The following is a 243,793-nucleotide window of genomic DNA, read 5'->3' on the forward strand; positions in this document are numbered from 1 at the left end:
TTTCTTGCCTCTGGATGTCAGCCACCTTCATCATATCTTTCCTTTGAATCTTAAGGCCAGGCTCAGTTACCCTTCTTGGCCTTCTGTTTTCCAGTGGTCAGCAATCACCTCTTTGCTACCTTGGAAACAATGGGAACAGCACTGAGGAACAAACAGGAATCTGACTCTTAAGACTTTATGACCAACATTAGTCCTCAAAACAGGTAGTGAAGGAGTGACCTGCTTAGTCATTTAGCTCTCAGACACAGTAATTTACTCTTCATCTGGTAAGCTGACTTAATCTGTCCTGATTTATTTTTGGAACTTCAACATCTCTGCAAGCCCTAAAAATAGTTATTTGAAAGAAAGCTATGTTTAGAACTTTATTAATTTTGGATATTGAGATGGGCATGTTTCCAGCCTCCAATATTCTAAAATGTAATAATACACAACTGATGTACAGCTCTGAAAACTAGGTTCTCTTTTCTACTCCCATTTCAAATATATAGACGAAGAAGACAGCATAGAAAATATTCAGCCTACACTGCTGAAAGTCTGGTAAAGAACAGAGGACAACTGAAAACAGAGCATTGTAATAAGAAGGGTTAAGTAAGCAAACATGCATCTCTTAAGCATTACCAGCAAAATCAGTTCTCTGAAAGCTGGCATTTAAAGGGATTCAGACTTATTTTGTAGCAGAAGGGAAGACAAAAAACATAACACTTGAAAGAACAGAATTTTAGTATAGCCCAAGATAACTTAAGAGAACAATAGAAGCATACAGCAGATCTCTTAATACAATGTCTTTCTACAGTGTTCCCAAATTAATGACTGTGACAATGTGAAAAGGCTAATAGTATTAATCCACAATTGAATAAAACCCCAAATTCAATCCTGTAAGAAGCTAACATAATAGGGTACTTCTTAATCTAGATAACATGCCATGTCTCACAAAAAATGATTAGGAAGAACATATCACCTGACTAGAATTATATGTCTCAAGTTTCACAGTGCCATCAATGAATATCTTTTAAGATTGAAAAAAAAATTATGAACACCCTCTCCCCCATAAGGTAACAATTATATTCTAATAAAAACTTTTAGACCTTTGCTGACCTTTAATTATTAAGGATCACTTTTAAGGGAAACAGAGAATTGTGCATTTCTGGGCAGGGAAGGAGATGCTCCTTTTGTTAGCGTTACAGTAATGACAGAACGATTCAGAATCTGACATCTATTGCAAATCATATTGTAGAAGGAAGAGAGCACCACGGCTGCCTCCAAGAGCTATGGACCAAAGAGAGCTCCTCTTGAACAAATGGAACCATATTATTCACTTGCATTAGCCAGTACAGGATTGGCCACTGTGACCTCACACTGTGAGGCTGCAAGCGTGATAGGGAAGGCGGCTCAGGCCTGGACACTTGGTCTCCCGTTGGCCGGATCCCAACCAACATCTTCCTTGACAGTGCGAGTCCTGGTGACACAGAAAGAAGCAATAGGAGGAAGCATAAGGAAAGGAAGAATTAAGAAGACAACACTTACAAGACAGGAGTAAGGGTGGCATGAAAAGGTTTTGCACAGAAAAGAGAGGGCAAGTGAAGCAGTGCAAGCATCTCTGAAATCTGAATTTGTATACTGCAGTTAAAACATTAGAGACATGACATGACATGAAGAGTGGTATGGAATTTTTCTTTTAAAATATATATTGGAATTAACTGTTACAGAAAATAAAGGAAGAAAGAGAAGGAGAGAGAAATTGTGTATTAAAAATGAGTCAATTTCTCTAAAATTAAAGTTTTTATACGGTAAAGCTACAGCAGAAGAGAGACTAAAAATCAGGTATTAAATATTTTACCTGGTTTCCTCCAAGTCCATGACAAGAATACATAATCAGTGGTTTGCCACCATGGTTATTTTCACCAACATCCAGACACATGCGGTTACCTATATTTTTTAACTAAAGAAAGGGTGTTGTCAGGATAAAAACCTCAGTGGAATGACAGAAACTCAAACTGTCTCAGTCATAGACAAAACTCACCTTTAGTTTAACAACAATTATAGCTGTTCTTTCATTTTTACTTTCTACTATGCTGAAATCTAAAAATCCTGTTTCCTCAAGTAATCTTTTCCAACTAAAAGCCTGCTCTGTACAATGTTATGGAGTTATTAGCCTGCTCTGTACAATGTTACTCTGATTCAAATCACGGTCTGAAGAGATACACATAAAATATTTAAAACAGGAGGAAGGGGAAGTTTTATTTGTAGATACAAGCTAAAAACTCATGTTCACCTCAAGCTAAGAGCTATTACTTTTTTGTTTGTTTTAGCAATGCAATGTCTATAGTTATTTGGCAAGGAAAAAGACATTTGACATAAATTAAAAATGAAAATGACACAGCTATTGACAAAGCTGTAGCTATTTACAAAGCTATAAAAGGGATGCAGAAGAGATTCTTTGTCCAGAGTTGTGACAGAAAACTGTAGAGCAGTTAAAGATGGCTAAAGTCTAAAAGCTATGGCTAAGGTAGTAGAAGAGATTAGCAAACTTCCTGGACTATGAAGAATATATAAAGTAGTTAAAATTAAACTTACATATCCAGAAAACAAAGGATTCAGGTCTGGCACATATGCTTCTGGATAAACATTACTGAGGTACCAGGTAAAATTTTTACACTGCAGGCGCTGCCTTAAATCAAGTCTTTTTGATATGTCTCCAAAAGTTTTCTGTTAGAGGAAAGGAGGAAGGATGGAAGATAAATATATGAACATTCATTTTGCATATGTAAAGCTGTGATATTTTGTGTCATACTAGTTTTAAGGAAGTTTAACTAGTTTAACAAAGGAAGTTTTATGCTTCCTTTGTTAAACTAGTTAAACTTCCTTAAAACTAGTAAAAGGAAGTTTTATGCTTCCTTTGTTGATTTTTTTCTTGTTAATGCTGTACTACTACAGTTACTGCTGTCTTTCAGTGTCATAACACCACTGACATCCTGCCTGCAGCATTTCAAAGCACTTGCAAGAAAAATACATTGCAAGATGGAAAACACAGAAGTATCTTTAGTCCCAAGAAAGTTTTAACAGAGTGCCATGAAGTGGGAAAGTCCAAGTGAGACCATACTGATTACAGCTATAAAGCCAACTGATCTCACTAAAACTGTAAGCTGAAACAAACTGGATTAATTAAATAAATAGCCTAATACCCAGTACAATGTAGAATCTTCCAAACAAAATTCAGTTGTTTAGCTGCTGAACATACCCAGGAAATGTAATGCTTTCAGTGATATAACAGTCATAAAAATTTATCACATGAAGGAGGAAAAACAGCTTCTAAAAGAAAACTTAGAATTCTAGCTGGGCAGAAAACTTACAAAATAAGTAAGTCAACACTCAACCTCAGCCCCACATATTTATTTACTTGAAAATAACTGACTTTTTAGGCAGAGACAGGATGGTTACCCATTATCAAGTAACTTTTATTCTGCTGCTAAATAACAACAAAAGCTGCTTTTTCAATAAGAATATTAAGCAACTTTTCACTACAGAAAATAAGTTACTTTACATTGTCTACATCCATTAGTTTCTCTCATGTTCTTCTGTTAGTTCCTGTACCTGCGCAATGCAAACAACCCAGGAAAGCTATGAAAATAAACACCACTAAAAAAACTCACCATACAAAATCAACATTCATAACCCAAAAAACTTAGTTTTTTTCATGTCTGTTGGGGCTACAGCATTAAGCAAATTAAACAGTCTTTTGATTAAAATATCTAGAATCCTCACATACTTTGTCAATAAATAACTTTTGCTCACCAAAACTTTCACCGCAGCAAGTGTGATTTCTAATACCACCACCACCACCTACTTGTTTCACAATTTTTGCTGCCTCTGTGTTTCTTCGGTAAAATATTTCTTTATATTCATCCATCCACACTTCTGCAAGGCGAACTTGATTACGTGTGATCACCTGAGTACCTTTTGGGAAAGTATGGGGACTCTTGCTGCGAAAGACATGGCCAACAACAGAGCAAGGCATGATCTCCAACTGTCCACCACATTGCCATACCTAATAATAACATTTAGTGTGTAAGTACACTGCAATTAGAATTCAGGGAGTGGAAAAAATTCAGTAATACTATTGTTTGCCTGAACACATCAAACCACTAGCAAGAGTATGTATATCAGGCATACCACTAGTATAATCATAGAAACGCTGGAAACATTTCAAATAGCAACCCTAAAAACATTTATAAAAAAATTAAAATCAGTTTAGTGAGCATGTTTGTATTTTATTTCATAGGTAATTAGTAATTCAATTTTCCTTGTCCTAGTTGGCTGATTGAGAAGGGGAGTCAATATCTAATACTAATTTATTTTCAAGTTCCCTGTACACTGTCAGCATAGAGGCAATTGCTAATTAAGGAGCTAAACTTACTCTGAAAGACATTTCTATATTTTCACCTCCCCATATTTCCATTTCTTCATCATAGCTTCCAATGTGTTCAAAGTAGTCTTTTGATATTGAAAAGAGACCTCCAGCAAAGGTAGGTGTTCTGCAAAAACAAAATTTTACTGAGAAAGACAGAAGGGTTTTTTAAATATAGACGTGAAATCATGGTGCAACTGTTCTAGGAGTTTTCCATGCACTTGTTAGTATTTCATTACAGTGATGCATATTCCTGGCATAGATAATACTTCTAGCACTTAAATATCTTCACATAGAATTTCATTTGACAGTTTATTGCCATTTATTAAGAACTTGTTCAGACTAATAACTGCTGGCATAAAAAGAAAGCATCAGGAAAACAAACAAATTTTCTTTGTATGGAGGAAATTGATCACAAGTACAACTCCTACAGACCAGTAACCCATCTGTGGACAAAGCAGGTACAATTATCATCAAATGCACTACTGTATCAGCCTAGTATCTGGCTGCTCTGACCATTTTTTTTTTTGTCATTCTTTCAAGTAAAGTGAATGAAGAGACAGAATCATTGTACTGTCTCTGAAAATAACTGTGTATAATCCTCCTCTGTGCCTCCCCTCTAGGAATATAGGCAATTTCTACTGTATGTAGAAGAAGTTACACAGAGAAATTACTATCTTGATGAGGCTATATTTTTATGAAAGCTTTATAATGTGGTTCTTAAAGAAAGTATTACAAAAAACCTGCAAGATGCTAAGATGTCTGATTATATTAATTGGAACAACTCATTTATTTACAAACTATCATTAATAAGATAAAGTCTGTGAAAACAGAAGGATTGAAATAGTATTCAAATTATGTTTACCTAATTGGATAGGTTTCATCCTTTCTTCTTTTATTCTCATGTTTAGGAAGAGACTCCCATCCAAATGACAAACTCCAGTCAAAATTTCCTCTGTTGTGGCTATGCCCATAAGGAGATGGTTTACTGAATTCAAAGGTATTGAGATCAATAGAAGCAATGTCAGGGCTTACAACAGCAACAGGATTCTCAGATATCCTTGCCAATAATGGCTCTAACCAGCCATAAAAGCATTCACCTGCGGAGAAAATGGGAACGCTGAATTGGCTATAAAGTAGTACATAGGGTATGTTTTAACATGTCCAGCAAGCCAATATGGACTATTTTTAAATAGCATTGCTAATTATACTTCCAATAATATGAAATAGCTATAGGAAATATTATATATTGCCAGCATTTATAATTCATAAAAAATCTGCAACATTAAATTGAAGACAACAGCATTATAAACCAGACCTGACATATTTACAGTTACACTTACAATGAGCATCCAGGAAGGTAAGGGTCTCTCCTGTTGCTACTGAAGCTCCCAACAACCGTGCAGTGATCAGACCTTTTCTTTCCTTCTGACGGACAACTTTAACTATCTGAAACTGTTTCACATATTCATCTAGTTTATCATGCAGATAGTCTAGAAAGAGAAATCAGTATCAGAATATCCAGTGTATACACATGCCACTGCCCAAAATGTTACACTATTAAGTGAACAATATAAACAACTCAGACTTACTCCAGAAATCATCTCAATGTCAAAGCCATAAAAATTCCTATCTGCTGAAGGTTATTTTTAGGGGCTGAGTATTTTGAGGGTAGGGGTGTAGGAAGAGGTGACCAGCAGAAAACAGGAGATGGAACATTAAAATAATTCTGAACAAGAAAGGACGTGCTACTCCATCTCTGCTGCAGTATTAACCATTTGAATATCAATTCCATTTTCACAGCAAATGGATCTCCTGCTTACAATATTCGCAGAACCTGCAAATTCTTTGTTTAATGATGGCACATTTACACAGTTTTCAAAAGTTACAGTATTTACAACAGCAACAGAAGCCATATAAAAAACTAATTAAATGTTCAGATTTTGAGAAAGAAACCCACATCTCTCATGAAACATACCACATCATCCTTTTTATTCTGACCATCCTTAGTATTAAACTGTACTACTGAACATACTTCACATCCAAGTGCTTCAATATACTCAATACAGACTTGCAAAGTTTTTTGAACTTGCATTTGTGTTCACACTAAGTATATATCTAATTATTTTTAAGACTCAGCTAGACCATTGAAGATTATTTTGCCATTAAATAATTTTGCTTTCTAATAAAGACACTACCCTTAATATTAATGAAATTTATTTGCATAAAGACAACCACTATGATAAAATACAAATTTCTACAAGTCTGGGCCAGTTTATACTTGGATACTTTGTTCTACAAGTTGCAATTGGCTTGAAACACAAATAATAATGCTACTTGTCATGCAAGCAGTTATGCAGGCAAATCAGCATCAGAATTGGAAAAAGCAGAAACGGGGTTTAAAAACCTTTCAGAGCACAGGAATTTCATATTTGACTACCTTTTGGAAAAATAAGGTGGGAGAGGGATATCTTATATTTAAAAAAGGGAAAGAAACAAAACCACTTAGAAGACTGTTATACAGTCAACAGTGGTAAAGAGACATCCTCTTAGCTAATTTATCTGCAATCCTAACCTCTTCAATTAAAAAAAAAAAACAAGAACAGAAGCAAAAGCAGGAAGACTTCTTACCATCTACACTGGCATCATCCACCAAAATAATCTCTTTCAGCAGTATGGCAGGAGATGTGTACATCACACTGTGGACAGTTCTGAGCAGAGTTGACCACGCTTCATTATGGAAAACGATGATAATGCTGGTGGTTGGCAATGGTGGGCAACGCTTAAACTTTTGCTCAATACATCTACAAATTAGAAAGTGTCAGGGGTTACAAAGTGGACAATTTTTTACTCAAACTCTTAAACTTTTCTTTCTAATACAAAACTTTATAACTATGCACATTAAATAGTTCTGCTTTTCTGCTTTCTATCCTAGCTTTGGAGTGCAAAGGTAGGTACTTCAACTAGAGTAGCTGATCAGAATATTTTTTAAAGTATCATGACTAAGAACTGAACAACTTAGTTTTGCCTCTGTCTCACACACATTTGAGTAAATTTTATATAATACCCAGGCCTTCTTCAGGAAAAAAAGTTATTTTATTGAGAGTAGCACGTACTGACTGAGCTAACTCAAAAATTACCATTACTGCTGAACCCTAAGTATACAAAGAAGAACATTTATTCGAAAAATACAGAGTTTGCAAGGAAAAATATAACCTAATTCAAATTTCAAAGCTTTTTAGAAATGCTATGTAAGCCTTAGGGCAGCATGTCCCCATTCAAAGGATACAATGTTAAACCCACAGTTTTTCAAGACTGACATATCCTAAACATAAGGTTAGATCCAACGGCAAGTCAAGATGACAATGCTGTATTCATAAGTTGCACACTTAATGTTTATGGCCTGTCAGCTTTAGGGCCTGGAGGACACCCCAAGGTAATAACCCCAGTCATTGCCCCACAGAATACGCAAGAAAAGCCTCCCCAGCTATGCTCTAGGAGAGGTTGTGGTGAGCTGCACCGTGAGTATCAGCAGCAGCTCAGTAAGTTATGCCACTTTTGACACAGATGGCTGACAACATTTCATCTCACACTGACAGAGACTGCTCATAACTAAAACCCACTCTCCCCAAGTCCTAGAGTCTACATTTTAAAAATTCTTCAGTATGACAAGATTGCTGCTGAGATCTTCCATTCCTTGTTCAATGGTTTACAAATATAAATTTATTAAATTATGCCTACATTCCAAATTTATTAAATTAAATTATGTCGTTTTATTAACACTGAATGCTAAAAAAAAAGTGAGGGGTGGTGTTTTAATTGGAAAAATACTGAAACCATTTTTAGTCTTATTCTAAGTAAAACTAAGCAGGCTTCCTGAAAGTTACTCAGAAATTTTAGCCTTAAAGGCAAAGTCAGAACACCTTATTTAAATACGGTTACTTTGAATTCAAAACCATGAACGAAGTGAGCTTTTCTAAACATTCTTGGCTTTGGCACTGTGGATCACTATGTACAGCCAATCATTATGTATAGCTAGGAGACTTTCCTGAACTATCACCTACTGCTGTACTCAAATCACCTTGTAGGCTGAATTTCTGTGAAGTTTTTCTACTATCAGGACGTACACATTTCAACTTACTCAGGAGGTCGAGTGTCTGGTCCAAGATCTCGGTGTAAAGAAATCCTATCACTTGCAAATGCATTAAAACAGTGTTTCTCTTCTCCAGCCTGTTTTTCTTTCTGCTCTTCTGAATTTAAGTTGATGGTTTTAAATGCTTTGCCAGAAGCTCCAGGAGCGTTAGGATCTTGAAGGGGCCGATCTAGAAAGGGTTTCAGTTCCACTGGAGTATAGAACCCTGGCAAACAGTGTCTCTCTCCAGGAACCTTAGTTTGCCTAATGGGTGCTTTTATCTGCATTTTTGGCTTTGCACCTTTGATATTGTTCATAGCATTTAACACAAGACCTAATACATGACTTTTCTTTCCAACAACTGGCTCAATCCCTGCTTCATCCTTAAAATCTTGAACACCCACTTCTCTTTGTAATAAAAATAAAAATACCAGAAAGACAAACACAATAATGCTAAACTTCCAAAGTTTCCAATGAAAAAATGTCTTAAATAGTTTAGGTGTCTTTTTCAAGGCCATTCTAGTTTTAAAAATTTTCACACAACAGAAGTTTCTGTGAGTGTTGTTCTTCAAATATGTCACAGCATTTCTTGAAATTATAACACCTGTAAATTAAAACAAATAGTATTCATTTAGATATCTAGTATATTCAACTATGTAAAGCCGTAAGAAATTAATGGAAAGGAATTAATTCACAGCTCCCAAAAGTCAAATATTACTTATATAGGTTTGATGTATCACTTAAAGATAAATCAAACCTATATATAAGAGACCCAAAATGCCTTTTCCCTACTTTTTGCTTTGGGTTTTATTTGTTGAATACACTTCATATAGAAGAACACAGAAATCAGGCATACCATCAAGAAAAAAACATTTTTACACAGTGCCACTACTTCAAGTTTATTTTCTTCCAAGTAATTTGTTTAAAATTAGAATAAAGTCTTATAGAAGCAGGGAATTTTAATTAAATTATGGGACAGAAGAAAAACATGTGGCATCAATACATTAGTTCAAGCTGCATGTCAGAAAGAGTCATGTGGAAAGTGAACTAAAAGATAGGAAAGACTTTTCAATCAACTTATTTCAAGAATTTTCAAGTTACTGCCATTATTTTTTTCAAAGACAAGTAATTATTCACTTGCTTTAAAAGATGAAACTATGAAAGACATTTGAGGACTACCAAAATCCAAGTGATTTGAAGTAAATTCTATCTGCCAAACTGGCAGTTTACAAGGGGATACATTCTGCCACCAGCCTGAATAGCTCGAATAGCTATTCAGGGAATAGCTTCATTTTTTGTCTAAATTGCATGTATGTGAATCAAGAAGAGAAATAAACAGCATCCAGCTAAAAAAACCACAGTTAGTTGCCACTTGTAAACTACTGACCACAAAATTTCAAGAACTACTTTTCTATTTATTCCTCTGAAATACAAGTAGGTCTTAACTGGAGTAATATATACTCAGGAAGGGATAAAAGTCAGAGAAAACAAACTCTTTTACCTGCTTTTCTTCAAGAATCTGCATGTGAAACTAAGCATCTGGATTTCTGCACATTATACTGCTTTTCAAAATTTATGTCAGCTTAATAAACCCTTACATTCAAACTACAGTGTTTTTACCACAGAGTTATTGTTAAAAGAATGCAGAGGGGAAGTATATTAGACCATACTAAAAGGTACCAAAAATATGCTTCTCAACTCACAAAATTTCAAAAAAACCAAACCAAACAAACCAGTCCACTTCTGTGTCACATACTTTTTTCCCATTTTTTCCTTACTGCTAAAACATTTGAACTACAATACGGATACCTTTATATGGAACACTACAAATAAAAACCTTCTTCCCTGAAATGATTGCAACCAAATTACCAAACTGCCAGATTGAAAAATGTCTTGCTTTCTCACAGTGCCTGGTGGGTTGACCTTGACTGGCTGCCAGACACCAACCCAACCACCCTCTTGCTTTCCATCCTCAGCATGACAGTTGGGACAAAATAAGATGGAAAATCACATGGGTTGAGCTAAGGACACTGTGATCACTTATCAGTTACTATCACAGGGAAAACAGACTTGTAATGATGAATTTGAATTTACTGCCAATTAAAAATAGAGTAGGATGGTGAGAAACAAAGGCTCAAACTACCTCCCCCGGCTCAGCTTCACTCCTTCACTCCCAATTCTTCTCTCTTCTTTCTGCCTAGTGGTGCAGAAGGAATCAATAATAAGGGCTGTGATTAGCTTGTAAGACAGCACTCCTTCCTCTGCACACTTTTCCCCTGCTCCAGCACAGGTTCTCTCCTTGCAGTACAGTACTTCAGCATAAACTGCTCCAGCATGGACCATCCATGGGTCACAGTTCCTGCCAGGATCTTGCTCCTGCACGGCTCTCCATAGGCTGTAGCTTTCCTCAGGATATCTCCACCTGCTCTGAACTGGGGCCCTGCACAGGCTGCAGAGTGGATACCTCCTCTGGGCTGGTCCTTTCATGGGCTGCACAGAAATTGTTCTCTACAGTCTTCTCCATGAGCTGCAGGGGGAATATCTCCTCCCCTCCTTCTTCACTGACCTTGGGTTCTGCAGAGTTTCACATTTTTCTCACTCCTCTTTCTCACAGCTGCTGTGCAGTACTTTTGACCCTTTCTTAAATACTTCATCACAGAGGCACCACCTGCTACACTGGGTGGCTCAGCTTTGGCCAACAGTGGGTCTATTCTACAGCTGGCTGGAACCAGCTGTGCTCAGCCCAGGATGAGACTGGAGGTGGGGGGCAGCCCCAAGTCTCTCAGCACAGAGGCCACCTGTGCAGTCATACTCACCTCCTAACCTTGCCATACACAGTGTAAAACACCAACTGTATGTACAGATCAGCACCCAGCATTGCAGGGACTAACAGTCTCTGCAGGTTGCTAACCAGCAATGATTTCCTAACACCATCAAAAAGAAAAATCACATTACTGTTTCAACAGTGCACCATGTACAAGCACATAAGATACTAGCAGTCCTAAAGCTTAGAAATCAATAAGCAATATAAATATATCTTCCCCAACTGGAGAAAAAAAATCCTAATATATACACCTCTATCTAAACATGTATTTGAAATACATAATGTCATAAGAGGCATTAGAAACGAGAGATGTGGAGCATGCTGCCACAACACTTATAGGAAATGTGTCTGTCCCTAGAAAAGAACCTCCCCTGGAGTTAGGTGGGTTGTGGAAGACAGCAACACAACTTAACCCTTTCAGTGTGGATTAGTACTCTCTACCAGCATGCCAAGCACAGAAGCAAGTTCAAGTGATGTTTCTTTAAGAAAGGATCAAGTGACAATTTTGGAATATTATGTGCAGCAAACACCAGGTGGACAGAGGCTTGACTGCCACAAGCATACAGCAAAACCTTTTGATATAGACAAATGCTGAGTGTAGCTTTGTTGACAAAATATCTGATAGGGATATTGCTTACAATAAGAGAAGAGTTCTTTGTCACACAAAAGAGTAGCAGTTTCCAGAACAGAAGCTGCATTGTCCAAAGAACTTTTGCTATGAAAGCTGTATTTTACTGAGGGTTTTTACCAGGATAATTTTGTAGTCAGAAATACAATCTTTATTCCCCACAAATGCCTCTCACATTTTCATGACATAGCAATGTGTCAGCAAACACAGACCAAGCTACTATTCAATCCTCCAGGACATGATGAAGAAGTATGTGGCATGATTAAACTCCCTGGGGTGACTGTTCAGCAAAGCGTTTAATCTTCTATTCATTAGTGTTATTTTCACTAACAGCAGTCTGGATTCTTACAGCGCTTTCAAATAACTAGCCCTAAACATCTGTAGTTGGATTTTTTTTTTTTTTTAAGAAAATAACCAGACAACTAAAATGTACTACTAAATTCTTCTAAAAGTGCCAAAAGGCAGCTGCCACACTACTTCAAACCACATCACATGGGCAGTGTGAGAATTCAATGCAGCCTGTGTTACATTATGCCACCCACTGGTTCTGATGTCAGACTGTCTGCAAAAACTCTTACAAGAAAGCCCTGCTAATGTAGCCAACAAGTAGAAAACTGAATTTTTTATGAGCTTGATCTAAACAACACTGTAGAGAATAATATTGTATAGAAAAGTGAAGATATCATTAATCCAAATCAGCAGAAATTCTTTCCAAACATATGAGACAAAATTCATTTGGGTTAGTATCAACAATATACTTGACCTCAATTTTTTAAAAATAAGTATTTTTAAAACTACTTTTCTTCTATCCAGATATTAAACAGGTTTCAAATGTTTCCTGACAATATTGCTTATAGAACATAAAAAAATCAAAAAGAATAAGTAGAAATACTAAACCCAAAAATCCTAAAAATGGGAAAAACAGGGACAAAATGGATCAGAATTATTCTAATCAAAACCATTTAACTACATAACTTGGTTTCAACTTGATCTAATTCTTCTATAATTCAAGAAGCACAGTCTCATAAAAAGTTTGTCTATTTCTCCTTGTGATCAAAGCATACAATCCCTTCCTCAAACCTTAAGAGTCCCCTTAATCAGAAGGTGGGTGTGAATAAAAACACTAAGCAAATACTTTAGGGAAAAAAAACAAAGAAACCAGACAATGATGATCAACTGCTCTCACCAAATTAGCAAAAGTCTGACAAAGATATTCAGGATATTTTAACTATAAGAAGTGCTACTTCCACTACTAGCATTTCTGAATCTAAAATTCAGAACAGGGCTTTTTGTTTTCTTCGCATGAATATCAATGTAGGTGCTACTAAAACATTAGTTACTGAAATAATCAGTATGGTAAATGGTATTTTCATCTTCTACCACCATGAATATTGATGCTTTTTTCTATTGGCAAATTAAAAAAAAAAAAACAATCACTGAACAAAACTATTTGCACTTCCTAGAAGTTCATCTGAGTGGAACATCCAATCACATAGGCACCTTTGGTGACAGACTAAGAAACATCCAATTCAGAGTGAGCCCTTCATAAAGGTCTAGCTTCATATGGCATATGAAGATTCTTCATAGAATAAAAACCACTCAAAAGCACTTCAGAAATTTGGGATAATTAAACAAGTTGCTTAAGTATAGCAAACTATGCTACTGTTTACAAGAATGTTAGCTCATGATTTAAATAAAGGAACAAATGATAAAATGAAATGTACAGAAGTTAAAGACTAAGGACATGAGAATGGAGAAACAGAATCAGATGTTTAGTTCTATCTCCACACTTGCTTATCTGTTGCAGTCAGTTCCTACTGAATGCACTCCTAAATAGGGTACACATACCTAGAAGAAATAGAAATTCACAAACCCCAGGAGCTGCTCCTCCGGGTACATTCTTAGAAGCTCAGCCAGTTAAAAAAAGTTGTTAGAGGAATTCTGCATGTGCTCAATTCCTAAACCTTCATTTTAGAAACATTAAGAGCACAGGTTATTCTAGCGAATACTGGATGTAACCTGCCTCCCCAATTAAGACAGAGGAAGGAGAAGCTGTACCTTCTGGAGGAGCTTACTGAAGAAGCTGAAAAGGTTCTGAGCAATAGCAGCACAGTGTCTCCTTCAGCAGTTTCATTTAGATTAAAAAAAAATACGTGAGGAGAAACCCCAAACAAACCATCACCAAACCTCCTCCTATGTATTCTAAAGGACGTCTTCAAATTCAAACTTTCACATGCTCTTTCAAAATTAGCATTACTACAATCTTTCTACAGCCAAGCACTATATGTGATAGGCAGAGATAGGCCCTTTGACAATTGATAGCATAGTAAAAATACACAGTAACCATATATTATAAAAATATTTATGGTTTATTTTTACAGACCTGGAACATGTAAATGACACACACTTATCTCAAATTTAAATTTCACTCAGCTCTGTACTCTCCTTTTTTTTTTTTTTTTTTTTTTTTTTTTTTTTTTTTTTTTGTCAAATTGTTCTGGACTTCCATTAAAATTATTTTAGACTGTCCCTGAAAATGCCATGATGAAAAGTGAGCATGATAGCAGCTGTAAAGTGCTTTTTTAACTTAGAAGGATTAGTGTCTTGTTTTCATTTAAGCACCAGAAGATAATGTCTGGACCATAACTAGATGACTTTAGTTTGTTTTTTTGTTTTCCTGATTGTAGCGACATTTCTAAGATAACAAAAACATCCAAGTATCAACTGCAGGTCCTAAAATCACAGTTTTCTAACTGGCCTTAAACTTTTGTTTAAGTGATAAGAGTAAAGCAAAGAAAGTCTCATGGGAGATTTACTGAGATTTACTGGTTTAGTGACTGCTAAACTAATCTTTGTTGGAAGTTCCCATAGCTGTCTTCACTTTCCTCCTCTCCGCATTTCAGTGTCTCCTTGCCAGATACATTTCACTGCTGAATAATGTTAGTCCACTGTAGTTAGTCACTGATACTAAAACTTAATTGCTAAATCACTGTCAGTGGTTTTGTGATATGATTCTCTGTAAGCAGAACTATTTCCTATGGTACATGATCTCAGCGAGTCTTGGGGAAAATCAGACAATAGTAAGACAGTGAGTGAATAGACCCATGACTGAAAAAAATCTAGCACTTTGTAGTTTAGAAACATGAGGCACTTTCAGATCTTGTAGAAGACAGGCACAACAGTGAACAGATTAGGATAAGAAACTTGTGTTGGCAGGCAACTGATCAGCATTTCATACCATGAACATAATTTTCTACATTGATTTCAAAAGAGGGAAAACCTTGGAGTAGGTAACAGCTCTTCAAATAGGTGAACCAGGCAGCAGACTTAGCAAAGCAAAAAAATATTATCTCAAAGCAACACAGTGTGTCATGCAGAGCCACAGACACTGGGGAAATGTCACTGAGAGGGGAATTTATACCTTGTTCCTATTTTGACAGGGCTCAAGATATCCAGGCTGCTTCTGGTATTACCCCACCCCAAAAAAGGGACAAGTTAAGTGACAATAGCAGTTATGAGGAGGAAAACTGGTCTTCTGCTCCTTCCCACAATGCAACAAAAATAGCAGTTCAGGCTCTCCCTAACTAACCTAAATTTTACTTTGCTCTGTTATTGAGAAGCCTCAAGATGACAGTGGCAAATGCCAAACTGACCAGGCCATTGAGCAAAACCTGGCTAAAAAAGGAACAAACCCTCTAAGTTCACTGCTTTGTCTCTAAGTCTGGCACCTCAGCAGCCTACCACTGCCTTTAGTCAAGGCTGAAGTGATCAATATAATTGATAAATCTTTTAAACAAAGGAGGTCTTTTTGTTACAGAAGACTAACATATCCAACACTACTGAGATACATACGTATTTGTATTTCCAGTAAGATTTTTTTATTTAACCAACTAAAATTTTTGTTAATAAATTCTTCTTTGTAAAGGAATATTTTACACGAAGTTAAAATAATTTAAAATCCACGACACTGAGGTGATTAAATTTAAAGTACACTTCTGTCGGTTTCCAAACCGAAGCGAACATTGTGTAAGTATTGTCACCTGCTGTGCAGAAGACTAAGTGCCGGAGGGGAGAGACAATGCGGGAACTCTTTAAAAGCCCTCTGAGCAGGATGAAATACACCCGAGTTAGCCGGCAATGTACACAGCTGGAATCACGCTGCCGTCCGAATCAATGCGGTACTGTGGGCAAACCCTTGGGCGGGATCCGTACGTGGCAGAGACACCTCCCTCGGTCAACACCTTGGGTTCGGGCAGTGCATCCGGCCGGCGCTGCCGCAGCCCGGTGTCCGCGCCCGCGGCAGCCCGGGCCCCTCGCCCGCTCCGCCTGCCCCGGAGCGGAGCCCGCAGCGCCGGGCTGGCCCGGCCCGGGCAGGCCCCTGGGGCCGGCGGCCGGGCTGGGAGCCGCGGGCACCGCGCGCGGAGCCTCGCGCCAAGGGGCGGCGGAGGGGCAGCCCCGCGGCAGCCCCGGCCCCGCGGCCGCCAGGGCCGCTCCCGGACTCACGGCTCCCGCCCGCCCGCCGGGCGCGCCCGCGGAGGAGAAGCGGCACCGGACGCTGCCCGGCCGCAGCCCTTGGAGAGGCCACGGAGGAGCGGAGGGCGCAGCGCGTCCCGAGGCTCCCCCACTCACCTCGTCCGGCGGGAGCACGGCGGAGGCGCAGCCGAGCGAGCGGCACCGCAGCCCCGGGAGGCCGGAGCCGGGCGGGCTCTGCGGCTTCCGCCCCGCGCCCGCCAGGTGCGCGCGGCCGGCTCCGCGCCTGCGCGCCGCGCCCCGCCCTCACCTGGCGCCCAGGTGCGCGAGGCGGCCGCGGCCGCGCCCATCCCGGTACCGCCGTGCCCATCCCGGTACCGCCGTGCCCCTCACAGCGCACGGCCCGGCGCGCCCATCCCGGTACCGCCGTGCCCATCCCGGTACCGCCGCGCCCATCCCGGTACCGCCGTGCCCATCCCGGTACCGCGTGCCCCTCACAGCGCAGGGCCCGGCCGCGCCCATCCCGGTACCGCCGCGCCCATCCCGGTACCGCCGTGCCCCTCACAGCGCACAGCCCGGCCGCGGCCGCGCCCATCCCGGTACCGCCGCGCCCATCCCGGTACCGCGTGCCCCTCACAGCGCACGGCCCGGCCGCGCCCATCCCGGTACCGCCGTGCCCATCCCGGTACCGCCGTGCCCCTCACAGCGCACGGCCCGGCGCGCCCATCCCGGTACCGCCGCGCCCATCCCGGTACCGCCGTGCCCCTCACAGCGCACGGCCCAGCCGCGCCCATCCCGGTACCGCCGTGCCCATCCCGGTACCGCCGTGCCCCTCACAGCGCACGGCCCAGCCGCGCCCATCCCGGTACCGCCGTGCCCCTCACAGCGCACGGCCCGGCCGCGGCCGCGCCCATCCCGGTACCGCCGTGCCCATCCCGGTACCGCCGTGCCCATCCCGGTACCGCCGCGCCCATCCCGGTACCGCCGCGCCCATCCCGGTACCGCCGTGCCCATCCCGGTACCGCGTGCCCCTCACAGCGCACGGCCCGGCCGCGGCTGCGGGGCTCGCCTCCACCGCCCGAGCGTTACCGACCCAGCAGTCCCAGTGCTGGGAAACGAAACACAAAATCCCTCCGAGGGTGAGAACACAGAAGGGCTCCCATACCGATCGATCTCTCTCTCTCTCTCTTCACAACGTAGTTTCCCAGAGAGATAGGTACAATATCACTTTTCTGCAGAAGCATGGTTTGATGTGGGAGAGAAAAAACCCAAAGTAACATTTGCACTCCCGTAACAGAGTGTAGAGTCTCCCCTTCTTTGTACTCTCAAATAATAGCAGCATAATCACCATCACACTCCACTTCAAAACTTCTTTCTTTGAGCTGCTGAACCGCAGGTATCAAAACGTGCTCAGCAAGTAGAAGGGGAGCTGGCAGTAGTTGTACTGATTTGTGTCACAGCAGTGCCAAAAATGGTGATGCCAGTTCTTTTAGGAATTAATATTGCCCAGGAAGACTTAATATAGATTCAGACTAGAATCCCTCACAATTCATAGGTTCTGTTATTTCTAGGATGTTAAAACCCCTCCTTATGACTTTGACAGCTGATGCCTAAACTGTGCTAAGCACTACAACACCTGAGATAGGCATAGCCAGTGTTCAACTTTCATAGCACAAAATTAAAGTAAGGCAAATTTCTAGAGTGAACTTTTAAAAATCTGCTGTTGCCCAAAATAAAGCCTGCATCAACATACTGACTCCTTAAAAAAACCCAAAAAGCCCAGCCATCAAGAACAGTCAAAGAAAACCCCACCTCAGAACAAGACTTAAACCATTCACAGTTTCTCTTTTAGCAAGCACCATGTCATATAATTAGCAACAACTTTTAGCAGAGACAGAATCAAGAGATTTTTGCAGTAATGGTCCAATTCTCAACATTTTATGGCAGGTCAATGTTGCAAAAACCCAGGAGTTCTAATTTCATTGCAAGTTGAAGCAAGACACACAGCAAATGAAGCTAGATAGCTTTGAAAAGTGGCACAGTCATAAGCGGATGGAGAAGTATTTGCTAGTTAAAAACGTTCTTATTTCCCTGTTTTTCCCCTATTCAGCCCTGTATATGGAACACGTTAATGAGTTCTTTATCATTGGCTTCTGAAGATCCAGAATCCACTGCCACTGAGACTTTGCTGAAATGTCACTTTTCAAAGAAAATCTTCAGCAAATTGTCTTAACATTATAAGCTCTGTTTAAAGTATGCTTATAAAACTACTCACTCATTTAATGAATAACAAGATTAAATTTTAGGTTACTAAACTAGGGCTGCCTGATTTTAGCAAGTCTATAGCCTTTCTAAAAATTGCTGTAGCCGTATTTGAGAAATTATTTGCAATAGTCAAACCTAGCCCAGAAATGGGCTTCAAATTCTTTCCACTCTATTTTTGTTAAGAATCTTACTAGTTTAGTTATTTTTAGTTATTGATACTAATTATTTTTGCCAAATGATACTTTCTAGACCATCTTTTTAGCATTCTACAAATAAAAAAATTAATAATATTCTACAAATAAAAAAACCCCTATTTTCTGGTTGCAAATGAAACCAGAAAATAGTATTTAGCAGTGTTACCAAAAATCGTTTAATCTCCTCTGAAAGATATTCTAGGTATTCTGTACCTGCAGATGAAAAGGGGACAAGAGAGAAGAGACACCTATGGCTTATGTTGCTATAGCTACAAGATGCTTAGATTTTCAGTTCCAGTGAATGAATCAATAGAAAACACAGCTTCACTCTCCTCTTTTATTCATCAAAGGCAAAACTGGAAGATGGGTTGCTAAGCAACATCACACTGAAGAGTGCAGGGCTTTGAAATTAGCATTACTGACTCCCCTCCATCCCAGAAGTCTGTTCCATTCAAACCCACTTATTAAGGAGCCCCACCAAACTACCAGAACATGCATTTTTAAAGTAAGAAACAGTAAAAGCAGAGAGATATGACATCAAATCTTCTGCAGAAAAAATAAAAAAAGTAAAAAGAAAATAAGCACAGGAAAACTTAAATTGGCTTATATAAACCAAAAGGGATATAGAAAGGACATTTATTTCTACTGAGAATATTACATTAAAGCAAGATTTTTTCTGACTACTTAGAGCCTTTTTTAAAAAACTGAAATCCAAAGACACGTCTCATTTGTACTCCTATTTTAAAAGCCTCATAGATACAAAGGCACCAGTGCCTAGATGGCTGACAAGGAATCTTACCTGCATGGCGTATACATAAAACTCTTCACCAAAAGTACGCCACAGAAAGCCTGAAGTCTCACTTCAATTTCTATCACCCAGTTTCTGTATCTTACTCTTATCATGACTTATTCTGTCACACCCACCTTATGAAAGGCTAATGTCCATCTTATGAGAAAAGCAAGTCAGATGAAGATGTCTTGACATTTCTGAAGACATCTTGCACTTATTTTTATTCTGAAGTTCAGCTAAATATTATTTCTATGCTATCCAGGAAGTAACAACACATTGATCCTTCATGAAAAAGGCTGTGTACAAAGAAATGTTGTTTTATTAGAAGCTGCCTCAATAAGTACCTATTAATAGTGAAAAAACCCCAATGAACATAGTTTAAGAATTTATAGCCTACTGACCCCCCAAGCCCACCTGTCAGAGTTCCCCCTCCCTCAGCATTCTCCAGATCTTTCCATGTTCCTCATTCACTCCCATATCATCAATTTTTTCCTAGTCTACTAAATCTTCTCTGAGCTCTGTCATGCTGCAAAACTTAAATTTAAGAAACAGGAGGCTTGCATTGTGTCTGATACAATCACATACAACTGACTGACAGTGCTCTAACAGAAGGGGACAAAGCCACACCATGAGTTTCAAGGACCCCTAGAGAAGAAGAGGCCACTTACTTGATTCTCTTCTCCATTATAATATCCACACAAATCTTGCAGCTGAAGAGCTCCAAATCTTTGGAGCTGAACAACAGCTCCAAAGTTACTGGAATGCAGGACCTACCAACCACCAGCAGGCAGCATCACTGCCAAAGTGATGCCCCTCAATGTATTCACAAAACAAGGCTAAAAATTCCCCAATATACAGCACCCAGTTACTGATAAGCAAGATTAGATACAACAGCAAACAGGCTCCCTTTGGTAGCCTTAACACTGAGTTATCCTAAAAAGAAACCCAAGTCAAACTGAAAGTGACTTTAAAAAATGTCAAAAGGAAAAGCTAAAAACTCAAATTGCTTATAAAATATATAAACTTAATCGCTACCATTAAGAATTCTCTTCTCATGCCAAAACATTACTTTTCTAGTAAGACACATACAACATCAAGTGCTGTTTGAAAACCAAATACAGCAGTGCAACAGGTTTTTTTCAAAAATTCTGCGTAAGTGAAAAGAAACCTGATCTTTCTCCTTCCTTTCACTCATTCATGACATGCTACTGCTCCCTTAAAGATTCACAGGTGTATTCTGTATGTGAGACAAGATGTAATAACAGTTATTTCCCTAAAAAGATGTTTTATACAGATCAAACAAAATGAGTGCCAGCTTCTGCTTATGACTGTTTTGCCTAACATACAGTGTTGAAAGACCAGCCATTATAAATTAAGAACAATTCTCTTCATGGAAATCTGACAGGTGGATAATAGCATGAGCAGAAAGTAAATTCTGTCTAAGAGCTGCAGGGTCTATGAAAGTCTTTACTCAGTATTTTAACTGTTATATTTTCATTTCAAAATGTAAATTTAATTGAGAACAATGCACACAGCTGTTTGTTTTCAGGATTTTTTAAAAAGTAAAGCATGTTTTAATATATGTAGAAATAAAACTCTCTCATAATTTAGAAATGCACCTGTATGAATAAAGATTACACTGTAATTATGTGGTTTACATGATTATAATTACATTAATAATTATTAATGGTTTACATGAACTAAAATCCCGCATCTTAACAATGCACCTCCAGTAGATAAGACAGGCTGTTGTTTTAGTGTTATTTCAAATAAACACAACAAAATATTGAGTTATATGTTTAAAACGTTTTTATAATGCTAATAACACTTTGTTTGGATGACACTTTACATAACACATGTGGGAGTGGTATTCCATCCTGAATGAGAACAAATAAAATTTCTTTCAGGGTTGCAGATTTTTCATAAAAATAACCCAGATCTTGAATATAGTTAAATTCATCATATCCACAGTATTTTTTTGCTGATGTGGTCTCTGCCACTGCAGTATTTCATTCATAGTTTCCAAAGTCTGGTTAACAGAACTCCAGGAGTCATACAAAAAATAATTCAGTTTCTTAGACATGCACGGGCCTTGTCCAGTATTTCCTTCCTGATCTTCGGATAGTTTGGATGTACTTTAAGGACCTGTCAAAAGACAATACAACCCAAAAGTTCTGAGTTGGTAATCCCTCTCATCACTGAGCTTACATGTTTTAAAACTAAAATAACAACAAGTTTGTTTTAAGAATGCACAAATATTTAATTGTGGATAGAGACCACCACACATGCAAGTCAAAACCACCTCTATCAAAGACACTTAGTTTCATTTCCACTGTCCTTTCAGCTTGGTGCAAAAGATATGGGGGTTAAGGGCTAAAGCATGAAATGCATGAATCAGAAGGCACCTCTGGAGACATTACTGAGGTTTTAAGCCTACTTTCTCTGCAGTGATGAACTGCCTTTGTCTTCACTCCCATGGTTCTTTCTTAGCATATTCTACCTACTCCATCTTCTCTCCTTCAGTTCCCTCTTCTCTTTTACACTTCCATTAATTTTGTTCTTCCTGATTATCTTTATTTCTCAGAAAAAGAGAAATTTAATTGATTTTATTATTAATATGAATAATTATTAATTCATAATATTCCCTCTGCTTCTTTAACAGTAGCCCGTCCTCTTACTCTGCATTCGTTCTGCTTATATTTGCACCATACAAAGATAATACCTCAAGTTACTTTCTAATAGTGTCTTCTGATACTAATATTTAATTTGATAAATTTTTTCACCTGTACTTCTGTATGGGTTCACCAAGTTGCAACTGCATGGCCAAAAGAAGGCGGTGCCATTGGAATATCCCTTCACATCAACAGCCAGTCACTTTTATTTATTGATTCCATGGGGCTCCAGACAGCAGATTATGAAGAGGATATTTAACTTTTTAGATAGGGCACTTTTTTGACATTAAGCTATGTATTTTAGAAATGTAAACTCAAACAAAAAGAAGGGCCATTATGTAAAAAATGTTGCTACAGGAGACGGAGTACTGAACACAAATTCTACCTTATGGCAAACATCAATTGCATCAACATATCTCTTCCCTTTCAGGTAATTGAAAGCCAGCCTGTAGCCTGTAATTAAAGGGGTGAGGGGAGAGGGTGGAGAGAAAAAGCAACAATTAATTTCAGTTTCTGTATTGAATAACAAAAATATCACATTTGAATTTATTTTGGGTCACCATGTGTTTCTGAAGTTAATATTTTTTTTTTCTACTGTTGTCTCATATAAGCCTGGAAATGATCAAATTTTCTACTGAAAGTCACTTCAAGTAGTAAATAAAAGTCCTTGACACACTGATAGCTATGTCTGAATCAAAAGGAGACATTATTCTGGAGAGCACGTGCTACTAGAGAGAATAAATAATGGCTGCATTTTTTCAATTACCATGGTATCCCACAGAGTTTCTCACTGTGGCCAGCAATACACTGACCCTCTGTAAAGGTAATCCCATTATTAAGGGAAAAAAGTTAAAAAAAAAAGGGACAACTAACTAGGGAATTAAAATGCTATTCAGTACCACTGTCAGCAGACCAATGATATAAAAAGTCACATGGAATAGCTGAGTTGCATAGCAACATGCCAGGCTGATATTTGCAACCTAAGAGGTAAAGCTTAAGTATATCAGCCTGGACAGAAAACAGGCCTGGGAAAAAAAAAAACCAAAACATTATAAGCATGCAATTTCCAAAATTTGAAATTTTAAATCTTTCATTTTTAAGCTTAGCCTCACTAGAAAATACAGGGTATGATACCAGTTCGTATGGCTTTACTCGCCAGATGGAAATTTGCTGCTTTAACCATTTTTGTTCTAATGTATGACAATCCTCACTACGCTGCAATGCAAAGCTAGAAACAAGTGCACAAGTACCTTCAGTATTGGACTTGCTTTTGTATGCAAGATTATTTCACAGTCTGATTTCAGTAAGGAAATCTCGACATCTACATCTCCTATCTAGACATAAAAAAGTTTTGCAATTTGTTGAATTACCAGTCTCCAGAGTGTTTAAAAATAAAAAGTCTTGATCTCTTTGCTATTGAAAGTTCTTTCTAAATATATTTCATTTGATTAACAACTGCAATATTTTAGCAACAACCACCATGGCTTAGTCTACAAGAACAGGAATATCTAGTAAAAATTACTGCACCTGAACTCAGATATATAGAGATTTTTCCATTTAACCTATAGTCAAGATTTCTATCAGTCATTTTTATTTCTGTTTTTGTACAAACCTTCCTCTGGTTTGATCCTCCTAATTTTTTGACTGACAGTACATATAACTCACAGCACATTCAGTTTTGGTAATCCATCCATTAATACTCATTTTCAGAACTATATTATAAAAGCAGGAGCTAACCCACAAACATTTAGTCCCATTAATAAAGTACTACTTTATCTACAGATTGTATTAGATAAAACCTTGAACCAAACCACTGCAGTTAGAGGTAAAGAAACAAAACGTTTGGCAGTTCAGGCACATAACAGTTAAATTATTTTTTTAAAAAATACTGGTTTTTCAGCTGATGCCAAAGACTGTCTCATCTGAACACTAAAAAAAAAACAACAGGCCACAAAGAAAGCACAGATTAAAGACTAGAAGTTGAATGTATTCCCAAGAGGCAATAAACACATCCCAAAACCTGGAAGAGAATTTGTGTCAATCACTGGCCTTGGGTCCTATGGACAGATTCTAGGTGTTGAGTAAGAAAACAACATTTTATCCTATGTATCCTTTTCACAAAATGGTTCCTACATTTAAACTATGATGATTTAGTGAAAATTTAAATTTATTATCCAAACTGGAACTTTACTAGTGCCTCAAGTTTTCAGTTGGCCATCTTTTTTAAAATTGATATAATTAAAGACATTTAAAATAATTTATTTTTTAAATCCTCACTCAATGTACATAAAACCTGATCAATATAGATAATCTGAATAAAAAATGAAATAAACAAATCTGTGACCTGGCACCATCATATACATATATATGTGTATGTAATTATAAAAATTCTCTACTACAAACAGTATATAGCAGATTATTATAAATAATTATTAAAGTTAGAACTTAAATACAGAGAAAATTGTTGACAAACAGCCAAGTAAAACTGTTTCAAATCTAACCTTGTACTAAAACAGTAAGCAGAAACTTCTGAAGTATCATAAAGCTGCTACCTCTCGCCATGGGGACTTTCCACATTCAGTACACCTTAAAACATTTGTGGATTTATGTGAGGAAAACCAGTGATACTTTATTTCTATGGAAAATTAAAAACAGTCTTTCCAGTGAAAGGTAGTTGTTTCATAGTACCTAAAATCATACTTTATAGGTTTGATATACATGCCTACTGTTGGATTCGTCTGGTTTCCATATTTCCAGGCCATCTCATAATTTATTGCTGCATCCTTATATGCCTGTTCCTTTTCCATTATGTATCCCATGTATTCATAAGCCTTGCAGCATGACTGCAAAATATAAATATTGATTCAAAATTGTATTTAGATAAGCTTGCATGTAATAATATTGACAACTTAACTGCTAAAATACTCCAAATCCATACAACTGGAAATCACAAGCGATACTTGTCCTAACTTTGATGACACAATAGTCTTGATTTAAAGTATCTGTTACATGGAAGTCATATGGAATTATGCTCTACACCAGGTCAAGTACAGAGTTCATCACAGAGGCCACTGCAACGACTCCTGCAAAAACAGGTATCTCTCTCAGTTAATAATAACCCCGTACAGATGCTTTTCAAGTCTGGTGTTGTAGCTTCCACAAATATTGTTTGGATTTTTTCTTAATGAAGTATGTTCATAGCTTTGTTTTTGAAAAGGGTTTAACATTACTATTTTCCAATTAAAGCTTAAAGACAGTCATAAGTAACCTAAAGAGAAAAATCAACCATTAAGTATTTCATTTCTTATGAATCCAAGTGGCAAGTCACAGGCATATGAAAAGCAGGTTCCAAAAAAACGATTAAGGACTAGTTGAAAATACTAGCCTTGCTTATATTATACACACATATAAATCCATCTAACTCCATAATAAAACTTCATATAAAAGATACAGTAATTAATGCAGAAATCTTACATTTAGTACGTAAAGCAGGAAAATAATTTATAAAAAACCTAACTACTGTATGCCCTTACAATGAACAGTTTATATTATCATGCTGCCAACAGGTAAAACATATTCAGGAGAAAAACATATGCACCTTGTCTGCAAAGCCAGTGCAAAGCAATATTGGTATATAAATTACCTTCCACCTTAAAATTTACTACTTCGAATTAGGCTCTCAAAATCTACTGATAAAAATCTTTCAAATCACAGCACAGTGGAATCAATATGGGAATGCTTGAAAGTTGAGGATAAAAATATACTTTCCCTCTCATTTGTGATAAACAAAAGTTCAAAACCAAGAGGAGTAATCAGTAAGAATCCTCAATTTCACAGAAACACTCTGTTTGCTGGGATCTTACTAACCAAGCCTAAGTCTTTTAAAATAAAAAAAAAATCCTCATTAAATTACACTAGGCTTTTATGAAATTTTCACTCAACATATTTACTTAAGTTGTATATATATATATATATGTCATTCAATTCTGTTAAACTAACAGAAAAACTAACAAATCACTGTAACATGTTTTCTCAATCCAATGAAGTCTTCCAATTTGGAGAATACCACATAAAATACTGTCTTGTGGATTGGCAAGATATGTTAAGATGTAAACCATTTAAAATCTCTTAGTATAGCACAATTCCTGCTTACCAGCTTTGCATGCAAGTTGGAGAGAAGTTCCTCTCTTTCCTGTGCTGCATTGCAAGGAGCCAGATATACACACTTCTAATCTGCCATCCTTCTTGCAATAAGCAGAGCCTGTTTATCTAAGTCCTTCATGGGTCCCAAACTTTTATAAGAAAACAAATTACTTGGTAGGCTATGTTTTTAGGAAATTACCAATTACTTGGTAATTTCCACAATAAAGCAGCATTCATGGTACACACCTGCTCACAGACCATCTATTTCAATATAATTCTTGTTTTGGGAGATGACTTGTGTCTATCTTCCAACTGTATGGATTTTGACTCTGAACATACCCTATTTTAAAGAGGCCTCTCTGCAGAAGTACATAATAGCACTATACAAAAAACAGTTGTAGCTGTCTCTCAATTTTATGTTTAGAAATAAAGTGTTCAAAAAACATTTCTCTCAGAAGCTGCTAAAATGTGACTGAATAATGAACCTTACCTTCTATACCAATGAATTAATAAAAAAAATTATAAGCATCATGTCCTTTTCTAAACCACATCTGTGGTCTATAAACAGTACCCTGAACCTGCAGCACAATGTGTATGGAACACCAAGCCTACTGGACTGCCCCACATGAAGGAAAGTCAAGCTAGAAGAACATAATCAGCTTTTTGCTGATCAAAATGAAAAATAAGCAGAAGCTAAGATCTGTGCTTGTTCCCATAGTCAAAGCACAGTATTGTGCAGTTTGCCTGCTCAGGAACCCTGAGGTAAAGAACACATTAGACCTTGTCCCCTGACAATCTACCAGACAGTATTGACACAGAAAAAGACTAATACCAGCATTTAAAAAAAATAATCCTGCACTGTATCAGGCTTACAATCATAAATGTTTAGAAACATAAAATATGAAGACAGAATCTCAGTAAATGGAGCACATCTCCAATATTTACACAGCCACATCTTTCTTCATCAGTTTTGTGAGACTCTGTAAAATACATCTCTGACATTTCATAAACACTCCAAGCTTTTAGATTCCCTTCAGCTGAAACTTGCAGAAGTTACTACAGAACATGAACAAAAATTACTAAGCAGCACTCACAGGTTTGTTTACTACCCTCCAGTGTGAAGTTGCTGGTTTCCTGTCTTGTTTTGGTCTATTTCTCCTTAGTAAGTGAAACACCAGGCAAATGAATAAATAAATACATTTCAAAACTCTGTTTCAGAGGAAAAGTAAACATTTTGATGAATTAAAATAGAGAGGTTCTAAGGTTACTTTCAACGTGCACTGACTTACCCTGTTATAACGAAGGCATCGTCTTAGAAGTTCACCTGCCATATCGTATTTTGCAGACTGAATATATATATCTGCAAGCAGAAGCCAACTCTTTTCAAAATCCTCTGCATCAATGGGATTCCAGCTCATTTTGGAAATCCGTTTTAACTGATTTCTGGCTCGTGGAGTCTGTTTTAAGATCATGTAGGCTGTGGCCATTCCCAAAAGTGCTGGTATATGATCCTTCTGCAGTAAAAAGTACAGTGACTGCTTGATGCTTTTTTCATTTTGATTTTTTTTTTTTTAATTAAGACTTTCATCAGGTATCTAAAAACTAAACTAAAAGTTAAATCTCAGCAAATAGAGTATCTAATCTTACAGACATGTTTTGCACTAGTGCTACAATTATTTCTGTAGTCATGATAACCAAAAAGCACAAGAAATGGTAAAAAAATCCACAGGTATTTTATCTCACAAGAAAAAAAATCAGAAACCACTAAGAGCTATACTTTTTATACACAAATAAACACTTCAGATAAAAACTGGAGTCACTTGGAAGTTACAATAAAAATGGTATTTTTCACTTAAAGAAGTGCCTGTCAAATATGAGTGAAAGGGAGTCTGATTCCTTTTATTAGGTGTACAGCTCCAAAAAATTTAATGTCTAAACTGTATGCATCCAAGCTTTATATAAACAAACAGGATTCTTAAAAGCCATCATTCCAGGCAAGAGCCTCAAAAGCAAGCAATAAGAACTCCTGGCACAAGTGCAGTTTTTGACATCCTGCCTTCATTAGGAAAGGATGAGAAGGGGGCTCACATCTTGCAACTGCAACTCCTACATGCAGAGAGGGTGGTTGTATTAGGAGCTAACTGAAATGCTTCTTTCTCCTTCTCATTGCTCCTGACTCACTGTTGGTATTCTGCCTTTGCATCTCTTTCTAAGGTTGTGCTGTAAATACATTTGTCATAGTGCATTGAATAAAACAAATCCCACCAAAAGCTTCTCTTCCACATAATAAGTTCATCCTCCTTCTCCCTCAATAGCCACAGCTATCATGGATCAATACCCTCACAAATATGAAGAGATTAACGCTATCCTTATGCAACCCTAGAGGGAACAATAAACTGTGACACTCTTCCTGGTGGAACTGTCACCATGTGAAAGAGATGCCACCTTCACAGGGTCTCAGATCAATTCTGAGCCAGACTGGAGGCAGAGGGACCTGTAACCCTGTTTGTGATTCCTAGAACTGCCTTACACATGAGATCAGCCTTGATACACTTGCCTCAGCCAAGGTGCAGTTCAGCACACAATTAAAGAATAGTAGTGACCTATATATTTTATAGCATTCTGATGGACTAAATCTTTCTACACCTGTTGAAAGCTACTGGTAACAGGAATATCTATTATTAATCATAAAAATAATAACTACAAATAGTTATAAAAATATTGAAGATTTATAACCTAAGGATGAATTTTAATGCAACAGATAATCTTGTTCTGCAGTTTTTATTCTGTCAAATTGCCAGAAAGCACTGCATTTGATTTACATCATAAACAAACCTCAGAATTACAAAAATAAGCCCAGCAACCAAACAGCCTACTCACATTTCAGTAACTAGCAATATCAGCATTTAGTTGGGTTCTAAATTTGTAATTCAACCAAAGACTTCTAAAATATAGTTATTTCAGAAATACCTTTTTCAAATTTTGTATAAAATATTCTTTGATAGGAGAATAATCCTTAGAGCAAATAGCACTAACACGTGCCACTGTTGCTGAATGTGAACTGTAAGACTAGTTAAAAACAATGTAGTAAGTATGAAAGGGAAGAATGAGGAAATGAGACAGGTCACTAACCTCAGCCACAACTATTTCTGTGAAAGTGTTCAGTGCTTGTTCAACACTTGATTTTTGTTTGGTTGCCATGAGACAATAATTCTCCATGATTCGCAGCTGAATGTGACCCTGAATGGTTTGAGGCTTAAGCTCCTTCAGCAGGTTTCCTGCTGTTCTTACAGCCAACTGCATGGACTCCTGCTTCTCTGTCGAATTACTATTAGCAGGAAAAAAAAATATTCATAGAAGCTTATTTTTTTAATAAAGACCAGAATAATTACAAGTTAGAACTGCTCCTGTGCTAAAGACATGCCATTTTGTAGAAAAATGGCTCCAGTATATAGGCATTCTACATTGATTTTCTTCAACAAGAGCAATTCCAACCCAACAAGCTGATTGTAACACTGCAAGTGACCAGCATTCCAGAGAGTATCTTCTACATTTTCTGCTTGAGATTCACTTAATACAGTATAGAATGGCCTCTCACAATAACACAGAATGCTCAAAGCACTAGATGATCTCAAAGTTCTAGCAATTTAAATTAAGGCATATTGTCAAGGGGCAGCAGAAGGACAAGATGACAGAATAACCCAAGCAATATTTATTTAATTCACCTACCCTATGTCAGCATCGAGATTTTCAAAGACTTCTCCACCCACAGTTTCATTATCTGGGTTCAAACAAATTTCAATCATGTTGTAGACTGCATTCTGCCCCCAGTCACTGTCCTTTCGAGCTTTATTAAAATGCCGCAGTGCATCGTTTGGTTCACCTGTGTACCTGTACAAGTATAATTAAAGTACTTAAAGCCAGGCAAGTAAAATTGTTTGTTCCAAATGCCACCCAAATCCCAATAAACCCAAGTATTTAAGAACAGATGACCCATTTGCACACACTGATATTTCAAGGTTTGGACAGTACACATACTATTGCAAGGATCTTGTGTTTGCAAACTAAAAATAGTCTGACAAGTTACAAAATGTGAAGAAAAACAGAATTACATTATTGAACCTGGAAGAACATCCTGAGATATTCAGAGAAATTGAAAATATCCTTAAATCCTGACACCTTAATTAAATCAACTCAGCACCTTTAAATTATAATGGATGACAAGAAATAATTTAAATCCATACTACATAGTCAAATAAATTTTATCTTAATAATAATTGCAAGTACCAAAGATACAGTCCTTTGCAGTAGTGAAATCCTGGTTCAAGCTTTGTTCGGGAAGAATGTTTTTCAGCCATTGAAAGAAATCTTGGGACTTCTTCTAATTTCCCGGCTCTTCTTAACAGATCAATTAATCGAGAGAGGGTTGCATAGTTATCTAATTAAAAATAATTAGGAGACTGTAATTCTATTTATTTGCTATATGAATAAGAAATAATGAGCCTGCCTTGATTTTTTCACATATAAAAATGAGATATGAAGTAATACATAAGGCATATTGCACAGTAACCTCAGATACAAGAACAAAGATGTCAAGTGATACTTGCAATATCTTTATACAGGTTTTTATAGAAGTATAATTGTATTTCATTTTCAAAAGCACCCAAAACCATTTGCTGCACTCTCATTACTTCTTTCAAAGTCCATTTCATAGTCCATGGAAAAAATTTAATAGATTTTAGTAACTTTCTCTCTGGTCCCAACTTAAAAATTGCTAAAAAAAACTTACTGCTGTCCAAGACAAGTTTCCTTTATTAGTCTTCTAATAAAATATTACCTTTGTGTTCATGCACTTGACATTTTTAAGAAAGTGCTTTACAGTGAACAGGTAAATAACACCTTATTAGTATTTGGCTTAAGGTAAACTAAGCACATTACATTGCAGCAAAGTAAATTACTGCATCTACAAGAAATATTGTTTATCACATTCCCCTAAAATTTCTTTATGTTTTAATAAACGGTAATGGTCTTTGGCTTTAGTATCCATTACATTATAAATAAAACTTTTCTTTTTAATCAAGCAAAAAGTTTTTATTCAGCTATTTATTAATCTATTTTGTTAGAACTACATAGCAAAACAAATTAAAAGTATCACTGCTAAATATTCACCTGGCTTGCGTTCCAGGAGCTGCTGGAAATAAAAAACAGCTTGTTCGTAATCCTGCTTCCTGAACATGAGATCAGCCATCATCTACAGTATTGAACAATTTAGAGAAAACAAAACAAGGTATTATAAATTGTGAAAACATAAAATAAAAATTATAAATAATTGTCTCAGTTTAGGGTAGAACTGAGAGAAAACATCAATGAACTCTGGTTATGTGGAAAGCTAAAACTATAGCTTTAAAGTGCTGCAAGAGCTGCACACGAAGTAAAATCACAGACTTTTTATTACTCTCTGGAAAAGAAACACAGTATACAACACACACAGGTAATAATGAACAAGTACATGAACACCTTTTCATATAAGGTGCAAATTAAAAGGTAATTAAGTAGTCTGCCATATCTTTCAAACATGGGGTTTTTTGCATAGTTTTACTCCTAATTTTATATCCACTAACTGCAGATTATGCACATGGAAAGCAAAATTAGTTTACCATTAGGGAAAAAGAAAGATGATAGCTCACTTCAGCAGGGAAGGTAAAATGAGTTCTTTAATTTCAGTTTCTCTCCACTGATAGCTAGCTAATATAGAGTAGATTTATTATCAGATTTCAAGACTGCTATTACTTCTGTTCATACACTACAACAAATTTCAGATGCTAGATTGCTTTGAGAAAACAAATTATTCCTATCTTAAAATAACTCTGCTCCTAGTGTTACATCAAAAGTTGCTCAGACTACTGAGCTGTCTTTTAGGTCAAGAAGTATACAAGTCCTGGACAAGAACCTGCAGCTGCAATTCAAGCTATTAAGTAGGAATGTGAGTAACTAAGGCTGAATGAGGCAATAAAATTACCTTAAATACATAGTTCTTTTATCCTAGCACTTCTAAAAAAATATTTGTTTTCATATTACTGTGCTGAGAAAATAGGTTCTTCCTTGAGTATTAGCCAATTATCAATAGAACAGCACTGAGCCATACTTTATCCAATCTTACTACAACTACTTTTTCCTTTACTTCTAAAGACTCATTTTATGTTGAGGTAGAACAATGGCTATGACTGCTAGGAACTTCATATTGAAACATCAGCTGACATAAATACAAAAACAATCTGTTGCCATGGATTTTTCACTTTTTTTTTGAAATCACAAAGCTGTAGGATTTTTTAGAAGTAGTGCTTTATGAATATATCACAGTGCAGCAATAATTCAAAAAGCATTGATGCAGGATTAGTATAACTGCACATACCATCGTTGCTGCTTCATTATCTTGGTCGTTCTTCAGCAGTAAGGAGCACTGGTGTTGACCAGCATCAGTATCGTCTTGTGCAAGATATAAACGTGCAAGTTCCAACATTGCCTGTATATTAAAATATTTAACTGTATGTAATTTGAAGATGAATAAAGTTGGTTTAGTTCTGAGTATCAACCTGATATTATAGGGCTCCAGGGAAAAACTGTATCTCCACTAAACAGAGAACCTTTTCTGCTGTTTCTTATGGGCTCTTGGTCAATTAATGTAATCCATTTTCATTCCCTCACTTTTTAAAACAGAGAAAACTTTTCTTCTTTGAAGAGATATTCTAAAGGTACACTGAAAACAGGGCTGCTCAGATAGTATTGCTCTGAAGACACCAGTATTTTCGTATGAATAATGTTCTTGGAAAAGTGTAAGTGAAAGTAGCTTTAAACATATTGAAAAAAAACATATACCTCACTAACATTCACCAACTAATTCTGGAGTACAAATAAGTTCCAGAAGAAACTATTTTCTTATTTGCATTTCCAACCTACCACATCAAGACTCTGTGTGAATCCATTCCTGAGAAGCCACCACAGAGTAAATATTGACGAACTGAAATGTACACCAGCATATATTCTTAAAGCTGAAGTCCCATCATAGACTATTCTGAATAAAATGCTACAGAAAACTTTATAAACACAAGTTACCATAGATTTAATCAAGTTTCTGTTGAAGCAAACAGAAGGTAAACTGCTCACAAAGCAAAATTAGCAGTAGACATACTGTAAGTTACTCCTACTTAATTTTAAATAGTGTTTTGATTTTGTTTCCAAAAGGGAGACATTTATAATTGCATCATAATTCTTTTGCTAGTTACACTTGTGAAAGGCACTTCTGAATCAGAACAGGGTTTTGAACATCCTATTCAGAACATGCAGGCTTCTAGCTTAGTTTTTAAACTGTTTTCTCCCTACTTCCTGTTCTGTTCATACTCAAACATATACCATGTAATTCTGAAACAGAAAGGCAGGTGGGTAAGCACTGAAATGATACAGAGAATGCATGCACATCAGAACTTTAACTATGAAAGCTTTCTTTAAGCTGCTGCTCTTATGTGCACAACTCAGTGGTATACCAAAAGGCAGTGTTGGACTCAAGGAATACTTCCTGCAGGAAGCAAAACAGGCAGCTAAACTGCAGTCCTACACTAGATTCTAGTGAGCGGAAGTCGCCTCCAAATTTCCAGCTCCAACACAAACGATACTATGAAATGATGTGCATGATACAACCTGCAATCCCCTTCAAGTCTCCTTCAGGAAACTGCACTGCCTCTTACCTGATCAAGGAAACAAAGGGAAGGTACCACCTACCAGATTTCACTGTATAAAACAAAACAACACAACTCCCCTATGACATGGACTGCCATCTCTTCACATTTACCTGAATAAATAGTATTTCAATCCATTTGGCTAAAATACAGGAGATTTTGTTCTAACGAAACAATGCACAGACAATTTCAAAGGAATTTCCATTATTTCCACATATAATTTTAAGGAAAATAAACTCAGACAGTGCTGAGAGACAGATGGACTTTTAAACAGCTCAGAATAATGTTTTGTAATCTAAAATAATTAAATTCTAATTTTGTACTAGTAATGCTTTTAAAAATGAACAGAAGAAAACAAGTTCACATCTACTAAAACTATAAAAATATATTGAGCTAGTTGTGGGTAAGAAAATATTTTGCTTTCATTACTCAACAAGTGGTAGTGAGATCTTAATCAGAAATTCAGACTTATTTTCTAAAATATCACTGTATTCTGTGCTGTTAGCAAACTAGAATTAAAGCAAAAATCCCCAGTAATATCTAACAGATATGTCTACATCTTGTAACAATGGGAATCTCTCAAAAGTATGATTTTAGCAAGAACTGAAGGGAAATGCTATGCTGGTATTTCAGTACTGGTATTAAAGATAAAGTAAGGCTTTGATACTGACAAAAAAGCCACAGCTGTACCTAAACCATGACAGGGAGTCTCCTTGCTCTTAATGGGAGAACACCATTTTAAGGATGTTTTTATTCCCTTCCCAATTTATTTTTCTTCTCCACATCATTCTTAGAAGATACCTTGAGAAAAGCCTGTCTCAAGTACACTGAAGTTGTAGCTTTAAGAAAGATGTAGATTCTTAGAACCACAACACACGAGTTCAAATATTAAAATTAAGTGATGTATTTAGCAGCTTGTGCATATGACAGCTGTTCAATAACAAGCATCAAAATAAAAAGTCTTCACATACACCCAAGTATATAACATCATTATGATAGAAAATAATGGCAAATGAACAAAAATTGTATTTATTGATTTATAATTTAGGAAAACCTCACTAAAGATAACACTTAATCTTTGTGCTCATTATAACTATAAATTTCTTAGACTTTTGCTTCTCTCTCTCTCTTATCTCCAAAGCCCAGGGTTATGAAATGATAAGAAGGAAGAGGAGGATAAAAAAAAATTTGATTTTACCTGTATTCATCAACCTGTGGGAAAGAGACTGTGCAGAGAAGAGAGAAGCAATATAGTAATCCAGGTCAAGATCAGCAACATTCTGTGACTAAAATTAGAATCCTACCAAGTCCAGATAAAAGTCTAAAACTCCTAAAGTAAACACAGAAAAGATACAAACTGTACTGACCAAAATCACAGGGAGTTCATTTCAGAGGACAAGCACCAAGCAAGAGTGTTTCAATCTCCATCATTTCTGGTACCTGAAGACAGGCTCACTGTGAGTGCATGCAGACACCACTTGAGTCAGGAATTCTTGCAACAGACAGGAGTTAGCAGTGCATGCAACTATTCCTTCATGATAAGCAACGAAGGGGAGGAAGTTCAAGGTTTTATGTATATCATGAAGCAGAAATAATTGCAAATTATTCTGTTCAGTGGATAAGTGGAAAAATGTTTTGTTACATTTAAAAACTGAATGAAAAACAATGCAAAATAGAGGGAGAACTGACCTTGTTATTGGTTTCACAGTGAACAAGGGCTTCTTTGTAAAATTTAATTGCTTTTTCATAGTTTCGCTGGGCTGTTGAATGTTTTGCAATCTCAGCACAAATCTCAGCTGCTAACTGTTTCTGTGCAGGAACTGCATCTAGCTGTTCTACTTGAGCCCGTTTAAGCACTCTGCCTTGTAATTCCCGAGCCTGGTGTGAGGAAAGCAGTGAGCAGTCAAAACTTGTCAAAGGAATTAATTTCATTTATTGACTATAAAATAGTTTACTTGTCCTTTTTGAAGAGAAGGAAGCACTAATACTAATCTGTTTCTTATAGCCCGACCATTTTGCCTAGGAGGAAATTAGGACTAAAACACAAAGTAACATCTGGGGAGAACTTCCAGCATCTCTCTGAAAACCAGGGGAAGAGATCTGTTTAAGACATTTAAGTTAGTGCTGCTGAAATCAAAATGCAGATGTTTTTGTGTAAATGAATGTGGCATCAAAAGGAAAAGGAAGAGGAAACTATTTCAAAGAGAATGTGTACAAGGAAGGACATTTTTGAGGGCAGTAGTAAAAACAACAAAATAACCCCAAAAGGACAAATTTTTTGAAATGTGATACAGTGAGAAACCTGGAAGAACTAAAGAAGTAAAGAAAAGAGGGGGAATTTTGCTAAAGGAGAATTGGGGGGAGGGGGGGAAGTCAACTTTGAGAAAGACGTACATTTTAAGGAAAAGATAAGTAAGAATTTAACAAAGATAAATCTTACCAATATTGATATTTAAACTCTTCACATAGAATTACCTTTCTAAGACATCTGCAGACTTTTCTTGATGGTCAGAAGATGCTAAAAAGGCTTACCATTTCTGTTACCTTGACTTTCACAGAGTGGAGGTATAATAAATCAAAGTACTGACCACATGTGTTACTAAACCTTTTCATTGAGAAAGCATTTTCTAAGGGATTAAATCTCAAGCTTCCAACTTTATTCTTTCAAGCCTCAGTCTGAGGGATAATACTGAACTCCAGAATGAACAGATGAACAGATCTTTTTATTGCTATTTAATACTAAGACTGCTGTTCAGTACAACAAAACAACGGGTAGCCATTGAAAGCTGCTCCATTTTGCTCTGTGAATTGTTTTCAAGGCTGAGCTAAAGATATGTAATCTAGCTGCCCTCACGGCCAATTTCATTTTCACCTGATATGCTAAAACTATGCTCCACACACAAATGAAGGCAAAGTAAGACTGCAGGTTTGCAGTAAAAACCTGCATGTTTTCACATGCAAAAAGTTCAGACTGTGTAACACCTTATGTATTTTACATTTCACAGCAGTCACTGGTGCTTTATCCCCAGCATACACTCATTTTCCATATTCACACAGATATTATGGTTCAAATATGGGACAAAAATGAAACCAGAGGTAAACATGAGGATATTGCAAGTTTTCACAGGTATTTTTGGTTTTCCTCTTTACCTGTTGTAATGAAACAATAGCTCTGTCAATCGTCTCCATCTTGCTGTAAATTTTTGCCAGAAGTACCTGGTAGCGTACATCTTCCATCAGAGAAGACAACTCATTAACTGTAAGAATGACAGTAAACAAACATTATTCTTGGAGGAGCTGATCCCAGTAACGCCAAAGGAAGAAGAAACTCGCCACATCCTCCAGGAAAGAGCTTACATGAAAAATTCACAGCTCCATCTTACTTACTTAGAACTGTGATCTGACTTGGTGTGTTGCTGGAGGGCAGAGTATGTTGGCAGAAAGCAGAGTAAACATTACAGACTACAAAGTGAGATTTAAGGTCAAAGATACTGAAAGATGCAAATAGAATTTTAAAAAATTGACTGTCTGGTCTATTAGCATTTTCAGAGACATGAGAGAAAACATTTTGATGTAAGCAGACAAGAAATGAAGTAATTCCTGATATTTCTTGTCTAAATCCTCCTCAAAGTCAATGAACAATGTCCAAATTGATATAATGTGCTACTCTACTTGCAAAAAGCATGAGACTGTTCAATGAAATTTCTAGCCAGACCTCAAACTATGCTTCTTTTGCTAGAGTCTGGAACAGACATGAATACAAAAAATATTTCAGTATCTACTTAAAAGCAGCAGGCTGCGTTTGCATAATGGTTAAAATATGCATCAATTAATATTTGAAGAATTGAAGCCTTCCCTGGCTTAAATTTATTTTACTCTACTAACTATCAAGCAAGGTTTTACATTAAAATATAGACGCCACCAAAAATTTTGTTTTATCTTTATTAAAATTAAGGAGATTCTAGAATTATATTCTATCACAAAACTGGTCTTCATGCTGTAATTGTGACATGCTATTTCATATCAGAGATTAGACTGTGTAACTTAGACCATGTAAAATCATTCCCTTCAGTGTATTTCCTATATTAATTTTTTTCCCTCAAAGGATATTCTTGCATTTCCATTAAAAATTATTAAATCATTCAATAACTTTCCCAATCAGCCAAAATAAACATTTTTCTCTTAGAGAATGTGTATGTATCAAAACAAAAAACAGACATTAAAAAAAAGACTTTTTGTTTCATTTTAAGAGAGAAGGTAAGATTTTAAAGTACATCGGGCAAACTGTATTTACTGCTAATTGTTTTTCCACACTAGAAAAAACAAGCTGACTTGAGCATGACTATTAAATTAGCCAGATCCTCAAAGGCTTAACTAGGACAAGAATACAATGTTAAATCAGAGGACTTTTTCAGTAAGAAGTAAGCAAGATGGAAAACCAACATGCCCCTGCAAAGCATGAAAGTGATATAAAAAAACCTTACAGAATAGACTACTAATAATACTGCTTCTCTATTCAGACAGCCACAAAGGTTAACAAATGTAATTAATCCATTGAAAAAACAGTGCCCATGAACTCATTTACTTCTTAGAGTCATGCAGAAAACACACACAACAGTCAAAAATTGATATGTTTTCCTGTGAATTAATAACAGTCCTACCAGGCTCATGATCTAACGCTTGCTGAAGTACTTTTTCTGCCTGTTCATACTGTTTCAGTTTCATTAAAAGCTCAGCCAAATCATAGCAAAGGAAGTTCTGTTGACCACTTCTCACTGCAGCCTCATAGTAACTGATTGCCTTGAAGAAAGAAGCAAAAATTTGTGTATAATTTAAAGACAAATCTTAAAGACAACAACCTTGTAACTTAGGTATTCAATGGCGTGTTGGTTTACTTTTTTTCCACTGGAGTAGTATTAAAACATGGATTTCAGTGCAGGCCCAAACCCACTTCAAGTCACCAGAACTACAATTCAATGGATTAGAATCCACCAATGTGTGGATCATATACCAACTGTGCCTTTGGCCAGATGATCTGAAGGATATTGAAAAACTTACTTTCAAGATAAAATATCTATTTTAGCACTCTGAAATATAATACTTTTACCCAAGCAAACCCACATGCTGAAACAGTACTCAACTAATCTAATAGAGTACTTCTAGAATACCTTTGAGTAGTTATGTGTTTTGATTAGGGCTTTTCCAATTTTACTTGCTAAAGATGGATCTTTCGGATTTTTCTTCAAGGCCTGCTCGTAGACTTCTATGGCTTCATCAGGCTTCAACAGTAAAATATAAACACATATAAGTCAAAGATTAAGATAAAAGGCGTATGAAGAAAACAAAATCTGGTAACAACTCCAGGAATGACTGCCAAGCAGTACTGATTCATAAGCTACAATACTTCTGAGAGAAGAATGGTTACTATAAACCTGAAGAAAATGTAAAGCCCATGTAAATTAACATTGTCATACTAAAACAAAATATGGAGAGACATGGCAAATAAATGAGTTTGAATAAACATTCTTTTTTTGCTGCAATTTCTCTCCTACTATCTTCATTGGTTAGCAAAGAGGTAGATAGATGTAGTCGTGCTGGATCTGTTTTTCTCCTCTAGCCACGTTATAGCAGATTAAACAAATTCCACTTTGCGTGATAATTGTTCATTAAGGAGAAAACTACACACAAACTTTAATATGAAAAAAATCATTAATCATCAACAGATCTTCAAACTAGTAATGTAAATTATCAGTTGCGTGTCTTAACTCAATCTACTTTTTTACATATGAATTTAAATATGTAGGCTTCAAATTTCTATGTCCACTTGACTACTGGCAATTCTAAATAGAACTTCCAGTTCATCAAGAAAGCAAAGGATGCAAATATATAGGAACTATATAATTAAAACATTTAAGTAAAGCTATCAGCATGAAAACTAAGTTAATTGAATTATTCTAAGTTTCAGAACACTATTGTAAACATCTCCAGCTTCTCTGTGATTTCAATTTAGCTCTCACTCTAGATACCTGTTTGTCTTATGAGGCAGTGTTGCTCTAGAAAACACTCCCCCCTTGACTTTCACCAAGTAAGCTTTTAGAAGAAATGTATTTTCAACGATTTTTAACTTAAACAGTTACTCATAGTCAATATTTACTGTTTTATATCCTAAAGCAGTGTTTGTTTGACAAACATCAATCAATGAGATTGATTGCCACAATGTTTCAACTAGACAAAGTCAACAAACTACTCAAATATTCCAGTCACCTCTAGCAAGCACTCACCTCTTGAATATTCATGTATGCATCACCAAGAAGAAGCAAAGTATGAGCACTTGGCAGTTTTTCTACTAGGTCACTGGAAAGAGAAGACAAAACTTGCTCAGTATTTAACATGTCAATACTGGTATGTAAACAAGAGAAGGGCACAACAATTTTACCTTCTGCAGATTTTAGTTCTTTATTTCTCAAAATAAACCAAAAAATATCTTTTCAAAAATTACCACATTTGCTCAAATGAGTAAATTTCACTATGTATTTCTCATTTATTGCAGTAGAAAGAAAAAATGAGCTCACCACGCTATCAATAAACATCTAGAAAACTTTACACACCACAAACTTTTACCTATAGCAGGCGACAAACAACTTCTTATCTTTCCTATACTGAAGATAAATATCTGCCATTTTTTCTTTAGCTTGTACAAAGTAAGGCTGTTCAGGTGTAATATTGCGGAGCATAGTCAAGGCATGTTTCACATCTCCTTGAGCAATTGCCAGATCTGCATTTGCAATCACAACTCTTAGCTCCTCAGGTGTTCCAGAAAATTCAGTCATGGCGTCTTGGATGACTATAGCAGCTTCATGCTGCAAATAATAAAAACAATAGAATTAATTTAGTTCCTGTCATTGAACAGCCAAAAATAAAGACATCATAGCACCTATGGGCATTAAGCAAACCAACTAAAATTCACAATAAACACAAACCATAACCGTAATAAATAACCAAATAATAACCATAAATAAATAATAATATTTAACCAACAATAAATAATAAATAACCACAAACTATAACCATAATAAATAACCAAAATCATAATAAACACAAAAAACATCCACTTGATTCACCATAGTGTTTTTGATTTTTTTTAAATAAAACTCCTGTGGTATGGACTACTATAAAAAGTTATAGTACAGAAAACTACATGTGTTGCATATAAACAAGTACATGCACAAACCTCAACCAGAGAATATCTTTAGCACCTTGCTCCAACAGGTCCTACTTTGAGCAGGCTGGCCTCCAAACCACAGCACTGTATGACTTCTCTTATATTTCTATACATATGTAAGTGTCCTATTGCTTATCCAGACACAGCTGATAGGAGGGATGCTCCTACACAAAGATAAGGACACGATCCAAAACTACTGCTAATACTATTCTGACAACAAAACAGGGACCTACATCCCAGCAAATGAATGTCAACAGTGTGAAATGGTTTCTGTAGTCTCCAAACTGACCACCTGTAAAGAGTTTTTTTTGCTCTGTAAAATTTAAGGTATTTAAGTTCTCAAATCAGATATTCACATACTGGAAATTTTACTAAGCAAATCCTCCAGCTAAAAGAACTGGCTCTCTATTCTGAACTAATAGAAATGGGAATGGGAAGAGGGAATTGTTTTCAGGTGTGTTTTGTATTATAGCAGGTTTGCCATCTTACCGGTTCTCCATTCAAACGATGAGCTTCTACCAACTCTAGGAACACAGACACACGATCACTTGCATCAATTTCAATACTTTTTCCTTTTGTTTTTGAGGAAGCTGTAGGTTTTCTCATTCCAGGCAAATTCCTTGCCATCTGTAAAGTTTTAATAGCTTCTGATATTTCTCCCACCTTCTTTTGGGTTTGGGCCTTAATTAAGTGATACACAGGATGTTCTCTCACCTTAAAAAAGAATAAGATAAAGTTTCCAGATTTTACTTGATGTAAAGTATTCAAACCCCTTGCAAGATTTTATTTTTAATATTGACTTTGGTTTCTTTTTTTCCTACATAAATTCAATTTCAGAAATTTACTTACAAAAATATAAGAATTATCAGAGTATGCAAACTAGTAATTTAGTAAGTTTTTAATTACAAAGAAACTATTACAAAGGATGAGACTTTGGGACAGAACAACATTAATCACTGCTTTATTTTAAACTAGACTGAATTTTAAGGTTCTCTGAGTGTCTCCCACACTGCTGCATGCACACTTCACCAGGCTATTAATTAAAGGAAATATACAATCATTATTTGGCACAAGTTCTGTGTGCTATTCTTCATCTTCCTAAAACATACTTCACATGAAACAAAAAGTCTGTAAGAGAAATACAGCTTTGTGAAATGGCAAGGACCTCAACTAGGTAGCTAATTAGATATTAATATTCAGCTTTCTTATATCACTTGATAGAAAATAAGATGGGACATGCTTGCAAAGAAATGGTAGTTTCCAGCTAAGTGGTCTCAAGACACTTGGGCACAACTCACACCTAATGTGTGTGTGTACTGTGTCCCCAACTCTCTGTTAATCCTACATAAAGTTCCTCGGATGTCAACAAATCAAAAATCCCATACTGTAATGTGTAAGACCCATGAAGTATAACTTGTGAGGTGTTAGTTTTGTATTCATGGTCATTTCTTTGATAAATATTCAGATATCACATTCATATAAACATTTAGATATTAAATTTGTAGTGGAAGAGTTATAGAAAGTTGAACTGAAAATTATTACATACAAAAACATACAATTTCAGATGACTAATGAATAAAATTATTTAATTATTTTGTTAAACTCACCTCAAAATTATGGCTTAGACAAAGTTCCAAGGACTGAGAGCATAGCTTGATATTGTTTTGAGCCAAATACACCTGGGCCATCAGTAAGTGTGCATCTGCATAAGAAGGGTTCCTTTCCAGACAGTAATGCAGATTACTGTGAGCTGCTTCAATATCCCCTAGGAAGTGGGGAAAGGAAGGGAAAGTGAAAAAGCAGTTGATATGAAATACAGATATATATATATATATATATATGTTATAGACACACACACACACATATATATATGTTACAGACACAGCATTTTTATTTGCCACTTTTTAAAAACTAAATGTCAGCATCCAGTGACTAAACTCATATACAAGGTATTATAAGGTTATGACATGAAATCAAAAGCAGGCCAAAGGTATGATATTTTTTCATTGCTCCATCTGTAAATCATAATTCAATAAATTAACTTTTTGGCAAACAGTAGATAAAAAAATACTGTATTTATAGGTCTGTACAATTAAGATACTCTCAGGTAATGGACAAAGAAGTGAAGAGCAAATGTTCTTTGCTTATTTGTAACATTGTGTTCCGCAGTGAAAGAAAAATATTCATTATTATTTACAAGTGTGAAGTTAATTTTTTATATTAAATAAACGAAGGAGGCAGGTAATATAACTATTACCTGACAAGTACTTCACTTTTGCAATTAAAAAGACAGCTTGTTGAAGACCAGGCACAGTTTTTACAACAGTTTCAAGAACTGAAGCACAGTGCTTGAGAAGTGGTGAAGGAGACTGCCCAGGACTTGCAGGCTAGGAGCAAAAAAACAAGTAAGTAATACAAAAAGAATGCCAACAAACTAACAAAAACCAGCATTTGAGTCAACAGGTTTTAGATGTAGATTCCTTTTCAAGTCTGAGCTTCACTTTAAACTCCAATGAGCATTAGCAAAGCCGTGTTATTTTCTTCAGTCAAAGCAGCTGTTGTTGAGAAGAAATATAAAAACAAGTTTGAAGTTTAAGGGGGCAACTTCTTGGTATCAGTAGGAACACAAGGCAGTCTCACACTTCAAGGACAATAAAACACTTCAGACCTGACATACACAGAAGAATCAGGCAATATCATTTGGTTACACATTCTGAATTACCAGGTCAACTCATCCAACACGGCAGTACCATGAACTAAATTTCAAGAAAGCTGAAGTTAGAACGAATTACAAGAAGGTTGAGAAGAAAAGGTTCTGGTCCTGCCATGCCTGCCCTCATCCCACACCACAGAACATATCCATACTGCTAGCAACAAACTGAAAATAGAAGCTGAAAAACAGCTACTTTCATGCAAGCCTCAAGTACAATATACCACGTTTTAACTGCTCTTTATCAGAAACATTATTCCTTCCTTTCCCTCCATTACTTTAGCTAGTTCCTGGCATATACATTAAAAAAGGAAAAGGCAATGTAAACATCATTCTGTTCACAAATAATATGTCCACAGGACTCAAAAGTAACGTGGCAGCTTCCACCACCTAGCTAACGCCACACTTTCGAACACCATGTGGTCCTTTTTTGCAAAAGACATAAAGGAAACTTCAGCAAAAGCCTATCTTTTCTTCTGAAAAGCTTTCTATGGACAAAAACTCAGAAAAGCAGTTTGAACTCCAAATTAAAAACCATCATTGCCATTCAATATTTCTGGAACGTATCCAGGGAAATCTTCAGATAAAAGCAAAACCTCATAGAATGTCACTTCCTATCATCACCATCTGTGACATGAAAATGTCACTGCTACTGATGTTTTAGACTTTGAAATATTGTTATTTTCTTACAGATGGTGAGGCAGTCCATAAAAATGTAAAGCTACTTGTTTTCCTGTTAAGATTTTAAAACATTACATAAACATATCTATGGAAAGGTTCTATAATTAGGCTAGAAATAATGACAGGATAACAGAAGTCAGCTCCCAGCTATTTTAGAAAAATAATTTATTTAGGGAAGACACTATTTAAAGAAAACTTAAATGTGTTTCTTCTGCTTTAAAGATGTCAGGTCCCCATTAAATTTATTAAGTTTTACCTGCCTTTGTTACCAAAATTAGAGCATACAAATTCAGCCACAGAAAATTAAGCCACCCAAGTGAGATTTTTCACTGGAATGAACAATATAAAAAGTATTCCAGTTATTTTTACCAAAGAAAAAATTTATGTATATTGAAAAGATATCCTAAGCCAACAAAAATATTTAATTAATAGGGTGGTCAGTGTGAACATCCTATTTTCATAATGAGATAGCTCTAGTCACTCTATCATTACAGTTTCCTAGGAGATACTAAGACAGTGCAACTACACACACAATGCATTGAATAAATATCCCAAGTTTCCTCAGGTGTCATTACTGCTACTTGCTCACATCACAAAATGAATATTTCTATAATTAGTTTGACTAAACAGTGGTGTAATATCCCAAAACATACTCTTCAAATAAATTCACATCTTAAAAGGGAAAATTTTCTTTTTTTTTGCTTCATGCTTAACTGTTCCCAAAATGAAAAATTCCCATTCTCAGACACATGTGATCTACAGGTGCTTACCTGTGATGGACAAAAATTAAGATATTCTCTAATAATTTCTAGTAAGAAATCAGGGTTTAGTTTTTCAAAATATTCCACGCCGAGAGGAAATCCACACAAAGATGAAAAGTGAGTATCTAGAACATCATTCAATAAAGCAAAAACATCTTCTTGTCTCCTATGTTTTTTCATAGCTAGGACTGCATGCAGGAAAGATAATTCCTACAGAAAAGAAAAAAACAAACACAAAACTCCAAATATTCTGCATATTCCAGATACACTTATCTGTTACTCATGCAATACTATGTAATTATTAATGCTACCTACTTCTTTATTTTTACAGATACTCTAAGACATTTAGTATGTTGTAAAGGACACTTGATGATTACTCTATCAATTCATTAATTTAATGTGTCCAAGAACTTTTACATTTGTCTGATGACAAAATCCTGAAAATAATTAACATTTTCCCTCCCTGACATTTCAAACTTATGTTCAGAGAAAAACCACAGCTAGAAAGTGATGTTTTTGCTCTGCAAGCAAACAGCTTGGTTGCCAAGTTAAATAACACATTGACTTAAATAGAAAGAAAACCTGAAACTTAGACTTAACAGTACTCCATTAACAATGCTCTACTCAAGTGACTGAAATATAGAACGTGTACTAGAAGGCCACAGTTCAGATTGTAATCAAAGTATCTCAGTAAAGAAGGATGCCTCCTACCCCAGATTTCCCAATGGACTGCTGAATTTCATTAAGAAACTCCAACTGATGCTCTGCATCTTCTAATTGCCCTTGTATTAGCTGGCAACGGATAATTCCTGTAACACATGGAAAGACTTTACTGCAAATTCATCTTCCTAGTCAAGCACATGCTTTCTTTTCCAGAACTAATTCTTCCTCTCCTCAACCTACTCATAAAGCAGTGATAGAAAAAGAAAGAATGGATCAAGACTTATGGCAATGAAAATTTTAAATACTCAAAAAAATGATTGATACATTAATATGCTATATAGCAGTTTGAAATGGTAAATCTTCAACTGGTTCTAGACTAAGCAGAAGCATCAGAGTCTGGCTTCTAAATTCAGAAGAAGTACAAAAAGGAAAACAACCTCAAGCACACACAAAAACCATTCCCGCACTCTAAAGTTTCAATACTGTTTAGGCCATGGCACAGTCAAAGAGGAAAAAAATACAGGGAAAAATCTGACAGGCAAATATTATATATTTACACTCACTTTTCTTGACACAAATAGGACTTACTATAAAAGATGGGTTTTTTTTGGATGGAACACATACATCCAAAGTATGATGTTTTCACTTAATTATGGTTTTCAAGCTAATTTGGACAAAATAAGGACATGGACAGCTTGTTCTATCATGCCCTTGATTTTCTTATTTTTGTAATGCCCCAGAGTTCTCTAGTTCTTTGGTACTACAGAAATTAAATAATAAAGTAAGTAAAATACAGCAAAATTTCTGTTCCTACTATTTCTTTGGAAGCCCTAATTTAGAACAGGAAAGATTAATTTTTCAAAAGTCATATTCAGTAAGGAGACACTGTTGCCACAAGGAAGAAAGCACACAGTGAATCTGAAAAAAAAAAAAAAACAGTGCTCCTGTTCTAATAGTTCTAGATTTTCCTAGCATCAGTAATAGGAAAATATAACCAATAAACAGTGTCTAGCAAAAATCAAAAAGAAGCATTAGACCTCACCAGTTAGTGCAGAAACACTTGTTTCATCAAGTGTCATAGCAGTCTTGTACCATTTTTGAGCTTCTTTCACTTTCCCTTGTAAAATCATTTGGTAGCCAAGTTCAGTAGCAAACTCTGCATTGTCAGGTGCCAAATCAAATGCTCTCTGTACTAAGGTTTGTGTATGCTGAAGGATGAGCTGGTTCCGGCCACACTAATGGTAAGAACAATCTTTAAGCCTTATGCTTTTCTCAGTTTTCAGATTTCATTAGACAAACATACTGAATATAGCCAGATCAGGAGAGACAACATCATCTCATGTAAGAACATATTAGTCTGTAGTAATTCTATAAGAACTGTGACATTAATGTGGGGTGGATTCAAACATAAATATACAATACCATACAATAACCAATAGTTGCTTTGAGTGCTTCTTCACAGCAATTTTTGATAAATACAGAGATCAAAGAAACCTTCACTTTCAAGGTTACCTGATTAACCTTGTCACTTTTGTACAGTAAGAAGATGGTTGGTGAACATTTGAGTGTATTTTCACTGTACCTCACTTAAAAGCAAACAATAAAAACAATTTTGGAATGAGATGTCTTAAACATTGTAATTCATGCTGAATATAAGACTTGAAAAATGTGGGTACCAAGGCTACATTAGTTAAACTATTTCAATTGTCCACAATTTTCCACTTTTTAGTAGAAATTTAACATTTGCCTACCAAAAAATAGAATAAAATCAGGGTATATATAATCAACTGTATGCTGCTTAAGGAAAAAGAAGGGCATACTCACTGTTCGACTGAAAGCTAAAGCCATTTTACAGAATAGGTCAGAATTACGTGGTTCTAATCTATCCAGTGCTTTAATCAGGTCTCCCAGTCTTGCTGAAGCCTTGGAGAAAAAACAATAATATAATAAGTAATAGAAAGAAATAAATTAGGACAGTCAAACAGTTTTCACTATAAATTGCTCATATTTTTACTATGCACTAATATCTTGAAATCTAAATTCTGAGGTTTTCAGGCTGAGGAGTTAAGACTTGAGAATTCCTATGCCTATACTTTGGAATAATAAAGTGACAAATAAAATAAAATAAAGCAGACCATGTGTCCTTTATCCACGCTTGAGCTAAATCTGGTATAACAGAGGAGTCCCAAAAAGCAAGGTAAGTCTGAGGGATCTGATCTGTGACTCCCGTTTGGGCTTCAGTGTGATACAGACACACATGCTCGAAAGCAAAGCACTTCCAAGTTTCTCAAAACACCGAAGGGGATTTTCTGGACATACAATAATAAGGTATTCAGTTTTTTAATACGATTTTAGATGCAGACATCTGAAATGTATAAATCTAAAAGACCTTGAAACTTTTCCCTAGACACAGCTCTTACTTTACATGTAACATTTTACTCCAGAATCTTTAGTTAACACTCTACGATGTCCAGCAAGGTTTCTTCCTGTATGGCTTCAACTAGAATCAGCAATTCTTACTACTTCTTCATATTTCCCATGACTGTGCACAAGACTTAAATTTGATTGTAAGGAGGCTAATGACCAAGTTCTTTGCAATAACCAAAAATGTGTTGAGCAACATAAATACCTTTTATTCTACAACTTGAAAACACCTACAACACAATGAAAACACTTTTTTTTTGCTAACTTTCCACTTAAATGATACCAGTTTTTTATACCATAATGAGAAAAAATACAGAATGAATTTTTGGTGACAATTTAGACCAGGTATTTTAGAACTTCCTGAAAATGGTGCAAATGCTGTACATACAAAATACATGCATATAGCCCTGTGAAAGAAAATGGATCTTGGGAGTAGAAGAAAAAATAGTGTAGAATACTTAAAGCTGAAAAACATCCACAATAATTGTCAAAAAATGGTGAACAAAACACTGGTGTAACAACTATGACCTGCTTCCAAAAATCTATCACTACAAGACCTCACAATTTCCCTTATTTCAATTAATAAAATATTTTAAAATAATGAACGGCTTACAACAACTTATGAATGTATCAGAAAAGCATTAATACAAAAAAGATCACTTTGATGATTCAAATCAAAATCATTCACTCAGCTGCACAGATCAGATTTCAGTTTGGCTTGACACCTGTTCTCTGGAAAGATGAAGGTTAAAAGTTCTCATTTGCTTCACATCCAGAAAACACCCCAGCAATAATCTAGAGTAGCCACTCAAATCAGAACAGGTGAATGTATCTCCTGCAGATTAGTGCAGCACAGGACCAGCCAAAGTATATGAGAATACATTAAGAAGACAGCCTTTGTAGGACTAGATGCCACATGCCCTATGTTGTGCTCAACATTCTGCTAATAAATACTCACCTCAGATATATTTCCTCCCCTGCACAGATGATGCAGGGCCTCCATTCTTATGGCTTCTAAGTTGAGGGGATCTTTCTGCAATAGTCTAAAGCCAAACAAAAGGTGAATGTAAAGAAACCAAACACTTGCTCAATCATCTATTTTATCCTAAAACAGGAATAGGATAACTTGTATTTTATAGCCATTTAACATCATGGATCTCAACCAAAAGCACAGCTCTTATTTCGTGCCTATCTCAAGAAAGATCCTCCTCCATCCAAAATGGATTAATGTATCAATGTAGCATCCTCATACAATTGAAAGGCTGGTTTCTAATAAAACTTTATTTACTTGAAATTTATTTTTTAAGAAACTGATGCAACTAATTCAGATTCATTAACAATGAATGGAAACCTATCTACTTTTGTTTCAAAGTGTCCTTTGGGTGTAAACATAGCAAGAAAAGAACTTAGTGGTGTGCTACTTCATACTCAACCTATGGGCTGTTTCAATTGTCTGCTCCCAGTCCTGCAAAGCGAGTTGCAGCTTCATTTTCTTTATGAATGCAGGAATGAAGTTTGGGAAGTTTGCAATTATCTGGTTCACAATTTCCAGAGCTCCTGAATAATTCTGTCGGACCTCAAAATACTGTGCCTGGAAGGAAGAGAAGTCATATCAGCAGCCTGAGCACTCACACATGTGAGAAGATTCAGAAATTCCTTCATACAGAAACTAGGAAAAAGAGCTAGAGAGAAAGAACTCTTTCCTGAAGTAGTGGTTTTACCTGAGTATCAACCACAACTAGACATATTGCAACAATCAAATAGCAAAGGATGATGTCAAAAGCCTGGTGTGTGTGGTAAGTGCTCTGTAACAAAGATAACTGCAGTACTGACAACTTACTAGTCAGTTGCAAGCAATAGACAGACGTAGCTGAAAAGTAAATTTGTTTTATCAGTTTTCAAATACATTTTACGATATTTAACACAACCCACTGATTAAATATTTATTCAAGCTCTGAGGCATGTACTATGCAAAAACCCACATCCAGCAGATAACTATTGCTGCCAGAATTAACATTTTTCTAACTGTAATGCAATTTACAGGATAGTCCAAATACAAAACTTTCAGAAGTCAAGATTCAGAGGTTTAAATTAATTCAAGTAGAAATAAACTTAGGATTTAAACCCTGTTTTGCTTTGATGCTTTGAATTTGCTTACCATATTCCATGGTAAGTATGTATGCTGTTTTATTTCATCTTTTTAAGACAGAAATTATGCAAACACATTAGATTTTGAGAGTTGATTTTTTAGGCCCTAGTGAGATTCGTGTCTGTCTAAACCCTAATTACTAAGTAACTACATTTGACATATGCTCTTAATCTAATTCAATGGTCCACATGCAGCCAAGCAGACACACCTAACCAAATACCATTGTGCACACTCTCCTGAACTTCAGTCTTCTAATATTCATTGAACAATTTTTTCTACATTTAGCTTTGGAATAATAAACAAACATCAAGTTAATGAGCAACAATGCCTGTGACATAAACTAATATGCTCTGAAACAGAAAATGTGTAAAGAAAACAATTCATGCCAATCCTTCAATGAAATATAATGAACACATGAAATAGACTAAAGGCAACTTAAAAAGAGTGTTAAAAATAAATAAATAAAAAAATCACATTACAGTGTTTAACTATTGCATTGTGACACACAAAAATTCTGTAATGTGCATAGGTGTCCCATGCAGAAAGGAAGGGACTACACATTTTTACATTTTCAAATCATTTAAAACTCATTTTATACATAGAAAGTTTTCTCATGTGCATAGCAAAATCGTAACAACAGCACACATTTAGATTGACTGAATTTAAACTATACCTTTCTTTTCACACTGGTGTCTAAAGAACCCAAAACTACCTACAAAGTCCAAGCTCTATCTCTGTTCCTTGGACACGCTCATTATGCACTACTCTTATCAGCATCTCTCCAATCACTCTACAAGACTAAGATATCATTTAGGAAGAGTTAAAATAGTGAAGTAAACTTACTTTACCAAGTAGTGCAAAAACATCATTGCCTTCCTGCAGTGCTTCATCGAAGTATTTCAGAGCTTTTTTAATGTGAGTTTCTTTCCCACAGGTGAGATCAAGCCATGCTTTCAAAATTAACCCCTGTTAACAAAATACAAATTGGAATTCTTTGCTAACTAGGTAATAGGAAGTTACACTAGATACAATAAGCAGAAATACCTAAATAGAGGACTTAAGAGTATCTATTTTAACTGCATCAGAGATGTAATTATAACCAGTCTTCAGCATAACCTAACACTTGGCTAATTCATTCCAGAGTTAAATTAACCAAATAGTATGTTTACTTACAGAATTAGAAAAAAACACCAATGGCACCTTAACAAGTCTAACATGCCCAGCAGTCAGAACAAAACCTCACAAACATGACCATATTAGGCAGAATATTTTCTGCAAACATTTCAGCACAATGTTTTCTTAAGATTTTGTTTATATGAGACACCAAAAAACATACTGGTGTTGCAAAAAGAAGAAACTTGGAAGTTTTTCTTCTACTTTCTGATTAAAAAGAAAAACTCTTATGTGAAAGGTAAAACTCTTGACATTTTTCACATCCTCAAAAGTATTTTTACAAAGAACACCTAAAGAATTAAAAAGCAAAATGTTTCTTTTCATTGAAGAACTTACCACTTATGATGAATGAAATTTATTTCTCTTATGTGTTCCAAACATTAATTGTAACTTAAGTAAATAAAATCTATTTTGAAATGCTGAATTATTTAATCAAATTATGATTGCCATCAAAACAAAAACTTGAAATATAAAATATCACTAGTTCTTTTAGAACATAAAGAAATGGGTCTGTTAGTTAAAACTCAAAGGTTAGTAGAAGAGCCCTATTTTGTAACTGCTAACAATGAGGGTCATGATTTTGCTATGCAATGGAGACTGGCTGAACTTTATATACTCGAGCATTTCTTTAAAGAAAGGCAGATGTTGTACTTCTATACAAGGAATACATAAACTATCTTAGCAAAGTAAGTATATACTAAACAAATCTTATTTCACCAAGTTTAAACACCCTTAACCACCTCCAAAAAATCTGATTTACCAAAAAATCCGATGTAAACATTCAAACATAATTTCACATTACCAAACTAGAGAAAGAACTAATCATAAGTGAATTTCTAAAAAAACAACTATATATTTAAGTACTAATGGACGTTTTGTTTTCTATGCATGTGTCTTAAAAAAATAAATTAATTACTTTGAATATTTTTAAATAGTTCAGCTGGAAATATTTCACACTAAGCAACATACCCAAACAATATTTCCTAAGAATAAAAACAAGCAAACAAAACCAAACTTCTATTGCTTCAATAAGCAAAGTCAGAAATACTGCTATTTTACCAAAATGACCTATCCTTAGTCTTTTTAGGAACTACCATATTATTGCTTTGTGATGTCCTTAATTATTTCTTCATTAATATAAGTTATTTCTACATTAGTATAAATTAGCCAATAAATTAGTTCTTATTTAAAATAACTACCAATTTAAATTAATCACTTAGTTTGAAAGCTAAGTCATTACTTAAATAATACTTTCAGAAACTAATGTTTAGCATAGTTGCAGATTTCTAACTCATGTAACAGATTAGACAGAAAACTATAAATTACAGATTGAACAATGTAGTGATCCACACAGCAGAACATTTTTGTTTGATATAACTGTAAAATAAGGTATTCAATATTAACAGCTCTGCTTCAAAGATGTTTAACTATAAAAAACAAGCCAATTATTTTGTTTCTCTCTTTGAACTGAAGCTGGATCCTCCTTTAAAAAATAACATCATAGGTTTTCAGAAACCTCTTTAGAAATTCAAGATATTAATGAATTGTAGTATCTCTATATAAGTGCTAAAGACAATGCTATATATAACACTTATTTCAGTAAAACCCCAGGCAAATGTTGACCTTAACAACAGCTAATAATTTATATCCCAAATCCTCTGAGTATTATTGAGACTTCAAATCCAGATGTCTCCCTCTAGTAAAAATATCACTTATTTTTTTGCTAGGAATTATGAGGCTTGGTATCAAGTAGCAATACTGGCCTAATACTGGCAAATTATTTCCATTTATGAAGCCATTATTTATTACTAACTAACTGAAAATTATTATTAGTAAAAAAAAATTATGGGACTTTACTCAGCTGTGTCAAATGAATTTACAATAGTTAAGAAGGAAAATACTAGAACACAAAATAGTCCAGGATAACTTCCAAAGAGCATTAGTGCCATAAGTCTAGCTTCTGAGTATGCATTGTCCTATTAATCTTTTACATTACAGAAAGGTAAGAACCAGTTACCTCTTTACTACCACCAGACACTTTGATCATTCTATCAGCATATTCACGGGCTTTGTCCTCACGACCAAGGTGCCACAAAAACAAGCCAGCATAGTACAGAGCCTGCTGTCCTGCTGTTTTACGTTGTTCCTTCAATCTTGCATCCAACTCCAGAATAGCATCTCGATCTGAAAAGGTTTTGATCAGAGCTCTTGTTGAAAGCCCCTCAAGACATTATAAAAGAACAGCACGTAGGCCAAGGGCTTCCAAAGCAAACACTGTTTCTGTACTGTACATTGATAAACATGCAAACAATCCCACCCAATTAGTAATATTTATCAGGTACAGATGGCAAAGGCAGAAGAGGGTTCCCAACAACACGGCTGATGGGGAGGTCCCAGAACTGGGGAAGTCCTAGATGACTGGTGGATACCCAACCTGATGTGCATCTAGAAGGGCAGGAAGGAAGATCTGGGAAAATACAGGCCTCTCAAGCTGACCTTGGTGCCAGGGAAGGTCACGGATCAGGTTATTGAGTGCTATCACACAGCACCTACAGGACACCCAGGGCATCAGACCCAGCCAGGCACTGGGAAAGGCAGAACCTGCCTGGCCAACCTTATCTCCTGCTATGACAATGGTGGCCCACCTAATGAATGAGGGAAAGGCTCTCGCTCTCAGAGTCTTGAAATCCACAATAATTTTGCTATCCTGCAATATTAATCCTCAGGGACTCAAATTAGAATAATGTCATTCGTCAGAGCTGTTTCACATCAAACTGTTTAACAAACTGTCAGCAGCAGCTATAAACGTCCATAGCGAGAAAGATACTGCAGCAATACTTTAACAACCACTCAATGTACCTGATAAATTTACTCTACCTAACAAAATTATTCCAGCTTTTAGGCTGGAGAAAGGAATACGAAAACTTGCAAAATTCTTTTCTACATTTGTATAGCCAGGATAACTCAAAAGATAGAAATGGCATGGCTTTAAAAATTTTTCAAGTTGCAATTCTACTGAAAAGTACCAATATCAGACTTGAGTGAACAAAAAATCACAAGAAGTTTGCTTCAATCTTTTTCTTCCTTCAAAGATTCTTCATCACAGTAGATAAGTCAGATTTTGTGTGTGGGTGTGTATGTGTTTTATTTTAACATTTGCTCCTATGCTTCAGTTTAGTGGCTTGGTATTTTTGTTTACAATCTTGGTAAGCATCACTCAATTCAGTAATAGATCTTATGTCAAATGCAAAGCCAGAGTAAACCTTTTTAACCTAGGCAGATTGAGCCTACAACTCTCAGGCTTTCACACAGAGCTGTTTAAAACATGAAACAGAATGTTTTAATAGGCATACCTGGATTAGGGCTCTTTTTATGGGCATAAATCAGAGCCATCATTGTACAAAGCAACACTTCTGGTTTGTTTTTAATAGACTCCAACTGTCGAATACTTTCTTGGACATCACCTAGTAAAAAAAAAGCACAGAATAAGCTATCACACCTTTCAAGACAAAAAATATAATCATCAAACATCAATCTGACTTAAATTTTCCTTTCTGTTTTTTCTTCTATGCTTTTGTTACTTATGCATATACCCACTTTTAACTTTTGTGCCAGTCTTTCAAACAGACAGAGGAAATAAAATAGCATCTCAATGCAAAGAACTTGAATTATACCAACTAATTCTGCAGTAATTCTGCTAACTGAAAGATGAAAATCATATTTATTGTTTTATACATGGCATTGAGCAGCTCTTTTTGCTTCTTTATATAACCAGTATTTTTGTGTGACTATTTTATTTTGAAAATTAGCAAATTAGCCAGTAGCTTGAGAAATGATAGGATTCTTATATAAAAACACCTTGGAGTTTGGGTATAGACACACTCCCTCAAATCCAGCACACCTTCCCAGACTTAGCTCTCCCCATGTTGGGTTGTTTGTTAATATTTCCGACATCCTTGGAATATACATGTTGCTCAATAAACTTCTCAGAACAGCATAATTTACACGTAGAGTATAATTTATCCCATTAGGTAATAGCTGTCAGTTTCCCGGAGACAGAGGACTCAACAAAACTAACACAGCTGTTTTGAAGGGAAGAGCTGTTAGCTGGGAGACACAGTGAGTTGCCGATCAAATGCAATATATACTTGGGCAGGCTCAAATTCCCTCCAAGTAACCCATTTACCTGACCCTTGGTCATGAAACCACGAAAAAGAAAAACACGTGCTATTTCTCACTTTGGTACGATGCTGCCTAGATCAGTTTCACTCAAACTGGAGCAGGACAGATGATAACACACCGACAATTCACTCAACAAGGAATGCATTCAGACTCCGCAGCATCGCAGCGGACTAAGGCTGGGTTCTGGGAGGCGAGGCAAGGAAGCGCACGGGAGGGAGCGCGGCCCGTGCGCTATGCGCTCAGCGCCGTTACCCGCGCTCAGCGCGCCGTTACCCGCGCTCAGCGCCCCGTTACCCGCGCTCAGCGCGCCGTTACCCGCGCTCAGCGCGCCGTTACCCGCGCTCAGCGCGCCGTTACCCGCGCTCAGCGCGCCGTTACCCGCGCTCAGCGCGCCGTTACCCGCGCTCAGCGCCGTTACCCGCGCTCAGCGCCGTTACCCGCGCTCAGCGTTACCCGCCTTCAACGCGCCCTCAGCACCGTTACCTGCCCTCAGCGCGCCGTAGGCCCGGTAGAAGAGGAGCACGGGGTCCGCGCCCAGCCGCGCCAGCGCCTCGTCCGCCGCGGCCCGGACGTGCTGGAACAGCCCCTCCTGGCAGTAGTAATTAAGCAGCGCCTGCGAGGAAGCGGCCGCGGGTCATCGGTGCCGACGGTTCGCCCCGGGACACCGGGGACACCGCGCCCACCGCCCCAGCCCGGCCTCCCGCAGTCCTGCCCGCTCCAACCCCTCCCTCCTTCCCCTCCGCGGGGCGGGACGGCGGTGGCGCCCACCTGCTGCACCTCCGCGTCCATCGTCGCTAGCCGACGGCACTGCAGGCGGACTCCGGAAGGGTGAGGACGGCGTGCTGCCATTGGCTGGGGCGGCAAGTAGGCGGGAGAGACACGGGAAGGGAAACTCGCGGAAGGCGGCGGGGCGGGATCCCGCGGCCGGGCCCGGGGCAGCGGCGGGAGCTGCCGGCGCCTGGGCGCCCCCTGCCGGCGGGCAGGCGGCCGTGCCTCGGGAGCGCTCGCGGCCGGGGTGCCGCTGGGAATGCTTTGGGAATGTGGTTGTTTCCTGGCGTTTCGTGGCTGAACGTGCGACTACGCGGTTCCGTTCGTTTCATAATGTAACTGAGCACTTCAAGTCATGTGCACTTCTCTTAGAAATACAACAGCAATAGGGTCGAGTCAGATAGAGAAACTTCTGTTCCCCTCCCACACCCCCCTCCCCCCTTACATCCTGGAGCATCAGAGTTGCAAAGCGTAGTGAAATTAGGGTTTTCCTCTGGAGGTGAAAGCATCCCCAGCCACAGTTTCTAGACACCAGAAACAAAGGTTGCTAAAGAGCATTCCTGTGGAATGGGAGCGCAGTCTGTCCACCAGGAATGCGGGCAGTGATGCCACCAGGGACAAGGAGTGGAGCCCAACCTGCGCGGAGTTTGTAGGAGAAGCTGCTTGGCTCTTCTGGCAGAGTGACCTTTCCTAGCAAGTCCATTACACGTGCAGCTCCTTTGTCACAAGTTCTCACCCCCAGCAGCAGGAAGGTGCCAAAGAAGCACTGTGCACTTAGCATTCTTGGGTTTCCTTGTTGGCCAAAACAATCCTCTGATTTTCCTGCTGTGTTTATGTTCTGCTTGTCTTGTTTTGAAGCAAGATTTAGGCTTCTGTAACATTTAAAACCTATTAGAGGTATGAGAAACAAGTTGGGGTTTTTTACATACTTTTAAAGGTAACAATTTAAGACATACTCTGTCCTCATAATCTGAAAATACTTATATTTTCATTTTGATACTTAGGCATTTTGAATCAAAGCTCTAGACCTCTTTTTTCATAATGTATCTCACAACAATTTTTCAGAGAAAAATTTCATTCCCTTGAAAAATTGCTTATGAATTTCAGGGAAAATGCTCTTTTATTTCTGCATTAGCCACTAAGCAAGCATACAGACTACAACTGCTCATCAACTGGTTTCAAATGAAGTTCAGTATTCACTGTGATTGTTTTCATTGTAAGTTGTAGGGAAATGCAATATAAAATTATATAAGCATGTAAAATTAATATTTTTAGAAATTCACTGAAACAATTAATAAGAAACAGGCCCACTTTCCAGATGTATTTGGTTTTTTCCCCTATTGTTATCCACAAATGGTTGGTTATAGGAATGGGGTACTTCCAGAGAGATTTTTAAAATTCCTGAGGAAAAGACCAATGATTTATACATTCCAACACCATTTCATCTTTTTCAGAAATGCACTCAAATGTGAGATACTCTGTAGCCTGTTTGTGAACAGCACCCAGCAAGAATAAACTGGCTCTCGACCCAAGTTGGGGCATGTCATGAATCTAGTATTATTTTTTGTCCTCATTTGTCTCTGTAAACCCTTGAACACTCAGTTCTCATGCCTGTGGCTGCTCTGAGCCTCCCGGGACACACTCAGGGCAGCTCTGGTATTCGATGGCTGTGCACCCCCCGCATGGAGCTGCTGCATGAAGTCACTCAGGGCAGAGCTATTGATACATGCAAAAGCCTCATGCTCACTATCTAACACATATCAAGTAAGAAATTCCTAATTAGTGACTAACAAGCAAGTCCCAAGGATTTTCTTACATGCAAGAACAGTGTAGCTGCTGTAGAGGTTTTCAGTATCCTCTCATTCTGTGATTTAAAAGCATACCCATTTTTATATTAATGTCAGATAATAAACACAAAAGGAACGTACAATAAAAAATGTAATCTTTATTATTTTGACGCATTAATAATGTTCTTTAGCATCAATTAAGGTAATAGCATTTTCCTGCATGCAGTTCACTAATACAGATTTAGTCAATAATTTTAATAAAAGTAATCTAGTTTCCTGTGTAATTTTCCTGTGTAAGAAACACAAAATGTCCTGATGGATTGGATTATACAATTTTGCTACTTTCTCTTTGTGAAAAAATATCGTGGACCCTAGATAATATTTAGAACTGTTCTAGTGCAGCATGAATGAAATAAAAAAATCTGTGAGTAAACATGAGAAAAGAGTTAGGATTCTCTGAAAGAAAGGTTATATCCGAAAACTTATGATGCAGGCACTGCTTAGACATTCAATTTGAACTTTAGACCATTTCCCAATGGCAAAACAAACAAACAAACAAAAAAAACTTAGCTTTTTGGAAGCAAATTATGAACTTATTTCACAGAAATTATTCATATGTTGGCAAATACTGTAAAAAATAAGATCCTACAGTTATCCATTCACTTAGTTATATCTTGTTCTCAGGAGTTCTTCTGTGAAAAAGTGCTATGGAGTGAAAGTAACAAAAATGTTGTGACATCAACCTGAAGATAAAATTCAGTTCTTGTTTTATGTACATAATGCTGAAAAATAAAAGAAAATGATTTTTACAGTATTTATATTTGCTTATAAAATCCTAACATTATTTTCAACAGGTTTAGTAGTTTTCAACATCTGTACAGTTTGGATATACACTATATGTTTTTCACTGAAAATTCAGAAATGTAAAACAAATAAGCTCCTAAATAGCTGCAAAATATTGCTTAATGGTATGGAGGAATGAGGCCTTTTTGAGTAGTTCATTTCATTTAGGTCTGATGTATGGCTTCCCATGTTTAAGAATCCTGGACAGTCAAAGGAATAGCAGCATAGGCAATATAAACATGCATTGATTGCATCCAAGCTATCTATAATGGTAGATAATACATAATTTTACCTGTTGAATGCTTGCACACTACACTTATTGTGGTACATATTTGATGCAATAAATGTGCTAAAGTCATGATCTGTTTGCTCAAACATGCACCACAGGTTAAAAATTATTTACATAGCAGAGGGCTTTTCATTAACGTGTACAACATCAGCCTTACTGAGAGCTGAAGATGGCTAAACAATACTGCAGGATAAAGCAGAACAACTTTATAGAGGGCTCTTTTTGATCAATTTGGTGGGCTGAGGCAGATTCCTTTAGTATTTGTATGCAGAAAGACATTTGACAAAGACAACATCTGTGACTCCAGACCTAGGAAGGAGTTTGCACCTTCTGAGACTTAATGGTCTGTGCAAAAATTAAACCATATTTTCTGTTCTTGTGAGTTGTAGAGGACTTTACAGTCATACTAAGACTTATTCAAACATGATACAACATGAATACATTAATTAAGCACCTCAAAATCTGTTATTCCTTTCCAGAAACACTGTGCTAAAAAAATCTGTTGCTTTTTGTGACTTAATGTTATTTTCATGCATGATCTATAAGTGCAGCATGCCTTCATGCAAATAATTTCTGTGTGTATATTTGTTGTATAATAGAACACCTGGCCCTTGTACCTGTAAAGGTGTACTTAATTCCCTTCCCCAACAGAAGCCCCATTTACAAAAATAGTCACATATAATAAACAACATATGAATAAAAACAAGATGAATCCACCAACACAGATTTTGTAAAAATATGATGTGGCAGTTGAAATGCAAACAGTGGATAGAGTTACCATATTGTTTTATGCTAAACACACAAATACTTGGTTTCACACCCCTTTAACTTGTCCCTACAGTCTGTGTAGCCATTTTTCTCTCCTCTTCAGCAGTGTCAGCTGGTAATGAGAACAGTAACCTCCTGTCAAGGTTGTTTCTTCTTATCACAGTCACAGTCACTGACAAGGGGTCACTGTCTTTTAATAGGCACTGACCTTTAATGTACAGTATATTTGTAAAAATTGTCAGTTTGGCATAGACCTCCTTCAGGAGTCCTGTTGACACAAACACATGATCCTTACAGACTATGAACTACTTTGCACATATATGATTTTTCTTGCTATTTGCTCTTATTTCTGACCATCTTTATCTTCCTTTTCATGCTTTTCTTTGACTGGCCTCATTACACGATCATAAGAAGGTGGACAAACTGCTGTTGATGCTGTTATATCTGTTTTCTCTGTAAATGAGTTTTCGTTTAACTTGTCAATAAGGATTTCATCTTTCATACCCTGCCCAGCCCCACCTTCAGTTTTATTTTTGTTATAGATAAAGGAAGCTTGTTTTACTGTCCGTTTTAAAAGGTGACGTCTGTAAGCACGCTGAATAATAACAGCAGACACTTCCTCCTGCTTTCGTTTCAATGTGGTTGTAATTGGTTCATAGGAAGCTTTAGAAGGATTGGATGCCATAAACCGATCTTCCATCTGTATTCTGAGGGCGTCCATCTCCCCACTTTCCCCCAAAACACGCTTTGTGAAAGCAAACAAGATGTCAAGGCAGTGAATTCTGTCACCGCTCACCATGGGCAGATCCATTGCAATCAGCTGGACTTTGTTTGGTTTGGGTAGATGAAGAGGAGGCTCAAGTGCTGCTGCAAAATCGGACAATTTCTCAAATTCCATGAATTGTGTTGCATCAGGATCAAACTTCTCCCAGACTTCATAGAACATCTCAAAGTCATCCTCGCTCAAGGGTTCGGCGCTTTCTTCAGTAGCAACACCAAAGTTCTCCAAAATCACAGCAATGTACATGTTCACCACTACCAGGAAGGATATGATAATGTAGCTGACAAAGAAGAAAATCCCAACAGAAGGGTTGCCACAGTCACCTTTCACAGAGCTTCCTGGATGAGCCTTGTTAGGGTCACAGTCTGGCTCCCCACTGTTGAGAATTGGGGCGAGCAAACCGTCCCAGCCAGCGGAGGTGGTGATCTGAAATAGGCAGATCATGCTGTTGCCAAAGGTTTCAAAGTTGAACATGTCATCAATCCCAGCTTCCCTCTTGACGTAGGCAAAGTTGGACATGCCAAATATCGCATAGATGAACATGACCAGGAAGAGCAGCAGCCCAATGTTGAACAGAGCCGGAAGAGACATCATCAAAGCGAAGAGCAGAGTGCGGATTCCCTTAGCGCCTTTAATGAGGCGCAGGATTCGACCGATTCTGGCAAGCCGGATGACTCTGAATAGTGTGGGAGATACAAAGTACTTCTCGATCATCTCAGCCAAAAACATTCCTAAAAAAGAAAAAATACAAAAAAGAAAAAAAAACAAGGTACATTACCACTTACTCTCCATATCACAATAGACATTTAGAAACACAGTTTTAAAATTGGGCAATTAAAGATATTCTGTAGATTACAATGGTATATTTTCTGTTTTAGCAGTTATACTTAATATTTGCAGGCACAGTAAATGTTGGATGATTATGACAGTTGTTATGGTTTAGATAAATTGCAAGTTAAAATGTAAAGTTTAATGACTTGGTTGTAAATCTTACAATGGCAAGAGCTCACCATATATCTCTATTCAAGTAAAAGTTCACATCCTATTAATTTTACCTTCCTTTTAATTTAATTAACAAGACTTACCTACTATAGAGAGAATGACAACCACAAAATCAAAAATATTCCAGCCTATAGTGAAGTAGTAATGGCGAAGTGAAATTAATTTCAAAACACATTCTCCAGTGAAAAGGACAATGAACACAAGGTTTATCCAGTATAAAATATTTTCCATTTCTTTGCTCTGGTCATCAGTTTCTACCATCATGGTAACCATATTAAGACAAATAAGAATCATGATGCTGATGTCAAATACTTGCTGTGTCACAAAATCAAAAACCATTCCTTGGAATTTATTCTGAGGAAAAAAGAAAAAAGAAACATCCAATATAAACTGTAATTTTTCTACATTTCCTGTTAGAAGAAAGTAGAAAAACACATGCAGTAAGGCTTATGAGACTTCAATAAAGTCATAACTAGCATACACTAGTTACTAATTGAGCACTCAAATACAACAACTTACTTCAACCTCCTGTGTTACATATTCATAAATAAAATAGTTGTAAGTGAAAAACAGTTTTTTGTTTTTTGTTTTCCATTTCTGCTGACTAATGTCCCGGTTACTGCTAACTTTCAATTGGCATATTTCTGCTCTCCCTGTATCAATAAAAACTCTTTGTAAGTAGCTATTTGTCTGATGTGTATAAATAATTTTACCCCTGGTCTTGGTATAGGTTTTTGTGGTTTTTTGGATCCCAGCTTTTTCATTGCATTGTAGTATTTCTTCTGCTCTTCTGTCATAAATATGTCTTGACCTCCAAAGTAAAAACATGAAATCAGAACTGGTTATAATCACATTTATATGCAGTGCTGTAAAAACTGAGTGATTCAAAAATCAAGAAGACTAAATCAGGAAAAATCTCTCAGCTATCAAATGCATCTGTCTACAATCTAGGCATTTAGTCTAGAAGTCTGGACATCTGGTACTATATTGCTCTAAGAAACAAAAAAAATATACAAGCAACATCTTTTTACAGTTATTTTCCTGGAACTCCAAGATACCATTTCCCTTACCTCTCTTCTTTTATTGTAAGAGATACAGTAAAGAGTATTTGAGATAAATTCAGATAATCTGGGCTGCTCAATACTGTCACTTCTGAACTGTGATTTTAATGAATCAAAGGAAAAAGACAAAGTCAGATTTTCAGTACAGGAATGTGCTTTAGGTATCTCTAGTTTATCAATCACATTAGCATTGGGGCCCAAAGTCTTCAAGGTTCTTGAGAAGATAGATTATCAGACTTTGGAGAAACTTCGCTGAAGATTGAAGCACCCTTGGTACTATTAAGAGCAAAATGTTCTCTTTTAAATCTTTTATTTTTATTAGTTCTGTGTTCAATGAAGTTGCATTTAGCAAAAGCATTAACCTGCTTTTGAAGCCTGACAGTGAAGGTAAAGAAGGAATTATGGCTCTTCCATATTTCTAATCAAAATCCATAGTAACCTTGTTTTAGAGACAGCTTGAATGAAAATCTTTGGCACTTCCCATACCTCTTGATGGAAAGTTTTCCTAGATAAGAGATACTTGCAGACATCTAATTCCAGGAATGGCAATGCAGACATAGGACTGGATACAGCCCTTTGTGGATGACTGTGTGGGAAGCTTGAAGATGTGGGAATGCAAGGACTGTAAGCTGGACAGGTTCCCTGACCATATACCTCTATGTTTCCATATGTACAGCATATGGAAACACAAAAAATCTTGCTTAATATTTCTCATTATTAACATAAACCCAGAGAAAGTGATGCAGTCCAGTAAAGTAAAAATAAACTAGTAATTCATAGCTGTTTTGGTCCTTGAGCTTTCATTGCTTTATCTATTTAAAGAAAATAATTTTAAAGGCGAGCATCTCCTACTTAGACAGTCTATACCAGCAAGATTATCTACATCTGCAGTGTGAAACAATAAAAGAAGGTCCTGAAATTGTTACAAACCACTCCTGCTCTGTATAGTTTTAGATTGTTCAGTGCCACAAAATTGAACTTGAATACTTGGGATCAGATCATTAAAACATCACCTTTAATTGCATGAAATTATTTTGAATAATTTTTTTGTTTGATGGAATTATTTTTTGTTTCATAACTAGCTAGCTGGTTTTTTTTTTGTGTGTGTGTGTATGCTCATAGAATACTAAAAGTCAAGAAGGAAAAAACCCTAAGAAATGAATGCTTTAATGTAGGGACCTAATTAAGGGGTTGGATCATGCAGGAAGACTTAATGAAGTTTAGTTATGAAAAAGTAGAATGACTTGAGGAAGACTAATCTGGGAATTGACAACAGAAGGATCTGTCCTAGTCACTAAATGAAAAATCTTATAACTTTAATGAATACTGCAGGTATGATTTTGTCATAACATACTGCAGCTTTTTCAATTTTGAACAAGCTATGGGTATACTTTCCATATATCATGCACCTGCAAAATATCTTTAGAATATCTTTAGAAGAGAAATGAAACAATACTTATCTTCTTTTTTTGCTGATTGAAGTTGTCAATAATGACACCAATGAACAAATTCAGGGTGAAAAAAGACCCAAAAATTATAAAGATGACAAAATACAAATACATATACAAGTTGTCTTCATACTTGGGTTGTTGTAACACCTAAAGGGAAAAAAAAAAGTGACATATGACTCCTAAGAGTTCATGTGAAAATTTCAACCAAACAAGTGTCAACCTTGCACAAAGCATCACCAATATTTTGTATTTGGACAATATTCCTATCACTTATATCAATATATTTTTTCTATTCTACCTCTGTCTGATAGCACCTTGCAGTTTGCATTTAGTTGTCCATATTTTGTTACCACTGAATCTCATACTAATTATTTTAGTTTTTTATTCTATTGTAAATTGCTTATTTAGGATAAATACACACTTGTAGATAGACAGACTTCAGGAAAAAAGAAGATAATATAAAATATTTGCAGTACTTACATCTCTTGAGTCAATAGCTGCATACATAATATCCATCCAGCCTTTAAATGTAGCCTGTAAATAGTACATACCTGTTTAAGCATTCTAAAGACAATTAATTTAATAATTTCCTGCAACTCAGTACAGCACCAGGAATAATTAGTAGCATTAGATTTCTAATGTGTTTTGCCTCTTGGTTCTCTATTCAGCTGCTCATCAGATATACTGCTGTGTATTCCATTACTTTGTATTAGATATGAACATTTTAAACAGTAAGTATGATTAATATATTTCTAATTTATGTTTAACAAATATTATAGAAGGCATTTTAGTTCATCAAATCATGTCAACTGCAAGAGCTATGTACAGCTGGATGTATAGCCTTATGTAACTGAGTCGTCACCAATTAAGACTAACATGTAGTTCCTCTGCCCCTAGTCAGAAATGTGGCAAGAAAATGGAACCAAAACTTTGATAATCTCAAAAAAGGTATTTTCCTATAATCAGAATATACATTGAAAGAATTTACCTAGTTTAGTAATTCTATGTTCACTTTAAATATATCATTCTTTACAGAGCCTAGATGTCTCATGCGTTCTGAGATAAAGTAGTAGGAAACGTTTCACGTGCATTGAATACTTAATATGCTTCACAAATGACAACATTTACTGAAATTTTGGAGGTATTTTCTCTGCCCAAATCTGTACATTTTTGAATTTGACAGTGAGGTGTCAAACATTCATCAGAATGCTCAAAACAGAAAGTCGCTTACTCTGTTGTGGCAATTAGTTCTCTTTTAACTAGGCAACATCTCCAAGTAGAAACCACTTGGTTTTTAATCCATTTGTTCCCAAAAATAGAGCAAAAAAGGGAAATAATTCTATGTTGTCTAATCCTCATTACAATTTTGCAAAACAAGACTGCAGATCACTGGTTCCTTCATTTTCTTTGCCAAAGAGACCAGTGGCAGGATAGAATCAGGAATGGAACACTCTTCATCCATGTTTTTTACTGAATCAACATCATCTTCCACTTTCATTTCTAGTGGAAGTTTCAAAAAAAGAGCATGATTATCCTTAGATGCAAATCCAATGTGCAGCAACTTCACATCTTGGGGTCAACACAGAAAATATAAAGCTCAGGTAACTAACAGTATGATGGTGAAATCAAAAGGTAGTATCATAGGTCCAATAAATCAAAAATAAATCTGAAACAAGTAGCAGTCAGCTAAAGAATTTAAAGTCCTCACAGAATACTTCGACTGCAAGGGATTAGGAGAGGTAGACGAGGTCTATTTATGTAATTACTAATATATGCTTAACTTGTTCTCAAAGGCTTTTAATGGTGAATACACCACAACCTTATTAAAAATATGTATTCTGGCACTTCCTTTTATTATTTCTTAATGCTTACATCCTTCTGTTGCCATTTAGACTCACTTGTCATAGCCATTACATATTTGGAGAACTGCAGGAGTCACCTTCATGCATCATCTCTTACTTTTTGCAAATTGATTGTTGCCATCTTTCTTTTTTAGGTAGTGATCACTGTTCCTTTAGTCTTCTATGCAACTCTGGTTTTCCAGAACTCTGATCACTCCCCTTATTTTCCTCTGAGCTCTAATACAATGGTTCATCTCTAGTAGTGGCAACTAAAATAGGATTCAATATTTCGTCTAACAAGGTCTAAATAGGGCAAGATGATATATCATGTCTTCCAGTGCTACTTTTGTTTCTGTCTTGGTACATTACTTGCATTTTTTGGTATATCATTACTTGAAATTAGCACTTCAGTCTGAAACACCACATTAAGATAACGGGCAGACTTTTACTTCAGAAAGATGATGCAAATGATGGAGTGGCACGTGTGCAAAGTGTGTGCTGTTGCCTCAGATTCACACACATGATGATCTTTGCGTATCATCCTCCAGGAAAACAGAATAATTATTGCAGTTTTTTTGAAATTTATTGGTGTAGCCTAAACTAAGTAGAGTCAATGAAAAAAGATAGACTAATTTTAAAATATTAAGCTTCATCGTCATTACTAAAGTACTGCACTATAAACAGACAGTACCCTTTAACTAGTGATAGGAAATAGAGTTGAAGAACTGAACTGTATTATTATTGTTTTTGTTATTGTTGTTGTTAAAAAGGAAGCTTGAAAAGATGTGGGGTGGAAAAATAGAAATGTAACATATTGCTATCTTGTCATTTCCACAATGAGGCTCATAAGACTCTGAGACATTAAAATTTTTGAAGAAATTAAGAGAGTCAAGATATCCCATTCAGTGAAAGCATTATTTTTGCTGTAGATGCATGGATCTGTTTATATTTATCTGCAGTGTGTTCTCTTTAAGAGAAATAAGGTATCATTTGTGTATTTTTGTATCCTGAAAGAAAATAACACAGAAAATGACTAAGATATCAAATTATTAGTTTCCATTTTGCATATGACCATATAAAATATATTGTATATCCTCAGTCACACTAAATTAGGAATAATTAATTGATTTCAAAGATTACAGCAGTATAACTGAAGTCAGCATCTGTTCCAAATGTTTGGGTTTTTTTCTGCCAAGGAAATTTCAATGATACATTCAAATGCAGATTCAAATGTAGTTATAAAAAACAATGGAACAAACATTTCTAATCTCCTTTACTGTTAAAAAATCATAAAATCTTTTCCCCCCTGATAAATAATTTCTAATGAAGTTTTAAGTAATGCTGGAGTTTTATCACTCAATTTCTTTACCAGAAAAAATCACCATGAAGACTTACATTCCCTTTTGAAGATACAATAGCATCTTGCTTTTAAAATACTAACCTGCTGGAACTTTGAAAGTACCCTAAGGTCTTATCCTTAAAATTAAGCTTCTGATTTTTTTTTTTACCATACACTTCAAGAGATATGTTGTCTTACTGATATTAGTAACAGTAGAGTACAATACTGTGCTTTGAGACCCACTGGTTTGTCACATTTTATCCTGGTGAGCAGGGTATATCCTTACTAGATGGATAAAAGCAGGCCTCTAGGAGATTTACTTACCAAGGAATCCAAATACTAGGTTCAAGTTAAAAGGCATAAGGCCATAAAATTATCAGGGTAGATGTAACATCTCTGTGTACACCAACCTCTTCCTCTTCACTCATTGGTGCATGACAATTGTGAAAGGAATTTCTCCAGCAGATGTGTCTCTGCTTTGATGCATCTCTTTAGGGACAGAGAAATACTCAAGCAAGTTCAGACCAAGAAATGAAAAAAAGTAGCTTGAAGATCCACACAAAACAGCATGATCTACACTATATTATAGAAGAAAAAAAATCTTATAGAAGAAATGTGTTCTTATATGACTGATGGTATGAATAATTATACTCCAAATTATGAAAGAATTCTGGACAACAGTTTGATCAACAAAGTCCATAAAACTTGGTTTATCAATGACTTGTATTGCTAGGGTGTATTTTTGGGCAGAAAGAATTATAACATTGCTATAATAATAAAGATTTTCCACGCAAAAAATGCTTCCCATGAAAGCAAACAGCCCAAGAAATGTCAACCAAAAATTAGGTAATGTTCTTTTCCTAGGCCCCTCATTCAAGAAAGTCATTCAGTATCCCTGTCAAGTAAACTCAAGAAAGAGCTTGTTAGAGAGTTCCTTTTCCTTAAAGTTACTATCACACATTTGCATTTTTTGAGCCCAGAATATTTCTTTCTGAAATTATCTCTCTGCTTTTGAATATTTCTGTGTGAAATACGAATGTTTCTTTTCCATATCACTCTTAAAAAAAAGAAGAGTTTTCTGTGATAAAAAGACCCATATACTGCTGGAGACATTAAAAAAAGTTCTATTTATGTCTTTCCCAGAATAATAAGGCCCTCAGTGCCTTGGTTTGAAGTTCTTTTGGCTTGTTTTCATTTTGTTTTTTGTCATAAATATGGTTCTAACTTTCATTAGTATTCACTTCAATTAGTGATACGGATAGTAAGGTTATGGTTCTTGCAACCTAGAAAAGTGAAGGAATGGAGAATAGAAATAATGAGGAATAAGAGGAAGCTTTCTGTATTTATTTTCTAGCCTCCTGGCCTTGTATCAGTAATTCATGCATTGATACTCTTCACAGAAATTGGTATTATTAAAATGACATTGACCTCCTTTGACTTATTTTCTTAGGTCCAGCACTAGTAGAAGTCTGTGCCGGAGGTTGTTGAGGTGCAGAACCAAATTACTTCAGTAGAAAAGGCCATTAATGTTCACTTAGGCAAACAGGAAGCATATCCACTTGCATCATTATAATCAGATTTTTCAGGCTCAGTATATACTTTTAGGCCAACTGCTAAACATTCAATAGCTTTATCTTTGTTTTTGACACAGTAAGATGTACCTCTAACTGAGTCATATGCTAGCATTTAGTCTTCTTCCTATTGCTGCAAGCAGTTTAGTAAGGGTAGGAAAATCTACAGCTATGACATACCTATTCAAGTCTCATGGTTTTTTTTATGGCTTTGGAGTCCTGTTCTAGAGTTTGATCCAAAGTACTTTATATATCAAATATAAAATCACCTTATCAGTCTTTTTTGACTGAAAAAGCAATGTAAGAATCTCAAACAGTTATGAATTGTGGCCTTGTTTTCTTGAAGGTGAAAGTACCTAGATTCTCCACATTTTAATGCATTAACTGAAAATCAAGCTGATATTCTTTCTCAGTCTTAGGGCTCTTATCATTCCTTAACTGCAAAATCACTTCTACTGGCATACTTACCAAACCCTAAAAAATGCAGGGATGGTGTTTTGTTCAATGACAGAAATGCCCTGTTTTTTCTGCTATGTCAAAAAAAAAAAAAAAAGGTCTTGATGATTTTATGAGCATTTTAGTAATACAGAAAAATTAAGTGTTGTTGTCATGGACATTCTACTCACACAAAATAACCTCCATGACTAAGTGAGGGTCTCATGTTCTTGCAAGATCTCTACATCATATATAGTGCACCAACAAACAGGCTTGTCCTGCGTGAGAGGTAGGTCCCTCTGTGTTAGGTATAGATTAAATTTTCCTTTGGAATTGTGAGAATGGTTGTCAAATTTCTCCTAATTTGCCTCCCAAAAAATCCAATAATTTAAGAATTGAAGTCTTCATGTACAGAAATATTTGTGTCTTTTCAATAAATAGAAGATGAAATAATCTATGCATAGTCAGGACACTGAACTAGATATGACTGCAAGTAGCTGAGGGGTGGTGATTGCAGCCACAAAGCCAGGAAAGAAATGAACCTGTAATAAAGATGTGTGTCCCAGAGTAGAATAGGTTACTACTAGAAAGAGAATTGCAAACTACTTGGAAATAGTTTTGTTGATGTCTTGTTTCTCCTGAACACCTGTAATGAAGCTTTCTGACTCCCTGTGTGAGTAGACTTCATAAACAAGTCAAAAAATGTAAGAACTTACTAGTGGTCCCTCTCCACTCTTTCCCGATGTGACAGTAAGGTAAGGAATCATAATGAAATTTAAATGTACAGACTTATGAGTCACACAGGTAAGATGCTGTATTAGCTGGGAGAGGCAGTTCACATTGCTCAGAACTATTCTTGTAGACTTTGTGCAGGACAATGTCCATACCACTGCATCATGTTAATGATTTATTTTACTGAGATTTTGTGTAAACAACATAAAATCTGGAAACTTATTTAAAAGCAATTAAAATTAAACATAAGATACTGCAGATTTAGATAGTAACCTCAAAAAACAAAACAAAACAAAACAAAACCAAAATAAAAAACCCCATAGAAGTTGCTGAAGGTACACAATATAGGTAAAAGTGCAGCATTTTCTTGATTAAAGCTGGGTCAGATTGGTAGAGGCTTCAAAATACAAAGATAGACAGTGTTGTGAGGACACAATTTTTGATATTGAAGGCATAATCTTATAGTATCTGTCTGCATATATTTTCTTTCTTCTTCCCTCAGATTTTACTAAATATACTCTATGAAGTCTTTTTGCACAGAAGTGTCAGGAAAAAAATTCATCGATTATAGTATTAAGTGCTATTTTTCTTTTCTTATTTGTCTTCTGAGTGAGAAATTGCTTTTTAGATTAGATCTGCCCTGGCAGCAGCCACAAACCTGAGATGAGATTAATTACGTGAAATTCTTTGTGACTTAATCACACCAGTAGAGATTTTTTTTTCAGCAACTGGAAAACTTAAAATATTTAGATACGTGAATACCATTCCTAGGTTATTCTAGAAACTTTAAAAGTTAGAAGTGGCTAAAGGACTAAGGGAGCCATAAATAGGAAGTTATGTTATTAGATGTTCTAAAGATTCTTTATTCACCATAGTAGACTCTACTTGCTGCTTATGATGAAAAGAGTAATCAATTACCAGTATAGCAGAACTCCTAAGTCACAGATAAAAATCATCAGGGAAATGTTTTGTCCCTGTTGCTAGAATTGCTTTTCACTACTGCATATAAACAGGAAAAGGTATATAAAGAGTGATCACTTACTACTTGAAGTAAAGAAAGATACCCAAATCCTACATTATCAAAGTTTACTTTCACGTTTTTCCATCGGGCACTTTGATTGTTTTTTATGAGTTCCTCGCACTGACTAAAATTGTTGATTTGGTCGACTTCAAACCTTTCATCAGTTGTGGTGTTAACACAGTAGTAGAACTTCCCAGCAAACAGATTTACTCCCATGATGCTGAAAATTAGCCAGAATATAAGACAAACGAGAAGCACGTTCATGATGGATGGAATTGCTCCTAAAAGGGCATTCACAACCACCTAGTACACAAATACAGGGGGAAAGAGAAAAGAATATAAGTATATTTACAGCAATACATTTTTGTATACTGTTTTCCCGTTCCTTAATAAATGCTTATTCAGAAACTAATACTATAAATTTTAAAGCAGTACATTAATAACTGTAGCATTGCATCACTCCTTTAAATTATTGACATTAGTTCATGTAATGAAAAGAAAATAAGGGAGATAATGAAAATAATTCATAGAAAAAAAAGAAGACTTAGCAGTAGTAAGACAATCCTGACAATGACTTGTTCTAGATAAAAAAATGTGCTAACTGAAAAATGTAGACATAATAAAATTATAAAAATGAATGAAATTAGAGCTTAAAAAAATGTTTAAAGCAAAATGGCAACCTGTAGATTTGATCAACATAGTTTTGAAATTTAAGCTGAAAATACAAATGCCATGAATCTAGAAACTAAGCTCTGCATAAAAGAATTATGCATGAATTAAAGACATAACTTTATTGCCTTATTGTTCCATGCAAGATTATAACAAAGATTAATTTCTTTGTATACGAAAGCAAGACAGGTTTGCAATATGTGTCTACTTGAATCAACATAATTTATTTCAAGCTCCAGTCTTGTTGTTTCATTAATTAAATTAGCAATACCCTTCATTTATCTAAGAAAGGATATATTTAGGACTTCTGATTTTGCATTTTGAATTACTTTTGGGGGGGGGCTATCTTCTTAGATATTTGCAGGCAAGATGTCAATATATCTTACGTAGATAAAAGGTGCATTTTTCTGATATCTATAGAAATTAATCACATGTGTCTGTCAGACCTATCAAAACTTTTGTGATGAGCAGTTGTTTTTCCTTAAGTATCCAATTCCAGCATCTCATTTACAAGTCATATTTTATTTAAAAGTTTACATCTTTTCTTCTGTAAACTTTTGGGACCTGGTAGGAAGGTAAAATAAGATATGAAGTAGGTTTCTGACTTTCAGTAATCTAAGTCCTGCAGCGAGGCAGGAAAGGATATCGGGGTACATTAAGTTGTCTTAGTCTATCTCTGTTCCCTGCAATACAGATGCACTCCCCACTACCAACATAGTTGTGAGCAAGCTCAGAACAGCTCAATCTTACTGCCTGTATTTCACAGCCTCTAGAAGGCCTTTGGAAGAAAAATATTGTGGTTGTGTTGTTCATCACTCAGCACCCTCCCCCCCTCTTCCTCACAAATTTTATGGCCAGCAATTAGGATCTGTTCAGAGATCAGGTAGAAATGTTGATTTTAGGGCATATTTTTCTATTCAATTAGAATGGTATCCTCCATCGCCAGACAGTAGAAATGGGACCTTTCTGTAGCAGAATAACCATGATTTTATTTTTTAAATTTAGCACTTTAAATTTTTTTTTATTTTTTTAATATTGCCTGTATTTTTGGTTATGAAAAGATACTAGTAATAAATCTGTTGCTATTTAGCTTCATGGAATTGAGAAGATAAAAATTAGAAATGGAATTAGAAATTCTGAAATTTGTTCCAAGTCTGACCTGGTCTATGACACTGCATTATGCTATTGCTGCTTTGAAATTCTAGGGCCAGCTAGTGTTTGTTTTTTTTTTTCCCTACTCATAAAAATGTTCCAGATGTGATAAACTGATTGAATTCCTCTATTTAGTCTTAATGAAAAACATGAAAATAAAGATGTCAAGAAAGAAAGATGGGGATTTAGTTCTGCAATTCAAATGAATCAAGGTTACCTCTGCTCACACAAGGAATGGTTTTGAAAAAATTGAGTGCCTGTAGCAGTTACCTTTATAACAACCCTGACATCCACTGAACCACAGCACAGATCCAGAACAGGCATCAGAATAATAACAGCAAAATAACTGTTACAACAATTATGAATTGATAATAGTTTTAGAAAAAAAGATTTCCACAAAATGCATTAGTGCGTCTTGCACTTGATAATCTTTAGATGAACAGGCAATGCAGTCTCCCCACTGAGACTATGGAAAGATCAGCTACATCTTCTTGGATAAAAAGAGAACAGCTTCCAGAAAGTGTTCCAACAATGTTTCCAACAACCTATTTCATAAAGGTCACTGAAAACCCATCAAATGGTAATAATTTTTGGTCACTACTGACCTGGCCTGGATGCAAACTGGTGACCTAGAGATGAAAGGCTCTGTATCCTATTACCAACCCCTTGAGCTATCCAGTCCCCCTGGAAGGTTTTTTAAGAAAAGAAGAAAAGAAAATTAAAACTTTTAGAAGTTGTTTTCTGTTTGCATTTTTTTTTGTTTGATTTTTCTTCCTCAACAGTGTTAAGCCTTACCCCTGTCATATTTATAATGTAAAACTGTATTGCTACACATTGGTGAGATGCTCAGCTGACTGTAAAGTCCTCTTTAGCAAGAGGTCTTTAATTTCTTCAACACATACAGTTGCAGGTAATTGTCTTAAGAGTGTTTTTCTAGTTTACTTCTATTTTTTTTTTTAATTTGCTTTGGGAATTAGCTGAGGTATCTCAGAATAACCAGGACATTAACTTAATATATATCCACATTGTACCCGTTCATACACAGACAGCAACTACACACATAAGTTACAGCAAATGGACAGAAGAAAGGGAAAACCAACTGAAAAGTGAGTTGAATGCAGAAAATAGGTAAATTAGGATTTCTAAATGATATAATTTAGCAAATAAAAATTGCCATTCTCATCTTGTTGGAAAGAGTTTGTAGAAGTTTAAAAGAATGTTGGCAACTACAGCTCTTATTTTTGCTTGCTCTTTAAATCTAGATCGGATATACATGATTCAAAATGCATTTTTCATTTTAAAAGGGGCTATTTCTATTGGGCCTATTTTCTGTTCTTTCTTGATACAGAATATAATGCCCGTAAATTGGAAAAAGATGTTTGCATAGATGTTTCTTTGGTTTTATAAATTACCTATGTATTTCCTCAAGGCTGGGATGTTGCTGGTCAGACTGACTCCAATGAGCAAAGCTGCAAAAGCCCAAGTTGATTCTGCTTGTTCACCTTCCTATAGCTTCAGGTAGGTGGAACAGCAATAAGAACAAGTGAGAAGCAACACCTGATGCCTAGAAAGACAAAGGAGCTCTAGACTATTTTACATTTCAGTCAACATTCATCTGGGAGGCAGGGGAGGGGGGGGAATAATTGTGGGAAAACATGTCTTCTTTAGAAGAAAGCAGTATTTCATATGTGTGTGTATATATACATATATATATATATACACACAATTTTTCATGTTTAAATTTATGTAACATTTATCTTCCAATATCAGATTTATATATAAGAGAATTACTGCAATACTAATTGTATGTCCTATCTTCTGCCCAATATGACTTTCTGATGGGGCAAATTAGTAATCCAGATGTTTTTCATGGCTGCTGCTTGCCTCCGCTTTTGAAAAAAATCTCCAAAAAAATCCAGGATAAAAAAAAAAAACTGGACAAAGTGGACAAAAAATATCAGTTTTGCTGTCAGAACTATTCATATGTGTAGAATGAGGATTGTACAAAACACCAGCTTTTCACTGCTGTATGACTAGACTATAAGGAAGCTTTACTAGATTGACCCCTGCTGTGGGAGATATAGCTGAACACATAGTGAAAAATAAATGTATTTTAGTTGCTAAGGGAAAGAATTTTCCATGGATCCTGACACCTCAGCTCCCACAGACTTTCCAGGAATTCCTACTTTGGAGCTGAATAATGGATATATCAGGACCTCCTGAAATCTGTAAACAAACAAGGAAAAATCTTTAGTAGTACTTATCCACTTTTCCCATAACTTTTGCAGATTCTGTGAAGAAGTTCCTAACTCTCTTTTTGGTGCAAACGAGGAGGAAGTTGCCATCTTTGGGAAGGAAAGGGAGATTACAGACTGTGGGTGGAACATTCTTTCTCCTCACAATTAAGTACTTTATTTGCCTCCATTTGGAAGGTATCAACTTTGTAATTTTACGCTTAAATAAGAAAAGTTCCCAAAGAGCTGCCAGAGAGAACATTTGCAGTGAGAAATGGAGAAGTGAGCAGGCAGACATTGGTTTGGATTCTTGGTGCAGCACACAGATAAAGACTGCTGGAATGGCAGAAGGTACGCCATGAATGGACACAGATGTAGGCACAGGTGACAATGGTATCTGCATTTACCACGTGTTCATAGTGAAGGACCTGGAGGACAGCACACAAGGAAGTCTAGAAGACTGAAACCACACTGACTTGACCAAGTGGGTATCCAGTGACAGACAAGTGTATTCTCACTTAAACTGTGGAAGAGTTGAGGCAAGGGAAGAAAGGACATAGTAACTGCATGCAAACATACAGTAACTATCCCAGGCAGGGGATCAAAAGAGCATCTGAGGCAGACCATGAAGAAACCCCACCCCTTAATCAGAAAGATTGACTATCTGATGCTGTAATAATGGCTGTTTTCCCTGGTACTATGAAATTGATGATGGAAACTGCCGTTAGAGGACCTTCTTCTACAAGTCATAAAACAGGAGTAAATCAGTGGGATTGGAGGAAACAGTTATGGAGCTTCATTTAGGAGCAGCTAAGTCCATTGAAAATGTTTGTCACAAAAGCAATGGAGGTAGTGGACCTGAGGGCCAGCAGACAGAATAAAAACATGGCCCAGTGCTGAGGATTAAGAGAGACCCTCAGCAGAGGCTCTGGCATTTCTGCCACAGTTGCTTAGTGTGAAGTTTGGAGGTGCCCATGAAGGAAGATAACTGGTGATGCAGTACAGGAAAAATATTCCCACCTAAGATACCGTTTCTGAGTGCATACATGGAATTGGTTTGAAGATGGCTGTTGGGAAAGAAAGGGTAAAACGAAGATTTGGTGAGGAGGGAATAGTTTCTCTCAAAGTGAACTTGCAGCTGGGAATGCTAAGCATGTCAGTGTGGGAAAACTCCATTTATTATGCCTAGTGTTGTTAATCCTCTGCCTGTTTTGAGAAGTAGAATTCCTGTGCAGACATAATATGCTCTCACAGACATGCTTGAGCCTCCTGCTGGGGGACAGAGAGCTCATAAAAGCACAGTCTTGTGATAAGCTGTGCATGCACAAAGCCCTTTCATATACTGGGGCAGGCTGTGGGCCCTGCTGTCTCCACGAGGATGAAGTAACCCTAAGGGAGCTTGTGTCTCTGTGTGTCTCTGCCTCCCAGCATTGTTGGCAAGGTAATGAAATAAATTTACTCTTTGCATTTGAGCTGCGTTTTGCTGGTTGCCCTGGTTACATGTCAATTCACACAATGGCTATCTAAGGATAAAAGTTGTTTACATTGAAAGGATATGTGTATATGTGTACTTTGCCACAGCACTATTGGAGATGGGAATTTTACTCACAGATAATAATGACAATTTATCCCATTTTATCAATGTTTATATCAGGTGATAAACATATGTGATATGGTAGTCTAGCAGATGAGGGTGGAACAGGAAAGGAAGAAAGAGAGAGAAGGGCTTGAGAGAGAGATTGCAATAATTTTTTTACCTCAAATCTGCAAATTTTGTCATTAAATAGCTTGGAATGGTACCCTGGGAAGAAGCATGCTGCATGTGCTTGGTGATCAGCTAGGAACTGGCTGTAGAGGCAACAGTGAATGAAAATTAAGTATATTTGTGAGAGAAACTGCAACCTACTTGACATGATCCAAATAATAGTTACAGAGGAAACAGGAGAAATTTTAGATTCTAGGAACCTAAAAATGTAGAATAATCTAAGTAATTAATCTAAGTAATTAAAACTTTCTAATTTTCAGTTAATTACTCCTATTTTGCCTCAATGGATTTTTTGCAAGGAACTAATTTTCGTAAGTTTGTCCCACAAATGGAAATCAGAGTGGTGCATCATGCACCATGTTGATATTAAATGTAGGATCTATAATCCACTAACTACATGCTATTTTTCCAGTATTTACCTGACAAAAAAAAAAAAAAAAAATCCAACCCAAAAAATCCCAATCCCAAACAAAAACCCCCACCAAAATGAAAATCAAACACCCCCATCCCCCAAATGAAAAAATTTAAACTGCAAACCTCCCTAAAACCCCTTTTTCAAGTAAGAATTTCCCTTAATCCAACTTAAAGCTGTTGTCTTGTTGCCATGCTTGCACATCTGAGAAGAGTCTGGCTTTGTCTCTTCTCTATCTTCCAACCCAAATTACAGGTAATTAATGGATTTTCCCATTAATAGGTATATGCTAAAAAAACGACTTCCTAATTTTGCTACACAGTTTGTCCAAATTCTATATATATTCTATTCTATATTCTATTCTTTTCTGCATACAATGACATGATTAAGGATTACATAAGATCAGAATTAAAAAACATTTAGAAAAATGTTTAGAAAAGTTATAAGAAATTTGAAAAAATAAAAAACCACTTATTTTAGCATATAAACAAATGTTTGTCATTAAGTCATGATCACTAAAAAATTAGTAAATCAGAAGTTTGGGGAAGTAAATTATGGTGGTGAGACTATACTATTATTTAAATCAATTTTTAAAAAGCAAAAAAGGTTGTTTCCTGAAAGAAACACTAAATACATTTTATCAGTGTTAGGCATGAAAAGCACCTTGTGTGAAGCATTTGAAAAAAAAAATATTTATGACAATGTCTTCAATTTTTTGAGTAAAAGGAAGACTGTAGTGGGAATATACACTGAAGATTATTAGAAAAGTATAATTTAAAGTGGTGATTGTAAAAAAAGTTGGACTTAACTGAGAGTATGCAAAGTCAGACAGGTGGAAAGAACCAGAGACCTGTCAAAGAGTTACAAGTAAGTCTTAATCTGAACAATAATGAACAAATAAAGCTGAAGTAAGAGATAAAAGGTCTCAGAGGATAAGAAAATCGCTCCCTGAACAAGACAATTTCTGTATTTTCTACTTTTCTGTAACTGTTACTGTACAAGTGCACCTGACTGGAGAATGCTTTTCTTAGTGAATTTTGTCTTCAAGGAAAGCAAAATACTTTCTCAACACACCAACTATTTTTATAACACTTGGTGCTAGAGAAATTTCATACTATTGGGTGGTGAGTTTATTGATTGGAATGCCACAATTGTCAGCAGAGAAGTTCAACTAGGTGATTCTGAAGTTCTGTTCTAGCTTCAATAAGAAAATTTAACTAGTTTGAACTAGCAATACTAGCATTTGTTATTCACATAACAGTCTATTAAAAGAAAGCTACACTGTTGGATTTAACAGAAGATGAGGTTCTGGAGCAGCCTGATTCTGTTTCTCACCAGAAATCAAGTATGCAAAAAGTACTTTTGAAGACAATATAGAAGAAAAGACACCATTTTACATAATGTATTATAAAATAAAATAATTATCTGCCAAGCAATAAATCACAGGGCTCATTAGTTTGGGAAGACCTGGTAAATATTATAAAGAGACATGAGCATGAAAACAGAGCAGTTACTTGATGTGGGAATAGTATCTTTGTATTTTACTGGATGCAGTAAAAAAACCCAACCTCTTGCTCTCCTTGTTGCATTAATGAAATGTTATCAACTTTTACATGCCCTATAACATTTTCAATTAAAATGCAATATTATGTATCCCATTCAAATTTTTTAAAATTTGGATCCTAGCAGTAAGGGTTTTCTGTAAGATACAACAAATACAAAACTGGAAAGAAATGGTGTAATTTTCAGTTATATAAAGTAACTCTTCAAAAGTTTTCTTCTTATTGTAGAATTACAGTCTAAAAAAATACTAACATGTTTCCTGTATGATTTATGAACATCTACATAGAAAGTCTTCAAAGTTTATAAATTTTTTAGTTGTCGTTCCGGAGACACAAAACATCTCAAAAGACTTTCCTCAAAGCTCAAAGGTAACAAATAAAATCACAGTCCTCAAGAAGTTCTGAGTGCATGGTGTTTTGATCAAGAAAATATATTCCTCTGTTTTTAAGATAAATTTGCAGGAAATATTCACTCACTTTCTTGAGAGTGAATACATGATTCTTAACTGTGAGATAAGATGCTGAACTTACACTGAACATGGTTGCTACTGATGCATCATTTACACTGCAGCTATAAAACCCCCTGCATTAGTGATATCCTCCTGCAGTTCGTGCTTGCAAGGGTTGTGATTCTAACAAGTGGATTTTATTAACGATTCTAGTGAATGCAAAATTTTTATATCACTGATATGTCTCCTGCAGGACATTTTTAAACCCCAAGAATGACAATACTTTTACTGGAATTTTATTAAAAAAATATGAAAACTAGTTTCCAACACAGGCCAAAGAAGAATGAATTCAGATTCCAAGAAGGGATTTTATATGTTATATATTGTGTGTATACACTTGGAATTATTTACTTAATGTAACATATAAGGTGTTTTAAATTACTCAAAAATTTAAACTGCAATTATATAAACACCTGTAGTTCTGGCTATTCAGATCACAGTATTTTGCAGTGTGTTTAATGAATTAAGAGTAATGTTCAAGACTTTCTTCAGGTTATTTTGAGTATATTACTTATAAATTGAGTAACAGGGTAAAACATAGATCTTTCCAAAACAATATATAAACCAGATTCAATTTTTTAAAGAAAGCCAAACTTTATCTCAGTTAAAAAAGCAACAAAAAATCCTAAAATAGCTGACAAAAATACCCATTTGCTCATTTGCATGTTTTTTCTTTAACATTGATATTTCAAAGAATTATTTCCAAAGATTTAAAGCAATTGAGAAGCAGTGGGGAATGAATATATAGAATCTATTTTACTGGTACTGGGATTTGCAGATGAGGTTGTCTCTCCTCCTAACCCTTAATATACAATGTAGTGATTAGTCAGCCTGTACTCATTAGGGGAACAAAAGGGGAAAATACTGTACCCACAATACAGGTAAGGGGAGGAACCAGTGGTCCACCCCATCCAACTGAAACGCATCCTATATGAAATAGAAATATGTAGCCTGTTATTAGTTGTAAATCTGTAATGACAGACACTTGATGCTATGTTTTATAGCTCAATTATATGAGAAATGTTTCTTTCATACTAATGAAGTTTTGAGTACTCTTGAAAAATGCCTCATTGCCACTTTTCTGGTAAGGGAATCTAAGGAATAGCCATTGAATTTTAGAGGAGATTTAAGATATCAAATACTCTAATTTAGATTTTAAAAGTTATGAAATTGGACTGGAAATTTGAAATACAGTAAATGTTTAAAGCCATCAGCCAGAAATATGCATAAGGCATGCAAAACTGAAAGTGCAAGTGGATTTCAGATTGTTTGCTGCCTTCTACTATTTCTCTAATAAATCAAGCACGGCATGACATGCTTTATTTTGTGAAGTTAGACACAAATGCATGCTTTATTGTCACTTAATTTTCTAACTCAGCAAAGCAAATGTACTCAGTATTCTACATTTTCACGTAGCATACCAATCCAGAACTAGCGCAAAAGCATTATACTGCGACTACTAAAAAGCTAAACAAAAAGCAATGGGTATATTCAAATCTCAGTTTGCAGCTACTTCTGCTTAGTACATACACTAATTGAGATGAGAATATAAACCCTGAGACAGAAATTTAAATTAAATTAAAGCAATCCTTTACTTTGCCTTCCAGCATCTGGGTGGAGTTGGTTTTGAGATTCAATATAGAAAGTATTACAATTTCTCAGAATTCATTATACTAGCAGATATTCTAAATGCCTGTAATGTGGCAGAATTCACTTCTGTGCTTAAGGCAAGAACAAGCTATGGATCACCTGTACCCTATTTTGGTGCAAGTGATTCATATATCTTATAGTCACTTCAGAAAGATAATTATGAAACAGCATAATTATAAAATTAATTGTAACTAAAGTGTATAGCTGAAGACTTCTAAGAACCTAACTTAAAATTTGAAGTGTGTTTCCTATTTAGGCATAACAGAATAGTCATTAGTATGTACTGACTGTGTAAAATGCTGCACTCTTCCAATTTACCAGAATGAAAAACTTATTTAAGAGAAAAACGGATTGAATTGAAGTAGTTGAGTACTTGGCAAATTGTTTTACAAAATGATGCAGAACTTATTATATCCACAGCCTCCTGTGGAATACTTCAGATATTTTACATTTTCAGTGCAAAATATGCACAGTTTTGAACATGGGTAAACATAAGAATTTAAATACATGCTGAATAAAAACTCTGTTTTATCACAGCTCAGTGTAGGTATGGGCAATATAAGAAAGCTAAGAGGGCTGTTTTATCTTTACTTTCTGCAGACAGAAAGAAGAATCTCTTTTTATGAATTCTTATGATATGAACTCGGTTTCTGAGAAGACTTCAATTTGACTATAGTTTTATGAGCTGGTCAATTATTTATTATTGAATCTTTTTACTGTTTGTGAGTCCTTCATAAAGTAATGCCAACAACTTTCAGTGGGCTGTTTTGAATACTTGCCAAGTGCTTTGGAAAGAGCCCACTATTTCTGAAGGGCAAGTAGTAACTATAAGGCCTCTATATATTTGGCCTGTCAAATCTGCTAAGTGACTGGAATCAGGTACTTCATTGACTGTCATTAATATTGGAGGATAGAGTTGAAGCCTATTTGCTTTTCCAAGCTTCTCTTTGATTCTTAACCAGTAAATTGCTCATTAATTATTCATGTTGTGTAGCTGAAATTCTATCATATGACTGGGCTCCTGGCAGTGTTTCATAGTTATTCAGCAAGTAGTAGCAGAAAACAGTAAATAGATTTCAAATTACAGGTACCTTAATAATAGTTTCTTTATGCAAAAATATCCTAGAGTTTGTAAGTGGAAAATTTTCTAAGGCAATCATGTAAAGATACAGAAAAAAAATTAATAAAACATTTGACAATCAATTTTAACATCTTTTTAGAAATGGTATTTTCTTCCAATATAATTTTAATAGCTGCATTTTTTTTTTCTTCCCTGCATAATATCTGTACTGGTCTCCCATTCCTCCTGCAGCTGACCAGAACATCATTAAAACATAAAGCTGACAGCAGTTTCCCAACATTGCTCTGCACAAAACCACACACATTTATCTGAATGTTCATGAACAGTATGTATGAAGAAAGACAAAGAGAAAATGGCTAAATCAAATAGTTGCATATTCTGTAGTATTTGACCAGCTCTTACCCTGGTGAATATCACTTCATGAGTTTCATATAAGGAGAAAACTGTTAAAAGTCAATTTGCTGCATGAAGCTGAAATTTATTAATTCAGTAATCATTGGTTAGCAATGTATTTTCTGCTGCATTCTGAAGTGGAGATAGGTAGTCTGGTGAATACAATTTCAGGAAAAGAATTAGAAGCCTCAGTTTGACTTAATTAATCTTAATTTTTCTATTAAGATTTTGCATAGTTTCTTCTTATGTTTCCATGATGCAGGAAAAAGCATTCTTTTAAAGCATATTTCATTGACATGCATATAGAGTTAGTTTGTATTCAGTGGCTTTAAGGACCAGAAGGTATAAACAAATGAAAAAAATAAGTAAAAATGCCTTATTGAGTGAGATGAATAGTAAGCAGGGCCTCTAAATTATTCAGAGTAGCAAGAAATAACTTTATATACATTGTATTGAATGTTGAATAGAGATTAGTTGAAATAAAAGAAGCGTTTACCTCACAAAAAGAATAACTTCATAGAGGAATCAAATGACTTGATTTGCTTTTTAAGTCAGCCAAACTCAGAAATAGATTTAAACCACTAGTGGAAATGAATGTATCTGTAATATCATCTAATGAAATTCAATGGAGTTAGATTAAAGGGGATTTATAAAGTATAATGAAAAATGAAGAAGTTAAATTTCTAGAAGAAAATATTTTTGTTAACTAATGCTAAATTAGATTCCTGTGTAAATATTTTGACATATTTATCAGTAAATAAATCAATACAATTGTGTTACATTTTATTTATTATTAGAACTCTGTTAAGAGAGTTCATAGTTGGCAATTTCAAAGACTCATAAGAAAAACTCCTGAGATTGGCTAGAAAGTAAAGTAACCTTAATGAATATAAGTTCTATGTGATAACTGCGTATGGATTTAGGTGAATGGATGAAGCTTTTTGCTTATCTGTTAGTAAAAGATATGCGATAAAAAGATAGTGCAGCCTTTCTGCATGGACTTGTCATTCCTTGTTGTGCATGCATGTATTCCTTATATGCATGCATAGTTTCAGACACTTTCATGTTGTCTTACCCTCATGCCTTCAAATCGTGACAAAGCTCTTAGAGGTCTCAAAGCTCTTAGTGTCCTAAGGGACTTAATGGCACCAAGTTCAGAGTAACCCAATGCATTTGCTGTTAAGCTAACCAAAGAGACCTATATGAAAACAGGAAAGTAAAAATTATTATGTGGTACATTCTACTTTACATACCATAGATGTGATATACACTTCGTTAGAAGATTCTAATTTTGGATCACTTTCTTCAGGAATAGGGAATCTTTCAAGTTAAAAAAAAAAAAAAAGAAGAAAGAAGCAATATGAAAGGTGAATAGGTAAACAAACAAGCAAAAATATCATAAGATAACTAATATCTGGAAACATTAGTACTTCTGAAATTCACCCTTTACTACTGATCTCAGGACATATAAACCCACAAAAACTGAATTACATTAATCTCTCCTTTTTACCAATTTAGATATTGGTCTTATTTTTTCTTTGTTTTACAATCCTGTTGGATCAGTAATTGTGGTTGATAATGTCATTTGATTGCCCACAACTGAAAGTGATTGAAAACTTTCAAGTTGTCTTAATCTAAAGGAAAATTAAAGAAAATATCCACTGTGTAAATCCAGCATATATAATGAACCAATTCAGACACTTGAATATGTACTATACCTTCACATAATGATGTGATTCACATAATGATTTTCACATTTACAAGATGGCTGTTTTGGATAGTACAATTTAAATAAGGTCAAATATTAGAGAAAATTGGTTTAAAAAATGAACAGCTGCTTCTGCTTCCATGCTTGTTCAAGCTTTTTTGTTGTAGGTGTCACTTAGGTACCCATTTTGAGAATTTCAATACTAAAGAGCAAAGTGTTTTCCAAGAGAGGGTACTTTAATTGTGTAAAACATGGCTATATGTAGCTGTATATGTGGAATTGAATCCTCAATATATTTAAACCACAATGTAAAGAAATCAAAAATATCGTAAACACCCATAAAAAAAAAAGGAGGGGAAAAGAAACCAAACTGAAGAAAATTAATTGTTCTGATGCTCTAATTAGCCCTTTTATATGATGGGAACACATTGAGAAAGTGTTGGATTTTTGGCAATACTTTGGGACAATAAATTCCTATAAAGGTTTCTTTTGTCTATTCAGTGTACATTTCTAAGTCATTAAAACAAGGACAAAAAGAACCTTAATTTTAAAACTGAGCTTGTTCAATACTTGGTTTTTGTATATGTTTTACCAGAAATTACTGTCTTGAAAATATGAAAAACTGGTTCTGGTTTTATAACTCTATAAAACATTGTATTTGAGGTTCACCCACAGAAATTCATGATCTGCAGAAACAGTATGCATTCCTGCACACTGGTGTTTTTTTCCCCAGGGGGTATAGTTAGGATAATCTTAAATGCTCCATAATTGTATTCTCTCCCATTTCACAGCACAGTACCATAGAGCTAGAACTATGAGATAACCCTTGCAGAAAAGATTTCAAACATACCTGTGAAGACTGTAAGCTCACTAGTACTTATTGAACTTCAATACTAATTAATCCACACTACCAGTGCTAGAGAGAGATGTATCTTCCTTTCCTTGTGGAGCCCTAATATATCTACATGCTGAAATTTGTGGATATGATATTAATTTTCTTGCCAGAGGAGTTTTGATTCAGATGTTTGTCTGACGTCTGGTGGATCAGACACACATCTAAACGCTGGGTTCAGCCTAGACCACAGCAGGAGATGGGAGTGAGCATCCCAGGCCAGAATGCAAGGCAGGATGACCTCTTTCAACAGAAGTGTTGGGAACAACCCACTGACTGCTTGGGGGCTACCATGCAAGGTCCTTCTGCTCAGCAGAACATCCAGCCTCTCCTAACACAGCAAGGCAGTGCTGCAAACATAGAGTGAAAGAGAAACATGGAATTTTTACAGCTACCTTACTTTTAAAATTGAAAAGTAAACTAGTTGGCATTAATAGATATTATGGCTGCAGAGAAAGTAAGTTTAAAAATTATCAGACAAATATAAAAGTGTCACTTAGGAAATGCACTACATACATCGACAATCAGGAAGTCCAGCCAGCACCAGGCATTAGTAAAATATGTTTGGTAGCCATAGGCCACCCACTTCAGCAGCATTTCCAGAATGAAGATGTAAGTGAAGACTTTGTCAGCATATTCCAGCATGGTCTTGATAGTTTTACGTTGTTCAATATATATGTCTTCAAAAGCCTGTGAGTATAAGCATTCAAAGGTATGTCATTTTTTGTTACTGCACATGCTTCAGGTTGTAACACAACAAACAAACAAAAAAAAAGGCAAAAAAAAAAGGAAATAATATTTAAGAAAAGGTAAGGATATGTAATTTATATCTAATGTTTCTGTTTCTGATAACTCAGTATATATCTGGTTTTCCCTATGGAAATAAATCTTCCAGCTCACAGGAGGAAGAAGCAGATATTACACAGCAACCACTACACTGGTCAGAGATTTTTTTAAATATATGCATTTATTGCTGATAGTGAATTATTCTTCTCAGATCATATTGCATAGTGACAAATGGAATTGATTCTGCCAAGTGTTGTGCCGGAACCGAATTCTGCTGAGATCATTTGGCTTGTATGTAGGTAGACCCAACTACAAAAACCAGGGCCATAGTTGTAAAATTTTCAGGATATTTACAATACAGGCTACCTTTTATTTTTAAGTCCTGTGGCTTCCTGAAACTTTAAAGTTGTAAATCTTAAAATAAATTCCTCCTTTCTAAAAAAAAATTATCTGTCTTAATAAATTATCTGCTTTATTATTCACATTTTATGTGATATATAAAATTTATGAGGTCCTTGCAATGTTATTTTCATTTTTAGGCAATCGAATAAACAAATAGCTCCTGCTTTTCATAAATACTTCAATTTTTTTTTCCTTTAATTGCTTTCAAATTTCAATTATGCTATTATTTCTTATGGAGACTGATTTTTATCAAGCTGAAAGAACTGGAATTATCAGCTAGCTTGCAAAGATTTGGATATTTTTTGATACTAACATTCATTTTTACTCAGCTTGCTTTTGAACCACATGACATCTGTCAGTTCAAGTGATTAGTGTCTGAATATCAGACATCAAGCTAAGATCTGTGTTATTCTGGTTACTTGCACCTGGCACTCCTGTATTCACTAAAAATGGGAAGTCAGCACTTGTCATTTCATTTGTACGTGTGGGGGATGCCAGAGGCTGAGTGAGCAGCACTCCTGGAAATGTGTCTGCTCCCTGCCCCTGGGGAGGGCTGTGCAGGCAGCCTGTGCCTGCTGCATTTCCTGGCAGTGCTGACAGTGAGATTTGTCTGGAGCATGGCCTTGGGGTGAATATGGGAAGCAGAGCTGGTAGGTACAAAGAGATCTTTTCACTATCACAATGGAATTTAAAGGGAGAGCAGAGTCTCACATCTCCAGAGACTTGAGCTAATCCAGGGTTTTGGAAAGGTTTTCACAAAATAAATGTTCTATGCATGACACACTTTAGGCTCACAAGCATGAGGTACTAATGCTGTGGGATCTTGTCTCAAACTTCTTCTAAATATAGTAATAGAAATTCACCTTTTCCAGATCTCCTTCCACTACTTTTCTCATTTAAATTTCTTGTCACTGAAGATTTTCTCCATAGTTGTATGTACCAAAATTCAATGGCATAAACTTGAGAATTTTTTTGTTATTTGGAGGATTTTAGATGACATGGAAGGCGTCACATGGCATTGCTTAAAAGTTGTTTTTCTGATGGTTATGTCAATATTAGACCAAACAAAAGAAGAATAATTCTTAGAGATGTAGCTGAAACTAGTGATAGGTATTATCATAAACTGCAACAGTATTAACGGAATTTAAAAATGTTGGCAGTGGTCTAATGACCTTATAATGCAATTTTGAAACACAATTTTGTTTATTGTGTAGGAGGTCAAGTAATTTGCCGAAGTATAATTAAATCTGTCAGGGTAGATGCTAGATATACTCTGCATTATTTTCTAACAAATAGTTTGCCTAAGAAATGTCACCTCAGTGTATTTATACAGGGTTTATTTCATTCATTGATACAGTTTTTTATTATGGTTGGCTTCCCTGTATTCTGCCCTTGCATGCTTGTAAGAGCAAATTCATGTTTTTGCAGATGTCCCTTCAGTCTACATCAGTATGAGTCAGTGGAAATTGAACTGTAAGTCTAAATAATAAGTTCTTATTCTTAGAAAGGAATTAAAAAACCCCATGCAATCTCAGCTTTTTTTGCTGTTCTAACACACAGCATTTGTAGGACTATGTAAGCCAGCCCTGGCCCTTGCAAGGTGTTTTGAAATGTTTATGCCATTATGGTTCCAAATACTCAACAGTGACAGTCTTTTTCCCTGAGCTACATCAGTAAACAGCAGTGAAAGAAGGGGGCACACTCAAATAAAGTTTAGTATGTTTTCTTCTTCACATGTGGTTTCTCTCTGCCTGAGGCATATCGCTGCCCCTTTCAGCGATGGAGGTAGGCTCTCTCTAATCACTTATGTCTGTTCTTTTTTCTACATGTTGTTAAGAAGAGACTGTTTTTGCTGCTTTTCCCAAGGCCTGAATAAAATTTAGTCCTATCATTTGAAGACATGGAATTGTGTTAAGTTAAAACAGTGTTAGAAAAGACAATTATGAGGAGTTTTCTGACAATGTGGAAACGTTCTGTTCATGTTTTACTTACCAGAGCTCCACTACTGAGGAGAATCATAAAGACAATGAAAGTCTCAAACCAGTTGTGTTCAACAATCCTGAAGCAGGTTTTTCTAAGGTTCCACCACTGCTTTCCTCTCCCTTCTTCTATACTTACTTGACAGCACTTGAACCTTCTTACACAGCCTTTAGAACATTGTGTGTAATGACAGGAGAAAAAAAAGAAGAGATTTTGATGAGTTGCATTAATTTTGGTTATGCATTCTGTTAATAATATAATGCTATCTTTACTGTGCTGTTTAGTAAAAACCCAATGGATTTTCACCTGGATAACCTTTATATTCAAAGAAAAAAAAATTGAGACAGTTGGAATTTACAGTTAAATGAACAAGTGAGAAGATGAAAGTCTATCAAACATGAAGCCAAATTACAGAACACAAAACAAGAGTTAAAATATAAAAACTCATCCAAATGTCAGGTAGGTTGATGTAGTAAGTTATGGCAAATGATATTAAACCTTACCTTCTTTTGTTCAGGATACTCAATTCAGGCAATGTTGCATTCATTGCATGAAAAAAATCTAAGCCTTTTATCTAAATTCTGGGCTTTTCAGTACCAGTTAATTTCTCTAACTTGTGTCCCTAATTTATTTTATACTTTTATGATTTAGCTGCTGACTTTTATGCAGAAAAATACTAGTAACAAATAATGGTATTTTCCATGACAAATCCTAGGCTGTTACAGTACTACCTCTTATGAGTTCAATGTAAATTTCTAAAGAATTATCTGTTACCATGTGCAGAAGTAATCCAACCTGACAATAGCATTTATTCTCCAGTGCCTAGATCTAGCTTTTGTTTACAGATACCAAAAATTGTATTTGTATCCTGATATTATTATTTTTTAAAAATATTTTCTTATCCACCTCCTTCACATGCACACATCAATAAGGTTTCTCCCAAAGAAATGCCATTGGAAAAACATTTATGACCAGATTGGGGTTTTATTGAGTTGTGGGCCAATAGAAGGACGAATGAAAGATAAAGGAGTCCACCAGGTTAAACTGTTCTTTCCCCATGTGGCACACAAGACTCTTGCTTCTCCTTTTGCCAATTTGTAGAAGATTAATTTAGCATTTTTCATCTAGGTGCAGTTTTCATTTATCACTAAACAGCTATTGTAGTAATGTATACTTTATAAAGCACTTAGATATCTGCGAAGAAAAAATTTAAATAGTGTGTTTATTATCTGTAACTAAACTCTGAAAGTACAGTAACACACTAAAATAAAACTTTCAATACTACATTTTTCTTATTTTAAAAATAGAGATAAATTTCCAATAAAATCTCTTCTTAACTGTTTATCCAATACATAACATAATTGTGGTATCAGTTTCCATCTAATCTATTATGGACTAAAAGTACTACTGCTAATAATCAGAGCTTAAACACTAACAAAAGGGTAATATGATTCATAAATCTTAATACTTAACTTACACAGAAAATGGTTCTGTAATTTTATTAATAATTATTACTAATGTTTTTCTTCCAAATACCTTCTGTGAAGCAGGCCTCTGGCTCCTGGGCTTCTTCAGGTTCAGCTTCTGGTTGCTCTTCTGCAGGAAGTCCAATATCAACCGTGCTGCCTTCAGATGAGCTAGATGAATTTAACTTCTGTAAAGGAAAGAAGCATCACAAATGAACAGTAAATAATTTAAAGGCAAATATTATTTGATTCTGAAATAAGTAAATTAGACAATGTTTTCGAATGTTCTAGAGTTCAAAATAAGTTGTTGATAAACATCTGAGAAATTTATACAGCCTGGTTTTCCTCCTGTACTGTAAGAATCTATAGAAGGTGTATCAGTAACAGATCAGACTTTAAATAAAATTTTGCTTTAAACTGAAAAATGTGGGTAATGCTAAATCTGAGAAGATTCATGACCACAACAAGCCATAAATCATAATGATCTCTTGACCTATGTAGAAATAATGAAGCTTAAAATAATATACAGGAATTTCTAGTGCCTACTGAAAATCAGGTAATAACTGCATAAATGAGGTGAGAGCTCAGAGGAATGAGGAAAAAAAAGCAGAGAAGACCATACTTCAGGGGTTAATAAATCCAGATTAAAATTGCTGAAAGTCTAGCTCAGAGTGAGGCAGAATCTGCATACAACAAGGCTGAGGTAGTTTAAGTCCATAAAAAAATCAGATTGTGTTTTATCAAAAAATTTTCAACAACATGATGAGCGTAATGACAGTGAGGCCTAAGTTGGAAACTGAATTAAAAAAAAAAAAAAGAAAAAAATGCACTTAAGCTAATTCTCATCCTAAAAATTCCAAAACTTGTAATAAGTAATGTGCAGCTGGAACCTGGTTGCAATCTCTCTCTTTGGTATTGTGGCTAAAACTTAGGAAAAATTGTGAGGGAAATATATTTAATTATGTATGGCTAAACAAAAGAATGAAACAACTGCAATATAGATCACTGAGTCTAACTATAAACTCAGCACTGCCAAGGCTACCATTAAACCAGGTCCTCAGGTGCCACATCTGTTGCATACCTGCATATATGACAATTCAACCACTTCCTTGGGCAGCCTATTCCAGTGTTTGGCAATCCTGTCAGTGGAGAAATTTTCCCCAATATCCAATCTAAACCTCCCCTAGGGCAATTTGAGGCCATTTCCTAATCCTGTCTCTTCTTACTTGGGGAAAGAGCCTGATCCCCACCTCGCTACAGCCTCCTCCCGGGCTCATCGGTGCTAGGTGGCAGCAGGCTTTTTGGTATTGAGGACAAAACACCCCAAACAGTTAAAAAAAACTCTTATTAAAACAGTGGTAGCAATAAGTCAGAAGTGTCACAGTACTTTTTCAATGGGATAAAAGGTAATCCTGTTCCTTCAGGCAGCAGCACATGAGCAGACAGCTTTCCTAAGCTTTCCTAAACTGAGTCTATGTCTAAACAGGAACAATTCTCCATTGGTCAGTCATAAACCAGCTGGTGCCTCTCTGTTTGACTGTCTGCTGTGTGATGGGTAGGAAGACTGCACTGGACAGCATGAAGGTAGCTGTGGAGAGTAGATGATATGTCATTGTTTTCTTATAAAGGATCTTTGTTTAAATGTTTATTTTGAAATTCTTCATGCTGGGGGTAGTTCATAATGTGCTGAAAGAAATTTTAAGAACCTTTATTGTAGCAGTGGTTCGTAAGCGTAAGTCAAATTAATTATAGACATTTTAGCTAATACTTAACAAGAAAATAATTATTGATGGTGCAGATATTAATTAGGAAATGGGAACAACACTGTCTCTGAAATAAGTTGCTGTGGGGAGAGGCTGTTTTGTACAGGTTTCCTTTCTTGGAGGAGGATCCAAAAATGGCACTTAGCTTAACACTGAGTTTTTGCTGAAACCACTAGAGGGCTCTTACTGAAAGGATAGTGATAAAGAATTCAGCTACACTAAAGATTGGTGTCTGAACCAATGGTAGCAATACAACAGTGGGACAGAAGGGGGAAGATGAGCTATCCTGTAAAGAAACCGCAGCTAAGATGGGAACTAGCTGGTTAAGACTGAGGTTTCTCAAGTGAGAAAATTAATATTGTTAAGTATCTGAAAGGGAAATTTTCTAATTTGATAAAATGGCAACAAAAAAAGTCATTGAGGGTGTAGTTAATTTGCAAATTCTGTCATTGAAATGTCAATTTAAATGATTTTGCTAAAAGAGCCACATACAAAAAGTTGTGTAATGGAATAGCTATAGCCTTAATATGCTTTTTTAAATTACAGTTCTCAAAAAGTCTTTATATCAATAGTCTGCTATTCCTTTAGCAACAGTAGATATTTCCAGTATTAGCATTCCTTTAGCAACAGTAGATATTTCCATCTGTTGGTACTTTTCAATTTTAACAACAAAGTGAATTTGAATTATATAGGAGAGTCTGGTTAAGACTTCTTTTTATGTGAATCTAGGTGTAGAAGAGCTGGCAAGAGCTTAAAATTCAAAAGAATTCATATGTCTAAAGGAGTTACATAAACTATACATTTTCTGGTTTATATATGCTTTTTCAAGGGGCAGAGAGAAGATGTATCACATTCCTCATGGGGCCTTTGTCAAGAAGGCAAACAAAAATTTCTGCTGGAGTAACACTGCAGCTAAGGCACTGTTCCCTACAAGTTGTTATAACTACCATGTGGACCATACATAGTTTTTATGGATTAGTTGAGTCTCCCATTACATGGCCTTGTATCCCCTCTAGGAGGCTGTAATTCTTAATTCTTTCTCATACTTCCGTTATCAAGAATTAAGTCCTCCTTTATACCCTCATTTATGCCTATCTACAAAGAAATGTCAAAGCAAATGATTAAGCAATGAATACACTGATTAATGAGAAGTAAAACAAAAAAAGCATCTAAACAATCAAACAAAATCCCACGTAACAAAGACCCTCAAAAGGTCAGAGAGAAATGCAAACAATATCTAAATACCTCTTTGCTTTCTTCCAGGTCTGATTCACTACTAAATTCTTCCGTGTTTAAATTTTCAAAGTCAGATTCACCCACAGCAATGGGCACTGTCACGGTGAGGCTTGGGTTGTTTATGAATGACATGTAATCACTCTCATCAATTATGTATTTTTCCACACTGCTGCCTGTGCCTATACCACTGGTGGTTCCATTTGCATCTTTAATATAGTCATGGTCCTTGCTTAGTTCCACAGTTGTATGGTTAGAAATACAGCTATTTTTGTTGTTTAAATCTTCAAGTGGCTTGATTTCATCTAAAGCTTTCTGTTTTTTAACAAAAGCTTTTTGGATGAATTCACGTGCTTTTCTCTTCACATAATCTATGCCTTTCTGCATTCTTGCCACAGCAATCTGGAGATTGTTCATTTCATTATCGTCGTCTGTCACAGCAAGGTTGTCTGCACTAAATGAGCTCAAGAGCAAGGCCAAAAATAGGTTCAGTACCTGCAGAAAAATTTTTAAAAAGATGTTCTAGGCTTCATTTTAAAAAATAACATTTATTTTGTTAGAAAATATCCTATTATTGACATCAAAGACTGAAATCCCAATAATTCACCATAACCAAAAAAGTACCCTTAAAAATTTTTCTCTTCTCCATAAAAACCAAGCTTATTTCACTTAGCTCAGGTCCTGCTCACTATTCAAAAATATTTGTACGACTGACTAACATCTGTAAATGTGTCTTTAATTCCCTACAGTATGTAAATATTTTGGTGTCAAAGCTTATAATCTAAAAATGGAGCTATCAGATTTGCTGTTCAGCATCATTAAAAAGTTTCATTTAACCCATCACACAACAGAAATTAGATTATTCAGATGACTAATCATATGGTATAAATAATAAAATAAATCCACAGCAAATGGTCTATAACGAGCCCATAAACTAAAATTACTTGGAGCACAAAATATTTTCAAAGGGCCAAAAAGAAATTAGCCACATTCTTAAGTGCCCACTTGGACATTCTTAGGATTTTGACATGGCAGAATATTTTGTTCTTTATCCAAAAAAGCTCTTAAGCTTAACTTTAAGCATTTCTTGAAACCACCTGCTTAAGTGCTTTGTTGAAGCAGAGCCAGAGCACTTAATTCACTTCAGGACTGAGACCACTCTCTTGCCAAATCGTTTTTTGTTAACACTTGGATTACATACCACTAGGTTTCCAATCACCATGACCATCATGAAGACTGTAAGGCACATGGCTTGGCCTGCAACCTCCATGCAGTCCCACATGGTTTCTATCCATTCTCCACACAGCACTCGGAATACAATCAGGAAAGAGTGGAAGAAATCTTGCATGTGCCAGCGAGGGAGCACACAGTCACTTGCAATTTTGCAGACACATTCCTTGTAGTTTTTCCCAAAGAGCTGCATCCCAACCACAGCAAAAATGAACACAATGATGGCCAGCACCAGGGTCAGATTTCCCAGAGCTCCCACGGAATTACCAATGATTTTTATCAACATGTTTAGTGTTGGCCAGGATTTTGCCAATTTGAAAACTCGTAACTGGAAGGAAAGAAAAAATGTTAGGAGAACCAGAAAGACACAAGGATATTTTAAAGTTAATTTGTGGAAGGCTATTGCTGTGAAATATGCCTTTAGTTGGATTGTTTAGAGGGTATCATCTTTTCTAAAAGCATGAAGATGGAAGTTTCCCTCAAGAAAAATTTGTAAAATTGTAATTTGATATTCTCAAAACATAGCTTTTAATGGAGGCCAAAGAAGCTACTGATTTGAACTTGAAATCTAGGGTTCACCTGTTAAAATAATCTGGACAACTTTTAAACTAGTATTTGTAGAGATCTGTTCCTGTAATGCCAATCAGAGCATAATATCTCTAGTGAGTCAATTTATTTCTGCATAGTGGGATGTTTAAAGTGTGTATATACAATGGACGCATTGGAAATAGGCCCATGGCACCTACTGCTATGTTTGGATCTCTATCAATTTCCACTGAAGACTGTAAGATACCACAATTATTAAGGAACTGTGCTAATGAAACAGTCTTCAGGATCCGTATCATGGCAAACATCAAGCAAATTTTTAAGACAAAAATAAAATTATTTTAATGAAGCCACATTATAAAATCAGTACAATATATTTACCAATCTGAATGATCGAAGAACAGATAGTCCTTCCACATCTGCAAGACCAAGTTCAACCAAGCTAAGGGTTACAATAAAGCCATCAAAAATATTCCAGCCTTCCTGGAAATAATAGTAAGGATCCATTGCAATTATCTTGAGAAACATTTCTGCTGTGAAGATTCCAGTGAAGACCTGAGTTCAAAGGGCAGTTTGTTATTTCAAGGTGAAACATAATACTCCAGATCTAGTTTAATTCAAGCTACATCTTATCCAAAAGCAATACTTAAAAATAGTTACATTTACTGTAGTGATTTATTATGCCCACCTTCCCTTAACAAGTGTCAGAAAATCAGGTAATTTTTCTATTAATTAAATTTTGTACTAAGCAAATTACATAAACTTCTCTTTTATAACATTTGAAATCCATTTTCAACTTTCTAAGGATATGGACTTTATAATGTGAAGTACAAACAATGTCCCAAATTTGATTTTCAGAACATAAACCAGAATGCTTTCCAAGAAATTGTATAGCTCTTTCTTGGTGTACAAATTACAAATTAGGCCAAATCTAAGACTAAAGGGGAGAAGTTTCTTGCCTGCTATGACCTGCCTATAATTTAGTTCAACAGAGCTGTGATTATTTATACCAGATGAATAAATGGTATATTATAATGTACCTCAGTTAATACAGCAACTGAGATACATGATGATGTGTTGAGATACAACAATTTCCTGAAGCTGAGTCACTTATACCTTGGTGTGCCCAGAAGCAGCAGCAAAGTTGATTGGCTTAAACACTTCAATATCAGGAATAAAAGAGGAATTAAGAACGCATTTTAAACAAAGTGCTGCTGGTAGTGGTTTCTCATAATGCGTTTCTGTGTTGAACAAAGTAGGAATTATATTTAAGACCCAGCACAGTAATAAACCTGGGTAGCTTTGAGAGAAGTCTTGGGAGAAGTTCTTCTAGGATAGGAATGTACTAAAGTACCTGTTAAAAACTTCTTGAGCCCTGCTCTGACTGGTTTTCTGGTTTGTGGTGGTTTTTTTTTTTTTTTTCTTTTTTTTTTTTTTTTTTTTTTCTGGTTTTGATAACCCATTTTTCAGCAAGCAGAAAAGAAAATAGGACAGCTAAAGAGAATAATCTAAGTGGGATAATCAGGAGACAGGAAAGAAGTCTGACTTGCTCTGCCTAGGAACACCAATACTCAAGATAGATTGTTATAGTCTTTAAATACACTCTAGATACAAACACCAGAGAGGGAAAGGTTACCAATTTTTAAGATATAGGATTGGAACCCCTGAGAAAACAAAGGAATGATACAGTTTGAAATGCTGACAGGTTCCTAACAATCAGAACAACACAAGAAGCTTTAAAGTGAAGCTACTTTAAAGTGGAGCAGGCAACCTCTGAGATCCTCTCTATTGCAGAAGGGCTTTATGTCAGGGAACCTAAAACTGGAAGAATGTGGTGCTTATAGACAGGTTCTCTCACACTCCCTTTGTAGTCAGAGTTACACCAAAATTTATAGGGAATTTTCTTGGTTGGAAAACTAACCTATAAAATGCTACAATACAAGATTTTACATTTTATTAGGAAACAAAGGTTCAGTGTTTCCCTTATATTAAGTATATGAAAATCAGCTGTACAATTTTCTATTAATTCTCCCCACTAAATTCTATAACTATTTACATAAACTATTTGTTCCTCATTACAAAATCAGGATTATTAAAAATCACATTATAAGGGATCAATTCTTAAAGAGGAAATAAAGTAGGACTGTAGCTACAGATACTTCTATGTGATCAAACCTGTCAGTTCAAAAGCAGGAGAGCTACAAAAAGTTAACTCATGAAATCTTTAATTATTTATCTTTTCAAGGCAGAGAGAAAGGGAGAAAATACAGCTGACAGCCTGAGGAAAATATATCTTACTAATTATCAGAGAATAAAACCAATAAAATATAAGAGAGAAATAAGATGGTGGGATATTTTTTTACATAAAACACAGAAAGAAAACAATCCACTTTTCCATATAAAAAGACTTTTGCACAAGAAAATTCTAGAAATGCTTTTAAAGGGCTCTTTTAGCTTGTACGTTTCTGCTCAGGAAACAGCAATTAAAAACACATTCATAATTTAAAGATTTATATTCTATTGATTGAGAAATTAACACTGCATTTATTTGCATAGTGTCTGTTTCATGGAAACAATGCATTTCCTGGTTTAGTACTTACACAAATCAAACTCTGCTTAAGATGGACTTTACTTAATGTAGCATTGGAGCCAATTTTTAAATATTTAATTTGATTTTGCAGAACACAGCAGTATATTGATTTTACAGTATCCGAAGCTACATGAATCAGGGTTGACAGTCAAATTTCCGAAAATGTTCTGATACTTATATCTGAAGGTCAGTAAATATCCAAAAAGCTGTTAAAACCTTCTCTTTCAGTTATTGCAAGCATATTTCCTTCCAAATCATGAATGTAAAACCCCAGCACACTTACCAGATTTCCAACTGAAAGTACATGATTGAATTCGTCGGTCATTGGATAATGTTCCATAGCCATAAAGAGTGTATTTAAAACAATGCAAATTGTAATAGCCAGGTCAACAAATGGGTCCATTACCACTAAGTTGACAATATGCTTAACTTTTAACCAATGCGGACTACAGTCCCATATCAAGAAAATATTTGCAAATTTATACCAACACGGTGGGCATTTCTGTCTAGATTCTTCAAGTTCTGTGGAGAAAATAAAGTTTATATATGTAACTATGTGATTTCGCTAACATTCCTCATTGCAATATGAACTGTACCAGTCAGGTTTTCAGTCTGTAGTGGTAATGATTAACCTCCTTTAAGCCTCCATTCCACAGGGATTTTAAGGAAAGCCTTTAAAAATTGCGGTTGAATATATTTGCTATGTTCAAAGCTTATCTGTCAAGCACAATTTCTTTGTATTACAATCACTATGCCAATCAGTACCAATTTATGCATCAGTTTGCAATACGTATTTAATTTTTCCCTGATTGCATTTCTGCTTGTTTCTCCCACCTACTGTTCAGTATTTAAATATTTTTATTCTGAAATTTGTAGCATTTAAGTGAAAATGTTCATTCTGAATTCAAGAAAAAAATTTTTGATCACCTAAAATAGCTTTACAGAATGACTGAATAAATATAACTGCAAAAATGCTTATGTATTTCAACAATAGTTGCAAATGTTTGAAAAATGTTCAGTGTTTTTTTTGTGTCCAATAATACATCTTTAATTACTATGCATAAGTACCCACTCAGTTATGACCATGCACATGAGTTAGATGGCAACAAAACAATGAAATGATTCCTTACATAATACCTTTAATGCTTAGTTATGTAATAACCTTAATAAATAAAGAACTTTGAACTTAATGATAAATATATGTCAATTTGTTGGATGTTATCTGTACTTAAGCTATTTTAAATCTGTTTTCAAGCTTCAACTCAAACTTTGAGAAATCTACAAGAAAAACAGGATTAAATATTAAGCTATGCATAGCACACACCTTCCACAGTGTTTGTGAGGATGCTAGCAATACTCATGGCTCTTTCCCTTAAAGCTGGATCTTCCAGAAAGTCCATAGAAACATGAAAAGAACCTGATAATCTCTTCCTCATTTCTGGTTCTGTCGTGGTGCCCTATACAGAGAGTGATTGTAGGTGAGACCACATTGATGAAACAGCCAGATAAGCAAATACTACATAAGCCTGTTAGTAGTGTCTTAGCTTGGACACGTGCTCCGTGCACTTCATATTTTATCATGTCAGACTTTTATTACTTTTTAGTACCTTTTAAATAACTTTAGAATTCCATTAGATTACAGGTACCTACAGTTCAAGATTGAGAGAGTCAATATTGACTCAATTTTTGCATTTTTTCTTTAAGATATGAAAAGTCTTTAAATATTTAAACTAATTTAAACAAATGGAAAAGGGTTGAGTTCAAAATATTGCACAAAATTTTGCAAACTAATTTTTTTTCCTTGCTCCTGTTGACAGAATATTCTGGGGTTTCCAACATAGTCTTTTCTCCTAATCAAACTGTGCCAAGTAAGAAAAGTCTGACTTTCTCATGCTTCCTCATGCTAGTATTTTTTAGCAGTCTGAATAGACAAATTTGAACTAAGCAAGAAATTTTTGGGGACATTTTCTCTTACCTTTGTATGGTAAGAGAATGGCAGCAATATGTGCTGCCAATATGTTCACACAGCCATTTGCATTTTTAGAAGTATGTACTGAGCTTTGATCTTCCAATGAACTATTTGTTGTCTATACTACAATACTCCACCAGCAATGGATGGAAAATATATAGGAATGAGAAACAAATGATAATAATTAATTGACAACTTCCTTACATTTTTAACCAGGCTGATAAGGAAGAGTGATATCAAAATTAACTAATAATGCTAATTTTGATAGTGGTAATACAACATCATATTGATAGCAGTTATATAACATTTTTGTATAATATTTTCCATTGTATGTCAACTACGATAGCTAGATGGACCTTTAGATTAGCTAAAGGAAAGTATGGCACAGTAATACAGTGAAGCATAGCATTTTTATGAATGTGTAAGTTATTACTCTATTATTTGAAAACTGGGACTTGCATTTGTTAGTTATGTGAATTTTTGTAAGCAAATGTTTAGCTTGCAAACCTATCTTAGCTGTTTTATATACTAAAGAGTTTACAAGATGCAGGAGCATTCATAGCTTGACCAACCAGGAAGCATTGCCAAGGGTTCCATTCTGTGGAAAACACTGGCTGGTGCAGTAAGAACAGGCCACCATGCCTGAGCTATTTAAAACTTTCTTACATTGTCATCAGTAGCTGGTTTATCTATTATCACCTCTGGCAGAAGCTGTCCAACAGGCGATGTAGGAACAGATGGTCCACCGACCAGGGAAACCACCCCATTGCAATCCACGGTGCTGTGCATCTTCCCATTCACTGGAAACACTGCCAGCATCCTGGATGACCGACTGGCCTGGCTGATGTTACTGTTGCGCCGCTCCCCGTGCCTGCGCGGCACAAAGAGAGAATCTCTTCTGCTGTCATTGTCTTCAAAAGTGCTGTGCTCATCGTCAGCAAAGTCATTTTCAGAGCCTACATCCTTTGCTCGACCTCTGAAGCTGAAAAGACTTGTTCTGCTGTTGCGCCTTGGGGAAAACAGGGAGCCACGAATGCTCAGCAAAGACTGCAGGTAAATAAAATATGTGATTATTAGCTGAAATCCTCAAACTTAGCACTGTTATTAGATTATCATTGGTTCTCTTTTTTCTTAGATAAGAGGAACCATATTATCCAGAAGCTACACGCTACTGTGAAATTTTTGCATGCACTTCATTAGAGATATATTTTGCAGATAGGAGTATCCCTGTTCATGGATTCTTAAGACAAAACCAGTGCTGAACCCTCCTTTTTCAGCTGAAGTTGCCAAATAGATTAGTTGCATAACTCCCATCAAGAAAAAAAGGAAGTCCATACATGCACTTTGTTTCATGTATGAAGCATCTCACTCACAGTGAACAAACACTGGGTCTAACATCATTGAAACAAGAGGAAAATGTGAGGCTATTGTAACAGAAGAAATACTGTAGTGTTTTAACAAGTCTAGGTAATATATAATCAAGCTAAAAGGAACCCTACATAATCAATCAGAGAATATTTTATTATGATTTTTAAATAATACTATTAAAAGAACAGAGAAATGAGGTTACATTTAATTCTGAGGGGCTTTTTTACAAGGCCATCTAGCAGCTAGAGCACTTCCTCTCAAGCCCTAGCAACACTAATTAAAGAAATAAAAGTATCAGTATTTCCTTTGTTTATGCAGTAGCATCATATTACTGTACTTTAGGAAGACTAAAGTAGATTTGTAACAGCCCATGATGCTTTAAATATATGCTTTTACTTAAAAAAACAACTATAAGCAATACCTGATGTGGAGAAGAATACTTCTTCTCATATGTCAGTCTATTGCCTTCAATAGACAATCGGAAACCTTTCCTTCTGATGCTGTCTTCTGATTCAGACTTGTGAAATTCATCTTCATCTTTTTCCTCTCCTCCAGATTGTTCTTTCTGTTTCCTTTTTTTCCTTCTATTTCTCCTCTCTTTTGCGCTCTTTGAGCTCAGTTTTGATGCATCCGAGGAACTTTCTGAGAGCCCTCCTGCTTCTCCTGCAGCACTAGGCTCCCTGGATTCTGCAGATGCTGTTACTGCTGCTGCTGTCACTGCTGCTGCCTGCCATGATGCAAAAGGAATTGAGTAAGCCATGACCTAATATTTTCCTTTAATTTACTTATACATAACTTCTACTCCAAAAGTCCCAGATCTTAACACTTTCTACACGGTATCCTCTCCATAGGTTTTTCTTCTAATTATTATTTATCAGTTTACTCAAGATATGTGTTGGTCATAGACTTCTCTTATCCTTCATGAGTAAATTTTAAATGAAGAAATCTACCAGACTGTGTTAATGGCACTAGACTAGACAAACATAGTGAATAACCTATGCCTAGTTTTGAATATTCCTTCTTGATGGCTGAATCATTCACATTACACTTCTTCAGTGCAGAATAGAAAACCACTGAGCTAGCTCAGTCATTGGAAGGCCAACAGGGTACTTTATATTTCCAATTTCAGAAAGCAGAAGTTGAATATCTCTAGTAAACTCACTTCCTTACAGTCCTGCATTACTGCACCATAAACGATACCTGTGCTGCTTCTTGTTGCTTCTTCAGTTGTTCCAGCATCTGTTGAAATTCTGCCTCTTTCTGCTCAGCTTCTTCCAGGGTTGCTTGGTTCTGTTCTTCATAGGCCATGGCAACCACAGCCAGGATCAGGTTTATCAGATAGAATGAGCCCAGAAAAATCACCAGAACAAAAAATATCATGTATGTCTTCCCAGCAGCACGAAGAGTCTGGAAGTAATTATACATTTATAAGCAAGTATATGTTAACAGTTCTTTTTTTCATCCTGTTAAAATTCAGATAAGAAAATTGACTCTAGACCTTTTGCATCACTGATACACACATATTTGGTCTACATTTCATAAAAAATTTCTCACCAATTGATAAAGGTTTTCCCAGAAGTCCTGAGTCATTAGCCGAAACAGTGACAAGAAAGCCCAACTGAAGGTGTCAAAACTTGTGTAGCCATAATTGGGGTTTCTACCAGCTTTCACACAGGTATATCCTTCTGGGCACTGCCTACAAAGACAAACTGGACATTACCTATTTAGTAATTTTAATATTATCAGCTGGATATTAGTATACTCGTATCTGCAGCCAGAACTGCAAAATAACATATTTTGCCAGGTTTTGTCACTAGGTATTGCTCTTCCTTTACTTATCAACTAGGCAGGAGCTATACTGATACTAAATTACTCATTTGTCATGCAAACACTCAGTTTACCAGTCCACTGATCAAGAATACAGATCTTAAGCCCAGTGTAAAAGCCTTTCTTGATGTGAAGGGAAGTGGTCACTCAAAATAAGTCCCACTGGAACTGCACATCTATGGAATGTGGATTTAATTTCTACACAGTGCAAGAATATTATATTCATTCTTACCCAGCATCAGAGCTATTTCCACAAAGCAGAGCATCGTTTTGCCCTTCCAGAAAATAAAAATGACCTGTTTCAAAAAGAATTAAAAAGATTATAAAATTCAAAATATAGCCATTATCTCTAAAAGTTTTAAGGTGATTTCTGATCCAATTTTAAACAAGAAGTGCTATTTTCTCAGCAGGACAACAGTTTTAGAGTAAATGACATTATGAATTTCATTAAGCACTATCGCTCACAGCATTCACTGTTAAAATGCCAAAATTCACTAAAACTTCTGTCAAATGCTTCTGGATGTGGATTCTCCCTTCTGTCGATCACTGAACTAAACAAGGCTTTGTGAAACAATGTATAGTTGTTTATTAGAATAATTACAATCTATCTGAAAAAAATATTCTCATTTCCTCAAAACTGCCTGATCAGTGTTGCCAGGGGTTTCAGTTTGTTGCTTACAAGCACTTGTGACAGTTATCTAATATATAAACTCTGCAAAAATCCACCCATTTACCACTGATGGCCATGAGTATGCACACACTGCAGTTGTAGCTCTGACTCTATGAAGGCCCTGGCATGCACCTAAATTCAACTCAGACATAATTACTGCAGCAGTCACAACTTCTTAAATAAGATTTTAAGAGTACATGACAAAATTATTGAACACCTTAGTAAAATAAATTGGTTAAGTTCCACCAAATCACTCTGTAACCAATCATACCAATGTCTGTACAGTAATGCCATAGTTAAAGGACATATTAGATGGTTAAATAACAAAGACATTGACCTATCTCTTCTTACAAGAACAAGGAGATGAGCAAAACTTTTGCTTATCAAGATTCATCTTGACTGTATCCCAGAGAAGTGTTTTTCTTTTCCACTTCAAAGCAGATACCTACAGTCTTGATTTTTGGAAGAATTACTGCAGGAGGAGCTTCTCCTGTAATAACAATCTCCCATTTGGTCACAGGCATAAGGATGTTTTGTATACAGGGTCAGACCATGTGTCACATTTCTGATGGAATCCAAAAGTATTGCCTCAGGTTGTCTGTAAGGAAAGGGCAGGGACCATGATGCTCTGAGCACCTCCCTAGTTCCAGCACTTCTGAACCATAGCAGCTTCAGAATCAAGGTGGAACCCTTTTTGCTTCCTGAGACCATTTAAACCCCATGTTGGATTTCTTTCCCATTTAACTGTTGCGTTAGATTCCCTTACAATTGTTTCCTTTGAAAATAAGTGCAGGTGACTTTCAGCTTGACATACCTGTGCTGCCTAAGCCAGGCTACTACAGACACTAATGAATTCTGAGTCTGAGGAGGTGTCACAAGCTGCTGGCTCAGCACGTATAGATTTGCTGCAAGAAGGGACACAGTACCTGGGCCAGCTGCATCACTCTATCCTGTGAGCAAAATTCACCATTTGGAAAAATGAGTCTTTAAGCTGTATGTAGACCTTGTTCTGACACTTTGCAAAGGACTCATTTTCAGTGTCTAATGACGTATCCACATCTCACAGGGAACAATCTCCTGTGCTGTGCCAATTGCACAGCCCTGTGTGGCTGCTGTCACTCTGGGCTGGTGTGCATTGCAGAGCTGCTCTGTGCTGAAGCACAGCTGTAAACAAAGCTGACAGGATGCTGGCCAAAGCTGACCCTTAGGAAGCAAATTTTATTCTGCCTTATGTCAGCTAATCATGATTAAAAGATGCTGGAACATAGCAGCTTGTTGGGAAGAATTCAAACCTGCCTTGATGCGGTTTACATGGAGCAGTCAGTCCTGATCAGCACTGCACCAGTCCTGATCAGCACTGCACCAGCTGAGCAGAACTGCTACAGCAGGTCTGCAGTCAGGGTCTGTGCTTCAGACAAGATGTGCCCTGCAATGGTGCTGTACTTGCCAGCTCCACAGAAACTAGAGTCACATAGGCTTTCTCTGAGTGCACTGATAAACCTGGGCAAGTGCTCAAAATATTATAAAATAGGAAAATTTTTATAACACACAAGCTGAGCAGTATAAGCATGTATATCAAAGAGAAGTGAAAAATCCCTCATTACACCAATGGTGCAAGTTTGGCTCCTCTTTAATTGATTTGGAAATGGGAAAATTTCCCTGGTAGGTGAGCACCTAACTTCAAGAAAGATTAAAGCTCTTTGAGTAAGCATAGAGTATAATATGAGAAGCACAGAGAATAATTTTTATTTTGTAAAATATGCTTTTTCTCAGAAAAAAAATTGCTTATGGAAAGCTTGTTAAGACACACCTCAGCTTATGTGGAGCTAAATTTACCAGAATTTTTATCTTAGAAAAAGAAAAAAGGGGGAAAAAGAAATGCTTAACTCATTAATGCCAGAAATGCTTAAAGACCCTCTAAATGGTGTCTCCAAAAATGAGCTTAGTGGTATAATTAGGGCTTGCATGCATTTTTCTGCATAGTACGCACAACTAATGCATAATAATTCCCATATTATTCCTTAAAAAGACACTGCCATTGCACTGCTCTGAGCTGCTAGTAAAGAACAGCTTATTGCCTTGTGAAGCAGCTGGTTTTTGTATCCTGTCTGCCCAGCCACATGTAAAAAGAGAGCAGGAAGCTGTGAGAAGATAATTTTTCTCTTTTAAACTGCTGGTAAGCAAGGACAACCTCATTAACTTCATAATAAGACTTGTAATTTCATTATAAATTTCATAATACATATGGAATTCTGTAAATATACCAAAGGCAGATGTAGCCATTCAGTAAAGTACTTCCTGGAACAAATTGAATTGAGCTTTATTTTTAGGGGGCTTCAGGTTTTCTTTATATAAAATGAAATCAGAACTTAAATTTATAAATTCTTTGTTTAAAAGTCAGGAAATTAAGTTTAGTCTTGAAGTCTAGGCCTTCATGAGGAGACTGTTTAGACTGTCATACCCCATGTCATGGGATCACCATGAATTCACATGTTCAAGTAAATTGAGTTCCACAGAAAGATTGGTTTAAGAAATTCAAATGGAAATCCATCATAGTCATTGATTAGCTGTGTGATCACAGATAGAAGCTGTCTCACTTCTACTCAAAATTTGTCTGGCTTTGACTTGCAGCTATATTGTTATATCTCTGCCTGCTAGATCAAAGATATGTCTATGATGAAAATTCTGTTCCCCGTGGAATTTTTTTTTTTTAACTGTGATCAAATCACCCCTTAAACCTTCTCTTTGATATGCTAAGTAGGCTGAGCTCCTGGTCTATCTTGGTATAAAGCATGTTTTCAAACCCTTTAATCATTCTGCTATTTTTTGAACTTCCTCCATTTTTTCAACTTTCTATCTAAATTGAACTTTATATAGTATTCCAGTAGCAACTGCAGTACTGCTAAATACAGGGGTAATTCTATCTTCCTGGTCAATAATTTATTTATGTGAACAGGATATTATTTAGCTTTTTGGCTGCAGACTTTTAGGCTTAATTAGTCAGTCCTGGCTGCCCTGGAGTCCTTAGGTGCCTCATCCTCTATATTATTTCAATTGCACTTCTCTATCCTGCCTTTCAGTTTCCCTGCAGTTGCTGGTACTGTTACACATAAGCTGCTGGTACTGTTTTCCAGAGCCTCTGTGGCACTATTTTTCCTGTGCCCTCATGTTGTTGTGTCACTTTTATTCTCATGACATGACACTTGGAAACACACTATTGACTATTGCCACAGCAAGTGGCGGGAAGCAATTGTCTCTGGTGTGAGATTAAGCTCTTTTTCTCCTCCTTTTTTCTATTCTCTGCTTGTGACTTTTTATTAAGTGACCTAATAACATGCATGTACCAGCTTAAAAACCAGTCAGCCATGCAGCACCCACTCTGATCAAAGAGAACTCCAATTAGTGCTAGTAGCACTGTAAGAAGGAGCAAGCTGTAGGGAATTTGAGGAGATAATAATGAAAATCACAGAGATGCTCTGGGAGGAGTGTTGTACTGCACTGGAAGGGATACTCAAGTGAGGAGACTCACCTAGAGACCTCATGACTTCTCTTTGCAGCTGGTCACTGTAATCTCTTTTCCTTTTCTATCTCTCTTCCCTTTAGTTCTTAATTTACATCTACAGTCTCTGTGTGCAAACCTGTCTTAAAACATGAACTGTGAGCACTGAATTTTAAGACTTTTCTGTCTCAGGGGAGATGTGAATTTGGCAGATGGAGTTGACAAAAAGAGCTATTCCAAGTAGCAAGACCATGTTCCTTGTTCCCTCTTCCATGCAGGCCTTTAGAGCAGATGCATGAGAGAAAATATTTCTCCTACTCTGTCTTAATGGAATGTATCGTCCTTCCCCTCCTTCCTTCTAAAAACTGGGTCAGCCACAAACCACTTCAGTGAGAATTCTGCAGACAATACTTACTTTCATCTTCAATGTACCCCTTCCAATCAAATGGAGTCACTGTTGAATTAACCAATGTACCATTTTCACCTATGGTGCTGTTTAGCTGGGAAGTAATATTTGTTTCCAAAGTAAAATTTTCTGGAGGCCACTGCAGGCATTTATTCCTCAGGTTGCCCATGAACAGCTGCAGCCCTATCAGTGCAAATACACTCAGACAAAACACAGTCAGGATCATCACATCCGAGAGCTTCTTCACAGACTGAATCAGGGCTCCTACAATAGTCTTCAGGCCTGCAAATGGAAAGGAGTTTTTATTCTGATGTTGGAAACTTTTTCAAAGCACAAAAATGACAATGTCTCCCAGTAAAGTTATAAATTTCATGCAAAAGCCCAAATACATGATTGTAATGTTTGTGAAACAACATTTTTGTGAAGAACTTTTTCACTTGTGAAAATGAATAAACAGCTGAAATTTATGTCCACTTGAAACTGTGAATGGAATGACTTGCATATATTTCAAAACAACTTGTTTCAATGATAAAACAAGCAACTGGTTTTTATTCATGCTGTACACTGATCTCACGTAAACATCTTCTTTCTTTTCATTTGTCAATACATCTCGCTCCAAACCTTTACTACTATCAGTTTTATAACATACTAGATGTAGAAGACAGTAGTAAAAAGCCTGTTCAACAATAAATAGTATTCAAATTTAATGCTATAAAACTGGAAATGGTTTGGAAAATTGTAGCTTTTTAAGATAATAAATCCCCCATGCAATTCCCATGCTATTCTTTATTATCTTATTCCTTCATCTTCTTAGTAAGTCAACATTTCAAACAATTTTAATTTTTAGACACATATAGTCATGAAAAATACCACATAACATCATGTAGGTAGGATACACATGGGTAAGAAAACTTTAGGGTTACTAATACTTATTGAATGTGGAGAAGAAAGCTGGACGTCATACGATGCAAACCACACACACTGTGTACTGCAATGTCTCATGCAAGAATCTGTTAAACTCAAAGGCTGATTTCAAAAGGAAAGTGCTCATTTTCAAAAGCAATGAATCAGAGATTTCAGTGAATCCTGATATCTTCTGATTCCTGCTTTTTTTTGTGCAAAAAATAAGATTTATATTTAAAAAAATATGAATTCTGTTTTAGTGAATAAAGTCAGCCTCAGTGTTTAACCTCGCTCTCACCTGGAATGACTGATATTGTTTTCAAAGCTCGGAGAACTCTGAATGTTCTCAACGCTGAGACATTGCCCAGGTCCACAAACTCTGTCACATATCTGTAATAGGGGAGTTCACACACAAACACAATGACAGGATAAAAAGGAACAGTTGGGAGGTAAAAGGGGCCTAACACCTTACACCAGTTACTTCTTACCTGGAATTACAGAAATAGTTTTCAAAGCTCTCAATACTCTGAAAGTTCGAAGAGCTGAAAGATTGCCTAGGTTTACAAATTCTGTTACATACCTGTAGGATTAAATCACAGTTATTCAGAATTTAGGCAAAGTTTATGCTACTTACTCGGGTCTTTCATCAAGACCGCTTTGGCGTTTTTAGCAAAAACTTAAACAGCAACAGTCAGAGGTTTACCTTTCACTGCAGTTTGCCTTGCATTATTATACTTTCAGAGCCTTCAGCTAATTTAAATGTCTCTGAAGTGAATCACACTGATTATACTTTGAAAGCCTAAAATTTATCTAGACTAGATTGGTAAGTTTGGAGAATGAAGTCAAAGGGAAGCTCCTTTTCTGCTCAGAAAAAAAAAAAAAGCAGGACATGAAATTAGCCTCTCTAATACTAACTGTACTAATGGCTTCTGCAGTACTTATGTTTACATAAAAATATGCATTTTTGAAAGTGAAAATAGTTTTAGACAAAAGTAAGTCCATAAAAAAAAAATCCATTTAACAAAATTGGTTCGTATTGATACTAATTTCATGCCCTTTTTGCCCTTCTCTTTTCAAGAAAAAGCAAAAAACAAGAACTTACGCAAAGGTAATGACAGTGAAATCAAGCCAGTTCCATGGATCTCGAAGAAAAGTAAAGTCTTCCAAGCAAAAGCCCCTTGCAATGATTTTTATTAGTGACTCAAATGTGTAAATGCCAGTGAAAGTATACCTGAAAAACATAGGAAAATTTAATCAAAATAAGTAGCAATATTTGACATTGGTATTCTGACAGCAATGTGATGATCAAATGGAAGGGTTTTTTATTTCACAGCTGGAGAAGAAATTCAGTAAATAAGCTATTTCTTCTGAAATGCATTATATTAATCAGAGATACTTGTGTATGTACATGAATTAGTTGTGCTGTTGAAGTACAGCAGTCCTAACTTTATACATCAATAAAAATAAATAAATCCATCAAATAAATAACATATTAAAATTTATTGGTAACATTCAGTTTAAAAGTATGCAGTAATAGGGCCTTTACTGTTCAGTGAGAAAGCTGTGAGCATAATTTACTGGGTGCTGTCTGAGTAACCAACATGTAAAACACCTGGTATTGGCTCTAGGAGGGAAGGATGCAAGCATGCACTGAATTCTCATTCTCACTTTAGTAATATTTTTGCTTGTATTCTGCTCTTAACTGACATGAACATTGAAGTGCCCATGGTTCTGCTACTAATGCAATGGTGTAAGGAAGGGTAAAAAAAATGCATAGGTGCTAAGCCATGGAGAAAACTAGTGGAATCTCAGTAGAACACGATCTTTAAATTATTTTCATGGTTTTTCTACCCAATTGTTCTACTAGTATGAGATTAAAATAATTATTCAACATTTCTGTATAGTTCAGAGAGGAAATAGTCATAATGCCTCATGATAGCTTCTGCTAGCACATCTTGCACTGCAGTTACTGGCATGGCAACTCCTAGAGGAACAGACATATTGAAACAAATATATTGAAATAATGTGCAACTTACTCTACATTCTTTGTCCAGTCTGGAGGGTTACTCATGGTCATAAATACACAGTTGGTCAAAATAGTGCACATGATAAGCATGCTGAATAATGTAGATACAGTTAAGGAAAACACGGTAGCTATTCACATAATACCACATCAGTACTGACTTAAGTACAGTTAAATACTGCCACTTACACCAAACTTTTAACTTTGGTAAACACTGACATACACTTTGCTTAACCTCATACTTTTCACTTTAGTACATTAGACTTTAATATTGGTCTCGATTTGCTGATGTTGCTTTGCTGGTGTCCTGATGTTCTGTTTTCAGCCAGTCTTGACAAGGAGATGGCTCTCACACCCTGGGAGGTAACACAAATTGAGCAAGAGCCAAAACCAAAGTAACTTGCAGGAGTATACATTTTGCCTTAAGTACCTGTCATGACTGAATAGGTGTTAGTCTTTCACTTCTACAGGCTTGGTACTAAAATTGGCATATGCAAGGGAAAAAGGTTTCCGCTATCTACCCAGAGTCCAAGCTGAGCTGAGTCAGTACCTAGCACAGCCAGTCTGTTGAAAACACAGAATAAAACATAGAATAAAGTTTTTAATTGCTGAAGTGAGTGCATTCCATGTTTCTCTAACATCAGCTTAATGTTTCAATCAGTGAAACAGAAATCCATAGAGAGCTCAGAGAATAATGTGAATAGTTTTCCAGTATTACTTTTGGTCTTTCTCAAAACCCAGCAAAATCAGTGTATCTGTTTCTACTAATATTATAGTTAGAAAATGCTTCAAAGTTGCATCAATTACTTGAAAAGCAAAGAAAACTGGTGAAGATTAGAATGAAATAAATTTTGATTTGATTTTCTAGCAAGGAACATTTAGGTACTCTGGGACTATGAAACCCAGACTGACAGCTCAGAGGGGCTGGTTCTAGGCAGGTGAGAATCCTCTGGGGTTCCTGACATTCAATGCAATGTTCTTTGTCCACCAGACCACTGCCTCTCCAGACAGTGCCATTCTTCCCGTTTTGTGGCAATAACCTCTATTCAAACATTTGGAAATACTGAAGTAACAAAACTAGACGAAGACCTGACTCAAAATGGCCACATGATGGCAGCAAAAAATCAGCGCTGCTGCACATTTGCACAAAATGGTTAACTTGTTTTTCCTCTAGTCATCTCTCTAAATTATGTATTCCTTAAAAGTCTATGCATCATCATAACTATCAAAAAAAATAGTTTAAACTAAGGAAAGCTGTTTACAGCTAAGCTTGTATCTGAGAGCCCATGATTTAACCCTTTTTTTTTTAATCAAGTAGATAGCATTTGTTTGTTTTGGGTGTAATTTTATGCCATCGGCAAAAACAAAAGGAAATAAAAGCCAAACGAAACCAATCAACCATCACCACAAAACCCAAACCAAGAACCCGACCCTTCACTCTAGGTGCAGGAGGAATAAAAGAAGTAGCACCAGGATCTAAACTTCTCAGAAATTGCTGCAATCATTTAGATCTTTGCTTACAGTAAGTGAAAAATTCAAATTTTAGCATAAATTTTCCATAAGCACTCAAATTACAGGGAAGGAATTAGCTGCCTGATTCCCATAGAACAGGTGTGTGCCCTTTGCCTATTGGCTGATCCAGCAGTGGACATTTTGGTATGTCTCAGTAAGTGACTTAACTAGTTTTGAAGATCATGCTGCCATACAAACTCCATAAAGTAAAAATCGTTCAGCGCCTTAGAATAGAGTATTAGAATGCCTTACAGTGTTTGTCATCACAGTCCACAGACAGGTCTAAAGAACCTGTTTTAATTTAATTAGGGAATTCCTTTCAATCTAGAGAATCCATTTTGCAATCCAAGTTGGAGATGCATGGCTGCAGTTTCAGTCATCTAATGAACAGTTAGAGAAGTGCAAGGTGCTCTTAGGAGAGCTGAGGTTTTACCCATGTTTTAGCAATGTGTTGTGTGCTTACAGCTCAGTGTCATGGTACCACTCATAACAAGGACCACACGTAGGTCCTTGCACATTGCTCACTCTTTAGGAAACTTGGCACATCTGGGAGCCAAAAGTCACCAAAGTTCTGTTCATCCTGAAAGGGAGCAGATGCTCATTAAGAGCTGAAATACTTAGAAATATAGACTCTGACCATTTCTCTTATGAGAATCTCAAACATAACTCTCACATTCAATGTCTGTGCACCTCTTCTGTCCTCTTCTGCGTTTTGAGTGATTGATTCACAAGCTCAATGTTCCCTTAATTTACTATTTTATGTTCTATAACAATTCAACTATACACATAGACAAAAAAATCTGATCTATGATGACTTCTTCATAGAAATGTACTGCCTTTTTCACGCTCTTCCCATACAGGCATGCAGAGGCACCACACAGCCTCAAGCTAATCAATTACAGGAGCAGCTGAAATCTCTTATCACCTGTGTGGATTGGTGGAAGATGAAACAATTGGGAAAAACCAAATATTGCCAACTGGTTTCTCAGATACCATCTGGCAGTAGGCCACACTGTGGAATACAGTAATTTAAGCTTCCAGAGCCTTGCACAGGAGCACTTACACATTTTCTCTAGAGCACCTCCCCAGTTCTTTCTAACAGAAATCTCTAACACTCTGCAGCTCCAGCCACTGCCACCTCCCTTTTTTTGACTGCTCAATACTTACTTATTCTCACCTTTTCATTCTTTCCTATTAATTGCCAAAGGCTGGCCATCTCCACTCTTGTGCTGCCTCCTCAGTTCCATGTTCTACCTTAAGTCGAGACAGGCAGGCAAAAGAAAAGAGAGAAAAAAAAAAAAAAAAAAAAAAAAAGGCAAACTACCAGGAGATGAGTCAGCAGAGAGAAACTCGTGCTGTTACCAGTTTCTGCATTCAGTATTACAGTAGGTACTGGCAGTGAGAATAATTGCAGGGAAAGTCTGTGAGCACTGGAAAGAGACACGTTCTGTTTCTCTGGAGCAGCAACATCTGCTCACGTGTCTGGGCACATGGATCAGAGCACCTTGCACAGAGGTTCAAGGAGTTTGGAAGACAGACAGAGGAAGGTTTTCCAACCAATGTGCTAGTTTCATTGTGCTCAACGCTTGTCTTTCACACTGAAAGTGAAAGGCACATTTCTGTTACAAAGGCCAAAATGGCAAACACCTGCCATAAAATGTGGAGGAAAGAGAGTTAATCTATAAAAGTCAGAGGATTATTAAAAATAACAATCTACTTTACCCCTCATCTTTTTATGTAGGTAGGTAATCTTGTATAAGCAGCTGAGATTTGAACTGTAAAAAGGAACATATTTAATGGCTCTTAGTTAAAACACTTTAATATTTGCAGTGTTTGCAATATAATGAATAATATTTTAAGAAATAGAAAATTAGAGAACCTGCACATCTATACTTGTGTTTTAGATTAAAAAACCCCAATCCTATGCCTATATCTAAGATAAAAATAGCTCCTGCAATAGATGGGTGTAAGAAGAAATCAGTCCATATACTGAAAGAAAACCTCTTCCTATAATAGAGTTAAATTACACGATCATTTCATCGATGGAAGGGAAAATACTGAAATTACATATTTTCTATTGGAATTTCTTTTGTTCTTACTGTCATCAAGACCAGCTGGATACTCTTTGAAGACAACTAGGAGAAATTTAAAACCAAGACCAAACTCAGTAACCAATATGCCAGTGAAAAGCATTACCCACAACTCAGCCAGATGCAATGCTGGAAGGTATTGCAAACTAGTGTCATGTGAAGGAATGAGAATTCATTGGAGGCTGAAATCTGACAGTATTTGGCTGTGTTTTCTCACCATCACCACCTCTGTGTCTGTAGGTCTCTGTCAGCTCCCTTAGCTACTGTCCCCAAATGCTCCCTAACTCCTCTCCAGCCTGACACCTTCCCCTTCTCTCACACTGCTTTAACTTCCCAGGAGCTCAGAGTAAAAGGTGCTCTGAGCCAGCAACCATCAGCCTTCTTTCTTGCTTTTTCCAAAGACCTAGAAAATTCTGCCAGCAATCTCTATTAATAAGGCTTGTGCTTTTCACTACTTGTTCAATATTAGAAGTCTTACTGTCACACTGAAATTTTCATTTGATAACTACATTTCTCAGTCCTGAGGTTCTGCAAAAAAACCAAGTGCACCAAAGCCTCACCCACTAGAAATTCCCATCAGCCTGTTACGACCGTCAGGCAGCAATCCCCCATGTCAGACTAATACTTTACCTTGTGCACCATCCCATCAGTTATGGTCCCCCAATCTGTCCACCACCTGCATGTACAGATGCTTTGCAAACTGCCTGCAGGAACGCTGCCTATGCTTTCTGGCAATGTATTAAATTTGGCAGAGGCTTAGGGTGCAGCTGGGAGGGTTTGGGAATGTGAGAACCAGCATGCATGAGCCAGGCTTCTGGCACAACACTGCAGCAGCCTGGAAAGCTGATCTTGAGGACAGCCCCAGAAGGACCCTGAACCTTTATTTATGATGAAATTGTTATCTGTTCTCTTCATTTCATTTTGAACAACCACTAAAAAAGGATATGAATGTACCAAAATTTTAATAGCTATTTTTCTAAGGGGATTGAAGGGTGTTAAAATGTACAGGGCAGACGTGGCACTGAATCGGAAGATTGCCTTCCCTTTATTCAATACTATAAAGGTCTGAAAAAGAGAAAGAAAAGACATGTATCAGAGTTTATTCACTGTAGATTCTCAATTAAAAACTGTTACAAGTAAGCAATCACCAAAATTTTAACTTTTTAAACAGTTAATACACAAAAGCATGAATAACTTTTCAAATAAAAATTATTTCCAGTACTTACCTGATGAATCTAACATATGAAAATGTAATTAGTTCAATTAATTGATGATTTTGGTTTACTACTTTATTAAGCAAACTCAGTAAAGTAATATTCTTTTTCATGTGTTTGTTGTAGATAAAGATGCATAAATTATTAACTGAAATTTTAATTTTATTTATGTTTTCCCCCAAAAAACTCTCCCTGTTTGAAATAGTACAAGCAGGGTGTGGATGTGCATTCTCCCCCATTCCTTTCAACCCTACTTGGGGACTTCATTGATATGTTAGTCTTGCTAACTAGAAATCCTTCTGGAAACTGATTTAGTAGACTATCCACTTGTTTAAATTTTGGGGTTTTGTGCTAAGGAGAGAGGGAAATAGCAGCAACATACACAGCCATATTTAGGTAGGTTTCTAAGGACTGGAAATCTGAATATAACTAACTGGAGGAGAGCAAGAGACAATCCCAATTGATCCTCCTGCACAATTGTGGTTTCCAGGTGTGAAAATTCCCCAGAAAATACATTCTTTTAAAATGTAACTTTTAATATCTATGGAACTAATCAAATTTAGAGAAACTTGCAGGCATTCAAGCCTTACTTCAGAGGACTGTAGAAGACTCTGTAGATTAAAAGTCTCATATAAATCCATGAGCCAAAGCTAAACAGTATGAGAGCAATCATTGCTTTCCTTCCACTGCAGGATATCACAGCTGCACCTGCCTTAACACTACAGCACACCAAATGTGGGCTGTTGGGTTCTTTTGTGTCACTAAGGTGCTCTTCAACTGCAAGATAAATCAGAAAAGAATGAAAAACAGTGCAAAAGGAAGAAAGGTTCAGTAACCCAGAAGAAATCTTCATCCCGTAAAAAGGATGATGCAAGAATAACGTAAATTCAAATTAAATTAAAGGAAAATTTCTAAAATTGCTTTTTTTTTTGTTTTTTTTTCCATTGTCAGAGTTGTATATTTTGCACATAAGCTATGAGAAAGCCTCCCTGATTTTTGTTAAGTTGCTGATGAAATGAGCTGTAAGCTAGAATTCCAGTGGAATTGTGGGCAAGGGTATGTTGGTTTCATCTGGTGTCCATGACATGAAGTATTGCTTCTAGACTGTAAGAAGTGAACTACATGACTATTTCCAGGAAGGCTGGCAGACAGGGAAAATATGCCAAGGAGGTTCAAGGAGGACAATGCTTCAGTCTGCTGAGATTTGGAAAGTTTAAAATGTGTGATCTGTGAAGTACAGATACAAATGTCTAGAAGCACACAGGAGAGAGATGTGGAGATGGAGGTTTACTGAATGCAGAGGAGAAGCAAGGATTAAACTGTGAGGAAAAGCTGCTCCAGTCTCAGTGGCTTCTTGCCTGAGCTGTCCCTCCATCACAGCTCTACAATGAACAGCTTCTCCTACAAACAAACCCCTCAGGAGTAAGAGACGCTACCAGGCAGACTTTACACTGTCTTGAGTACAAACTCAAGATGTGTAGGAATGTATAAGATATGTATATGATTTCCCACTTCTGCACAGAAATGAAGAAACTGCATGTGAAGCTGAGGACAGCCTGAGCTAATGTTTCCAAATTACACATCCAGTTTGGGCTTACAGGAAACAGCCTGCAGATGGCCTGACCTTACATGAAGCTTTCATGTCAACTCCTGAAGCAACCAACCAGATGAATGACTTTTTGGCACAATGTTTTAAAGCCTCACACCCCAAGGGGAAAGGTGAATTTCCTCTGCCAGATCTGTCCCCAGCCCCCAGGACTCACATTTCATATGCCTCCAACTCATGCTCTTTTGATAGTTATGAGGTAGTTGACAAAATGCATTAAAAATCACACTTCCTACTAACTCTATATCTAAGACTACTTCCCCTTCATTTAGTCAACCTACATTTTAAAAAACATCTTTGAACACAAGCATATTAAACATACATCTATTTTCTAACATGCCTTATGGAAAATAACAGCATGCTGGCACAGTTCCAGTTTCGGTTGGAAGCTGCTGCTATTTTAGCTGTTCTACTTTCTGCTGCCCTGCATAAGCAGAACCAACCAGACATAAATTCCCTACCTCAGTTTTAATTTTTCACTCAAAGCATCTTTGTGACTTGGGCTTTCAGAATGACTTTGTTGGTCCTCTAACTTCTAGCTTTAAATATGAATTAAAACTGTACCTTATTTCTGAAGGAAAATTTTCATTAAAAAGTACAGGTAAGAGCTGATATAGAACCTCTCTGCTATGTCTGCTATATCTCACTTCACTTTCAACCCAGTTGCAAGCCAATGTGTAGGCAGTGTGGATGAACATGAAGTATCGTACCCAAAGCTGTCAGCACAAAGTAGACATACACTAAGAAAAGCTAGTTAAATTCTAAACAAACTGTAACATGAATGCTCTTATATGAAGGATTATATATAAATTTCAGGCTTTATGTTTTATTCATTTTTATAAAGGCACAAAACCGACTCACACTCAAAGTATTTGAGTGCAAATACAAATTCAGAGCTCCCTGAAAGGAAGTCCCTGATTTGCTGTTTTTGCATCTATAACCAAAAACCAATCCATCTTCTGCCATATTTGAAATAAAACCAGAAACTCAATTCTTACCAGGGCAAAGGAGGAGAGGAGTGTTTTGAGATGTAGCTAAGACAGAATAGTCAACACTGAATAAAGATAAGGTCTCTGAGAACCTCTTGAGATAAAGAGTTCTGAAAACCTTATTTTTTCTCTCCCTCCTCCTAGTTAGCTTTAAATGAAGTTTCTGGAAGGCTAGATTTAGTGCACTGTGTGCTACCCCACTGCATTTCCACCTTCTGAAAGACAGGAGCAGATACAACACTGAGCTGGGTCTCAGCTTCTCTGGAAAAGCTCCCACAGCAGCTAGAACAGGACACTCATGGCATCTGAGAAGTTTCCATTTCTTGGGTTTGTGGTTATCCTCTGAAACAATGTTTTCTAGCAAGTCCTTAACTTTTTTGCTTTGCTAGGACTTTTCACTTAGAAATTATTTCACAACTATGAAAACATCAATAGTGCATTCACCTTTGCTAGTGTAATACATTGAAAAAGATTTACAAAATATTTTTGGGTCTTTTGCAACACAAGACACATCTGGGAAACCCAGGAGTTAGTGACTTGATCAGATTAGAGACTGATATCTCCTTTTCCAGGAGAAAAGGAGGCATCTTTGCTGATAGACATAATTCAGAACATTCTGGCAAGAGGCAGGGCATGAAGTGGCAATAAACAATGTTACATCTCTATCACTGCACGAGGAAAGTGAAGTTTTTCCCACTTAGTTCCACTTATTCTCTCCCTCCTCTTTAATGAAGCAGCCTAGGTTAAGAGGAAAAGAGCCAGCCCTGAAAGTACAAAACCAAGTGGACCAGATTTTGATTCCTGCCTGCAGGTCAGGATCTTAGGGGAATCCAGCTGCTCCATTCTCTACAGACAATGAAGTGAATTTCGCTGATCCTTTGTGATGGCAGCCGGAGCATGAGCAGGCAGGCGCTGTTATAGTGGGAACACACACATTTACAGAAGCAGAACACAAAACATGAGTGAACTCTCCATTCACTTTTAATCAATTTTGGATTAAAAAAAAATAATAAAAAATATCATTGCAACCCTTTGGAATGCTAAATTTCACAGTTCTAAAGACCAGCATTATTTGCCACGACAGTCAGCAGCGTTTCAGTAAAATGAAATCCTAAGGATAAGAAAACATTCTATTCTTTTACAATAAAATACTTATGTTTCAAGGGTACAATTGGTGGCTTTCAGGCTATCTGTGATACAGTGTAAATCAAAAATACTATGAAGTGTGTAAACCTGTTGTAATGGGCTGTCCTATTGTCAAACAAGAGTTGTCAATACTTTTCCTTTCAACTTCAGATTAGTATTGGGTACGGATATATCTTCCTTCATGGTAGGTTTTGCATAGAAACACACTTACAAAACCATAAAAATATTATACCTATTTGGGTTTTCTTCTCTTAAAAGATTTTTTATGTTAACTTTTCATCTCAGGCCTACCTCAGGCACAAATTAGGGGTCTCAAACCAGCTCAAATTATGTATTTATTTCTTATTCGCTATTTAACTGCATCAAATCATGGCATGCACAAACCTTTTGCTGAAAAAAAGCAGTCCCAAGGATAGAACATAAAACACTCTAGATGACATTTAAACATTCACCACATGAAAAATACAGTGAGCTTGATCAATCTTGGTATAAACAATAGGAAAAAGAATAAAAAGCAAGAGAGATGCAATATTTGAAAGGCAAATTATGGATGACTTCATTCGTGTCCCAAGGTTGTAATAAAAAAATATTCCTCAAATTCCTATACATCTTTTCCAAATAAATACAGTGACCAGTGCTGTGAGCAACCATTTGTATTCCCTACTTTAAAGTTTGGAAGCCAAACTTTTGGGTAGTTTCTGTCAACAAATCAGCTGTAGTTTATGCAAAGATCTTAACAGAGCTCTGAAAAAGCAGTGGCATTGGGTAATCCTCTACACTTGCCCTAACCCCTTCTTGCAAATAAACATTTTCCTTTATTCTGGTGTTTTTTATTAGATCTATGACATTTCAGATGGATGCTTCACCAGGGAGAAACAGAACATCCCTAATGATTGTGCAGCAGTGGTCACACTGTCACATTGGAGAAGGTGTGCTAATGGACTTCTTGGCTTAACAAGATGGAATTCAGAGAGGGGTAAAGAAATGTTAAACATTACAGAGATAAATACATTGAGCATTCCTATGTATCTTACTAGAGATGTTTACTCCTGCTACAAGCTTTTCTCAAATTATTTCTCCTTCTGAGACTTTCAGGAGCATCAACTGCTGCCAATAGTTTCAAAATACAAGTGAAACAAGACATAAATATTTCCAGAATTCACACACAGTTAGATAATAAAATTTAGAAATTAGATATTTAAAAGTAAAATTACAGGTGAAAAACTGAAATGGATGTTGATTTTCTGTTAGGAACATCCATTTTCTCTTACTGAAGAAAGAAAAAACAGAATTGAAGCATTTGAGAATTTTTTGCCTTGTCTTAGACTGACAGGGCTGTTTCTATTTCTGTCCTGCAGAAGATTAAAGCACGTGCAGAGAGACAAGATGTGGACTTCAGCAGAAAGAAGAGAATCCCAGAAGATTCTGTATGTGTTTGGACCATACATGTTTTGTGAGTAAATAAAAAGATTCTTACTTTCAAATAGTACAGAAACTTGACTGAATATGCTCAGCTGGTTTCTCCCATTTCTTGCAATTCTATCACCATACCTGGCTGATTTAGTAAGTTTTTGGCCCTTCACATTTGTGAAGGGAATGAAAGGGTCTTCCATACCCAAGGGTTTGATAGGCATATCTATTTTAAATCATACCTATCATGTAGCTGTTTTCACTGCCAGAAACATAAGACAGAGTGATTTGGCTATAAAAGTCCAGGATGAGCTGTGGGCAGGTAGGGATAAAATTATATGGAATAATGTATCATAAACAGACACAATTAGTACAGAATTCTACAAGGCCTGCTTTTATAGAAACACATCTTTTATCTTTGTAAAAGTAGAACTGTGATTTAAAGATAAATCTTCATATACTGTGAATGGCAGATAAAGGCTCTTTCAGAGGCACCAGATAATAGAGATAAAAAATTTGTTCTTTCACACAGTATTTTCTCTCTTGTCAAAATAGGACTCATAAATCACATGAAATTTTGCAAGCTGAGACACTTAGAACACAGTAGTTTGTGAAAGTCAAAATAACTACTATCTTAATATTGACATTTTTACAATCATAGAATGCAGTAGTTAAAGTATCACCCAATCTAGCTACAGCTATCAAGCATGAACTTTTTCTGCTGCTTATAGGCTGTGCAACAGGATCATTCTAAAAGCATTCCACACCTGCCAAAGGCCAGTTTCACTAAAACTTTAAAATCAGTTTTTATACTCTTTTTGTTACATTTACTGCTTATCTGTTTGTTTCCCTATTGATTCCACAAATTTCCTAAGCATTTGCTATCAAAGCAGATTTCTGTGAAGGAAATGTTCTGTGCATCAGTTCATGGAGTCAGTTTTAAATATGAATAATCTTAGAGAATTTTTGTGTATACAGTATTAATGTATGTTCATTTTTAAGAAGTTCAAAAAGTATATCTGTTATTATATATTCCCATTTGTATAAGTATTACATATTGCTTATAATCAAAGATCACACATTATGATTCATCTTTGATATAAATGTTCCTTTGGTATAAAGTAAATTACATCAAAGAAATAAATTTTGAGGTAAATTAAAAGAAAAGGGTGAAAAGCTAGTAACCATTAAGGCAAATAGGTTCTGGTTGAAAATTAACATACTGAAGTAACAAGCTCTATGATGCACACCAAGAAAATGAAATGAGCATAGTAACACACTGCAAACACTGGCATGTGAACAGGATTGATATCAGACTCACTTTTTTATTGATGTAATATGGATCCATGTCTTCCAAGGGCTCAGACACCATTCCTGGAGGTATGTCACCATATATAAAGGGGAGTGTTTTTCCTGCCTCCAAGTCACTGTTTGGTTTTGGCCCATTTTCATCATCGTCTTTGCGATCTTGTTTAGGGTTCTTGGCTTTTTCTGCAGCAATGCGTTGTTCAATAGCTGCAAGAGACTCTCTAGTGAAGTATTGGAAGCTGTCTGGTCCTGGTGGTACAAGCACTGACTGCTCCATCTTTTCATCCTGCACATTTTAATTACCATTTATTCTTCTGCATAGGAAAATACTAAAAGAAAGCAGAAAATAAAATTCAAATAAACATGTTGAAATCACCAGGTAAGAAAGATGCAGTAGTTATTTTCAAGTGCAATTGTTTTTGCAATGCTGAATTGTTAAAATGCACAATTTGAAAATTATGTAAACAAAGTAAGCAGTTTAGTTGGTGATTTGGCATTTGTAAGAAGCACTTGTGTTATTCTTACACTAGTTATTGAAACTGTAAAAATTTCTCAGCTTCAGGACTACAATAGTCTTTACTCAAAATAAGGAAAAGTTAAGAACAATCAAATACATTCTTTCCTCCTAAGTCTAGTTATATTATGATCACGCTGCTCTGGAATCAATCAGGATTACCTTGGTAACTATAAATAGAACAGTTGAACAGAGCTAACACAGAAAATTTCACTGAGATCAGCAAAAGTATCAGAAAACAAGCACTGTAAAAACAGAACTTCCATTTTTAAAAAAGTCAATTTGTATGTTATGAAGTATTAAAGTAATGATTCCAAATATATTTTTGTATGGGAAATTATTTTATATAAAAAGAGCAATTGCTGGGTATTATTTCAGTTTAGCTGTTACTGTGTCTGGTTCTTTATAAAATAACTGTAACTAGAAAATTCTGGAAATATTCTAGTATACATATTTATTTATGCATAGCAATTGCAAATATAAACCTGTTGGGAAGAAAAAAAAGAAGGAAAAATGAAGTCCTGTTAAGACTACAGCTTTGGCATCTTCTATGCTGCTGAATAAATTTCTGCTGACACCAGACATACAGATGAAATGCATATTTGGGCTCACAATGGTGCATATATCCCTCATGCCTGAATGTAAAGAGGTAAATGCAGTCTCCACCCACTGCAGAGATCCTTAGGAAATGATCAGTCAGCCTATCAAGAGACCCAAGGGCCAAGGCAGGTCAGTAGTCACTGAAATAAGCCAGAGATATGGAAAGAAAGACAAATAAGAATACAGTAGCAGGTAGGGGGCTGGCGGGAAACACATGAAAATCAATTAAAAGGTGACAAAAAACTCAAGGAATTGAAGAAAGTTGCTGGAAATTAGGAAGGAAATAGAGATTAAAAGTGGCTCAAGAGGAGATTGCAAATGACTGAAGAATTAAGGGAGAACAGGAAGAATGGAAAAAGATTTTAAAAGTAGGAACTTTGGAGGATTAGCAAAATAAAAATTACACGAAAACAAAGATAAATAAAACACAGGTGTAAGAACAGATTACTGGCAAAGGAGCAGAAAGGCAAGCAAATACTAATAGGGCTAGCTTTCTACTGAGTAAATGTCAATATGGAGAATAAGAAATTAGATGACAAATAAAGGGAGAAGAAATAATAAAGCTGGGAATAAAGAAAAAGGCCACAAGATTATATTAAGTAATAAATCTCAAATTCTCTTGATCAATAGTGCAGGGTGAGCACAGCATCTTAATCACATTTTTGTAGCGAGTACTAGAATGTAGCATATAAAACAAGAAAGAGGGGTGAGAGTATTTATGATCTCCACAAACCCAAATGTCTTGATTTAAAAAAAATGTTAAACCCCCCCCATATTACACACAGGTTTATAAGATCATCACCCACAATTTGAGGAATGACTTTCAAACAATCAAGGTGCGAGTTTCTCACTGTAAAAAAAATTAAAGTGAGCTGATCACACCCAAACACTAAGTATTCACCCATGTAGACACTCATGCCAAAACCAGTTCTGTACAGCTTTGCTTCTTTTCAAGGGAAAAGAATTATACTGTTCTGTCTCCCTTGGTGGGAGCGGGGAGCATATAAGGAAATGTACCTCAGCTAAAAGGGATTTCACATCTTGACTTTCTCCACATAGCGAGTATCCTCTAGACAGTCCTCAGCTCCCTATGTCATGGTTCTGTCTACTTCTGTGAATTGCCACTTCAGTCACTTAACTATAAATTAAGATACAAACTCACTATTTGTACACTCTGACACTGTTTCTTAATGTTCAACCACACCTTGTGGGTACTGGGAAAGAAGGAGAAAAAACTATCAGCCACATCACTGAATTTTCTGATCTCAAACTGATCCCCATGAGCGGCACCACAATTTGGAAGACAGATCTTGCACTAAGTGTTTTCCAAATGTTATGGGGGACACAGCTGCAGGTGGATACCACTTGCTCTGTGGGCTTCAGGTAGATGCAGAGACTCAAAAGAGACAATCAAGCCCTCTTTGTTCAACTTATTTGGCAAAAGAAGGGACTAAGACTTCTCTCTTCTCTTCTCTTCTCTTCTCTTCTCTTCTCTTCTCTTCTCTTCTCTTCTCTTCTCTTCTCTTCTCTTCTCTTCTCTTCTCTTCTCTTCTCTTCTCTTCTCTTCTCTTCTCTTCTCTTCTCTTCTCTTCTCTTCTCTTCTCTCTCTTCCTAGAATATTCTCTAGTCTGTCAAATGTACATGGAGCTAGCTAGCTACACCTTAAGATGTAACTAAATCTAAGTAGGCTGTACTTAACATCTTTCAGGAGGCTTTATGAAGATTACCTACTTTTTATCCTCTGCTTAACAGATTAGAGGATGATATTCCAGATACGTTTTCCCCTTCTTCATACATTTCAATGATTATAAGTCTTCAGAATTGCAAATAGAAATCTTCTATAAATTTAAAAGTCAATACTAAATACATACAGAATTTACTAAAGCTTAAATCCAGATTCACTTTCATTGCTCATATCGCAGTGCTTAACTACTAGGTTTGTCTTTCCTTTATGATAGTCAATTGATTTATACTCACTTATATGTGATGAGGATGGATAAAAATTGATACCAGACAAATTAATCTACTGCAATCCTTCTGGTTTCCAGCAAGTGAGTTATTAAATATTAATTGAATAACTACAGATTGCTCACATGATCCAAACAAGCTTCTTTTTTCTTTTTTTTTTTTTTGTCTTTAGCATAGCACTAGTCATTCAACATAGGAAAGTCTATAAGAATACCCAAAATATTAATTTCTTACTAAGTTGTTTCCTACTCTCCTATATGGAATGAGTTATTTTTCCTTCTACATTTCCATGTCTGAGTGACCTTCTTATGAGCAGTGCAAAACATTTCAGATTTTGGAAAATAAGATACTCAGAACATTTGAGAATAGAATCATTGTTTCTTCTGATATTCCTCAGGCAAAATAGATTCACATATACTTTGTAGTATACATAGTTGTAAGCCAGGTAACTGCAGAGCACACTCAGCACACTCAGCGTGCAGGGATGGGACCATCTGCAGACCACAAGCAGAGTAAATCAGGAGGTGTTCAGCTGCATGTGTGTAACTGCACAAAGCACAGCTGATCTTCCTATGTGTACCAAATCTGGGGCAGCCAGAACTACCCTGGATTAGCTAGGCACACACACACACCAGCACACACAGTGTGCACACACAGTCACTGCCCTCCTGGACATGAGCTACTCTACACATCGAGTCATCTTAGATCTAAGCATTCTTGGAGAATAACTAAGCTATCAAACACCCACAGAGCATCTATGTATTTTTATAGTCTTCAAATTTCATCTGAATAATTTTTTCTAGGCAAAGTAAAGGGACATATTGGAAGTAGATACAAAGATGGTGCCTTGTCAAGCAATGATTTCAAATCTGTTACACACTGCTTCTTGAAAAAGTCAATTAAACAATACATAACTAGAAATAGAGACAAGCTTGAACAAGATTATTTCCTAGTCTGAGATCATCTAGTACTTTCAGCTTGCATATCCTTCATACCTTTATAACAAGAGTTTCTGGAGTGTTTGGTCAGGAGAACCTTAGTGTACATGTAGAACTACAGTGATGCAAATACTTTAACTTCAGCAAGTGAATTTCTTTATATTTATCCATACCCTCAAATCCAAAACTGAAACGTGCTTTGATGTTTCATATTCTGGTATAAGAGCCGCTAATTAAAATTTAACTGCTGCAAAATAAAGATACAGTAATGAATCTACATGTAAAGTCACAAAGCCCAGATCTCTGTTATAATTTGCATCATTTATTGGCACAGTTTCTCATTACTTTTGATTTATCAATGAGTCATTAGGATTCTTGTCTTCAGCATACTGAATAAATACTATTTACCTTCCTCAAAGTGTGGATCTGTGGGAAGAGAGGAAAAAAGTTGTGGGAAGCCACTACAGTTTGTATGGGCAGTGTCAGAACTAAGCCTGTGTCTGTCCTGTCTGTCTCAGTTATAGGGTTACTGCAAAGGTAGGTAGGACATCCAAAGCAACACACTTGGCAGAAGGGCAGGAATCAGGTTGGAATATTGGAACTATACAACTTTTTATGATTCCCTGTAGCTCACATATAAAATTAAATTTAATTCTCATGGACAGCTTTATAAGGGAAACTTGCATATTACCAGACTGATAATAGGATTCTCCCATATCTTTTTTTACCATCTTCTTGATGCTCCCTCTCAGCATGGATAATGCAGATCTGGCACAAGGGCTTGCTTGCATTACATTACTTAGACTTGGATAACTGCATTTATTTAATGCATATTAATTTTAAATAAAGGGTAGGTGCAGTAATACTGCAGACATCAGAATAGGGTACATAGATATGCACTGAGCTATATAAATAAATTATCTGAAATATTGGAAGCAATCCAACAGTACATACCAACCAGTTTAAGTGGAAGTTATGCTTTGGAGCTGGATATTTCCATTACTTAACCTGACACAGAAAGGGTTGCTGAAGGGGAGTGATGGGGAGAGAGGATGACTATTTAATTTGCCACAGAGTTGCAAACAGCCATGGGGTAGTTCTGTGATTCAGGAAGGTAATTCAGTGCTCAGTCAGTGCAGCCAGAAAGCAGAACAGACAGGGATAGGAAATGCAGCTCATGTCTCTGATACCCACACTGTTGTACCACTGCTTAGCTTACTGTGCAGGAACGAAATCAAGATAAATGGGATAGAAAGAAGGTGTGTAAGAAAACATGGAATTGGCATCTTAAAGGTAAGCTTTGATTTGGGAAGGTGATCATGGCTTCTAATCCCTGCTCCTAGAACCATTTCTCTATTATGCCTAGTAAATTCACTTGAGAAAAGTCAGTTGAAAATCACCAGAGGTACATTAGCTGTGAAGAAAAAATGTAGCACTAACTATGGGAAAACAGGGTTTAGTTATAGTGTTCACTCACAACAAATTTCTTTAACTCAGGAAGAAAATACAAGCATAAGTTTTGAAAAATAAAGCAAAGTAAAATAAGCCAGCCTTCCCCAACAAGATAACTAGCCAGCAAAACCCTCATGCTGGTATAATCAGGATGCTCCCTGTGAGCTGTTTGCTGCTACCTTTTCTCCCACTAACAGCTAGATTTTCAGTCCTGTTCTTGTGTCTTGTTCAGAGGAAATTAGAAAATCATATGATGTAGACACAGTGTATTATCCATCTCTATTAGTTATATATATGTATACATTTTTGAAATTGCTATTCCCAGCATATTTTTAAATTCAACTAATGTATCTCTAAACCAAAATATAGGTACTAGGCTTGGCTTTAGATTAAAAAGAAATAGCTTGCTTCGGCTTACTGCTTTGTTAGTCTAATTCCAAGTCTAACTAACTGCAAACAAATCTTTTCCACTTTAGACAGCTGAAAAAACCAAAAATAATTATGCAGCTTCATAGAAAGAAAGAAATAAAATATTTTAATGGGACAAGTCATAATGCAACTGCATTAGTGGTCCATTTAAGCAGATGCATTTAATAGCTTAGAACTACTGGGCTGCTACCAAGCTGAATGGATTCTCTGCTTACTTTGTTCCTGCAGCATATCTTGTGCAGCAAATGACTGCAGTACAGAGCAGCAATCTTTCTGCTTTCCTTCATTTGATCAGAGCACTGACCCCTTTTACTGACAATCTACATTACTAACTCAAGTTTAATTTTCTTAAACATCTGTTTATATTTACTTTAGCAAACATAACAGCATCTTTCTTCAGTTAAAAAAACAAGCAAAGCCATGTAGGCTATGCAGTGTACATTACATAATGCTACTGATTCATTTGATATCAAGCTAAAATTGAATTTAAGACAAGATTTAAGTTCTGGTCTTGGCATATTACAAGATACCATCTGTTATTCAAAAATGGAAAAAGGTTCATTAGAAATATCTGAAATATTTATATATATTTATAAAGAGCATAAATGATAACAAATTTTGAAACATCCACTCATTCATATTCTGAGCCACTGTCTGGTAATTTTCTGAAGATCAGATAATCTGCTAAAAACAAGCAACATTTACTGTATCAAATACAGTATTAAGCTATGTGGTTAAACATGGAATTGTAGTGCACATTCAGTAATTATTTCTCAAATACAGGTACAGAAATATAAAAAAAGGAAAAAGGTTTGAGATCTGTACTTTTTGCAAATATCACTTGGTGCCCACCAAATGGACACAAACTACATTAATGAAGATAATGAAGCAATAAAGTACTTAATAAAATTTTCTATCTTGTATTCCACCTTGAATTCAAACTGATAGATTACAAAGTCTGTATAACGTGAATCTGTTCATGTGGCTCCGCCTCTAAGATGAGAACTCTAGTAGAAGAATCAACATGGTAAACTGAAGACCACAGCAAACAATGTCAACAAATAAGACCTCTTTCAGTCTCAACTTTTCTGATTATAAAATACCAGATTTCCCATTTTGTAGGATTTGTGATAAGTGATTGAAATAATTTCAGCTATTCTCATTCAAAACCAACACTTCTGTTTTTATCATTAATTGAAAATACTCTTGCATTTGTGATTGAAACTGTGTATTGCTGTTCTAAATTGTTGGTTTTAATGTTGTATTAGAGATTAAAGTGTTTTGAAATGTTTTTTCTAATTAATAATTTTTAGTTTATAAGAGTGAGTTGCAATGCCTTCTGGTATTTTGGCATTGGGTGTCCAGGGCAATATCTGAAATAGTTTAAGGATAAATTATGAATTATTAATAGTTCCCCATAACTTGTTACTCCACTAATAGCAGACCAGGGTGAAAGGTAGTTCCAGCCCTACCAGACGAGAGAAAGCTTTAGCCACTCAACCTCCCAGAGTTAGGTATCGATTTACAATACACCCAGCTGAGAAAAATTAAGGAGAAACATTCCTCAGCATGTCATGTTTCTTGTCTGATCAATGCCTCTGAAGACAGGGCACCATTTCCTACCACACCAAGAGCTGAACCGTGTTTCTGCACATACTGTATGTACAGTCTAGAAACATTTGTATAAATAAGCTTACAGTGAGAAACACAAGTAGGAAACTTCCTTTTTTGAAAACCATTTCTCAATGCACTTGAGCACAACAATGGAAGATACATAAAGATATGAATATCCAGTTATGAAGAACTAGACTTTAGTATGTTAACAGTGAACATTGTCAGAGAAGAGATCAATGTAATTTGTGGGGTCATGGCTCTAATGAATCGAAGGACATTTCAGTCTGAGGGAAACATGCACAGTCAAAAGCTTAAAAATATTTGTGTTTCATTCCTTGTGAGTCAAGGACAAATCGGGGACTTAATATCATAGGAGGAAATTACATCAAACAGATTTTAATTTGACTTTGAGGAAAGAGCCTATGAAAAGTATAAATACAGAATAATTTTCAGTACTTAGCAAAGGAGCTGGTTTGCTACATCCATTTATGTTTCCCATATTTATTACTCTTAAAATTTCTTGTTTTCTCTATATTTAAAATTTCATCAGGAAGTATGAAAATGTCATGAAAATTTTTGGTCTCCTTTCCTCTCTTACTTTTCTTGCTCAGACTTTTTTCCCTCCATGAAATCTTTTTGTCTTTCTGGCAAACCCATGGGGGAAGTGAGCTTAACATGGTCCCTAAGTGGATCCTACAGAGCGAGATGCAAGCTCCCTCCTCCATGTCTGAGCCCTCCCAGGCAGCCAGGCTTGCTGGAAGCTGAGTGGTTTGGGAGTGTTTTGGGCATGATGGCATCAGGGCTGGATTTGCAGGTAATGTGGTTGTGAAGTTAGGCTTGCTGTGGCTCAGTGATGAGGGACTTGGGGGAATTACATGCTGACCACAGAAGCTTGAAGCAAGCCAGCAAGTGGGAAGAACTTTGTGCATGTATCTAAAATATTCCAAATCCCACTAAGGTCAAGATAAAAATTGTTACCACTGTAAAAGACAGTTAAAGCCAAGTAAGAGTGCAAAGCAAAAGGCAATTTTTCAGTGAAAACACCATGACGTGATTCGTAACAGGTGGCCAAAGTGTAAGACTGTGATTAGGCACCTTAAAAAGACTATTCCCTTAGTGACTGTGTCCCTTAAGAAGAAAGGACCTCAGTGAAAAAGTGCAATATATTATATAATAAAATCTTAAGATGTTTGTTTTGAAACATGAGCACATAGATTTATCAGCTGCAATATGAAATGTTAATATTCTGTTTTACAACTGATTTTGCTCAGGCTACATCTATACTATATTTGACAGAGTGCAGCCAAAACTGTATTGTGTCATAAGCAGCTCTTGAGGCAACATGAACCTGCCTGTACTGCCTTTTACAGGCAGTTCTTCTGGACTTGGGAGACAGTATGCTTTCAAACCTCCAAATCTGCAGATGTCTGAGCTTTTCTAGCAAAGCCCCTCTTGGGTTACTTTTGATTTTGTGCCCTGAACAGCAGACAGGCATGTTTACTGTGCAGGTAAATGGATTTACACACCTGTGAAGTTTACCTTTTCAGAATATGATCAAAGTTGTCCAAACCACATGAACCTTGCTGAAGGTGGGAAAAATGGATAGCTGCAGCTATTTTAGTCTCCTAACATCTTTCAGAGTCATCCTATTTATCCTATATATAGTCCAACTGACCCAAGTTTTAGTTAACTCAGACTTCCCTCTGCTGCCATTGCTGGTGAAAATGTCTTCAGTTTCTAGATGGAGTGATTCACCCCAAGCTATGAGTGCTTAACACAGCAGCTCAGCACAGGAAAGGCAACCAAGCCTAAGGGCTGCTGAGGTTAGTGGAGCTGTGCTAGTAGCAGTCATAATGAATCTGATTCTTATATGTGTCAAATGTCCTTGTCTAAGCTTTGGAGCCAAACTACAAATCACACTATACTTCTCCTGCTGCCATACATACCGAAGGTCTGTTTTCCATCATTCTTACAAAAAACCAGAAAAGTTTCCTTGCCCTTATCAAAAAATGCTGACCTTATTCAGAATTATTTTCTAGCTAGTTTCTCGGGCTCCATCATTCTGCATAAATTCTCAGAAAGCAAATGACTGCCTCTCAGAGCCCCTTAGCAGCCTTTCGGCATTATCTCAAATTTCATTTCTTAGACATTAACTCCATTGTTTAAATTCTCAATTTATATCAACACTGTAATTTTGAAGATCTCCAGTCATATGTAGGAGATACAAATATCTGTAAAGATCCCTCATTTCACTTATGCTCCTTTTAAACTCTTCTTTTTCATGATACTTTCCAAAGCTCTTCAGCTACCAAAACTACTTCATCACCTTAAAGATCTTCTTTCCCTCTGTGACATCTGAGCATTCTTCCTTATACTTAGTTTGGGAGACAGTATACTTTCAGATCTCATTCAAATGTCATGGCTGGAGCAGCAATTCCCTCCCTCTCAGTGTCTGAATAGGACATTCAGGCTGAGATCCTACATTCCATGTCTGAACTCCTGCCTACTGCAGACATCCAAAAGTTCCTGTATGTCATTCCAAGGCAGCCCATAACGCTGGCCACGAATCAAAATAGAATAATTTGCAGGTAAGAACCTGGATGTTAAGAAGTGTTAAAATTCAAGAGTGCATACTTCAGATGAGCAATATGAAGGAATGGGCTCAGAATTGAGTCTGGCACAGCCAGAGAGCAGGAGGTTTTTAATAACAAAGTTCTTGAAACTTCCAGAAGTAAAATACACCCTACAACACTGCAATATGGAATTTTAACAGGGATAACACATGAATGTCTCAGAAAATCTGAAATCTGTCTTGTTGTAATCCTTCAAAGCAGTTAATAAATACTGCTTCAGTAAAGCTACTTGAATTAAAAGCATAACACAGAGAAGCACAGACCTGCAGATCTCTAAAGAGAAACAGCTTACTTTGTGGACTTCACTTCAGAATGCTGCTAATCACAGTGGCACTGCCCCCAGCCATTATTTAGCCATCTTCACAATCTCTTCTCACATGAAAGAGAGAAAATGGCTCATATTTCCTATCTGAAACTTATCTGAACAGACAGCTAAAGGCACAAGCCATGCTTTTCCAAAGTGCTAAGTAATCAAGAATTCACATAGCAGTCAATACAAAATTCTTGTCACTCTGCATGGAGGCATTGTATTTTTTGCCTAAGCACTAAAATACAGACTTAAATATATAAGCTTAGATGTTTCATATGAAATTTCAGCCCTAATATCATAGTCAATCTTACTTTAATCACAAGAGGAAAAAAACCTCTTCCCTAAACTGACCAGTTTCCTGCATTTCAGAATTCTGCAAAGCATACAACCCTGAGAAATAATTGCCATTGCTAAGACCTGCAGAGAAATATAATGTGCAAGGCAATAAAAGGAAAAGGGAGAAGAAATTTTGAGTAAAACACTATTAGAGAGTTAAATAGAGCTTACTGTCCTAAAGACAGATTGCTTTGAAACAAATAAATAGCTTTTTAAAATAAAATTAGGTGGTTACTACTGCCCTGCATTTAAAAAAAAAAAATTAATTTGGATTTCCTCAGCCTCTTTTTTTTTTCTCTTCCTCCAAAACTCATTGTTACTGTCTAGGAATTAGGCATGTAGACAAAAGAGCATGTATTGTACCAGCTACTTTTCTTTCTCTTGCTAGCAAATCTCGTATTTTATCACTCTCTACTCTTGGGCAGTAAGCATTTTTGTTTCTCCCAGCAGAACCATTAAATATTATTTAGTGCTGCTTCAGTAGTAGTCTGAACTTAGACATCACAGATGTACAGAAACGTGCTTGAGGGGAAAGCAGAGGGCAGGTGTGGGGTCGATGCCCACAGGTGCCAGGCTGGCAGGCAGGCTGTGCAGCAGCTGGGCAGCCCAGCAAGCACAGGAACCCACAGCAAAGCAGCAGCTGCACTGCCAGGGAGAGCAGAGCTCAGCAGGCTGCAGCACAGGCTTCCCATGAACTGAACAGATCCTCAGCATTAGCACTACCTACAGCATTTACCAGTTTTTAAAAAACTCCCCCCAGAATGTGTGTGCCCTGCCAAGCTGCTGGGCAGGGGCTGCGTGGCAAACACAGTGCTGGCACCACTGCTACCAGACTTAGAAGAGAAGAGCTTCAAAAGTTATTTCTAAATAAAAATTTTAAAATATTGTCTGAATAAAAGTAGTCTTCAGCTTGATTTCTATTTCAAAGGTCCTGATAGTAATTAAGACTTTTTTCCTTGTCTCCTTGCATATCTATATCAGTAAAGCTGAAAACTTCTGTCTACTCTATGTCCCACCCACGAAATACAACAATTCAGAGCTGGTGCAGAAGGAACAATCCTCATACCTCACAATGCAACACTATACCTATATTAGCATTTCCAAATGTTCTAATATAGCTTTCTATTAAAATAAATAGGTTTATAATTTTATATATTTAATATAGACTTCACATATTTTATATATTATATATACTGAGAGTATGTATATATTAATTTTTTGTCCTTGGTGCATAGCTGTTCCTTATTAGAAATAAGGACACGTTGGTGACAATCTCCACCCAGCACTCTTAACATGTGGTTTTGTATTATAGGCTCATAAAGGCTGTGGAGGGAAGGGACTTCTGGAGATCTGCTGTTATGTTAGAATAAAGATATTTTGCAAAATTTTCTCAGATATGTAGCTCAGGTGGGTGGAAATTATGCTTCTATAAAATGTTGCAGGCAATTTTATACTCGATATCAAAAGCAGACAGCAATAACCTGAAATAATATCTGGCAAGCTTTCTTAATCTGGGTGTGCCTAGAAAACAGAATTTACATAACACCATACTTCCAAAAACAGTTCTATAGAGTATACTATTTTTCAGCACATTTTAAGTATATTCCATACGTGTTTCTTTTCTCTGACCCTATATATATTATACTCATTCATTAAACAAAACCACTTTAGTCTACCTTTAAATAGTAATGCATTTTTAATGATTCATGTAAATTAGTTTCCATGTAAATATTCAGAATTATTAAAAAAAAATAATTTTGTCTCATTCAAGTCCAGTTTGGCGTCTCATTTCACAACATGCTTTCTAAATGGGTTTTGCATTTCTTGTATTTATCAGCATCTTCCACACTACAATAAAGAATCTCTCTGAAGATGTGTCCTTCCATAACATTGAGTTTAATGGAAGAAAAAGAAGATATACATTTCAGATTTCTTTTTTTTCTAACTATTAACTGTTTCTAAAGGACACTCAAGACAGTATTGCACTGCTTCCTTTGCAATTGCTAATTCAGAAGTTGCAACATTTTGTATCTATTCAATTAACATGTTGTACTAATTTGTGGATTAGTTAGCTTATTCTAAAACCATAATCTAAAAAAAATCTGCTCATGAAAATTTAATTATCTCTTCCTAGGTAGCCATATATATTTTTCATTATATATATATATATATAGACAATATTTATTTTGTTTGCTCCATAGCTGAGAAGCCAATTAATCAGTAGTAAGAAATACTCCTGGATCTGGGGACAAAATTCCCTGCCTTGCTATAAAGAGCTGATCCTGATGCAATTCTCACTCATTTTGGTCAGTAGTTTCCTTCCTAGCAGTTTCCCAAGGAGTCTGGGAACACTCCTCAAGAGTCAGGTCCCCCAGCAGTGCCCTGCTGACAACAGCCACTGGAGTGGTGAACATCAGACCCCTGCAGGCACAGGCCAGCACAGTGCCAGCTCGTCCTGGTCTTAACTGAACCAGTATGAGTGAAAAAAATACATTGTAACACATAGATAACTTTTCTTCGAGTAAAATTTTTCTTTCAGATAAGATGCTTCATTAATTCAGAGTAGTTGGTTTTGTAATATTTTGTTCTGAGGCAATATGAAGTTGTGAAAACATAATAAAGGGTCATCCTTTCTGGTTTATCCCCCAGTGTGTGTAAAGAGAAAATGACTTGAACTGAAAGCAAAAATATTCAGATGAAAGGTTTCTAGATTACACTTGGATCACACAGTTCCTGTTTAAGAAAAAATATGAATTTGTTGTATAACTTCTTTTTCAATTAAGCATTGTCAGTGTATCCAGTATGAAGTCATGAACAGCTCTCTGCTCTATCCATCACTGCACATTTTAAGTTTTATATATATATATATGTGTGTGTGGCATTATTTATGTTTCATTTTAGAAAATAAATGTATCAGACTGGGTTTCTCAGCTGTGAAAAATACTGAATATGAACATTAAATACAGAACTTTGAAATGGCTCTGGTACACTGACTTTAATCAGATTCAGAAGTGCCCTAGTTCTTTCTATAAAGAAAAACTATACATTTAAAAATCTTTTTAATTAAATGTGTACTATTCTCCAGACAGTATGGAAATTTGATCAGATTTGCAAATATCCTTTTTCTGCCCCTTGTTACACACTTGCTATGTTCACTAGTAAAGATATGTAATCTAAGAGAACACTAAGAAATTAAGTAACTGTTAAGGACATATTTTCTACTTTTTCTTGATACATTTGAAGCATTGCAGAGTGCTTATACCATAGGATAAATATTTTCAGGGGATGTTTGTATGCTTTCATGCAATCCTAGTAAAGACAACTTTTAGTGGGTCTGTTTTGGACCCTGTATAATTTATTGTACACTGCCTGTTCTATTTCAGATATCTACTTCTTTTTGTAGACTCACAGAAAAATTGGGTTGGAAAAAAGAGATCAGAGGCCACCTAGCTCATCTTGCTGCCCAAGGCAAGACTGCTATACCTGTTTTCCAACAGATGTTTCATCTAACCTCTTCCTACAGACCTTCAGGACAAATTTCACAGATTCTCCTGACATTCTATTACAGCCCTCCACTATCTGCTTTAGTAAAATGTTTGTTCTCATATCTCATTGGATAAGCCCATTTCTTCAATCTTCTCTCCAGTCCCACCCACTCTGGCCATAGAGAGCACAAATCACCTCCAGCATTCAGCTTCTAGTGATCCACCAGCCACTTCACTTCCTGCAAAGCTGCTTACAGAGCCCTGCTGAGACATTCCTAAGAGGAGCACCTACCATCTGCATTCGGAAATACCTCCAGCACAATTTCCTCTTAACAGACAAATTCCACAATAATTTTAAACAAAGAATTTAAATGCTTCAAATAAAAAAAAATGAATGCTCTCACTCTGAAGGGAACAACATTTGGTAACAGTACTGTAGTTGCTACTTTGATTTGTCTTCTTTCACCAATGCCATTATTAAATATAGCTATTAAATAACTGAGTCACACAAGCCTCTGCATTTACTCCTAAATTTTTATTTCTGACCTTGACAGGATTTGAGATTTGGTTTGTTTTGCTTTGTTTTACCAGGAGAATGATCATCAGTTTGTTTGATTTGTGTTACAAAGTAATTTTTAAAGAGCAAATTCTAGAAGCAAATTAAGACAGTCTCTTGAAGGAGTAAGAGAAAGATGCAGATCAGTCTGCATGTTTACAAGGTACTGATATAAATTACAAAGAGAGGGAATCAGAAGAGATAGAGCTTGGAAGATCAAACTGAACTGGGTGTTTCTGAGACTAAAAATATAAGGGTTTTGTCCTTTTCTCAGAGGCTTGTGGAAAAAAAAGAGGAAATCAATTTTAAAAGGAATGGAAACACTTTAAAATAGACCACTGGAAGGTTGATTAGAGATCCACTAGATATTGCTGAGACAGAAAGCAATGGAAACTTGGGTCCTGAAAATGCAACATAATGAGAATTTCATAGCAGGAAGAGGAAGGAGAGAGAAAACTTCTGGGTCTGATAAATTACAACAATAAATAGCAGGGTGGATTAATCAGAATTGTGGATTTTCAAATGATATTTAATATGGCAGGCAAGCTTTCTACCCAGATTTTCTTAATAAGTGCAAAATAAAATCGATTTTTTTTTTTCAGAGCTAAACAGAATTTCAGAAGAGCACAAAAGGGGACCTGAAATCACCACACACTGGTGAAGCTGGAAGAGACAGAAATAATGACTCAATAATCAGTACAAGACAGCAATCCTAAAAACACTGAACACCCATGTATTTAGTAAAATAGCATAGTGATTTTTTCAAAAAATATAACTCATATTGAATAAAAAGAGATCAGTATATTTTACAGAAATTTGAGCAACCCCAATATGAAAAGAATGATGATTTCTATGTCCACATTTGCTATTTAATTTATTTCTTCGCTCATACGAAATTTTTAGTTGTTTCCATCCAACTTCTATGTGTTTTTATGGATATAATCTACAAAGAATAAGCCTACAACTAAAAAAAATGGAAGTATTATACCAGAATTATTGAGCTTTGGGAAAAAAATCTAGAGAATTTGAATTATATAGCCCATTATCTCCCTACAATATTATGTTCAGTCAGAATAAACAGTGTAGATTTTAATGGTTCAAATTTACTTTTTTCCACACATCTTAGAATAGTTCAAATTTAGGATTTTTTTCTCTTGTAGCAATGTGATCTCTTAAGTGCTCTAAAGTATTATGCTAAAAAAAGCCTAATGGTATTCCTTCTCTACTATGTCATACTGTCTCCATAACAGTGGTTGTCTTAGTTTAGAAGTGTGAATAAATACTGCTGAATTTTTAATTCATTTTTTCTTCTGCTGTAGTCATTTTGGCACCAACAGAAAGTCTACAGGTCAAATACAGGACTCTTGAGGAATCCCACTGCCTCCCACCTGATAAGCTGTTATCAATGAAGAAAAATAAGGCAGAATATGTTTCTGTTACTGGAAAACAATCCATAATTCTCTTCACTATATTTAGTCCAAAAGACAAAAAATGTTTTCTCACAGATGAGCTGGGACTGGAGTTTATAAAATGAATAAAATGAAGGAAAAGAAATTAATCCATAAGAGTGTTACAGTTTTAAATGCACACAGAAAACTAAGATCAAGTTTTCTGCCTCTTCTCAAAAGAATTTGCAAAGTAACCACTTCATTATTAACAGACTATTTCTCATAATTTAAGGAGAAGAACACTCACACATAGTTAAGCTCATTACTCCAATTTTGGGCAGCCAAAAATGATAGAGAAGGATTTGTAAAATATCATTTAAAGCACAAAATTCAGTGCAAAGCTATGTGGGTTTGCCCATTAAATATGGTGTGTTCTGTCATGAATGTCCAAAACTCTGGAATTAGGATTTACATGCTGGAAGGATGCAGTGAATGTGGATAGCAGCAGCACTGTCATCCTTAAAAGCAACAACAGCCAGTTGTCCTGGCATTGGGTAGTGCATTGAGTGCATATTCATAAATATTGTGAAGGTTTTCTAGGTCATGGCCTTCTTCATTTTCAGAATAAAAGAATCTGTAATTAATTTTAGCTTCTCAGCTGTTGATGATTACAACTTCTGAAACTTCAAAGCAAGTTTAGGTTTTTATATGATAATTTCAACAAAAGTTTCAGTGATCAATAATAACTACCCTTGTCCCTATATAAAGTACTGTTTCAAACAGCTGATAGGATATATATTTTCTTGATATACATTTATCCATATCATTATTCTATAAGTCATCATAGACTTTTAGATTTTTTTTATTTTTGGTACCATATTGTTTGCAAATTGTGGTTGTTTTCCTAGAATTTCACTAGAATTATTCTGATTAGACTATGCCTTATGCAAGCTCTTAATTCCCCTAATTCCCTGTCCCACTCCCCTTGATACCTCCTTTAAAATAATGAAAACTTTCTGACAAACTGAAGACAGCCAGTTTAAAGCTGCTTGTCTCTAACTTGCTTCCCAGTGTCTAAATACTTCAGCAAAAATTCAAGATCACACAAACTAGGCTCAGCAGAATAAAGTATCAGGGTGTCAGTCTTGACAGCAATCCTGTTATTGTTTTGCATTAGATTTCAGAATAATTTTTAGCACAGCCTTTTTTCTTTTGTACTTGACATCAACACATTGGTCAGGCATGAAAAACACAATAAACAAGGTAGGTGCAGTTCAAAAATGCAACACTAACATCAGCCAGTATAGCTCAGGAGTCTGACACCATAACCACAAAATAAACATTTCTGTAAAAAATAGAGTTGAAGAGGTCCTCAGTAGGGACAGAAAACACCAACCCATTTTGAAATAGTGCTGAGTCAGTAACAACAACTCTCTCAAAGCGGGGCTGAGCAAACAGCCCAGTCCCAGGTAATTAGCACAGTGGGATCCTTTGAAACACATACCTCAGACAAGCAGCAGAGAAGAAATCCAGTTGAGAAAAGACAGAGCTTGAAGCCCACCTGGCAAATTTCTTGTGCTGTTTGAAAAAGCAAGATGGCTCAGCCAATGAACCAGCCATAGCTACAGCCTTAGAGGCAGCCCTGGTCAGTGTGCAAGGCAAGGTAAGCACTGCCAACAGTGCACCTGGTCAGAAAGACTGAGGGCAGAGGGAGGGAGGGACACAAGAGAGGGCTGCCCTTCTTCCTCTGGCAAAACATTTGTGTGAAGCATTTAGCCTTTAAGCAGTGCTTCCCCATGGGAATAAAAACTGTACATTCCTGCAGTGCTTGCCTTAGGCTTTAATATGTCTTCCATGAGAAGGAAGAATACAACCTCTCTTATCTTCCAAAAAGTTCAGGGGAAAATATGTAATAATATAAACAAAATCACCCTCCAGCAAAAAGGCAAACACCCAAAACTATAAGGCCGCTGAAACACATCTTGTAACAAAATGCTGAGATGCCAAAAAGAACTGACTGCAGCTTGAAAAACATTTTTGAAGCAAAATACCCCAAATTTCTCCTTAAATTTCTCCTTAAAAGTAACTATAAAGCAAGCATTAAAAAAAAAAAAAAAAGAAAGGGAAGGGAGGTTGGGGTGGGGAATCCATGCTGATTGCTCACATAAATGCACTAAAGTCTAGGATTTACCATCCTCCTGGCTTACCTGATAAAACTGGAATTTCAAAAGCATTATGATAAAAAAAGTAAAAAAAAAAAAAACTAGGAGATAGTGATGATGAAATGCTTGAAATGCTAATAAAGGTATTCAGATTCTCAGTTTCAAAAGATTTAAAAGTGTTATAAATTGCTGCATTCTCATTGAGAAAGGAAAAATAAAAAGACCTCTGCAGTACCTTCTCTGCTTTGTTCTCAGCATCCTGTTCTGAGGCTCACTCTATAGTACCTAATACAAATCAGCAAATAGCAAGGGAAAGAAAATAGAGGGGGAAGGGAGGAGGGTAAAGAGAGACAGAAAGGAGGGTAGAGATAGAAAGAAAAGGAAAAAAAAAAAGATACTAAGCCATCACCTTAAAGGACAGCCCCATCTATCGGTAAAAGCAAAGAACCGCTGTAAAAGACTGCTTTTATAGAGATTTCCTGACCTAAACGAGACTGAAAATCTGCAACTCCATTATCCTTCAGGGAGGGACAAAGGGCAGGGATAGCGCTGAGAAGTAGATTTCTTTATCCAGTGTTAAATGAGCTAAGGTTTTCAGTAATTTAAATTTCTTTTCAGTTAATTACTTGTCTCTGAAGCGTCTGAAGAAAATAGTTTGCGTTAGTCTCAGCCCCTTACGAAAGCACCAGAAACCTTTCCAGGTCAGCCTCTGACATGTCGCAGATAAATGCTACCTGTCCTCTGTCTCATCTTACACCTGCCCACTGAGGACTGGTGGGAGATTCGACCTCATCAGTCATGCCTTCAGTTACCAAAAAAAAAAGGGATTTTAGCCTGAGTCCCGTGACGGGTCCATCCATTCCAGCCTGCACTGCTAATCACGCCGCTGGTGCGACTGCCACGTCAGCTCTATGCATCCCCCTGGATGCAGATGGCAGCTGCGCAGCCAAATCTGGAACCTAGACAAAAAAAGGCTCCTTTTTAATATTCAGGCTCCTAAGTAACAGTAACTGCTAACACAATGAACCCCATCTGCATTGGATCAGCCTCAGCTGGAGCTAAATCAGCGTTCTGTATTTCCTATTTTGCTGTAGTGACCGATGAAATAAAAGTGGGGATGGCCACGAATGACCACTTGTGCAAGCCCCAGTGCCTGCCACGCTGGGCAGGGGTGGGCACAGACTGGGAGGAAAGGAAAGGAGAAGGCAGTGACTGCCAAGGTGAGAGGTGTGTGGAAGGGAAGCTAAAAATAACATTGCATTTCTTTCACTGCTCAATACCATTTCTGCATCTGAAGATGGAAGAATATGTATCTAATTAATACCTGTGGGCAATGAGGCATATCTATAACAGACACTTAATGTTAACCTCTGATTCAGTGACCTCAAGCAGCTTTAATTAATTTTGTGCCTTAGAGTCAATTCCAATATTCTGATATGGGTTTTTTTCTAGTATTTTTACATCATGATGTTTTGATTGCTTAAAGTTTGCTTGAATCCAAGCTATGTGAATCAGAATTTTTCCACCTCCCAGTGGTGACCTGAGGTTCTTGTGCCTTCACAAGAAGCACTTGGAATTCTCTCAGTATGACACCTAATTTTCAAGCATTTATCAGCACAGAATGTTATGAACAATTGTTCTAATAATGAAATCTAATCACACAATTTTAAAATATGTTGTCTTCAAATATTGCAGTGATTAAAAGGACACCACAAGCAAGTATATGACGCTAAATATTTAGTTAAAATACGCCATAATAGATTCAAATACAAATACTAAAATGTGACATAGAAATGGTAAGACCAAATGGACACAACCATTCAACTTGTCTCCTTTGAATACATCTGAGCTCTGATTTACAAAGACCTCACATGCTTTCATCTTTCACAGCTGTCATGACCACCAGTTTCTAATATAACTTTTCTACTAGCACTACTGGTAGGTTGCTAAGTGACTCAGGCAGATCCTCTTTACCCACAAGCAGGTTGAGTCTATGATCTTCAGGTAGAAAGAACTTTATATAATTTTCTTAATATTAGCAGTTGGTAGTTCAATTGTTTGGTCCTTTCTTGGGTACAATTCTAAAGGCAGATTCATGTGTTTTTCATATATTTGCAAAGCTCTCTGGGACCATGCAGAGCGTTTGCAGGTGACAAATGACTTCGTAGCACAAGTAACACACCTGACTCAGAAGCCTAAAAATTTTAAATAGAAATCAGATGTTCAGATACAATTGCTGGTACCAACTGATCATTCCCAGAAATCTTTCTGTTCATGAAAGATGTTTCTGGAAATGATAAATTGTCAGGTGTTTATAAACATAGATTCATCACAAGGATAAAAGGTAACATATTTGCATTTGTGTGTCATCAGACACACATATGACATGTTACAGGCATAGTTCCTTTCAAATATTGCACTTTGAAATGAAATAAACATGACAAAATTAAACACTGAACTAGGAACAAATGAACTAAGACACCATTCTTTAAGCATTGGATGATTAATATGACCACTGACTTTGAGAAATCTCCAAGTATCATAAATAGAATGCTGAAAGCTGCTTTTTCCAAGCAGATTTCTCATGGCTACAATTTCACTGCTCACAGTATAACTAGGTGCTCAAATTCAGCTCCAGCAGCTCACGTTATCAGGAAAATTGATAGGGTTTCTAATTATCTTAACAAACTTCTTTGGTGGTTTCCTGAACCAGACTGTCATCTGTTATGGGGTTTGAGAGAGATTTGATCAACACAACAGCAACTTCTTTCCAACTGCTAAAGAGCTATATCCCATTAATTCTTTTATATATTGCACCACATCTAAAGAAAATGAAAAAGCTATAGATTTCTCAGCCAGAGCTGCTCCAATACTAAGATAGATGGAAAGTTAGTAAACAAAACATTGTTTCCCTTTCTTCTCCTCCCCAAAATCTAATATTTACCTTTTTTACCATCTATAAACAAACAGTAAACTGCTAACAGCCAGTCAAATCATTTCTGAAAGCAAGCGAGTCCAGGACACTCATTGCATTCTCTTTTGAAGCCTTTGAGCAGTTCTTTGTGCAGGTGTGGTGACCAGTCCCTCCCTAGTGCCCGAGGATGGGCACGGGCTGGCGCAGCCGGCAGCGAGAGCCCCTCGTGCCAGCAGAGCAGGGGCACAGCTGCCAGGCACAGCTCCAGAGCAGCCGCGAGCCTGCAGTCCTGCGGATCGCAGATTCTGCAGACCTGCCCACTTTGCACTAATGGGCATCTGTGGTTCACGGGTCCTCATATACATTTTGACCAGTCCTACCTCAGGAACACTGTGTAATATTTAAGAGCCCTGGTGAAGAGCAGCGCAGTAAGATTTTGGCTCAAGAGCCTTAGTGATCACCAGGCATTAGAAGAGTCTGTTATTCTTCAGCACATGAAAAGATTCATCTGGAAGTCCTTCTCTAGTGCCCCCCTGCAGCACAGTTCTCTTTCTGAAAAGACCTTATAGTGAACTGTAAATTAATTAAAAAGAGAATGTAGGTTTATTTGTCTCTATCCTTCAGCATTTTTGCTGCAACCAACAACTATGTTTCAGCATTTTTTTGCTGCAAACATAGTTGTGTACAATGTAGAGAAACCTTCAAAATTAACCTGATAAGTTCAGATGTTCAGCCATGGCAAGTAAACCACAAGAGCAACAATGCAGAATGGTATGTTCAATTAATAAAGTGTTAAGAGTAATATATAAATATATGTGTCTTTTTAATGAAAGTTTGTCAGGTACCTTTTATTTACCAAAATATTTAAAACAAATATCCCTTGATTCTTTATAGTATCTCTTTCTAGTGTTCTAGTAATGAATTCTGTGAATTACAGGGGGTGTGGAAAACAGCTAATTGAGTAATTCATCTAATAGATAAGGGATTAGCCGACCAAGATCTTGTGTGGACACGCTGGTGAATATCATGATCCAAGGGACATTTTCTAAACTTGTGAACCAATTGGACTGCAGTCACAGAAGTGCTATCCAAGGAGTTTAGGATGGGAAAACATCATAATGGAGACCCAGGACCTGAAAAATGAGACAAACTGTAGCAACACAGAAGACTGCATCCAACCAGTTTCAAGGAAGAGCAAGGAAAACCTCTGAATAAAAAGCAAAGTAACTTTTTGAACAAAGCACATCTGCCAGCTTCCAGCTATTTTCAGAATAGGTAGAGCACATTTCTACAATAGATTTTGTCACATTAGGAATATTTTTGTGTACTAGATGCAAATAAAAATTGTCAGTTCTAGACAGTGAAAGATCTGCATATGTGAGCCCAAATTAAATGGAAAGCTTGTCAACTATACTACTACAGTCATATATAGTTGTTACATGATATAAACTAAAACACTAGTATTTTTAGTCTTTCCTTTTCAAGTTAGCACTAATTCAGCAATTGTGTGTCATCACAATATGCATTTCAACTACTCAACTAAAAATGGACAGATAAAGTCTGAGATCTGAATAACTTATTTGACACACTTTGGCATTGTTTCCATGCTTGTCAGTGTAATTTCCATAACTACAAAGAGAGCAAAGAAACTCCTTTGCAGTACAGAAATTTCTAGTGCTCAGAAAAAAGGAGAAGAGAAAAAATTGCCAGAAAATCCAGCTGCATACTGTGATTTGGGGAAATATAAAGAATATTGAAAGCAAGCTACTGATGTAGCCATGAATTGGACAATTCCAGTAAACCACAGAAAAATACCAGGAGGAGGTACTGACCACTAACAACCAATATCCTGCATTGTAGTGGGTTCAAAACATATTTAACAGCTCAGATTCAAGTTCTCAGACCCAAAGTGACATGCCAGAATATGAGATATATGCATACACATGGGAAACACTTTGTGTCCTGCTGTAGTGTCTGAAGCTTGCTATTCTGAGAAGTACTTTGTGCCCTGCTATGGACCATGATGCAAAAAATAAGAAGCCCACTATACATTTAAAGACAATAAAGCCGTTTTTTCTTCTTCTAATTGAATAGATATGTTATTAATACTCCTTGAGCCAGTAAGAAAATACCTCAAGCACCCACACTTGAAATGGGATGGAACACAGTGTACTCATATATAATAGCGTAACTATTTTAGAACACTTCATGCAGCAAGAGACAAAGAATGTGAAGTACATCATTAGAAAAATTCATGGTACCCAGCAGTTTTGTTCTAAGTTCCTATACTATGCTATTATTTTAAGTTTGTTTGAAAGACATACTTCTGTACTTTGAAGTCTGAAGTGGTATCTATAAAATATTATACAATGTAATGTACTGCATTGCAACAGAGGTATTATCAAGATACCAAAAATGAGCTACACTTTCTTAACCTAACTTTCACAATGTAATTAATGAAGGCAGCAGACTGGTATATCTAATAAATCACAGCATAGGTCTATATGACTGTCATTACAAAAAAAAAAGTAACTGGTAAGGTAAGACCATGATGAAAATACAACTGACTGCTTGGCAGCTCTTTTCCAGAGAAAGAGAGCTTTCAAAGACAATAAGAATATGATAAAACAATCCACCCCACTTCAGAGCAAGTGTTGAAATTAAAGTCTATTAGTTATTTCTAGAACAATGTGAAGAACAACTAGTTTTTTATGAGGAGGGAAAAACACATTTAAAAGGCTTCCAACTTCCATTCTTCCCATCAACATTAGTTTTAATGTGATATTAATACATAAACTTATGTAAATATCCAACCTTATTTTGTTTTAAGGGACCTTGGCATTTACACTTAAAGTGAGCAGTTACCCATTAGACATGAAAATTTTTTCAATGCCATATTGTAAATTGTCAACAATTTTGCATTCATAATTTACTATTTTGACACTCATTACCATAATAAAAACACCACTATTTAAAATTTTGTATTAAAAGAAATCTTGGCAGTAAGGTGTTAAATGCAGTGCATTGATAAAAATGCTGACCAAAGTTCCTCTTGGTTTTGTTTTTTTGTTTGGTTTTTTTTTTTTTTTTTACTATATATTCCTAGGATTTTTCAATTCATTAATGTATCTTAATTTTGTATTAATTTTCACAAATTTCTGGGTCCCATGAAGGAGACTCACTGTATCACAGAACAAAAAAGTTGCTGTCCAAGGTACTGCACAAAGACAGTGTTCCAATTAATCTGCCAAATGTGTTTAAAATGTTTTCAGATTTATTAGCTGTCTGTAGCAAGCAAGCCAGCCTTGCTGAAATTCCATATTTGATACTGCAGTATCAGTGTTATGCTGTTACTTTCCAGGGCCTCTTCTACTGCATTCCAGTATGATCAGACATTCCAGCACCTGACAATACCCAGTATGTATAATTAAGGACAAACCTGTTCTAGTCTTTGTTACAGACTGATTTTCAGCAGGGTTGAAATACAAGAAAAAGGCTTTGAATTCTACATTGTGCAGGAATAAAAGCTACCCTCTAATATAAATCTAGCTCCCATGTACTGTTCTGGCATTCTGCAGAGCAATCGCTAAACATAATTTTATCTGCAGTATTCACCTTACATATCCCAGAAGCATAAAGGTTCACACATGCATGCAGTACATAGCAAATAGCATCCAGGGTTTAATTGCTGCTTCAAAAAATAATCATAGAGTATAAGAAAATTAAATACAATTTTTGTTTCCTTTGTTATGTTTAATAGGAGAAGCGTATTTGTAATTTGCAAGGTTAAAAACAAATGTAACAGCCAAGAACTGCAGTAAACCTCTCAGAGCTAATAGCAATGTGCAATAATGCTTTCCCACACTATCTTCAAGCAAATGGATTTAATTCACTGCTTAATCAGTCAAATTAACACTAATCCCCGTATGGTTAGAAAGGATACTTCTAAACAAACCCAATTTATGGTTTATTTATTTGCAAAGTGTCTTAAAGCCGAGATACCTAGAAGAACTACTGTGTTAATTCAATCATGCTGACAGAGCTGGTTTCACCTAAGAAATTTTCTCTGCAATTCACAGCATGGCTGACAGCTATCTGCATAGAAAAGCAGCACAGTAACCATTCAAATCATGCAAAAAACACTCACCCAAGAAGATGTAGCAAAGATGAGGATCCAGCTTCCAGACCCCATGAAGCTGAGGGAGCAATCCAGCAGCCTGCTCAGGCCGGCAGTGCCTCTCCTACACTTGACCTAGACTGCCTTACATAATGAGGAATCAGTGCTGTATCCTGTGTGGAGGAGCAAGCTGAATGTCATCACTGGCAGAAGTCGGGAGAACTGGCAGCAGGCAGGCTGGTAGTTAGCATGGAGATCACGAAGTCTGCTTTCCCTGCCTGCTCTGGGAGAAAAGACAAGAAGAGCTCAGCAATGCTGCTGTCATTGCTCCCCTGGAAGGAATGACCGGAAGGAGCGAGGGTGTTCCAAATGTGAGGCAGACAGCAGCAAGCACCGGAGCTGCAGCTGTACCTGCTCCAAGGCAGCAGAGCTCCTGTCACACGGTGTCTGCAGGGCTGCTCAGCTGCAGCTGCAGCAGAGCAACAGCGCGGCGCCGAGAGACACACTGCTGCTGCACACCTCTGCCTGGCCGTGCCTCACTGGGGTGAGTAGAAGGAGAAAGTCTGGGATTAATTTCCAAAGGGAATTGCTATTCCCTCCAATAAGTCTTACTGCATGCAGGTTAGTTTCTGGAAACTAACCATTTTTTACCTGTTGTACGTGGTGTTGCAGGGGTTAAATTGCTTCTATTACAGAGGTTTGATTTTTTTATCAAACCTCTATATAACAGAGATATATTATCTGTTGTGAAGATATTTACCATCATTTATGGTGTTTCTTTGCTTTTGTTTTTTCTTTTTTCTTGAGAGAAGTCTTGGTATATTTCGTAGTTTATTATTATTTGGGTCATATCAACAATTCTGTGCAGGGCACAACAGGAGAAAAGTACTCAGGCTTAGCCAGCCATTACAACGTACACAACCTTGTTTACAAAAATCGCTTTATATAAATTAAAACTACTACATATAACTTGTATTCCATAATTTATTTAATTTTTAATACTTCAATAGTAACTAAAGACCATTAAATACATATAATGAATATATAAATTATTATTGAATTAATATTTTGATTGATAAAGTTTCTCTTTAAAAATTAAGGCAAAGGTTTCACCAAGATGTTTTGTGGTTTATATTTGAGACTGCTTGATTAGACATAATCAAGAATAAATGCAACTGTACACATTTGGCAACATTTAAAGACAGGTCAGGAAGAAAAGTTTTAAGTCTCAATGTGGAACATTGACTGGGGTTTACAGAAGTCAGGCTAGGTGCAGACTCTATTATTATTAGTTATTTCCTTACCAAACTAAACATGACTTGAGCTCTGGTCTCAAAAGGAAAATCAAGGTGAAAGAGATAAAAACAATACAAATTTTTGTCTTCCAAATCTATTTAATTTATATTTCTCCTTTCAAGATAAACTTACAATGATTTTTCAATCAAATTTGATCAAGTAAAAAAAATGTTTGGTTTTCACTGGTTTTGAAGTTATATTTTGGTTATATTTTCACTGTCTCTTGCTGAATGCTTTCTTTTTTCCTTTCTTGAGAATTAAAAAAAAAAGGAAAAAGAGAAAAAAAATCAGAAGCATTTGATATAAGAGGCAGATCAGTAATAAGACCTATAGCTAGCATACCCTGAGTTAAGTAGAATGTAAAAAACTAAAAAAAAAGCAAGAAAAATATAATTTGAGAATGATTTTTAAAAAACAATTGCTTTTGTATTTGAAATCAGTAACTATTTTTCCAATCTTCAGAAAATAACATTAAAAATACCTTGGTGTATTTATCTTTTCACATATTGGTTTAGAATGTTAATGAGGAGTACCTATTAAAACTTTACATAATTTGTATGTACCAACCTCTACTTTTGGTGTGCTTCAAGTGCTAAATAAGAGTGCTTGCTTTAGAAAAAATCTGTTTGCATATTTGGCTTGGGTTAATCAAGAGCTGACAACATCATGACCTGTGTTAGGCTTTGGAAACATACAAGGGCAGTTTAATTAAGATGCAAAACCAGCAATTCAGTTGGTCACGCCACTCCAAACAGCAAAGCAGACAAAGTACTCACCTAAAGCAAGCTCAGGTGCCTCCACAGCCATGGCACTGGACAGGACAGTCCAACTAGAGATAACCAAATGTTGACTGCACTGGGCAGAAAAATAAAGAAATTTCATCAGTAACTGCAAGTTACCCAACCCAATCCACAGAAATTGAGTAGAAAAGGCTACCTAAATGAACAGAATGCAAATTTGGCTGGCAGCATTGCAAAGGCAATATACAGTTTGCTTGATGTTGCAGTTCAGGCAAACTTGTCTAAGTTTGGTAAAGCTGATCCATCTTTGGGCTAAACAATGAATCAGATATTCCTTCAAAGTTTTCCAGTCTTATTTCATATGATATTTCCTTTAATTGTGCATCCAACCAGAGAACAACCTCATTACAGTCTGTTCTCATGAGGATAAGTAAATCCAGTGCAATAGTTTGCAAACATTAAGATTTGTCATTCAACATACACCTGAGAGCCATAGCTTTTGTCTGGAGTATAAATACTGTTTACTTCTCTCAGGCAGTAGCCAAATTGCTCTTCCATTGAGCCACAGTACTTTTCAGTTTACAGTAACTCCTACAAGCATTTTTCCTTGGGTCTAATCTGCTGGCAAGTCAAGACTAAACAGAAATTGATACAGAAATTGCTGACACATAGGTTTCCAGCAAAATACTCTTTCAGAGCCAGCTGCATAGGTAATGTGAGTATTAATGTCTTATACTTCACAATGGTAAGAAATAAGTCAAGTTTATATAATAGTCAACTAGCAAATTAATTATTCTGATGTCTCAGCAGATAGATGGTCAAAGTAAATAAAGTAAATGCAGTTTGAAAAAATCCTTTTTAAAACTGCAGTCTTTTGAAAATTATTCCAGAAAAGTCTGCTAATTGGAAAGGAAGAATGGACTAGACAACTCCTCATGAGGATGGAGCTGAAAATATGAATGTTTGGGGGCTTAGTGCGAGGAACAATCTAAACTCTTGCTACACACGTTACAAAGATAATGCTAGTCATCATTACAGAAGACTGTAAACCTATGAGACAAATCCTGGAATTGGACAATACGGCAATAGAGGTTTGCAGTGCTTGTCAGTAAATTGCCCTTACTTGCTGAATTTATTTCCATAAGGTCCTTTCTATTCCATGCTGAAATGAAGGAAGCAGTATCTCATAGACCTTACTCCTGCCAACAACCTTGAGTAAACAGGACAATTTTTTTTAGACACCTTGCTCTTAAGATGCCTTGCACATAAATAAATCATTGCTTGAGGTTTGCTCATACTAATATAGATTCCATTTGGGATCTGCTGAAACATTAAAATGCTCTGCTATCAGTGACTGGAGAGACAACTACAATATCTTGTGGTGCAGGTTTTTGGTGTTTTTTCCATCCTCCTAGGTGACCTTTCTTTCTTTTCTCAAAATAATTTATCACTTGTGTTCCTGAACAACCTGCACAAATGAGTCATGCTGAAATGTGTAAACAATGGCTCAAAGATGTCAAAAAATAGACTCCTGCCTTTAGACTCAATTTCACATACACCTATAAATGGAGGAGGAGGGGAATTCCTTACAGGTGTCCTTTACCCAAGCCTCTCTGAAGACTTTGGCCATTTCTCTGTATGTGCTAATTCTGTAAGCAAAAACTATAACACAGACCTCCTTTTTGAAAGAGCTAGCAAAACCTCTTGATTTCTTTCTTCAAATATTATTTAGCAGCCCAAGACCTCAATTTACTCTGCATATATTATTTTATTATTTGATCCGGTCATATCACAATGAAGACCACTGGAGAACTGTCAAAGAGAGGAATGTTTTTCTCTTTTAGTTGACTAAACTTCCTGCTATCTGACTAATGCCAATATTCAAATAGACAGAAGAACATCTCTAAATACTGTTTTGTCCTTAAATGATACTTTACCAAACTTGCAACTGAATTAAAGAGCATTTTAAAAAGTGATCATAGTTCCAAACAAATTGTACCATTTAGATATTAAGAGGTCAATATTTTCAAGCCTCTTTTCCTTAGCATTTGACAATATTTAGTATCCTACTTATTTACAAGAAGGTCCCTGATTTTCACCCAAAAGATGAAGTATTCCAGTCATGAATTCTTGAATTCAGTGGCTACTCCTCAGATGGGTATCACTAATTTTGTGCTCACATGCAATTTCTGATATTTAACAATATAAATTATCCTAGAAAACAACTGAAAAATTATAATCCAATTAAGCATAAAAACCTTCTACAATTAAACTAAGAACTTTAAATAGGTCAAGGTCACAGTAATCTGAATATTCATGGACTGTTCTTTCATTTCTCTTTGATATCTCTTCCTCTACAATAAAACTAGCTATGATAGTGCTTTAAATTCCTTTTCAAGATTCTTTGTAAGATTTATAGGGTTGCCTATTATACCTCTGAGAGTGCCTATAAACTGATTTCCCAAGTGACTATTTTTGTACTTATCTCATAAAAAAACCATCTGCTGTTTTGCATATTAATACTAAAAGAGAATGGCAAAATAGGAGGAAAGAAAAATGTTGAAAAATGAAAAAGCAGTTAATTAGCCATTCAATAAATATGCCTATTTATTTTGAGTAAATGAATGATTTTTATCAACTGAAAATAATTAGTACTGGCAGGCTTTTCTGTTGGATTTTCTTGTGCCACTGATTCCAGAATGTTGAATTTAGATTTTAATTATTTTTAGTGTCTCCCTAAACTAGCTTTTATGAGCCTAAGAGCGAGAAAGGAACCACACTTAGTTTTGGAGATCAAGTTGTCAGTCATCCATCAGAACATTTCTAGAAACTGTAGTGGTAGTACCTTAAACTCCAAGCCATAAGTTATTGATGCCTAAGAACAGTATCAGGCAAAACAGATTTATGGTTCAGCATAATAAATGTACCATTAGCACTAAAAGCAATAAGGTGCCTCTTTTTTTTCTTCTTCTTTTTTTCCCCCCACAAACCCTTCCTAAATAGCCACCAGAATGCACCATTTGTGATATTGATTTAACAGATGCAGAACTGGCTAACACAAAATCCTGAAGGATCTACTACATCAAACATGTTCACAAGACTGGTTATCCCCTCTAGCAACACATGAAGATACAAACAGTACCCACTTTTAGCTAAAAGGCATAAATTCATCACTTCAATTTCATTCTGGATCCAAGTACCCTCTTTTTGTCTTTCATTAACTGACATGGGCCCAGACCAGTCAAACAAACTATTTTACTTTCATTAAGTTTTAATGTCTTTTCCAGTCTTTGAAGTATCTGTATTTTGGGGAAGAAAACAAAAATAAATCAGATATAAATCTTTAAATAGTTCTTGTACTTTGCTTTTTCACAAATTTTAGAAATATGATTAATAACTGCAGGGTAAAAAAAGGGTGGGTGACCTGTTAAATGTTTTCAATAGACTTCTTTGATTCCCACCAAAGAAATTGTTCCAGCTCCTGTACTGTTGTTCCTCTTATTCCCATCATTTGGATGCTTCTAGGAAATAATGCAGATTCCCTTTTGGCTTCTTGCTTTTCTTCCCAAGATATTCCTAGTCACTTGGGCATAGTTTGCAATGAGAGCTTACAATTATGCATATAAGTAGACTGTGTCTCAGGTAATTTTCAAGTCTCTAGTGTCAGTAGGTATTTTTCACAGAGGACTTATTGAGCAGTAAGCAATGATCTTCAGGTCAGGTATTCCCCATCCAAATTTTCAACTTGCACACTACAAGCTCTCATAGGCAAAAGACTGTTCAGCCTTCAGACTAGGCAGAGTTAAATACGGATGATGCCCAAGCATCTAGGTCAGAGTGTGCTTCTGTCTTCATTTCTCCTTCGCCAACCCAAAGACAAAGCTTAGTAAGAACAAGACAAGTCTTTTAGAATAATACCTGAGCACTAAACACATCAACTTTCATTCAGAGCTGAATGATACAGTGGTCAAATGCACCAGATGTCCCAAATATCTGTGCATTGAGGGTAGTCCCTTGCAGAGCAGGAGGCTGTGTTATTCTGCAAATCCCAGGTCTGAGGTTCCAGTCCTTTGCTGATTGATAACCACTGTTTTATTATTTACAAAGCAAGATACATCCTTGCCAACACCTTAGGTTTGCATACACATTTCACACTTAAGTGATCCTTTGTCTAATGTTGAGCTTAGCAGCACTGCACAAAAGCGTTTAAAAATATATGAATACTATCTCATCTAAAGAAAATTCAGTAACTTCTAGAATGCCTTGTTTAAAAACATCCGTTTTATCTGTCAGAATAAGTATTATTTTGGTTACCATTAATTGATTTTTCATTTAAGTAAACTCTGAAATAAAAACAACACAATAATTGCATAATCAAGGATAGTATTTTGAAGTTTGCAGGACAAAGAGACATGAGAGTCTGTTGTATTTGCTTATCCTGCTCATCTTTTTGATGTAGCTATCTCTTTTTCCTTCCCTTATGTGACAAAGTAATCTAAATGTCCTTGTAAGGCACTATGGCTTGATTTCAGCCAGAGTAAATCAAACAAACAAACAAAACCAGCCATAAACAGACAAAAGCAATGCCTAAAATGCCTCGTCATCAAATGATATTAGCTCTTTATGCTAATCTCTTCAAAGTGATTCCACACTCTAAAGCAATATCTGAGAGAAACCTGCTGAAGAAGTCCTCTCTTTCTCAATCATTCCTAGTGGGTAATTCTTCAAAATTCAACTGTATATAGTCCTTAGAGGTCAATAAGGGTAAATAGTTTTCTATTCTGCTCCTATTTTTAACAGGTCACCTTAGGTGAATTCAGCAATTTCTATTGTTTAAGGTACTTTAATGAAGAAAAATTATTTTCTTGATCATATTTACTTTAACAGTTTTAAACTTTTATTAGAAGCTGCGGCAACATGACCTTGAGAAAGACGTTTCTACTCTTCCTTATTCAATTGCTTACAGTGAAGTATTGGGATGCCTATCACAGTCCTGACAGAGACCATCTTCCTCCCAGAACCAGTATCTCAATTTATGTTAGCTTTGAACCATTGCCTTGGATTTTGGTCTCCCTTGTGCCCAAAGGTGGATGTGCAAAGGAAATCAAGCAATGCAAATATCTTTTCTTTCTCTTTTGCCTGAGAAAACTGGCTGAAGCCTTCTGAAAGCTCCAGGTCTAAACAGAGTCCTCTGGGAAGGACATTGAGCTCTCTCACAACACGTCAGAACTTCTGTGGAACTCGAACAGAATCATAGAATGATTTAGGCTGGAAAAGACCTCTAACATGACATCCAACCATTAACCCAGCACCACTGTGTCCACCACTAAACCATGTCCCCAAGTGCCATTAGAATAGAAACTAGAACAGAAACATTTATAGGACATTCTGCCCATAACTGAAGCTCTCAAACCTTCCTGCAGGATTTCTGTTTTGATTCACCAGCTTCCTGAAAACACTGAGTTTTCCACTGAGTTTCATTACTTCCTCCTTTAAGACTAAGAGAACAAGATGACTAATTTTTATTTTTCCTTTTTTAACATAGCATTTATGTGAGGATACTTGAGCTTCAGTAGGGTTACCCTGATTTTGGTTCTGAGGCTATATTGATATTTTATTTCTGCAGCCTATGTCTCCCCATCTTTTTTACTCTGAGTCTGCTGGAATAGCCATGTCAGTCTAGAATTGGAGCAGTATGATAAAATCTGCCATTGCCAAGAGCTGTTCTTAAGCATTTTCAACAGCAACATAGAAAAGAATGTCAATCCATGTTAAATTTACTTTATTGCAGCCACATTCAGATAATGCAGTAATTTTAGGCAAAAAAATTGGAAAATATAAGCAACATTACTTCATAGGACTTCAGGCCTCATGGGCTAGAATGTCTAGTCTCAGCTTTATTCCACTGGATTTAGCTCAGTTACCTTTCTAATGAAACAATAATTTATTTATTTTGATGGGCATCAGAAGGAAATTGAATAATTGGGTGACAAAGGTCATAGAACGAAGACAAAAAGTCACAACAAGTGCCCCTATGGTAAGCGATTGCTAGATGAAATGTATCAAGATATCCTGTGCTGCAGAAGAAAGGTTTTTCAAGGGCTTTCACCTTCCTTGCTTGCTGTTATGAACAGTAGGCCTAAGCTCAACAAACACTTTAAAGCTGAGTTCATGAAAAAGATACAGTTGGCTCATTAGTCCTTCAGTCTACAGCTATATTCTAGTAACAAATTCCCAGTGATAATTTTAACTTCCTCAAATCAACTCAGAGGAAAAAAAAATAAACAGAATATAGACTAAATTATGCATCTTGGAGAACTTGTTTTATAACCTCTATGCAACACAATTTGATTATAGTAATAATCTTAAAGCAGAACTGTTCCTATTAGTCATAGGAAAAAACTTCTTTAAAGATGAAGGGAAAAGAGGAATTGCTAAGTTAATGAGTTGCATGAAGGAAGTGAAGAACTTAAATTTTATTTGCTCAGAATCTGAATTAAAGGCCCAGACCAGTTCTATGTCCATTGCCTTTTGTATCAGCTGTTCCAACACTTACTTAAAATAAACTGCATTTTACAAGGTGAACTCATCTAGTATCAACTGCTGGTTTTTAGAAAATATTGTTCCATTGTCAGATGAGCTGGGGAGTTCCCAGTGTCATAGCTTCTCCACGCACAGTAATACATCCTTCTTAGTTTTCTTGTCAAGTACATAAGCTGAATTATTTAACCTTGGTTTAAATCTCATTGCCAGTCCCTCAAAACACTTTTTTGCAACTCCCATAATCTGTTAATAGAACTTTAAATGCCTTCTTATACAAAAGGCAGAATATTTTAAAGAAACCTTACCAGTGCCACATGTTTCAGCTCATACCATGCTCATGTCCCTGCTTCTACTTGCTGCTCTCCATTCCCATCATCACAGAAGCACATTGGCTTTCTTGCCCAGGCCAGACACTTTGAGGTGGTTTTGGCTTTTACATCTTTTATTCTTGCTTCATTTGAAAACGAACATTCTTATCCTATATTCTGAAGTCCCAGTTCTTGTACCTTGCATTTGACTACCTTCAAATTTGGTGTTTTCACCTTCAATATTTAAACCAGACTATGCAGCTTGCCTTGAAATACCAACCTTATTAACTTTGTTCCTTCTTCCATGTCATCTGCAAACCTTACTATCAAAAACATTATAGCAGAGTGTGTATAACTGACAAAAATATTAGTTACACCAAATAAAGAATCTATTTATAGAAGGTCCTTCCTAGAAATAACACCATCAGATACATCACCTCATTGGTAATATTTTTAAATCTATCAGCTCAGCCTGTAGCACATCTAATTCAATCACTTGCACCCAAAGTAAACGTTTAAAGTGTATGATATTTAGTAACCTAAAAAAAGAAACTACACTTCTACACTTGCCTTTTTAAAGAGATTTATGATCTTTTCAAAAAAGAGAGTAATTTGACAAGATTTATCTTTGTGCTCATAATTAGCACTTTAGCCTCTATTTTGTTGTTGTTCAAATCCAAATATCTTCAGTATTTCACTTGGAACTGACATTCACATAACTAATCAATAGTTCTTCAAAATGTTTCTTCTAGTGTTCATAAATTTGGAGATAGATTGGAAGTCCTCCAGTACTCCTAATGTCATATTTTCAGAAACTTGCTGTTAGTTGTGCTAACAATAAGGGAATATTACTATTGTTCATTAAGTCTTCACTGATTCGTCTCATTTATTTCAACTTTTGATACACAGTAATAAAATGGAGTCCACGCCTGGTATGTCAACAGACAGCATTCAGAATATTAAAAATAATGTATTGCTTCACTCCTTTTCTTCTCATCTATCTATTTTTTTCATAATGATGTTTTGCTGATTTTTCTTCTGCTAATTCAGTAAGACGCAATCTACCCCTAACAGTCATAAGAACTACTGTTAGTGCCATGAAAAGTGAATTTGTATTCTCATGTTTACCTTTGGACCACACTGAATATTCTCACAAAATGCTTTGTGGCTCTCAAACCCTTTTTGACTATAACTTGAGAACATATCTGTATCGATAAACATCTGGGGGTCATATCCCTGCCTGTGCTCACTGCATGCCACCCCATCAGGAATGATACAACTGGCTTCAGTGAAATGTGGTGGCTCCTTAAGATGGGAATAGTTGCAATGTATTTTCTGTAATTTTAACTGAGATTTGAAGAAGGATACAAGTACCAGCAGTAGGCCTGTGCAAGTCATCACATGGCAAAAATGTGACTCTTGATAATTCAGAATGAAGTTATTCTCTACTCCTCTGGTTATACTTGTGCTGCTATTTTGTTAATGCTTTAAATTCTTAAATTTTCATTAAAAAATACTTTCCTATACAGAAGAGTTATTTTCTGATCTAAGAAAAAGAAATATGCAAAGGGATTGTTTTGGATGTATTACAAGCACATTCTAGTTAAATGTTTTGGACATTGCCAACATAAGAAGTAAGTGATTAAATTTGGCAGTGAAACTGAATTATAAATGTAGTGAGTTTTGGTGCACCCCAACAGGTGCAGAAGAGCAGCAAGTTGATTTCCCCAAGTCCAACACACCACCAGGGTGTGCCACAAAAATGCCCAAAGCCACACTGATGCTACTCAGAACAGTACAAAAGATGTTCTTACATAGATGGCATCACACTACAAAGCACAGATCCTCTAATGATTTAAAATGCTTCAGTAATGTTTACCTTAATTCAAGTGCTGATCTGGTGTGCTTTGCATGCTTCAAACTCAACAGGGGCCTGAAGACTTACAGTCACCAGTTCTCTTGGCTGGGAGAAGCCATTAGAATGTATTAAGCTTATGGAACATTTCCAACAGTCCTTCAGCATGCTCCCAAGAATAGCCTTCTCCTATTTCCAAATATCTTTGCAGCCCATCTGATACAAATATATAATTATTAGAGAAAGAAGATTCAACCACAATTCATCCACAATCTGTGGATGAATGGCAAGTAACAGACAACTTAAAGCAAACTTTTGTGGGGATAAGAATTCATCACTTATAAAGGCTGGAATTTCTTGCCTGCAGAGACAAGGACCTCTGCATGGCTACTGTGTGCCAAGTACTATTGATCTTAATTTTCTATTGAACAGAAACTAGAGGGAGTCAAATTATAGACATATAATTTGATATCCTCCCAGAGGACCTTAAAGCTTATAATAATCACTAGAAAAATAATTACCAAAGTTATTTTAGATAATTTTCAACCAAAATCCTGAAAGCAAAGTGCAGAAAAAATTATCAAATTTTTGAAAGAAAACAAAATAATAATCTTTAGAAGGATGATAACACCTTTAGTCTAAAACATTATCAGGCCAGTAGGAATATCAGTAGCAAAAAAATATATTCCCCCAAATAAATCTTAATTTGGAGAACCAGAATGAGTAGCTGAATAAAATGCAATATGTCATATAGTAAAAAGTGTTAGCTTTTAGGCCTTAAAACTGTACTAGTTTTGGTAAATTAAAATTCTTGAGTTTTTTATTTAAAGATTTTTTTTTTTTTGTGGAATTGTATTTTTTCAATTTCTTTTATAATAATAAATAATTCAAAACATTATACAAAACTGTGTATGGGGTTTTTGTAGGGGCTTGTCTTACTTTTCATCTGTCTTAAAGGTTTTGCTACCAAAGTATTTACTGCTTCCTGAGGTATTCTCAATGTGCACCTCTGGGAAGCTGCCTACTGTTACTGCTACATTTAGCTTTCCGGATTGCATTTGCAGGCTGAAGTCTGAAACCATTACAGCGTAATATTTTACATTGTTTTTTTTCTACAATTTTTCAGAAAAGGGCACAATGATTTTCAGCAATGAAAGTGATGGGAGTATGCTTTCCTGCTTACATTTCCTATTCTTTCAACCAGTATAGCTGGGAAGCAACTTTTCTTGGGAGCAGACATTCCAAATTATTCAGTTTAACAGGGTTAAACAGGATTTATTTTATTTATTAAACAAGGTTATTTTATTATCAAATAATAACATTTTGCAAAATCCTCTTTTTTTCATATGACAGATACACACATATAGATAGGTGTGTATTTGCTACTCTACACTTACATGTTGCAGTTCATGTTTACAAAGTCTGAATTCTCTGCAGATACTGTATGTAGTATAGGAACTATAGGAAGTATTTCTATTTCTACAGCCTTGTCCCTTGGTGTTTCTTAGCCTGTACCCAAATGATTTGGAGACAAAATCCTGTCTAAACCAAATCCAGATAACACAGGATAGGAAATGTGCTGCCAGTAGGAACTCTTTTCCTCATGAGACACAAAGACTGATCAGAAACACAGATTATTTATTATAGCCGCTATAAAGGCATATGTGTGAGCTTATGTTTAGTAGGATCTCTAGAGGAAAGGACATATGCATGCTATGTTTACCATAAGAACCTCTTTCAAATAGGCCTGGCATCTATATTTCTGTTTTCAAAAAGATTGACACATTATATATTCCAGGAAGTTGAAAAGAGAAGCAAAGTAAATTTCAGAAGATCTTAGCCTGTAACTCAAAAATCTCAATCAGCAAATATTAAGTAGCTGGGCTGATGGATGACCACGCCTGAAGTTGTTTTCCCCAACCATTTTGATGTAAAAATAAATTGGAATTAAAAAAAAAAAAATGTGTGTTGGAACAAAGCCTAGGCCTAATTTTACATATTACCACCTTTTAGAGAACTCAAAACTCTTTTTCCAGCACTCTGTAGCTGTTGATTGCCTTCAGTACTCTGTCTAAATGGTTACAACTAAAGATTCATTCCCCTCACTTACAATTTATGCTGCTCAGATGGTATCCAGGATGCTAAATTAGAACTGACTACACAGTCAAGAGCTTCAAACATGGAGAATACTTTCAATTATCTATATTTTGATAATGACATTGAAGTTGTCTTGAGTGTTCGGTATCTAAGCTAGTTTTGCTTAAATTTGCTGAAGAGTGTCTGAAGTATTGATCATAGATCTCTTATTTGCTTCTGTGGCCTATTCTAATGTACTTTCTGAGTTCAATCAGGTTTTTTTCTTCAGTTTATCATCCCCATTAGAAACATTTTGAAAGAAGCTACACTTGGATGAGTTTGGTGTTGCTCCTGGCCTATTCCTTAAAACAGATGTAAATTTGTCAAGATCCCCTTGGACTGCACTTATTGCAAACTATATGTTGATACTGGTGGTGCTTTCAGACTCTTTATAATAGATTATTGATACATAGACTAGAATATGTTGGTAAAAGGGTCTGAAAGTAACAGAAAGGGCTCTAATGTCAATGAGGAGTATCTGGTGTCTTGAAGTGAAAAGTTACATTGTAGTGAGCTGAGTGGCTGTGTGTTAATTCTTCTGAGCTGAGCTTACCCAATTTCTGAACTTGGCATTTGTATGTCTTCCATTTGTGAATTTAATGAAAGGATCATGACTAGACAGTTTTGATTTAACAGAAGGGGAAATATTTAGAACATGAATACATGGAGCACCTGTTTTGCTAAAAATATTATCTCAAGATCTTTAAGTTCCTACACACTGATCAGGAAGAAGCTGAGCAGCTCCTAACACCTACCAGCCCTCTCAGGAGACAGCTGCCTTTCTTGCAGCCAGCATTTCCATACTCCTGACACGCTCCAGGCAGCAATTCACAGGTCAGCTTCAGTGGGATTTGCAGGCAGCCAAGCCAGGAGTCTTCCAGCTCACTTGTTGTGACCTGGTTCCTCAACTGCCCTCCAGTTAGGAGCCTGCAGAGTGATAGCTTCCAATCATATTTTCTTTTTTCTCATTATAATCTGCTGTCCTATTAAAGCAACTGACTCATTCATAGACCAGACTAGTAGAAGCAAAACATACACTACCCAAAAACAGCTTTGTTTGTCATGATTTGATCACACTTCCTTTCTATCTGCATTTTTTTTTCAGAATATTTTTATATCTTTTTCTTTCTCTTCATGTTTCAGGTCATTCACTTCCTATTGCCTATATTTCCTTCAATTTTGTCATTTATTTTTAGTTACAAATTCTCCCTCATTTACCCAAATCTTAACATTTAACATTTCGTTACTATTTATGAAGCTTTCCAAACAATGGTGACTGTGCTTAATAAAATCATACACATTCTATTTATAGAATGCAGGGTAGTGTGTTTTTTTTTTTTTCTTCAAGAAAATGCCACATTGCCTAATGTATTAATTTCTTATTCTCCCCACCCCCCAAGGAATATCATAAAACTTCCTGCCTTATGGAAAAGAGGGCACAGACTTATCAGAGATCCTTCCAAGTAATATTATGCCTCTTATGTGATTCACTATGCATCAGCTCTGGCTTGTCTTCCCATCCAGAAACTCATTCTTTCTCCTCCCAAGGAGATTAAAGTGAAATTTGATAGCTATCAAAAGTGGTTTGAAACCTTAAGCAAGAAATAAGAGCAGTTGGGACCAATTGTTCTGAACAGTGAAACCTGTCACACTGCATATAGCCAGGCATGCTTTGACAGTGCTTTCACTCTGAGCTGGGTAAAAGGAAAGTCAGCAAAGAAATGTTGTGTAACCTGCCTTGAAGCCCATATTCTCTGAGTATAAGGGAATTTTAAGAAAACACAATGAAAACTGTATTTGTTGTGTAGGAAAAGAACAAGCTGGTACTGCTTATCTTCTAAAGCAAGCTCCTCCAGGCTGGGACTTTACTTGCCTGTAAATGTAGCTTTGTACTTTTTACAATACCAAGTGTGCTGTAAGCACTTAACAATTAATAATGAATTGTAAGTAAATGCAAAACTTGCGAGAGGTGCCAGACTGCCATCTCTGGAGAACTGGCCTGTCTATTTATGTAGAGAATAGGCAGCACAGCATTGCAGGCTTGTTTATGCTGCTCCAAAAATTTGCTAATTCATTGCACATAGGCTGTGAAAAAATAAAATAGTGGTAACTGCTAACAATTACTGAAGTCCTAAAGAGATTTATTCTTTCATGTTCTAAAGCTACAGCAGGGGGTGTATCTCATTTTCAATCAGCTTAATGAAGTGGCATCCTCTATTTTTAATTGGAATTAACACTAATTAAGAAAATAAAAGGTTCTTAAGATACACCAAGAAATATTAAAAATAGTATTAGAGGAAATGCTATTTACCAGAACTCTGTTTAAGTGCCATAGTAAGTGAATTAAACATAACTTGTTTGCATTTTGGCCCTATAGTTTTTAGTTCATGTAACATGTCTCGTTTTCTGAAATTATGAGGAATCTAAGCAACAGTACATAGGTAATATCTAACCATCTTCTTTGAACTTCCCCTTTAAAATACAACTGTAATAAAATGAAAAGTATGAAAACCTTTTAAAAGAAAACCTGAACAAAGTGGAATGCTTCATTCAATGTTGTACTTACCAGTAAGTCATTGGATGGCAAAGTCAGGAGACAAAAGGAATTTCTTCAGTTCTATGCTGAAGTAAAAAAAAAAAAAAAAAAAACCTGAAATTTTTTCCTTATGTCTACATCTTCCAGAGAACAAGAGGTTCACCTTCATATCAGTTGCTCTGTAATTAATAAAGCAGCAGCAAATCAGGCTTATCTCTATTCCAGCCACCAAAATCAAACCACTGTCTTTCTCATTAAGCAAATAATGGAAAAAATGCGAGTAGTAGGGTAGCATTCTGTAGAGGTACGCATCTGTTTTTATGTTGAGGCAGGTAAATAACATCAATCTGACTGAAATGAGCTCCTGTGGACCTGCTCCCGCGTGTCTGTGTACTCTGAGCGTGATGGGTTCAGGCACAGATTCACACAAAGGCACTTAGGTCTGACTATGCCACCAAATGTTGATGGCACTTGGCTTTTCAGGTGTTGCACTGCTTGCTGCCACCCCCACGTCCCTCCCCATCACTGAACCTACTGGAACCAGCCTGTTTAAAACACGTCTCAGGCTCTCTGAACCTGATGCCTCCCTCCCCACGTGGCAGGTATAAATGTACATCCCTCCAGCAGATTTACCGTGTAGGTTTTTAATTACCAATAAAACACGGCGCGAAGTAATGTCTGTCTGCTTTATTCACAGGCGAATAACTTCACACTTTGCTCAATTACCCACTGTAGGAGCCACCAACCTGCAGCTTTTTGCTACCATTCCTGCCTATTCCTCAAGTCATAATGCACTAGCATTGTTTTGCAGGGCACATGTAATCAGCCTTTCAATTTTTTCCGAAAAAAAAATCAGTAAAACACAACTAAAAAGTCTTCCAGTCACCTCAAAACAATAAATTCACAGGTACTATTCAAGGTCTTTCTTTTGCTCCCATTTAATCCCCAAAATATTCTGACTGTGAATACTACTGCTTTTTATTTTATTTTATTTTTAATTATTGAAGTTCATTATTCAATTAGTTTACATTCTGCACTTGGAACAAACACCACAAAAACGGAAGAGTCACTATCAGTATCTGTTCCTACCTATGTAAGACATACCACTAACAGGCTTGTTACTATTTACTGCAGTAACAAAGACCTTCCCTGCGTCTGTGTAGTGAAGAAGACATTTTAGCCAGTTCATACCTTTGAACTTTGTATTGGGAATTGATTCCAAAAGCCTCTAAGGAAGCTGAAATTTGTTGAATTTCTCAATATTCTTTTAATGGCATCAACAATATCAGTGGATTTGCGAGAGCACAAACTGTGAAAGATTGCTGTGCTACCCCTGCAAACTGCTGCAGAGCATGCTAGCAGCCTGCGCCCAAAATCTAACTCCCTGCTCAGCAGGCATACTGCAAAATCAACCCAGTCTCCCCATTTCAGCCCCAGAAATGTTGGTACATTTACTGAGCCTGGAATACAAGTGAGTTATTTCTTTCATTTTATTAGCATTTGTGAAGAGACAGGTGAGATCTAATTTTAAAGAGTTCAGTCTAATTTTTTTGCTACACTCATGAATCTTGGCAGAGAGCCCAAAGATGAAGAAGGATCATTCTATTCATTTGTAGGGGAGTTCTGCTCTAATTAAATCCTTTAAAGCTAAAAAAAAATCCTTTTTTTCTACTATTGAGGCATGTATAATTACATGATATATGTATGAATTCGGTTAATCAATTATTTTCAAATGCATGCCTACATAGTCACATCAGAAATAAAATGCTTATTCAAAGAAGCAAATTAATGTATATTTATCAAAAATATGTTGCTGCTAGAAGCTGCATTTCTGAAATTTAGTGACTGATAAGGGTTTTTAGAATTTCTCAAGGTTGTTCAGAAATGTGAAATAACTATATCACGATGACTTAAAAAAAAAAATCACCATCTGGGAATCCTTCCATTCAGCTTAGGTAGAGTTTGCTTCCTGATGGCATGACTCAGTTTTATAAATTGAGGCAGCCAAAAGTGATGCAAAGCCATTAGAGGTGGGGTGGCAGGATGCTAGAATGAAAATACCCCACCTCATGGGAGATTGTGTCTTAATATTATTATTATTATATGTCCTGTCAGACATTAAGAAGTGATTAAAAAGAAAAAAAATCCCTGATTTTCACTATGAATATCTGAACAAAAATTAGCATAAAAAAATTTAAAAATCATCTGTATGGTAATATACAAGTACACAGCATATTTTGTAAAAAAAGTCATGGAGCCACTTGCTTTATAAAAAGATCTCTGGAATTCAAAGATTTATCTTTAATTGAATAAAGACTCCTTATAAAAATCTCTTCTGATCCTTGGAAAACATGGCTATGGCAAAGACAGTTATGCATGAAGCATTTTCAAGTTATGCAAATCCCCAAGAGGAAATTATATTAATGCCCAGTTTCTGTGCATTCTTCACTAATCATTTATTATGCATAATCAAAATACAGAAATACAGAAAGCAACCCAACTAAACAATTTTAAATTTTTAATGAGTTTAAGAATTCACAAATCTTCACAGAATAAATAATACAGGGACACACAACCAAAAGGTGAAAGTCAAGTCTAAAGGGGAAGTAAATTCACTGAGTGGATGTCATCTTTTTCGCTACCCCACATTTTATAAAATTCCCATATACCAAAGTTATTGTATCCCTCGTCTATGGCAGTTGCCAAACCACAATATTGGCTCCTCTCCTGCCTCACCAGGTCACTGCCTCTGCCTTAACACACCCACCCTGCTGCCATCTCACCGTGCCTCCACCAAGGCACATCTTCATGTCAGACAAAAATGTATTTGAATATACTACAGCGGAGTAACAGATGGAATCCTCAACAAAGAACTGCAGCACAGGCCTCTTCTGGAATGGAAGTAGCCTGTGCTGACTTAGTCTGCCTCAACAACCCTTAACTTTCACTGGACTGTTTTTGGAAGCTGGAATAACCAGAATGTGCTCATCTCAATCATGGACTGCGCTGAAGCAATACTTAGGTCCAATTATTTGTGGCAACATTGGGTAGGGAGAGGTATCCCCTAGGAAATGTTACAAAGGATTCAGGTTTAAAAATCATCAATCGGAAGTGAAGTTACTCACTTAGACAACTTTTACTTCTCTTGCAGGCAGATGAAATGGCTGGTAAATCAGTAGCTACACATGGAATAGCCTACTTTGGAGGTGACAAGAAAAAGGATGATTGTGAATAAAACATGAAAGAACATAAAAGCAGTTTTCTGCTGGGCAAAACTTTGAAGAAAGTAATGGCTGAACTGCAAATTCAATGATTGAAACACAAAATCAAGAAATTTTGCATCACACTTTTGAGGCCATAAAACTACCAGCGGCAGAGTAATGGAAACTAAAGCTATGTAATTTAAAGGCTGGTGCTGAGTATATTTTAATTATTATGATTAAACTTAGGGAAGAACATAAGACTTGCCATGACGTGACACATCCAAACTACTGAAAGAGCTTAGAGCAATACAGTACCAAACAACAATGTTTTCAAAAAAATCTCATCAGAAACAAAAATTATAAGCATTATTTCATAACTTAGAAACAATGGTAGAGACAAATGAATCAGAAAAATATAACACACCATAGTACTTGAAGTAGTGTGAATTGAATGGAAAAATTATCTAGGTTAAGGATAAACTTCTGTTCTCACTGAGTTTTTAGTTCCCCAATCCAGTCTGCTGTAGGAAAGTATAAATGGCTGTTCTAACTGGGGGGAAAGGACTTCTTCTTTCACATATATTGCCACCTTATGGCAGTTAAATATGTTTGTGAAACGATGGCCAAATTTAGACTTTCTACTTGAGAATTAGTAAGGATAAGCAAATTCAGAGATGTCAGCTGTCGGAAGTGCTACTGAAACAAAAATCACAGTGAGCCACCAGCACCAGAGCTTACTCACCAGAGATGTCTAGAATTCTAAAGAGAGAAAGAGAAAGCCACAGAGATATAAAATATACCTACTTAAATGAAATTTTGATTTTATGATAACTAGGTTTATAAACATGATGGCTGTCAGTATTACTTTTACTATATTCACACTGAATCAGAAGAGTCAAGACTGATGCATTGTATTTTAGGAAAGAAAACTGGAATGCTGGAAAATAATTGATGTAAGTCTACAAAATAAGAAAATTATTTTCCATTAATAATATGTAAATAATGACTTTTTTTTCTAAATCACTTAAGATCAGGAAAATTCACTTATTGGTAAGATTTGACCCTTACTTCCCTGTGCCCATTCATTACTCAGCAGCTATGTTAATATATCTTTTACATAAACCCTGAACAATGAAAGTACCTAACAGCACTGTAGCAAATTCCTTTCATAAACACTTTGACATTGCTTTCCTGGAATGCCTTTCACAGCTGAGTTTTGAAGGATCTGCTAAATTGTCATTATATCCTAGCAAATTCTGAACCACTTGGAGTATTTTTCAGTTATATTGGAACATAAATGTGCCCATGTTTTTAAAACTTCTTTAAAAGTTCCAAACAATTGCAGTTTCTGAAAGTATCAGGACAGCATTGATAAAACCAATGAGCTGAAGCAACTCCTCTGCTACAACTAAGATTAGGAAAAGACAATGATAGGGAATGCTAATTGAAGTACACCAACTATCTGTGATTGTAACAATTCCTCTCAGCATGTCAGTACAACTGACAGCAATAGATCAAGATGGTTTCAGGCAAATCTTCAGTATCCCCTTAACACATAAACTGAGCAGAAGCAGGCAGAAACTCTTAACCATGCATGTTTCATAAATACAAAGAAAGCTGTGCAATTGCTCAATACCTCCTATGCTAAAGAATCCTCATTGATACCAAGATCATCTTTTCAGTGGACTCATTATTTTCTGACATTTTTTAAAATACTAAATTAGACTAGTTAAACTAGTTCAGTCTTTGACAGTCTGCAACAGAAGTTACTGCACTCCTTCATTTTGTTTCTTTCCTTCATCTTTATCCCTACTCTTCCCAGCTCCTTGGCAGCTTTCTGAACTGAGTTGCTTCTCTTCCTCCTTTCTATACCTTTACTTATTTCCCTCATCTCACAGCCTGGTAAACAGAGCAGAAAAATGGGATGGAGAAATTCTGCTTCATCTACAACAGAGATTGCTGGTTATGCACTCAGAGCTCTCACCACAGTGTGCAGGGTAGAGAAGGGACTTGTTGGCTGTTGTGCTTTTACAGACTAACTGAAGCATTAAGGTGCTGGGAGTTGCTTGTGGCACACTGAAAGAACTTTTTCCTGCTTGGTAGCTACCATGATTTATCCAGTGTATGTGCAATCAACAGCCTGAAAAGAACCAGAAAGGAACTGAGCAGTCTCTCACCCTGGCAATCAGATAAACCTTGGATTAGCTTGGTAATACCTCAGGTGGCTTTTTGGCACTAATATGTTTTTTTTCACCGTCAGAATGGCCAGCAGCCAGTAATATTCAAGGAAGGCTTTTCAGACCAGCATTCCAGTTGTGCTCAGAAATACTAGAAATGTAGTAGAAATTTATATTATATTCTGCTAGATTAGTTATAGATCAGAAAAACATCAGAAAAGCCCTAAAGCACCATGAGAAAATTTTTAAAGGGTTAGTGAAGTTCATAGCTGAAATTGTCCTAACATTTAACTAGAGACTTGAAACTGTTAAGAAAATGCAGTCACAACTCAAGAAACCCTCACAAAGTTATGAACAAACCAGATACTTTACAAAAGTCCTTATTACTTTCATCAGATAGGGCACTTCATGAAGAGACAGAACCAAGTTCTCTATATTAAAAATAGAAGTAAAAGTCTATCAGTCTCTGAATATCAAATTTATCTGCCTCTGCTTGCAGTTAAATGGGACATTTTAAGGTGGTATTTTACCATGTTTCAACATTATTTACAATCACTTCTGCATGTCCTTTATCTCCACAAGGGAGATCTGAGTACTATGCATCTGTTTTTTAAAGAATACATACAAAAAGTTGTAATTTTATGGGGAATAAAATTACCTATAAAACATAAAAGATCTTGTCTCTAATTTTTGTTTTTAAACACCAATTATATTCTCTCTTCACTCTTTAACATTTATTCTAATTGCTGCTGAAGTCTATTTGCTAATGAGGTTACCTACCATCATTTCCTGGCAATGTCACATGTGAAAAAATTGCTGCAGCTGATCCAGTTACTCTTCAGCTCCATCATTTGAATCATCTGCAACAATAAATTGATTTGTGGTCTTCCTGCTTCAAAGGCAACTCTTCTGTCTTCCAGACTGGGAATAGAGCAGGAAGGAAAAGGAAAGGAGACACAATTATACTCTACTAGAGCTACCTTAAAGTCAGAAAGAACCTTTGTGTAGAGGAAAAGGTATAGGCTCTTATTTACCTACTTACATTCTCTTCCTTTAGACTTCCACACGTTTACTTCTGTAAAACCAGAGGCAAAAGAGATTGTAGACTAAATGCAGCTCTGAAGAACTAATTTTTTATTCTATGTCCTATGTATGAAGAAATACTGAGGAAACCTTTCAAATATTGTTCCTTTGACTTAATACAGTACTCTTAAAAAGCCAAGAATTGCACAAGTGGTTTTGGACAGTATATTACTGACAATGCTAAGGAGACCTGCAAACACAACCTTTTTCTATTCTTCAGAGGAGAAAAGGCACTTTATTTTACTTCATAATGGATATTTAAAAGGAGCACATTCCACCACATCAGTCTGAATTGCCATGTGAAACCTGCATCTCATGGAAAGGGATTGATGGTGGAACAGAGAAAGGGAAGCTGGAATGTGAATAGGTAATACAGAAAAGCTGAACACATATGCCTTCCTATTATGTCTCTTTTTTACTTAAGAAAATTTTGAGAATTTTTAAACTGTAAAATTATTAAATACATTTATATAGTAATAGGTTTGAATAAATAGGGTATGTAGACATAGATGTGTTTTGGGTATTAAAATATATGTAAATTATTTTTTGATCCTAGCTTTTAGTATGAAGTAATCTCTCTAATCATAAAAATAAAACAATTCCATGTGTAAGACAGTAATTTCTATTCATACTCTGCTGCAGATTTTTCTTATTCCATGTTCTGTAGCACAATCTTTTATATTCAGAGTTCATCAATTTCCAATTAACCTCTGCAAAAGATTTTATATTAATAACCTGTCAGCACTGTGATTTCTTTTCCTGTCACTTCTACGCAGCTTTTGAAATGTCCTGTTGGATGCTCTCCCCATATGTAGAATTCAACTGTGAAAAAAAGGTTTTAATCCTGAAATACAAGTAGAAAAATCATATCAACACTGTATTATGTCATTGGTTACTATCTTTTCAAAGCAGTACTTATATAAAAATAACAGAATTCTAAAAGATTGATGCAACATAGGTAAATGAAATTTCAAGTGACTGCTTTTCAGATAAATGAGAAAGCAAAAATTATAAAGGTGGGGAATTCACAGTGCTCTTTAGCATTACTCTGATTTTTTTTTTCTTTGATGCACATTCAGTTCCAGACAGAGGCCATCAGTAGCCTGCATTTATCTGCCCTCCTATTCAGCATCACATAAATCACATCCAATTTCCAATGTTACCTCGTTAGAGCATGAGCATCTGCTTTCCATCTGTATAAATAAATTTACTAGTATTTGCAGCAATGCTGCAGCAATCATTGCAAGACCACATTTGATAACCATCAGGGCATGAAGACGTTAAGTCAAGAGAAAGGGTATTCACAATGTTAATTATTGGAGAGAATATTTTAACTTTTTGCCTGCCTGAGACCATGAACTTGAGAGCACTACTGGCATAGTTCAGTTTGCATTATGTTGTGGATACAGCTACAATTTTCTCTGAACACTATATAAAAATATTAATGCACGTATGGCTGCAAATATGAGTATAAAACTACTATACAGCTTGGCAATCAAAAAGTACCACATGATGGGTTGCTATGGTATCTGCAAGCATGACTTTTTTATAAAGCAATATTGCACACAGCATATAATTCTCTGACCATTTTTAAACATGACTTACACATACTACTTTGTAAATGAAAGTGGTTTATTACATTCCATTTCAGATATGCATTGTTTGAAAAATATTTTGTGCTGTTTGTTAATCAGCTGCCACATTCTACAAACATGATTATGAAGATTGCTGTTAAAGAGAAAGTAGCATGCTTTTACAATAGAAAATGGAAGTGCAGAGCATGTCTGGAACTGCAGGGTTTGATTGTTATAAATTGTTTATGAAATGCCAGTCTTTATTTTCATCAAAAGCTTTTCTTGCAGCAGACATCATGTGTGCTTCAGCATGCAATCTCCCCTCTCCAGAGGGATGAGAATGTGCCGCAGTTTACTTTGCTTGGGTTACACTGCAGTGTCTTTTTTTTTAAAGGCAAGCACTAGAATATCTCTTTCCACCGTGCAACAGCTTCCACTGATCAGCAAGGAAAAATAAATATGCTGAGTGATAGAACCTGCATGCTGTGTCACATAGACAAAACCTAGTTGTGCTCTAAGGATGAAAGAAATGGTACCATCCCCCACTGAAAAAGATGTTGCTAATGCAGAGGTTTATGAGCCATTAGATATTCCTACATTGCAGAGATTTCAGATTATTTCTCCTAATGCCTCACTGAGCTAGATAAGCTTTTCTGAATCTATACAATAGAACGAATATTGTAAGGATTTTCTATGTCCAAAAAAAATGCCCCGCATTATTAATGATACTTCATTATACATTTTATATATATCACTCTCTGCCATGCAAACAGCACAAATAACTTTGATATATGATTCTTTTAGAAGGCTGGAGCTGTTTCAGGGATGCACCGTGGGATTAGATGAATAATGCCTATTAAGAAAAGTAAACCTAAAGCGATTTGAGGAATTTCCCACTGCATCAAAACCCTTCATCTGTAGTTTAGTAAGCTCAGCTGAGCATGGCAGCTCTTAGCTGACGTGTCCACATACACACATGTGGATATAGGTCCACATACAGGACACAGGTCCACATGGCTTAGAGGGTACAGCACAGAAATGCAAGAAGCTGCTGTTGCAGCCACAGGAGTACCGACAGTGAGGCTGTTTCCGCACCGGCAGGCGGATGACCGGGCTCCCAAGCCACGCCGGGCCGCCCCGGGCGCGCCTGGACCGGCCCCAGAGATGCTCCCACCGCCCCCAGCAACGCAAACTCTGCCTCAAAACAACAGCTACACCAGAACCTATTTAAGGCCTCTTTACGAAAGCAAGCGAGAGAGCAATATCCTACCTATTGCCCCTGCTATCTCCTCCCTTTCTCACTTTCACAAGTGATTCCGTATGATGGATGCGGGACTAGTCTTGTCCCTAGAAGTGAAACAGAGTTTTTATTACAGGGTTGAGTCAGGCCAGGATTTGAAAAATCCCAGAAATGTTTCATTTCTATGTTCCAATACAGGTTTGGGGAAGAGTTGAGGCTTTTTTGGAGGGTGGGAAGGGGAACTGGAGGTTGATGTCACCTTCACAGAGTAAAATACACCCGCACTTCTGGGTTAGTTAGAGAGAGTAAAGAAAGCTCATTTCTTAGGTCATTCTAAGAGAGCTTTTCTTATTAATTTTTCCTTCTCTGTGAGCTGGGACAATAAGAGAGTGCAGTGTCCTGCTGCTCTAGGCATTTTGCTTAAGGTTTTCCATAATGATGTATGACTGCCCCATTACCTGAAACCACTGTCTTATATCAAAACTAAAACACAGATTTATTTCATACCTGCAGGTTAAGGAGGAAGTCTGCAAGTCAACTGTCTCTTCCATAATTTTTTTACCTTCAAGGTATACTAGCATAATTTCAAAGAAATACAGAAGTATCCAAATATATTCAAATATATACACTTGGAATCCAAAAATATATTACTTTTTTTTTAAAGGTCTGAGATACTGCATTTCAGATACTAAAAATAGAGTGACTCCAGCTGCATTATTGGTTCAATAGCCATAACTTTAAAAATAATAGAAATTTTACAATGTAAAATGATTTTATGAATGACCTCTATTTCTGTGCACTACCAAATTTGTAGAAAAATTATTACATAAATATTTTGTGCTTATTCCACACAGGATTTTCAAGTTAACTACACACCTGTCCAGCACTGACTTAACTTTATTCTTTAAACAGCAATTTAACAGTATAACCAATATTTTTTAGAAGTATTTATATTATTACATTAATATGTAATTATTGTTAGCAATTGCCATATTAAAACACTAGATATTCTGGATTGAAAAAGCCATGCATATTAATTCAAATCAGGTATAGTTACTAAAAACATGCAAATTGCCCTTCAAAGCACAGCATAGTTCAGGTTTTTTTCCTGTTAGTTGCATTGGCCTAAGTATACAGCGACTACTTTTCACAAAAGAAATGAGAACACACACACACACAAAAAACCACCCCAAAAAAACCCCATAAAACCAAAAACCACACAAACAAATAAACAAAGGATTAATCAGCCCGTGCCCAGGTCCAATGCACACACTGTGTCCCTCATCCTGCCACCTGTGTGCAGCAGCCTCAGGACCACGCCTGAGAGCCTCAGCAAAGGCTTCAGCTGCCTGACGACGGCTGTGGCACGGCCACCAAAACCTCCAATAGCTCTTCTTCCCTCCTCTTGGCAAGTATAGATTTCCTCAGAAGGAAAGGAACTAAAGCAACTCTGTTATGTTCCCATGGGGTTATTTTGGTGACAGATTTCAGGTCCCCTATCCCAGGGTGAGCAGTGTCTGCAGGAGCAGCTGTGCAGCCATCCCACATCGGACTTGCCCAACAGAGAGTATCACTGGAGCTCTTCCTGAACAACTCAAAAATTTGGCAGAAAGACACACAGTTGAAATGCAATTTTTTTCCTGAATTCTAGAAAAACTCCTATGGTCAGGACAAAATCAGAATTTCATTTCATGTTGATGGTGACAAGTTGATACTGAGCTAAGTCATGAAGCCACATGTGATCTAGATGTCTAAATCACCTCACTGCTGAAGTGGCTTCTCCTTAATTTTACCAACCATTACTTGTTAATTGTTATAAAATTCATACAATAAAAGACAAAGACTAAAACAATTACATAAAAAGGTAATCTTTATTCTTTTGGCTTTTTAGCATTGTAGTTATTTTTGGTAAAACAACTTCCTGCGTGCAGTTCATCAGTACACTATGAGCTAATAATTTCCATAAAAGCAGGAGGCCATCAATATTCTGGTTCTTTTGTAAGAAATGCAAAGTGTTTCACTGTCGATTGCACAAGTTCACTATTCATCCTCATGAAGGAAGATTTTTGAATAACAAATTGTATTTAAAGTATTTTTACTGCAGTGTGCACCAATAAGCAAAGCAGACAATGTGAGATTAACTCTGGGGAAAAAAAGCAATGTTCCTATGACATAACCCTGAAAGTCAACAGACAGGATTACAACATAAAAAAAGGCCTTCTATCTTGTTTCACACCTACAGATCAGAAAAAAAATTTGTACTGTCTATTTGTTTTAAAATTATTCCTTATTAAAAGCTGTTTAAAGCAATTAGCAGAAATCTTCAATTACACGTTGTATATTAGGTTTCTGAACAGTAAAGTGTCAAAGACAGCAATAAATATTACTAACAGGAAAATATGTGCAATTTCTTATAGTGAGTAAAAAATGTTATAAAATAAAACTATTATTAAAATAAAAATAATAGATATACGTTATAATTTTTTCTAGCCCCATATTTTAAGCAATCTATTTGTCCTGTATAGTCCACTATCTTACTGCATATTTGCTGATTACAACACTCCCACAAAATAAAATCTTTAATAGCAGCAAACTATTGCTTACTGGTATGAGGAATGATGGTCTTGTCAATCAGTTTTTCTTTTTACCACTCACATCTCTTCCAATGTTAAATAATAGCTGTAGGATAATAGCAGCAAGCATGCATCAGTTAGAGCTTCCAATTATTTGAAGTATCAGAGAATATAATATCTATTGAAATGTTTTAGGCTAACTTACTAGGGTACATATTTGACACATATACGGTAATTAGGTCATTGTCTCTTTGTGCAAAAAGGTACCACTGTGTAAAACAACTGATTAAATAACAGAGGGATTTTACTTACATGTATAGTGTCAGCCTGAATGTGTCAGGACAAAGCTGATTTCACTAATCTTTTTGGTCATCTCAGCTCTCTATGGAAGGTTACATTACCTGAAAACCTGACTAAATTGCCAAGAGGATGTCAAAACCACCTCTCTCATGTACATATTTTATGTTTCTATGATTCATCCTTCCAAAGTAGAGAAATTTAAATCTGAGGTATATATTAAAAGGGACTCTGGTCCCCAAAGGTACTCTGCTATCAACTTATAGCTTTGATTATTTTTCTAAGTAGGATACACGCATGGAAAATAAGCGCAGCAACAGACTTTGCAATAAAGTATAGAACCTACTCACTGTACTCCAGGGTCAAAACATACCACTTAAAAAAAATTATTACTTGCTATAGGCAGAATTTGGCATTTGTAGATTGTCTGTGAAAAGAATTGTTTGAATGTTTCAGGAATTATGAGCTCTCTTGTACTCTGAAAGTAATATTTTTCATAGTTTCACAATTTTCCAAACAGGAGCTCTATGTATCATCATTTATTTAAACCACTGTATCTGAAATGGACAGTACAATAAATTCAGAACTACTATAAAATACATGTATTAAACTTAAAAGATGAAGTTACCAACCTCTTTTCTGAGAGAATTATTCCATTGTTTGATTTGCTGACAAATTATTTATCTGGACTTTGTTGGGTTTTTTTTTAGTTTGCTGCTTCTTTGATCTACACCCTGAGGTTCCGTAATCTGGAATCCTGGTTTTCTGCATTTAGAAGTGGCGTGAAGAGAACTATGTTCATATTATGATGCCACAATTACATATTCCTGACATTTGTATTTCTCTGCACATAAGAGTATTATTTAGTATTTAGCTAAATAAAGAGTATTTAGATTATTTTTCTCAGCAGAGCAGAATTAATAAAGAAGTATGTTATTAAACCAAACAAAATCATCAACAAGAACTGCCACACATGGAACACAGATAAAAGATGAAATGTACACAGTGGATACGCTTACTCCACAAAAATACAGGCTTATTAGGATCCATTAAGGTTTCCTATAGTCTAATTAGAAATTCTGTGTCTCCTTTCAATCAGTAACAACTGATAATCAAAACTGTTGTTCTGCAGGTTTGTTTCCCTGTTACAGACCAAGAGTTTAATAGTGAAGGATCATTGTCCTGGACAGGCATTGACTGTAGCAGTGGGTAAATATGTAAAAAGTTGTAATTTTGGCATAATCCTCCAGTAAGAGTGCTAGTGATAAAAACATTATTTTCAAGCTTGCAAACATTCATCAAGGATAACATCTGCCTTTTACTTTTTGTTTCCTCTTCTGTCTTTTCCTTTGTCTTCCTTTTCTGATTTGTCATCTTCGTATTTTTCTTTTTCTGGTTTTGTTACACTGTCATAGGAAGGTGGAGCTGTGGTGGATGCAGACATATCCATTTTCTCTGGAGATGAGTTTTCACTCAGCTTACCAACAATTATATCCTTTCTGATGAGCTGTTCACCCCCATCTTTCTGATACATAAATGAAAGCTTCTTTACTGACTGTCTTAGAAGGTGACGCCTGTAAGCACGCTGAATAATAGTGGCAGAAACTTCTTCTTGTTTTCGTTTCAATGTAGTTGTAATTGGTTCATAGGAAGCTTTAGAAGGATTGGATGCCATAAACCGATCTTCCATCTGTATTCTGAGGGCGTCCATCTCCCCACTTTCCCCCAAAACACGCTTTGTGAAAGCAAACAAGATGTCAAGGCAGTGAATTCTGTCACCGCTCACCACAGGCAGATCCATTGCAATAAGATGAATTGTGTTTGGTTTTGGTATATTAAGAGGAGGATCTAGAGAAGCTGCAAAATCAGACAGTTTACTATATTCAATGAATTGTGTTGCATCAGGATCATATTTTTCCCAAACCTCATAGAACATCTCAAAGTCATCCTCACCCAAGGGTTCAGCACTTTCTTCAGTAGCAACACTGAAGTTCTCCAAAATCACAGCAATGTACATGTTCACCACTACCAGGAAGGATATGATAATGTAGCTGACAAAGAAGAAAATCCCAACAGAAGGGTTGCCACAGTCACCTTTCACAGAGCTCCCTGGATGATCTTTATGGGGGTCACAGTCTGGCTCCCCACTGTTCAGAATTGGGTTGAGCAAATTATTCCAGCCAGCGGAGGTGGTGATCTGAAATAGGCAGATCATGCTGTTGCCAAAGGTTTCAAAGTTGAACATGTCATCAATCCCATCTTCCCTCTTGACGTAGGCAAAGTTGGACATGCCAAATATCGCATAGATGAACATGACCAGGAAGAGCAGCAGCCCAATGTTGAACAGAGCAGGAAGAGACATCATCAAAGCGAAGAGCAGAGTGCGGATTCCCTTAGCGCCTTTAATGAGGCGCAGGATTCGACCGATTCTGGCAAGCCGGACGACTCTGAACAAAGTGGGTGACACAAAGTACTTTTCAATCACCTCAGCTAGAAACATACCTGTGAAACATAAAAATAAATTAAGAGTGTAAGTTTTTTAATACAGATTACATTTTCCACAAAAAAGTATAAACACCCTCCCCAGCTCAAGTTGTGGAATTAGTGGAAAATATAACTGGAGATAAATTTTATCTTCTATGGATAATTTTAGAATTTTTCCCAGCACTTTTAGAAAATAACCTCAAATTTAGAAGTATTACAGCTGATACAGAATAACTAAGAATGTTAGCACTCTCAACTATGCATTTCATTTCCTAAATAATGAGGAGAAATTAAAATTAAATAACTCCTCCAATTTGCACAACTTGACAGAGATTATACACTAAATATACATATAATTGTATTTCATTTTGAACATAAGAATTTCTTACCTATTATTGAAAGAATAACAACCACAAAATCAAAAATATTCCAGCCAATGGTGAAGTAATAATAGCGGAGTGAAAATATTTTGAAGACACATTCACCAGTGAAAAGGACAACAAAGACCAAGTTAATCCAATATAAAATATTTTGCTTCAGTTCGGTCTGGTCATCTGTTTCTATCATCATTGTGACCATGTTAAGACAGATTAGAACCATAACAGTGATGTCAAATAGTTGCTGTGTTACAATATCAAACACCAGACCTTGCAATTTGTTCTGAGGGAAGAAAAAATAAAAGGTTATAGTATTTTTATGTAATAAACATCTGTTCCCACTGTCCCATTTCATTCTTTCTCTCCCAAAATATACAACCAAGCAAAAGGCTCAAAAATCTAGAAAACTATCATCCACTAACTTATATGCCAGTTCAAAGTTTTTGTCTCAAAACTCAACAAGCCTATATTTCTTCATGTTCTTTGATTCTCTACTTCCTCAGGCTGAACAATATGAGAGATTTTTCCTGCAGAATGGACACATGTACATTTCAATACAGAATGAAGAGGAACATTAATTAGGCCAAAACTATTTTAGAATGAAAGGAGAAATTTTATTATAACTGCTGTGATTTCTCACCAAATATGGATTACATAAGAATAGCACAATTCTTACCACTGGTCGAGGTATAGGTTTTTGTGGTTTCTTGGATCCCAGCTTCTTCATTGCATTGTAGTATTTCTTTTGCTCTTCTGTCATGAAAATGTCTTGGCCTCCAAGGTAAATTAATAAAAGAAACCCCAAATCGGATTACAGCCAAGCCCTCATATCCATTAATTCACAGCATTGCAGAACATGGTTTAAATGAGCCCTTTATTCATCCTTATACATTATGACCAAAACCAAAACATAATAATTATTTTAAAGATTCTTAAAATAGCTGATGAATTTTGAATAAAAAATGAAATTATTGAACAAAGAAAATTCCCAAAACTTCTATTTCTTATTAAAAAAATACATACCTGATTAATTCAATTAAATAAATTTTAAAAACCAAACACAAATTGCGAAATACACATTTCATAGACTCTTACAAATCTAGCATCATGAATTCCACATTGTAAATCAATCTACCAGAAATAGAAAAGCTTCAAAGGTAAAGATACACTGTGAGAACATATGCTTCAGGTAAAACATAAAAAGAGAAAGAAATTACTGATTTTACTTTTCAGGATGTGCATTTTGCCATTTGAGTCTAGGTATCTCAGTTCAGATGATATATGAACAGTGTATATGAAGCTTGATCATCCCCCACCATTGTACCTAGATCATCAGAAGCATGGGTTTACTTGGGGGTTTCTTGTCTGAATAAAAGTATTTCTAGACTGGTAATACACACATGGAAACACTTATCAGAAATACAATTTATATTGACAAGCAACTTTGTTTTTTCTTTTCAAGCATTTGTTTGTAATTATATTCCAGGTATCCATGACATCAAAGCAGTGGCATAGGGAAATGGACTTCAGAGTCAGGGGTGATTCTGTGACTTTGTCCCACTGAATTTGTCAAATGCAGTGTCAATCTTATAGATAAAGTAATGGCAAGTCTGAATGAAGGTGTTTTTAAATTTCAGCTGTGTCTATATATTGACATGAAGATTCAGCAGTCAAAAGAGACCATCTCCAAAAATCTCTCCTCATAAATCAAATATTCAAGTAAAATTAACTTCTTGAAGAGTAAGACTTTGGGAAGAAAAACAAGAAGTTGATTTGATAATTATGGTAGAAGTGTGCTGTGACTCTTGGAAGATTTCAATCAGTGGGAAATAAAGAATAAAAGAAAAGAGCCATAAAGAAAGTGGTAATGGGTTGGGGATTTCTTCTGCTGTCTCACTGATGTAATGGCTGAACAAGCCATCCTTATCTCAGTGTGCTGTCCCTAGGGAGAATGCAGGCCTCAAGGCAAGATAACCCTTATGGACCAGTTAGGAACTCGACAGTAGAACGTTGCCTCCCTCACAGAACGAATGTAGTGAAAGTAGGATGCACACAGGAACCACAGGAAAAGCACAGTTTAACTACACAGACAGTATACTGCAACACAAGGTCTTTTCTCATTCATATCCCAACATACCCAAATGTCAGTGATATGAAAAAAAAACAAGAAGAAAAATACTGCTGGGTAGCCATGAACTGTGTGATCTGCACATTGTTATGAACACAGATGCACCTATGCTTTCAAAAGACAGATAACTAATGCTTGCTAATTGGCTACATGAAACTCAAGAATACCATATAGATAGAATTTTCCCCAGCCTAATTGTATGTCCAGTATTTTACTTTCTTGGTGACTTGCAATAGCTCCAATGTACAAGGGGTGTATACCATACTGCCAGAAAAAGCCATTTAGCAGGAACCTTTATCTGATTTCTAAGTCACAATGATTCCAGTGGACAGTGTCTACCAAATGAACTTAATAAATTTTATAATTACCTCATTACTGAGTAAGGTCACCTTGTCACATATCGACTGCCAAAATTACCAACAACATGTATATAACCTTAGTCTTGCTCTCCAAGTATGAGAAATGGATCCACCTTCCTGCTAAGTACTGGATGCCCCTCAAGTTCACTCCAAGGAAGGTGCAAGTATTTTGAAGGTTGAAGATGCCACCATTTATGGTTTAAATAGCAAGTACAATTTAATTTGCCATCATAGCCTGCCTTTTCATCTACTTGCATGTTTCTAGAGCTCTTGACACAATCCTGTGTTCATTTAAGTAATAGAAACAGCTTAAGTTGAAAAGAAAACATACACATTTTCAAATGACACAAATTTTCTTTTTCTTGCAAATTCACTAACTCAAGATAGTTTCCCTACCCTCTCTAATCTTAAAATACAGAGAAGTATTTTCAGCATTCAAAATGTTAGTCTCTATAATGGAGGCCTTCACAATAGTGCTGTATGTTATCTCCTTATCAATTTTGAAATTTATAGTTTTGTGTATTTTCTTTCCTGCCTTTTATTTGCTTAAGTCATCTGCACTTTCACATTGCTTAGGCACAGCACTGTAAATTTAAGAAAACAAAGACATGACTTTCTGATGGACAATATATCATTGGGCTGTACAGGAATGTGGAGAACACTCAACACTAAGTGTAATTTTAAATTACTTCAAATGTGTTAAAATGAAAATACTGTTATTCAATTATTTTGAACAAACAAAATCTTAAAACCTGATTTCTTTTTTCCTTTCTATTTCTATGAGAATTTTCAGACACTAGTATTTATCCTTGCATACATTTGCTGAATGCTCAATAACAATGAAGTATTGTGAAAATGAAACATATGGTACTTATCTTCTTTTTTTGTTGGTTGAAGTTATCTATGATGACACCAATGAATAAGTTTAGGGTGAAAAATGATCCAAAGACAATAAAGGCCACAAAGTAAAGGTACATGTACAGGTTCTCTTCATATTTGGGCTGTTTCTCTGCCTATGTAACATAGAAAAACAGCAAAGCATCACAAATAACAGTGAAGACAAATCAAAGATTCCCGAACAGGAGAAGTTGCATCCAGATGGACAGGGGGTAAACCCAACACTTTTGGAGCATACACTACACTTGTCTCATATTTGAACTTGAAAATCTATTTAATACAGTTTTCTGTAATTGCAGGACTTGCCATTCCTTCCCTCTCTGTCTGCTCTCTTTGATGACATTTGACATTTCATGAAGGTCCTACTAAATTTGACAGAAATTTGCAAATCTCAAAAGCAATTCAGTTCCTATAGACTATATGCAAAATCAAGAGCTGGATTGAGAAGAGATGCAAAGAAATAGCAAGATTAAAATAAAAATAGGCAAAATTTAGCAAATTTGGTTTTTGAGATCATTACAGTCTGCAGCTCTGGATTAGCTTTTGCAGTGATGCCTCTTGACTATTTGGGTTACTTTTGAGGACACAGAAAAAACTTATTTCCTGATCTGTACAATCTCAGACATAAATTAATGGAAAACCATATCTCATTAGTTTGGATTTTTACAAAAGAATTATTAAATTAGTAACAATTTATGTATCTTAAAGCTATACATTTTTTTACCTGATGAAAGTATAAGCATTTTGTGGGTATAGATTGTAGAAAATTCTTCAGGACTTAACATTTAACTTTTTATATTTTAGCTCATTTCAACTGTCATTCAAGAAGCCTTACATCAATCATAGATTTGTTTTCCCTCTGTAAATTTTATTTTTATGTAGATTTTATAGTGCACTCACTTTTGTAGAATCAACTGCAGCATACATAATCTCCATCCATCCTTTAAATGTTGCCTGAAAACAAAATTTAATATTTTCTATCAAAGCTCCAGTTCTGAGAACATTTTAAATAAAACAATGTCTTCTGTAATGTATTTCTGTTCATAAAAATAAAGAAAATATTAAAAGTCTGGTGCGTTACAAGTGAAGCATTCTGTGAAATTCACAGCATACCGTGAAATTCTTCTTAAAAAACACTGAATAAATTCCAATCTTCATGGAAATTCATATAAGCTCTCTGTGAGATAAGTTGTAATCAATATCATCATACCAGAGAGACAGCAATTTATCTCCCAGGGAAATGTGATGTGCTGGTTGCCATCTGTAAAGTAATATTACCTTAACAGGAAAGGCACTGTGCTATTTGGCATCCCAGTAAAGCCAAGCCCCTGATGTCAGGATACAGGGAACCTGCACGATCAGCTAGTCCACCTGCACGGGGATGGTGTGGGACACTCCACTGGAAACAAGGAGCTCCAAGAAGAGACTGAGTGAAGCTGCCCAAGGACTCAGGAGCTCATCCATCCTTCAAGTGTGTGCCATGGTGTCCATGGGGGCCACGGTGGGCCATGGGCCACACACAGCTCTGTGCACCTTCCAGAGCCAGCACCCAGCCTGGGCCCACTGCTTCTCCTCCAGGACTCCCCTGCACATCCCAGCTCTGTGGCTCCCCTGTAATTCTGTCATTGATGGAACAATTCTGAGCTGCACCATTCCTCTGCCCTGAGTGCAGGGAATGGTGCCAACACCAGCTCTTCCCAAACACTGCCTGGTTTTCCTCAAGCTATTATAAGGTGGCTTTCAGTTCTAACTGTCTGACTACCAAAAAACTGGAGGACTTTTCCAGGAAAAAAAACATCAGCCACCATCTACTGGCATTTTTCAGACAGAATATGGAAACAATCCCAGAAAAACTCTAAAAGGTAAGTAGTTCCAATAAATCTTAAGAAGATAATAGAATCATAGAAGGGTTTGGCTTGGAATTTTAGAATTTTAGAAATTTTCTAGTTTAAATCCTCTGCCACAGGCAGGGATATCTTTCACCACATCAAAAATTTCCAATGATGGGCCATCCACATTCTCTGCATTTCCATAGCACTTGAAATGTTACTAGCAGCTGGGTGCCAAGCAACCTTTTATCCATCAGGTAAATATTAGATATTCCTCCTCTTCCAAAATGGCCAGAGAATGTATAACATTTTTACAATAAGCAGCATTAATTAGCTCCATAGAACAAAATTATAAAGTCAAATCCGTATCTATTTATTTATTTTAAAATAACATTGAAAATTATGTAATTAAATGATACCACAACTAAAACTAAAGCTTGAAAATTTATGCACTTACCACTTGAAGCAAAGAAAGATAACCAATTGCAACATTATCAAAGTTTACTTTCACATTTTTCCACCGAACACCTCCAGTAGTTCTGCTCATATTTTCACACATACTTTTATTACTGACTTGCTCTGGTGTAAACATCACATCATTTGTGGTGTTAACACAGTGATAGAACTTGCCAGCAAACAAATTTACTCCCATAATGCTGAAAATTAGCCAGAATGTGAGACAAACCAGAAGTACGTTCATAATGGATGGGATTGCTCCAGTAAGAGCATTCACAACCACCTAGTCAACAAACACAGAAAAACAAAATTAAAAACAACACAAGGATTATTTTTTTTTAAATCTAGAAGATGATTTAATGTAAAACATTACATTACACTGAAGTAATGCAAATAGAAAAGGAGTAATGCATGTCATATAACCAAACAAGCTACTACTGGCTTTACTAACAAACATTCAATTAGTGTTCTTCCATGCTATTATAATTTGGCATACTTCTAGGGATTTGTTTTACACATTTTTCCCCTTTTTTTTTCCTTACCCTCATGCCTTCAAAGCGTGACAAAGCTCTTAGAGGTCTCAAAGCTCTTAATGTTCGGAGTGATTTAATTGCACCAAATTCTGAGAAACCAAGGGCAGTGGCTACTAAGCTAACCAACGAGACCTAGAGAAAACAAACAAAACAAAAGTACTTTTCTTTTTTAAGCAGCTTCAAAATAGAAATGCCTTGAGGGGTAAAATTTTCATCTGGATATTGGGAAAAAAATTTCACATGGTCCTTAATCTTTCAGTTAAAATATATTAAAAAATAAAAAGAAGAAAAAGAAAAAATAGAAAAAAAATAGTCTAATACTGCATATAAATTTCAGAACAGTTTGAACAAAAATATACTTTAATTCTAATACTATCTGTGGATTGTATTGGACTATGTGTGTATGCATATTTTTATTTTAAAAAAAACCAACTAATTTCCTCTCCCTCCATGTGTTTGATTGTGGTTTGGACAATCTGTGATACCAGTTATAAACTGGCTTCTACATATAGAAATCCTAAATATAACATTAGAAAATTCAAAAAGTGTATTGCAATAAAAGAAGGGGAAATAATAAAGAACATCCTGTAATGATGCACATGAGACAGAATCCCAACCTCAGCTTAATTTCAACTTTCTGTTCTTTTAGCTACCAAATAGTATAATTGCACAAAAGCACACTGTTACCACAAGATGGAAAAATATTTGTATTTAAAAAATTGTTTGTATTTTGGACAACTAATGTGCCTACTTTTGTAGAAGAAAGGGTTTAATGCACAAGAATTTTTGAAACCTTCAGTACAGCTGGATTAACAGCTCAAAAGTTGATTTTCCTGCTGTTTTCCAGTGAAAGTCAATGACTTGTGTCCTCACTGAGCCTCCCACTCCAGATGGCTCTCTCCTGTTGTGTTTACACAACGAAGTTTTCTGCAGATTTCTTTTCTCTAAGGGTAGCTCAAGCAAGCTGCCAAATACTATACAATCCCATTTTTGCTCTTTTCTGTGATACCACTTGTAATTGCACATGGAAAGCTGAGAAAAATGAGCATTTTTATTTGTTTCAGGGCTAATAATATGTTTCTGAAATAACTGTAAACAACACAATGGGTAAGAACTTCTGTCTGTATACCAGAAGTTTTCACAAACAGGGAAGAGCTGGAGAGTTTAGACTGCTAGGTACAGAACAGTTTACCTGAAAGATTCTGTAAAATGTCTCACAGTGATAATTTAACTTGACTGGTACTGGTATGGCAAATTTGTTCAATGTTAGCTGGATAAAGGCAGAAGACAGAAAGATAAAACAAGTATCTATTTCAGCAGCCGAGGGCAGCACCTGCATGCTAAACCAGCAGGAAGAGAAAGAATTCAAACTCCTTGTTACTGGCTGAAAACAGTAACAAGTAAGGCTGGCAATAATAGCAAAAAAAGCTAACCAGTCCACATCTTTAGGGGTGGGAAGGAGTGGGTTTACAGTATAGGAGGTCAAACACTGGAAATGCATTACTAAGTAAGGCATTCTCCACTCAAAACAGAGTATCAGCCTGAGCTGCCTAGTCTAACCCTGAGGTTACAGCTAATGGAAAACCAACGATGGTGCCCCCCAACATGAATTGTTAAATAATCTGCTGTTACAGGATCACCAAATGCAGACACTTTAAACAAAAGATTAAGATGGCTACATAAAAGCACTGAAATAGCTAAAAAATGAAGAGCCTATACCTATCCAAGTGGATATATGGTATGCCTAATCAGAAGAATTGATCTTAAAACTCAATTCAAGATCAACATTTCCCAATACAGGCTTGTACAGGGACATTAAATCTGAATACTCCTTAGATAGTAATAGATTTATTTATTTCTGTTTAATTTTCTTTCTTTTATAACCAATGAACATTGTAATGGAAAAAAAGTTCAAAATTTATGTATCACAAAATTCTGGAAACATAATGTCTGGTTATTCATAATACGAAAAGAGGCTAAAACCTGGAATCAACAATTTTATGCAAAGGTGATAGAATCTATCTAGATGATTGCTGCTGATTTCCCATTGATTATAAAATTGTCATATTTTTTCACTTAAGTTATAATAAAGAGAAATCAGAATGGTATAACATTCACAAAAAAAGCAAATATACAAAAATTATATATTCAGCCTTACTCAAAGACAATCCTAACTTTTTTCATGTGCTAAGGTTATCTTGTTTTGGAAAATTTAGTGTTAGGTTAGGGCCTTTATACTTGCTAAGTTTCTTACAGGTCAGTACATCTGTTGTGGGAATATGTTGACTTTATTCTTGGTGTAAGTATTAACTGAGAGTTCACAACAGAAGAAATGGAGAGGCCATGAAAGTAAAAAGCAGTAAACTGCATATCCCAGAAAAAACATATTTTCTCATGTCACTGTGTTAGTTCATTTGCTGAGAATGGGATTCACTGAAAAGTGAATCACAGTTAAATGAGGAAGACAAATAACAAACACCACTTGTGCCTTTCCTCCCAAAAAAACTACTTTAAAAAGATCATTAGGTAAGTTTCAGTTCTAATGCTTTATGACAAAATTTCTGTCCTAGATTCCAGATACCATCCAATCAATAGAGCTTTCTTTTGTCCACTTGTTGAATTTCTAGTCTAACATCTTCACAAAAAGAAAGAACTACTTTAAATGAACTTATCATGCAATGCTACTAATTTAGTTTCTTTGGAGTGCAATGTCAACACTAGCTTTTAATGTTATTGTTGAAAAACAATTATCCCCTGCAGTTCTTTGTCAGTGCCCCATTAACCCCAGGATCAAATGCCCTAGCCCAAGTGCTCACTTTCCATTCTTGTGTCTGTGTCCCCCTTGCTCTCTGCTGCCACATCCAGCAGACTGAAGTCAAATCTGTACACAGCGCTCCCTCAGCAGCTGGGACCCGCACAGTAAAGCACAGAACACAGCAGATTTAGTTACACACCGGATCATTGCAGCAGGATCTTATTCACCAGCATGTAATTTTCCATTTCTTTAAACCAAATCTATATTATTCACTGCATACATCTCTATCAGATTGAAGTTACCTAAAATGACCTGCCCAAACAACAGAAACAGACTACTCAGAAAGCATAGTACCTACATCAACAATCAGGAAGTCCAGCCAGCACCAAGCATTAGTGAAGTAAGTCTGAAAACCATAGGCTACCCATTTTAGCACCATTTCCAGAATAAAGACATAAGTAAAGATTTTATCAGCATAGTCCAGCAGGATTTTTATAGTCTTGTGCTGTTCAATATATATATCTTCAAAAGCCTGTAAAGAATGGGTTACATATATGTCAGATATTGAAAAGTCTTTGGAAATTACAAATTAAGCCAGAACTAAATGAAAATAGTTAAGTAAAATCACTTTCAACTTTAGAGATTTTACCTTGAAAAAACAAAATAACAGAAATTATAATTACACTCTTTCTTTATTTTAAATTTTATTATTGCCTGAAAATGGAATTACACTATAAAGTCCGAGGTTGCCTAAAAGATTTTTAGAAATTTCAGTAATAGTCAACAGAGAATTATAATTTTTCACCCTGAAAAGCCCAGACAGGTTCTGTCAGAAGCCATTCTCATTATTATATAAACTTCCATTAACAACAGACCAGATTTTATGTTGATGATCTCTAATGAATTCCTATCTTAGGTGCTGATGGCAAGGTTTTAGTAGAGGGAGGCAGCAGATGTGGTCACTGCGAGAAGAGACCAGGAGACTGCTTTGTGCCAGCTCCAGCATTGATCCCACACAGGAAACAGCTGAGCACAACAATGAAGCTGTTGGTGCCTCTGGGAAAACATTTCAGAAAGGGCAAAGCACTGCATGGCAGTATGAGCACTGAAGGAAAAAAGTGAGAGAAATTACCTTGCAAACACCAAGGTCAGGTAGAAAGAAAGGGAAGTATGTGGAGCTTTAAGTGCTGGAGCAGAACCCAAGACAATATACAGCAAATGCTATGTCAATCAGCAACCAAAATGAACCCAAATATGTGAAGCACTAAATATCATTAAGAATACTAAAAAGAAATTCAAGTAATCCTATGTAACAGTCCAGAAATATGGCAACTAAAACTGTAGCAAAAAAAACCTAACATGATGAATTCAGTATCTGCTTTTGGGGACAATTTTCATTTGAAGTAGAACAATTGTTTCATGCATACATTTCCATTTTCATGATTTTTATAATTTCTTAAACAAGATTTTTAGTGTAATCCATTTCCTAAACACACACATCACCTAGCATTCACCAGAGTTTTAAAGTAATGTAAATTAAATGTAATACTCAAAATATTCTGGGAATTTGTTCCAAGTTCTTTTAAAAGACAACTTCATGTTTTATTCTTAAGGAATACATGTGTTATAATACTGCATTTAGATAAAATATTTTTATAAGTACTATTTCTGTGGGTGCAAGCTCTACTTACCAGAGCACCACTGCTGAGAAGAATCATGAAGACAATGAATGATTCAAACCAGCTGTGCTCTACTATCCTGTAACAGGTTTTTCGAAGGTTCCACCAGATTCTTCCTTTTGTGCTCTCCATACTGCCTTTACAGCATTTGAACCTCCGTACACAGCCTAATAGCACAAAAATTAAGAAACTGTTATATGGTACATTTTTCATTATCCTGAAAAATAAAATCCTTTTTAGCCAGCTCCTGTTTCATAAAGTTCAAGCTACTTCATGCTACTTACATTACTTATCTTTTCAATTTTATACTCTGGATGTAGGAAAACTTGAGTGTACACATTTTTTCCTCTACTCTGATGCAACATCAAGCATATAGTAAAGAACAGTCATCTAACTGAGCTAATTTTCATTTACAAACACATTTAAAAATATATATTATTCTGTTTATGTACAGATAATTAAATAATATATGCAAATTGTGAAGGAGTAGAAATAAAGAGCATACATAGCAACTTTCACATGAACTTGTTTAAGACTATAGAACTTTTCTTTTAAGAAAAATCTTGCCTTTTAGAAAAGGTTCAAATAAATCAGACATAAATACTATTTTTACTATGCTGAGGGACAACTGATGCTCCATGGGCTGACAAAGGAAAACTCTTTACATAAACAAATGTTTTAACAGGAGATAATGAGAGCTTTTCCAGTGTGATACAGATCTGTGGCAACTGTCCACAGAAATTTGCCTCACATTGGAGAGCTCCCTACTTTATCATGGGGCCTCAAGGCACTGTTAACAATGAATTTCAGTAACTGCCCAGCCAAGAGAAGCCTCCTTAATTCTTTAAAAATTATTACTCTCATAGAAACAAGACCAAGTTGACATGACTTCAATGGATCACAAAGGCATTCTGGTTTTCCCATTAAGTGTCATTAAGTTAATATGTTACAAATAAGTTACACTGTATTTCATCATCTCAGCTAAAACAGCTACCACTGTGAAAAACTTGAGCTACCTTACCTTCAACCACTCAAAATGTTTACATTATGAAAAAATGAATTTTATGCTCAAGAAGGAATTGGTATCACATAACACAAGGATAAGGAAGAATTTTAATATATTGTCAAATTATTTGAGAAAGGTACATTTTTTGTCGGATTTTTTTTTTTAAATAAGAACTTGATTTAGTCAATTCAGCCCCACACTAACAATTCTGGTTTTATAAAGACCAGTAAAATAATACTTCAAAGGACAAAAGTCCTAGCCTAAATCAAAGATGTTTGCAAAACAGTAAACTAAAAAGCATGGACAGGATAGGAGAGTTAATCCTGGACCATATTTTGTTCTGAATTATTTTACTCATGATTGAAACAGAAATTAAGATCCATAATATTACAAAAAAAACCCCCCAGAAATTCTTTCCTACATAGTAAATTTCAATAGTCCCCTAGAAGTTGTAGCTATTCAGAATGAAAATAAATCAAAATATTTAAGGACATACCAGGTTGCTGTTACGACTTCTTTACTTAAATAGTTACATAGGATCTGTTTTAAGATCCTGTTTTAACACATAGAATATTAATATACTGTCTTCCTCCATTAATGGTGCAATGTCAACAAAATAAGCTTATTGTTTGATTCAAACTCTCCACTGAATGATGGTGGATAATCTGAGTCACCCACTGGATTGCTTTCTAGCACTAGGAAGTGACTAATCATGATTCCCTTTTAAATTTTTCAGTGAAGTGAGCCTAGTGTAGAGTTTGATCTTGCAAATTTCACTACTGACAAAGTAATTTAAATCAACAGAATTACTGTCTGCTGAGAATAAGTTTATAGAATTGTGCCTAGTGATTATTTTAAAATACTATAAATTATTACATACACACATATTGAACTTTGCTTTAACAAACAGTACTTCATAGATGTCGGTATTGCTATCAGAACAGGAAAAATTAATCATACCCTAAGACTTGATGAATTAGGATCCAGGACTGCTTTAGCAAATAGCTTCCTTCAACTTCCAATGTTTGTTGCAAACAAGCAAAATGTAATTGCTAGACCCAAATTTTATTTCCATACCTTCTGTAAAGCATGCTTGTAGTTCTGATGCTTTTTCTGGTTCAGTTTCACTTTTTTCTTCTCCAAGGACAGCTAAATTAACTGTACTTCCTTCTGATGAGCTGGAAAAATCTAGCTTCTGAAAATAAAATTCCATTATATTTTTACTTTATTGATATTTATATTTTTAGAAATGTAATTAACTAAGCATGCAACACCATGTGGCAGTAATAAGAAAAACAATATTTTTCACCAGAAATACAAAAAACACCCACATGTAGCAGGCAATGCTGTTGAAATGTGCATAAATTGTCTACTTTCTATCTAGAGATTGCACAGTATATCATGGAATCTTTCATGGAATTTCAGAATTTCTAGAAAGTTAACTGTTACCAAGTTGATTTGCTGATATATATTCTATTTTGCTTTCTACTATTACTTTCTTATACATTTCAACTGGCATTAATTTGCATTCTTTTTTTGCCAATGCACATATACATTGTGCATTCTGAAACTACCCATTACTCTGGTACACATACCTGTACAGTCAACACCCAATAATTTTTGTTTTGTTTTTTTAATAATTAATATTACATAAGTCACATTATTAAAATGATCCCCAAACATAAAAACAAGCATACACACACACAACTCCCCACCCCCCTTTCAATACAAGAATAAGCCTTAACATATTATTTTGCAATCTGCCTGGGTATTGCAGAGATGTGGAGATTTTAAGGGCAGATGTGGTGTCCTGTACACTTAAGTTAAGTATGAGTACCAAACTAAATCAGAGTAGTTTTGGTGACAGCATTCTCTGACGTTTTACAAAGTTATTATCAAGAAGTATATAACATCAGTAATGAAGTCACACAAGTAAATGTCTGTAGGGAATGATGTAAGCACACTTTATAAAACAACCTCAGTTTTGTCAAATCAAGACCACTTCTACTAATTTAGTTAGATTTTATGATTAAGAGATATTTAAGAGATCAATGCAGACAAGTTACTATCCAATCAAGTTGTACTTACACCTCAATTGAAAAATGTGAAAGGACAAGATTGTTTTTAGCAATAAACAATTTTTTATGTTTGTGAAAGAAGACAGACAATATGATAACAATAAGTAACCCAGTATTCTGCATTAACTTTAATTTAAAATGGTTTTGTTACATTGCCTACTTTCCTATTACTTTACAAACTGATTATCTGGAATAGAACTCCCATATTACTAATGTTTACAGTAAACATGTATTTTTTTTTAGCAACATAATTTCAAAATAGCAATATTCACAGCAAACAACATTTCCTATCACTACTTCTACTGAACCCAGGGATAGCACAATATGCCCCCCACAATTCCATTATGATGCTGCTTTCATCATTCCATGACATAGCAAATATATTGCAAAATGTTGCAGTGGTGGTGAATAAACTAAAACATTTAATTAAGTCAAATTATTATTTTTAAAATATATACTTTTTAAGAATAAAGAAGTTTTGCATCATATCATTAATAAAAATTTAAAGCAATGTGAAGTACCCTAAGTAATTTGAACTGTTAGCTTAGCAAATGACATTAAATCAAATGAAAGTATAAAAGATGAACAACCACAAACACAAAAGTAACTGAAAAGAATCAATGCGTTTAGAACATGAAGTTATATATTTCATATAACTCATGGTAGAAGAATCAGAGATTAGAGCTTTTAAATATTTAATTACAAAAGGCAATTTTCTTTACTCTAGAAATAAAACAAGAGATTCCATGAACTATTTTGATATAAACCAGGTAGTCTGGTTTCTTCTTTCTCCTACAGATGGTGTCGAGTATAATCCTACTGCTTGACGAATTACAGATTTAATTAAATATTGGTTCTCTTTTTATGTGAGAGGCTCACACTTTTCACTAAGATGCAGGTATCCAACAACAACAACAACAACAAAGTGATCGTAAAAATCAATATGCACAGAAGAGTTTCTCAATCTAATTAAAAATCAGAAAGCTAGTGTCTTTGCTATTTACAACAGAAGTCTCTGCAGAAGTCTAACTGATCTGGGGAACCGCTCCAGGAAGAGAACTTTCAGGAAAGATAGAAATGTTCATCCTTCAACTTCCAGAGCCCTTAGCTGCTGTTCAGTTTACTAAACAGAGCTAAGAAGGCCACACTGTATGAACACTAAGCACTGGATTAAATGGATTAACTTAGAAAAAATGGGCACACATATCTATTAGAAAAAAGTATTGCCTTATTATGCAGGGAAGGGTAAGTAAGACAAAGTGACATCCAAATGAAAAAAGATTTGTGTATTTTTCAGCCAAATGACTGGGAGCTTCGAGTTTACTGGTTTGGATGCTGCTCTATGCTTGTCTACACTCATGTAAGCAGAAGCCTGGATTAGGAGCAGTGTCACATAACCAATATCCATTAAAAAATACTCATCCCCTCATACCTGGGACCACTAGGATGGGATATTACCATTCTACTCTTCCCTACTAAAGTGCTTTTTCGAAAATAGCTTCCAAGATTCCCCAGAAAGGTATTTTTCCATTCCTTCTGAACTGTTTACCATCCCCTTGGACACAGAAGAGAGACCTAAATACTTTCAATATATAATACAGTGCAAAAGAATACATGGAATATAATGATTCCACAACAAATCCACACAAGTAAAAAGTTGTATTTGCAAAAGGATTATCTCAATGGTAAAGAACAGAACTGTCAAACTATAGAGAAGAGATCATCAGGAGTAAGAAATGCGTATCTTGGTACAATTAAGCTAAATAAAAAAACTTTGTAAATTTTGTGGTTCTAGAGTTTCTGAATTTAGAGGTTTGGGAGTGTAGTAGTTCCTATTTTGTCTTTTCAAAAATTGCCTTCATTTGATCCTTATCCTGAGTTTTCCTATTTTGTATTTCTTTCTTGTTTGAACATCCTTATTTATATAGTGTTAAACCATCCAGATTTATTTAGACACCTGCATAGAAATTTTGATTAATGTTTTATGTTTGTCTTTATAAAAATAAAGCAACTGGATTATGTTCACAAAAAAACAATTATTTATGCTGAAGAACAAAACTTACATAAATGATTCCCTATATTCCAACCTTGCAGACATATATAAACTTCATGACTAGAATATCACTAAACCATTATATCTATAGTCAAAGGAACTATGCATATGTATAAAAAATACATTTGATTGTTCCTAGGAGTGCATCTTTCATCCTATATTTTAGCTTCTCTTATATGAGAAAACTGAAATGTGAATTACAAAAATGTTGTGAATGAACACAAAACTATTTATATAAAAGATAGAAACATTTTAGCATACAAGTAACTGTATATATGTTAAATTACAGAGGTGTTGGTCAAATGAACATGATCAGAAAATGTTCATAATTACATGAGAGCTAAAAACATAGTACAACAGATGAACAGAAAACATCAAGTGAGGACAACCTTTCCATTGTCATAAAATCATGGGTTGTTAACCTCTTTTAATCTTGAAAAGTGTTGATGCTTAATCATTCAGTTAACAATAATAAAACTTACAAAGCATGCATGTTATGCCACAGAAATAGTACAGAAAATACCAAGGATGTTACAAAGAGAGAAGTGGGTGTTGCCCTTGGTCATGCTGTGATGTGAGTCACGGGACTCAGCTTACAGAGCGCTGGGCATGTTCCCACTATTGCAACATATGGGGGAAAAGATACTGGAGCTGAGTAGCATGCAGGCCAATCAATCTCAGAAGTGATCAAATATGTATGATTTGTTTAGGTAACCTGTGTAAACATGCTGACACGTTGCTCTGCCTGGTTTAAAAGCACCAGTCTTGACTGATCCAGCTTGATTTTACTCCTGTGAGAGAATGGTACGCAGTGAAATTAAAATATGGTACCTTTAAATTGCTTGAGTACTGGAAACAGAAGTGTGGATTCCTACTTATTTAAAATATTTGTTTCCAAGATACACCACACATTTGCAGAACATAACATTTTTAGGTGCGGATTAGAGCTTTAGGCATATCCAAATATATAATGGAAGAGGTAAGATTAGCAGAACATCTGAAGCTCATAGAAATATGCTGGACTTGGACCTGAACATAAATAACACCCCACAAACAAAAAACCAATCCACCACCAAAACTCCCATCACCCTAAAATCCTCCTCCAGAATTTAAAAAAAAAAAAAAAAAAAGGCCCAAATAAAAAAGAAACACAGAAACACAGATGCGCCCACACTATTTCAGCTTTAGGTATCCTTTAAGTGGTATTAACTAGACATTTAAAACAACAGAAATATATTTCTCCTTGCATTTCATTTTCAAGGTTATTCCTGGTCTTCACTAGATGCTAATTAGGATACATCTAGGTCCTTTCTTTCAGAAAAGAGCTGCAGGCAAAACAAAAAGTAAATCATACCATGTTAAAAACGGAAACTTCTGCATAAGAAATTTTTCCCAGCATCTTTAAATATTTAACTGAATAATTTTAAAAAAATTTCCAACAGTTCAAGGTTCATTATGGATTGTAGCAGACATAACAATGAAAAGCAAAACCTCATGCTTAGCAATAAACCTGTAGGTTCCTCAATTTGTCTTCTGGTATAAATCTGATTTCACTTCTTAGCAATGGCTTCTCAAGGATTCATGAAATAATGTAGCTATGTAACAACTCCAACACAAACTGCTCCATGTAAAGGGGAAGTCAGAAAGAAAGAGCTGAACTAATCTACAAGATGAAAGACAATTTCCCTACTGACTCTGAAGGAGTGTACACGAAATAAGGGGGGTTTTATTAGTTTATGTATCTCCTGTTGTTGCCAGTTCTCAGCCAGTTTTGCAAATGTGAGCAAGTCAAAACTGATACTAGGTAACAATACCTTATAAATGGCTAGTGCTTATGTATCATATTGAATATCAGAGGTAAGAAGGCAGAGATTTTGTCAATGAATTCTGAAATATAAAATATTGAAGATATATGTGTCTTCAGCTGAAGGTTAATTTACAAGCAAGTGGTAAAGTTAAATAATCTGGATTCATTAAATATTCCTTCCACAAAATCCAAGTTTTATTAAAAAACTAAGAAATACAGTATCCTTCAGCCAGATAAATAATATGTAAAAGTTGTCGTATCTATTCAGCAAACATTATAGCTTCATTACATAGAGCAGTTTCTATTTTAAATGGGTTAATAATACTGTCTGCTTTGCTTTAAGGAAGCCTCTTAGTAATCTACAGTCTTTTCAATTGACTGGTCAATGTAACATCTGCAGTAACACAATCTCCAAAATGTAGATGGAACAAATCAAGGATCAAGAAACAAGCTACTGAAATAACAAAAATTAGTGTAATATTACTGAACACTGTACTCTGCAGTAAAAGAAACACCTGAAGAGTATTTAGTTACACCTTTCTAAATTTAATTTCACTGCACTTCCCAGGAATGAACTTATTTTCTAAATTTCAGAAGTAATACTGGCAAATTAACTGCCAGTTCAAAACAAAACACCTGAAAACCTAACAAGCCCATAACCACTCAAAAATCTCCCGGACTCATCAACTGAATGCCCAAAAACCATCCACACACGGACAAAAAAAGAAAACCAAAAAAACCACCAAAAAACCAAAACAATACAGACAAAGCAATCCAGACTGGAGTACAGCTGTCTGCACAAGCGATGATATTCTACTTATGTCCTTTTGTCTTCAGGTGCCAGAGGTGGTGATACCAGACACAGTCTGCTCGAGCCACAGATTTCAATCTGAATTTTTAGTGTCTTTCAAAATCCTGCTGAAATCCAAGACTTTGCTTTTCCCCTCAGACTGAAGTTGCTAACAAATTAATACTGTCCTAAAGATGACCCAGTTTAAAATGAGGCGGTTGTCTTAGAAATTACTGGTTTAAAACTCCCCCAAAAAATAAGAAATTAATTTTTTTTCATCAGTAATTCTGTTTTTTTACTGAGGTTTTAGTTGATACATTCACATTATAATACAAACATTGCTCCCTTGGCTTTCCCCATTATTTTGATTTCGGAATATGAAAACTATTGCTACTGCTCTCATTATCCTGAGTCAGCACTTCTGTTAAGTTTATCCAGTAAAAGAAATGCTGATTTTCTTTTAAGCTTATTAATATTCTTTATTAATATCTTCCCTAATATTTTTAAATAGCAGTTTACTTAAATTTAGCTCATAGAAACATTGCAATTACAAGAAAAAAACCAAGTCTTTTGACACTTTTTATTCTGTACATATATACTAAGTTCTCTATTCAACTAACACTTTGGTAGTTTGCTTTACAAATGTCTTTATAAATGGATTCACATAAATGTATACAGTTCTTCCAGGATTTCCTACTCTCTTGAACTCCACTTTCCCACTTCAGATTATTCACTCTCTGTACAGTCCAAGAATCTTGAGTTACAACTGCTTTGCATTTCTAAGCAGGAAGAATTACACTTGAAACAATAAAGTTAGTATAATTTGTTCATCTAAAATATAAAATTTTAGAATTTTACCTCCTTGCTTTCATCCAAATCTGAGTCACTGCTAAACTCTTCTGTATTCAGACGTTCAAAATCTGACTCTCCAACAGCTATTGGTACTGTAACAGTAAGGTTTGGGTTGTTTATGAATGATGTATAATCACTGCCACCTATAACAGTAGCCATTCCATTTTCATTTTTGCTACAATTTGTATCTATCCTTCGTTCAGTGATGGTACAGTTTGAAATATGCTTTCTCTCATCATTCAACTGATCTGTTGCTGTTCCTTGGTTTACAGCAGCTTGTTTTCCCAAACAAGACCTTCGGACACATTCACCTGCTTTTTTCTTCACATAATCTATTCCTTTCTGAATTCTTGCAACAGCAATCTGCAAATTGTTCATTTCATTATCATCATCTGTAGCAGCAAGGTTGTCTGAACTAAATGAACTCAGCAGCAAGGCCAGAAAAAGATTCAGTACCTAATTAAAAAAAAAAAAAAAAAAAGGCAAAGACAACAGCTGATTTTTTTCCATTTTTCATTCACATGCTTCTTATGAACTCATTATGAAAACAGGCTTTGTGTTTTCATCTACAGTAACGATTCTGAAAGTACACAGTAAATAAAATGCAAATACAATTTAAGTACAACACCTTCCCTATACCTCAACAGAGGGGATTTGTGGCTTTACATTGCTTATATTTGTAGAAAGTCAGAAATTAATGATTCTTTGGTACTGTCTGTACCAAAGATTCAACATGTTTACCTTTCTGGCAAATTGCAGTACTCTAATCTGTGCAAAAAACAGATTTTCTATGTGTTAGTCCAAACTCACACAAACAATTCTTCTGTATGTGACTTAAAAAATGAAGAATGTACCCTGTCTTTTAATCCCCAAGTCACCCTTTTCCCACAGCATGACAAAACATAGAACATGCATCAGTTACAAAAGCCCAGAGGTTACCAGGAACTCAAATGCCAAAGTAGCAGAGTACCAGCTTTTAAAATCCTCAAATCAGCTCTTCCATCAGCTTGGAAGATAAGATTAAAAAATGTTTTGGGAACACAAGAAGACAAATGCACAAAACAGTCCTGAATGTCCAGCATGGAGCTCTGCTCATGCAGAAGTTCTCCTAGAGCTATGGAATAAAACAGAATATAGTAAACACTGTGGAAATATTCACATAAGTGGGTACTTCATTCTACAAACTTCAATCTTCTGGTTTAGAAAACTACTTATGGAGTTTAATCAAACAACTTCACAGTTCTCTTCATTATAGGACAATAGATTTGTAGAAAATCCTGAAGCAAGTGGCTGTGCAAATAGATGCAGGGTTGGCTTGGTTTAAAGATACTTACCTTATTCCTCTCAGAATTTTTTTCTTAAGGAATACTTACAGGATGACTAATTTAAAATCTCTTCTGCTACTGAAAATTAATTTAAAATTTAAAATTTAAATCTCTTCTGCTCTGAAAACAACAGAGAGAATGAGAAAATCAGACCAATAGGCAGAGCAATTAATGTCTTAAATACTGGCAAGCTAAAAAATAAAATATTTTAAAAGATAAATTTATACAAACTAGTGCAAATTTGATGCTTTCATCTGAAAAAGAAAAAAGCAGATATAATACAAGCCATGTTAGAAGTATCTGCAGAAAGCACTTATGAAATACCAAGCAAAAAAAGTGAAGAAGTAAAAGAAAACCTGAAGTAATTGAAGCTGGGGTTTTTTTCTGCATACCAACTTCCTTCTAATTCAAGTTTCTTTACTTCATTTGGGTAAAATGCTGGTGGTGCAGCATGCAGATCTCAAAATGGCATACATTTCAGAGTCTTAAGAATGCAGTAGCAGTCATTTAGACAGAAGAGATCAGAAAAAATATTTTTTAAAAGACCCAATAACCTGCCTAAGTGTGTTGGAAGCAATGACTAAAGCAGTTAGGGAGAAAAGGCCCTGCTATATCCCCTTCTGCAAATAGCAAACTTCCATTCTGAAGTCCAACACAGGGTGCCCTTGCTCTTCTCTCCCTCTCTAGGTAAGCAGGAGTAGCCCACAACACCCCGAGCAGCCGGAGCTGCATGCTCTCATCCACATCCTCTGAACTGCACTCTGGACCCCTGAGGGGGTCATCCTCCAAGCCAAGGACTCTAGATAAGATCAAAAATCTAACAAACAGAATACTCCATTTCAAAACCCATACTCATAACAAATCCAAATAATAAAAATCATATTTAATAATACTTTTATAATTAATTACTGGTTCTCTTACCTTTCATATTCTAAATTAACTGTAAAATTACTTTGGCTACATACCACTAAGTTTCCAATCACCATGACCATCATGAAAACAATAAGGCACATGGTTTGGCCTGCAACCTCCATGCAGTCCCACATGGTTTCTATCCATTCTCCACACAGCACTCGGAATACAATCAGGAAAGAGTGGAAAAAGTCATGCATGTGCCAGCGTGGAAGTTCACAGTCACTGGAGATCTTGCAGACACATTCCTTGTAGCTCTTCCCAAAGAGCTGCATCCCAACCACAGCAAAAATGAACACAATGATGGCCAGCACCAGGGTCAGATTCCCCAGAGCTCCCACTGAGTTGCCAATAATCTTAATTAGCATATTTAGAGTTGGCCAGGATTTTGCCAATTTGAAAACTCGCAACTGGAAGAAAAAAATACAGACATTATTTGCAGTAGTTACAAAAATGCCATAGAGAAGACAGCCCATTACAAGCTAGTGACTCTCACCAATAGCAAAAAGAAGAAACTTCAACATGATTCTAACAATCATAACTTCCACAGCATTTAATGAAACCCACACTTTTAAAACGTAATAAATTTTAGACTTTGCTGGTTTTTTTTTTTTTCCTGTGGGTTTTTTTTTTTTTTGGTGTGTGGGGTTTTTTGGGGTTTTTTGTTTTTGTTTTTAGCATATCTATTCTTTTTCACATGAAAGAAAAGCATACTGGTTGTATTTGTTCAGAAAGTGGATTCTGGACACATACACCTTACACATTCCATGTAGAAACAGATTAAAATATATATAGTTTTCTAATACAATAAAGAATTTTTTTTTTTTATTTGCTAAGGGAAAATCAATCTTCTTGAAATTAATTAAACCCATGAATTTTATATCCTACATTTTAAAAGAACACCTCTAGTCTTCTTTCCATTTCCAGATATGAAAGTCAACAAGACTACAAAGTTTTCTACTTCTCAATATACACTAAACAAACTGTACATTTCACTGAACTTTACTCATTCATGTTTAAACAATTACAATAAAATTACAGCTCTTTCCCTTGAAAGAATATTTGCTTCTGAACAGTAAAATGACATGCCTGCAAATATATCCTGTGTCACTTACTAAAAAGTATACGAAAAGGTGTCTTATTTATAAGAATAGAGTTGAAGTACAAACATAATTCATTAATTAATGCAGATGTATTATTTACCAATCTGAATGATCGGAGAACGGACAATCCTTCCACGTTTGACAAAAAAAGCTCCGCCAAACTAAGAGTAACTATAAAACTATCAAAAATATTCCAACCAACTTGGAAATAATAAAAAGGATGCATGGCAATTATCTTGAGAACCATTTCTGCTGCAAAAATTCCAGTAAAAACCTGAAGAAAAAAATGTTACTGTTATTTTATGAATGAATATGAAGAAGCTGAACCCGCGGAGAAGGAACAACTGAAGTAAGAAGTAACATCCCTCTTACAGAAGGACGCCACAAAGCAAAAATTATTACAAGCTGAACCCCACAGAGAAGGTAAGTAGCAACATCAAAATGAGCTGTAGCATAAATATGTAACATCAGTGAAAGCTAAGATACATTTAGTGTCTACTGAAAAATAAGTTACTCCCTAACAGGCCTCCCATTTGCTCCTTCTATCAGCCATCCATCTAATTAAATCTAATTAAAGGAACTTCCCCCAGCAAGATAATACACTCGCTCTTGTCAGAATGGAAGCTTTAACAGAGGCGTGTGGGAAAACATGAATTGGTCATAAACTGGAGTGATGTACCATTAATGAAGTCTATATAAGCACTCACAATTAAGTTTATCTTCTCTGACGGCCAAAAAAAAGGTGCCAAGGTTTGCCTAAGCAAAACTCCTTCCTGACCCTGAATACCTCTGATATCTTCAGAAGCAGCGGGCAAACACCACCTCTGAAATAAGTTCACTGTATTTACTGTAGATGTATAATCACCAGCATCTACAAAACTGCATAAATTACTATCTTTCATGAGAAAGATGAAAAAAATTCAAAAAAATTCAAGAGCATTTTAGTCTCTAAAATGTAGAGCTAGAGTCCAAATTGGAAGAAAGCAACTGCTGAAACCATATCAGTGTCATACTGGCTGACTGGGAGCACACACAAATTCTTGGCATTAAGGAACACTCACACATACTAAGCTACTCCATTACATAGGAAAGGTAGGAATGGGAGTTTCCTGGGTAAAACATACAGACATGACCCCAAGACAGCTCTCTGAAACAGCTATTGATCCTCATCTGTCTTCCCTATCTTTTTCCTCAAAGACATCCTGCATATATTTCAAACAGCAACATGAGATATTTACTTTCTATAGATAATGGTCTCTAATTCCAGGTTAAGGTGAAAACAGTGATTGGATAAAAATATCAGTATACAATGTAAATGCTGATACTTTAACTCTTTAAGTCTGAGTATGTTACCAAAGTGTATTAGAATGTCACGTATTCTAATAACCAAATTGTTTTATTATTTTTCTAGATCATAATCACCAGAATAAGGACTTAGAATAAGCATAGATTAAGAAGTATAGCATATCTGTATTACTGCTGCTATAAACCAAGTAAAGCTATGTCACCAAACCCGACCCACAGCCTGTGTCCACCATGGAACAAAACCCGACTGTATCAACAGATACTCTTAGAATAAGTCACACATTCTTTGCCTTCCAAATTGTTACAGTCCAATCAAATAAATGGTCTTCTCGGAAATAGAAATTCAACTCACAGAAATAGCAGTGAAAAATAATAATCCAATATAGCATTCCACACTTTTTGTGTTATCAATGATACTTACACTAAAAAGGATATTTGACTCCTACTTATTTTTGCAATACTAAACAAAAGCATGTCAGATTTCTTTCAGTTTTATGTAATTCAAACTCTACCTGTTGGAAACTCCATTGATGTTGTAATGCAGAAGTCAAACTTCAAGATACAACATCTCTCAAATACTCTTATATACAACATATCTCAAACAGTATTTTTAGACTATTTTTAGTACAATTAAGCCTTTAACATTATTTTATGGGATGCCAAAATTATAAAAGCAATTCTATGCCAAAGAGAAACCAGGTTCCAACTACATAAAATTATATATATTGAAGGAACTTACCAGATTTCCTACTGAAAGTACAGCGTCAAAATGTCCAGTCATTGGATAATGTTCCATGGCCATAAATAGTGTGTTTAAAACTATGCAAACAGTGACAGCCAGATCAACAAATGGATCCATTACAATAAATTCAACTACACTCTTGACTTTTAACCAGGGCTCACAACAGTCCCAAATTAAGAAAGTGTGGGCAAACTTATCCCAGCAAGGGGGACATTTTTGTCTGGATCCTTCAAGTTCTGGAGAAAAAGAGAAATTTATAGTGAACAAGTTCTGGAGAATGTGAAGGTAATTTTTTATTTTTCAGGTTTTAATCTTTACACCTCAAACCACTAAGGACACTTGGAAGAATATCCTCAGATTTCCAGGAACTTTATTGTTTCTGATGCAAAAGGTTTTAGAAGACTAAAAGAAAAAACTCAAATGTTCTGAGCAAATAATTTAAAAACTTGTCTAGTTTTAATAACAAGCATGAATAACTAGCATAAAACACATATATATTACCCATTTTAATGACAATGAACTTTTTACATCAGCCTGTTTATCAATTCCTTCCTTTCTTTTTTCACTATGTACATGCAATTTCTTCCTGTTATTCAGTCTATGAATTTGCAATGGCTACATATTTAGAGCTATATACAAAATGGTTCTTCTACATTTGTATTGTGATATAATACCTTCAAGCAAGTTTAAGACTATGTCAGGAAAGTTCAAGTGTCTACAGTTACAACACACCTTCCATTCTATTTGTGATAACATCTGCTAGACTCATGGCCCTTTCCCTTAAATCAGGATCCTCCAGCAACTCCATTGGTATTTGGTATGAACTTGCACGTCTGTTTTTTATTTCTATTTCTGTGGTAGTGCTCTATAAAAAAATAAAAGAAAAAATAAGGTGTGTAAATTAAATTCAACTTTAGAAATACTGTGGTGTTTTTTAAATTACAATTTTTATTATATAATTCCTAATATAATTAATACTTTTAAAACATTAAGAAAAACATTTGGATACTTAGCTCCCATACCTCTACTGCATTATACTCAAATAACATTACTACACTTTAGACATCAATAAATTATGGAGGGGCTACAGCCAAGAAAACAAAGCAAGATGCAGAACTTGTGTAAAAACGATTCCGAGTTCCACACTTTCTCTACCAATATTTCCATTCTAAACTAGTTCATTCACAAGATACTTCTAACAAGTGTTTAATGCTAGGAAGATTCTGCAGCAACAACTATTCCATGAAATAAAGTTTTAAAGACCAGTTTTGATCTCTATACCCATTCAAAACTTCTTTAAATTACATTTTCTAAATTGAAGCATTATCAACTCTGATTTATTTTAAGAATTTCAGCTGAAGAAACAGCATAGGTCTGACTTAACTGATCCCAAAAATAAATACTTGTTTTACATTATTTTATTTTAAAAAATTAAAGATGTGTTATAACTACAGTATTAATCACATCTCAGTCATTAAAATTTTTGAATGAGTAGACTTTATTTCAGTCCATTAAATAAATGCATGAAAATAAACATATAATAAGCTGCAAGAAGATTATAACTGCGAGGCATCTGGCTGATAACTGCAAGGAGGCTGGCTGATGTACTTTCAGATGCCGTGACCATACAGAAATTTCTGTTTCAGTAAAATAACATTTTTAGGAAAAAATGTGCAGATGTCTCTACTCCATTCCCAAAGGAGACTTAGGGAAAAGGAAAAATCAAGCAGAATTAAAATGTTTTGTTGATTTGGAGTTTTTTGGTTTTTTTTTTTAATTATACCATGATCCTAGGCAGTAAGCAACTCAGTCTTTGAAACCCAGGAGGAAAAAATGCTTTCAGGACTTCTAAAATGTCAACATTATCTTTAAGAATATGCTATATTTGCACAATACCAAATGTATGAACAAATGCATATTACTCACAGAGAATCATAAAATACACTTAAAAGGAGGCTAAAACCATAAAGGAAAAAAAGAATTGAAATAATCTAATAATGTACAGGAAGCTATTTTGCGCTCTAAAACAGATTTAGCAATGGAACATTACTAATCTGATTCATTACGCATATGTATGCATATCTTTTCTTTCCAGGTATGTAAAAACCTACTGCTTTGTGCTCTTTCATGCTTCAGCCTCTCACTTTTGACTGAATCACTTCAAACCCATTTAATTACAGTAAGATCTGCAAAAGCATCCATAACTTCCCATCCATTTTCAAAGCAGTAATTTCACTGAAATATTATCCATGCAATAAAGGCCATGAAACCTGGAGTAATTCATAACTCTTACACTGCCATCAGTCGTTGGTTTATCTATTATCACCTCTGGCAGAAGTTGTCCAGTAGGAGACAACAGACCTGGTGGTCCCTCCACCAGGGAAACCACCCCATTGCAATCCACGGTGCTGTGCATCTTCCCATTCACTGGAAACACTGCCAGCCTTCTGGATGACCGACTGGCCTGGCTGATGTTACTGCTGCGCCGCTCCCCGTGCCCGCGCGGCAGAAACAGAGACCCTCTTCTGCTCAGAGTGTCCTCAAACATGCTGTGCTCATCGTCAGCAAAGTCATATTCTGATCCCCTCTCTCTTCCGTCGTCTCTAGAACTGAAAAGACTTGTTCTGCTACTAGGCCTGGGAGAAAACAGGGAGCCATGAACACTCAGCAAAGACTGCAAAGGAAACATAAAAAATGATGATCTGAAGATTATAAGTATACAAAATGCATGTCTACGTATAAGAAAAAAAAAAATTTATATTCCCCAGGAATTTTTCAGTGTTATCTTTAATACACTGCCTCAGGCTGATCTCAAAATACATTACAGATGAAAGTCAACTGAGTGGGTAAATTTACAATGTGCCTAAAACAATAACTGGAGAGAAAAAAAAAATAACCTGTATAAGGCCATAGTAGTTTAGTAGTTTCAATCTCTGCTTTAAAAAGAAAAAACAAGTTTTCCATAAACTCCAATGATCCACATTGAACATGCATTATGTTAAAATGTATCAATACCTTTAGTCTTCTAAATTCATACATTATACTTAAATTTCCTTTTATGAATTAAGAAGGCATTTCTATTTCAGATTAACTAGGAAAATGCAATGCTGCTGTATATGTTAAGGTGCTAAATTATAAAATGAGAGACTTTTTTTAAGGCACATTTTAGAAAATAATACTAATAGTAAGTTGGTATTTAAGAGAATGCTACATTAGTTTTCCTTTGTTGCCTTATTGCAATGTTGCAGTGAAGTTTGTTGCATATAACAGTAATCACACAAATCAATCACACAGTTGCATTACTCACCTGGTGGGGTGATGTAAATGGCTTCCCATAAGTTAGTTTGTTCCCATCAAAAGAAAAACGGAAACCTTTCCCTTTGATACTGCCATCTGATTCAGATTTTGGAAGCTTTTCATCCTTCATGTCATCCTCTTCTCCAGAGAGCTCTCTCTGCCTTCTTTTCTTTCTTCTATTTCTCCTTTCTTTGGCACTTTTTGAGCTAAGCTTGGATGCGTCTGAAGAACTATCTGAGGGTGCAGCATTCCCACTTTCACAGCTGTACTCAGTCATCTCTACTGCAGCTGCTGCTATTGCCTGCCACAGCAATTATTTAACAAGATGCTTTATAAATTACACTATTTTAAAAGAAGGATATAGCCCCTGTTCCTAAGATTTGTACCAAATTACTTCTAATAAACAGTGTAGTTGGATTTGTGCAAAGCTAGAAATGAAATTCTGTAGTATGAATGGAATTCTAATGGAGGACTTAGCATCCTTGTCATGGGGTCAGCCCACATCGTCTACAGCCACAAAGTTCATTAGAAAACATTTGAAAATTATTAAATTTATTAACTAGAGTGAATGCAACAGCAAACAAAAGAGCTAAACAGACTCACGCTTCAGTCTGTATTAATTTAGTAAACTAATCCTAATTTTTATCCTCAATAGCTTCCTCAAGCTGCTTCCAGTCTTTCATTTGCTAGTAGCAGCACAAGTAGCAAAAATGAATCAGAAATTTACAGATGAAAATATTTTACACTCTAATCAAGGGTTGAAAAGTATTGAAATTATTTCTAAGGTAAGAATTTGGAAAGTCATCATGCCAGTTTACTAGCTACTACCCCAAGAAAATAGAGATTAATTTAAAACTATTATTGTGATTTGGATACTACTCTTTGTTCTCAGTTCAGAAATTCATTAACAATTTAGATATGATATATTTAAAAAGCATTATATATTTTAAAAGCAAAAAAGAGGCATAGGAAAAGCAGTCTACAGTATTTGGAAGGTATGTTAAAGAATGGAATGGCGTTTTTTTTAATATGTAAATTTAATTACCGGTTTTGTTTTCACAAACAGCATGCAAAGGAAGACACTAAGGCCCAGATTCTTGTTAGAATATACCTGAGCTTCTTCTTGCTGCTTCCGCAGTTGTTCAAGCTTCAGTTTAAAGTCTGCCTCCCTCTGCTCTGCTTCAACAATTGTTGCTTGATTTTGTTCTTCATAGGCCATGGCAACCACAGCCAAAATCAAGTTAATCAAATAGAAGGAACCCAGAAAAATCACCACAACAAAAAATATCATGTATGATTTGCCAACAGCTCGTAGTGTCTATAGGAGGAGAAGAGAAATCAATCAGCTGGTGAAGAAATGCATAAGTCCTGCAGTTCATAAGCATTAATGACTTGGAAAAGTGCAAAACTTAGTAGGTTTTCCTTCTGTAGTAAAATCACACAAGTTTTCTGAATTACAAAATAATCAAAATAAAGGGAGCATTCTTGTATGTGAAAAACATGCCTAAGGATCACGCCGCTTTGCGATAAACCTATTTCAATGCCTAATAATCTTGCTAAGTATGTGGGATCAGAGTTCTTAATGTAAGTCACATATCACAGGTTGGGATCTTAGAATGCTTACCATGTATTAGCATGTTTTCCCTTTGAAATAAATAAATGAATTAAAAATAGCACAATTGATAAGATAATTAGAAGACAGGATTTATTATAATTAATACATTTGCACACACCATATAATGAAAAGCTACTGTAAGAAAGTTAATTTGTATCAAGTCATTTATTCTAGGTCATAAAAAACAGGATTAAGGGTACTGAAATTAAGGTTCAGATTTTGTTGTCATGAAGTCTTTTTACTTTAATTTTAATTTAATTTACTTTAATTTAAACTCAATATTGACATTTTAGAAAATATAATGAAGCACAAAACATACACTGTAAAAATTAAATTAAGGACCAAAAAACCCCTCATGTGTCTCTTCAGAAATAATGAGATTCTGTATCAAGTGTCCATGTCTGCTTAGTTTTGCAACTGAATTTGCTTCCTTTGGTAAATTTTAATGGCTAACAATAGCAATGGTATTTTATATAAATAAGAATGGCCTTTCCATGATTGATTTGGGGCCATTAATACATAAACCAGAATTTTTAAAATATACTCACCAGCTGATAAAGATTTTCCCAATAGTCCTGTGTCATCAGTCGAAACAGTGACAAGAAAGCCCAACTGAATGTGTCAAAGCTAGTATATCCATAGTTGGGGTTTTTACCAGCTTTCACACAGATAAACTCTTCTGGGCATTTCCTATAAGAGGGGGGAAAAAATTAAAAGAGGCAAAACAATCCATACACAAATTTCATATAAAACTTTTTTTAAAATTATTGTTTCTTGAGCTTCTTATATCCACATCATCTGTGAAGGGTGCTTCTATTTATGGCTTAAAACAATGCAAAGATTAGTGGGGAAATTAAAAGTCTGTTCTTTAAAGAATCCAGAGAGAACCAACAAGTGAGGGCAATATTTCCTTCTATAGCCTTTCACAGTTTTAAACAAAATAAAGTTTATTATCAACAGTTTGATATTACCTCTGCAAATATCTCTTCAATGAAAATAATATGTGTACTTTACACAGAGATTTCAATGGGTGAATACTTCCATGCAGGAAAAAGACAGCCAGCACACATATTTTATGCTGAACTTTGTCTGTCTGTGGTTGGCATACCAGATTTAGTGGCTTCTTCACATCTGTGAGCCTAATTAGCAAATTCTACCAATTTGTAAAGAGCAAATAGCCAGCATAGGAATACTTCTATCTCATGAAATTTTTCATATTGGTTTTGAGAGTAGGTGATGCAATCTTGATATCAAATGTAAGCACACTGTTTCAATTAGGACAGAAGAGGCTCTTGTCCCCAAAATCTCTACAGAAACACACTGAAGATTTCTTTTCATGTAGGTGTGCCTGTTCAATGTGCATTTATACATGTTATATTATCTCAGAGTTACATATATAAGTTAAATGTTTACAAAAATAGTTTGACTATGTGTTATTTAAAGCTATTACCAATCAAAACCAAGGATGGACTGATAATTCATAAGCATATAGAATTATATGATTACTATTTTACAGTTAAGAAATGGCAGGAAACCCATGGCAAACAATGTTCTTAAGTCATTGATAACACAAGGTCTACCTGCTAAGAGGAATTTTGTAGTTACATATGAACTTTTAAAACAAATTTCCAGCAAAGTATTTTGCCATTTAACATTGTTACTCATTCAAGTGCCTACCTACTAGAAACCAAGACCATATTTTTATTAACTGACATTAGGTAACTAAATTATCTTTTTAAAGTTTAGATTGATATTTTTTACATGTTCAGACACATGATATGTAATTTTCAGTGTACCTTACCCTGCATCTGAGCTATTGCCACAAAGCAGAAAATCTTTTGCTCCTTCTGGGCGATAGAAATGACCTAAAGAAAACACAAAGAAGTAACATATTTACAAATGAAAAGAGTTTTTTTGTTTGTTTCTTTTGTGAGGATGAATCTATGTTCAAGTCATCAGGTTTGCATGTTCATAATCTCCCAATAATGTTTTCCCAATAATAGGTTCAAAAACTGGCAGAATCATAGAATTGCTTGGGTTGAAAGTGACTACAAAGATCTGTTTCCAAAACACCTGCCATGGGCAGAAATGCCACTTAACAGATTGGGGTCCCGTGCAAACTGGCCTTGAACACTTCCAGAGATGGAACACCCATAGCTTCTCTGGGCAACAACAACAAAAAAAAGATTACAAAAATAAAATCCTAGAACAATGTTTAGAACATAAATTGCATATTCTTTTCTTGAGTCCCTGCCCACTGAATACCCTTCCAAGACAGGTAAGAGATGTAAAATACAAAACTTAAATCTCCTCTTATTCAGTAAGTAGACTGTTATCAGACAAAGCCTGCCTTCTTTAAAATGGAACATTTATAATGGCTTTCTGGCAGTTTTACAGTCAGAGTAACAACTAGCAAATCCTGGGAAAATATAAAGGCAGCATCTAAAATAAAGCAGGTGCTCCAATTACAATGTTCTAACAACTGCTGAACTATAAACTTTGCAGAATTTTTCTTCTAATTATAAGGTGGTAGCCTTCAGAAAAAGAGAAATATATGTTATTAATGAATAACAATTGTGCTGTCCTTAAAATAAAAAATAAGAAAACAATATAGTTCCAAAGATGATAATGAATTAGGAAAGTTTATAGAGGGTAGACCCCACTCAGAGGGATCTAAGCAAACTGGAGAAACAGGAGACACATAAAATTCAGCAAAGACAAGTGCAGCTGCGTGTCTGGGAGGGAAGAGCCCCTTGCAGTGATACAGGCTGGGAAGTGACTGGCTGCCAACAGTACTGGAGAAAATGCACTGCGAATTTTGCTGGACAGAGAGCCAGGAGAGGCTGAGTCAGCAGGGTGCCCTGACACCCAAGAAGGGCAACAGCCTCCAGGGCTGCAGGAACAGGAGGGGAAGTGACTGCCCCCCTCAGCTCTGCCCTCCTCAGACCATACCCAGAGGCAGGTTCTTCTCAATTGTGCACAGCAGAATGATAGACAATGGGCATAATTACAAACAAGAGAAGTTCTGATTAGATATAAGGAGATACTTTTCACCATGAGGATAGCCAGGCACTGAGATCTGGAAAAAGAGACAGAAATCTGGGAAAACACTCAACTGAATCAACCTGCTGTCATTCTCAGCTGCTTTCAAGCTGACAAAGGTTTTGGCTTTCAGAGGGTAAAAAACCTACTGTACTTAAATAGTCAGAAACAGCTCATAATACATGAATATAGGATGATGAATAATATTTGAACATCGGAGGATTCTAAACTGAACATTTAAATATAGTGATGAATATAGTTTTGAATCTACAATTCAAAACCAATACTTATAATGCAGCTGACACTGCATTATACAAATGATTAAGAATAGATATAAGAGAAAGGAGGAATACAAACACAACGAGACCAAACAGCCTTGCCGGCATCAGCACTCTGTGATGCCCAGCAAAGACAAAACATTTAGCACAGAAAGCTACTGATATTCTGGAAAATTTTATTCCTTTTAGATTGCCACCTAGTGCAAACTGGAAATGGAGAATCTATGTACTGTATAACCTGTATCTGAAGTGAGAATTCACAAATGTTCTGTAGCATCTTCAAACTATCAGCCAAAACTGCCAAAAAGCACTATCACCACTCCATTTTCACTCCATCCCTTCTTAGGCAAATTAGCTAAAATTAGACTTCCCGGAAAACATAAGCACAGTCACAGAATTGAAACAATTCAGAACTATAGAAAGATAACCCAAAAATGCAGAAAATAGCAGAAAACTTTAATGCCCGATGTTAAAAATGGGAGAAAAATCTGGTTTATCAAAACTCAACCTATAACAGTATTTCCCTTTACTTTTTGTGAGAGTCACTGGGGAGAATAGCTAGCATCCATTATCCTATAAATTTCTTTTTATTTAAATACACTACTTTTACAATTAATCACTAAGCAATGCCCTGTAAATCCACATCTAGTACAAACCCACACAGGGAAACTGATTTTTGGTAATTAGAGAAGTTATTATATTACATCTCACAGTTCATTGTGATTATAATGTTATTGATGCTATCACTTAAACGGACAGAAATATAAAACATAAGCATCTGCATGTTTCTGAACCAGCCTGGATGTTACCTCTTCAGTCTACAGATATTAAGCCTGCTGGAAAATATCTGGATAAAAACGTATTTTTCAGTCCCAAGCAACACATCCTAAAGCTGAATACCATCTCTTTTCCTACTAGAATCTCAGCCTTCCTGGGGAGTTGTGTATCAGTGAAAACAACTGGTTTGTTACCTCTACCAAATAAAAAAAGGCATCTCTTAACTAGGCTCTCATACTTATCTAGTGCTTCTTTGTCTTTTTTATACCCTAAAGATATAAAAAGAGCATAAAAGAATTGGTTTTGTGAGACCTTGAGAAGACTAGGGAGGGAGCAGGTGGGGAGGAAGGGATGTGCACAGATCTTCACTCTACCTACAAGCATAACATGAAAGACTGTCATGAAGATGGAGCCTGACTCACCTCAGGAGTGTACTCTGGAAAGACAAGAGGTGACTAATAAAAGTTTGAGCATGGGAAATTCTGAAATTATATTCAAGGAAGTTTAGTTACAACATACATAGAATACAAAGTATTTCTTACTTTCTTCATTAATGTATGCTGCCCAGTTAAATTCTGTACCATTAAAGTATGGAATCAGCTTTTCAAAAGCTGTTGTATTTTCTGTTGGCCAGAACAGGCATTTATTCCTCAGGTTGCCCATGAACAGCTGCAGCCCTATCAGTGCAAATACACTCAGACAAAACACAGTCAGGATCATCACATCCGAGAGCTTCTTCACAGACTGAATCAGGGCTCCTACAATAGTCTTCAGGCCTGCAAAGAGAGTAGATTTTTATTATAATATTAAATATTTAACTAAGCTAAAATGCAATCTAAATGTCTCCAACACACTACTAAATACCATGCACAGCTTCAAAACAACAGTCTTAACGCATTTTCCAAAGGAAAAGCTACCAATAAGTTTCATCATTCCTGAAAAATAATTTGAAATTATGAATGGGAATGATTGGCATACATTCCAAAGCACTGCTCTTCAAATCAAGAGCTTTCAATTCATGCTCTCTATACATGTACAGTACATATAAAGAAAATAGTTTATTTTATTTTCTTTTTGATGCCTCTTGCTCCAAACCTTTGCCAGTATTCTATTACAATACAGAACATTTGGTTCTATAACAGCAAACAAAAAGAGACCACAATTTTATTTCAGTAATAATTTTAACGCCTGCATTCTAATGCATCATCTTTTGTTGGAGGTGGGGTTTGGTGAAGATAGGCATCATAAGCTAATAACTACATCATGCAATCCCCATGCCACTCAATATTATCTTATTCCTTTGTCAGAAATTCAACTTCTACAAAACTCTAAAATTTTCCATCCCAAATGCCTTTCATAAATATGTATATGCAACATTCGCATTAAAAAGACTTGATTTTGATCCTTAATGTGGGAGAGAAAATTTGACATCAGTAATTGGAGGACTATACAGGCTATGCAAATGAGTTCTTCATGCAATTGACTATTAAACTCTGAGGCTGACTGTTCTTGAGAATTAGAAAAGGAAATGAAATTGAAATTAGGACAAAAACCTGGATGTTTCTTTTAAAAACATGAGTTCAGCTTCTGTGCAGTTTCAGTCAGCCTCAGTGTTTAACCTCGCTCTCACCTGGAATGACTGATATTGTTTTCAAAACTCGGAGAACTCTGAATGTTCTCAACGCTGAGACATTGCCCAGGTCCACAAACTCTGTCACATATCTGTAGTGAGGGATTCCACACACAAACACAATGACAGCACACACAAAATTAAACAGAGGTGATGTGGAGTGTCTACTATTTTACACAGTTACTTCTTACCTGGAATTACAGAAATAGTTTTCAAAGCTCTCAATACTCTGAAAGTTCGAAGAGCTGAAAGATTGCCTAGGTTTACAAATTCTGTTATATACCTGTAGGATTAAATCACAGTTATTCAGAATTGAAGCAGAGTTTATAATACTTACCTGGACCTGAAATCCAGAAATCCTGGGGTTTTTGTTTTGGGTTTTTTTTTTTTAAGGAGTAAGTTAAAATCAAAGTCTTGCATTCATATTTTCCTGTTTCAATTAAGTTTTCCCTAAGAAATTCAGCCTTAACTGCAAATTTAAAATGAAGCCTAAAAGACCTCCTTTTGTTTTTAAAATCCTTTTTTAAATTGATTGTTAGTGGTATCTTCTGTACTGTGGAATAGTCCACCAATCCTGCTATGTGCTACATTAGTGTAAAATATTCTAGTGTAAAAATCTGAAGCACAATTTAGCTACAATTAATTACATATGAACTAATATAAGCCAAACAAACTATTACAGGTTAAAAAATATTGTTATTTTACTTAAAAAAATATATACTTACGCAAAGCAAATTACAACAAAATCAAGCCAGTTCCAGGGGTCACGAAGGCACGTAAAATCATTTATACAGAAGCCTCTTGCAAAGACTTTTACTAGAAATTCAAAAGTATAAATTCCAGTGAAAGTGTACCTATGAAAAAACATTCAAGCAAAAGTAAAAGACTGTTGTGTTGTTCAGTGATACATCATGAGCATACAGGAAAATAACTCAAACCCAGTAATTAGTATGTGCACTGAACAGCAGTTATAAACTCTCATAAAGTATGACTGTTTTTCCACCATTCTTTTGTGAGACAGTAGGATTATACTTTTTAATTTTGTTTGAAAAAATATTTTTGTAGTTTCTAGCATATAAGATTTTTTAATTTCATCACTAATGATGATAATCATGAATAACAAAAAAAATTTGTTCAAATAACACTTGAGCATGGTTGCCACATCAAAAATAAAGTCCATGGGTAAGTAAAATCTATGTACTGAAGGTACTTGATGGTTGACCAGGCAGACCTATGAATGACAAACAAGAATCCTCAGCAGATGTACTTTCTTTAAAGAGTGGGTGTGTCCCATAATTAGATTTTGCTGCACAAAATGAAGGTGTTTCAGATGTGCTATAGAAAGCATCTCCCACACTGAAAACTAATAGTTTTGGGTGCAATGACCAATTTCTTTCATTTCTTCTTTTAATTATAAAGAACAGGAAGTATTTATGAAAACATTGCTTGTATGAACATTCTGAGGAAATGTATTTTGTTCAGAGACAAAGTTTGACAATTTCACAGCTTCTTTCCTTTGCAGAGCTTGCAGGACTCTGCTGCTTTGGGTTGCAGCTACAATCAAACTCCAAGCAGGAAAAAGGAGAATATTGGTATTACAGAAGTAAGTAAAACTGCATGGTGTAGCTCTTAATTTTCTTTTCATTATTAAAACATTTTAACTATTATTAGCCTATTTGAGTATACTTACTCTACATTCTTCGCCCATTCTGGAAGATTACTCCATGTCATCAACACACAATTTGCCAAAATAGTGAGCATAATGACCTTGTTGAACAATGTTGACCATAGTTAAGGAACGTATCCCTTTTAAAAGCCGAATAACACAAAATACAAGGAACTGACCAGGACACAGAACACTGACAACATGTACAATACAAATCAGTTTACTATCACTAGCAATGTCATAAGTAATGCAAAGACATTTCACAAGAATGATGGTTATACACCTATCACAAAATCATTTAGGTTTGAAAAGACTGCTGAGGTCACCAAATCCAACTTTTGACTCTTCACTTGTCAACTAGACCATGGCACCACATGCCATATCCAGCCATTTCCCGTACACCTCCTGAATACTGACACTACCACTTCCCTGGGAAGTCCATTCCAGTGCTTGACAAACTTTTTTGTGAAGAAATTCCTCCTGATGTCCAACCCGAACTTCCCCTGGTACAGCTTGAGGCCATTTCCTCTTGTCCAGTCACTGGTTGCCTGGGAGAAGAGCCTGCCCCCGACCTGGTTACACCCTCCTTCCCTCAGCTGCTCCTCACAGGACTCGCTCTCCACTCCCTTCACCAGCTTCACTGCCCCTCTCTGGACCTGCTCCAGCATCTCAATGTCCTTTCTGAACTGAGGGGCCCAGAACTGGACACGGCACTCGAGGTGTGGCCTCACCAGTGCTGAGTACAGGGGGACAGCCATTGTCCTGGCCTTGTTGGCCACGCTATTCCTGATACAGGCCAGGATGCCATTGGATTTCTTGGCCACCTGGGCACACACTGGTTCTTGTTCAGCTGCTGTCTACCATCACCCCCAAGCCCTTTCCCCCTGGCCACTTTCCAGCACTCTGCCCCCAGCCTGTAGCACTGCATGGGGCTGTTGTGGCCAGTTTGTAGGACCCAGCAGTTGGTCATGTTGAACCTCATGCCCCTGGTCTGGCCCATCGATCCAGCCTGGCCAGGTGCCTCTGCGGGGCCTTCCTGCCCTCCAAGGGTACACTCACTCCCTTCATCCAGATGATCCATATGGATTTTAGACAGGGTTGGGTTCAATACTGCACCTTAGGGAACTCTGACTTTTCTTCTGAAATTCATCAGCAGGTTAAGTGACTAATCTTAGCTCCGATTGATTTTGAAAGAATTAAAGGCAGGAATGCTTCAAACACTAAATAAAAAATCCTAGTGTTAACATTAGTAATATTAATCAGTAACAATTTTAACAAACCACTTGAAAAGGATATGAATGAACCAAAATCTTAATAGCTAGTCTTCTAGTGAAATTGAAAGGAGATAAAAGGTACAAGGCAGGTGTGGCACTGAACCTGTGGATTGTCTTCGCTTTATCCAGTACTATAAAAGTCTTTAAAACATAGACAAAATTGGGGTAGTGGGGTTAGGAAATTAAGGATACATTTTAGCAACCTTGCCATAATACAGGCTGCTTACACACATATCTAAATAGCCAAATTTATTTTCAGTAGGACTGCAGAAGGAAATAACAGATTCTAAATTTTCATATGAGCAACAACAATGCTACACCATGCATTCTTTGTCTCTGTGCTCTTAAAATCTGCATTTCTGATTTTCTACAATTAAGTTATTACATTAAAACTATAATTAAAATGTGACTTTTTACATTTAAATTTAATGCAGCTCTTTTACTTGCATTTCAGAACAAAGTCGGCAATGCAAAACAAAGCACCTAAGTAACCACTTTTGGGACCTTACAAGGAACTATTTAACCATTTCAGCATGTTAAAACTGCTTTTGGGGTGAGACATCCTTGGCTTTTAAAATCCTTGGCTTTACTGCCTTTATTGTTTGTGCAGCTGTCACTAGTACCATCAACATAACCATTTTTGATTTTAAATAGGAGACACGATGAAAATATAATAGAATGAAATTTTAATTAAATCTACATTTAATGGTTATTCTCCCAAAATCTAATATCTGCAAATAAGCAGGCTATAACACTTAATATTTCTGTTTTCTAATGACATTTTACTATAAAATAAATAGATAATTTGTCAATAATGTTTGAGAAGTCAACAGAACAAAAACTAAAATAACCAAAAAATCTGCATCTGATTATTAGTATTCAACATTTTATACTAGAAAAAACACTAATTAGATTGCTTATTACAGATATAATAGAGCTCTTTGATAAAATTCTTATCTTGCAAGATACTATTTTGTTGATTATTCAGTACTTAATTTCAAAAACCTGTTCTCTGGTTTTAATTCAACAGACATTTTATTGATTTCACAATAAAATAACCACTTGCTGCTTATTTTGTACTGCCTTTTTAATGTAAACTCAGTTTTGTTTTCTTTCTTGACATCATTTCACTTCACATGCATATATAAAAATAACTTTCCTTCATGTATACTTGCCAAAGTAAACACTTTGCTCTTTTCTTCCTTTTTTATCAGTATTTCTATAAATGTTTTTATCAGTATTTCTATAAATGATGTTTTCTTTCTTGACATCATTTCACTTCACATGCATATATAAAAATAACTTTCCTTCATGTGTACTTGCCAAAGTAAACACCTTGCTCTTTTCTTCTTTTTTTATCAGTATTTCTATAAATGAAACTGAATCAGTATATATAAATTTAGATTTTGTCTTCAGGTCTATATCGGGCTATAACATAGACCCTAATATTGAAACACAAAGATTGGTTTACACTTTTTTTCTTTTTTTTTAAATTTTGTAAACCTAACATTTTTATGATATTTTCAGGAATGTTTGACAGTGATTGTTCTCTCATATGACTGAGCAAGCATTTTATCTAAGAACGTCTGTAATGAACTAGATCTCAGGTATCATGTCTCTTACAAAACCCAGAGAGCAGCCAGACATGGAAAGCTTTCAAATGGTTCAGCATTAAATCAGATCTGAAGAGATTACAGGACATTTCATACAAAATCCATTCATTAAAATACCATAACATGAGACATTAAAAGAAAAATGCTTTTTTTCCCTTTTTTTTTCTTTTTAAGGCAACTTTAGCAAAAGTTACAGTTGCAACTGTAACTTCATAGTGAAATCAAAATAACTAACATGATAGTACCTACTGCATAATACTTTCCACCAGTGCTTCTGACCAACTCCCCAGCAGAGCATTTATCAGGCTATAGTAAAAGAGGAGTGCTCTAATTACATTCTTAACACAAACCACTCACTTTTTTATTGATGTAATATGGGTCCAGGTCCTCCAGGGGTTCAGACACCATTCCTGGAGGAATATCACCATAAATAAATGGCAGTGTCTTTCCTGCCTCTAAGTCATTATTTGGCTCTGGGTGATTTGCTTCATGACCAGTATCATCTGTAGGCTCATCTTGGTCAGAATTAAATTTTTCATCAGCAATACGTTTTTCAATAGCTGCAAGAGATTCTTCAGTGAAATAGAAGAAGCTGTCAGGTCCTGGTGGTACCAGCATTGCCTGCGCCATCTTTTCATTCTGCAAATTTTAAATGCTTTTAGGCTCTTGTGTAAGATCCTAGGAGGACATGCAGGAAAAAAAAAAGAAGAAACAGAAGGTCATACCACCAACAAAATCCCCAAATATCAGCTTTTGGCATAGTCACACTCTGCCTCTTTTCTCTTTATAAAGCCCTGTAGCAAGAAATATTTCAGTTAACAGCCAGACACTTTATAGAAAATTAGCTACTCATGGCAAAGAGAAGTTAAGAAGCAAAGAAAAAATAATGAAAGAAAAAAGAGAACAAATTTTCTCAGTTTGTCGCCTCAGATTAATACCTCACAACAAAAAAGAAAAAACATTCTAACTTTCCCTAGCCTAATACTAAGTTACTTTATTGTGAAAAAGTAAAAAGTTTTTCAGCATAGCTAAATATTACAGTCAATGATCACAACCTCTACCATACAGATCTATATATTTTTGGCACATCACCTTAAAACACCTTGCATTGATATTATAAAAGCAGAAAGAAAAAACATGCTATTTTTATTACTCTAAATTTCTTATGGCAACATTGCTCCATCTGGTGGCTTATACTATGACTGCCAAACTAATGTTTATGTGATCCCATTAGGTACTACACAAACACATGGTATATATAAAGCCATATTTACAGGCAGAAAGCAACTGGCCTGAAGTCTAGTCTTTCCCTTTTAGGCTTTCTGGTTCATATCTACCTGATTTCCAGCTGTAACTTTGATGGCACTATCTCTGTAATTAAAAAAGTTATGATGGATGAAGTGTTTTAGATTTATACAAAAAGCACAGCATAAGTCTTTGGCAAATACCACAATAGACACAAAAAGGTGGGGGGCTCTTTACACTGACGACTGACTACTAAAGAGGTGAGAAATTTCCTAATAAATAATTGTAGAAATTGGACATTTTTCATGTCACCTGCTAAGCACTTTAAGAAAACACAGACAGTTTTTTTGTCTGGAAAAGAAAGCCTGAGAATGTCACGTCTTTCCTTATTTATATAAAAATGGCTAATCTCAGCTGTTCATCTTAAAGCGATTATTCACCATTTTCAAATGCAAGATCTGATTTTTGTCTAGCCTTTTGGGGCAAATAGTTCTAAAATCCTTAGGACCAGTGAACCTGAAGTTCTGACCAGTCATACTTGGACTGACAACCAACTGTGTCTCAAAAGGAACTTTTCCTTCAGAAGCTGAATGACACATGTGCCTCTAAATACTCAGAAAACCTTCACCACCAAAAAGGGAGAAAGATCTGTCTTCTAAGGAACAACACCAGGATTTCTTTCCTTTAACTTCATTTTTACTTAAGAGCTAAGGTAACACAAATATTACATGGTACCTTTAGGTAATTTATTTAGCTTACAATTCTGGGTTTTGTTTTTTTTTTTGTTTTTTTTTTTTTTATAAAATGGAGAGGCAGATATTATCTGCTTCTTCATTTGTAAGCTGAAAAATAAAAAAAATAATTTCCTTAGTGCAAGCAGTTGAGTCTATACATATTCAAGGAAAGTTCTTATTTGTAGGGGTTTTCTCCTACACCAAGGTGGTAGCAGTATTAAATAGTTATGTTTTCCTAAAAAAAAATCTGTAACATATGTAACATATAGGAACGACTTTTTATACACCTACTACTTTTTATATACCTACTACATGTATTGTAACAGATTCTGAGGACAGCACTTGTAATAAAATTTTTGTGAATGATGCAAAAAGTTAATGCCAATTTAAATAGTCCACATCCACTTAGTTATTATCTAAAATAGTTAGATGGTTGCACAAAGTCTTTTAGAGTCTGAACAGACAAAAAAGTAAGATTTACAGCTATCAGACCAACTTTTATCTTATAACCAAATAAAACAGGAGCTGTATATACTGTGCTGCCCTGAAATGGGAGTGTTGCTCTTTACAGGCTAAATAAAATACAAGCTTTTCAGCACAGCTACACATCATGACCAGTCTACCATGCCTATAAACAATTAGGAGTACACTTGGCAGTCTAAGAAATATTTAGGAAACCTTGTGTTTCAATTATTGTCTTCGGAAACAAGCATGGGAACAACAAAAACTAATCAAACAAAACCAAATAAACAAAAAAAAAAGGGAGATACTGGATGAAAATGCAAATATATACCATAATATTCGGCTAGTCTTTTAGAATATGCTCTCACTAGTTAATAAAGACTCAACAAAACTTTAAAAATAGGTTTTTAGTCAAAGTTAGGCATATAGACTTGCAAAGTGAAGAATGTGATGCCCACAGAAACTACTCAAATCAAACATGTACTTGAAAATGTCACTGTCATGTCTGTCCATGCATTTTGTCTAAATTTAAAGGTCTATAATGCGTAAAACTAAAAGTTCATGACTGTTCATTTTACCAAATGCCACTACAGCCTTATGGCAGTTTTTCTGAGTTACTGCAGTTGTGATCAGAACGAAAACCAATCTTTCTGCTTGTTCACATTACCCTGGTTTATTCAGCAAGGCTGAAGTGGTACCCGTAGGGCTGAGATGAACTCCGGCATTTCTCTCTAGAGACACCACAGCCAGCATCTGCAGCACAATTTTCAGTGTTAAAACAAAAAAAAGTTATTTTCCACTACATGACAAATATCTTCTATGAATGCCTTATTCCAGCAGCCTAATCACAGCCCATGCAGGGAAAAAAAACCCCCACATCTATTAAATACTTCTTGAGTTTCAGTTCAGTGACTGTTTCCTTTTCATGACTGTTTTAAAGTACTGCAAATACGTGTTGTAACACGGTGGAAGAAAGTGATGCTGCTTATACTGTTATCTCATGAAAATCACTTTATCCTTGAAAGAAATTGAATTTAAAAAGAAAAACAAAAAAAAGATAAAGCAGGATAGGTTGGTTTAATTACTTAAATGTGTCTCTTTCCTCCAATTTTGACAGCATTTGTATTATGAACTAAGATAACAATCAAACTAGAAAACCATATTTAATGTGAATCCTGAAGAAACTGTCACCCTTCCATCCAAAAAATCCCACAAAGGTCCTTTTGAAAGCCCAACATTAAAAAATCACCATCAGTAAAAACAAAACCCAGCACATAAATCCCCATTTTCTCAGCTTACTGTTAATAAATAGGCCTCTGATCTTTCATGGCTACGTTGTGCATGTTAACCTGATTGGATACCCTATCGATCAAGCAGGACAGAAAATTCAAATTAGAAATGAAAAAATACAGAAAACTGCTACAAACCAGACTCTGTAGTAGCACAACACTAGGAGGAAACTCCTGGGCATGAGCGAGCCAGTTAACAACCTGATACTAATGGTAACATAAATATACTCTTATGGAGTATGGTTGAATGAGCAAGAATAATTTTTTGAAAAATATTTTTAATACGTATACAAAGAAAAGCATCAGGGTCATTTATATTAAGTTAGGGGTTTTAAGTTTGAGTCCACCTGGCTGTCAAAAAAAATCATGAATAGATAGTGTTTATTGTTTCCATATATATATATATATATATATATATATCAATAAATAAAAAACTTTTGTTTCTATATTACTTTTAATATTTGCAAAAATAATGGTCAAGCTTAAAACCAAACCAGTCAGCAACAAAGCCTTAGTACTTACAAAATGTGTTTCCTTAACATAGTATTTTTATCTTAACATTTTTCAAAAGTAGGAATAAAACATCTGCTCTTCCTACTACATATTCTACAATATAATGATGAATGTTTCCAATGTTCTCTCTGCTATGGTACATTTCATAATGTTACTTGAGTAACTTGAATAAAGCTTTTAGTGTACTAAAGAAGCCATACTACTGAAATTACTACACCTCAAAAAACATCAAAGCCTCACATGTATGAAATTGCATTAAAAATAAGACAGGTAGATGTTCAGTGAATTTCATTTAGACAAGTGATCAAATCTGATGAGTCATGAATCAAATGTACAGATTTTTTTCTTTTTTTGCTAGGCTCTTTTTTGCGCATTTCTGAATATATAAACAAAAAGGTGCTTTTTTCCCCATGGGTATTTAATTCCACTATATAAATTAAGACTTACTTTATTAACTAATATATATTGTTATTGAGCAGTGATGCAGCCTTCATTTTCTACAGAAGATGAAACAGGTTTATTACTGCTATTTCAATGTCATAATTCTGTGACTGTTTGCAAAACAAGCAGGAGGCTATAAGACAAACCCAGAAAATTCTTAGGACAGTAGTTTAATCTAGAAAGCATCTGGTCCTAAACATCAGTAAGAACTAAAAGGTTTCTGAATTATTTATTGCTTTGAGACTGAATAGATTAGACCTACGCTATATTTCACCCCTGATACTTCTCAACAAAAGATTGTGCTAATGCAATAGCACTAAGTGGGACAGCTGAATTTTTAAAGAAAATATTTTACCATGCCATTTTTTTGTCTGTAAGTAATTTCATTTTCTATAGCTTGTCCATGAAAATAATTTTAAAATCCAAAATAAATGCTTATGGAAAAAATGCATTTCTTTTCATTTTAATGGATTCTACTCCTTATATGAAAATTGCCTTACATGACCTGTATTACCTCCAAAGGTATTCTAAATGAAGTATTTTCAATTCAATAGCCTCTGATTTCAATTTGTGAACTTATAGTAATACAGAGAAGACATACAAAAATATTGTAGGGATGAAAAATGCTTAAAATACAGAGGATGCTACAGCTCATCTTAAAAAAGAAGAATTCTCTAATATAAGCTCATTTTTAGAATCTGCAACCACTTAGAGGCAGATCAGTTTGCCTTTCCTTTATGTCAGAAAATTGGGTGCATATCTAGGAAACTCAGTCCTCACAAACAATCAATTCAATCCCCATGTATCAAGCAGCCACCTTGGAGCAGAGGCAATACAGCGAATAAAAAACTGTGAGAGATTTTACTATTGGCAAGGCACGGAAGAACTGTGAAAAACACAGTACATTGCCACAAATGTGATGTGCACATACGATGATATTTCTGTTATCTGCATGACTACTTGGACATTTTTCCAGGCCAGAGGAACACTGCTCAAAACATCAAGACCCTGCTTCTTGCTAGGTCCAAATAAGTTTTGTAACCCACTCTGCATAATAAGCCTAATTTAAAGCTTCCTCAGCCTGTTAACTCCTCTTTCAGTCTAAAGTCAAGTTTATATCAGACCTGTTCCTACAAATTTGCTCCTTAGTTACAAAACTAAGTCTATTATTTCACTTCAGTAGCCCATCAGTGCTTCTTATTTTCCCATATTTATAGTAAAAATTCTTCTCTCAGAATTTTCATCTGGTGACATAAATTCAGTGAACCTTTTCTATGAGTCACATAAAATATATCAGTCACTGAAACTTATCTTTGCATTTTTTGTTCTTATGTTAATAATATGGGGCAGATTTGTTGTTGTAAATCCTGGTGTTCAGTCTTTCAAGATTTCATTATCAATGTATAGGGTTTTTCCCTCCTCATTTCTCCAGATTACTTCTTTAATTTTCTACTGTTTTTTATGTGTCATTTAACAAATTCATAACAAAATAAGACTTTACATAGTTTCCTTCACAAAGCCCTGAGAATGTGTGTTTAGTGCCTTTGCTCCAAAAGACATTTTTTATGGCCTTTGCTCCAAAACACTTTTTTTATTATGCCAAAGATGATAATATCAAGTTAATTACATTATGACCTTCATATTTATAAGTTTGGATAATCTTTCTGTATAAATTCATAGCAAAAACAACCATAAAAACTTTTAATTACGTCTATATCTGGACTGAAATAAACATGTACCTTACTCCTTGTTTTGATTCTTAAAAGATGTGGCAGCAGCTCTCTGGCCACAGAGAGAAACACACAACTTTCCCAGGCATCACCTGAAAAAGGCTGTGAGAAGATCAGCAAAAAGAATGAGAAACCATTCTTATCTTCACTTGCTGCACCTTATTGTGAACATGTGGAATGTGTTATGGAGATTTGTCTACCTTGGTGGTTTCCTAACTGGCCAAAGGTGATGGTGTTTTAATTAAAGGACCGATCAAGTGCACATGTACTGTAACTGTCTATAAAAGCAATGGGTTTCCTAATAAAGATAGATTGAGCAGCCTTCTGTGAATCACGGAGTCAATGCTAATTATCATCTGGCTGGGGGTCTGCCTTGTGATGACAAAAAGATAAACAGAAAAAAAAAACTTCTCAGTGGATACTATATAGTAACATAACATAGCTGCTTAGAGATTAAGCTATGAAACTATATTCTCTACACATATTTTAAAATAATCATGGTACTTCTGCAGTGTTTATTTTCCTTGCATTCCTTAGCTGAAAGAGAGCATGGATGAAGGGCAACTACTACCAAGGATAAGTTTCTTTTCTTCACACAGAGTCCTTATTACCCAATAATTGTTAGTTACAAAACAGAGTACAACACTTAAACATATTATAGCTATTTGAACTCCTTAGGATGTAACAGTCAGATTCCCAAAAATGTAGTTCTGGAAAGAAACTGAGAGCCGCTTTCATTCTTTTATGGCTAGGTGCTAGAATTTTCCCAGGGAATCCAGTGCTGAACCATTAAAATATATTCCCTGAAAGTTCATTTACTCCCCAGAGAGACTGCCTCAGCAGCAAATCAGAAGTGCTGCACAACTTGCTCAGGCCTTGTAAGTTTGTATTAATTAATTATTAATACAGTACTAAATAAATTAAATGCAAGTATATTGCAAAGTACATCACCATTGTGCACAGTAAAGAAACTGCATGCATCCGTGTACATGGGCTTTTTCATTACTCTGACACGTGTCAAGCCTCATTTATCAGAATGCTTCAAGTAAATCACTCAAAGTTTGTACATGATACCACCTCCAAGTGATTTATTCCAACTTATGCAGGTGAACCCCTTGTTATAAAATTTTTACATTAGACTGTGAAATGGTTGAGTTTTGTTCTAATTCTGAAAACTTCACTGTAAAATTTATTTTAAATTAAAATTATCTTGGGTGCCTTCCCTCTATCAGATTAAAGTCAATGTATTGAGATCCCTATGGCTGTACCAATACTGGAATACAGAAATAACTTTCAATAATGCAGTATTACTCTGATTTATCACCAATTTCCTGAAAGTTAGAAGAAGACATTCTGTTTGATTTTTCCACACAAGGAATGTGTATATTGTGTCTGAAGTAGAAATGAATAGTTTGTATCAACTGCAGCTAGAGGGGAAAAAAGGGCAAAATTCTAATAAAAGTTTTGGTGTTGAATTCATAATAACTTATAGGCACCTTCTCAAGGCAGATAGTTCCAAAACCAGAACAAAAGGAGGCAAAGGTTACCTTATATAATCTACAGGAAGTACAAGTATGTTCAAGGGATGTTGAACACAAGGCACCACTGCAAAGCAACAGTGATAAATGATGTAAAACCAGTACAGCTCCCAAAAAATTTCCCCCCCCGAACAACAGAAGTGAATTAGGAATTTAAATTGAATGAAATCAAATCAAAGTTTAATAACCTGAAGATTTTTTTATATATTAGACAAGTCCTCTTGAATAGTAATAAACTAAAAATATACAATTGAGTAACATACTACAGAACAGAAACCTATGTTTGACTAGATTTGAAACAGTAAAAACGTTCTTGAATCCATAAAATGTACACAGTCTGTTTTTTATCGACCAGAAGCTAATTATAATTTAGAGCATAGCAGAAAAGAACATATCTACCAATAAAAGAATTTTTTTTTTTTCATTGACTGAAAACTGCTAAAATTCTGAAGCAATCTTTAAGTTTATTTGCTGTTATGGGTAACATTGGTATTATGACCTAATAAATGTGATGGAATTTTATTAAATGTTCCTAACAACTGTTTTAAAACAGTAATTTTATTCCACTTTGATCTTTAACAGAGAAAATAAAGACCTCTGTAAAATGGTCGGAGAACATAACTGAACAGACAGTTAATATGGAAGACTTTTGAAAGCCAATGTGCTTTGTTAGTGCTTTGTCATGAGCTTTTTAGCCTGCAAACACCACTTATGTCAGGTCTTCTCCATCAAATTTTTTTTCTTCTTTTTTCCCCTTTTGGCAAATAAGAAAACACAGGAAAAAAGAATGGTGGGGGCAGGTGGAAGAAAGCAACTCTCCCACCAAAGTAAACATACAGAATGTGAAAACTGGCTGCAGAATGCAAAAGACACAAAGCAAGGAGCACAGCCAGACCTCTTTCTCTTCCTCTTTCTGGCCAGACAGGCTCCCTGTATCTCATTTAATGGTCTCATCAGTGTAATCTGAGTCTACTTTCTGTGCTGGTCTAATTTCCTAGAAAGACTCGGCTACTGTTCTGCAAATGGATACAGGCTTACAGGCTGGGATGATTGATAAAACCTGGCTCAGTTTATAGCAATATGGGGGCAAAATTCCCACATCCATTCTAGGGCTTCCTGCAAACACACTGAAAGTGGAAAATAGCATCAGCATGCATCAATACAGAGATGTAAGGTAGGATGTTCTTGAAAAGGTCCACCTGTTAGGTTCAAAAAAGATTTTGCTCCTTCCAGTATATTACTGAATTTTTGTATGTATCAGAAAAAAAATGTTTACTAATGACATCCATTAAAAAAGCCATAGAAGCAGAATAAGCCTGTAAAACTGAAATAAGAGTTCAATGCCAATTATTCAGTTCAGTTCTGGATGTTCTAACAATCAGAACTAGTTTAAAACAGAATTGCTTCCTATCACAAGTGAAAGACAAGTGGTAGAGAGATTGTGAAAGGAACCTAGAAAGTAAGTTACTTGAATTTAAAGTGTTAGAAAGTGTCAGGGTGAAACTAGTTTGATAAGCATAGGCCTCTTTCACAAACAAATAAGCCCTGGATTTACTATACTGTCTGCTCTGCTCAGTTCAGGGGTGTAATTATTTTTAAAAGGAAATTTTTTGTTATGAGCACTGAGTCTTTGCTATAAACAATGGTCAATCTCTTAGTTTTTATCAGTCATTTTCAGACATTCATGTGATCATAAACCAGAACGAAGGAACTTCAAGGCAGATTTGGCAGTAGTCGTCTTGAAAAAAGAGAAACTACTTTTGAAGCCAAAAGTCTTAACATTTTCTGAAGTATTTGTCCTCCTTCATTCCCTTTTATTATTGGCTTTACACTGTGAGACAGGTCTGCATTCAAATGTATCTGACATTACATCTAGATGGCAAGAATACAACCAGAGACCTCCTCACACAAAACCCGCACCACTGGAGACTGAGGCACAGCTGGAAACACATCTCATATTTTCAGTTGCTTTCCATATTTACCTGCTCTTGAAAATAACTCCTGTTCTAGATTGTGTAAACAAAAATTATGGACAAGAAAAATGAACTGGATTAGATTAAGCTATTATAAAACAAACCCCCCAAGTTATTGCTACTCTTGTGCCTGCAGAGGAAATGATGAACAAATAAACAGATATGCCAGTATCCTCTGAAAGGAAACAAAACCTGCTGAATGAAAAAGGGAAAACAGTTCTGAAACATTAATCTAATTTCATAATTGTTTTTTTTCCTCACTGAACATGTTTACTCTCTGCATTTAAATTTAGTTTCAAAATCAAGACTGCACTGGCTGATACCAATTGCCAGCTAAAAAAATGAAAAAGAGGCAGCAGTAAAACACTATATCACATTGGATTATTGAAAAATACTGAATATTGACTATTATTAATGAAGTATTACCATTAATAGTACCAGAATCTAGCCAGGGAAATACATTTTACAACAAATTTACCTGATTGAAAATCCATTTTAAAGGATTTCACTGCTTGTACAATGAGAAGTAATGTTCAGCAATTAAGTATAAAATATTCTTGAAGATCAGAAAGAAAAGGACAGACTTCTATGACCTTTTTCATTATAATCTTTAGACAAAGACAAATGTAGTGTTCTGGTTCAATCTCCTCTTCTGGTCACTGACAACATATAAAGAATTGAAAAACTTTTCTTTTTCACCTCAGGTTAGAATGCCAGACACCTGTATTTTCCTGAAGCATGCTTAAAAATTCAGTGATTAAGAATAAGGTGAGGTAGTTGGTAGTTTTATTGACCTAGGTTTTGTAAATTGTGAAATACTCAAATTGCTTGCAATAATTTTATTAGCAGCATGACTATATATACAAAAAAAAACCTGCCAGATTCACACTGCCTTATCAGGATGTGTCACTTGATAAAAGAAAAAGAACTGCATAGAAATGTGTCTGCCAATAATACTTATTCTGAAGTCACAGAACCATCTGCTGGCTTGGAACCACCTCCCTTGAGCTCAGTGATTCATAACCCTCCTGAACAAACCCCCTGGACCCTTGGTGTGGTTCAACACATCAGGCTGGACGGGGCTTTGAGCAGCCTGACGGGCAAAAGGTGTCCCTGTGTGCCCCTGATGACAGACCTGTCCCTGTCTCCAGTGCAGAGTTAAAGACCCTCCTGACCAGCAAAGGCCCCACCTCCCACACATGGAAGCACTTGACAAGAGTCCCACTTTTATTACTACTGCAAGATCAGCACAGGAAACATCCCAAGATGGTGTGATAGTTATCAGTGTTTGTTCATCAGAAAACCTAGAGCCATTAGGAATCCTTTCAGAAATGACATTTGATAATCATTTACTTTGCACAAAAAAAGCACCAGATGTGTATGGCACCAGGCAGATGTTTGAAAATATAACTACAGCAAAGGTGACTAAAAGCAGTCATGAGCATATAGTGGACAGAGTTAAAAAATTCCCCCTCTCCCCACCCATCCCAAAAACTCATAAAACCCAACCAAAACTAACGCTAATCTTGTTCCTTGCTGTAGGCACACAACTTTGCTTAATACATGTGTCATAGTACACAGTCCCCTATAACAAGAGAGCCTCTGCCTGAACTGCAGTGATTAATTATATTGTGGTTGTGCAACATAAAATATAGAATTGCAAGGCATTCACAGAAAACAGTCATTAAAAGAGTAGGATATAAAGTGCAGCAGTTGGTTTTTAAAAAGTAATTTTCTTTTTTTTACATAATATGCTGCTATTTTCCATTTCAGACAAAAGGAAAACAGCTGGTTCAGTCCAGACCACCATAGCCACTGTACTTTGTCAGTGGGTTGACATGCAGCTTCAAAATCTTCTGTTTCTTCCTTCCCAGTCATGGAGTAGGAATCAATAATTTAATCAAGTATTCATCAGGAGAGAGGAATATCCTATTAGTCAGTGTCTGCATTCTTTTCCTCTCACTCCTTTGTATCACTTAGATTTCCAGAAGTGTACATCATTCCTTTTAGCTTAGCCAAAAACAAAGCTCTGAGTTTAAGAAAAAAAGAGAATTGCAAATTCATGTGCAACTTTCTAAAACTAGAAGTGAATACACACCCATTATAAATCTAACGTTACAACTTTTAGAAAAGAGCCAGAAAATTCACAATGTGAAAGAAACTGAGGAATGGCACTAAAATACCATTTTTGGAAAAACAGTTACTGGAGACTTCTTCAATTCAACACCCATCTCCATTAAAAGATACCCGTAAGCACACATCACTGTGATGCAAAAGCCATAAGAAAGGATTTTGTGGCTAGTTGATTTGCTGGTAAACACATTTACACCTCTTAAATTACTTGCAAAGTACTAAGCTACTGTCATTTGACACATTTGTCCAAAGATGGGAGGAACACTGTCCTCAATCTGAGCACAGATTTTTAACAGAAAACTTGATGATCATCCTTATTTATTATTTTCTGAAGGCTGTAATTTTATTCTTTGTCATCAGTCATGAAGTAGTATTTTCACGACAAAGGACAGAACTCTGATTGAATTTAGTGAAAGGACAAAGATATAACAAGATAAGAAAATAAAATATGCCTCCAGTGACGAGATGGAAGGAGAATAAAGGAAAGAAAGACAAAATAGGTGATCATGGCTATTAGATGCTTGAGGCACAAGGACTCTCATTCAATTTATCTAATCTAATTTAAAAAATAATCTTTATTAGGCCACAGAAACTTCTACATAATATTATCAAATATTAATCTCTAAAGCATCTTAAACCTCTTCTTGCCTATGATAGTCTTTGTCTAAGAAAAAGAACTGGTAATTGATACATCACTTGAAGGATATAAATAAGATTTAAATCCCTAAGATTGTAAAATAAAATTGTAATAGAAATTTTCATTGGCTTTACTTCCTTATAAATTCTTTTAAAATCATGCAAGGCATCACTCCAATTTTGAAGTACATTTTTTCACCAAAGCTGAGGGTCATATTATTAATGAAGTGAATAATGTGAGAATAAGTCAAGAGCTCTCTTTATAAAGACCTGTATAATCTTTTTAACAAGGGAAACATGTAGTAACTCCTTAAAAATACATCACTTAACCTGCAAACAGAAAAATAAGATTCCAAGAAATATCTGAATCCAAATGTAAGTTAATTAATATATTTTTCTTAACAGAAATGGTATACAACACAGAACTCAAAATTATATAACACAGTAGTCCACTATGTCATGTATTTACATGCCTGGAAATCTCTTGTGGAGGCTATGGATGAAATCCAGGCTGTGTTGACCAAGGCTACAGTACCTAACAGGATTGCCTGCAGGGAGAGGTCAAGCAAGCTGCTCTCTCATATCCTCTAAGACAGACCAGGAGATCAAGAGAAGTTCAACACAACTCAGTACCACGACTGCTCTACACAAAAGTTGGAGTCCAAGTCCCAAAGCAGAAATACTGTAACAGAAAAGAAACTGTCTTCTGATGGTGACAGAAGGAAAAAAATCCTACCACATGAAAATTGGTATTTCCTGGCCAGTAAGGGGCCCTGTTCCGGGATGAGATCCCTCTGATTGCTGAAGCTGAGGTCTCAATTGTCATAAACACTTCTCAGACTTTGAAGGATTTACATGTAAAGCAGTCACCTTCATGTTAACCTTAAAATGAGGTGATTCCAAATATGAAGTTCTTTTGTCTCCACTGGTCTTGCTATAGACATGCTTACCTAAGTAGTGCCTTCATTAAGTACCACCTCACTGTGCCAGTTGTTCAACCCCCCCTTCCTCTTGCCTTGCTTGGCCTGTATGTAATGAAAGACAACCAATACTAGAAATACTCTCTCCAGTAATTCAGCTCTCAGATAATGAGCCTCTCTTTCCCCCACCATCTAAAAAGAAAGGAAAAAGCCTCAAAACATTAAACCTTAAAACACCCTGTGCACCAGATGAATAAATACAGAAAAACTTGTAGCGAATCAGAAGGTTTGTTTTTTTTTCAACAGAAAGCTGCAAAGCCTTTAGAAACAAATTGTAGATAAATATATTCTAAATGCTTTCTTCTGTCTCTTATTGTACCAATTGATCTGGCTATACATCCTAAAAACATTGAAGGTACTGCGTATTTTCAAATAATTGATTTGTTTAATTTCCTTTGATGCTTTCTCTTCAATGTAAAAGAAGGGTTCCCAGACAGAATCAGGGTGGAGCCAGCACAACAAAAGCTGAGCCAGCACACAAAAACACACCCCTTGTAGAACAACTAGAATCTCAATGCTGAGCAAACGTGCAGCTCCCAGACAGCAGATCCCAGAGAAGCCACTGATGGATTAAGGACAAAGAAGTAGAGGTCCCTACTAGGTGGCACACCTTCCAAATAAACATCTCCTCACTGGCTGGCCAGCTGCTCAGAAGGCACATTTTTCATTATTATAGAGAATTTGCATGCTAGCTGAGCAAGCCAGATGGTTAAAAAGTGTATCACATTAATTATTTGGGTACTAGCAACAAAAAGTTCCTTCCTGGCTGCTGTCTGATCAAATATCAAACATTTTCTCTACACATGCAGCCTGAGAACAGAACAACTGTGTCTCACCTGGGAGGGAAATCAGTGCAGCGGGTGGGGGCAGCTGGGAGGGTGCATCAGAAGGAAAGGGTGGCTATAGTGAGGGAGGTGAGATGTGAAACAGTCAAGAATTACTAAAGAAATTGTGGAAAGAAAAGAAATAAAGCAAAGGCAGGAGGAAGGGAAAGATGCAGCCTTCACACGATCTGTAAAGCCTAACCCCTGGTATGTAAGTAAAAATAGTTTGGCAAAATACTTCCCAGGGGTGTTGTAAATATTCTATGACATATATTATACATTCAGGAAACCTGAAAATCTAGCAATGAACACAGTAGGACTTCATATATCCACTTAAGGCACAAAAGAACCCCTTATCAATGACACTGTCCAAGGTAAATCAGTATCTCTAGAAGCATTGCAAGGTTACATGCACTTTAAAATTAAATCAAAGTAAGTGTCAAGATTGTGCTTGTATTAGGTTATTTTCCCTCAGTAGTATATCATCACTGATTATCTACTCATTTTCATACCAGGATAATGTGTTCAGTGAATCACAGCTGTCCAGACACAAAGCCAAACAGGGAATCAAATGCAAAGGGGTTGCATGTTTTGTCCCAGAGCTTGGTGGGGTCTTGGGAGAACCCAAGACAGAAAAAAACTAGAGATGACCTGCCAGGCAGGTTCTGCTTTGGGTGCAGCATAAATGGCATCATCTCTCTGCACGCTGGCGAGCACCAGGGCACAGCACCAGTCCCAAGGGACGCCAGCACTGCTCAGCCCTGCACGCACACACGGGCAGCTGCTCCATCCTCCAGCCCCTGTGCAGCAGCAGGCAACACTGCAAGGGCACCGAGGGACACTTCAGGTCTCTTGGCCACTCAGGCCCCACTAAGACATGGCAATTTCAAACAAGAATTTTAAGCCAAACATACAGGACAACACTGGATAATGATTCTGCAAATGCTTCCTCTGAGGAAACTGTAGTTTCAAGCTAAAGAAACCCCACCCTAGATCTACACATCACTGGTTTCACCATCACAGTAAGAATCCAAGAATAAATTAAAACTTTAGATACAGAGGGGACTCCAATTTAATATATGTCACAAATACATCACAAAAGGGCACAAAAGAGGTTTGCTGGAGCATTGCTGCTGAATTTCCTTACTTAACTTGTTGAATTGAATTTCATGGCGAGATTTTCAAAGAGAGTCCAGTCCTCACAGAAAACAAGCCAGAACTTTTATGGAAATAACTGTATTACATCTATCTTTTCACATATGAAAATATATTCAAATTTCTGTTAGGGGGAAGGGACTTCACTTAGTATGCAACAACTGTGTATGATCCAAGATAATTTAATTCTTCTTTTAAACTTCTGCTTTGATGCTAAACCTCTAGAATGAATTTCTTCCACAACTTTAAGAAAACTATACAGAACTCATTACATCACAGGGGAAAATGAAACCTGTACTTAAAAATTTGAGAAAGTTGATTTGCATTCTAGACATCAACTAGTTAACAGTGACAGAAACCTTTACAAGAGGAACAAGACAATTAATGGATAATCTTCCCTGGTAGCAGACAGTGTGCTTTGAAAACAATTGCTTCAGCCAGTGCAATCACTCATTACTGAGGATGACTCAACCCTCTCTATGGAGCATGACATCTGTGATTATTATTGATAAATACATCCTTGTCCTGGGCTGAGTTTACAATTTATTTCAACAGGAAAGGAAAATGTTTTTGAAGATTAAATTATACCAGTTCTGTCTCCATGTGTTCTGGATTATATGCACTTGTGCAGTCCCAAAGAACATGCTGTAGAAGGCACCCAACTTAGTGTCCCTGTAAAATAATCTAATGAGGACACATATTCTTGAAGGATTAGATCCAGGTACAGTATTTTTCTTTGGACTGGAATAAAATGGAATATCTTCTACATGCTATCACCGCTTATTAGTAATGAGCATGTATTAACAATAAATTAATTTATATGAAGAAAAACAAAGTGTTTTTCAACATTACCTCAAAGCTTCATCCTTGCCTCAAATAAGAGAAACAAGTTTTATGATAAAATGTTGAAGACAAAAGATGTCAATATCAATATTGCACTGCTGGTAATAAAACCTTAGGCAAACCAAATCTGTTTAAAAGCCCAGAAAATTGTTAATGTCTCATACTATTTATCTGTACTTAGTATTTCTTTTAAGGTGTGCAGTTTTAAAATCAACAACTTGTTTTACCCATTTCCATTTCTCTCTGTTGAATTTCATCTGCAAACACTGAATAATATTTTAAATATGGAAAGGGCAATGTTTGCTTTTGTGTCTCTTCGGAATAATATAAAATGATCAATGCCTACGATTTACACAGAAATTGTATTTTCAAGTCTGCACTTATATAAACTTTAGCTAAATACACCTTTAGAAGGCCAGTTAAAAGCCACAGTATTTGAAAATATAGATAAGAAATAAGAAAAAACCAAGAGCCTACATGAAAATATCCTCTTGAATCCCCAACACAGAGAAAAGGGCAGAGATGGAGTGGGGGTGAAGTGGTGGGTGACAGCAAAGCCCTTGGACTGGCTAGCGGCCACCACGGCCCTTGGCCAATCTCGGCCACACGTGTGAGCATCCCGAACCGCCGTGCGCGATGCTCCCACCCTGACACACCCTCTCCCCCGGGAGCAGCCTGGCAGCCGCTGCGGCTCCCGGCGAGATCAGAGCAGCGCACAGGATGGACGGATGGATGGATCCTCCTGTTTGCTGTGCTGGGCAGACGACAACACAGCAACTGATCCCATTCTAATAAAAGTAAATCTTCAGTCCACTTAAAAGCTAAAAAACGTTTAGATGCATATAAAACTGGCATGAAAATGGCAGTGTCAGAAGTGCCTTTCATTCTATACGGAAATTCACACCTTAAACAGTGCTGTGGTGCTTTGCATCAAATTGCAAACAAGTCATACTGGAACACTAATTTTGGGGGAGCTGGTGGGTGGTTTTCTTTTGGTTTGGGGTTTTCGTTGATTGCTGTTTTTTTGGTAGTTTTTTTTTTGTTGTTAGTAACTCAGATGCACATATTTGCTCAAGCTCAACTAGTTCAACTGGGAAAAATAACATTAAATATACCCCTTAGTTTTTCTTTCTGCACCCCTCTCAGACTAGAATTTTTTTTATTATAATCCACGAACTATGAGATATTTTAGTGAACAAAGAAACATTAAATACATTGGAATCCTCAAGCTCAACAGCAAAATCTGAAAGGGTACTAAAATTAATTGTCGCAACTAAAAGCTTCCTTTTTGTAAATCACCTTACACTTCTGTGAAACGACTGTTCCCATCATTTCTTTTCCTATCAAGACTTTTTTTTTTTTTTGAGGCTGAAGCAGTACCACCCATGGGAAGCACAAAGTGCACTTTTCTAAATGACTTCTCTTTGTATAAAAGTCACGACAAATCAATTTGGTTGAACAAAATAACTTTGCTGCACCTGAACTGTAAGCTGGAATGCCAAAAGTTTAGAGTTAAGGAAAGAGGCACATAAGAAGGATTAATGCATTGGTGTTAGTTCTCTAGAAGAATATCCAGCAGATAAGGCTGCCCAAGAGGAGATTCTGCTGCTCTTCCTGGCTTTTCCTGTTGCTCTCCCCTCTGTGCTTCTTCCATCTTTTCACAGATGTGGTCACCACTGCTTAGCAACCAAGGGGACACGATGACAGAGGAAAATTCTCCATCTAGAGCTCACCCTGATCCACCTACAAAGCAGCAAACTACCTTTCACAGCAAATTAGGAAGAATATGTTTTCTTTGTTACCGCAGAGACACCAAGTGGGACCTCGTGAGAGACGGATTTTCTTTGCTTGGTGGGCGCTCAGGTGAGAACTTAACAAGCTGGAGGAGAACCTGAAACTTGTCGGCAAAACAGCTCCCCGAATGCTTACGCCAGGTAAATGAACACATAAAGAAATATAACGGGAAAAAAAAAAAAAAAAAAAAAAGAGAGAGAAAGTTCCGATACCGCGGGGACGGGAAAGAGGAAAGCGAACACAAGAGACCGAATCGAATACCCTACCCTACCTCAAGTGCTCCAGCCCACCTCCAGGGCGAGCCCAGGAGCTCAGCCCCAGGTCCGGACCGCGCTGCCGCGGAGCGCACTCACCTCAGCCATGCCCCAGGCAGCCGCCGCCCGCCCGCTCCGCGCCGCGCCGCGAGCCCCGCCCGCCCCGCCCCGCCGCCGCGCCCCCTCGCGGAGCCGCGGGCGGAGCTGCTGCCGGCCGCGCAGAAACGCGGAGGCGGCGCGGCGCCTTTCCGCCGGGAGGCCGTCCCGCGGCTCCCGCCCGACCTGCAGTCCCGGCGGGAGTCACAGCGCGGCCCTTCCGCCGCCGGGGACGGGCAGCGGCAGCCCCGGGGCGCGCCGGCAGCGGGAGCCGGGGCGGGGCTGGGGCCGGGACGATGGAGAGCGAGGGGCGGCCACGGCCCCCGCTCCTGCCCTTCCCGTGTCGCGCGTGGGTCCGTTCCAGTAAGCGCAAAGCCACACTTCCCTCTGCTATCCATTCACGTCCAATGCTAAACGGGTTTCCGAGAGGAAGTCGTGGTGTCCTTGGCTGTAATTCAAGGTGGTAACATAATACAATTTGCCTTATGAGCTTTTACAAGCATTTATGTGTGTTTTTTTCTACTGATGACTAAGTCTAATGCCTTCTGAATCTCTCTTGGAAACCTGCAATGAAAAACTAGCTAGTTTGCAGCTTAGTGAGAGGTGTTTTATGTGATACATTACTCAGTGAGATGTCTCAGAGGAGTTACGTTCTTGTTTAGAGAGTATGTCCCCCTTGCTTCTGGATGTGGACAACAGACGATAATTTGTGCAGATTTTATGGGGGACATCAGCACCTGAAGAGCACTAAGCAATGTGTATTTAAACCCCTTGCAGATCACCAGCTGCAACTAAGTTTAAGTTAAAATGCCATAGATCATCGTTTTCACAATGTGTATTTAAACCCCTTGCAGATCACCAGCTGCAACTAAGTTTAAGTTAAAATGCTTGGTCCTTCAGGTAAAACGCCAGTCTACCGCCGCTTTCCAGCACTTCTCACAATCGGTGCTTCCTATTCCTGAAGGCCTCCTGCTGTGGCCTGGGCACATTGTCTGCATCGATTCCTTTGTTCTAATGTTCATAAATCTTTGGTGCATCTTGGGGGCTGTAACTTAGTACAGGAACACACCTGATTTCGGTGACTACAAATGAAATCCTTTAGATTTCTGCATGTATTTGAAATTTAATATTAAACTGAAAGAGATAACAACATGCAGAGGAAAATTTTCTCTTTTCCTCATCTCTCAAAACTCAACCCAAATAAAGGGAATTTTCCCCTTTTTCGATTTTTTCTTTCGCCCTTTTTTTTTCTTTTCTTCATCATTTCCACATTTTAGTGATGATGAGCAATTACTTTCTGAATGCTTTATCTATGTTGAAATCTGTACTATTTCCATATATATTACTGGAATAGTCATGTAGCCCTGTGATATTCATAGAATGAATATTAGGTAGTCATCAAATAATGACAGTGTTTTTAAAACTAACATGCATTATACAACCAATAGATTTTCTTACAACACAGAAGGCTAAATTAATACTAAATGCATCATTTGTTACATTAAATTGAAATAGGTCATTCAAAAGCATCCTTACACAATAGTCTTGTTTTTCATCTGTTTATATAAAAACATCTACTGTAATTCATTACTTGGCTGCATTCACTCAATGCTAGAATTGCACAGACAATAAGTACAATACAGCTACTTTATGTATTTGGTCTGTGGTTTCACAAAGTTTTAGTGATGCACAATACTATAATAATGACACTAAAAATGATACCACCATTAGTACTAGGACCATAACTGTAATTGCAATCTAATAACTAAAAAGTGATGGGGTTTATCAGGTGGTACAACCTGTTTCCAAGGGGGAAGAGTGAATTGCAATATTTAATATGATAGCACCACTTAGTGTTCAAAGTGGATATGGCTTTGTAATCAGTACATTTCTTAACAGCTGCACTGCCACCTGAAGAAAAACTGTGATGACACTATTTATAATCTCATTAGTGTTACACATGAGAGAAGTAAAGCATGGATACAAACAGGCTGAATATAAAGATATTGGAAGAAAAATGTTTAATACTTATCTTAATATAAATGGCCCGTATGGAAATATTTATAGGATGAAGATCACTGCAGTTTGTTACCAGCATGCCTTTTTCCAAAAGCTAAGACACAATTTTTGGCATGTTTAGTCTTTTAATTCCTTTTCTACTTTGCTACTTACAATAGATCATCCTGAAGAACAGAACAGACTTATGCTCTGCCCACACTTCCCACTGAAGAATATTATACCATGTAATCTGCTAACTTTTTATTCATGAACATGATCAGCAAAAGGAGATGGCCAATAATTGGTTTCAGAAAGTCTTGGCATTCAGCCATGTTAAAGTCACAATGCTTGTATTAATGTCATGGTCTCCTCACAAGGATTGGATATCTGGGAAATTAAAATTATCCTATTTTCTTCTCCAGCAATCCTTTTTTCTGTCAGTAATGAAATATTGCTGTCTCAGGACTGCTTCACTGGTGTCTCTGCAGTGCGCCAAGATCAGCAACTTCCTCAACAGTCGGAAAAAAAAATTCATTGGAATTTTTTAACATGTATTTATTTTAATCTTCCCTTCCTCTTAATTGATAGTTTTACATTTTTGTATAAAAATTGTACCATTAGACTTCACTACTGACATTATTCAGTTAAGTGTTTCTTTCTGGCAATATATTCACTTGACTTTCCTTTACCATATATCCTGTATTTTAAGATAAGCCATTTGCAAGATGTTTCTTGGTGAAATGAGTCAATATAATAAAAAATATATGTCCTAAAAGACACAGTATGTAAATAATTAGCCATAAAGCCAAAATCACAGTGTTCTGAAGTGCTGTTTCAGCAAACTGCTTATTAATTGCAGAAAGTAATGTGTTGCTCTGTGTGATTCCTCTGCTCTTCCAGTCTTATCTACCACTGGTTTGAACTAAAAAGATAGTGGACTATTATCAGTGGCTTCTTAAGATCTTTCAAGACCTGCCAATGAATTAAAAGGTGGCTATGAAATTATCTATCTATAAAAAAACAAAAAACTGAAAAAATAAGCAGCAGTCAAAATTTCCAATTACAAATTTTCCTATAGTACACCCATTCCAAAGCAATGTAGGAGCAATATCTGAAAGGTCTCACTGGGCTGCAATGTAGTGGCCTCAAAGGATAGACAGAAAATGTTGTTTCAAGACAATGGTTTGAATTAAGGGAATTATGTACTGCTTTCACTCTTTCATCTGCCCACCAACAGTTGTCTCCAACTTCCTGATCAATACTTGCATATTGGTTTATCTTATTTTAATGGAATTTCCATCCATAAATGCATCTTATTTACTGGAGGCTGAATTTAATTTCTGGACTTCTTGTTGACTATAAGAAGTTTCAAATTTTTAGAACATCTTTTGTATTGCTTGGTGTTTGGCTTCTATATGAGTGACTAAACCAACACTGTAGAGAGATCAAATTAAGCATTTAGTGCAAAACATCACTGGATAGCTTGACATTTGTGACATTTGCAACATTTGGTTACTGAGTTTACTTTTGAACATATTCTTTTGCCATTTTACAATAAAACAAGACAAGGAAAAGTGGATGAAAAAAAGTATTTTGCAGAAAAATGTACTTTGTTGAAATATTGTCTAAGCAAATCATTTGCACACTAATATCTAAACAAATCTGCTTAATTTTAAATATTAATAGAAATATTAATGCAGTATTTCAGTATCATAACTGATTTGTCTGTCCTGCATGAGAGCATCAAATCTCACCTGAATGGGACATGGATTTTGCTTGTATCTTTCCACTCACATTATCCTGATATGTCCAGAAGAAAAAGTTTCTGCTTTGTTGTGTATAGCTGTGACATCTGTTACATTTGAGAAGATGGAACATAAAAGACCAGAAAAGATTAGATAGATTAAAAATACTACTAACATTTTAATTGCCATTTTATAAGCACTTTTAGACTAGAAAGAAAACAAATACATATGTGTTTAATAATAAATAAGTTTTACTAGGAAATCAAGATAATACTTCTATTCATAAAATGGGTTTGTAGAAATCTCCATTTCACAGCCACATCAATATAAGGATTTATCTCATTTTCCAACATGAAAACACACATAGTAATGCAGATGAAGCTGGATATACTTTACATTTATGAAATGCATATATGTATTCTGACTTAAATAAATGCTAATAAATTAATATCCAAAATTAATGTGGGCAGTGATTAGGTTTTAAAAATTCATTTGTATAAACCAAGTCTTACACTAGCTATTCACATTTACTATCTTTTTCCTCTATGTTGACTCATTTTTTCTCCATCAGTTTTAATTGTACTTGGACAATTTATACTTGAAAATGAAAGAGAAATTTAATTGTTATTGAAATAAAAAGCAAAACTTCCATAAAGAGAAAGATTTTCACAGGACCATACTATGAAGAAACAAAATTATTACTTCAGAGAAAGTCTCTATTTTCTAAACTAAGTCTTTTGTTACTTGTCTGCCTGCTGCAGTTACTGTGCCCACTGTGCTGTGTTGCAAAATAAAGCAAGTCTACTAGGCACACTGAATTACTGTGCCCACTGTGCTGTGTTGCAAAATAAAGCAAGTCTACTAGGCACACTGAATTACTGTGCCCACTGTGCTGTGTTGCAAAATAAAGCAAGTCTACTAGGCACACTGAATCACCCTGGAATCACCAGACTGTGCTCACAGCCTCCGTAGGAGGGCACCCTCCCCTAGCAGCAGAACGTATTTTAAGAAAGGCCTGTCTAAAAGCTTCAGGAGGGAAGAAAACCCTCTGGAGACTATAGTCAGAGAAAAAGTTACAAAATGCCATCCCTGGCAGTGTTCAAGGCCAGGCTGGATGGGGCTCTGACCTGGTCAAGGAGAGGTGCCCCTGCCCATGGCAGGGAGGCTGGAGCTGTATGATCTTAAAGGTCCCTTCCAGTGCAAACCATTCTACAATTCTGTGACTAGGATTCTGTGGAAAGTATTTACCAGCATTTTCTATATGTAACACTGAAGGTAAGACAAAATGTGCTATTTCTTTGTAGCAAAACACATTGCCAAGTCTACTGTGGATCACAGAATGGGTAAGGCTGGAAGGGGCACTGGCAGTCATCCAGTCCAACCTGCCTGCTCAAGCCGGGTGCCCCAGAACACATTACAGGATTGTGTCCAGACAGCTTTCAAATATCTCTAGAGAAGGAGGCTACACAATCTCTCTGGGCAACCTGTTCCAGTGCGCAGTCACCCTCACAGTGAAGTTTATCCTTGTGCTCAGGTGGAACTTCCTCTGATTAGTTTCTGCCCATTGCCTCCTGTCTTACTCATGAGAAGTGCCAAGCAGGGCTTGGATCCTCCTGACAGCCTCCCTTCAGACACTTGCTGACGTTGATGAGGCTCCCCTCAGTCTTGTTCAGGCTGAACAGGCCCGGCTTCCTCAGCCTTTCCTTGAGTGAGGTGCCCAGACCCTGGACCCACTGCAGAGCCTCCACGTCCCTCTGCTCTGAGGAGCCCAGAGCTGGACACGGCACTTCAGCTCAGCAGGGCCGAGCAGAGGGGCAGGATGGGCTCTCTCCCTGCTGGCAGGGCTCTCCCTGGTGCCCCGGGACACACTGACCTCCTGGCCACGAGGGCCCGGCTCACGGCAGCTTTTGTCCTCCTCAGAGCTGCTCTCCAGCAGTCAGCCCCCAGCCCCTGCTGATGCACGGGGTTATTCCTCCCCAGGTGCAGGGCCCTGCATTTGCTTTTGTTGAATCTCAAAATGTTCTGATTTCTGATTTTGTTGTTAGAGAGACCTACATAGATACTGCATCACTCCTCTGTTTCTTTCCTTAAAATGAAGTATGATCTGTTGCCATTGCCTTGTCTATTTCCCTATATATTTCGAATCTGATCTTATTTACAGATGTAGTTGCACTAAGAACTACATGATTACTCCTGATTTATGTACTGTAGCTAACTTTTGAGAAGAGACTTCTGCCATTTCTATGAAATACCAAGGGGAACCTTGCTTAATCACTCCCTGGTTCACTTCTGTTGAATAGCAATAGTTCAAAGAAAACATCACTGATTAAAGAAGAAAATTTTAAAAATTACAGTCATTTCCTTGCATTAAGTCACAGACATAATTAACAGAAAACTTTAAACATGTGAATAGAATAGTAAATGTATCAAAAAAATGTTTTTACATAGGAATGAAATTCAGTGACTTGATCTTGAACTGTTCATTAATTTTTAATCATAACTTTTAGTGTCAGAGATTATTTTGTATTGTTTCCAGAGGATGCAGGTTGTCTCTGATGAATTTCAGGAATATAATCACTAATTTTTAATGGAAAATTATTTTCATCCAAGCTAATACTCTATTAAGGATTATTAATTCCAAATGCTGCCATTTGCTGCCAGAAAATGTGTCAAATGAAAGAAAAACAATGTTCTAATGTGTTAAACTGGGTAACCATTTCTTTAGATGCTTGCTTTACCTTTTCTCACGTTTTTTAGCAGAGTACTGTTAATTACTTTTCTCTGTCACAATATTTATTTAGCCTGATTTCTTTTCCACATTCTGCTTTCACCAAACCAAGGTGCACACTTATTTAAATGGCCCAGATCAAATAGAAGTGAAAATGAGAACTATTTGCAAACATATTTGGTAGAGAGAAATGGTATTTATATACTAATAATATTTACTATACTACTCTTTATAATACTAAGACCATCACCCTTTCTAGACTCTGATAAGTTTCCCTCTTGCTATAGGAATAAAAAAAGAACTAGCTGCGGCTCTTCTTCCAGCATCAAAAATAAGTAAGTTTTAGGGAACCTTGAGTATTTTAGGAGTATTTAAAATAGGAAAATGTATCTGTGATAAGACCAGCAGCAATTGATACCTGAGACTCTAAAATTTGTAACAGATGACACTCTGTGTTTTGTTTCCTTCTGTGTATTTTGTTTCCACCATCATCTTTGTTACACCTTTGTTAAAAAAATATGACCATTAACACCTGGTAGACAACCACATGTGCAATACAGTATTTACATTAAAAGGACAAAAATACTAGTGGCCTAAGAAAGTTACAACTCCTATTACTATAAATATGAAACAAACTATTTGCTACTCAGTGTCGGATTTTTTCCGTTTTCCTCAAGAATATGCAAAACACTTAGGTTACCCATGAGGCAAAAACCAGCAATTGATAATGTACTTCATTTACTTCCTGTCCTTTCATGAAGTGCATTTACTTCATGTACTTCCACAGAGCCCTTGTCTTGCAAGACATTGCACTGATTTTCCTGAAGATGGAAAACTGTGATTTACAGCAAAGCAAGCTTTCCTTATCTCCAAGATAAGGGGGAACCTTGGGCAGACAGATAGCTCAGCCTCAATACTCATTCAAACCTCAGATTAAAGGCAGAAATGGTAACAATGCCTTGTGTGCCCACTGGAAGCTGACCTGCACTGAAAAGGCAGTGGCACTGATGCCTTGTGAAGGTTGACCTAGAGCAGAGACTAGATGAAGTTAAAGAATAAAGTAGGCATTTATTAGGAGGCCTCAACAGATCCACCTTGGGCAGCACAGGAGCCCAGCCAGGGCTACACCCCAGGTGAACCCAAAATGGTTACCAAATGGAAGACCAGTCA

At 36.0% G+C, this 243,793-nt stretch overlaps 4 protein-coding genes and 1 long non-coding RNA gene across 11 annotated transcripts in view; 1 reads left to right on the forward strand and 4 right to left on the reverse strand.

Annotated features, from left to right (window-relative positions):
- The window catches only part of GALNT3 (polypeptide N-acetylgalactosaminyltransferase 3), a 19,601-nt gene extending 1,851 nt beyond the window's left edge, over positions 1–17,750 (reverse strand). The window contains exons 1-9 of the mRNA XM_021528594.3: positions 17,625–17,750; positions 8,547–9,141; positions 7,037–7,209; positions 5,749–5,898; positions 5,271–5,505; positions 4,415–4,532; positions 3,845–4,045; positions 2,575–2,706; positions 1,838–1,939 (exon numbers count right to left, since the gene is read on the reverse strand). Of these exons, the coding sequence (XP_021384269.2) occupies positions 1,838–1,939; positions 2,575–2,706; positions 3,845–4,045; positions 4,415–4,532; positions 5,271–5,505; positions 5,749–5,898; positions 7,037–7,209; positions 8,547–9,141; positions 17,625–17,739 (1,821 nt within the window). The 5' untranslated portion in view covers positions 17,740–17,750. The remainder of the gene's footprint in view (positions 1–1,837; positions 1,940–2,574; positions 2,707–3,844; positions 4,046–4,414; positions 4,533–5,270; positions 5,506–5,748; positions 5,899–7,036; positions 7,210–8,546; positions 9,142–17,624) is intronic.
- A 1,491-nt stretch (positions 17,751–19,241) lies between these two features.
- On the reverse strand, positions 19,242–57,070 carry TTC21B (tetratricopeptide repeat domain 21B). The gene is made up of 29 exons (XM_021528595.2): positions 56,990–57,070; positions 56,705–56,834; positions 55,393–55,503; positions 54,057–54,223; positions 51,710–51,832; positions 50,151–50,308; positions 49,676–49,760; positions 48,118–48,216; positions 47,336–47,528; positions 46,342–46,439; positions 45,640–45,840; positions 43,736–43,865; positions 43,086–43,243; positions 41,968–42,192; positions 40,878–41,116; positions 40,538–40,610; positions 39,425–39,535; positions 38,918–39,056; positions 37,407–37,513; positions 35,946–36,134; positions 32,936–33,046; positions 31,693–31,774; positions 30,811–30,961; positions 30,253–30,414; positions 29,656–29,851; positions 27,813–28,037; positions 25,103–25,223; positions 22,766–22,833; positions 19,242–21,853 (listed from the first exon to the last, which is right to left on the reverse strand). The coding sequence occupies exons 1-29, from the start codon at positions 57,068–57,070 to the stop codon at positions 21,776–21,778; spliced, it is 4,011 nt and encodes a 1,336-aa protein (XP_021384270.1). The 3' UTR covers positions 19,242–21,775.
- Positions 57,071–58,914: 1,844 nt separating this feature from the next.
- LOC110469652 (sodium channel protein type 1 subunit alpha) lies at positions 58,915–147,801 on the reverse strand. Of its 7 annotated transcripts, none has more exons than XM_077785019.1 (28): positions 147,701–147,801; positions 147,320–147,572; positions 121,887–122,202; positions 115,145–115,265; positions 110,612–110,699; positions 109,678–109,806; positions 108,874–108,965; positions 107,682–107,954; positions 103,330–103,393; positions 102,825–102,966; positions 102,471–102,677; positions 101,692–101,997; positions 100,569–100,949; positions 99,258–99,390; positions 98,217–98,455; positions 95,725–95,898; positions 94,769–95,125; positions 93,580–94,062; positions 90,642–90,759; positions 89,118–89,272; positions 86,454–86,627; positions 84,413–84,535; positions 71,932–72,213; positions 65,452–65,505; positions 64,981–65,118; positions 63,173–63,277; positions 62,543–62,813; positions 58,915–62,188 (listed from the first exon to the last, which is right to left on the reverse strand). In XM_077785019.1, exons 3-28 carry the CDS (start codon positions 122,148–122,150, stop codon positions 61,020–61,022), a joined length of 6,042 nt encoding a protein of 2,013 aa, XP_077641145.1. In that variant the 5' UTR covers positions 122,151–122,202; positions 147,320–147,572; positions 147,701–147,801; the 3' UTR covers positions 58,915–61,019. The 7 variants fall into 7 exon arrangements, with proteins under 7 accessions (XP_077641145.1, XP_077641146.1, XP_077641148.1 ...); XM_077785020.1 differs by having other exon boundaries at positions 147,320–147,567; positions 147,701–147,786; XM_077785022.1 differs by having other exon boundaries at positions 100,602–100,949; positions 147,320–147,733.
- Positions 147,766–235,970, forward strand: LOC144246699 (uncharacterized). Its single transcript, XR_013340369.1, has 2 exons — positions 147,766–147,833; positions 235,816–235,970. It is a non-coding gene; the product is annotated as an uncharacterized LOC144246699 (long non-coding RNA).
- Positions 174,095–243,442, reverse strand: LOC110469653 (sodium channel protein type 2 subunit alpha-like). The gene is made up of 28 exons (XM_077785026.1): positions 243,042–243,442; positions 239,905–240,002; positions 217,870–218,190; positions 215,920–216,040; positions 214,650–214,737; positions 213,685–213,813; positions 212,960–213,051; positions 211,872–212,105; positions 209,034–209,097; positions 207,781–207,922; positions 206,729–206,935; positions 205,628–205,918; positions 204,614–204,994; positions 203,053–203,185; positions 202,318–202,556; positions 200,374–200,547; positions 199,224–199,580; positions 196,940–197,389; positions 190,431–190,548; positions 188,360–188,514; positions 187,027–187,200; positions 183,923–184,045; positions 183,382–183,663; positions 181,996–182,049; positions 181,074–181,211; positions 178,388–178,492; positions 177,724–177,994; positions 174,095–177,352 (listed from the first exon to the last, which is right to left on the reverse strand). Exons 3-28 carry the CDS (start codon positions 218,140–218,142, stop codon positions 176,169–176,171), a joined length of 5,979 nt encoding a protein of 1,992 aa, XP_077641152.1. The 5' UTR covers positions 218,143–218,190; positions 239,905–240,002; positions 243,042–243,442; the 3' UTR covers positions 174,095–176,168.
- Positions 243,443–243,793: the final 351 nt, after the last annotated feature.

This window comes from Lonchura striata, chromosome 8, assembly GCF_046129695.1.
Source record: "Lonchura striata isolate bLonStr1 chromosome 8, bLonStr1.mat, whole genome shotgun sequence".
NCBI lineage: Eukaryota > Metazoa > Chordata > Aves > Passeriformes > Estrildidae > Lonchura > Lonchura striata.

Bases quoted from the DNA above. Each gene is read 5' to 3' on its own strand.
- LOC110469652 (XM_077785019.1), bottom strand. From the start codon at position 122,150: ATGGAGCAGTCAGTGCTTGTACCACCAGGACCAGACAGCTTCCAATAC. The intron at 89,273-90,641 runs GTATTTGGAAGA...AATGTTCTAAAG, and splicing joins AGAGGCCTGCTTCACAGAAG to GCTGTGTAAGAAGGTTCAAG. The intron at 62,814-63,172 runs GTAAAATTATTT...TTTTTTCCTCAG, and splicing joins AACCTATACCAAGACCAGGG to AATAAATTCCAAGGAATGGT.
- LOC110469653 (XM_077785026.1), bottom strand. From the start codon at position 218,142: ATGGCGCAGGCAATGCTGGTACCACCAGGACCTGACAGCTTCTTCTAT. The intron at 204,995-205,627 runs GTGAGTAATGCA...TTTCCTTTGCAG, and splicing joins CATTTACATCACCCCACCAG to TCTTTGCTGAGTGTTCATGG. The intron at 190,549-196,939 runs GTAAAATTCTAA...TTTTATTTTCAG, and splicing joins ATTTGGATGAAAGCAAGGAG to AAGCTAGATTTTTCCAGCTC.
- TTC21B (XM_021528595.2), bottom strand. From the start codon at position 57,070: ATGGCAGCACGCCGTCCTCACCCTTCCGGAGTCCGCCTGCAGTGCCGT. The intron at 55,504-56,704 runs GTAACGGTGCTG...TTTTTTTACTAG, and splicing joins CTACGGCGCGCTGAGGGCAG to GTGATGTCCAAGAAAGTATT. The intron at 39,536-40,537 runs GTGAGTGCTTGC...TTACTGTTGAAG, and splicing joins CATACATGAATATTCAAGAG to CCTGATGAAGCCATAGAAGT.